At 45.1% G+C, this 240,090-nt stretch overlaps 5 protein-coding genes across 10 annotated transcripts in view; 3 read left to right on the forward strand and 2 right to left on the reverse strand.

Annotated features, from left to right (window-relative positions):
• twf2 (twinfilin-2) overlaps positions 1–7,928 on the forward strand; it is a 139,229-nt gene extending 131,301 nt beyond the window's left edge. For all 3 annotated transcript variants that reach the window (XM_070895557.1, XM_070895559.1, XM_070895558.1), the window contains one exon: positions 2,996–7,928. In XM_070895557.1, the coding sequence (XP_070751658.1) occupies positions 2,996–3,169 (174 nt within the window). In that variant the 3' untranslated portion in view covers positions 3,170–7,928. The remainder of the gene's footprint in view (positions 1–2,995) is intronic.
• A 24,812-nt stretch (positions 7,929–32,740) lies between these two features.
• Positions 32,741–72,036, forward strand: LOC139277289 (protein phosphatase 1M-like). The gene is made up of 10 exons (XM_070895561.1): positions 32,741–33,185; positions 43,381–43,501; positions 56,696–56,968; positions 57,877–57,989; positions 59,711–59,795; positions 61,022–61,140; positions 62,146–62,209; positions 63,902–64,009; positions 66,868–67,016; positions 69,901–72,036. The coding sequence occupies exons 1-10, from the start codon at positions 32,971–32,973 to the stop codon at positions 70,046–70,048; spliced, it is 1,395 nt and encodes a 464-aa protein (XP_070751662.1). The 5' UTR covers positions 32,741–32,970; the 3' UTR covers positions 70,049–72,036.
• A 5,292-nt stretch (positions 72,037–77,328) lies between these two features.
• On the reverse strand, positions 77,329–104,314 carry wdr82 (WD repeat domain 82). The gene is made up of 9 exons (XM_070895566.1): positions 103,939–104,314; positions 98,651–98,748; positions 93,663–93,729; positions 92,231–92,330; positions 85,529–85,645; positions 84,297–84,452; positions 82,638–82,707; positions 79,462–79,604; positions 77,329–79,217 (listed from the first exon to the last, which is right to left on the reverse strand). The coding sequence occupies exons 1-9, from the start codon at positions 104,097–104,099 to the stop codon at positions 79,188–79,190; spliced, it is 942 nt and encodes a 313-aa protein (XP_070751667.1). The 5' UTR covers positions 104,100–104,314; the 3' UTR covers positions 77,329–79,187.
• Positions 103,489–155,078, forward strand: glyctk (glycerate kinase). 4 transcript variants are annotated; one of them, XM_070895565.1, is made up of 6 exons: positions 114,896–114,967; positions 131,021–131,451; positions 137,518–137,669; positions 142,210–142,385; positions 149,396–149,963; positions 153,588–155,078. In XM_070895565.1, the coding sequence occupies exons 2-6, from the start codon at positions 131,063–131,065 to the stop codon at positions 153,614–153,616; spliced, it is 1,314 nt and encodes a 437-aa protein (XP_070751666.1). In that variant the 5' UTR covers positions 114,896–114,967; positions 131,021–131,062; the 3' UTR covers positions 153,617–155,078. The 4 variants fall into 4 exon arrangements, with proteins under 4 accessions (XP_070751664.1, XP_070751665.1, XP_070751666.1 ...); XM_070895563.1 differs by lacking the exons at positions 114,896–114,967; positions 153,588–155,078 and adding an exon at positions 103,489–103,663 and having other exon boundaries at positions 149,396–150,372; XM_070895564.1 differs by lacking the exons at positions 114,896–114,967; positions 153,588–155,078 and adding an exon at positions 104,376–104,404 and having other exon boundaries at positions 149,396–150,372.
• Positions 155,079–175,453: 20,375 nt separating this feature from the next.
• Positions 175,454–196,005, reverse strand: tcta (T cell leukemia translocation altered). The gene is made up of 3 exons (XM_070895567.1): positions 195,694–196,005; positions 183,300–183,354; positions 175,454–180,727 (listed from the first exon to the last, which is right to left on the reverse strand). Exons 1-3 carry the CDS (start codon positions 195,902–195,904, stop codon positions 180,685–180,687), a joined length of 309 nt encoding a protein of 102 aa, XP_070751668.1. The 5' UTR covers positions 195,905–196,005; the 3' UTR covers positions 175,454–180,684.
• Positions 196,006–240,090: the final 44,085 nt, after the last annotated feature.

Below are 240,090 nucleotides of genomic sequence, written 5' to 3' on the forward strand. Positions count from 1 at the left end.
CTGAAGTGAGCTGAGGCCGACAGTAACTGCCACTGCTACCCTGGTTGAGATCAGTTACAGACAACCAGAGATGATTTTCAGATTACAATTAGAATGGTGTCTCTTTCAGAGGATTATTCTACTATGTTATTTTTAAACCGAACAGTTATCATGACACACAAATTACCAACAGACTGTTATCACAGAACTGATGGGGACATATATTGCTTTATATAATGGGTCTTTAGACCATTTGGATATGACTTTCACTGGCACTGTTTTTACCCTATACATTGGTATTGAAGGTGTCTACGGAAGTGTTCGCAGGCTGGTGCCTCAAAAAATTGGTCAATGGAAAAATCAGTACCTTCATGTTACATTTTATGTAAGATTACCATAGTGCATTATAAAACAATAATCTATTGACAGGTGCAGCTCATAAATCAGCAAATAAAGTAGCAAAGCTACTAACACTAGCATTTAGCGATGAACTGAATCCTGAGATTAATTGCATCCTTGTGCTTGGCTGTTACTCATTATAACACATACAAGTGAAGCTCATTTGGTGCTTTTATTCTGAGTCATCAGGATTATTTAGCTTCCATGACAGTTATCTGATCTGGACTGGAGTGCTATAATACACTTGCAAGCATTTATGGTTATTAAATTTTATAAAGGATCAGTGGAGGAAATAACGGCTGGGAAAGTTGATAGTCCTCTGCCTGAATTACCTTACAGTGTTACTATTTGAACCCTGGTGATAATTATATTAGTGCCTTTTCCAGGAAAATATTCCAAGCATGCCTTGTAGAGAAAATTTCATTCCTAGGAGTGATTGCAAGGAGTTGATCTAATTGGTAAGATCAAATGATGTTATAAACTGCAAAAGGAAGTGAGTTTTGTTATCAATTTTATCCCATCTTGTTGTGAAGATAATGAGTCTCGCTGAGGTGTGGCTCCACAGCTATGAGCAACCGTTCACTGCCTCTTCAACAACAATCTATATTTATAAAACGTCTTTATCGTAGAAAAATGTCCAAGTGCTTCACAGAGGCACAAGGGAAAAACAAATGCTTTGCCAAAGAAGGATTGATTAGAACGGTGAGCAAAAGCTTGGCAAAGCAGATGGGTTTTAAGAATGGTCTTCAAAGAAAAAAGGAAGGCAGAGGGGTTTAAGCAGGGGATTCCAGAACATGGGGTCTTGGCCACTGAATGATGGCTCACGAATGATGGGGTGAAGAGCGAGGGATGTATAGTCCGAGGATCAGAGAGGATATTGAGGATAGAAGCAGTTACAGCGATGCAGAAAGGCAAAGCCACAGAAGGATTTAAACACTAGGATAATTTTAAATTTGAGGCGTTAAGTGACTGGGAGCCACTCTAGGTCAGCAAGGGCAGGAGTGTTCGGCGAGAATTATTTGCTGTGGAATAGGATAGGGCAGCAGGGTTCTGGATGAGCTGAAATCTAAGGAGGATGGATGATGGGCTTGCCAGGAAACCATTGGCGCAACTGAGTCTGAAGGTGACAAAGGCTTCAGAGTTCACTGGTAGATGGGCTTCGGCAAAGGTCGAGAGGGTGATGTTACGGAGCTGGAATTAGGTGGTCTTTATGATGGAAAGGATATGGAGTTGAAGGCTATCAAGGAGGGGGATGGAGTTGTTGGTAAGGGTACAGAGTTTGTGGCAGGAGCTTCGGTCATCCCAATATTTAGCTGGAGGAAATTAAAGCTCATTCAAGGTTGAAAGTATGATGAGCAGTCTGATAGCACAGAGGCAATGAAGGGATTGAGGAGGTGGTGGAGAGGTACAGCTGGATGTTACCAATGTGCATGTGGAAGCTGACTATGATGTCACCAAGGAGCATGATGTAGATGAGGAAGAGGAGTGGGCCAAGGCTGAAACCTTGAGTCTCCAGAGGTAACACTGCAGGGTAGGAAGAGCAAGCTTGCTAGAGATGGTCTAGTTACGATCAAATAGCTAAAAGTGGAACCAAACGAAAGCAATCCCACTAAGCTGGACCACGGAGGAAAAGATGTTGGAGAGGGATAGTGTGATAGACCATGTTGAAAGCTGCAGCTGGGTTGAGGAGGAATAATGCGCCACAACCACAGAGAATGCCGTTAGTGACTGTGTTTAGAATTATTTTAGTGCTGTGGGAGGGGCGGAAGCCTGAGTAGAGGGTTTCAAACAGGGAGTTGCAGAAGAGATGAACATGGATCCGAGAGGCAACCACAATGGAACAGCAGTTGGCGAGGACAGAGAGGTAGACGATGAGTTTTATGAGGAGAGGGGTGATGATGGCAATTTTAAAAGGGAGGGGGACAGTGGCTGAAGAGAAGGAATCATTTACAGTGTCGGCTAGCATGGGGCCAGGACAGGAAGTTGGGTGATCTGGAGTTTAGGGGGAATGGGATTGAAGGAGCAGGAGATTGGTCTTGGGGATGAATGAACTTGGAGGGGGCTGGGGGGAGGGGAGAGAAACTAGAAAAAGACCTCACCCAAGTGGCCATTCTTCAGATGTGAATCTACACAGAGAGTAGAGGGAGTCACAACAAAGCCCAATTCCATATACACACACTTCTCAGCAGGGTTCACTTGATAGTAATCAAGAGCTGATTTCCCACTCACCCCCCACCCCACTTTGATGGTATTAAAGCCAGTTATAGACCTTCCATCACTCACCCAGCTCAGATCAATCAAAGATCAAATAACTGCATTGTGTGGTGTGGTACTGGGCTATACAGACCCACGATTAAACCTGGGACCTTCCTGGTCTATAGAACCCAGTACCGCTCCACACAATGCATTTACTTAGCAATTGGGGGAGCATTCATGGATTTTAACTATCATTGGAACCGCAAGGTTAGTTTATTACTTTGAAAGCACTCTTGAGTATTCAGCGTATAGACTTTTAAAATTTTATGTGGAGCATTGTAAACACTTTGCCCGAGATTCACAATTCAACTGGTTTGGAAATCAGTGACCAAGACACCTATTTGAATTTCTCCTTTTTCAGATCGAGATAGATAATGGTGAAGAGCTAACGGCAGGCTTTCTTTATGAAGAAGTCCACCCTAAACAGCATGCTTACAAACAAGCTTTTGCAAAGCCCAAGGGACCCGCGGGAAAGCGTGGGATGAAGCGGATTATCAAAGGAGCTGGCGAAGCAGAAAATGGAGAGGACGTTTAAAACAAAGACAGTCGGGATTAAGGGACTTTGAACTTTCTACTCTTTAACACTAAATTTAAAACTTACATTAGAATATCAATTTACATCAATTGAACCTCAATTTTTTTTTGCCTTTTTCTCCCAAAATACAATAAGCACCTTTTTGAGTTTTAACTTTAATTGTTAGCCGACAGCTTGTTACAGAATTTTAGGGAGAGTTTATGATTTGTACAAGGACTGTCATGTCATCATCCTACGAAACACACAATAATTGGCATCGTTTCGTGGCAGCTGTGAATTTATGGCCTGGCTTACATGCCAACAACACAAACCCATCTCATATCCCATTTGCACTTGGGTCAGGTTCAGTTGGGAATGGTATTATCCCCACTGAATCCACTACCGAATGCACTAGTTATTGTCTAACCCAAGGAAAGCAGCAGACGCTGCCAGGGGGAAATGCAACCATTTTCTTACAAACACTACATGCTATCCACATTCAGAAGTGCTATCTTTAAAATTGCATTATCTGTTATCAGAGACGGTGATCAGATGTGAGAACTTTAAAAATATGGGTCCTGAGAATTCATAGTCCAATTTTAAAAGGCTGGTGTGCAAGCTAGCAATGGACCACTAGGGACCCAATTGCATGCTGCCATGGTACTGTCAACGGCTCAGATACTTAACCCTTGACCGAAACTTTACTCTCCAAACACCCCCCCCCCCCCCCCCCCCCAGAGATGCTGGTGCATGCTCACCACAGGGAATTAAGCTCATACTCTTCTAGCAGATTGTGAGGGAGTTGGAATACACAGCCATAACCCGTCACCATGGAAAATGGGCATGCATGCTATGACCGGAAAACAAAAGATACCTGCCTGTGGAGTTGCTCCCAGCTCCGTTATCACTCTTCACCCTCTGCTGAACACGTGAAGTTTTGTTTACCGTGGAAAATGACTTCCTGGTTTATTTCCAAAGGGACAGGTGCCCAATGTCGGCCAGTTTGGCTTGTCATTCATATTTACCTATTGTATATAAATAGAGTTCTGTACACAAGGGGAGCAGGAATTTGGATCACAATATTCACCTGAATCTGATTCCAACCTGTTTCCTGATTCTGAATTTATATGTTTTTTTGTTGGAGGAGTGGAAGTTTTTACTCGAAGCTCGTGTTGTAGTACTGCAAGTTAATTCACACAATGCACTTTGCTTTGGTGAAGCTGTAAGTAAGGAATATATCTGAATTTACAGCTGTAGTGTCTGTGGGACTAGAATCATAGCACTAGAACTAATTGATTCAAGTAGATCCAGAGGTGAATTTAGGTAACCATTAATGAAAAGGTGTACATCAGCGAGGCTTTACTCTGCACCTTTCACTGGCATTTTTTTTTAAAATGCAGAGTTTTGATCATTTCTAACAGATAATAAATGAATTTTAATTTGTGTAAATCACATCAGCTTTTTAATTTGTAACGTCCATTAGTTGCTCTAGGCAGAATATCTACTTAGATATGTGCAAACAGAGCAAGTCATAGTGTTTCTCGCTATTTAATTGTCCACTGGTATATCGTCAGTCACATCATTGATAAGAATCTCACAGTGATCACCAACCCCTTTGCAGAATGGAATTGTATTAACATAATTCTTTGGGGATTCAACAATTGAATAAATTAGATCTTCTGTGAGGTCCTGCCTCATTTTGTCACCTCTGCTCCCATTGGAAACGCAGAACAGTGGAGGTTTATTTTTAAATAATTATATTTAGAATAAAACTGGAGAAGTGACAAAGTACTCCAGCCAGTAATCAATTCCCACCCTTGCAATACCCTCTTCATTATTGAGAAACAAGCCCATGGCCCAATGGAAAGTATCTCTTTCATTGGATGGCACGATTCAAAGAGTTTTCCCTGGCTAACAAAACGCCACCAAAACAGATTAACTGGTGAAACACTTTGGGACAGCCTGGGGATGTGAAAGGTGCTCTGTAAACGTAAGCTCTTCCTTTACAGCACAGGCTATTTGTGAGATATAAGGGCCAAGGAAAGATTATTTTCAGCACTGCACAGCTCAGCTCACTTAAAAGTTAATGTGAACATCTCCAGTCAGTTTCAAACATTTTTAATATGATTAAAGAGCATCACATTAGAATTGTAGGAAATCATTGTGTGTATTATTGTTACTGTTCAATGCTGCTTCATCATTTGGTGCCGTTTATAGCTCTAGCCACAGAATTGGTGCTCCCTTACTTTATTCACTGCGCACTGATAAACTGGATTCAAATAAGCCCTTGCCCCAAACCGGTGGTTTTACTCGACTTAATCGTTTTTATTGCCATATGCCTGAGAAATGTGTAATTCAGCTTGCAGCACATCCAAACGTTATTCTTATTGGCAACAACGGGACCATGAATATGCCACAAAGCTGCGTCCTTTCCTAGAGACTGAGGGTTGCAAAGGCTGTAATTCATTTTGGTCGCCATTACAATGCACTGTTTTTCAGAGTGGAAATACATGTGTTTCCTCCACACAGTTCCCCGTGCAGTGAGTCCCACCCATTGTGGACTGCTGTGACAACTTCAAGATGGGATGAAGTCAGCCTTCAGGCTGCTCTTTGGTATTCCCAAGCGGGGTGATAAAGAGCCACCGGGAAGCAAGTTGCTTGCCCATCCTCTCATCCCAGGGAGAATGCAAAGGGCCTCAAGAGAATGGGGAGGTCATGAAAATCCCAACACAATTAGGATGGCTTAGTGTGCAAGTTTACAATGAGAGGATACAGAACCTGAGCTACATTTGATCATGAATATAATGGAGCCCATTTATTATCATACTTACTAATGGTAAAACCTATTCAAGAATTATACATCTCAAATCTGTTTATATATAATATATCAACTTGATTTCTGTGTTTAAATTCTAGGGGACAATTACACTAAATAATTCAATGACTTAATTGCTGTAATGTGGGCAGTATTAGGATGTGTAAAAATCTATTGATACAAATCTCTTCTGAATGAGGGAGGACTGGTGCAGAAAGATTCTGCATTTAGCCCAGATCAATCAGCAGCCATTGAATTGTTTCTTTATTTACTACATTTGGTGACCTCTATATCACGTTTACAATGCTACCTGTCTGAATTGACTTGACATCTCAACTGACCATCGTTCGTTCATTCCCTAGGTGTGTTTAATTAATTTCTCTTTGCACTTAAAGATTCCATTGGTACACTTTTCTAGTTATACCAATTCTCTTGCTATTGTACTACAATATATCCAGGATATAAAATCTCTCAAACAAAACCATATTATTTCTTTCACTTAGGCAATCCCTTCTCATCAGCGGGTGAGTCAACGCCAAACTCATCTTAAGAGACTCCTGTCACGTGAAGCAAAGCTACTTGGCAAAACTTAGCCATCATATTAGTGGCAGCAAACAAAGCAGCAGATTCCAGCAGGGGAAAAAAACTTGAAAATGAAAAAAGCCTAAAACTTTGTTATTAAAAATAAGCATCTGGAATTTCCACAGGAGTTTTCTCAATCTCCGACCATAACGTCAGTGGAAGATTGACAGAAACCCTGGAGAAATGGTATAAAACATGCCATTTCTGGCACATTATGTCGGGATTGAGAGAACTCTGCGAAAATTCTAACCTAAGATGTTCAAAGTTCTTTTGTATTCTTCTGGCAAATTTGGTTTGACAATGATTTGTGGTCCATTGATTTAATTGGCAGTACAGAACGCAACATTACCCAATCACATTGCCCAATGTAAATGATAGAAAGGCCAGAGAATTTGAATATGTGTATATATCATGCTTTCCATCAATAGGAGATCATTGTTGATATCAATATTTTAGGAAAGATAAGTGCAAATTAACTGATTCCTCAGTATGGCCTAATAGGCTTCATTTTCAGTTAGCCTTTTTTTCTTTGAAGAGACATTTGGTTGAATTTTATTTTTTACAATTTCTCTCAAATTTATGCTGTTCTCGATTAAACAGCTTATTTCATAATCCGGGATATTTTTCAATGCCACTCTATGGTCAACTCACCAGGAAGCTTGTTTAATATATTCTTTGAAGGAGCCAGCACAGACTAAATGAGCTGAATGGCCTCCTCCTGTGCTGTGCTAGTCTATGATTCTATACATGTTTTTTTATATATATATAATATATATATATATATATATATACATACTTATACACAAAACACACTGCCCAGAGAAATCCACAAAGTCTTTCAGTCATTACATTGCAATTAAACCTCCAGATCTCTTTGTAAGGACCCCGACTGGGCTGCTTCTCACTTGTCCTTTCAAACAGGACCTGTTTAACATCTTTCAGACACTTCAAAGTGTAAACAGCTCTTGTGTATGGTAGCTTGCTGCCGTTTACAGTAACTTCATTTGCTTTTTTATTTGTTTCTGCTTTCTTAATCTGGAGGGAAATTCACATCCATCTGAAAGCAGCAGGCAGACAGTAATATTTGATAACACTAATACAGCTTTCTGTTTGTGGCCTCTTGTACAACGTGTTTGAGTTGCTGTTATAAGTAATTTCTTCACAATGATAAAACATGCTCAAAGTGTCAGTGAATTGGGTTGTTTTGTGATGTTACTCTGGCTTGAATAATATCTGTAGTCCAGTTACACCAGTCAACTTTCAAGGAAAAGTTACCTCTGGCCTTGCTATAAGAACCATGAGGTCATATTTTCTCCCCATCGTTGATTGATTGACAAGAATTGCACAAATTCATACCTTGTATAATAAATGTTTCTACAAGTTTTTAATTCCTCTGCTGTCTTTAATCAAAGCAAATCAGTACTTGTGGGTTATTTCCAACAGTTGATTATAGTTGAGTAATTTACAGCTGGCATTGGCCTTTCTCCGAACACTGGCACCATCACTGAAAAATTCTAGGGACGACATCTTATTTTCTTCCTTTCTGATAAAGACATTTATTCCTTGCTAACGTAGCGTTCCTTAGATGCTAATTAACCTCCAGAACCTTGCTCAAGTTGCCATTCTTAATATGTGAGTCTAGACAGTTGAGTGTTGGCATGTCATTCAACTCTCTGGTTGCCGCAGGTGAGCCCGATCTAGTCCTCAACTGATGCCCACACTTAACGTGCTTCCACTAGGGGTCACTAAGCAATAAGGGGAGGGAACAAAGATGATTTACCCGATCCTAGTCTAAGGATGCTAATGACTAATTGTAGCACCCCAAGTGTTGCCAGCTAACTCAAAACAGATTAGGAATTGAAGCTGAGGCCTTTGCTATCTCTCTCTGTGTTACTGTTACTGTGTTAACACAGTCACCTCTATTCCAATCAAACGGTAGCTCTAGTCATTTTATCAAAACGTTAGAGATTCAATTGATTAACATTCCAATTGTCATTATAGCCATATTGAACAGTGGCAGTAAATTGTACGTAAGCTTTAGCAATATGCTGTTGTGTTTGTTCATTTTGACTTAAATATTTGTTTGCCCCTTATAACCTGTTGTGATTTTAGTACCCTTATCAGGAGAGTGTGTTTAACTAAAATCTATTGCTTTGTAAAATTCTATATTGTTCAGTACCATGTTTAACTTGGGATTCGCAAAATAGTGAAACACCACCATCATTGAACAGGGTTCAATAGCAAGTGAGCCCCAGGTGGGCAGAGGAAACGTTTCAAGAACACCATCAAAGCCTCCTTGATAAAGTGCAACATCCCCCCCACCGGCACCTCGGAATCTGTGGCCCAAGACCGCCCTAAGTGGAGGAAGAGCATTCAGGGCCTGAATCTCAGCGCCGAGAGCATGCAGAAACCAAGCGCAGACAGCGGAAGGAGCGTGCAGCAAACCAGACTCCCCACCCATCCTTTCCTTCAATGACTGTGTCCCACCTGTGACAGAGACTGTAATTCTCATATTGGATTGTACAGTTACCTAAGAACTCACTTTTAGAATGGAAGCGAGTCTTCTTCGATTTTGAGGGACTGCCTATGATGATATGATGAACAGGGTTCATGAAGTGTGATAGTGACAACTATCATCTGTTAGTTACATACTTAAAGAGGCATCCACTCAGCTGCTGTTAAATTGGGTCACGAGAAATGGGACCAGTCTTCCAACTAAGTATCGCAAGATGGCAGTGTATAAAGGTGAGGTGTGGGAAATTATATTAAATTGGGGCAGGGAGAAAGTGAGAAACAGGGGCCTCTGAGATACTTGTATTAAAAGGCCCTCTAAGTAGTTTAATTAGGTTTCTCAGCGGGAAATCTTTCCAAATCCCAAAATATGCTGGAGACAAGTCAACCAAACAGAAGGTCCCACATTAGCAAAGCATCCAAAGAGATGCAAAGCTCAAATAAACAGTTATTAATTTGTGAGTTCCCAGATCTGCTAAGAGCACTTTAAACCCTGGCTGTCACTACCCTGCCCTTTCTCCCCCATGTTGACATTTCAATACCGTTAGCCTCATTGAGGCATTCAGCACTCACTGTTATGCACATAATAGAATGGTCAGAAATTAGGGGGAAAGTGAAAGTTCATAATACTTGACAGTTACAAAAATCAAACAGTTAATATTGAGAATTTCTTTATTACTTTACATAACGGCATGCTTAAGATTTCATCGTGTCAGCCACGGTTCAGTGATAGCACTTTCGCCTGAGTCAGATGGTTGTAGGTTCAAGTCACACTCCAGAGACCTGAGCCCATAATTTTGGCTGACACTCCAGTGCGGTACTGACGGAGCGCTGCATTGTCGGAGGTACTGTCTTTCGGGTGAGACGTTAAACCGAGGCCGCGTCGGCTCTCTGGTGGATGTAAAAGATTCCACTGCAGCATTTCGAAGAAGAGTAGGAGAGTTATCCTCCTGGGCCAATATTTATATCTCAACCAAAAACACATGACCTGGTCATTATCACATTGCTGTTTGTGGGAGCTTGCTGTGCACAACTTAGCTACCACGTTTCCTACATTATAACAATGACTACACTTCAAAGGTATTTCATTGGCTGTAAAGTGCTTTGGGACATCCAGAGGTTGTGAAAGCCGTTGGATAAATGTAAGTCTTTCAAGTAAAATTAACTTTTGTGGCAATTAGGTTGCAATTTGGGCTTCAAGAATGTAAAACATTTTGTTTTGTCCCATTGATATGTTATTTCTCCACCTCCTCATTCAGTCTCCCAGTTTTCCCAGACTATTCCCTGGTTAAGAGGGCAGGCAGTCTGCTCCACAGTCTGCACTATTGCTACTCCTGGGCCACTCCCCATGAAATTGTAAATATTTTTATTGCTAACGATGAACAAGTTTCCTGTACATCTGCATTTTGCCATTTGCAGGTCTTTATTTTCCTTTTTATTTGCAATCCGGGACACTCAGCACAGTGGAAAATGTTGTGCTTTAGTATTTACATGCTTGACTCTAATATCTTAGAAATTTAATAAAATTAAATTTAATGATCAATGAAAACATGTGTAGCATAAAAGAAGTCTTGAGTCGATGGAGGCAGTTACCTTGATTATTGACCTCTATCGCCAATCTGACAAGAAAACATTTGCCAAAACAAAGAACTGGAAAGACAGCACATGGTGTTGCAATCTACAATGCCACAGGATCAAAGAATGATGGAGAGATTGTTCTCGTGTTTTATTTTGCACCACAGAGCAAAAAAACACAAACTATAGCATAAGTCATCTAATGGTGCGGTATTGATACAGGCAAAAGAAAATAGCTGAAAAATACATTTTCAGAAAGCTTCTCTGATGGCTGTTAGTGTATAGAATAGTACAGCACCGAAGGAGGCCATTCGGCTCATCGAGTTTGCGGCGGATCTTTCAAAGAGCAATCCAGTTAGTCCCACTGCCCTGCACTTCCCCTATATCCTGGCAATTTTTTCTCCTTTAAGTATTTATCCAATTCCACTTTGAAGGCTACTATTGAATCTGTATCCACCACCCTATCAGGCAGTGCTTTTCAAATCCTAACCACTCCTTGCACAAAAGGTTTTCCTCATGTTATCTCTGGTTCTTTTGCAATCTGTGTCCTCTCATTACTGACTTTTCTGCCATTGGAAACTTTCTCTTTATTTACTCTGTCTAAATCCTTCATGATTTCAAACACCTCTATCAAATCTTAGCCTTCTCTGCTGTAAGGAGAAGAAACCCAGCTTCTCCAGTCTATCCACATAACTACAGTCCCACATCCCTGGAATAATTCTAGTAAATCTCTTCTGTACCCTCTCCAAAGCTTTCACATTCTTCCTAAAGTATCTATGCTATCCAGTGTTGTACTGAGCCATAGAAAACAGGAAGGTGCAAGGTTTTATTCTGTGCTAAATTAGCTAAATTTCAGGATGATACATAGAATTTACAGCACAAAGAGGCTATTCGACCCAACTGGTCTATGCTTATGCACTGTGCCAATCTCCTCCCACCCCCACTTCATCTACCCCTATCAGTTATGGTTGGCCTCAACATCCCTGGAGCAGAAAGGTGAAAATAAGGCAAGGTTTCTGCTCTTCATCATCATCCAATGATTCCTGCTGATGATTCCTGCAATTAAATATTGGGAAGACTGAAGCCATTGTTCTCTAGCCACTGATTCAATCTCTCTCCCTAACATCTGTCTGAGGCTGAACCATATTATTTGCAACTTTGGTGTTATATTTGACCCTGAAATAAGCTTTCGACCACACATCCACGGCTTAACTAAGACCGCTTACTTCCACCTCCGTAACATCACCCGACTCCGCCTTTACCTCAGCTCATCCACTGCGGAAGTCCACATCCATGCCTTTGTTACCTCTAGACTTGACTATTCCAACGCACTCCTGGTTGGCCACCCACGTTCTACCCTATGTAAACTTGAAGTCATCCAAAACTCGGCTGCCCATGTCCTAACTCGCACCAATCACCCATCACCCCATGTGCTTGTTGACCTACATTGACTCCCAGTTAAGCAAAGCCTCGATTTCAAAATTCTCATCGTTGTTTTCAAATCCCTCCATGGCCTCACCCCTCCCAATCTCTGCAATCTCCGCCAGCCCCACAACCGTCCGAGATATCTGCACTCCTTAAATTTTGCCCTCTTGAGCATCCCTGATTGTAATCCCTCAACCATTGGTGGACGTGCCTTCTGTTGCCTAGGCCCTAAGCTCTGGAATTCCCTGCCTAAACATCTCCGCCTCTCTTCCTTTAATACGATCTTTAAAACCTACCTCTTTGACCAAGCTTTTGGTCATCGGCCCTAATTTCTCCTTATGTAGCTTGATGTAAAATGTTTTGGCTTAAAATACTCCTGTGAAGCGCTTTGGGACATTTTACTACATTAAAGGTGCTATATAAATACAAGTTGTTGTGATGTGTGTGCATAGGAAAGGATGAGAATTGACTGTGATTACCCCACCACAGAGATTACCTATGCTCACAGTATCTGAGCTCACTCCTAAAGAATGGTCACTTAGGCAAGGTATAAGGCTCCTGTGTAGTTTTACCCCAGCATGAGTCAGTCAGAGGGGATACTTGTGCATGAAACACAAAAGGATAGTATGCAGGTACAGCAAGTGATCAGGAAGGCCAGTGGTATCTTGGCCTTTATTGCAAAGGGGATGGAGTATAATAGCAGAGAAGTCTTGCTACACCTACAGCTATATAAGGTATTGGTGAGGCTACACCTGGAATACTGCGTGCAGTTTTGGTTTCCATATTTACGAAAGGATGTACTTGCTTTGGAGGCAGTTTAGAGAAGGTTCACAAGGTTGATTCCGAGGATGAGGGGGTTGACTTATGAGGAAAGGTTGGGTAGGTTGGGCCTCTACTCATTGGAATTCAGAAGAATGAGAGGTGATCTTATCGAAACGTATAAGATTATGAGGGGGCTTGACAGGGTGGATGCGGAGAGGATGTTTCCACTGATGGGGGAGACTAGAACTAGAGGTCATGATCTTAGAATAAGGGGCCACCCATTTAAAACAGAGATGAGGAGAAATTTCTTCTCTGAGGGTTGTAAATCTGTGGAATTTGCTGCCTCAGAGAACTGTGGAAGCTGGGACATTGAATAAATTTAAGACAGAAATAGACGGTTTCTTAAGTGATAAGGGGTTATGGGGAGCGGGCAGGGAAGTGGAGCTGAGTCCATGATCAGATCAGCCATGATCTTATTGAATGATGGAGCAGGCTCAAGGGGCTGTATGGCCTACCCCTGTTCCTAGTTCTTATGTTCTTATGTCAGCTCATTCAGTACTGGAAGGAATGAAAATAAATTCCAAGGTGTTGGGGGGAGGGGGAGAATGGAAAATAGGCTCTAATGTTTCAGAGACATCCACCAGCTTTTGTGTCACTTATTAACAGTGGCGGTGCTCAAAGCATGCACTGCTTGAATGTAGAAATTAACTCCGCAGTTGTGTGTTACACACTTGCCATTTGTCAGCTCGGCACTTCATCCTGCACATTAGCATTTTTAACTGGAATTGGGGTTTGTTAGCCAATCAGATAAATGGAAGATCAGGATTGAATGTTGTCGGAACTCATGATTACGGCTGCTTATTTTAATTGGTCTGCTAAAATAGCAGAATGTCATGAATGTGTTCAGCATTTGCATTATTCCCAATGCATTTTAAAGTGTTCAAAAGCATGCAGTGATTGAAATGCACAGCAGGTTGGTCAATATCTAAAAGAGGAACAGAGAGGTGAATGTCTGGGTGTGACCCTTTAGCAGAACTTAGTTCTAAGATTTTGTTTCAACGGTATTGGGTGGTGGAAGCAGATTCAGTAGCAGCATTCAAAAGGGAATTGGGTAAATACTTGAAAGGGAGAAAATTTGCAGGGCTATGGGGAAAGGGCAAGGGAGTGGGACAAATTGGACTGCTCCTTCAAAGAACCAGCACGGACACAATGGACCGAATGATCTCCTATGCTGTGTCATTCTATGACTCACCTTGTTCCATCTTGAAACTACTTTAACACTAAGATTTGATGTGATAATGAGCCATTTTAATCACGTGACTCCGTTGAGATTATCACGGATTCATATTGTTAAAAACTTTCAGTTCATAAGTTAACATGATTTTTCTCATTCTGAATTCCCAATGGAAGGAACTGGACCCCTGTAAAGTAGTATTGAATACCAAACAACTGTCATTACTTTCATATTTTAAATATCTAAACATTCAAAGATACATAATTTTAGACTTGTAAGGCTGAATTACAGTGCAATCCAAAATGCCAGAAGATCTAGTGACAAAATTCTCAAGGCGGGTACGACCCTGGACTTTCCCTGAAAAAAATCTTCTACCTTCCGCGCTCATACAGAAACATAGAAATTTACAGCGCAGAAGAGGCCATTTCGGCCTACCGTGTCCACGCCGGCCGACAAAGAGCTGCATGGCCCTCGGTCAGCAGCCCTGAAGATTACATATAAACCTATGAACAATGACGGATCGGCAAAGAGCACTCCACCCCAACCAGAGCCATGTGATCTCCTGGGAGAGGCAAAAACCAGATAAAGCCCCAGACCAATTTAGGGTGAAAAAAATCTGGGAAAATTCCTCTCCGACCCATCCAGATCAAAACTAGTCTCCGTTACCGTGTCAGCCATGGCTCAGAGGGTAGCACTCTTGGCACTGGGTCAGAAGGTTTGTGGGTTCAAGTCCCACTCCAGGGACATGAGCACAATATCTAGGCTGATATTCCAGTGCAGTGCTGAGGGACTGTACTGTCAGAGGTGCCAGCCTTCAGATGAGAAGTTAAACCAAGGCCCCGCCTGCACTTTCAGGTGGACGTAAAAGATCCCAGAGCACTATTTCAAAGAGCAAGCGAGTTATCCCTGGTGTCCTGGCCAATATTAATCCCTCAATTAACATCACTAAAAAGGATATCTTTTCATTATCAATTTGCTGTTTGTGGGAGCTTGTGTGTAAATTGGCTGCCGCGTTTCCTGCATAACAAAATTGACTACACTTCAAAAAGTACTTCATTGGCTATAAAGTGTTTTGAGACATCATGAAAGGCGCTATATAAATGCAAATCTTTTTATTTTTTCAATCTCTTCTACCATTGCCACATAATACACTTTTGAGTGATGGAACCTTGGGTAAAGCATTTGGCCCCATCAGTTTATGCTCCACTCAAGCCTCCTCGCATCTTTCCTCATTATGTGTCTAGAAGAATGAGAGGTGATCTATTGAAACATATAAGATACTGAGGAGGCTCGACAATGTTGTTGCAGAGAGGATGTTTCCACTCGTTGTGGAATCTAGAACTAGGGGGCATAGTTTAAGAATAAGGAGCCACCCATTTAGAACTGGGATGAGGAGGAATTTCTTCTCTGAGAGTCATAAATCTGTAGAATTCTCTGCCCCTGCAGGAGTAGGCCATTTAGCCCCTCAAGCCTGCTCCGCCATTTAATAAGATCATGGCTGATCTGATCTTGGGTTCAACTCCACTTCCCTGCCCATAACCCTTCACTCCCTTATCGTTCAAAAATCTGTCTATCTCCACCTTAAATATATTCAACGATCCAGCATCCACAGCTTTCCGGGGCAGAGAATTCTACAGATTTATGACTCTCAGAGAAGAAATTCCTCCTCATCCCAGTTCTAAATGGGTGGCTCCTTATTCTTAAACTATGCCCCCTAGTTTTAGATTCCACAACGAGTGGAAACATCCTCTCTGCAACAACGTTGTCGAGCCTCCTCAGTATCTTATATGTTTCAATAGATCACCTCTCATTCTTCTAAACTCCATTGACTATAGGCCCAACCTGCTCAACCTTTCTTCATAAGTCAACCCCTTCATCTCAGGAATCAACCTAGTGAACCTTCTCTAAACTACCTCCAAGGCAAATATATCCCTTCTTAAATAAGGAGACCAAAACTGTACACAGTCATCATCATCATAGGCAGTCCCTCGGAATAGAGGAAGACTTGCTTCCACTCTGAAGTGAGTTATTTGGTGGCTGAACAGTCCAATATGAGAGCCACAGACTTTGTCACAGGTGGGACAGATAATCGTTAAGGGAAGGGATGGGTGGGACTGGTTTGCGACGTTCTCCTTCCGCTGCCTGCGCTTGATTTCTGCATGCTCTTGGCGTTGAGACTCAAGGTGCTCAGTGCCCTCTCGGATGCACTTCCTCCACTTAGGGCAGTCTTGGGCCAGGGACTCCCAGGTGTCAGTGGGGATGTTGCACTTTATCAGGGAGGCTTTGAGGGTGTCCTTGCAGCGTTTCCGCTGCCCACCTTTGGCTTGTTTGCCGTGAAGGCGCTCCGAGTAGAGCACTTGCTTAGAGCGTCTCGTGTCAGGTATGTGAACTTTGTGGCCTGCCCAGCGGAGCTGATCGAGTGTGGTCAGTGCTTCAATGCTGGGGATGTTAGCCTGAATGAGGACGCTGATGTTGGTGCGCTTGTCCTCCAAGGGGATTTGTAGGATCTTGCGGAGACATCATTGGTGACACTAGAATTTAGAAGGATGAGAGGGGACCTCATAGAAACATAAAATTCTGACGGGACTGGACAGGTTAGATGCAGGAAGAATGTTCCCGATGTTGGGGAAGTCCAGAACCAGGGGACACAGTCTAAGGATAAGGGATATGCCATTTAGGACTGAGATGAGGAGAAGCTTCTTCTCTCAGAAAATTGTTAACCTGTGGAATTCCCTACCGCAGAGAGTTGTTGATGCCAGTTCATTGGGAGTTAGATATGGCCCTTGCGGCTAAAGGGATCAAGGGGTATGGAGAGAAAGCAGGAAAGGGGTACTAAGGGAATGATCAGCCATGATCTTATTGAATGGTGGTGCAGGCTTGAAGGACCGAATGGCCTACTCCTGCACCTATTTTCTATGTTTCTATGTTTCTCCAGCAACTTGAGGTGTCTACTGTACATGGTCCATGTCTCTGAGCCATACAGGAGGCCGGGTATTACTACAGCCCTGTAGACCATGAGTTTGGTGGCAGTTTTGATGGCCTGGTCTTTGAACACTCTTTTCCTCAGGCGGCCGAAGACAGCACTGGCGCACTGGAGGCGGTGTTGGATCTCGTCATCGATGCCTGCTCTTGTTGATAGGAGGCTCCTGAGATATGGGAAGTGGTCCATGGCGTCCTGCGCTGCGCCGTGGATCTTGATGACTGGGGGGGCAGTGCTGTGCAGTGAGAACAGGCTGATGGAGGACCTTTGTCTTACGGATGTTTAGCGTAAGGCCCATGCTTGCATACGCCTCAGTAAATACGTCGACTATGATGTGTGAGGATTCTTCAGCACAGTCAAGGCCACCTACGGGCCAAACACGCAAGGTCCCACACCGCTGCTGGCCAAGAACGGGGAAACACACATCAAGGACACCGAGGTAGTCAGGACCCGCTGGAAGGAGCACTTCGAAGATCTCCTCAATCGAGACTCTGCCTTTGACTCGAGTGTTCTCGACCCCATCCTGCAGCATGCTACCCGCCACCACCTCAGTGAGACCCCAACACTGCACAAGGTAAAAAAAGCCATAAGACAGCTTAAAAACAACAAGACTACGGGTGCGGACGGAATCCCTGCTGAGGCATTGAAGTATGGCAGAGAGGTACTGCTGGCACGAATACACAACCTCATCTCTCTCATCTGGAGGGAGGAGAGCATGCCGGGGGATCTCAGAGATGCAGTAATCGTGATCATGTTTAAAAAAGGGGACAAGTCCGACTGCGGCAACTATAGAGGAATCTCCCTGCTAACAGCCACTGGGAAAGTCATCGTAAGAGTCCTCCATAACCGTCTTCTACCCGTGGCCGAGGAGCTCCTTCCGGAGTCACAGTGCAGATTTCGTCCCCTACGGGGCACAACAGACATGATTTTTGCAGCGCGACAGCTACAGAAAAAATTCAGGGAACAGCGCCAGCCCTTATACATGGCCTTCTTCGACCTTACAAAGGCCTTTGACACTGTCAACCGCGAGGGTCTATGGAGCGTCCTCCTATGTTTCGGATGCCCCCAAATGTTCGTCACCATCCTCCGCCTGCTCAACGGCGACATGCAGGCCGTGATCCTTACCAATGGATCGGTTATATATGTAAACCTATAAATATCTTGTTTAACCACCAAAGGGCTCATCCCCTGGAGTCCCAAGAGATCCCACAACAAGAGATCACAGGCTGGAGAGGCACTCTGGAGACCTGTAATAAAGGACTACGGTCACACTTTACTTTATGATCTGGAACACGTTGCCTGAAAGGGTGGAAGCTTTCAAAAGGGAATTGGATAAATAGAATAATAGAAATTTACAGCACTGAAGGAGGCCATTTCAGCCCATCATGTCTGCGTCAGCCAACAAAGGGCTATCCAGCTTAATCCCACTTTCCAGCTCTAGGTCCGTAGATTACGGCACTTCAAGTATACATCCAAGTACTTTTTAAATGTGGTGAGGGTTTCTGCCTCTACCACCCTTTCAGGCAGTGAGTTCCAGACCCCAACAACCCTCTGCGTGAAGAAATTTTCCCTCAAATCCCCTCTAAACCTTCTACCAATTACTTTAAATTTATGCCCCCTGGTTGTTGACCCCTCTGCTAAGGGAAATAGGCCCTTTCTATCCATGATATCTAGGCCCCTCATAATTTTATACACCTCAATACGGTCTCCCCGCAGCCTCCTCTGTTCCAAGGAAAACAAACCCAGTCTATCCAATCTTTCCTCAAATAGCTAAAATTCTCCAGTCCAGGCAACATCCTCGTAAATCTCCTCTGTACACTCTTCAGTGGAATCATATCTTTCTTGTAATACGGTGACCAGAACTGCAAGCAATACTCCATAGAAACATAGAAACATAGAAAATAGGTGCAGGAGTAGGCCATTCGGCCCTTCGAGCCTGCACCATCATTCAATAACATCATGGCTGATCGTTCATCTCAGTACTCCTTTCCTGCTTTCTCTCCATACCCCTTGATCCCTTTAGCCGTAAGGGCCATATCGAACTCTCTCTTGAATATATCCAATGAACTGGCATCAACAACTCTCTGCAGTAGGGAATTCCACAAGTTAACAACTCTCTGAGAGAAGAGGTTTCTCCTCATCTCAGGCCTAAATGGCTTACTCCTATCCTTAGACTATGTCCCCTGGTTCTGGACTTCCTCAACATCGGGAACATTTTCCTGCATCTAATCTGTCCAGTCCCATCAGAATTTTATATGTTTCTATGAGATCCCCTCTCATCCTTCTAAACTCCAGTGAATACAGGCCCAGTCGATCCAGTCTCTCTTCATATGTCAGGCCTGTCATCCTGGGAATCAGTCTGGTGAACCTTCGCTGCACTCCCTCAATAGCAAGAATGTCCTTCCTCAGATTAGAAGACCAAAACTGAACACAATATTCCAGGTGAGGCCTCACCAAGGCCCTATATAACTGCAGTAAGACCTCCATCCGCCTATACTAGAAACTAAAAATCATGGTTTAAAAACTAGTATTAAAACACTCTACCTAAACGCATGCAGCATTCGAAATAAAGTAAATGAGTTGACGGCACAAATCATTACAAATGGGTATAATTTGGTGGCCATTACAGAAACGTGGTTGCAGGGTGGCTAAGACTGGGAATTAAACATACAGGGGTATCTGACGATTCGGAAAGATAGACAAGAAGGGAAATGAGGTGGGGTAGCTCTGTTAATAAAGGATGATATCAGGGCAGTTGTGAGAGACGATTTTGGCTCTAATGAACAAAATGTTGAATCATTGTGGGTGGAGATTAGAGATAGTAAGGGGAAAAAGTCACTGGTGGGCGTAGTTTATAGGCCCCCAAATAATAACTTCACAGTGAGGCGCGCAATAATCAAGGGAATAATGGAGGCATGTGAAAAAGGAACGGCAGTAATCATGGGGGGTTTTAACCTACATATCGATTGGTCAAATCAAATCGCATGGTGTAGCCTGGAGGAGGAATTCATAGAATGCATATGGCATTGTTTCTTAGAACAGTATGTTACAGAACCTACAAGAGAGCAAGCTATTTTTGATCTGGTCCTGTGTAATGAGACAGGAATAATAAACGATCTCCTAGTAAAAGATCCTCTCGGAATGACTGATCACAGTATGGTTGAATTTGTAATACAGATTGAGGGTGAGGAAGTAGTGTCTCAAACGAGCGTGCTATGCTTAAACAAAGGGGACTACAGTGGGATGAGGGCTAAAGTAGACTGGAAACACAGACTAAACGGTGGCACAATTGAGGAACAGTAGAGGACTTTTAAGGAGCTCTTTCATAGTGCTCAACAAAAATATATTCCAGAAGGGCGGTAAGAGAGGGGATAACCAGCCGTGGATAACCAAGGAAATAAATTTGATAGTATCAAATTAAAAACCAATGCATATAAGGTAGCCAAGGTTAGTGGGAAACTAGAAGATTGGGAAAATTTTAAACGACAGCAAAGAATGACTAAGAAAGCAATAAAGAAAGGAAAGATAGATTATGAGGGTAAACTTGCGCAAAACATAAGAACAGATAGTAAAAGCTTTTACAGATATATAAAACGGAAAAGAGTGACTAAAGTAAATGTTGGTTCCTTAGAAGATGAGAAGGGGGATTTAATAATGGGCAATGTGGAAATGGCTGAGACCTTAAACAATTATTTTGCTTCGGTCTTCACAGTGGAAGACACAAAAACCATGCCAAAAATTGCTGGTCACAGGACTGTGGGAAGGGAGGACCTTGAGACAATCACTATCACTAGGGGGGTAGTGCTGGACAGGCTAATGGGACTGAAGGTAGACAAGTCCCCTGGTCCTGATGAAATGCATCCCAGGGTATTAAAAGAGATGGCGGAAGTTATAGCAGATGCATTCGTTATAATCTACCAAAATTCTCTGGACTCTGGGGAGGTACCAGTGGATTGGAAAACAGCTAATGTAACGCCTCTGTTTAAAAAAGGGGGCAGACAAAAGGCAGGTAACTATAGGCCGGTTAGTTTAACATCTGTAGTGGGGAAAATGCTTGAAACTATCATTAAGGAAGAAATAGCGGGACATCTAGATAGGAATAGTGCAATCAAGCAGACGCAGCATGGATTCATGAAGGGGAAATCATGTTTAACTAATTTACTGGAATTCTTTGAGGATATAACGAGCATGGTGGATAGAGGTGTACCGATGGATGTGGTGTATTTAGATTTCCAAAAGGCATTCGATAAGGTGCCACACAAAAGGTTACTGCAGAAGATATAGGTTCGCGGAGTCAGAGGAAATGTATTAGCATGGATAGAGAATTGGCTGGCCAACAGAAAGCAGAGAGTCGGGATCAATGGGTACTTTTCGGGTTGGAAATCAGTGGTTAGTGGTGTGCCACAGGGATCGGTGCTGGGACCACAACTGTTTACAATATACATAGATGACCTGGAAGAGGGGACAGAGAGTAGTGTAACAAAATTTGCAGATGACACAAAGATTAGTGGGAAAGCGGGTTGTGTAGAGGACACAGAGGCTGCAAAGAGATTTGGATAGGTTAAGCGAATGGGCTAAGGTTTGGCACATGGAATACAATGTCGGAAAGTGTGAGGTCATCCACCTTGGAAAAAAAAAACAGTAAAAGGGAATATTATTTGAATGGGGAGAAATTACAACATGCTGCGGAACAGAGGGACCTGGGGGTCCTTGTGCATGAATTCCAAAAAGTTAGTTTGCAGGTGCAGCAGGTAATCAGGAAGGCGAATGGAATATTGGCCTGCATTGCGAGAGGGATGGAGTACAAAAGCAGGGAGGTCCTGCTGCAACTGTATAGGATATTGGTGAGGCCGCACCTGGAGTACTGCGTACAGTTTTGGTCACCTTACTTAAGGAAGGATATACCAGCTCTGGAGAGGGTACAGAGACGATTCACTAGGCTGATTCCGAAGATGAGGGGGTTACCTTATGATGATAGATTGAGTAGACTGGGTCTTTACTCATTGGAGTTCAGAAGGATGAGTGGTGATCTTATAGAAACATTTAAAATAATGAAAGGGATAGACAGGATAGAGGCAGAGAGGTTGTTTCCACTGGTCGGGGAGACTAGAACTAAGGGGCACAGCTTCAAAATACGGGGGAGCCAATTTAAAACCGAGTTGAGAAGGAATTTCGTCTCCCAGAAGGTTGTGAATCTGTGGAATTCTCTGCCCAAGGAAGCAGTTGAGGCTAGCTCATTGAATGTATTCAAGTCACGGATAGATAGATTTTTAACCAATAAGGGAATTAAGGGTTACGGGGAGCGGGCAGGTAAGTGGAGCTGAGTCCACGGCCAGATCAGCCATGATCTTGTTGAATGGCGGAGCAGGCTCGAGGGGCTAGATGGCCTACTCCTGTTCCTAATTCTTATGTTCTTATGTTCTTATACTCAAATCCCCTAGCTATGAAGGCCAACATACCATTTGCCACCTTCACCGCTTGCTGTACCTGCATGCTAACTTTCAATGACTGATGTACCATGACACCCAGGTCTCGTTGCACCTCCCCTTTTCCTAATCTGCCGCCATTCAGATAATATTCTGCCTTTGTGTTTTTGCCACCAAAGTGGATAACCTCACATTTATCCACATTATACTGTATCTGCCATGCATTTTCCCACTTACCTAACCTGTCCAAGTCACCCTGCAGCCTCTTCGCGTCCTCCTCACAGCTCACACCGCAACCCAGCTTAGTGTCATCTGCAAACTTGGAGATATTACACTCAATTCCTTCATCTAAATCATTAATGTATATTGTAAATAGCTGGGGTCCCAGCCCGGAGCCCTGCGGCACGCCACTAGTCACTGCCTGCCATTCTGAAAAGGACCCGTTTATCCCGACTCTCTGCTTCCTGTCTGCCAACCAGTTCTCTATCCACGTCAGTACATTACCCCCAATACCATGTGCTTTAATTTTGCTCAATAATCTCTTGTGTGCGACCTTATCAAAAGCCTTGTGAATGTCCAAATACACCACATCCACTGGTTCTCCCTTGTCCACTCTACCAGTTACATCCTCAAAAAATTCTAGAAGATTTGTCAAGCATGATTTCCCTTTCATAAATCCATGCTGACTTGGACCAATCCTGTCACTGCTTTCCAAATGCGCTGCTATTTTATCTTTAATAATTGATTCCAACATTTTCACCACTGATGTCAGGCTAACCGGTCTATAATTACCTGTTTTCTCTCTCCCTCCTTTTTTAAAAACTGGTTTTACATTAGCTACCCTCCAGTCCATAGGAACTGATCCAGAGTCGATAGACTGTTGGAAAATGGTCACCAATGCATCCACTATTTCTAGGGCCACTTCCTTAAGTACTCTGAGATGCAGACTATCGGCCTTCAATCCCATCAATTTCCTTTACACAATTTCCTGCCTAATAAGGATTTCCTTCAGGTCCTCCTTCTCACTAGACCCTCGGTCCCCTAGTATTTCCCGGAAGGTTATTTGTGTCTTCCTTCGTTAAGACAGAACCAAAATATTTGTTTAACTGGTCTGCCATTTCTTTGTTCCCCATTATAAATTCACCTGAATCTGTCTGCAAGGGACCTACGTTTGTTTTCACTAATCTTTTTCTCTTCACATATCTATGGAAGCTTTTGCAGTCAGTTTTTATGTTCCCAGCAAGCTTCCTCTCATGCTCTATTTTCCCCCTCCTAATTAAACCCTTGTTCTCCTCTGCTGAATTATAAAATCATGTGATCTTTAAATGTTTGTCATTGCCTATCCACCGTTAATCCTTTAAGTATCATTCGCCTGTCTATTCTAGCCCATTCACGTCTCATACCATCGAAGTTACCTTGCCTTATGTTCAGGACCCTAGTCTCTGAATTAACTGTATCACTCTCCATCTTAATAAAGAATTCTACCATATTATGGTCACTCTTCCCCAAGGAGCATCGCACAACAAGATTGCTAATTAGTCCTTTCTCATTACACATCAGCCAGTCTAGGATGACCAGCCCTCTAGTTGGTTCCTCGACATATTGGTCTAGAAAACCATTCCTAATACACTCCAGGAAATCCTCCTCCACTGCATTGCTACCAGTTTGGTTAGCCCAACCTATATGTAGATTAAAGTCGCCCATGATAACTGCTGTACCTTTATTGCATCCCTAATTTCTTGTTTGATGCTGTCCCCAACCTCACTACTACTGTTTGGTGGTCTGTACACAATGTCCAGTAGCGTTTTCTGCCCTTTGGTATTCCGTAGTTCCACCCATACCGATTCCACATCATCCAAGTTAATGTCCTTCCTTACTATTGCATTAATTTCCTCTTTAACCAGCAACGCCACCCCATCTTTTCCTTTCTGTCTATCCTCCCTGTTGAATACCCCTGGATGTTGAGTTCCCAGCTTTCGTCACCCTGGAGCCATGTCTCCGTGATGCCAATTACATCATACCCATTAACTGCTATCTGCGCAGTTATATCATGTTTGTTAATTTGTCCACCTTATTACGAATACTCCTCGCATTGAGGCAATGAGCCTTCCGGCTTGTCTTTTTAACACACTTTGCCCCTTTAGAATTTTGCTGTAATGTGGCCCTTTTTGCCTTGGGTTTCTCTGCCCTCCACTTTTACTTTTCTTCTTTCTATCTTTTGCTTCTACCCCCATTTTACTTCCCTCTGTCTCCCTGCATAGGTTCCCATCCCCCCGCCATATTAGTTTAACCCCTCCCCAACAGCACGAGCAAACACTCCCCCTAGGACATTGGTTCCGGTCCTGCCCAGGTGCAGACCGTCTGGTTTGTACTGGTCCCACCTCCCTCAGTACCGGTTCCAATGTCCCAGGAATTTGAATCCCTCCCTTCTGCACCACTCCTCAAATCATGTATTCATCTGAGCTATCCTGCTATCCCTACTCTGACTAGCACGTGGCACTGGTAGCAATCCTGAGATTACTACCTTTGAGGTCCTACTTTTTAATTTAACTCCTGGTTCCCTAAATTCATCTTGGAGGGCCTCATCCGTTTTTTTTTTAACTATATCGTTGGTACCTATATGCACCACAACAACTGGCTGTTCACCCTCCCCCTTCAAAATGTCCTGTAGCCGCTCCGAGACATCCTTACCCATTGCTCCAGCTGTGGCCTAACCAGTGTTTTATACAGTTCAAGCATAAACCTCCTGTTCTTATATTCTATGCCTCGGCTAATAAAGGCAAGTATTCCATATGCCTTCTTAACCACCTTATCCACCTGGCCTGCTACTTTCAGGGAATCTGTGGACCAATGGTGGAGCTTTGGAGGCGTGGCCTATTCAGTTGGAGCCTGGAGCAGTGAGAGAAGGAGCTTGCTGTTGTTGCTCCTGCCTGGGAGGCCTTGAGTGAGCCCTGTGAAACAGCCCAGGAAGAGGAGGAAGGGGCTTTCTACATTCCAATCCATCCAGAGGGAGAGGAGGAGAGCGGAAAATTCAACAACCTTTAATACTGCTGCAGAGAGTTGGAGAGAGGGGGAAAAAGGAACAACTATCTAGTGTGGAAGGAGGGAAAGACTTCATCATCAAGAGGTGGGTATATTTTGGTGCATTCCCCTAAAGACTTTGTTGTATCGGTGGGGGGAGGAAAGAAGACTTGCTAGAGGGCCGGAACATCGCGGGGGGTGTGTGTGTGTGGAAGTGTGTGTGGGGGTCTTGCTTACAGCTAGGCCCCACACACCACTGAAGCACTTCTCCCCCCATTGCCTAGCCTGGGATAGCTGGAGCTACCTGGCTGAAGAACTATTAATCACCTATTTAACATCGTTGGGAGTGTGTGCCTGGGTGGCTCCAGCTGTCCCAGGTGAAGACATCTTCTCCCCCCACCCGAAGACCATCTACAAAGACTGTTTGTTTTTCCATCATCTGGGGAGTGCACCCCAAGAAAAACACCCACCCATCGCTGTGATGGGAGACCTGCCCTCGCAGCTTCCCTCTTTCCCACCCCCCTCTCTCTTTCGCTCTCTCTCTCTCTGTCTCTCCCCTCTCTCTCTGAGAGCCCCTTTCCTCCTAATTGGAAAACCAATTAAGACAACTGAGCAGAGGGAGCAAGGCCCCTCCCCAATTGTCAACTAGGGGAGAGGTGTGCCTCTTTTAGAGGTCCCTCTGTTCAAACACCAATGAGGCCATTTAAGACCATTAAGGCCTGTGACTTTGGGGTGGGTGTGGCCCTTAAAGGGACCCCGTGATGGCGACCCCATCCACGCCGGTGGCAGGGCCAGCAAAGACATATGCGCAGGCGGCGTCCACATCCACGGCGCCTCCTGCGCCTCCTGCTGTCCTGCCACCATTCAGACTTATAACAAAAAAACACGGGGTCAAGAGCTACACTCACCCCACAGTGAGCATCGAGGAGTGCGTGCGGGCGATGGCTGGGGTAGTCGGCCCCTCGGCCATTGTCGTAGCCTCCAAGATGTCTGGGAAGGCTGTATTCTTCCTGGGGTCGGAGCGGGCGGTGTCCCTGGCCCTTGAAAAGGGGCTCACGGTGGGCGGGACGTTCCTCCCGATAGACCCTCTCGAGGCCACTGCGCAGAGGGTCATCCTTTCTAACGTCCCGCCCTTTGTTCCTGCTGGGCTCCTCCTCCCTCACCTACACCAACTGGGGGAGGTAAGGTCAGGGATCAACCCCATACCGCTCGGCCTCAGGGAGAGCAGTCCGCGCCACGTGTTCTCCTTCCACCGCCAGCTCTTTGTCCGACTGGCACGGGAGGAGACGACGGAGGGATCATTTAATGTGGTGCACGAGGGGACTGCCTATCGCGTCTTCTGGACGTCAGACGGCGTGCGGTGCCATGCCTGTAGGGAGGTGGGGCATGTTCGTAAGAATTGCCCCGCCTCCAAGGCCGCCAAACCACCGAGGGCGGCCAAGGCTGGCGCCGCCGCCACCCCTCCCCCTAGTAGCGTCCGCGTGCCGGGAGCTGTGGGTGCGCGGGCATCGTCGGGGGACTTTGTTTTCACGGCCTCCGGCGGGGGGGAGGGAGAGCGTCCGATCGGAAGGAAGGCGCGGAGGAAGGCGAAACATCTCGAGGCGGGTCCCCTCAGTGCGCCAGACAATTTGATCACCGCGCTCAATCCAACCCTGTCACCGGCGAGCGCGGGGTGCCCTGAGCCCGTGCCCGAGCCCTTGACCAATATCACAGAGGGGCTCGGGCGCGGGCAAGATAAGAAAAAGGGGGGAGTGGAGCGGGAGGCCTCGGCAGACATGGAGGTCTCCCTGCCTCCGCGCCCCCCCAGGAACAAAAGGAGGCGCCGTTCCAATGAGGCGGAGGGGGAACAACATCCCTCCGCGGAGGAGTCGGTGCCCGACGCGTATCCCGCGTCCCCCACCAGCGCCCCCAAACTGCGCTGTAGGCGAGAGGAGTCTGTCCCCGGGGAGGATGAGACAGTCGAGGCTGCCCAGCCTCTGCCTCCCGGGGATGGCGTGGAAGATCTGCCTGTCGTGGGGTGCGTGGGGCCAGCGGAGGAATGCGTAGCCGGCGGGTCGAGCGTCCCGGGGACTTAGGCGGGCGGGGCCGAAAAGGCCGAACCTGAGCCCGCCCAGCTATTAACCAACTTCCCCCGGGAGTCGCTCGACCCGGAAGAAACAAAATATGTTAACAATTTTAATGATTCTGTACACGCTGGGCCGGGGGGTGGCGGCAGGGAGGGGGAAGAACAACAACCCTCGCTCCCTACTTTGGAGCTGGGGTACTTGGAGGACCTGGAACATTTCTTTGACCAGGTCTCTCCGCGTTCCCCGGCTCCTGGGGCGGAGGAGGAACCCCTTCCGCTGTCGATTCCTGACCCAGCACTGCTTTTAAAAGAGCCCAGTGGGGATTCCTCTGCCGACGATCCTGGGGGTGGGGTCGGGGCAGAGCCAGGGTCGGATGGAGCTGCCGGGCCGTTTGCCGTACCTCGTGGGGTCGACGGGCCGGCTGCTGGTGGCGACCTCCCGGAGGAGGACGGGGACTCGGTGAGGGACAAGGGAGAAGATCTCGAGTCCATCGCCAGTGAGGCAGTGGATCTCCTCGTGCCTGCCACTGAGTCCCCCCTCATTCCTGCAAAGGAACTACGGGACTTTTTGGTCCAGGGCCAGGGTCGCCGCGACCGAGCCCATCTGGCCCTGGAAAGATGGTCCGAGCCGGGGCTGCTCGTCGCGTCCGTCCTCGCCGCCGCTAAAACCATGGCCGCGGGCGGGCCCTTATCAAAGGCGCAAGGCCTTGAGATGCGCCGGCTCAAAGGTTCCTCGCTGGGCTGCTGAAGGAGTGGAGGTCAACAAACGACTCCACTCCCCCCCCCACAATAGGTTAGGTAGAGGTTGCACTATGCTTTTGTCATGAAGATAACCATAGCCAGCCTCAACATCAACGGCGGCAGAGAGGCACACCGTAGATTTGACAATTTTTCGCTCTTGCGGGAGGGGAAATATGCGGTGTGCTTCCTGCAAGAAACCCACACCGTTCCGGGAGATGAAGCCACGTGGCTCCTGGAATGGCAAGAAGAGGTCCGCATGAGCCACCTCACTACCACTTCTTGTGGGGTGGCCATCTTGTTGGCCCCGCATTTTCAGTTGGAGATCTTGGGGGTCGAGGAGCCCATGCCAGGCCGCTTGCTGCACGTAACGGTTCGCCTGGGGGACGTGCCGCTCCATCTCATGAACGTGTACGCCCCTCAGCCCGGCCCGCAGCAAACGCGCTTCTTCGAAGAAGTGTCCGCTCTTCTTGGCTCCGTCGACGTCGGCGACTGCATTATCCTCGGGGGGGATTTTAACTACACCCTTGAGGCGAGGGACCACTCCGGTGCCCCGCAGAGCATGACGGCGATGGAGAAGTTGAGGGACCTGCTCGGGTCCTTCGACTTGGTGGACGTCTGGCGAAATCTCCACCCCGACTCCAGCGCCTTTACTTGGGTGAGGCCTGGAGTAGGATGGTCCAGAGTCGACCGCCTTTACGTGTCTCGGGCGTACGTTTCTTGCGTCCCGGCGGCCTCCATGCGACCGGTGCCGTGTTCGGACCATCACCTGGTGTGGGCGGAGCTCGCTTCGCTCCGCGCGAGGACGGGGTCCGCGTACTGGCATTTTAACAACCAGCTGCTGGAGGATGTGCGGTTCCAGGATTCGTTCCGTCGTTTCTGGGCCGACTGGAGAAGGAAGCAGGGGGGCTTCCCCTCCTTGAGGCTATGGTGGGACGTGGGCAAGGCTCACGTCCGCGTCTTCTGTCAAGAGTACGCGAGGGGGTCGACCAAGAGGCGGGTGGCCAGGGTCGGGCGCCTAGAAAAAGAGGTGCTCGACCTGGAGTCCCGTCTCGGTCAAGTCGTCGAGGACCCGGCCCTGCGGACGGTGTACGAAGCGAAGAAGGCCGCGCTGAAGGACCTGCAGCTCGTCGGGTCCCGAGGCGCGTTCGTGATGTCGCGGATCCGGTTCCTGCGGGGTCTGGACCGCGGCTCCCCCTTCTTCTACTCGCTGGAAAAAAGACAGAGTGTCCGTAAACAGCTCTTGACGCTGCTGGCTGACGACGGCTCTCTCGTCTCGGATCCGGAGGGCGTCAACAACAGGGCCCGTGAATATTACGGGGCCCTGTTCTCTCCGGATCCGTCCAGCGAGGAAGCGCGTAGAATTTTGTGGGAGGGCCTGTCGAAGGTCGGCTCGGAGGGCGGCGAAAATCTGGAAGCTCCGCTAAGCCTGGCGGAGCTGACCGGTGCCCTCGACCGGCTCTCGAGGGGAAAAGTCCCGGGGCTGGATGGGCTGACCGTGGAGTTCCACAGGGCATTCTGGGACGTCCTGGGGGGCGACTACGCGTGGGTCCTGGGGGAAAGTCTGGCGACCGGGGAGATGCCCCTCTCTTGACGCAGGGCAGTCATCGTCCTGCTGCCTAAGAAGGGCGATCTCCGCCTCCTTAAGAACTGGCGCTCGGTCTCCCTCCTCAGCATGGACTACAAAATCTTCGCCTGGGCGATGTCTGCTCGCCTTGGCGCCGTGCTGGACCACATGATCCACCCTGACCAGTCCGACACGGTCCCGGGCCGGACAATCCACGATAACATCCATCTGGTCCGGGACCTCATCCATCATTCCCAGGAGGCTAGTCTGTCGGTCACCTTCCTATCTCTTGACCAAGAGAAGGCGTTCGACAGGGTGGATCACGACTATCTGTTCGGAACTCTGCGCGCTTTCGGGTTCGGGACGCATTTCGTCGCCCGGATCCGACTTTTGTACGCCGCCGCGGAGTGTCTGATAAAGGTTAACGGGTCCTTGACGGTGCCCCTTCGCTTTGGGGGATGCCCCATGTCCGGCCAGTTATATGCCATCTGCGTGGAGCCTTTCCTGCGCCTCCTGTGAACAAGGTTGACGAGACTGGCTCTGCAAGGGCCGGGCATGGAGGTCGTCCTCTCGGCTTACGCCGATGACGTGCTCCTCGCGCTAGAGAATCCCGCTGACCTGCGGAGGATGCGTGAGTGCCAGGAGATTTACTCGGCCGCATCCTTCGCCAGGATCAACTGGGAGAAATGTTCCGGACTCCTGGTGGGTCAGTGGCGGGTGGACTCCCTGCCGGAGGAGCTCAGGCCTTTTCCCTGGAGCACGACCCATCTCCTCTATCTGGGAGTCTACCTTAGCCCCGACGAGGAAGCCTGGCCGGCGAACTGGCAAGAGCTGGAGGCCAAGGTCGCCACTCGCCTAGGGCGCTGGACGGGACTGCTCTGAGTGCTGTCCTACAGGGGTCGAGCGCTAGTCATAAACCAGCTGGTGGCCGCCATGTTGTGGTGCCGGCTGGTCACTTTGACCCCTCCCCTTGTGTTTGTCACCAAGATACAGAAGAAGCTGGTGGACTTCTTCTGGAACAACAGGAAGCACTGGGTCTCTGCCGCCGTCTTGAGTCTCCCGCTTGGGGAGGGCAGTCAGTCGCTGGTGTGCGTCAGCACCCAGCTCGCGACTTTCCGTCTTCAGACCCTGCAGAGATACCTTTACGTCAAGCCCCCTCCCAGGTGGCATGCGCTGGCGACGTATTTCTTCCGCCGGCGATGTATTTCTTCCGCCAGCAGCACGGCTTCAACTGCGACATGCAGCTCCTGTTTGTGAGCTTGGGGGGCGTCAGGACCGCCTTCCAGGAGCTGCCTGTCTTTTACAAGGAACTCACCAGGGTCTAGAACAAAGTTTCCACCAAGCGCAGCTCTCCATCGGCTGGAGTGGTGGCTGTCCTGCAGGAGCCACTGCTCGGGAATCCGTACCTCCACGACCGAGGTTTTAGGTGGCGGTCGGACGAGAGGGCTGTGGCTGGTGAGGTGACCAGGGTCAGGGACCTGCTCGATGGCGGAGGAGCGGGCTGGATGGCGCCAGACACGCTGGCGCGGCGCCTAAATTCGGCCAACGTCTGCCGCGCGGCCAATGCCATTGAGTCGCTAAAAACAGCTCTGGGCCCTGACTCCGTTAGGTGCATCGAGGAGGCTCAAGCACGTGGGGAGATCCCGTCCGAACTGACCCCCGTCCGGACGGATTTCTTCATCGGCGCCAAACCCCGGAACCTCCCTCGGGAGCCGGCGCCTCACAACTTGAGCCGCCTCGGGGAAAACCCCTCCGTGCCTTTCAGTTCCGCGCGGAGGGGTTTCCTGTATGGGCTGCTCCTGCACACTCTCAACTTTGCCATCCTCGCCTGCCGTCCGGACACGCCATGGCGTACCATCTTGCCGTTCGGAGGAGGCGGGGGTCCCCGATGGAGAGCACTCTACGCGGGAGTCCTCCCAGTATTTATCGGGGACTTGGCCTGGAGGGTGGTGCACGGAGCAGTGCCGTGCAATAAATTTTGAAGCCGGTTCACGGGCTCCCAGGCCGCCTGCAATTTCTGCGGTCTGGAAGAGTCCGTGTTCCATGTTTTTACCGAATGCACGAGGTTGCAGCCCCTGTTTTATTATTTAAAGGGGCTGCTCCTGAAATTCTGTCTGCACTTCAGTCCCACACTCCTGATCTTTGGGCACCCTGTACGGAGGGGAGCGGGTAGGTCCGAGGGCCTCCTCGTAGGACTGCTCCTGGGCACGGCCAAGGGGGCCATCAGCCGGTCCAGGCAGCGGGCGGTTGAGGGGGTCGTTCGGCCTGACTGCCTGCCTCTTTTCCGCGCGTACATCCGCGCCAGGGTGTCCTTGGAGATGGAGCACGCGGTGTCCACCGGTACGCTCGCGGCCTTCCGCGAGAGGTGGGCGTCGGAGGGACTGGAGTGCATCATCACCCCCGGCAACCAAATTCTAATTTGATTTTATGTTTTTAAGTTTATTTGTTTTAATTGCCGGTGTTTTTAGTGTCCCCCTCCCTTTTTATAGGGGGCACTTGGAGGAAAAAATATGATTTTAGTGCCCAAAAAAACCCACAAAAAAGGGCCTTGTAAATGTTTGGTGCGTCCCCCAGATCGGGGGGGGGCCACGATTTAATGTTTTAGTTTCCTCCCAAAAGAGTTCTGTGGACATGCCTCCAAGGTCCCTTTGTTCCTCTACACATCTCAATGTCCTACCATAATGTGTATTCCCTTTCTTTGTTAGTCCTCCCCAAATGCAATACAAGAAAAACAATTGCAAGCCTGGGGGTGATAGTTCTTTCAAAGAGCTAGCAAAGACAGGATGGACTGAATGGCCTTAAGATCCTGCCAGTCAGCTCCTCTGACACTGTTTTAGATTAATTCTGCACTGAGCTCAGTCATTGGGCGATCATTGCACGTTACACAGGCTCAAAGTTACGCAGAAACTCGAAACACCAAGCGCTCACTGTCAGCGGACGGAAACTGCCTCACTTGTTATCCAGACAAGTTGAGATCAGATTGGGACCGTTTATGTCCTCCCTCCCACTAAATGGTGGGAATTAAACATTCTCAAGAAGAAAGAAAAAGTCAGTCTTTTCCCTCGCGTACGGGGAGACATTAGCCGTGTAGTGCCGGCGGTTTAGAAGCCGAGTTGGAGGCATGTTCGGGAGGTTGTCGAGAGGGATTGCGCCGGGGACCAAGAGCCGCCAGACCGTCGCCTCTGCCAATCGAGAGCCGAGCGAGACCCTTTACTGCCGACCTCACTTTCTGCACCAAACTCCGGGGGAAGGCAGCCAGGCGGTGGAACAGAGGGCCAGGCTGGTCCTGGTCCCTCCGAGGAGCAAGAAGCTGCCCTGGAGCACAGGCTACGCAGAGTGAGTTTCAGCAGGAAATGACTTGTGTGTAACAAACATTTCCATGTAAAACGCGCTTCTTTCCATCGTTTGGGCAGTTGCTGTCGTGGAGGAGGGAGGGGGTCTCCTTAATTCCAACAAAAGTGCTCTTTGTTGCTTACCTTCCCAAAAGTAGGCTGTGTTGAAATATCAGAATTAACCATTTGTACACACATAAAAGGTTGCAGGCTCAGAGACCTGAAGCGTTACCTCTGTTTCTCTCCACAGATGCTGCTCGACCTGCTGAGATCTGCTTTTATTTCAGATTTCAGCATCCGCAGTATTTTGCTTTTGTAATTATACACAAATGCACAGTTAGTAGCACCCTCTCCTCTCCGTCAGAAGATTGTGGGTTCAAGACCCACTCCAGAGACTTGAGCACAAAAATCTGGGCTCTGCAGTGCTGAGGGAATGCCGCGCTGTCGGAGGTGCCGTATTCCGGATGACACGTTAAACCGACATCTTCTCTCGGGTGGTCGCAAGAGATCCTATGACACTATTCAGAAGAAGAGCAGAGGAGTTCTCACCAGTGTCCTGGCCAATATTTATCCCTCAAGCAACATCACTAAAACAGATTATCTACTCATTTATCAAATTGCTGTTTATGGGAGCCTGCTGTGTGTAATTGGCCGCCGTGTTTCTACATTACAACAGTGACTATACTCCAAAAAGTACTTCATTGACTGTAAAGCACTTTGAGATGTCCTGAATTTGTGAAAAGTGCTATCGAAATAAAAGTCTTTTTTACTGAAATATCAAAATGAATCATTTATACACTGATACTTAAAAAAAAAACTGATGTGAATTATCCTGACATTTAAAGAATGCTCTTTGAATCATACAACACAGAAGGAGGCCATTTGGCCCATCATGCCTGTACTGGTTCTTTAAAAGAGCGATCCAATTAATGCCCCCCCCCCCCCCCCCATAGTCCTGCAATTCTTTCCTTTTCAAGTATTTATCCAATTTCTTTTTGAATGTTACTATTGAATCTGTTTCCTCTGCCCTTTCAGGCAGTGGATTCCAGATTATAGCTATTTGTTGTGTAAACCAATTTCTTCTTGTGTCTCCTACCCTTCTTGCTCTCTCAAAAATTCTATCCATTGTGGAATCCTAACACTCAGCAAGATTTAAATGTGCACTTGGGAGCTACTGCACCTGTTCTGTATGTATTCATTTCTATTTATTTAAACTTTCTATTTGGCCTTGCTGACAATTTGCAGCAAAATCATTCCAGTGCTTGTGCCAATATTTGTGGATCTATAGTTGAAGGAACACAATAAAGTCATTTGTTCTTCGGTGAAGGGCTTAGATTGATTGATTGTGTATGACACCACTAAGGTTGAAAAGGGTAAAAGCGAAGGTAAATAGAGAAGCCAAGTTTGGAGTTTAGCTATTACTGAGTAAAAGGTGAAAAAGTGACTTAAAATTTTAATTAAAAAAATTCTCATTCTTGTTTTCAAATCGCTTCATGGCCTCCCCCCTCCCACCCCACAATCTCTAATCTCCTCCATCCCCACAACCCCCCGAGTATCTCTGATTTTAATCGCTCCACCATCGGTGGCCTTGCCTTCAGCTGCCGAGGCCCTAAGCTCTGGAATTCCCTCCCTCAACCTCTCTGCCTCTCTTTCCTCCTTTTTAAGACGCTCCTTACAACCTTCCACTTTGACGAAGTCTGTCCTAATTTTTCCTTATGTGGCTCATGTCCATTTTTTTGTTTTATAACGCTCCTGTGAAGCGCCTTGGGATGTTTTACGATGTTAAAGGTGCTATATAAATACAAGTTGTTATAAAATATCTGTTCCTTTATTCCCATTATTGAATTTCTGCGTCCTTCGCTTCCCTCGTGAATCACCTTGAGACTTTTTTTAACGTTAAAGATGCGATTATAAATTCAAATTGCAGTTGTTAAAAGGAATGAAGAATTAATAAATCAGTGGATATGAGGTAAGAAACCAACTAAATTTCAAAAATGTGAAATTTGAGTTGAGAAATATTCTCCAGGCCTGCAGGAGAATTAGCTCCATTTACAGACATAAATGATAAGTTGGAGGCAATCACTTGAATGAAAAGCCTGTTGTTATTAACTCTTATTAATTCACATTGAAGCATTAGAATTTCTTTGTTCGCTCCCTGATCTTCTCTTCTCATCCCATCCCCCTTCGCTCGTGATTGGCAAAGTACCTGACCTTTGTTTGATAGCTCTACAGGTTTTAGATCAGAAAACTTGTCATGCGGAAATTTGAGTGTGTGAACCTTTGCACCACCATTGGAGAGTGCAGAACTAGGGAGCATAGTCTTGGGATAAGGGGCAGCCTTTTAAGAATGAGATGAGGAGGAATTTCTTCACTCAGAGGGTTGTGAATCTTTGGAATTCTCTACCCCAGAGGGCTGTGGATGCTCAATTGTTGAGTATATTCAAGCCTTCGATAGAATGATTTTTGGACTCCAGATGAATTAAGGAATATGGGGATAGGGCAGGAAAGTGGAGTTGAGGTTGACGATCAGACATGATCTTAATGAATGGTGGAGTAGGCTCGAGGGGCCTTATGGCCTACTCCTCCATTCCTATTCCTATTTCTTGTGTTATGTACTTCCTCCCTACATATGCGGAGCTCCAACATCATCGTGACACTCCAGGAGTCAGCTGTTTAGGTTTACTGTTGATAATGGCCTGAAGCACTTGTACTCCTGGCTGGCCTCCCACGTTCTATCCTACGTAAACCTGAGAGCATCCAAAACTTGGCTGCCCATGTCCTAACTCGCACCAAGTCCCGCTCACCCATCACCCCTGTGCTCGTTGACCTGCATTGGCTCCCGGTTAAGCAACGCCTCAATTTAAAAACTCGCAACCTTGTTTTCAAATCACCCATGGCCTTGCCCCTCCCTATCTCTGTAATCTCTTCCAGCGCCCCTCCCTGCTCCCCGCCCGCCCAGATATCTGCGCTTCTCAAATTCTGGTCTCTTGAGCATCCCTGATTTTAATCGCTCAACCATTGGCGGACGTGCTTCAGCTACCAAGGCCCTTAAGCTCTGGAATTCCCTCCCTAAACCTCTCCGCCTCTCTATCTCTCTCTTTCCTCCTTTAAGATGCACCTTAAAACCTATCTCTGTGACCTGGTCACCTGTCCTAATACCTCCTTCTGTGGCTTGGTGTCAAATCTTTAGTTTTATAACGTTCCTGTGATGCCCCTTGGGACTTTTTACTGCGTTAAAGACGCTATAGAAATACAAGTTGTTTGTGTTGCTGCTGTGCTTTATAATGCAAGAGCTTTGGATTTATGTAGCATGTTAGCACATCCTCAGGACATCCCAAAGTGCTTCACATTCAATGAATTACTTGGAAGTGCAGTCACTGTTGTTACATGGGTAAATGAGGCAGGCAATTTGTGAATCGCTGGGTCTCACAAACAGTAAATGAGATGAATGACAGTTGTTCTGTCTTTGGCGGTGTTGGTTGAGGGTTCATGGGATCTTTTTTGTTGACCTGAGCAAGCAAATGGGACATTGATTTAATGCATCATCTGAAAGACAGCACTTCCAACAACGTAGCACTCCCTCAGTACTGACGTGTGGGTTATATTATGTGCTCAAGTCCTGGAGTGGGACTCCAACCCATGATCTTCTGGCTCAGATGGGAGTGTTACTAACTGAACCAAGCGAACACTTTATAATATTTAGGACCATACCTTTAATTTTAGGTTTATCATTTTAGAAAATGGTTTGCTACACTATTATAATTTGGAACGAGGGTTTGTGTCTGTGATTGTTGCCATGGGGCAAGCTGTTGATGTAGGAGAGATCGCTCAGAGCAGGAGGTAGCTAAACAGCTCCGGCAAAGGCTTGGGATGGGGGTGGGGGGGAAGTGGGATGGGAAAGTTGCCTGCCTGTCTCCTTCCTCCCTAAAGCCCAGATCCAGGAATGGTGCATAGAATGGCAACAGTTATCAAGTATTTACAGCGCGCACACAGGCCATTCGACCCAACAGATCCGTGCTGATGTTTATGCTCCACACGAGCCTCCTCTCACCCTTCTTCATCTCACCCCATCAACATATCCTTCTGTTCCTTTCTCCCTCATATGTTTTTCTCGCTTCCCCTTATTTTGGTATCTTAGTCTTTATTGCAAAGGGGATGGAGTATAAAAGCAGGGAAGTCTTGCTACAGCTATGTAAGGTATTGGTGAGGCCACACCTGGAATACTGCGTGCAGTTGTGGTTTCCATATTTACGAAATGATATACTTGCTTTGGAGCAGTTCAGAGAAGGTTCACCAGGTTGATTCCGGGGATGAGGGGATTGACTTATGAGGAAAGGTTGAGTAGGTTCGGCCTCTACTCATTGGAATTCAGAAGAATGAGAGGTAATCTTATCGAAACGTATAAGATTATGAGGGGGCTTATCAAGGTGGATGCAGAGAGGATATTTCCAATGATGATGGAGACCAGAACTAGAAGGCATGATCTTAGAATAAGGGGCTGCCCATTTAAAACAGAGATGAAGAGAAATTTCTTCTCTGAGGGTTGTAAATCTGTGGAATTTGCTGCCTCATAGATCTGTGGAAGCTGGGACATTGAATAAATTTAAGACAGAAATAGTTTCTTAAACAATAAGGGATTATGGGGAGCGGGCGGTGAAGTGGAGCTGAGTCTATGATCAGATCAGCCATGATCATATTGAATGGCGGAGCAGGCTCGAGGGGCCGTATGGTCTACTCCTATTTCTTATGTTTTTATATTAAATACATCAATGCTTTTTGCCTCAACTACTTCTTGTAATTGAGGGATAAATATTGGCTCGGACACCGGGGATAACTCCCTTGCTCTTCTTCGAAACAGTGCCATGGAATATTTTACCCACTTGAGAGGGCAGACAGGGCCTCAGTTTAACGTCGCATATAAAAGAGAGCACTTTTGACAGTGCAGCACTCCCTCAGTACTGTACTGGAGTGTCAGCCTCGGTCTTTGTGCTTAAGTTCCTGTAATGGCATTTTTATGTCCACCTGAGAGAGCAGACGGGGCCTCGGTTTAACATCTCATCCGAAAGTGGGACCTCCAACATTGCAGGGCTCCCTCAGCATTGCACTGGAGTGTCAGCCTGGATTTTTGTACTGAAGTTCCTTGAGAGAGACTTGAACCCACAACCTGACTCGGAGGCGAGTTTCCTCCCCTCTGAGCCACAGCTAACACTGTTAGATCTCATGTACGCCTTGCTGACATAACAAATAATTCCCAGCAGTTTGCTGGGCCACATTCTAATAATGCTTTTGGCAAAAAAAAAGTTGTGGAAAGTCCAGTTTTAAAAACAAACTAGTCAGTGAGTAGCGTACAGAATAACATTACCTAAATTCGATGGTTAAGGGTCTCATAGTACTGTGTGGTCAGGTGCTGATATTCCACATGGATATTAATGCTGTGACATGCGGTATTAATGCCAGAGTTTTACTGGGGTGATTAGTTATCAGTGTTGCGTGTTCCATGACGTAAAATGATTCTCATAAGACCAGTGCAGAATTTATACCAACCAGCTGATCCTCCTTCCCGTTTTGTGGCTGACCTTTAGTTTATGGTGCAAAATGTCCTGAAACAGCCTAGGATGCACTTGTGACTCAATGCTTTGGTTACCCCAGCTATTATTCTTTGTGTTTTTTTTTAAATTCTGCAGTATTTCGGTTTTATTTTCCCAAAATGTACAATTACGTGCACGACTGAAAGGCGTTCTTTGATGAACCCTGCTGCAACCGCGCAAAGCCGAGCATGAGCGATGCCTGCAGCAACTGGCCTGGGTTGTGAGACTGTGGAATTCATAAAAACATAAGAAATAGGAGCAGGAATAGGCCACATGGCCCCTCGAACCTGCTCCGCCATTCAATAAGATCATGGCTGATCATCGACCTCAACTGCACTTCCCCGCCCAACCTCCATGTCCCTTGATTCCCCTAGACTCCAAGAATCTATCCATCTCCACCTTGAATATATTGAGAGACACAGCATCCACAGCCCTCTGGGGCAGAGAATTCCAAAGATTCACAGCCCTCTGAGTGAAGAAATTCCTCCTCATCTCAGTCTTAAATGGCCTTCCCCTTATCCTGCGACTATGTCCCCTAGTTCCAGACACTCCAGCCAGGGGAAACAACCTCTCAACATCTACCCTGTCAATGTCCCTCAGAATTCACTTCCAGGGTTAGTGGTTGAGGCAGAAACAACGTCAATGTTAGACTTGACTGGCTGGGTGAGGAAAGAGAGGTTGAAGGGACGTGGGAACAGGGTGGATCAATATCACTGCAGCTATTTGCTCATGTGGAGGGTAAACACTAACATGGACCGGTTGAGCTGAAGGGCCTGCTGTGTATTATGCCAAGGTGCTGTGAATGAGTTAGAGAGACAGTTTGTTGAATTTCTGGCACCTACGATTCTGTCTATATTCTTCATTTCAAACAGCACCTGGATTATTGGATAGTCAGGGGTATACTTTCTGGATTCTGTGCGTATTTTTGCTTCAATGAAAAGGAAGAATGACACCCCCACATCATTGAACCTATCATTGTATCGTGGAGCTGGTATGCGGAACTGAGGAAGAATCACTGATGAACGCTCTCAATTCTTCCAGCACTGATTTCTGAATCTTGACTTGCCTTATAGAGACGTCAGGATTGTCATGTATGTAGACAATATATACTAACTGTATAGTCATATAAGGTGTGCCACCAGAGGGCACTGCGGTGGGAGACCTGAGGGTCACCTGCATAAGGGTGCAGGGCCCAGTATAAAAGGCTGCCCACCATGCTTGTGCCTCATTCTGGAGTTACAATAAATGGGACTAAGGTCACAACAGTTCAAGTACAATACTGGACCTCGTGGAGTCATTCGTAAGAGTATTAAAGACATAACAAGGATGACGCTGGATTTTATATAATGAAAGATTTGCATTTATGTAGTGCCTTTCATATCTTCAGGGTTCCCCAAAGCAATTCTCAGCCAATTCATTATTGTTTGTTGGCAAACGTGGCAGCCCGTTTGTGCAGCAAGGACCCATGAATGCCACAAGGTTGGATGGCCAGTTAATCCATTTTGGTGCAGTTGATTGAGGGTTAGATATTGGTTGGCCAGGACACTGGACGAACTGTGTAGTGTTTGCAAATGTATTGTGGAATCTGTTGCATCTGCTTGAACAGGCAGATGGGAGCATTTGTTTAATGACTATTCTGAACAATGTTAACTTTGACAATGCAGCACTCCCTCAGTACTACACTGAGTTTTGGTCCAGATTATGTGCTTGAGTCTAGGAGTGGGACTTGCCGTCAATTCACAAAATAGCAGCTTCAAGAGCGCTACCACTGAGCTACACTGCACTAACATAACAAGACAAGTGATACTGAGTTTAAAGCCAGCATTCGGTTGGTAATTCTAAACTGGTCTGGCTTTGCTGCACCAAGTCCCGTTCACCCATCACCCCTGTGCTCGCTGATCTATATTGGCTCCTGGTCCAGCAACGTCTCATTTTAAAATTCTCAACGTCAAATCCTTCATGGCCTCGCCCCTCCCTATCTCCTCCAGCACTATAACCCGCCAAGAACTATGTGTTCCTCCAACTCTAGCCTCTTGTGCATCCCCCACTCCCTTTGCCCCACCATTGGAGGCCGTGCCTTCTGTTGCCTAGGCCCCATGGCTTTGAAATTCTCTCCACAAACCCCTCCACCTCTCCTTCTTCAAGAGACTCCTTTAAAACCTACTCCTTTGAGAATTCAGTCACCAGTCCTAATATCTCCTTTGACTCAGTGTCAATGTTTGTGTGATTACACTGCTATGAAGCACCTTGGGATGTTTTACTTGTGTTAAAGGAGCTATATAAATGCAAGTTGTTGTTGTAGTTTGTGACGAATTGTCGGACTGCCGGTGGCTGCCATCTCTTGGTGCAATAATCTAGAAGACAAAGAGCTCGCTGAAACAAAGCAAGTGCTGCATACTTTAACTTGAGATCCCCTACTCCAGCATTAAATTTGCAGGCGTTCACTGCATATGAGTCATGTTTCCTTTGAGCTGAGGAAAGTATTTTTGTTCTGCTTTTCTCTTTGGCAGTTCAGCAATTTGAGTTTGGTTGAAGGGTTTTCATTCCACACTTTTACACTGATTCTACTTGGAGATCTTCAAATAAAAGACTTTTGAAGGGACTTCCTGACCAACGGGCAGTCTGTCAGGATCGTAGGGCGAGAATTCCAAAGGTGGTACCTAGTTAGCTGAAGGCATGGCCACCAATCCTGAGGCAGGCGAGGGTATACATATCAGGAAAGGATGAACAGGCTGAGTCTCTTTTCTCTTGAAAAAAGAAGGCTGAGGGGTGACCTGATAGAGGTCTTTAAAATGAAAGGTTTTGATAGAGTGGATACAGAGAGAATATTTCCACTTGTGGGGAAGAGCATAACTAGAGGCCATCAATATAAGATAGTCACCAAGAAATCCAATAGGAAATTCAGAAGAAACTTCTTTACCCAGAGAGTGGTGAGAATGTGGAACTCGCTACCACAGGGAATGGTTGAAGCGCATAGTATAGATGCATTTAAGGGGAGGCTAGACAAGAATATGAGGGAAAAGGGAATAGAGGGTTATGCTGATAGATTTAGCTGAAGAAAACCGAGAGGAGGCTCGAGTGGAGCATAAACGCCGGCATGGACTGGTTGGGCCGAATGGCCTGTTTCTGTGCCGCATATCCTATGTAAAAATTACCACTTCAGAAGCCAGACCATAGTATCAATAAAAGCAGTTTCTTAAGTCAAGTGTTGATGCATCATCATCATTATAGGCAGTCCCTCGGAATCGAGGAAGACTTGCTTCCACTCTTAGGTGGCTGTACAGTCCAATACACCAACCTAGTAAAATGCAGTTCCTGAATATATGCTCATTAATCCAACTACTTTCTCAACAAAAGTTGCCAATATGGGTTTGGTGGCAACTGGGTTCTGAGAGTTTTACCGTATTGGCTCTAAAGATTTTGGCGAAATCTACCAAGAGGAGATGTACAACACAACTTGCATCTATATAGCGCCTTTAACGTAGTAAAACGTCCCAAGGCGCTTCACAAAGGTGTTCTCCGACACAATTTGACATCAAGCCATATAAGGAGTTATTAGGACAGGTGAGGTAGGTTTTAAGGAGTGTGTTAACACTGATGCGAAGCGTCTTGGGACGTTTTACTATGTTAAAGGCGCTATATAAATAATAGTTGTTGCCTTAAAGGATAGAGAGGTGGAAAGTTTTAGGAAGGGAATTCCAGAGCTTGGGGCTTAGGCAGCTGAAGGCACGGCTGCCAATGGTGGAGTGATGAAAATCAGAGAGGCACAAGAGGCCAGAATTGGAGGACTGCAAATATCTCCAGCCTCTGCTGAATGTTTTCTGATTGTAGAAAAACAGCTTGACCAGTGCTTAACTTTTCCATATGACTGTGTGCCCAATTTCACCTGTTGCTGTTGGTGTGGCCTCATTTGGATGACATTGTCCCAAAAATTTAAATTCATTTTGTGTCCATGCAATCCTATTTATTGTGCAGAGCTTTTATCCTTTGTTTCACCTTGGTCCTGTGGTTTTACTCTGCCTCGTATCTATGCCTCCTGAATGCACTAATGAGAGAACATGTCAATGCATTATGTGCTTTCAATGTTAGGACACTGGAGATAATTCCCCTGCTCTTCTTTGAAATAGTGCCGTGGGATCTTTTACGTCCACCCGAGAGAATAGACGGGCCTCGGTTTAACGTCATATCCAAAAGACGGCCCCTCAGCACTGCACAGGAGTGTCAGCCTAGATTTTGTGCTCCAATCTCTGGAGTGGGACTTGAACCCACAACTTACTGACTCTGAGGCGAGGGTGCTGCCCACTGAGCCACGGCTGACACATAGTGGAAGGAAGGTATGGTGTATGTAGCATACAAATCACTGACTCCACACGGTCTGGTGTTGATATAACTGCTGTGACCTTAGTCCTTTATTATGTAACTCCAGAGTGCCTCTCAGGTGTGATGGGCAGCCTTTTATACTCTGTCTTGCAGGTACTTTCAGGTCTCGCACCACAGCGCCCTCTGTGGCGCACCATTGTACTTATACATTTAATGTACCTGGACAATACATAACAGAAGGGATGCTCTTAATTGTTCATTTCTTCTCTAACACCGTGATTCTCTTTTCAGGGTTATAAATGCTGGTAAAAGTGCTTTCAACGAAGATCAGGCAACCTGTAGACCTATCATCCTCAGAAAAACAGTCGACAATGATGAACAATGGGTCCTCATGTGCCCTAAAGAAGACACTGTATGTACCACATGTAACATTGATTTAGTTGAACCGTTTTGTGTACTTAACAGCACTTAGACAAGTCAGACAGACTTGTTAGGTTATCTGAGCGCAGGTGTTAGCCACACTACATAAACTGTTAGCAGCAGGCAAAAAAAGAGGATGTAAAGCTGTAACCAATTCCATGTAAAGCTGTGGGAAATTCAATGTATTACTGACATTACATAAACTGTTGAGGGGAAGCTAAGAAGAAGGAAAGAGCTTGTGGTTTATTTCCAAAAAAAACCTCGGAAATTCCTCCCAGAGTAAACGCAATTGAGCCCAATCCACGTTTCCCATGACTAGTTGCGAGACATGTTTAACTCTTTGGCCAGATATATATCTCCAAGCAAATATAGGACTGTACATCAGTCTGATCCCAGAGGTAATTCCCCACTTTATATATCATTCCTTTCAACAGCCCCTGTTCCATCATCCTATTTAACATAAGATCCTCTACCTCAACTCCACCTGCCTGCACTATCCCCATCTCCCTTGATTCCCTTTATATCCAAAAATCTATCGATCTGCATCTTGAATGTGCTCAATGACTAAGCATCCACAGCCCTCTGGGGTAGAGAATTCCAAAGATTCACAACCCTTTGCGTGAAGAAATGTCTCCTCATCTCTGTCCTAAATAGCCGACCCTTTATTGTGAGACTGTGACCTCTGGTTCTAGACTCCCCAGCCAGGGGAAACATCCTCCCTGCATCTACCCTGTCAAGCTCTGAAAGAATTGTGTATATTTCAATGAGATCACCTCTCATTCTTCTAATAGAGAATATAGGCTGAGTCTACTCACTCTCTCCTCATAGGACAATTCCCCCATCCCAGGAATCAGTCTGGTGAACCTTTGTTGCACTCCCTCTATGGCAAGTATATCCTATTTAATCCGTCATCTCCATTCCAACTGCCTCACTGCTTTCCTGGATAGTTTATTCTACATGTACATCATCTATTTTTGGAGGGAGATGATAGAGAATTGTCACTGTATCTGTGTATGTTAATCTTTCAGGCTAAAAGAAAAAGTTACAAAATCCTTTTCACGCATGTCTACTGAGCTGATTTGCTCTTTAGCAATATTACCTCATGTTATTCAACTCTATTTAGGCTAAATAATTTGGGGGGTGATTAGTGGCAAAACAGGTTGCGCACGGTCCATCAAATGGAATAAACATAGAAACATAGAAAATAGGTGCAGGAGTAGGCCATTCTGCCCTTCGAGCCTGCACCAGCATTCAATAAGATCATGGCTGATCATTTACCTCAGTACCCCTTTCCTGCTTTCTCTCCATATCACTTGATCCCTTTAGCTGTAAGGACCACATCTAACTCCCTCTTGAATATATCCAATGAACTGGCATCAACAACTCTCTGCGGTAGGTAATACAACAGATTAACAACTCTCTGAGTGAAGAAGTTTCTCCTCATCTCAGTCCTAAATGGCTTACCCCTTATCCTTAGATTATGTCCCCTGGTTCTAGACTTCCCCAACATCGGGAACATTCTTCCTACATCTAACCTGTCCAGTCCTGTCAGAATTTTATATGTTTCTATGAGATTCCCTCTCATCCTTCTAAACTCCAGTGAATACAGGCCCAGTCGATCCTGTCTCTCCTCATATGCCAGTCCTGCCATCCCGGGAATCAGTCTGGTGAACCTTCGCTGCACTCCCTCAATAGCAAGAACATCCTTCCTCAGATTAAGAGACCAAAACTGAACACAATATTCCAGGTAAGGCCTCACCAAGGCCCTGTATAACTCCTATACTCAAATCCCCTAGCTATGAAGGCCAACATACCATTTGCCTTCACCGCTTGCTGTACCTGCATGCCAACTTTCAATGACTGATGTACCATGACACCCAGGTCTCGTTGCACCTCCGCTTTTCCTAATCTGCCGCCATTCAGATAATATTTTGCTTTCGTGTTTTTGCCGCCAAAGTGGATAACCTCACATTTATCCACATTATACTGTATCTGCCATGCATTTTCCCACTTACCTAACCTGTCCAAGTCACCCTGCAGCCTCTTAGCGTCCTCCACAGCTCACACCGCCACCCAGTATAGTGTCATCTGCAAACTTGGAGACATTACACTCAATTCCTTCATCTAAATCATTAATGTATATTGTAAATAGCTGGGGTCCCAGCACTGAGCCCTGCAGCACCCCACAAGTTAGCGTCTGCCATTCTGAAAAGGACCCTTTTATCCCGACTCTCTGCTTCCTGTCTGCCAACCAGTTCTCTATCCACATCAGTACATTACCCCCAATACCATGTGCTTTAATTTTGCACACCAATCTCTTGTGTGGGACCTTGTCGAAAGCCTTGTTAATGTCCAAATGCACCACATCCACTGGTTCTCCCTTGTCCACTCTACCAGTTACATCCTCAAGGAATTCCAGAACATTTGTCAAGCATGATTTCCCTTTCATAAATTCATGCTGACTTGGACCGATCCTGTCACTGCTTTCCAAATGCTTGGTATTTCATCTTTAATAATTGATTCCAACATTTTCCCCACTACTGATGTCAGGCTAACCGGTCTATAATTACCCGTTTTCTCTCTCCCTTCTTTCTTAAAAAGTGGTGTTACATGAGCTACCCTCCAGTCCATAGGAACTGATCCAGAGTCGATATTGGAAAATGATCACCAATGCGTCCACTATTTCTAGGGCCACTTCCTTAAGTACTCTGGGATGCAGACTATCAGGCCCCAGGGATTTATCGGCCTTCAATCCCATCAATTTCTCTAACACAATTTCCCGCCTAATAAGGATATCCTTTAGTTTCTCCTTCTCACTAGACCCTTGGTCCCCCAGTATTTCTGGAAGGTTATTTGTTTTTTCCTTCGTGAAGACAGATCCAAAGTATTTGTTCAACTGGTCTGCCATTTCTTTGTTCCCCATTATAAATTCACCTGAATCTGACTGCAAGGGACCTACATTTGTCTTCACTAATCTTTTTCTCTTCACATATCTATGGAAGCTTTTGCAGTCAGTTTTTATGTTCCCAGCAAGCTTCCTCACATACCCTATTTTCCCCCTCCTAATTAAACCCTTTGTCCTTCTCTGCTGAATTATAACATTCTCCCAGTCCTCAGGCTTGCTGCTTTTTCTGGACAATTTATATGCCTCTTCCTTGGATTTAACACTATCCTTAATTTCCCTTGTTAGCCACGGTTGAGCCACCTTCCCCGTTTTATTTTTACTCCAGACAGGGATGTACAATTGCTGAAGTTCATCCATGTGATCTTTAAATGTTTGCCATTGCCTATCCACCGTCAACCCTTTAAGTATCATTCGCCTGTCTATCCTAGCCAATTCATGTCTCATACCATCGAAGTTACCTTTCCTTAAGTTCAGGACCCTAGTCTCTGAATTAACTGTGTCACTCTCCATCTTAATAAAGAATTCTACCATATTATGGTCACTCTTCCCCAAGGGGCCTCGCACAACAAGATTGCTAATTAGTCCCTTCTCATTATACATCAGCCAGTCTAGGATGGCCAGCCCTCTAGTTGGTTCCTCGACATATTGGTCTAGAAAACCATCCCTAATACACTCCAGGAAATCCTCCTCCACCGCATTGCTACCAGTTTGGTTAGCCCAATCTATATGTAGATTAAAGTCGCCCATGATAACTGCTGTACCTTTATTGCACACATTCCTAATTTCTTGTTTGATGCTGTCCCCAACCTCACTACTACTGTTTGGTGGTCTGTTCACAACTCCCTCTAGCCTTTTCTGCCTTATGGTATTCCGTAGCTCCACCCATACCGATTCCACATCATCCAAGCTAATGTCCTTCCTTACTATTGCGTTAATTTTCTCTTTAACCAGCAACGCCACCCCTTTCCTTTCTGTCTATCCTTCCTGAATTTTGAATACCCCGGATGTTGAGTTCCCAGCCTTGGTCACCCTGGAGCCATGACTCCGTGTTGCCAATTATATCATATTCGTTACTTGCTGCATGCGCAGTTAATTCGTCCATCTTATTATGAATACTCCTCGCATTGAGGCAGAGCCTTCAGGCTTGTCTTTTTACTGTAATGTGGCCCTTTTTGCTTTTTGCCTTGGGTTACTCTGCCCTCCAATTTATTTTTCTTCTTTGTATCTTTTGCATCTGCCCCCATTCTACTTCCCTCTGTCTTCCTGCATAGGTTCCCATCCTCCTGCCATATTAGTTTAACCCCTCCCCAACAGCACGAGCAAACACTCCCCCTAGGACATTGGTTCCGGTCCTGCCTAGGTACAGACTGTCCTGTTTGTACTGGTCCCACCTCCCCCAGAACCGGTTCCAATGTCCCAGGAATTTGAATCCCTCCCTTCTGCACCACTCCTCAAGCCACACATTCATCTGAGTTATCCTGCTATTCCTACTCTGACTAGCATGTGGCACTGGTAGCAATCCTAAGATTACTACCTTTTTGAGGTCCTATTTTTAATTTAGCTCCTAGCTCCCTAAATTTGTCTTGTAGGACCTCATTTCATTTTTTTTTAACCTATATCGTTGGTACCTATATGTACCACGACAACTGGCTGTTTACCCTCCCCCTTCAAAATGTCCTGCAGCTGCTCCGAGACATCCTTGACCCTTGCACCAGGGAGGCAACATACCAGCCTGGAGTCTCGATTGCGGCTGCAGAAACGCCTATCTATTCCCCTTACAATAGAATCCCCTACCACTATAGCTCTCCCACTCTTTTTCCTGCCCTCCTGTGCAGCAGAGCCACCCACGATGCCATGAACTTGGCGGCTGCTGCTGCTGCTCTCCCCTGATGAGTCATTCCCCCTCAATAGTACCCAAAGCGGTGTATCTGTTTTGCAGGGGGATTTCCTTCCACTGCTCTTCCTGTTAGTCACCCATCCCCTATCTGGCTGTGTACCCTTTACCTGTGGTGTGGCCAACTCACTAAACGTGCTATTCATGACATGCTCAGCATCGAGGATGCTCCAGAGTAATCCACGCGCAGCTCCAGTGCTGCAATGTGGTCTGTCAGGAGCTGCAGCCGGATACACTTCCTGCATCTGTAGTCGTCAGGGAAGTTGGTTTGAGAAGTGCCTTCATCGAAAGGCCTTAGAGTGGGTGCAGAATAGATTTACAAAAATGGTTCCAGGGATGAGGGATTTCTGTTACGTGGATAGATTGGAGAAGCTGGGATTGTTCTCCTTGGAGCAGAGAAGAAAGAGAGGAGATTTGATTGAGGTGTTCAAAATCATGAGGGGTCTAGACAGAGTAGATAGAGAGAAACTGTTCCCATTGGCGGAAGGGTCAAGAACCAGAGGACACAGATTTAAGATGAAGAACCAAAGGTGACATGAGGAAAAACTATTTTACGCAGCGAGTGGTTAGGATCTGCAAGGCACTGCCAGAAAGGGTGATGGAGACAGATTCAATCGTGGCTTTCAAAAAGGAATTGGATAAGTACCTGAAAGAAAAAAAATTGCAGAGCTAGGGGAAAAGGGCGGGGGAGTGGGTCTAGCTGAAGTGCTCTTGTAGAGAGCCGGCACGGGCTCGATGGGCCGAATGGCCGCCTGTGCTGTAACCATTCTATGATTCTTTGATTCTATGAAAGGTGTTCAGCAAAGACTCTGGGCTAGAAATTAGGCTCTAGCGCCCGATTATTCTGAGTGTCTTACGCACTGTCTTCACTTTGCACAGCTGAAAACGTGTCAGCAGCAGCAGCAAGGATCCCCCACCAGCGATATTCAGAGGTTTCAGCAACCATTCTCGGGTTAGTTGCTGGCTCTCTGTGAGTTTGTAGAAGTGTTGGATGTATTTCAGAGTTGTTTAAAGTTGGTGAGATGACAGGGAGTGGTGCTGCAAGTGGAGAAGCTCTTGGTTCTGACTTGGTGTTCTGGTCAGCCCACTTGCTCCCAGTCACAGGTGCTCTAGTCGCCATCCCCCCTCCTTGGCCTGCAGCATGACAGGAAGATGGAGCAGAGGCAGTGAAGAAGAGGACAAGCTGCTCACAGAGGGAGGAGGGGGAGGAGAAGGGCTCTCCGCAGGTGGTCACACCTATTCTACAGCCTGAGCCAGGAGCTGTGTGTGAGGCGTGGCTTTGAAGGAAGTGCTCACAGAACTCTGCCATTTCTTGCAACCAGATCTGCAGCCTCACTCCAGGGCAAGGACAGCGCTGCCAGTGGCTGTGCAGATGACTGTGACCCTTGGTGTCAGGATCCTGCCAGGCTGGAGCATCTGTAAGATCTCCTAGTTTGCCGTCCACTGCTGCATAAGAGAGGTAACAGATGCTCTTTATGCCAGGAGAGGGGAGTTCATTCTCTGCTCTCTGACCAGAGGGAAGCAGACGGCTTTGCCAGGATAGCGGGATTCCCCATGGTGCAGGGCGCCATTTACTGCACGCACATGGCTTTGCAGGCGCCGCATCTAAATGCTGAGAAGTACCGCAACCGCAAAAGTTACCATAAGAACGTAGAAAATAGGAGCAGGAGTAGGCCATTTGCCCCTCGAGCCTGCTCCGCCATTCAATAAGATCATGGCTGATCTGATCATGGACTCAGCCATGATCATATTGAATAGTGGTGCAGACTCGAAGGGCCAAATGGCCTACTCCTGCACCTATTTTCTATGTTTTCCCTGCCTACTCCTCAAAACCCTTTACTCCCTTATTGCTCAAAAACCTGTCTATCTCCGCCTTAAATATATTCAATGAACCAGCCTCCACAGCTCTCTGGGGCAGAGAATTCCAGAGATTTACAACCCTCTGAGAGAAGAAATTCCTCTTCGTCTCAGTTTTAAATGGGCGGCCCCTTATTCTGAGACCCTGTCCCCTAGTTTTAGTTTCCCCTATGAGTGGAATTATCCTCTCTGCATCCATGTTGTCGAGCCCCCTCATTATCTTATGTTTTGATAAGATCACCTCTCATTCTTCTGAACGCCAATGTGTATAGGCCCAACTTATTCAACCTATCCTCATAAGTTGAATGAGCAGTTGATGCTCAGCACATCATGATGGTGAATGCCCGATATTCTGGCAGCAGTCGTGATGCTTTTAGTCCGCTGTTCCATCAGTCTTTAAGCTGCCACGATGAACCAGAGGGCGACTACTGGGCGACAAGGGCTATCCGCTGACCACCTGGCTCATGACTCTGCTCTGCAACCCAACCACACTTGGGCAGCCGTGCTGCCACACGGAATCTGATAGCGCAGACCACTGGCGTCCCTAAACAATGCTTCCGCTGCCTGAGCTGTACTGGGGGAGCCCTGCGGTAATCACCAGAGCGCAGCTCAAGATTCTTCATAGTCTGCTGCATACTCCGCAACCTCGCCATCATGAGGGCACAGCCCCTGCAACAAGGTATATGACGACAACGGCGTTTGTGGCTACACTGGCCAGGTGCCAGTTCATCTTGTGTTGTTTCAGTCCCGCCGCTAGCCACGGGCTCAGCAATGGCCCTCCCAATAATGACCAGCACTGTCTCCTCCATCGGGATGAGGTTATGCAGGCGCACCTGACCCCTGCTGGTTAGGTCCTATTGCCTGTGGTTGTGAGCCACCTTGTCCTGCAAGAGAAAGGGGATGTGTCGGCGAGTGTGGTGCAATGTGTTTGGGTGATATGCCTGTCATGGTTGAACAGCTGACGGTGTGCAAGCTGTGTGAGTATGTGGCTTGCAGCAGTGGTAAGTGTGAGTGTGGGTGAAGCTCTGAATGTGAGGTATGAGTTGTGTTTGGTAGGTGAGTGATGGGGGTGTGGTGGATTGAGCAGTGTGTGAGGCTAGTGGTGGAGATGGTGGGATTTGACATTTGAACATGAATTCACAGACCTTGACCACTCATGTGAGGTCATTAAATGTCTTCCTGAACTGTGTCCAGTTCCTCAGGGCTACAAAGCTGGCATTGACCACAATGGCTATCTGTTCTCATTGCCTTTTCCGCATTTGTCTGGAAGGCCTCCTGGCCCCCTGCGGGGGGCATTCAACCCCACAGCACTGTGGGGCCGAATGCCACAATCATGTTAATTTTGTGCGGCCTGCTGATTAACGTGTTGCCCGCATTCCTTTGAACAGGTGTGGGTTGATCCCGCATTGCCATCCCTGAGGCCGGTTTTGGGGGCAAACTTAATTTCTATCCATCTATGTTTTGGACAAAAGAGGAGCCTTTCGACATCTTTCATCACGATGAACATAGTGTTATGTATGTAACCCTAGGCAACCTGTATCATACCGCCACCAGAGGGCCTACCTGTTGGAGTCCCAAGGGATCCCAGCATCCCTTGGGAGCACTGCATATAAGCAGGCCTCCCATGCTGTACCAACACTCTGGAGTTTAAATAAAGGAGCTAAGGTCACACTTACTCACTGTCTACAGTACTCAGTTGCATTACTTTATTATGAGCATAACAATTGGCGACGAGATAATGAGCAATCATGCAAAAATGCAAAGAACTGTGGCGAAATTCTCAGAAGGGGACCATTGGGAGGCCTTCCTGGAGCGACTCGACCAATACTTCATGATCAACGAGCTGGAAGGGGACGAGAACACTGCCAAACGAAGGGCGATCCTCCTTGCCATCTGTGGGGCAACAACCCATGGCCTCATGAAGAATCTTCTAGCTCCGGTGAAACTAGCACCCAAATCCTATGAAGAACTGTGTACACTGGTCCGGCACCTAAATCCGAAGGAAAGCGTTTTGATGGCAAGGTATCGATTCTACACGTGTCAACGGTCTGAAGGCCAGGAAGTGGCGAACTACATCGCCGAACTGAGGCGCCTTGCAGGACATTGCGAATTCGATGGATTCCTGGAGCAAATGCTAAGAGACTTTTTTGTGCTTGGCATTGGCCATGAGGTTATCCTTCGCAAACTATTGACTTGTTGAAACACCGAATCTGAGCAAAGCCATAACGATAGCCCAGGCATTTATGTCCACCAGCGATAACACTAAACACATTTCGCAGCATAAAGAGGTTTCGGCAAGTACTGTTGACAAAGTAACGTCGTTATCAGGCAGGAATGCATATGGCAGAATGTACATGCCGGCAGCTGCATGACCTCAGGTGACCCAGAGTCCGCTATCAATCGTTAATGTGAGGCAGTTAACACCTTGTTGGTGCTGCATCAATGTCGCTTCAAACACTATGCGTGCAAAGGCTGTGGAACAATGGTACACCTTCAGCGATTGTGCAGACGAGCTGCAAACCACCACGTTGCACAGGAAGATCGATGCATGGTGGATCAGGCTGAACTAGAGACTCGAACCAAGGAGGCAGAAGTGTACGGGGTACACACCTTCACCACGAAATGTCCACCGATCATATTAAAAGTTGAACTGGACGGAATTCCAGTATCCATGGAATTGGACACTGGTGCGAGTCAGTCTATCAAGAGCAAAAAGGCCTTCGACAGGCTGTGGGGCAACAAGGCACAAAGGCCCAAGCTCAGCCCCATTCATACCAAGCTGAGAACTTACACTAAAGAGCTGATCCCTGTTATTGGCAGCGCAGCAGTAAAAGTCTCCTATGATGGAGCAGTGCACGAACTCCCACTATGGATTGTACCAGGAGATGGCCCCACACTGTTCGGCAGAAGCTGGCTGGGAAAAATCCACTGGGACGACATCCGAACATTCTCGTCTGTCGACGACGCCTCGTGCCCAGGTTTTGAGCAAGTTCCCGTCGTTGTTTGAGCCAGGCATCGGAAGTTTCTCAGTGGCGAAGGTGCAGAACCACTTGGTTCCTGGCATACAACCCATCCACCACACGGCACGGGCGGTGCCATATATGATGCGAGAGAAAGTGGAAATTGAGCTGGACAGGCTGTAGCGAGAAGGCATCATCGCGCCGGTGGAGTTCAACGAGTGGACCAGTCCGATTGTTCCAGTTCTCAAAGACGACGGCACGGTCAGAATTTGTGGGGACTATAAAGTAACGATTAACTGTTTTTCGCTACAAGACCAGTACCCGCTACCCAAGGCAGACGACCTATTTGCGATCCTGGCTGGAAGAAAGACGTTCAGCAAGTTGGACCTGACCTCGGTCTACATGACGCAGGAGCTGGAGGAATCGTCGAAAGGCCTCACCTGTATCAACACGCACAAAGGTCTGTTCATCTACAATAGATGCCTGTTCGGGATTCGATCGACCGCGGCAATTTTCCAAAGGAACATGGAGAGCCTGCTAAAGTCGGTTCCGCGCACCGTGGTTTTCCAGGACGACATACTGGTCACAGGTCGGGACACTATCGAACATTTGCAGAACCTGGAAGAGTTTCTAAGTCGGCTGAATCGCGTGGGACTCTGGTTGAAACGCTCGAAGTTTGTTTTCCTGGTGCCAGAGGTAGAGTTCTTGGGGAAAAGTATCGCGGCAGACGGCATCAGACCCACCGACGCCAAGACGGAGGCCACCAAGAACGTGCCGAGAGCACAGAACGTGATGGAGCAGTGGTCGTTCCTGGGACTCCTCAACTATTTCGGTGACTTCCTACCCGGGCTAAGCAACTTGCTAGAACCTCTACATGTGCTACTATGCAAGGGAGACAACTGGGTATGGGGGAAATCACAAGAGGCTGCTTTTGAGAGCCAGAAATCTGTTATGTTCCAACAAACTGCTTGTTCTGTATGACCCATGTAAACGATTAGTGCTAGCTTGCGATGCGTCTTCATACGGGGTCGGGTGTGTGATGCAACAAGGTAACGAATCGGGAACATTGCAACCAGTCGCCTGTGCGTCCAGGAGTTTGTCCAAGGCCAAAAGGGCTTGCAGCATGGTTGAAAAAGAAGCTCTGGAATGCGTTTACGGGGTGAAGAAAATGCACCAATATCTGTTTGGTCTCAAGTTTGAGCTAGAAACTGACCATAAGCCGCTCATATCGCTATTCTCAGAGAGCAAAGGGATTAACACCAATGCCTCTGCCTGCATCCAAAAATGGGTGCTCACGCTGTCTGCATACAACTATGTAATCCGTCACAGGCCAGGCACAGAGAACTGCGCTGATGCTCTCAGTCGGCTACCATTGCCCACCACTGGGGTGGAAATGGCACAGCCTGCAGACTTGCTCTTGGTGATGGAGCATTGGAAAAATAAAAGTCACCCGTTGCGGTCCGCCAGATCAGGACCTGGACCAGCCAGGATCCTTTACTGTCCCTGGTTTAAAAAAAAAAACTGTGTCCTCCATGGGAGCTGGTCCAGCGTTCCAGCGGAGATGCATGAAGAGATCAAGCCGTTCCAGCGGTGCAAAGACGAAATGTCCATAAAAGCGGACTGTCTTTTGTAGGGTAATTGTGTGGTTTTGCCTAAGAAAGGCAGGGAAATGTTCATACACGACCTACATAGTACCCACCCAGGCATAGTAATGATGAAAGCCATAGCCAGATCCCATGTGTGGTGGCCCGGCATCGACTCAGACTTAGTTATGCGTGCGCCAATGCAACACTTACTCTCAACTGAGCAATGCACCCAGAGAGGCACTGCTTCGTTTGTGGTCATGGCCCTCCAAACCGTGGTCTAGGATCCACGTTGACTTTGCGGGCCCATTTCTAGGCAAAATGTTTTTGGTTGTTGTGGATGCTTATTCAAAATGGATTGAATGTGTAATAATGTCTGTAAGCACATCCACTGCCATCATCGAAAGCCTACGAGCCATGTTTGCTACGCACAGTCTGCCTGATGTCCTTGTCAGCGACAATGGTCCGTGCTTCACCAGTGTTGAATTCAAGGAATTCATGACCCGCAATGGGATCAAGCACGTCACATCTGTCCCTTTCAAGCCCGCATCCAACGGCCAGGCAGAACGGGCAGTCCAAACCATCCAGCGAAGCTTGAAACTTGTCGGTAGGCTCCCTGCAGACCTGCTTGTCCCGAATCCTGCTCAGCTACCGCACAAGACCCCACTCGCTCACTGGGGTTCCCCCAGCCGAGCTGCTCATGAAAAGGGCGCTCAAAACAAGGCTCTCTCTTGTCCACCCTGATCTCCATGATCACGTTGAGGGCAGGCGGCATCAACAAAGCATGTACCATGATCGCGCAAACTTGTCATGCGATATTGAAGTCAATGATTCTGTATTTGTACTCAACTATGGACATGGTCCCAAATGGCTTGCTGGCACTGTCATAGCCAAAGAAGGGAGTAGGGTGTTTCAGGTCAAACTTACCAATGGACTAACTTGCAGAAAGCATTTGGACCAAACCAAACTGCAATTCACAAACCGCCACGAGCAACCCGAAGAGGACACCACCAACTTTGACCCTCCAACACACACACAAGTGGCAGCCGACATCACGGTTGACCACGAAGCTGAACTCATCACCCCCAGCAGCCCAGCGAAGAACCAACCAACTTACCCACACCTGAATTTGTACCGAGACGATCGACAAGGGAGCGAAAAGCCCCAGATCATCTCTCTCTGTAAATAAGCGTACTATTGACTTTGGGAGGGAGTGATATGTATGTAACCCCAGGCAACCTGTATCATACCGCCACCAGAGGGCCTACCTGTTGGAGTTCCAAGGGATCCCAGCATCCCTTAGGAGCACTGTACATAAGAAGGCCTTCCATGCTGTACCAGCAATCTGGAGTTTAAATAAAGGAGCTAAGGTCACACTTACTCATTGTCTACAGTACTCAGTTGCATTACTTTATTATGAGCATAACACATTGAATCTTCAAAATTCCCGGCACAGAAGGAGGCCATTCGGCCCATCATTTATGTGCCGGCCGACCAAGAGCTATCCAGCCTAATCCCACTTTTCAGCTCTTGGTCTCTAGCCTTGTAGGTTACTGCACTTCAAGTGCATATCAAAGTACCTTTTTAAATGTGGTGAGGGTTTCTGCATCTACCACCCTTTCAGACAGTGAGTTCCAGACCCCCACCACCCTCTGGGTGAAAAAAGTTCTAAATTCCCCTCTAATCCTTCTACCAATTAAATCTGTGCCCCCCTGGTTATTGATCCCTCTGTTAAGGGATATAGGTCCTTCCTATCCATTCTATCTAGGCCCCTCATAATTTTATACACGATATATACATGATGTTCTATGAAGGCTTTTCAGTGGGTTTTACCTCCTCACTTGTGTGCATTAGTAACTCATCAAACACAGTATCCCTTTACACCATTTTTCCTGAGTTAGTGTTGGTTTGTTTACTAAATTCAGGCCGTGCTTCTTCGAGGGGCGAAACACTGTGTTTATGCAAATCTTTTCTATTCCTTCCACAGTCAGACCAAGGCGTGCTGGCTACCTACTGGGGATTGTTTGACGGTCATGGTGGCCCCGTGGCTGCAATTCAGGCATCCGAGCATTTACACCACTGTATCAAGGAACAGCTGGAGGAAATCTTGGATGTTATCGGTGGCCCCAGCAATGTCCCACCCCCGTTGCACCTCGAGGGACACAAAGGGAAGCAAACCGAGGCAAACTATGCATTGGAGAAAAGAATCTGTATCGAGAACCTGGTGAAAGGAGCAGTGGAGAAAGCCTTCAAAAACTGCGTGAGTATATGACGCTGTTGTTCCGATTGTATTTTATATTCTGCGCCCAGTATCCTTGCTACTTTTGCCAGTCTGTCTTACAGATATCTTCACAGATAAAGATGAAGCTTGACATTGGGTGTCAGCCTTGGTTCAGTGGGTATCTCCCTCACCTCTTGAGTCAGAAGGTTGCGGGTTCAAGGACCACTCCAGAGATTTGAGCACATAATCTAGGCTGACTCCTCAGTGCCAGTACTGGAGGGAGTGCTGCACTGTCGGAGATGTCGCCTTTCGGATGAGATGTTTAACCGACGCCCCATCTTCCCCCTCAAGTGGATGTAAAAGATCCCACGGCACTATTTTAAAGTAGAGTAGGGGAGTTCTCCCCGGTGTCCTGGCCGATATTTATCCCTCAACCACGATCACTAAAACGGATACAAATGCAAAATACTGCAGATGCTGAAAATCGGAAATAAAAACAGAAAATGCAGGAAAAAGTATTTGCATCTTAGCACCCTTCGTGCCCTCAGAACATCTCAAACCATTTCGCAGTCAATTAATTACTTTCGAAATGCAGTCTCTGTTGCTTTGCAGGTAAATATGGCAGCCAATTTATGCAGAGCAAGGTCGCACATAACAACAAGGAGATAAATGATCAGTTGATCTGTTTTGGTGGCGTTGGTTGAGGGACAAACATTGACTAGGAAACTGGCAGAACTCCTCCTGCTGTTCTTCCAAGAGTGCCGAGGAATCCTATACATCCACCTGAACAGTCAGAGGGAGCCTCGGTTTAACATCTCCAATAGTAAGCGAGAGGACCAAATACAATCTACAGACCTATCCCTCAATGTAAGAGGAAGGGAGGGAGCACTGAGGGAGGTAAGGGGCTGCCCGTCAATTACCCGCCTTTGTATCTTGTTTCTCCACAGGATGAACTGATTGGTCATTACCAGGCATCTCGTAACCAAGCGGGAGGCTGCACTGCGCTGGTTGTTCTCCATTTGCAGGGCAAGTTCTACGTGGCCAGTGCTGGAGACAGTAGGTTAGTGTGTGAACAGATGGGTCTCTTCATCCATTGTTACTTCTTTGTAGCGTCTGCTTTGGTCTGAGTGATGCTAGTTGACCCGCCTTTACTCCCACAAGGTTTCCACACCTCCCTCTTTTAGGTTCCTGTTGTACTGTGCAACTTTCCCCAGCCAACAAGGTGATGAGTCAATAATAAAAACAGAAAATGCTGGAAACCTCAGTGGGTCGGGCAGCATCTGTGGAGAGAAAAACAGAGTCAACATTTTGGGTCAGTGACCCTTTGTCGGAACTGGTGATGAGTCGCCTGATCACAAATCTCGTGCATAAGAACATAAGAATTAGGAGCAGGGGTAGTCCATTCGGCCCCTCGAGCCTGCTCCGCCATTCAATAAGATCATGGCTGATCAAGGCATCTTGTGCTGGTATACACCGGGAGAGGTACCAGAACAGGCCATCTGTCAACCCTCTTGGATGGGCTTTAATACAAATACAAGATTTTTTTTTTTTTTTTTGGACAGTTTTCTCCCCCTTTTCCCAGGCATACATTTTCCAGCTGTCGGCACTGGATTTTGAAGAAGGGCAGGAATCCTATCTGATTTGTTTTTCTCCTGCCTTGCCCAGGGTACCCAGTCTGATTGTGGCACTTCAAGTATCCCCTGGCTGATATCAGCACCGACGTGATGTGAATGTGGGCTTTTTTGCTTTTGTAAGGAAATTGCAGAACTATTTTTTAATTGTGAGCAGTGTTCTCTTTAATCTGTGCGGCCGTGCAGCTCTCTGGATTTCCCGCGCAGCCAGCTCAGTGGCTCATCAATGCGGAAAAAACGCACATACACGGTATTTTGAATGGGCCATGCAACCAAAATTAACAGGAACCTTGATTGCGAAAATATAAAGTCCTTCTCTTTTTTTCCACAGTTCCCAATAATAACCCCAGCCCGAACATATAACTCCGTCAGTGTGAATCTAGGTTCTAGGAGCATGTAACTCCAGCTTTGGGATGACTTTTCATCTGATGTTCCTTCCCTCCTCTTTGAGCACCACATGCTAATCTTAATGTCGCTGCGGCAGAGAGTCAAGAACTTGGCGGTACAGGAGGATTGAACAAACATCCACAGTTTGTACCGTGTAACGGGACACCAGCACTCCCCATCTATTTTCCAATCTTATTAGTATTTTGCCACAATGTCAATCTCACACTGTGATTACTGAAACTCTGCGGCACCCTTTAGTATGGCTGTTGTGTTGTCCAGATACTTGCTGTTATGTATGAAGAAAGAGTCAGATTGAACACTGTGAGCTCAAAGTAAAGTGTGACCGTAGTCTTTTAGTGCAGGTCTCCAGAGTGCCTCTCCAGGCTGTGAAGCCTCCTTAAATACCTGTGCTCCCAAGGGATTATGGGATCCCTTGGGACTCCAGGGGATGAGCCCTCTGGTGGCTGTACAGAGTAAATACAAGTTTATATATATATATCATCATCATCATTGGCAGTCCCTCGGAATCGAGGAAGACTTGCTTCCACTCTTAGCATGAGTTCTTAGGTGGCTGAACGAGAATCACAGTCTCTGTCACAGGTGGGACAGATAGTCGTTGAGGGAAAGGGTGGGCAGGGAGCCTGGTTTGCCGCACGCTCCTTCCGCTGCCTAAATATACATATTACATATATAACACTTGCCTAAATACTGGTCTCTATGGGACGCAATGCAATAAATGTTGTTTATCTTTTTTTTTCTAAAGAGCAATTATAGTGCAGAAGGATGATATTCTACAGCTCTCCAATGAATTCACCGCTGTGACTGAGCGACAAAGAATTCAGTATCTGGTAAAGTCCAACATCTTCATCTTAGTCCCACTGAACTCTTGAAGACTCGATACATACTTTAATTTAGTTCATTTTTAAAGCAATTGTTAAATAGTGTATTTTTTTATTTTTCTAAATAAAAACCTAATAAAGGTTTGGGATACTGACTGCCCTTAGGATTTGAGACATTGGGGGACTGGGAGGCAGTGTAGGTCAGCGAGCGAGAAAGCACTAAGAAGCTAATGCCCCACTGTGTCAGATGTGGCTCAGTGAGTATCACCCTCGCCTCTGAGTCAGGAAGGTTGTGCGTTCAAGTCCCATACCAGAGACTTGAGCACGTAAATCTAGGCTGACACTCCAGTACAGTACTGAGGGATTGCTGCACTGTCAGAGGTGCCGTCTTCTGGAGGAGACATTAAATCGAGGCCCTGTCTGCCCCCTCAGATGGACGTAAAAGATACCATAACACTAGTTCGAAGAAGAGCAGGCGAGTTATCCCTGGTGTCCTCACCAATATTTATCCCTCCATCAACGTAACAAAAAAAAAAGTTAACTGGTCATTATCACATTGCTATTTGTGGGAGCTTTCTGTGCGGTAATTGGCTGTTGCGTTTCCCGCATTAAAAAGAAAGATTTGGATTTATATAGCGCCTTTCATGACCACCGAACATCTCAAAGCACAAAATTACAACAGTGACTACACTCCAAAAGTACTTCATTGGCTGTAAAGCGTTTTGAGATGTCCGGTGGTTGTGAAAGGCGCTATATAAATGTATGTCTGTCTTTTCATTGTGGCAGTAAGTTGTGCCCAGTCAGAATCAACACGTGCCACCTATTTCTCCCCAAATAACTTGATATAACCTTAAAATATTTATTTTTTACAACCGAGGTCAAGGTCTGATCTCACTAATCACTGCGCAGTCTTGTTTCTGGCGGAAACATTAAACAGCAATGACTTGCGTTTATATAGCACCTTAAAAGTAGTAAAACTTCCCAAGGCGCTTCACAGGAACGTTATCAAACAAAATTTAACTGAGCCATATGAGATGTTCGGACAGGAGCTTAGTCAAAGAGGTAGGTTTTCAGGAGCATCTTAAAGGAGGAGAGATAGGCGGAGACGTTTAGGGAGTGAATTTGAGAGCTTAGACAGGAATGTTAGGGCTACTAGTGTTACATTTACAGAAATAGAATCAAACCATATATAATATAATATATATATAATTTTTTTTAATAACATTTCCTCCGAGGCGTTTCTGAAGCCTGAGTTACTCGGTGATGAGTTTTCAAGGTACGAGTTTCCTCGCAGGGTGAAAAGGAATGATATTGGAAAGAAGATATTGTACCGAGATTACTTCATGTCTGGCTGGTGAGCATCTGCCATTCTGAGAAAATCGCATACTCAGTGTTTACATTTTTTTTTTTAATTATTTGCTTGTTTTCCTCCATTAATTTAAAAAAAAAATTCTCTCCCTCTCCCCTAAATCTTCACACATGTGAAGCATTCAGCTGTGAAGTGTCAACCGTGGCTCAGTGTTGGTTGCAACCTTGCCTCTGACTCAGAAGGTTGTGGGTTCAAGTCCCACTCCAGAGTCTTGAGCACAAAAATCTAGGCTGACACTCTGGTGCAGTGCTGAGGGAGCTGTCTGAGGTGCCGTCTTTCAATGAGACGCTAAACCCAGGCCCCGTCTGCTCTCTCAGTTGGATGTAAAAGATCCTATGACACTATTCAGAAGAAGAGCAGAGGAGTTCTCACCAGTGTCCTGGCCAATATTTATCCCTCAATCAACATAACAAAAACAGATTATCTGGTCATTATCACATTGCTGTTGTGGAATCTTGCTGATTGGCTGCTGCATTTCCTACATTACAACAGTGACTGCACTCCAAAAGTACTTCATTGGCTGTAAAGTGCTTTGAGACGGCCAGTGGTCGTGAAAGATACTATATAAATGCAAGTCTTTCTTTCTCATCCATAACACTTCTACTATTATGGACGCCTGTAATTGGGGCATAATTAGCATTTCAGGAGAAAGACCTGCGCATCATTTGTCAAAATGGCTCAAAAGTTGACACCTCCGACAGTGCAGCACTCCCTCCAGTATTGTACTGGAGTGTCAGCCCAAATTTTGTGTTCCAGTCTCTCGAGTGGGACTTGAACCCATGATCTATTGCCTCAGATGAGAGTGCTACCAACTGAGCCACAGCCAACAAAAGCTTCTTGTGAAGCTCCTTACTGAATAACGTACATAATATTGCCATCATCCAACAATTTTGTCACATCCACCACGCATTCCAATGGGCATGACCTTTCTTTACGAATCCACACTGGCTTGAGATCATTGCCCTCAGTCTTGTGTCATGTCTCTTTCAGGGGATACAAAACTGCAGAAGATGATGACCTCAAATACCCTGTTGTACATGGGGATGGCAGACAGGTACAACTTTGAAAAAACATTACTGTACAAACTGCCCTAGATTGTGTAATTTTAAAGAGATGGTGTTGCCATGATAGTGCCATAGAGGCAAGCAGTCACGTCGCTGATGCCATCATCGTTCATAGCTATGTATATCAATCACCTTCATTACATTGCCACTTGAGTGGGCTGCTAAAGCTGTACACAGATTATTGTAGGTTTACTTTCATGATCAAAAACATTTAAATAAACTTGAACACCTGCTGTAATGCAAATATATCACCTGGGCAGCATTAGGTGGAACAGGTGCAGGCCATTCAGCCCCTCGAACCTTCTCCACCGTTAAATCAGATCATGGCTGATCGATACCTTATCTCCATTTATCCATCTTTGCACCAGATCCTTTCATACCCTTAACTGGCAAAGGTTTCACAGTGTACTGTCTTAAAGTCCTTCATACTGAGGCAGGAATTACTTCAAGCAGGCCAGTAGCACAGAATTTTGATGCACCAAAGTGGTTCCCCTCTCATGTGATTCGCCCCATAGCAAGTTCCCATTCTCAGATGGACCAGAGTGAGTTAGCACTGAGCAGGAGCCAGTCCTTTTCCCAGAGGGAAAATCACAGACATGAGAAATCGTGCGGTGCGTATGTGCACTAGCAGCAGACTCGAGATTAGCAATGGTTTGATCCCTGATCTATGCTCAGTCAGCTGACCTCAGCTAGGGGAATGGAAGCACTGTAGCTGCCCACAGCTGGGGAGATGAGAGTGAAATTCCCGTTCCTAATTGCTATTCAGATGGTGCCTGCTGAAAAGTGTGGATGTTTAAACTTCAGTTGAACATAGTATTGAGCTTGACTTTGATTTCTCTTCCTCATCCACCCTGTCAAATATCTTTGGTATGCAAATGCTCATTAAGTATTTTTATACTTTCAATATTTCTTAAACAAATGGACCTTAATGTGATTTCATCTTAGAACATAAGAAATAGGAGCAGGAGTAGGCCACTTGGCCCCTCGAGCCTGTTCCACCATTTAATAAGATTATGGCTGATCTGATCTCTGCCTCAACTCCACTTTCCTGCCTGTTCCCCATAACCCTTGACTCCCCTATCACACAAAAATCCATCTATCTCCACCTTAAATATATTCAATGACCCAGCCTCCACAGCTCTGAGGTAGAGAATTCCAAAGATTCACGACCCTCTGAGAAAAGAAATTCCTCCTCCTCTCCGTTTTAAATGGGCAACCCCTTATTCTGAAACTATACCCCCTAGTTTAAGATTCCCCCACAAGGGGAAATATCCTCTCTGCATCTACCTTGTCTAGCCCCCTCAGAATCTTATACGTTTCAATAAGATCATCTCTCATTCATTCTTCTAAACTCCAATGAGTACAGGCCCAACCTGCTCAACCTTTCTTAAGTCAACCCCTTCATCTCAGGAATCAACCTCGTGAACCTTCTCTGAACTGCCTCCAATGCAAGTATATCCCTCCTTAAATAAGGAGACCAAAACTGTAGGCAGTGCTCCAGGTATGGTACAGTTGTAGTAAGACATCCCTACTTTTAAACGCCATCCCCCTTGCAATAAAGGCCAACATTCTATTTGCCTTCCTAATTAATTGCTGTACCCGCATGCTAACTTTTTGTGTTTCCGCAATATCTGCCCTTCATTCTGCAGTTTTCCTGATACACAATGTGGTTTCTGTTTCAGACTCGAGTGATGGGGACTATCGCAGTCACACGAGGACTTGGAGACCATCGATTAAAGGTCTATGACACTGATCTCCCTATCAAACCGTTTTTATCTTGTATTCCTGAGGTAAGTGTATGAGAATTACATAGACTTTACAGCACAGAATCAGGAGAACCAGCAAGGGATTTTTTAACCACTTGTATCTCAATCCGTGTATTGTTCATGCTGTTGGGTGTAACTAGAAGATTCTTTACTTGTTGAATTTTATTGCCATTGTTCTTTGAAAGATGAGTGCTGCAAGTTCAAGTGAATGAATACTGTGGGCTCAATGGCCCAAATTTGGCCAGGAGTTGCTCCATTTTTTTTGGAGCAACTTGATTTTTCTGGACTATCTTAAAAATCCCCATTTTGGGGGGGGGGGGGGAAGCACAGAGGACTAAAGCACTAAACACCTTCACAACAACTAGTACAGATCTTGTACTGTAACTTTTGCATAATTTACACATTCCACTATATAAAGCTTCATAAAATATGCACTTTTTAATATAATTTATATCAGAAGACAATGGGTTTCATAAAACTACTTATGAATCAAATATTTTGCTAGCAGGGCTATGAACGATGGTCACTTGCGCAAGGTACCTGAGGGTGCCTATGCAGTTACTCCCCAATAAGGCATCCGTGGGTGCTGATGGAATGTTTCCAACAGGGTATCTACGGGCATCAATGCAGTTATTCACTAAGAATTGGTGGGATTTTTAAAAAAAAATTGACCCAAGTCATGATTACTACCAAAACAAAAGCCACGACCAGATATTTGCTGGTACTGAGAGACCAAACCTAAGGAAAGTTTTTTCTGGTCATTCTCACCTCTTAACGGCCAGTTGCATTGTGCCATTGACAGAACCTTTTTCCAAATCATTTAAAGAAACTCTCCTCCTTTTCCCCCCCCCCCCTCCCACCCCATCAAAACTCTTTCTTCCCTCCCCCCCCCCCCCCCCACCCCCGCCTCAAAATCAAAAGTCTCCCCGCACCAACCTGTTTCTTGTAGCCCTCAGCGTGGGAAGCAGCGGCCGGCCTGTGTGGCAGGCCACTCAGATAGGGATAGGGGCGGCGAACATCGGGTTGTCCCTTCAACCAGGGTAAGGGCGGCGGGCATCGGGTCTGGCTCACAGCCTGCAGAGGACGCGCTGGGAGGGCGAGGAGCTACTGTGCATGCGCGCAGCTGCCGGCACTGTTTTCGGCGCAGGGCTGTAGCTCTGCCCCCCCATTCCACGAGAAACACCGGGATACACAGCAGAGCGGCCTGAATCATTGGTAAGTTTTTTGGCGCCATTTTGAGTGCACAAAGTCGCCGCATCTCGGGAGAGTGCGCCAGAAAAAGGGATTGGGAAAATTTGAGCCCATTGTCACCAGTGAGGTTGACGATGCTCGATGAGACACTTGTGTGAGATACTGAAGAGCCGCCTGCAACCATAAAATTACAGCACTGCATCAATTAGGGATTCAGGAGAGGAAATGAAAAGGTATAAATGAGTGTAATTTCAAAGATGTACAGTCTGATTGCTGGCTCCGTTGCTGGTCATTAAATCAGCCCTATAATCTCATCAAGGGGTTTACACAGCACGTTAGGCCTAGAGAGTGAAGCTTAACCAACTAATAGCTATAATTGAAGCAAAGGTGAGATTACAGCCTTGAAATCACTAAGATTAAGCAGAAATGCTTTTATTCAATTTGGGTTTATTATTTTGCTGGCAGCAGTTCACAAAAGCAAATATTGGCAGCCAACATGTTACATGATATTCACAGTTTTAATTATGGACGTGTTTATTTGAACTGCAAAAATGGCCAACAGGCTCCACCCCTTATTTCTGATTGGTCCCCTTGGAGGATAAGCCACACCCTGAACTTTCACAGCAATGTGTCACTGGATCCGCCCATCTCAAGGTCTCACTGACTTTGCAAATTGTAACTTGATCCACTTTGACTTCCTGAAGCGACACAGGACAGAGCTCCCCAGAAGACGACAGGGCCAGCGAAAGTCCTGTACCCCAGTCCAAGTGCATGCCTCCCCCAGCCAAAATGCCTTACCCCAGTCCAAGTATTTCCCTCCCCCAGCCAAAGTGCCTTACCCAAGTGCATCCTTCCCCCCCCACCCCCCCGCCACATAGATGGAGCATAGTGTATAGATTATTTATTGGGTATGAAGTGAATAGTGACAGTGTCGTGATTTCTGGATATCATCCACTTCAATGATGTCCTTTGTAGGGGGTTGGAAGAATGTGATCTGTCTTTCCTGAGTTCCCTCTCCCCTCTGATTTTCCCCCTCCCCCAGCCCCCGTCTCTCTCTCTCTCCCCCAGCCTCTCCCCATATCTCTCTCTACCTCCCCCTCCACCCTCTCTCTCTCTCTCTCTCTCTCTCTCTCTCTCTCTCTCCTCTCTCCCTCCCCCCAGCGCCTCTCCCTCCCTCCCTCCCTCCCTCCCCCAGCGCCCCTCTCTCTCTCTCTCTCTCTCTCTCCCTCCCCCCAGCGCCCCTCTCTCTCTCTCTCTCTCTCTCTCTCTCTCTCTCTCTCTCTCTCTCTCCCCCCCCTCCCCCCCTCCCCCCAGCGCCTCTCTCTCCCCAAGGCCCTACGACTTGAAACTCGCGGGGGGCTCGCAGCTCAGCGGGAGGCCCGGTCGGCCAGAGAAGCAGGCTCGTGGAGGAGCAGCAAGCCGGTGGGAGGAGGGGAGTCGGAGCCTCGGGTCCTGCTTCTGGCACCACGTGATGGAATGATTCAGCCTGGGGGTGGGGCTTGTCGCCTGTTGGTCAAAAAAGTGCAGTACAAATAGTTGGTCCCTTTAATTATTATGTGCAAATCATTGCAAATTTATTTGCAGCTCATTACGAGAAAAGAATTTTAACACACTTTAAATTATTCTTAACAGGTTCATCAGTAACCATGACCATAAATATACTCATGGCTTTTTCCTGTTTTTTTTTTAAGGTGACAATCTTCGACCTGGGACAACATGAATTTGGACAGAGTGATGTTCTCATAATGGCCACCGATGGATTATGGGATGTCATGTCTAATAGAGACGTGGCAGACATTACTGACAGGTTTTTAGAAGATCAGAAGCATGATCCACGCAGGTAAAGGGAGCTCACCATTTGTGCTTCCTGTTTTCCTCACTTGTATTTTTATGGTCACCAACGCGAGACGTGTTAAGTTTAATAAATGCGATGTGAATGTTGATGCATGTTGTCGAACTTCAAGACTTGACATGCAATCAATTCATTGCTCCCCCAGTGCCTCAGTTGGTAAAAGCATTGGCCTGGAATTTGTGGTCGTGCTGACTGTGAACTGGTACATTTGCCGGCATTTCACCGTTGAAACTGCCCGTAACGTTTCAGTGCATGCGTAGCCTAACACCGAGAGCCTGAATTTGCAGTCTGTCATTCACTGCTCCGACACAGTCCCCCCTGACACAGTCTGCTATCAGTGCAATCTGCCAAATCATGGAAACTAACAAAAACTTTGGCTCTTCTGTGGTAATACCACTGGCCTAAGCCTCCCTTTGCATATTATCTCCTTATAATAACCTGCTAAAAGTTCACAAGTCATCACTAAGTACAGGATAGAAATTCTGAACAGACAACTCTAGTCTCAAAGGAACACTCCCTCCTTGCATGTTCCCCCAAAGCTGCAAATTCCCGTCCCACGCACTCTTTCCTCCCACCCCCCGCGCTGAAATCCAAATCTATCGCACCATCTCCATCATTTTCTACCTCACTCCATTAAAGGTTAGACTCGTCTGGGTTAGATGTAACTGAGGTTTCAACAGCATTTTGACTGATAAACAAAAGTTATGGTCCTGAAAAACGAATTTTAATTTTGTGCAATGTCAAATTTATCCATTTTAATAAAAATAAAAATTTAAGAAACTTTCCCCATGTGAGAGCCCAATCTTTGTTTTGCTCTCTCTAACATGTTTTAAAAGATATAATCAAAGGAGCTTACCCACTTCAACAAAAGCAAAACACTGCGGAGGCTGGAAATCTGAAATAAAAACAGAAAATGCTGAGAATACTCAGCAGGTCAGGCAGCATCTGTGGAGCGAGAAACACAGTTAATGTTTCAGGTTGATTACCCTTATCTACTTTCTGGTTTGTTGTCTGTGAGAATTCTGCACTTTGGCTGCTTAGACACTTGTTGACATCACAGCAGCTCTTTGCTGGGAATCTCCATTAACTTGAGTTGATTTCAATTACGCATTGGAAAGCCTGAAATTCTCGCCACAGCGATTGCGAGATCTTTGTGAAAAGCTTACTTCAGGGCCAGCGGTGAACACCATTGCTTCGCTGCTGACCACAAATTACGGGCCAACATGTGAGCTATGCCATACATAAGAACATAAGAAATAGGAGCAGGAGTAGGCTACTTGGCCCCTCGAGCCTGCTCCGCCATTTAATAAGAACATGTCTGATCTGATCATGGACTTAGCTCCACTTCCCTGCCCGCTCCCCAAAACCCTTTATTCCCTTATCACTCAGCTACGTGGTGGAGGCAGATTCAATCGTGGCTTTCAAAAGGGAATTGGATAAGTACCTGAAGGAAAAATATTTGCAGGGGTACAGGGATAGGATGGGGGAGTGGGGCTAGCTGAAGTGCTCTTGCAGAGAGCCTGCACAAGCTCGATGGGCCAGATGACCACCTTCTGTGCCGTAACCATTTTATGATCGCATTCTATACCTACCAGAAAGTCCCAGGTTCAATTCCCAGTCTATGTTAGAGTGCAGAGGCCCTAATGTTAGTTGATATCCATCTAAGCAAGGGAGGAAAATCAGTCAAGGGTTCCTATTTCTGGTCAGTGTTGTCGAAATCTCAACTCTCAATTTAACTATAAAAAATGAAACTCTGACATAAACAGCCAGGTAAATGTACTTGCTACAAGGAAATGTACTTGAGACAAAGGCTCCGCGAAGGTTTCGAACAGTAAAACAAAAACACACTAGCTTTATACAGAAAACGGACAAAGAAGTTCTGGTTCCATCACGTGTATCAGTTCTGCCCTTGCAGTCAGCAAATACAGATAAGGAGTTCTTCAATCACTTAATTAACATGGTTCCTTGTTTCAATTTCCTACTTATCTATAAGCCTTTATCTGGAACTTCTAAGATTCATCATTGCGACAGTTACTACTTGGGAGTATAATCCTAAAACAAAAGGGGTGCTCTTTCTGTTAGGGCGGGTACGCTCAAGGTTCCCTTGCTCACACAGATGGTTCCCAAGCTTCTAAATTAATTGGCTATCAATCAAGGTTGACCTGCTTATACAGAAACAGGGGTTTCTGGGAGAACTGAGACTCCATTTTGTTTTATTACAAAAGGGTACATTTAACAGAAAATGTAACTTTAAAAGTAAATTTCCACAATGTTCAGTGTAACCTGTTGGGCAAGCCTGAACTGGTTATTGTTCAATAGTATATCCCAAGCTGGTCAAATATCAGAATAGTTACAGCATGGAAGAAGGCCATTCGGCCCATCGAGCCCATGCCGACTCTGTCAGTCCCAATCCCCTGCCCTTTCCCCGTAGCCTTGTAAATCTTTTTCCTTCACATACTTGTCCAACTCCCTTTTGAAAGATCAAATTGAGTCTACTACCACACACTTTCAGGCAGTGCATTCCAGATCCTAACCACTCGCTGCGTTTAAAAAAAAAAAAAAAAAAAGTTTTTCCTTGCATCGCCTTTGGTTCTTTTACCAATCGCCTTAAATCTGTGTTCTCTGGTTCTCGACCCTTCTGCCAATGGGAACAATTTCTCTCTAGCTACTCCTTCCAGACCACTCAAGATTTTGAACACCTCGATCAAATCTCCTTTCAATCTTCTCTGCTCCAAGGAGAACAATCCCAGCTTCTCCACTAACTGAAGTTGTGTGAAGAATGATAATTTCACTTGAATGAAAATCAATGTGCTCAAGAGAGAAAGAAAGAAAATTGTCCCCCAAAATATACAACTTTTCTTTATCTCTGTAGGTACACAATGCTGGCCCGGTGTCTTGTGCATCAGGCAAGAGGCACACTACAGGGCAATGACTGGAAACTGGAAGATGGCAGCTATGCCTCATTTGATGACATATCTGTATTTGTGATACCACTACATAATATAGGAGGCACAGCGTAAACTTGGGCCTGAAGAGATCTACAAGACGTCCACGGCTGGCTACTGATTTCTGTGTTTCAAACTGACTGTTTGACAATCCAAGCATAAACTTGTGATAAGATGAGGTTCATTTGAGGGTTGCTGCAGATCAAAGAGAAGAAAATCCTGCTTTTCATCCAGTAATACTGCCTGGGTTGTGCACTCAGTTACTGATCACTTCCCTTACCAATTTCACAAGTTAAATTCATAAGAATTCACACCATGAAAAATGTTCAGTTCATCCACTGAATGTTTTGCCACCAGATTTCAGTGGGACAGTGTTATGTGGTGCTATGGATCTGTAAGTATTGGGTTTTCACCCAGTGATGTGGACTGTTAGCAATCAGAGGGCAAATACACCTCTCTGCACTCTTGTATATCTCCTGGTTCCCACCTCTCCTGGGTGCCCGTTTATTGCTGATGACCAGCTTGAGTGACATTGGTCACTTTAAGCAGCAGAGGTCAAGGTTTGGGAATAGGTCCCCCTGCCCACCCTCTTGCTCACTGCAGTATTGTGGCAGAGATGGTCTTTCAGATGCTGAATACTAAAGTGCAAAATAAGAGGACTTTTTTTTTAAAGAATAATTCCAATTGACACTTTTTTTTGACTGAACGGTAACAAATATATTGGTGAAAATATCGCTTAGATGGTATAGTGAAAATATGTACTTAGAAAGACCCAAACATGAGTTAAGCACAATATATTTGAAGTTGTATTTTTAATGACACTTTTTTAACCATTTTCATTTCTCCCACCCCACTCGTTCTGTTCAGTTCCATATTTAGTTATGTGTAAATAAATATTAGTTAATTTTCATAAGTGGAAAGACTTGGACTGAAGGGAGAAAATATCCACAAATGTGCAGTCAGGGCTTCTCAACCTGTGGAAGTTCTGATACTTCACGCCACAACCTATATGGATGCACTAACCTGGACTATACACCAATGGCACCGACATCTCCACTTTAGCAGTGGAACAGCCTCTAACAAAAGCAAAGGTTGTTTTATAACTAATTCAGGTCATTTTCGGAATGTTAAGACACTACGCACTTTATAGGTGGTGTACCTTGAGTATTTTTAAATCAAATATTTCAGCTGGAGCTTAAAGGAGGGGACAAAACTAGTTTGTACCTCAGACACACAAATAGCACATGGGGCTGAGTTTCCTCAGGGATTCTCCTGAGCGTCTACCATAAATGTGGCAGAAGAGTTGGGGAAACCCAGTTTAAAAACTGAATTTACGTGTTCTCTGGGGATTTCTGCAGCTTTTCCACAAACGTTCAGGGGGATAAGTGGGAAAATCCCTGTGGAAATCCACCCCTATAGTCTTGAGCAATTTTTGAAAGTTACTTGAACCTCAGACTCGTAATCGCTCCCCTGTCTTAGATGTAATGTACAGTGAACAAAACTTATACAGCTTTGTATCGGACTCCTGGGTAAATGTAACAGCAGGTTTTCCAGATTCAATCCTGGTCTGTGCTGATACTACGCTGCATGTAGCTTGTTCCTCTGGGTCTGGGTGTTCACTGGGCCCAAGTACATGGAACTTTGCTCCAGTGTGGCACCATTAGATTCCAGAGTTGAGTGCTTTCAGTGATTACCAAGCACTGCCATTCTAACCCTGATACCGACTTAAAGCTAGAGTATGTTGGCTTTTTTCAGTGATGTTTATCCCCTGCAGCTTTCAGTTGTCATATGATGGAATACCTTAACATTGCTTTTGTAAACATTTTTAATGCTGGAATTTATATGGTGCAATTAAATCATGTTTTGTTCCAAAAACATTTTTTTCTCGTTCTGACAAAGAGTCGTCGACCCAAAACGTTAACTCTGCTTTCTTTCCAGATGCTGCCTGACCCACTGAGATTTCCAGCATTTTGTTTTTATTTCAGATTCTGGCATCTGCAGTACTTTGCTTTTGTATTAGAATTTTTTTCTTATTTCTTTCAGGATGCAGTAATGAAATTAGATTGTGTTGCTGCAAGTGCTAGGCCTCAAGCTCTGGAATTCCACTTCCATAACTTCTCTCCCTTTTTAAGATGCTCCTTAAAACTTACTAAAGGGTGAATTCTCCATTATGTGTTGGGACTGTGTATTGAGAAATCGCTTGAACATAGCACATGACATTTATGTTCTCCAATAGCTGTGGGTACTACCCAGCACAGAACTGACATATGACCCCAGATAAGTCCGATTTGATGTCTGATTCTTGCTGTATTTTTTGGTCCCGGTCCCAGCTGGGATGGCAAAAGAGAGGCAACAATTGGCCTGGGTCAGCCAGGACTGTGGAGGGTGTTCTTACTGGTAATTGCTCGTGAATATCTCCTGTTGGAATTTGTGGATTATAGGGGCTCGGCTACATTATCCTGTGGTGAGTGACTAGCCCGCTACTACTCAATATCAAGGCTCCCACACAGTGGCTGTACATAGTTGTACTGTACAGAGTATTCTTCTACTGCTTGCACACAAAGGAACTGGAAGAGCAACAAGAATGAGCACCTGCCCAAGTGTAAAAAGATAAGTTTATGGTCTAGTGAGGAGCTGATGAAAGGGGAATCTCATCTAGGTACACAAGATCTAGATAAACAAAAAATGCAGTGTGTATATCACATTTTAAATATAGCCATAAAAGCATAAAACAAATTTTCAGAGTGTGAAGCTGTTTCTTCTGCCCACTTCAAAATCTGTTTAAATCTTGACAACTACTGGAAACGGTCTGCTTCTTTCTAACCTCTTTTATAATTTCTACAATTGCCATAACCTATTACCCCACCTGGTGTTCATTTTATATATTGCACTTATCACAACCGTAGCCAACATGTCCGAGGCAGGAAAAAAAAATGGATTACTGGAATAGATGACAAGCCTTGGTCGTCGTCGTCATCGGCAGTCCCTCAAACGAGGATGACTTGCTTCCATACCAAAAGGGATGAGTCTGCAGATGTTTCAATGAAGGACCCGATATTCCAGTCCTGAACTCCAGGGGTAGAAGACGGCTATGCATGGATTTTTTTAAACATGTGATTGTTGCAAATCAGCTACCACATGGGCTTGACAGAGCTAGGCCTTTATCCAGTGACGAGTTAACCAGGATGACTGGAGATCTGCTCTGCTGCACGGACCTAGTGCACACATATCGCAGTGTGGGTGGCCTGTGCTGTCCCTAGGCCCTCTGGGCTCTGTACCCTAGTTTGCCATGCCTCCAGCACGATCTCTTGCTGACCTCTGCCATTAAACATTTACTGCACCTCTACCATAATTTGTCGCCGCTCCTCTGCAACTATCACTTGCCAAATCTTAGCCACGATCTCTCAACACTCCTCCGCCCCGATCATTTGCTGCATTTCTGCCTCGATCTCTTGCCACTTCTCCACCTCAAACATTTGCCGCACCTCCGTCATGACCTTCCTGCTCCTCTGTGGGAAAGAGTGGCAACTGATATTGTAGCTAAAAAGATGAGTTGAGGTGGGTTTTATTTTACTAATGAAATCGGCAAAAGCTTAAATTTTAAAAAGAGCAAGACATGACAAAAAGAGGGTATGCCACAAGGGCAGAATCAGAGGCGGTGCATGACTGGAGGAAGCTGCAGAAATGGGAGGGGGCAGGGGGTGAGAAAGAGGAGAAACAACCTTGAAAGAATTTTAAAACATGATTTTAAATTCACTGTTGGGAGACAGTGCCAATGTTGGAGTGAAGTGGATGGGGTGGTGGGGGAGAGAATGAGGCAGTATACAAGGATGACTTTGGGGTACCACGTTGCAATGAAGTAAAAGGGTTTCAATAACAGTGGGGATAAGGCAGAGGTGGATTAAGCGGCTGGGTTTCTTCTTGGGTTCCAAGAGTTCCCATGGCCGGAGGCAGCATCTCTAGCCACATCCATTGCTAGATTCCTCAGAGCATTCTTTCAACCAGTTTCTGAAAGTGCTTCCATATATGTATGTATGGAATTAAAAAAATGAACCATGGTTATTCATTGCACTTCAAAAATATATTCAATACTTTAGATATGTTGATTATATTTGTTCTGTACAAGAGCTTAACAAGTGAAAGATTAAAGCTAGCAGCTAAAGCCAGATGAACAAAATGCCTCGTGTGTTCTTCCCTTATGCCAGTTATTTCTGCTGTACCTTCAAACATGTGAAAGCCAGATGGTTTCATGGTGCATCATATTGTGCAATGAATTGATGAGTGTGCGTTACAGCCATGGATCCATTAAGTTTCTGACTTTTGCTTGCCCATCAACATGTGTGCCAAGCAGGTCCTTGGGTGGAGGGGGGGGTGGTGATCCTCTGGCCCATAACATGGCACTGTTTTAATTTCCTACCCAAACTGTTAAATATAAGCAAATTTAGCACACTGTACAGAGCACCCATATCTGCCTGCCAGCTTTTGAAGACTTGGCCTTGCATGCCTTTACAAGCAAGGCATTAAAAGTGCAAATTAAGAGTTCAGGCTGGTAATTGTTTTGAATTTCCCATAATCCATTTTTGTATGAGTAACAAATCATGGAAGGGTACAATACCCTAAGCCAGTATCTTACCCAGCAGATATTCAAGTGCAACATTGGCCAATGAGTTAACACAATGGCTACTAGTCAAGCCAAACCCACACCTTACCCAGGGTCTACATCCAGGTGCTGGATAGTAATCAAAAGTAGAAAGCCTGCTGAATGTGTATTCAGAATTGCACTTCCTCACCTTACCCCACAAAAAGGTTATACATGATGCCTCTCAACTGGAGGACAGTTGATGTGATAGTTTTAGCAGCCTACGTAAAGTGTTCACTACCCTGATCACTAGCCAGCTGCAATACACGTGGACATGGGATGAGGACAGGATCAGGCTCAAACGATGAAAGCCCTTACATAAGCTCAATAGTTTGTTGATATTGCCATGAGTAAATGAGCACTTGGGACAAGTAATGCAGGGCATACACCAAGAAGTGGATGAAATAAAATTGGTATGGGAATTATTTTTTTAACAAACACACATTTGGAGCAGAATTTCTGTACAGACACAGGTATTAGGGGAACGATTTGTTTGTCATTTTCATACATAATGAACAATTTTAGCTTTTCACTTTAAATACTTATCCTGCTCGTTTAAATTACAATTGGTATATAATAGTGACAGGTGGCATCTGCAGTGATGAAATAAATCTTTGTGCCAACAATTTAATTTTTTTTTTTAATCAGTTTACAGAGAAACATTTCCAAGCAAGTCTTCTCTCTAGCAATATGGAACAGCTTTATACAAAGTTTTGCAATTACAAGTTTTATAGTTAATGGGGACAACTTCACCATATTCAAGAACAAGCTACAATAGTCATTCATTAAAATACTTCCCTGTAAAATTTCTTTGCCACTCTTCTTGAATCTCCCCTACGGCACATATTCTTGGAGGCAAGAGGCTGGAAAGTGACCAAATCCTCTGCTAATGCCAAGAACTTGGCGGAAACATCCAAGGAGCACGTGCCTTCCAACATTTCTTTGATGCATGTGGGGGAAAACAAACACCAAACGGTCTGCTGACAACACAAAACTATATACTCCCATTTTCAATGGCACAATGCACTGCTGCCACGTTTTTTTTTTATACATACACAATGTTGTTCACATGGAACTGTATAAAATATTAAATATATCACACACAGAACCAAACTAGCATACAAAATAACACTACCACAGGGAATGAAACTATAGAAACTGCCGAGTCACAGCATTTATAGATACAATTGGCTCTGAAATGACCCTTTGTGATAAAATATCACACATTAACACGGAGCATCATTTAATTACGATAGGTATTACATACATTGGATACAATTTATTGCAAGAACATGTGAAATACCACATTTGATGTGCCAAAAATAATTTCCTGCTTTGCAGGCAGTGCCAGGACCTAAATTAAATGGGTGCTGCTGCACATTAGAACTTACACGATATGCCTTATAATTCCTTAGCATCAATGATATAAAAAACGAGTATCCCACAAGAGATTCCTGATCTATGCAGGGGTTATAGTCATGATGTGCATAATTAGCTGCCACTTGGGCAATCGTGTGATCCAAATACATAACAGTGGATGCTGCAGTGTGCAAGCTCCAGAAAGGCATCATTTTACTGTGCTGAAGCTTAAACTTTACATTGCGAGTCAGAATATTCTCTGGGGTCAAGTCAGGGAGATATTTTCTAAATATCCTTGTAGATTCTACACCTCCCTCAGCTGCCTAGACCAACAAGAATTCCAACACTATTGGTACATTATTCTTGAACCTAGAGTATTTGCATAGTACTTGATTGCTTGTTGGTCAAGGCTGTGGCTCAGCTAAAGACCTACAATTTTCCTAAAGCCATTTGCACATTACTAGTCTTTGGGTAGGGGGGATAGGGAAGAGAAGGCTGATATTTTTTAAAACCGTAAGAAGTTATTGTTTATAAACTACCGAATCAAGTATAGTTCAAAAACAATGTTTTTTTAAATCAAAGAAATACAAAACACTAAAACAGTTAATTTCTCGACAATACAATGTCAGAACACCCATCCATGAATAGGTGAGGTTAAAAAGAAACGTGCCAATATTGGAACCTGAAATAAAAAGTGAACGCAGGAAAAGCAGAGCGGCTTGAGCAGCATTTGATAGAGAAAGGCAGGTTAGCATTTCAGGTGTCATTATCCCATATATGAACTACTTTTATAAATTGGATTAAAAAAAATCTGCAGTCTTCACAAATGGCAATTATTGGTTCCCTTTAATTTACATTCTGTTCACAATGTTTATTTTCTGACTGGACAGAAATTCTGTATTTACAAGGCTGCAGGTTTAAAAAAACTCAGGAAACATCATAAACAAGTGTTAAAAGTTCAAACAGTGTGTCCACATGATCTCATGCTGGCCACAAGATAGTGCTGCAGCCCATAACTCACTCACGTAAAACAGAGTTCACTTCACAACAAATAGCAGGTACTTAAAAAATCTAATTCTTTACTGGAAGTTTCCGTCAGGACCAATGTTCCTCCTACGGTGCACGGCCGCACATCAATCAGGAGCTCCCGCGCTGGCCGCTCACAGGCTTTTGGCATCGGAAGATAACGCACATGTGCAGCCACAGCAAATTTAAAGGGACTGCACACGGAAAATAAATTAGAGGGAACATTGATCAGGACCATTAAATGGTCAAAATTGAGGTACGCACTTGAAACTGATGAGTTGCAAAATTGATTGTGTATTTTGAAAACGATAGGACTGGTTTAGGTACAGTATTTATGTTTATGAGGGGTGGGGAGAAATGTTGCATCTTTCGGATAGTCACTAGAGGTAAAATTGTATTTGTAAATAACTTCCCTGACAACTCTCTTTAAAAAAAAAAATGGTAATTTACCATTCTCCACACAAAAAAAATCCCAAACTCCTCTCTGATCAATCATGAAGCTGAGATTCTCCAGCCCATTAACATTTCCATGAAATGGTCAGCATCATTGGTCAACTTGCTAAGAGGTTTAACTAAGCAGGAACAGGGTGTTTTTTTCTTCCCTGGCTCTCTTCACCGCCCCCTTCCCCCTTTACTCCTGGAAGAGCTGAATAAGAATGACATTTTATATTTGGGATTCTGATCCTGACTACAGCTACAGAACCGCAACACAATAAGCTATCAGGTCATTCAAAATTTTAATGGAAGAGTAAAACCTAGAAGGGAGGGGCATTCTGTAAAAGGAGAAAAGTGGAAATTTATTCTGTTTTAAACACCACCAAAAAAAGATTCCACCTTCCCAGGGACCACAGTTGTTTCGACTATTTAACACGATGAATCAAGAGATTCTCAGCTTTTGCATAGTAAATACATCCCTGGCTGCTGCAGAAATGTATCTCTGGCACATCAAAAGACCCAAAGCAGACCCAATCTACATGTCTCACTACAACATATGTTCTACAGATTTTTAAAAATATATTATAGAACAATTTTATACTTCAAAATGCTGATTGGGGGGGGGAAACAAAGAAAGATTCTAAAATCTACAAGTGAGTTGAGTTTAAAGTGTGATCTCAGAACTTGGCAAAATTCAGCTACCTTGTCAGATTCATGAAAGAAAATGCAATAAACTGGAATCATCCCATTGTATTTACATAAAGTATATCCCGACAACATCTTGAAGAAGACTTTGTTCTGAATTGAAGCCAGGTTTTAAACTGTACACAAATATACAATATAGTAACAGGGATCTATTTCTGGTCAAGACTCAAGCAAGATGAAGAAAGTGTCTTGATTACCACAGTAGATCAATTAGCTCAAGTCTCTTAACCAGAAGCAAAATACCATGGATGCTGGAAATCTGAAATAAGCACAGAAATTGCTGTAAAACTCTGTGCTGAGAGAAACAGAGTTTCAGGTTGATAGTTTTGATGAAAGGTCACCCGACCTAAAACGTTAACTCTGTTTCTGTCTCCACAGATGCTGCTCGACCCCGTTGTGTGTTTTACAGCATTTTCAGTTTTTAATTCAATTCTTTTGGTAGGCCATCCACCTGATCCAATCAAGATGATTCTGTTCTTCAGAAGACTGTTGACATCCATTACAATGAAACACTGAAATGTGTCTTTCGTTTTTATAACCCGAGTAACTAGCATAATTTTTGGCTGAGATATGTAATGAGATCACAACCACACTAGCACCCATCCCCAACACCTCCCGATTAGCTCTGCGTTCAGGCTCTTGGGACATCTCGCAAAGACCCACTGGAAAGGAATCCAAGCGTATCCAGATAACAGTTTCAGTAACAATTTTAAATGGAGTTGGCACATGCCCAAGAGAAAAAAGAATGATCATGATGTAGGGACGATGAGTTCAAAAGCTGAAGACCGTATGATGAGGAAAGTGGGAAACAAAAAAAGTATTTTCCTTTTACTTCCTCTACGAGAATTTCCACAGGAAGTATCTGTAAACCATCATCGCCGTGACTGATGATGTCCAAGCAAAAAAGATTTGACTCATCAGTCTGTAATCAAGTTCAAACCAATCTCGCCATAGGAAGCGACCTCACAAAAACCTGGACCCCCAACTTTCTGCATTCAGTCAGTCACTGATTTCTTCAGTATATTAAAAACAACCCCGATTCTTTTTCCTTCAGTCATCAATCGTAGGTAACCAAAATGCCTGTTGAAGAAATTAGAATATAGTTACTGGGGACTTCCAAGTGACTAAAACACTATCATATACCAGGGTTAACAAAAGCCCACTGGCCTATGGTCTAATTCTGTACCGAACAAGGCTACTGGCAGCTTCTATATCAGAGGCTTTCAAACTTTGTCTGTGGGTCCCCAGCAAATATTGACATAAAAATGCTCATAAGAAATTGTGGCAAACTAATTCATTCCAACAACCAGCTGTACATACTTACCATGTTAGAACATGCGCTGGCAAATGTCATAAACTTGGGATTAAACTGAAGGCAGGAGACAGGACCTGTGTGTTTCCCATCTAAAACAGCCACCTTTAACCCACTCTCTGCATTCCACACATGAACCTTACCATCCTCTGATCCTGCAAGCAAAAAACACACATCATTCTTGCACAATCTGTTTTTACTAATTTCACAGTGAAAGGAGAGGGGAAAAAAACATTACATTTCTTTATTTAAATTCCCCAAATGTTATGTTTAATAAAGAAGGACTTGGAGAAGAATGGGGTTCTATTAGATATGCAACAAAGTGAGAGATAATTTGAGTGAGGTATGGCAAACTCCGTCTCAATTGTGCCATTATACAATAGAACGGAGTGGAGGATGAGAGGGGAACTTGAAAGAGCTAATTACCCTCAATTACCTCCAAGAAACCGGTCAGAAAGCAGCACACATGGTGACCCAAGGAGTGGCCGCTTCCTCCTTTGTGAAAAGAGAAAATTGATTTTGATTTGGCCCTTTCATCCCTCCTTTAGTGACAGAGAAGAAAAGCAATTCAACTCCATTTTAGTGGAGCACTCTAGACAGGGAACTTCATTTTTGCAAGTATAATTAGGAATAAAACCATTTTTATTTTAAGAAAATAAGGCCAACGGCATTGCACCGGAGCCCCAAAGTACTGCGTTGCCAGCAGATGGGAAGCATGCTGACACCCACAGTCTTTACCAGAGCGTTACCCAACTTGAATTATAGACGATACATATGGAGGTCTTATGAGTTTAAATTATTTAAACCAGGGTTTCAAAATATCACTGGTCCAAGGTCCATGACTTAGTCACTCGAGTCAAAACATTGGAAATGTTTCCCAAGTCCATCAATGTAATTTGGTTATGGTGAAGTGTGCGATTCTTGCCACTAGATGACAATCTAATATTTTCTTCACCCCCAGCGTTCTCGAAACCTCTTTTTACGACTCAATCTGGTGTACAGTTCCACAAGCATTACCTGGCCTCTTGTACCTTGCCCAAGTGGTGATTTTTACTTATGCGAGCTAGGACACAGTGAGTGCAGGCTGTTCAGATATTTTGGGAAAGGGGAGTGGGCCGTTGCAGTCCACAAGATTGATACTTCATAACATTTGCAAGCACATTTGCAGCAGTGATTATTAGATAGCGATCAGAAGCAGGAATCCAGCACCTGCTGCAGCACAAATGTTCCATCTGGCCAATATTTGAGTTGCGCTTTAGGAACATAAGAATCGAGGTAGGTCATTAAGCCCGCTGAGCCTGTTCCACCATTCTTCCTGATTTGGCTCCTGAATGGCCTAGCTCTAATTTTAAGATTGCGCCACCTTGTGTTGGATTCGCACATCAGGGGACACAGTTGCTTTGTATCTACCTATCGAATCCACTTAGCATTTTAAATTCCTCAATTAGATCACCCTTCAACCATCTAAACTCTCAAGGGAACCCAAATCAAGTTTATGCAACCCTTGTAACTTCCTGTGCCTCCTAACATAGTGTCATCTGCAAATTTGAATATAGAACACACTATTCTTTCATCTGAGTCACTGATATATAGGCCACAGGCTGGGTATTCTGTGGCAAGTGTCTCATCTCCTGACTCCCCAAAGCCTTTCCACCATCTACAAGGCACAAGTCAGGAGTGTGATGGAACACTCTCCACTTGCCTGGATGACTGCAGCTCCAACAACACTCAAAAAGCTCAACACCATTCAGGACAAAGTAGCCTGCTTGATTAGCACCCCATCCACCACCTTAAACATTCACTCCCTCCACCACCAGCGTACCATAGCTGCAATGTTTGTCATCGACAAGATGCATTGCAGCAACTCACCAAGGCTTCTTTGACAGCACCTCCCAAACCCGTGACCTCTATCAGCTAGAAGGACAAGGGCATCAGGCGCAAGGGAACACCATCACCTCCAAGTCACACACAATCCTGACTTAGAAATATATCACGTTCCTTCATTATCGCTGGGTCAAAATCCTGGAACTCCTTCCCTAACTTCTCTTAGGCGGATCTCTCGAGGATGACTTGCTTCCACACCAAATAGTGATGCGTTCACAGGTGTTTCAATGAAGGACCCGACATTCCAGATCCCGAACTACATATTGAAGGGTGAAAGATGCCTGTGCGTGGATTTTTTTTTTTTATAAACGTGTGGTGGCCATTGCACACCAGCCACCACATGGGCTTGACAGAGCTAGGTCTTGTTCCAGTGGCAAGGATTAACCAAGACAACTGGAGATCAACTCTGCTGCACGGATCTAGCACGCACACACAGAGTGTGGGCTGGCTCGTGCTGCCCCGGGGCCCCGATCATGCCACTCTACAATCTCTCGCCGCTGCTTCGCCCCGACCTCACCGCTTCACTGCTGCTTGCTACCTCTCCTGTTGTACCTGCCCACGCTCCAATAAGTGAGCTTGATTTTAGTGACATCCAATCCAGTAGCCCATCTCCAAGTTGTCGCCCTCCTGCACCAGCTCGCGCTGCTCCCTGAAATGGCCTCCACACTGCTCCCGGGCCACTGCACCTCCGCTCCTTTTATGGTCCGACCTGCGGCTGGTGATTTCTCGCAGGTCGGGGCCTCCACCCTCCCTAACAGTACCTTTACCACAAGGACTGCAGTAGTTCAAGATAGTTCACCGCCACCTTCTCAAGTAAATTAATGGTGGGAAATAAATGTTGGCCTTGGTCGCAATGCCCACATCCTAGTCTAATTTTTTTATATATATGGTGAAAAGCTGAGGCGCTAGTACAGATTCCCGTGAGTCACCACTCGTCACATCTCAATCAGAGTACAATTGTTTATCCATACTCTCTGCCTCTGCCACAAGGTTGGATTGCCCATTCAGTAAAACACCCGTAGGTTGCTGTTGTCTATAAAATAACCCAGCAAGAATTATTGCTGAATGGATCCATAAGGGGATCCACTTCCTTTTGACTAAAATTGGTTAACCCTACTCCAGTGAAAGTCAATGGAGACACACACACACACACACAATATAATTTACCAATTTTGTAAGAAGTTAAAAACCGTTTAAAAAAAATAACTAATTTAATCAAAATATCAACGCCCAAACAAAAACACGGATACTTTACCCTGGTAAATACACAATCAAACTGCTCGAACTAGCATTCTTAGACTTACCTATCATCACAAACTGAGAATCTGGCGTGAATGATGCCTCCAAACTAATACCTTTATTGTTGTTGTATCCCTAAAACATCAAAAGACATAATTCAGCATAAATCTGTCCACTGAGAAATTATTTACTTAAAAAAAAATTACAATCCTCTTCAGAGCAGCATACTGTGTTAGGCTAAACTGAGCTGCGCCATTTAATAGAAGACACTTATTTCCCACTTTTTGCAACTGCAATCTTGCCAAATAGAGGCAGTAATCAAAGTGAATGAGCCACTATGCTGTTTTCACATATCCATATTCCTTATGTCATTGGAATTCTTGTTGTGCTCCAGAAGGTAAAAGAACAACCCGGGTAACTACAGATCAGTTAGGCTAATTGTAGTTGTGGGAATGCTGTCCTCTTAAAATGCATAATTCAAGATAAAATTGGTGAGCATTTAGAAATGCATGGATAATCAAGGGCAGCCAAAGATTGGTTCTATATATGGTGTTTGGCACAAAAGTAAGTAGATTTTTTTAGTAGAAGTTTGATCAATTGCCTTACAGGTTACATAAAGTCCGGTTTATGTAATAAAAGGAAATGTAGTAGCATCAACAGATGGGAAACAAAGGGTTACTTTTAGTGGGAGTCACTCGAATTGGAGACGAGTTGAAAGTGGTGCAACAGAGGGGTCAGTGCGGAGTCCACTTTTGCTTTCTGATGATTTGGAGAACACGATTTTGAAATTCACTGATGACAAAAGTAGGGAAGCAAGGAGGAAATACTTGGGAGGACAGACAGGGTAGTGGAATGGGCAGAAATGTGGTAGATGCCATTTAACATGGAAAAATGTGAGGTAACAGATTTTGGGAAAAACCAGGAATACGAGTATACACTTGAGGGAAAAATGCTGCTGGTGTGGATGAGCAGAAACTAAGAGTTCAAGTACATAATTCCCTGAAAGTGCGAGTGCAGCTGTGAAAAAGGCCATTAATACTTGAGGTTTTATAAAATGGGTATAGGAGCCAAGATGCCCTCAGAAATTTGTACAAGACAACAGTAAGGCCTGAGTGGATTGCTGTGCAGTCTTGGTTGCCCCACTGTTAAGAATGCAATGTAGATTTGTCAGGGTGATGCCTGGGGTGGAAAGGATTTGAGATACTAGGACTGGGTTTATTGGAGTAAAGGAGCCCCAGGAGGAGATTTAATAGAATGTTTTAAAATTATGAAGAATGTTGATAGGGTGGAAAAGGGAAAAACTATTTCCTCTGTTTGGAGAATCAGTGACAAGTGGTCATCAGTAGGAGAAATGTCTTTATGCCAGACTGTTGGAGCAAGGAATGCTTTGTCACAGGGTTGAGGCAGATACCTTTGCATCTTTTAAGGGAACACGGATAAATATTTCAAGCAGAGGAAGATATGGTGCAATGGGGACAGAACAAAGTAGTGGGATTGCTGTAGCAAACTGGTGTCACAGCCACAATGGGCCTCCCTCTGTGCTGCAAACTTCTTTGGTTCTGAAAGCCTGTTGTTGCCCATTTCATATTGTGCTGAATGTCTTTTTAAAAATAAATAAATACAACCTTAACCAAGGCAAGAGTGAGCTTCACCACCTGCTCACTTTTCGCCTCCTCCTCCTTTAGTGCTTTATTTCTCACCTTCATAACAAGAATTCCACCTACCCCAAATGTTTGCAGTACTGCTCCTTTGAACGCATCGATGAGCCGGACCATGCCGCCGTTGGTAGACACCAGCATAAGTTTTCCATCATTGCTGAATTTCAACCCGGTCCACTCACAGGTCCGCTCATACTGCATCTTAAATGTGGCAAAAGGACCCTAACAAAACAAGTTGGAAAAATCTTTTCACTTACTATTTTAATCTTATGGGTTACTGGATAAGAAACTTCATAACTTATTTAATCTTACTTCTAACTCATAGATTCAACACTCCCCTCTCCCTGTCAGCTCAAGTAAGGGCCACTTACCTCCAGGCTCTGCCCAAGTTGTTCGGCCACTGACAAATGCATATTAGTGATTCAGACTAACAACTCAATCTACCTATGGAGCAGCAAGTTGCAATAATAGCTCTTCAACATCCTCTCCCATTCCATATAACATGGACGCCGCCAAGAAATAATTGGTGGAAGCCCACAACTGCCGCTATACCAACCTAGCGCACGAACATTTTGCTGACAATTAACTTTCTCTGGTGCAATAATATAATATAGCCCATTTGAATGAAAGGATGTCACCTTTTGTGGGAGGTGCAGGGAGGTAGGTAGCTTCCACAGCAATGACACACGGGAACACAAAAAATTTACCTCAGAATTTTTTAATCAGGCAGGACTCCAGTAAAATTTCCCATGCAAACAGTCATCATGTTATCTGGGAGAAGTTGAGTGGAAGCTAGCTGGATCCTCCAAGAAGGGAAAATTGGGATGTATGTCTACTGCCAACTGAGTGGAGAGCAACAAGAGCCTGAATGTAGATCAGTTGTGCAAACACTCAACCCAAGACATAAAAACATTATGTTCCTTCAAAGCAGTCTTCTGCCATACACCTCTCACAGACATCAGTGCAAGTATGATAGACGGCGTTACGCAACAGTGATCCTGCCCATCACCTTCTCCCTCCACACAATTCACAAACCATTTCCCAGCCAAGTCGTTCATAAGCGACTTGCTTCCACACCACTGCCAAGTAGGTCACAAGAACCAACATAAGAGTGGATTGAGGCAACTTGCATCCCCCAACTGTGAGAAGTAACATACAATGCATTATCTACCAGTGCAGTTAAACTGGTCACATATACCAAGAACTGGAATTTGAACTCAACACTCTTGAAAGGTGCCGCACCACAGGAATTGCTGGAATGCAACACAAAGTTAACTGCTAAAATTTAGAGATTTTACCTTGTCGAACGATCGTAGATCATAAAGCTTAATTATCTCTGAATTCACGCCAGCTGCAAATATAAGTCCCTCAGGATCAAAAGAACACGTTGGCCTCCCCTGAAGATGCATTAAGCCCTGGGCAAATGATAAAAGCAGTAAATGAGTATCAGCAGGTAACAAGATTAAAGAGTGGAAAATTATGATTGATTGTCACGCTCCCACTCTCCCGCTCTCCAATTAAAGTACTATTTTGTCATCTTCCCCTTTCTGTTGTCTCTATGCCAAGCAAGTAGTGATCGGTTGCCAGGCCTCTGCTCTAAAACCAGCCATTGGGTGGATGCAAAAGATTGAGGCAATTCTTCCTTTAATTCTTGCTACAGTTGGAAAAGCATCTGTCCTCTGCTTGCTACCTCCCCACTGCAGTACTGCTGAGCGTACCAATTGTGTGTGGCAGAACTGCGAGAGTATACATTCACAATCACACTATTTACCACAAGTTACATAAAATAAATTAATTTTCTTTTACAGGCGAAACATTTTCAAAGCCAGGTTTTTATTTGATTATAAAGTCTCAAACTATGCCCAAAATATACACATTAAAAATAAATTTTTGCGCTTAAAAATATATATATTTGCAGAGGGGAAAGAAAAAGGAGCAATTCATGTCCCCAGATCCTTCACCCAGCGTATAGAATCATAGAATAGAAATTTACAACACGGAAGGAGGCCATTTCGGCCCATCGTGTCCTTGCCGGCCGACCAAGAGCCATCCAGCCTAATCCCACTTCCCAACTCTTGGTCCGTAGCCCTGTAGGTAATGGCACTTTATGGGTACATCCAAGTATCTTTTCAATGAGGCGAGGGTTCCTGCCTATACCACCCTCTGGGTGAAGACATTTTCCCTCATATCTCCTCTAAACCTCCCCCAATTACTTTAAATCAATGCCCCCTGGTTGTTGACACCTCTGTCCTTCCTATCCACTCTATCCAGGCTCCTCATAATGTTATACACCTCAATCAGGTCTCCCTTTAGCCTCCTTTGTTCCAAAGAAAACAGACCCAGTACCTCCAATCTTTCCTCAGCCAAAATTCCCCAGTCCAGGCAACATTCTTGTAAATCTCCTCTGCAATCACATCTTTCCTGTAATGTGGTGACCAGAACTGCACACAGTACTCTGTAGCTGTGGCCTAACGAGTGTTTTATACAGTTCAAGCATAATCTCCTTGCTCTTATACTCCATGCCTCGACTAATAAAGGCAAGTATTCCATATGCCTTCTTAACCACCTTATCTACCTGGCCTGCTACCTTCAGGAATCTGTGGACCTGCACTCCAAGGTTCCTTTGTCCCTCTACACATTTCAGTGTCGCACCATTTAATGTGTATTCTCTTGCCTTGTTAGACCTCCCCAAATGTATTACCTTCCATTTGCCACTGTTCTGCCCACCTGACTAGTACATTGATATCTTCCTGCAGTCTGCAGCTTTCTTCTTCATCATCAACCACACAGCCTATTTTAGTGTCATCTGCAAACTTTTTAATCATATCCCCAACATTTACGTCCAAGTCATTGATATATACCACAAAAAGCAAGGGACCCAGCACTGAGCCCTGCGGAATCCCATTGGATACAGCCTTCCAGTCACAAAAACACCCATCAACCATTACTCTTTGCTTCCTGCCTCCGAGCCAATTTTGGATTCAACTTGCCACTTTGCCATAGGCAAAAGACAATGAATAAGATTAAAAATAACAGTGAAGTTAGCATTAGGTGAGAATAACGTTTTACCCCCATTGCGTGCAAAGGGCTGCAAGTCAGGATTCCCATTCACTCATTCCTTCCCATAATCATTTTCACAACAAAGCCAAAGGGCAAATCATCAGTGTTATGACTGACTCAATAGGACACTATAGCATGTGAACTTTTCAAACCATCAGCGTATCTTCTATTGGCATTGCTCTCATTCGGAGATTTGTTTTACAATGTTAGAAGCATTATAGCATGTAAAATCCACGGCATTATGCAGTAAAAGTGGGTGTGCTCAAGTCTTTACAGTCTTATCCTACCAGCTGTAAAGATAGTGCCCTGAGAAAACATGCCTGCTGTTATGGTAGAGCTGTGCAGGACTTGAACTGTTTGTTTAAGATCACAGGGACTAAAAATCTGCTGAAACTCATACGGTCAAGGGGATGTGCCTTAACATGCATTCAAACTGTAGGTACCCACACGAAGAGACCACATACTGTGGCGCTGATTGCTGGGTCCCAGGAGATTACGTGACTGCTGGTAATTTAGGCATCATGACTGAGAGCAGGCTTAAATGGACCAGATTGCCTTTTTCGGCCTGTCATTTTTGTATTCAAAGCATTTAAAGTATCTGGGGTGCCAAGATGTGTTGGCTTTAAAAAAGGTTTTGTTGCATTAAAACAGTTTCTCTTTTATGTTTAATACCAGAAACTGTAATTATACTAAAACAACATCCAAATAGTTGCTTTGATCTCGCAATGCAGGTGTTTTGATTGAAGATGACAGAAACATTGCTCCAGTGTGATGTAGTGTTTTAACTGAAGATAGTTGGAGTTCTGGTTGAACAAAACTTGTCAGGATTTTCTTCCCGTTGTGACAATCCCAATTTACAAAATGGAGGTTTAAGGAGAGGGTGATTGTAGAAATCATACTCAATGTTGAGTACTTTACCCACAGAGGTCTCATATTTACCAAACCTTTTATTTTTTTATTTGAGGGTTTTTCTGCTATGCCTGGAACACATTAACTAATTTCTGCGTTATAAGAGGGCACATCATTCCAATAGTGTAATAAATGCAGTTTATCCACTAATCTTATATTGCTGTTGTTGTATGATCTGTTTCCATCCTTTACTGGGATGGGGGTTAAATTCTAATCAGCAGTTTATAAATAAACTTGGAACACAGAAAATCTGAAGTAAAAGCAGAAACTGCTAAAAAGGCACACAAGAAACAGTCAACACATAATGCGGGATCCTTCACCAGAAAACTTTCACCTGAAAGATTAGCCCTTTTTCTTTCAGGTGCTGTCACTGACCAGTTGTACATTTTGTTTGACGCACATCCACTTGCCTAAAGTCATGAGAGCAAGTGCTTTGAGGACACTGCGGAGGAATCCTTAAATCACATTATCTAAATAATTTAAATGAACACTGGTAAAATTGAATGGAGAAAGTGACAGTACTTGGCCAGTCTCCCAGTGTTTCTTTTAATTAACTTGTTTAAGGGCATTTTCAAATTAGCAAACAAAAGTCTTTGTAGATACATGAAAATTAACTCATAAAAGGGGGAGTATTAAGAAATTCGCAGTGTTCACAATAGTTCTGATGAAAAAGGCAGAAAATGTAAAAGGGAGCAGGCTATCTTAGATCTGGTCCTGTGCAATGAGACAGGATTAATAAACAATCTCCTTGAAAAGGATCCCCTTGGAATGAGTGATCATAGCATGACTGAATTTCAAATTCAGGTGAAGGGTGAGAAAATTGGATCTCTAACCAGTGTACTAAGCTTAAATAAAGGAGACTATGAAGGTATGAGGGCAAAGTTGGGTAAAGTGGACTGGGAAAATAGATTAAAGTGTAGGACAATTGATGAACAGTGGGGTACATTTAAGGGGATATTTCACAACTCTCAAGAAAAATATAATCCAGTGAGGAGGAACGGGTGTGAGAAAAAATAGCCATCCGTGGCTAACTAAAGAAATAAAAGGACGGTATCTAATTAAAAATAAGGGCATACAAAGTGGCCAAAACTATTGGGAGGACAGAAGACTGGGAAGCTTTTAAAAGCCAGCAAAGAATGACTAAAAAAATGATTAAGAAAGGGAAGATAGACTATGAAAGTAAACTAGCACAAAATATAAAAACAGATAGCAAGAGTTTCTATAGGTACATAAAAAGGAAAAGTGTGGCTAAAGTAAATGTTGGTCCCTTAGAGGATGAGACCGGGGAATTAGTAATGGAGAACATGGAGATGGCAGAAACGCTGAACAAATATTTTGTATCAGTCTTTACGGTAGAGGACACTAAAAATATTCCAACAGTGGATAGTCAAGGGGATACAGGGGAGTGAAGGAACTTAACACAATCACAATCACTAAGGAGGTGATACTCAGTAAGATAATGGGACTAAAGGCAGATAAATCCCCCGGACCTGATGGAGTGCATCCTAGGGTTTTAGAGAAGTAGCAGCAGGGATTGTGGATGCATTGGTTGTTATTTACCAAAATTCCCTGGATTCTGGGGAGGTCCCAGCAGATTGGAAAACTGCAAATGTAACGCCCCTATTTAAAAAAGAAGGCAGACAAAAAGCAGGACACTATAAACCAGTTAGCCTAACATCTGTGGTTGGGAAAATGTTGGGAGTCCATTATTAAAGAAGCAGTAGCAGGACATTTGGATAAGCAAAATTCGGTCAGGCAGATTCAGCATGAATTTATGAAGGGAAAGTCATGTTTAACAAATTTGCTGGACTTCTTTGAGGATGTAACGAACAGGGTGGATAAAGGGGAACCAGTGGATGTGGTGTATTTGGACTTCCAGAAGGCATTTTGACAAGTTTACTGCACAAGATAAAAGTTCACGGTGTTGGGGTAATATATTAGCATGGATAGAGGATAGGCTAACTAACAGAAAACAGAGAGTTGGGATAAATGGTTCATTTTCTGGTTGGCAACCGGTAACTAGTGGGGTGCTGCAGGAATCAGTGCTGGGACCCCAACTATTTACAATCTATATTAACGACTTGGAATAAGGGATTGAGAGCAACGTAGCCAAGTTTGCTGATGATATTAAGATGGGAGGAAAAGCAATGTGTGAGGAGGTCACAAAAAATCTGCAAAAGGACATAGACAGGCTAAGTGAGTGGGCAAAAATTTGGCAGATGGAGTATAATAATGTTGGAAAGTGTGAGGTCATGCACTTTGGCAGAAAAAAAATCAAACAGCAAATTATTATTTAAATGGAGAAAGATTGCAAAGTGCTGCAGTACAGCAGGACCTGGGGGTACTTGTGCATGAAACACAAAAGGATAGTGTGCAGGTACAGCAAGTGATCAGGAAGGCCAATGGTATCTTGGCCTTTATTGCAAAGGGGATGGAGTATAAAAGCAGGGAAGTCTTGTTCCAGCTATACAAGGTATTGGTGAGGCCACACCTGGAATACTGCGTGCAGTTTTAGTTTCCATATTTACGAACGGATATACTTGCTTTGGAGGCAGTTCAGAGAAGATTCACTAGGTTGATTCCGGGGATGGGGGATGACTTATGGAGGTTGAGTAGGTTGGGCCTCTACTCATTGGAATTCAGAAGAATGAGAGGTAATCTTATCGAAACGTATAAGGTTATGAGGGGGATTGACAGGGTGGATACGGAGAGGATGTTTCCACTGATGGGGGAGACTAGAACTCGAGGGCATGACCTTAGAATAAGGGGCTGCCCATTTAAGATTGAGATGAGGAGAAATTTATTCTCTGAGGGTTGCAAATCTGTGGAATTTGCTGCCTCAGAGAGCTGTGGAAGCTGGGACATTGAATAAATTCAAGACAGAAAGAGACAGTTTCTTAAACGATAAGGGGTTATGGGGGGGGGAGCGGGCGGGGAAGTGGAGCTGAGTCCATGATCAGATCAGCAATGATCTTATTGAATGGTGGAGCAGGCTCGAGGGGCCGTATGGCCTACTCCTGTTCCTATTTCTTATGTTAAAACAAATTTGCATTTATATAGGGCCTTTCATAACCTCGGTACACCCCAAAGCACTTTACAGCTAATGAAGTACTTTTTGAAGTGTAGTCAATAAATATAATGCTCTTGTGGCAGTAATGTCCAAACTGTGGCTTGTGAATCACACTAAGCTTCTGAACCCAGACAAGCTGGCCGTCAAAATAATTGAGTAACTTCAGGATTTTTTTAACTTAACACTACAGAAACTAAACAGCGCTGATTGCATACATACAGACACGTGTGCTGGGCAACTTTCAAAAGGCTGGCACAAAACTATTTTTCTTTATAGAAGTGACCTTCCATTCATGAATAACTGTGTTGCCATTAAGAGTTTTTAAATGCACGGAATCTGCAAACCAGGTAACATTTATACACTTGCAATGCCAAGAGGTTAAAAGAAACGTGAATCTTTTATGCTGTTCAAAAAAAAAATTACATTTAATTTTTTTTAACTGGTGTTAATCAACATTAGAAAGAACAGACTTTCATTTATAAATCTTCTTCCACCTCCTTGGTAAATCCCAAAGATTTTCAAAGCCAATTAATTACTTTTAAAGTGCAGTAGTGCTGTTTTACAGGCAAATGAAGCAGCCAATTCGGTCCCACAAAAGTGAATGAGTTAAGTAACCAAGTCATTTTTATTTGGTGATGTTGGTCGAGCGATGAATATTGGCCAAGACAATGAGAACTCCATGCTCTTCTTCATATAGTGCCATGGAATCTTTTGCATCTACTTGGACAGGCAGATGGGACCGGTTTGAAGGCATCTGCCTGAAAAACGGTACTGCATTGAAATGTCAGTTTAGATTACGTACTCAAATCCTGCAGTAAGGCTTGAACCAATTACCTGCGGACTTAGAGACAAGAGTCTACCACTGATCCAAGCTGACACTATTGATTCACAGTTACCATTTTTTCCCTAAAACGGACAGCTGTTGCTAGAGTTATTTAGATGGGAGATGAGCAGAACATACCTGGCAGTTGGGTGATCGGAGATCCCACAGTCTGATGGTTTTATCCAAGGAACTGGACATGAAGGTGTCATCCACAGGAGACATACATAATGCTACAACTCTGAAGCATGTAAAAAAAAAACAAGCATAACATTAGGAGTTGCAGGACAATTTTCCACATCTCAATACTGTGCAATGTAACAGAGTCTGCTTAACTGCAAAATACATCTTCAAGTATTGGCTTTCTATGGCCAGTGCTGAAATGTGCAAATACTTCACCATTTTAAGTCATTCTCCAAAAGATGCCGTAATAGTTGACACATGGAGAAAAAAAAAAGCATTACTTTGCTGCAAACTGATAAATGAGTACTATAGCAGATAGCTTTATAATTTAAAAAGCAACAACTTAAAATGTTTTCTCATGCAACACAGAAAAACATGATTTAAGTTTTTGGGAGTTTTACTTATTTTTAAGTTTGAAATAAAAACAGAAAATGCTGGAAATACTTAGCAGGTCAGGCAGCATCTATGGAGCAAGAAACAGAGTTAATGTTTCAGGTCGATCACCTTTCCTCAGAACTGATTCCCATTATTTCCAGCATTTTTGATCCTGAAGATGAGATTTGCGCTCCAGTGTAGTTCAGCAGATATTGGCACAAAACCTCCAACAAATCTAAATGGCCAGCTCCTATATGCACCACCCGACAGTCAGTATCTCCCAAGTTATTCAACCATACACATGAGCCCATCTTTGACTGCACTTGCAGCTGCCTCCTCAAAGCCGTTATTCCTATTTGGGTATCTCAATGCCCAACTGTAAAGCACCATGGCATGTTTTGCTATATTAAAGCTGCTGTATAAAATGCAAGCTGTTGTATGGAAGGGAAGGGGAGCTGTCCCAGCAACTGCCCAGCATTGTCCATACCCTGGCGAGAGAGAAGAAAAATGGCTCATGTATCTTCTCCAGATTGTATTCCAGTAACCACTGACAGAAAATGCTGGGATGCTGGATAATGGATGGACGTTAGGTGAGGATAGGATCCAGCTTGGCAGCAATGGCTCTATGGCCAAACAGTCTGCCAGAACTGAGTGTTCAGACTCACAAATAAAGAATGGGCAAGGCTGTCAACACTTTTGAAAACAAACTTAAAATAACCAGCTACCTTTAAAGGATACACAAAAAAATACATCCTATATATTTAACATGAAACATTAACAGCGTTACAGTATATTCTGTCTTATGGACAGCAGAGATGCAACACTGATCTGTTTTGGAGCACGTTATCATGGTGAGTGAAGGACAGTCAGAGCTCCAAATGGGGATTTAATTTATTTATTACATGATGCACACAGAAATAGCCCAATACATATTTGATTGGATCACTACTGAAGTGTAGCCCACGGGAAAGCCTTTAATTTAAACAGAAAAGACCAATATAAATATTTCACTTACCTCTTGGTATGACCATGGAAGTATCTAATGTACTTGTTGTCATGAAGTGACAAGTACCGGATAGTATCTAAAAAGAAATATAGGATGTATGTAATTGAAAAGGAAAAAAAATTGCTTTATATTCTAGTTTACACATTTTGATCATTTGTTATATTTCAGAAGGAATTTTATTAACTTTTTAAATTCAGAAGGGAGCGCAGCATTTGCAGTCCCTTGCTCCTTTGATGCACTGCATCATGGAATGATAGAACACCGGTTATTCCTGGATTTAACCTTTTATACGTGAGACATCCAGCCAATTTGGGGATTGTGGGGTGAGGCTATGTATGAATTGAGTTGGCCTGCACACATTTTGCTGTGAGTTGCTAAGAAGGTGTGATTCAGTTCCTCTTGCCATTCTTCCTCCATTATCCAGCATCCCAAGTCTCATTCCCAGATCTCCTTATAGCTTCCCGGGGTGTCTTTGGTTGTGATTTTGGAAATGATACAAAAGGTGGAGGCTATGTGCTTGCAGGGTTCGTCATGGAGTGCAAGTATGGTTTTAGGATCATGACTGGTTGCCTTGGAGTTTACAATGTTGTTTGATCCTGGCGGTATTGTTTAATTTAGAAATGGTGGTACAGGTTATACTGGGCTATGTGGAGCTCATTTGCAGGACATAATTTGGCCTTTGTGGAACAATTGGCAATGCCCTTTTCAGGTCACGCTCTGAAACCATTTGAAGCAAAATGCTACTACTGGGCATTCGTCCATTATGGTTGAGGGACCATTATTGCATTTATACAGCAGCAATGTAAAAAAATCCAAAGTGCTTCACACAACAATTACTTTTTGAAGTACAGTGACTGGTTAGGTAGGCAACTGAAAAGGCACACTGCTCCCTGAAGAGCCAGAGTTGCTACTTTGCATCATTTCTGACTCTGCAGCCTTTTCCATGGGTCTAAAAAGAGTAGGGTTTGTGTTTGGGTGGGAGTTGATGGAAAATCTCTGATTTCCATTTGGCAGGGAGGACACACAGAAGTCCACAGTTCCACACAACTGAATCATCCAGGCAGAGGTCTCGGCTTTCAGAAACTGATCTCTCCGTCTTGCAAGACATTTTGAGTTGTAGTAAGAGGCATGTCTTAAGAATCATGAAATGCATCTGCTGACCTCCCAAACTGAGATACTAGATTTGAGGACCCAAGTTATGTTTCACCACCGGGAGTTATAAGGAGGCTAATTGTTGATCCCACTGTTAGTTAAACTTTCTATTGGAAACGGGTTTTTGCAGGAATTAAAGCCCCATCACAAATTGTAAGCTATGAAATGAATCGTAACTTTATAAAAATCTACTAGCTCTGCATGAAGCAACAAGTATTAAAAAACAAATTTTTTGCAACATAACATTTTATTTAGAATTTGAAATAAACAAGTTCCTAGACAAAAAAAAATACTTTGTACAACTTTGTCAAGAGTGGCTTCTTTAATCTTCTGAACATGGTGGGTACAACCAAGAGTAGCTCCAGTTCTCTTTTGGGTGATGTTGATCTCTGGCCCGGGCAAGGCAGTGGCTTGTACAGTTATCTCCATCAACCGGGTGGTGTCACAAACCCTCAAACTGTACAAACAACTACCTCTGCACGGGCACAGGCAGAATAGTGCACGGACATCTGCTGCACTGGCCCATCGCACAGGGGCAAGGACGTGAATGCCATCACAGTACTGCAAATACAAAACACCTGCAACTGGTTTCTCAGCTTGTTTTCAAAAACTAAAGGCAATACTGTCTATGGATTACACCGTTGTTCTGGCTGGGCCTATGAACAAAGCTCAACTTCAAAAGGCAGAGCAAAGTTCTCACAACTTTTTTCGATTTTGATCCAACAATTTAATTTGCATCATCCATCATTTTCATTCTGGAGAAGTGATCCAGGTTCCAAACAAATAAAATTCACTACATAATACACACCCAACATCTAGCTGATTTAAACTCCCATTACCAAGGAAACATGATCATTGGCTGAGATCAGCAATTGTTTGCTGCAGAAAGATTGTTAGCAACCTTGTCAAATCATGATTTCACACTGCTTGTTAACAACTTAAATTATATAGAAATCTTTTAATTCAAGTATCCTGCTTTTGTATGAATTAGCAATGTCAAGAGAGGGAGGACACTAGAAAAGGCCAAGATTTAATTAGCGTTAAGAATTAAAGTTCCATATATTAAAACTGAAAAATTAACTGGAGATATAACAGCAATCCACCAACTACTTCCATCCCAATTCCATAACACACTTTATTGGCCCTCCAAAATAACATGTCAAGAGTGGGCAGGTCTCGGGTTTGTTATGGTTGCCCACAGCAAGCTTCTGACACAGGAACGTACCCAAGTACAAAAGTCCACAATTCTTGATTCGAGGCATGAAATAATTTGAGCGTTGAAAATATAGTGCTTTAAAATAGGAAACCCCAAGAACCATTTTTTTTTTTAAACTGAAGGATTTTGCTCATTGTTCCAAATCCATTTGCATTGAATCAAGCATTGTTAAATTATACATTGGGCAAAATGCAAATAATAATTCCTCTATCAAACATACTATAAGTAGAACCCCTGAAGGTAACTTTTAAGACAGCAAGGTAACATTTGCATCTCTCACACCAGCTCTCTAAACTAAGTTATCAATTTGTGTTGAGCTATAGACAAGATTTGTGCTGTAGGTTTAACATTTATTTAAGAATTTTAAAACAAGCAGAAGGAATACCTTCTCATTAGATTGGAGTGGATTTGAATAATTTATTCTAGACAAATAAACCCGAAAAGCTAGCTACAAACACTCAAATAATCAAAAGGATAATACTGTTTATTTTGACAGGTACAGTGATACCTGTATAAATGGGCACTCCCAAAAAACAGACAGCTGATGCTAGTCCCTTAGGTGTCCATAATTTACAGGTTTCACTATATTTTGTACATGCTCTTCAGATTAACTTTTTATTGCAATTACATTAAATTCCACTTATTCATCTTTCTAATAAAATGTTGTACATTTACAACAGCAATTATTCTATGAGCAGGTCTCTTTATTTGGGATGAACTGTTTTAAGATTAGACAGAAACAATAAATTAGAAATAAAACAGTCATATTACATGGATGTTCAGTGGGCCATGAATACTTTTGCTGGGTATATTATTTAGTTTAAAATTTTCAAGCATTGAACAAGTGTGATACGGTGGAGCATGGCTTCATCATTCATGGGCTGTTATGTCAGTAATGCGCACACGAGGACTTCCACTTAATCGAAAATATCCAGGTACTATGATATTGCAATATTATAAATTGATATACCGTGAACATTTTTTGCTTATTTTATAACAAATGTGACTGATTTGCGGAAGTATTTTCCACTGCAAGTACTTCCCTATAGACCACAATTTCCTTGGAAGAGCTACAGTGCAGAAGAGCATGAGGAAGCGGAATCAACATTATTAAATTCTCAACAACTCAGCTTCAATGAGTGATTGCCCATTTCTCACATGGTTGGGCTCATTAACTCACCCAAAACCAGCAACCAGTGTTTCATGAGAACTCAGTCAAACAAAAGTATGCAAGATACCAAGATAAGGGAAAGCAAAAAGATGTTTAAATTCATTATATTATTTTGCTCATCTTTAAAATGGGTATTGATAACACTTGAAATGTACACAAAGGTGGAAGCAGAGCAGGCGGGCTACACCCTCCAAATATTGATAAGAGTTGCACATGTTCACCTCAGGACTATCCATGTAGCATCTCTAAATTATTTAGGTTCCTGATAATCTTTCTGACTCTATTCTCATAACTTTAGTTTCAGAACTTATAACAAACTTTTGAACAGAAGCTTTTGCAATAAAGTGTGCGATTCTATTCCTAGTCGGTGCTGAGGAAGCTAATCGCAGGCACTGTGACATCCGAGGAAGCACAATTGGCTGCCATACCCTTGAAGTGGGGGGGGGGGGGGAAGGGAGGAGGGGGCTAGGGAGGAGGGAGAAGGGGGAAAAAAAATCAAATCAGCCAGCATTTCCACTCAGCACTACCCAGTCACAATCCTTGCTGGAGGTGTCCATGTGCAGATTCTTTTTTGGGGGGGGGGGGGGGGGGGGCGGCGGAGGAAATAAGAAAACAAATAAATCTGATCAGGACACGGTCAGGCTTAGCTGTGAATACTACCCCTGCACTGCCCTCCCCAGACCATGTCAAATAGCTTGGTAACTTTCATCGTCATGGCTTGCTTGAATAATGCACCCTTGGGTGAGGTCTCAAAGGATTGACCGCACCCTTCAAACTGTATCCAGTTATGAGTCAACACTTTTCAAAGGGAGAAGAAAAAATGCTTTGTGCAAAAATTCATCAATTCCCCTCTCCTTAATTCTTATTGTTTTTGTCATCTACCATATACCCCTCAAATTTGATTCAGTTCAAAATATCTGATAATCCACATTTTAAATTCCCATCTTGTTTCATATATTTATTGGATAAGTTGATTTTTTTTTACTTCAAAAATAACTGAATTATCACGAGATTATACTGACTTACAAATAGAGCAAACAAAACTAGATGTCAAAAGCAAATGCATTGTTTTTTTGCATTGATTAGACAGTGTGTTGACTAAAGCACAAGTTCCATTACAACATGAAACTTACTGAGACAAAAAAAAACTGATAAAAAGTAACCCAAATTAGGTGACAATGAGAACAAAACTATTTAACATGTTTAGGGCTGGTGACATTCCCGAACAATAATAAAAATCACTACAAGACCAAAGTTATTTTAAATATGATTATTGCACTAGAAATTCAATTCACATATTAATTCTGTGAATTGATTTAATGTTTAGATTTTTCTGCTATAAAAAGCTTTATACCGTGACAATTGATCTTACAAGATGCAAAGGATGCCCAGTCCTCAAGAAGGTCAATGCAACAGAAACCAAACAGCCAGAGATTTGTATGACAGCAGCTAACTTACCATCGATTTTGTTAGAGCTGTAAACCACAGTATTTGCTGCGTGTGTGTATCTGATCAGGTCTACCCCATACTTCTTACTGTACAGTGTCCTCTTTGGTCTGACAGATAAGAAAGATTTACATTAACTGATGTGAAGCGCAAGCTTAAAAGCAAATTTCAAAAAAGACCGCTAGCCAAATCCCGAAAATTCACTAAACTCTCCTTTGTCAGGCCTCAACCTGAACAATTAAGGTTGACACAAATCACTGGTCTGTCAACACAATAAAAACTAAAAAAACTAATGGATCCTCCATGGCATTGATCACAATGAATCAGAAGATATGGAATTTTATAATATGGACCCACTAAGATCAGTCAGCAACTGTCCTTCCTGCTCCCAGCAAGCAAGATGCCCCTCCAGTCCATACAACAGGGTTTCCCTTTCCTGCCTCAACAGTGTCTCCTCTTCTAAACAAACAGGTTTTCCCTCTCCACCTCAAATCACACAAGAATGTCTTTCACTCCAGAAAAGGGACTCTCTATTCACCCCAAGTAAGGTTTTTCGCTCGGTGTCAAATATTTTCATCTCATAATGCTCCTGTGAAGCACCTTGGGACGTTTCACTACATTAAAGGCGTTATATAAATACAAGTTGTTGTTGTTACCCACACCCCCCCAAGCCCCTCAACTAGCCACCATTTATGTTTCTTCCATCTGTCTGGCTACCCCCTCCCCCAAAAGCATTTGTGCATCACTCTCTCTTATTTTGAAATTAGGGGAAAGGATTGTGTATTACTGGAAAATGGGAGCAAGCCTTTGGCTTAGTGGTAGCATATCCTCCCTTTAGTCAAAAGGTGCAGGGTTCGAAACCCGCTCTAGATGTCCCTGCGAGTATAGACCGCAGCTTTGCCTCTGAATTCTGGGTTGACATCCAGCGGGGTTACTTGAAAATGTTGGGTGTGGAGCCCATAAAACCCTCACACCGTATAGGACTAGGTACCCTGCCAGCTGGTATAATGATGATTATGGTCATGGAAGGAGCGCGCAGGTCACAGCTTGTCAGACTGCATTTCCTTCCACTACTTCACACAAAAAAGTATGAAGATACGGAAACAAATGGAAAATAACAAAAGCATATAATAATCAGTTAGAAAGGGGGTGGGGGAAAGAGACAGTTAATGAGGAAGACAATTTGACAGATGAGTTAGTATTAATGTAAACAATCAAGTGCAAAAACAATAGAGCAGTAATAGTGGGGGATTTCAATTACCCTAATATTAACTGGGATACTATTAGTGTAATAGGTACAGAGGGCACAGAATTCCCAAATTGCATTCTGGAGAATGTCTTTAGCCAATATATAACAAGCCCAACAAGAGGGGGGGGGCAGTTCTGGATTTAGTTTTAGGCAATGAAGCTGGGCAGGTGGAAGGAGTATCAGTGGGAGAGCATTGTGGTAGTGGTCATAATTCAATTAGTTTTAGCATAATTATGGATAAGGACAAAGAGTAAAAGTTCTAAATTGGGGGAAAGCCAATTTTACTCGGTTGAGAAGCGATTTAGAAAAAGTGGACTGGAAACAGCTACTTGAAGGTACGCAAGTGTCAGAGCAGTGGGAGATACATGGAGTTCAGGGTAAACATGTTCCCACAAATAAAAAGGGTAGAACTGTCAAATTTAGAGCCCCGGATGACAAGATGCAAACAGGGTAAGATAAGGTTTAAAAAAAGAGAAGCTTATATCAGATATCGAGAGCTCAATACTGCAGAAAGCCTGGAAGAGTATAGAAAGTATAGGGGTAAAATTAAGAAGGAAATTAGGAAAGCAAAGAGAGGGCATGAAAGAATACTGGCAAGTAGAATGAAAGAAATGATTTATAATTACATAAAGAGCAAGAGGATAATGAAGGAAAGAATAGGGCCTATTAGGGACCAAAATGGTGATCTATGTGTGGAGGCAGAGAATGCGGGTAAGGTGCTTAATTAATACTTTGCGGCTGTCTTCACAAAGGAGGACGATGCAGACGTTGAAGTTAAGGAGGAAGAGAGTGAAATATTGGATGGGATAAACATGAGGGGAAGTATTAAGGGGTCTAGCATCTTTGGAAGTAGATAAATCACCAGGACCAGGCTATTAAAAAAAGCAAGGGAGGAAATTGCAGAGGCATTTTTCAATCCTCCCTGGCTACAGGAGTTGTGCCAGAGAATTGCTAACGTCGTACCAATGTTTAAAAAGGGAGCAAGGGAAAAACTGAGTAATTACAGGCCAGTTAGTTTAACCTCGGTGGTGGGCATATTACGGGAATCATTGCTGAGGGGACAGTTGAAACCTTCATTTAGAAAGACATAAATTAATCAAGGATAGTCAGCATGGATTTGTTACGGGAAGGTCGTGTCTGACTAACTTGATTGAATTTTTTGAGGGGGTAACAAGGAGGGTCGATGACAAGATCTCACATGGCAGGCTGATCAAAAAAGTAAAAGCCCATGGGATCCAGGTGAGTGTTGCAAATTGGATCCAAAATTGGCTTTGTGGCAAGAAGCAAAGGGTAATGGTTGACAGGTGTTTTTGCAACTGGAAGGCTGTTTCCAGCGGGGTTCCACAGGGCTCAGTACTCGGTTCCTTTTTGTAGTATATATTGACGATTAGACTTAAATGTCGGAGACATAAGGGAGTTTGTAGATGATACAAAAATTGGCCGTGTGGTTGACAGCAAGGAGGAAAGCTTTAGACTGCAGGAAGATATCAATGAACTGGTCAGTTGGGCAGAAAAGTGAAAAATGGAATTCAATCCGGCAAAGTATGAGATAATGCATTTGGAAGGGCGGGGGTGGGACAGCAAGGCAAGAGAATACACAATAAATGGGAGGTTACCAAGAGGTGTGAAGGAACAGAGGGACCTTGGAGTGCAGGTTCAAAGATCCTTAACGACAGGACAGGTCGATAAGGTAGTTAGAAAGGCATACGGAATGCTTTGCTTTATTGGCCGACACACAGAATAGAAGAGCAGGAGAAGTTATGCTAGAACTGTATACAACACTAGTTAAGTCACAGCTTGAGTACTGCGTATGGTTCTGGTCACATTACAGGAAAGATGTGATTGCACTAGAGGGTGCAGAAGAGATTTACAAGGATGTTACCAGGACTGGAAAACTTTAGCTATGAAGAAAGATTGGATAGGCTAGGGTTGTTTTCTTTGGAACAGAGGAGGCTGAGGGGAGATTTAATTGAGGTGTATAAAATTGAGAGGGTGGATAGGAAAGACCTGTTTCCCTTAGCAGAGGGATCAATAACCAGGGGGCATAGATTTAAAGTAGTTGGTAGAAGGATTAGAGGGGAGATGAGGAAAAAACATTTCACCCAGTCGGTGGTGGGGGTTTGGAACTCACTCACTGCCTGAAAGGGTGGTTGAGGCAGAAACCCTCATCACATTTAAAAAGTACTTGGATGTGCACTTAAAGAGCCGTGACCTACAAGGCTACGGACCTAGTGCTAGTGCTTAGGCTGTTAGCTCTTTTTTGACCGACACGGATGTGTCGTGATTTTCTATGATTCTACATACAAAAAGTTTTATCACAAAAGATACTCAATTGATGTGTGCAGGTGCATGGAGTGCATTCAGTGGTCCATCTAACAAGTATTACATACTCTACTATCACTATTACTGTTGTCTAGTTCTATGACCTCCCTTAAATAGCCATGCCCAAATATCAGAAAAAACAGCAACAAGACCGTTCTCTCCATGCTATTTAACCAATTATTGCATGCTCACAAGTTCTAAATAAAAATAAAAATTTGTCACAAATTCAACTACTGCCATATAGTGTTGTTCTCCATTAAATTCAGCCACACCAGTCAAGTATCTTCTCACCCCCTACAATAAAATAAACGTCAACTAAGGGACACTACCCATAGTTGCTCGTGACATTTGCTGCCTCACCGGCTTACCCTTTCAATGGCAGAGCCCATTACCCCTGTACTACTTGCCATGTTTCTTGGCCAATTACACAGCATGACAGAGAAGCAGGTCTGAAGCCCACCTCCTTAGTTGGGGAAGATAAAATAATTTGCTATTTTAAATCAAGCATAGATATCCTGATAACATTCGGTTCTTTATGTTCCCTCTGTCCTGCAACCGATACTGAAAATCTGCATGCAGGGACAATGGGCAAGGACAAGATCAGGCTCAACTGTGATGGACCCCGCGATAGTGGAATAACCTGCCAGCACTCACTGCCAAGATTTACGCATGAATAATGACTAGTGACCATAGAACTGTACCGTAAGTACACAATGCCTTGGAGAGAAAACTAGCCAGGAAAATAAGCCAATTTTAAGATCCAATTTTTTTTTAAATAGTGTTTTCTTTAAAGGAGGGGCATGTTGCACAGACCTGGATGCACTTAAATCCCATCATGGCCATGTCCCTTCTATCTCTGTAACCTTCTCCAGCACCACAACCCTTCAAGATCTGCATTCCTCCCATTCTGGCCCCTTGGCGACTGTGTTTTCAGTCATTGTTAATCATATAAATGAAACGCATAAAAGGAGGCCATGGTGTCTGTCCCGGTCAAAAAAGAGCAATCCAGTTTCATCCCACTTACCAGTTCTTGGTCCGTAGCCCTGTATGTTATGGTATTTCAGGTGAATATCCAAGTGTTTTTTAAATGTGACGTGGGTTTCTGCCTTTTAATCTCGGCCCTAATCTCTGAAATTTCCTCCCTAAATTCCGGCTCTTTGACCATAGTGAACTATTTAATAACTCAGCCTGGATTTTTGACTGGTTACATTTTGGGACACATTTTTCAACGTTAAAGACGCTATAGAACATACAATTTGCTTTCTTCAACATACAGGTTTAACACATGTGCTCGACCACTGGAGGTAAAATAGTGACATCTTGGTTTCCCCGCTTGCCTGCACCTTGCACACCTGGGAGAAGGAATCCTGCAGCCACTCACTGCACTTTACACCGGACTCTCCAGGACCGCGAATTAAGATCATTTTATGGGAGTGACGAGGAAACGATAAAAGGTAAAAAAAAATGTGCTATTATCTCTGGCCCTAACCACCATATTTGTAATTCATTATTTCCCCCGCCCCTCCCCTCTAACCTGTTTCAAACAAATATTAAATAATAGGCAACTGATTATTTTTCCAGCCTTTCACTCTCTTCTGGGCCACTGCCCGTATCTACTCTACTCCTCCGCGTCCCCGGGGGAGCTGATCCAGCCTTGGGTGAAAATCGAGGCCGGGGCTTGCAGGCCTCGCAGCAGCGATTTTACAAAGGGGCCGTGGACTTCACTCACTTGCCCTCCTGGCAGTCGTACAGCACGATGGAGTCGTCGTCGCTGCTGGAGATGAGCGTCTCGCCGTTGGGCGAGAAGTCGAAGCAGTTGATCTTGTCGGTGTTTTCGCGGAAGACCTTGGCCACTCGGAAGCTGCGCAGCACGTTATCCGTCAGCTTCATCTTGTCTCCCTCGCCTCAGGCGGCGATGTTGTTTGGGGGAAGGGAGAGGGGAGACAAGGTGGACGGCAATTAAAAAAAAACAATCGGTAGGTTCCAGCGGTGGTTGAGGAGGGAAAACAATGGTGCGAGAGGCGCGTTTTGCTAGATTATAAACATGAGAAGGCCGGTGTGGCAGCGGGTCAAAATGGCGGCGCCTACTTGTCGTCCCTTCACATTGTGAGGCCGGGCTTGGGCTTGGCGGGATTACCCATAATACTCTCTATGACGTTAGGGACCGACGGGGAGAAAATGGTGAAAACGTTCAGGTAGCGTCTGTGTAGAGACTGAGAGAGAGAGAGAAAAAAACACGTCTCTTGTCGACAACTTTTCCTCTGAACTGCAGAAAAAACATTTTTAAAAAAAGAAAGCAAGCATTTATATAGCGCCTTTCATGCCCCGAAGCGCTTTTTGAAACGTACAAGATTCTGAAGGGGCTTGACAGGGTAGATGCAGAGGATGTGTGGGGGTGGGAGTGCGGATAGTTTCAGAATAAGGGGTCATGCATTTAAAACGGAGATAAGGAGGAATTTCTTCTCAGGGGGTCGTGAATGTTTGGAATTCTCGACCCCAGAGAGCTGTGGAGGCTGGGTCATTGAATATATATAAGGTGGAGACTGACAGATTTTTGAACGATAAGGGAGTCAAGGGTTATAGGGAGCAGGCAGGAAAGTGGAGTGGAGCCATGATCTTACTGAATGGCGGAGCAGGCTCCAGGGGCCAAATGGCCTACGCCTGCTCCTATTTATTATGTTTACAGCCAATGAAGGACTTTGTAAGAGTAATGTTGTAATGTGGGAAACGCAGCAGCCAATTTGCGTATAAACAGCAATATGAAAATGACCGGATTATTTTTTTTTGATTGATGGATAACTCGTCTTCGAAATAGTGCCATGGGATCTTTTACGTCCACCTGAGAGAGCAGATGGGGCCTCGGTTTAACGTCTCATTCGAAAGACAGCACCTCCGACCGTGCAGCACTCAGCACGACACTGGAATGGCAGCCTAGATTTTTCTGCTCAAGTTCCTGGAGTGGATTTTGAATCCACTACCTTCTGACTCAGGCAAGTTTGCTACCTGCTGAGCCACAGCTGACACTAAAGCTGTAATAGGTTTTAAGCAAATTGCAGGGGCCTGGAAAGAGTAAACACAGGATTGGCCATTCAGCCCCTTGAGCCTGTTCCGCCATTCAATGAGATCATGGCTGGTCTGTGACTTCACTCCGTATACCTGCCTTTGGCCCCATATCCCTTAATACCTTTGATTAATGGAAAGCTATCCATCTCTGATTTAAAATTAACAATTTATCTTGCATTAATTGCTGTTTGCGGAAGGGAGTTCCAAACTTCTACCCTTTGTGTGTAGAAGTGTTTCCTAATTTCACTCCTGAAAGGTCTGTCTCTAATTTTTAGACCATGCCCTGTAGTCCTAGAATCCCCAACCAGCGGAAATCATTTCTCTCCATCTATCCTATCTGTTCCCCTTCTCAGAATGAACCATAGAATGATTACAGCTCAGAAAAAAGCCATTCAGCCCATCAAGCCTGTGCCGGCTCTTGCAAGAGTGCTTCAGCTAGTCCCACTCCCCCTGCCTTTTCCCCATAATCCTGCAAAAAAAAATTCCTTCAGTTACTTACCCAATTCCCTTTTAAAAGTCACAATTGAATCTTCCTCCACCACCCTCTCGGGCAGCACGTTCCAGATCCTCACCACTCGCGTAAAAAAAGATTTTTCTCGTGTCGCCTTTGGTTCTGCCAAATCTTCTGGTGCTTGACGCTTCCGCCAACAGGAACAGATTTTACTATCAGTCTAAACCCTCACGATTTTGAAATGGCCTCACTCATGTCTTATGGATGGGAGCATCCTTCCTCCAGAGCCGAGTGACCACCTGAGGTGGGGACACTGCTTAAGGCTTGGGAGGTGGTCAGCTGGAGGTGGTGTGTATGTGTGGTTCATGGAGGTTAGAAATAATTGAGAATATTCCCTCTGTGGAATATTAATGGAAAACACAACAGAAAGTCGGATCTGTGAAGAGAGAAACAGTTAACATTTCAGGTCGATGACCATTCATCAGAACTAGAAAAAGTTAGAGTGTTCAGCAAGTGCAGAGGCGGAGAAAGGGGGAGGAAAGAACAAAAAGGAAGGCCTGTAGGGTGGAAGGCAGGAAAGATTAAATGATAAAAGGGATTATAGTACTGTTGTGTTCCTAACACAGATGAGACTGCACACAAGGAGGTTAAAGTAACAGTGACCTCAGTCTTTATTAAGACACTCCAGAGTGAGTAACAGGCCTTAAGGGCCGGCTTATATACAGTGCTCCCAAGGGATGCTGGAATCCCTTGGGACTTCAGGTGAAGCGCTCCCTGGTTGCGGAACATGGGAGTGCATGCTTTACAGATACACAACATCACTTTCCCCCCCCACCGCCTCCGCCCCCCAAAGTCAAAGTGAAAACTATTTACAAGGTGAGCCTTTCTTTCCCTGGTGGACCGCCTCAGTATAAATGTCTGTTCTGGTGTGTTGGCTGTGCCCTCGCTGGGCTGGCGTGTTGTTGGCCCTGCAGGGCTGCTAGGTGAGCCTGGCCTTGCTGGACTGTTGGGCGTGATGGGTTCGATTTCCTGGTCCAGCGTGGTGTCGTTGATCCTTTGGATGTGTGTTGTGGGCTCGAAAAAGGTGGTGTCTGCTGTGGGTTGTTCAGGGCAGTCTGTGAACCGGAGCCTGGTTTGGTCCAGGTGCTTTCTGCAAATTTGTCCATTGTCTAGTTTGACTACAAACACCCTACTCCCTTCTTTAGCTATCACCGTGCCCGCAATCCACTTGGGACCATGTCCATAGTTTAGCACATACACAGGGTCATTCAGATCAATTTCCCGTGACACATTAGTGCGACCATCATTTACATTTTGTTGCTGCCGCTTGCTCTCTACCAGATCATGCAGGTTGGGGTGAACCAGCGAGAGTCTGGTTTTAAGTGTCCTTTTCATGAGTAGCTCAGCCGGGGGCACCCCTGTGAACGAGTGGGGTCTCGTGCGGTAGCTGAGCAGTACTCGGGACAGGCGGGTTTGGAGTGAGCCTTCCATGACTCGTTTGAGGCTCTGTTTGATTGTTTGTACTGCCCGCTCTGCCTGCCCATTGGAGGCTGGTTTAAACGGGGCCGAGGTGACATGTTTGATCCCATTGAGGGTCATGAATTTTTAAAATTCGGCACTGGTTGAACGTGGCCCATTCTCACTGACCAGTATGTCAGGCAGGCCGTGGGTGGCAAATGGCAGGCTTTTAATGGTGGCAGTGGCGGTGCTTTCCGACATTATTTCACATTCAATCCATTTTGAAAAAGCATCCACCACCGTCGGGAACATTTTACCGAGAAACGGGCCCGCACAGTCGACATGGATCCTCGACCATGGTCTGGAGGGCCAATACCACAAACTTAGTGGTGCCTCTCTGGGGGCGTTGCTCAACTGAGAGCACACGCTGCATTGCCGCACACAGGACTCTTAAGTCAGAGTCGATACTGGGCCACCACACGTGGGATCTGGCTATCGCTTTCATCATTACTATATCCGGGTGTGTGCTCTGGAGATCCGAGATGAACGTCTCCCTGCCCTTTTTGGGTAGCACTACGCGGTTACCCCACAACAGGCAGTCTGCCTGAATGGACAGCTCGTCCTTTTGCCGCTGGAAGGGCTTGATTAGCTCTTGCATTTCAACAGGGATGCTGGCCCAGCTCCCATGCAGTACACAGTTTTTTTACTAGGGACAGCAGAGGATCTTGGCTGGTCCAAGTCCTAATTGGGCGGGCCGTGACAGGTGATTTATCATTTTCAAAAGCTTCCATGACCATCAACAAGTTTGCAGGCTGCGCCATTTCCACCGCCATGGTGGGCAATGGTAGCCGACTGAGAGCATCCGCACAGTTCTTGATGCCTGGCCTGTGGCGGGTGGTATAGTTATATGCTGATAGTGCGAGTGTCCACCTTTGTATGTGGGCTGAGGTATTAGTATTAATCCCCTTGTTTTCAGCGAACAGGGATATGAGGGGCTTGTGATCGGTTTCCAGCTTAAATTTGAGGCCAACCAGGTACTGATGCATTTTCTTTACCCCGAACACACACGCTAATGCCTCTTTCTCAATCATGCTGTAGGCCCTCTCAGCCTTAGACAAGCTTCTGGAAGCATAGGCAACAGGTTGCAATTTCCCTGCAACGTTAGCTTGTTGTAATGCCCCCAAATAATAATTTCACGGTGGGGCGGGCAATAATCAAGGGAATAATGGAGGCATGTGAAAAAGGAACGGCAGTAGTCATGGGGGATTTTAACCTACATATCGATTGGTCAAATCAAATCGCACGGGGTAGCCTGGAGGAGGAATTCATAGAATGCATACGGGATTGTTTCTTAGAATAGTATGTTACAGAACCTACAAGGGAGCAAACTATCTTAGATCTGGTCCTGTGTAATGAGACAGGAAAAATAAATGATCTCCTAGTAAAAGATCCTCTCGGAATGAGTGATCACAGTATGGTTGAATTTGTAATACAGATTGAGGGTGAGGAAGTTGTGTCAGAAACGAGCGTACTATGCTTAAACAAAGGGGACTACAGTGGGATGAGGGCAGAGTTGGCTAAAGTAGACTGGAAACACAGACTAAACGGTGGCACAATTGAGGAACAGTGGAGGACTTTTAAGGAGCTCTGTCATAGTGCGCAACAAAAATATATTCCAGTGAAAAAGAAGGGCGGTAAGAGAAGGGATAACCAGCCGTGGATAACCAAGGAAATAAAGGAGAGTATCAAATTAAAGACCAATGTGTATAAGGTGGCCAAGGTTAGTGGGAAACTAGAAGATTGGGAAAATTTAAAACAACAGCAAAGAATGACTAAAAAAGCAATAAAGAAAGGAAGGATAAATTACGAAGGTAAACTTGTGCAAAACATAAAAACAGATAGTAAAAGCTTTTACAGATATATAAAACGGAAAAGAGTGACTAATGTAAATGTTGGTCGCTTAGAAGATGAGAAGGGGGATTTAATAATGGGAAATGTGGAAATGGCTGAGACCTTAAACAATTATTTTGCTTCGGTCTTCACAGTGGAAGACACAAAAACCATGCCAAAAATTGCTGGTCACAGGAATGTGGGAAGGGAGGACCTTGAGACAATCACTATTACTAAGCGGGTAGTGCTGGACAGGCTAATGGGACTCAAGGTAGACAAGTTCCCTGGTCCTGATGAAATGCATCCCAGGGTATTAAAAGAGATGGCGGAAGTTATAGCAGATGCATTCGTTATAATCTACCAGAATTCTCTGGACTCTGGGGAGGTACCAGCGGATTGGAAAGCAGCTAATGTAACGCCTCTGTTTAAAAAAGGGGGCAGACAAAAGGCAGGTAACTATAGGCCGATTAGTTTAACATCTGTAGTGGGGAAAATACTTGAAACTATCATTAAGGAAGAAATAGCGGGACATCTAGATAGGAATAGTGCAATCAAGCAGACGCAGCATGGATTCATGAAGGGGAAATCATGTTTAACTAATTTACTGGAATTCTTTGAGGATATAACGAGCATGGTGGATAGAGGTGTACCGATGGATGTGGTGTATTTAGATTTCCAAAAGGCATTCGATAAGGTGCCACAGAAAAGGTTACTGCAGAAGATAGAGGTACGCGGAGTCAGAGGAAATGTATTAGCATGGATAGAGAATTGGCTGGCGAACAGAAAGCAGAGAGTCGGGATCAATGGGTCCTTTTCGGGTTGGAAATCGGTGGTTAGTGTTGTGCCACAGGGATCGGTGCTGGGACCACAACTGTTTACAATATACATAGATGACCTGGAAGAGGGGACAGAGTGTAGTGTAACAAAATTTGCAGATGGCACAAAGATTAGTGGGAAAGCGGGTTGTGTAGAGGACACAGAGAGGCTGCAAAGAGATTTGGATAGGTTAAGCGAATGGGCTAAGGTTTGGCAGATGGAATACAATGTCGGAAAGTGTGAGGTCATCCACCTTGGGGGGAAAAAAAACAGTAAAAGAGAATATTATTTGAATGGGGAGAAATTACAACATGCTGAGGTGCAGAGGGACCTGGGGATCCTTGTGCATGAATCCCAAAAAGTTAGTTTGCAGGAGCAGCAGATAATCAGGAAGGCGAATGGAATGTTGGCCTTCATTGCGAGAGGGATGGAGTACAAAAGCAGGGAGGTCCTGCTGCAACTGTATAGGGTATTGGTGAGGCCGCACCTGGAGTACTGCATGCAGTTTTAGTCACCTTACTTAAGGAAGGATATACTGGCTTTGGAGGGGGTACAGAGACGATTAATTAGGCTGATTCCGGAGATGAGGGGGTTACCTTATGATGATAGATTGAGTAGACTGGGTCTTTACTCGTTGGAGTTCAAAAGGATGAGGGGTGATCTTATAGAAACATTTAAAATAATGAAAATGATAGACAAGATAGAGGCAGAGAGGTTGTTTCCACTGGTAGGGGAGACTAGAACTAGGGGGCACAGCCTCAAAATACGGGGGAGCCAATTTAAAACCGAGTTGAGAAGGAATTTCTTCTCCCAGAGAATCTGTGGAATTCTCTGCCCAAGGAAGCAGTTGAGGCTCACTCATTGAATATATTCAAGTCACAGATAGATAGATTTTTAACCAATAAGGGAATTAAGGGTTACGGGGAGCGGGCGGATAAGTGGAGCTGAGCCCACGGCCAGATCAGCCATGATCTTGTTGAATGGCGGAGCAGACTCGAGGGGCTAGATGGCCTACTCCTGTTCCTAATTCTTATGTTCTTATGTAATACACACCCGACTCTAAACGACGACGCATCACATGCTAGCACGAGTCTTTTACACGGGTTATACAATACAAGCAGCTTGTTGGAGCATAAAATGTTTCTGGCTTTCTCAAAAGCAATTACTTATTTATTTTGCCCTTACCCAGTTCTCACCTTTACGCAATGACACATGTAGGGGCTCTAAGAGGGTGCTTAACCCCGGTAGGAAGTTACCAAAATAGTTGAGTCCCAGGAACAACCGCAGCTCCGTGATGTTCTGTGGCACGTTCCTGATCGCCTCTGTCTTGGCATTTGTGGGCCGAATCCCGTCCACCGCGATCTTTCTACCCAAAAACTCCACTTCTGTTGCCATGAAGACGCATTTCGACCTCTTCAGCCGCAGCCCTACGCAATCCAGTCACTGGAGGACCTCTTCCAGGTTTTGTAGGTGCTCGGCGGTGTCCCAACCCGTGACCAATATATCGTCCTGAAAAACCACCGTGCGTGGTACCAACTTGAGTAGGCTCTCCATGTTTCTCTGGAAGATCGCTGCAGCCGATCGAATTCCAAACGGGCATCTGTTGTAGATGAACAGTCCCTTGTGCGTGTTGATGCAGGTAAGGCCCTGCGTCATGTAGGCTGAAGTCAGGTCGCGCTTGGTGAATGTCATGCCTCCTACCTGCGTCGCAAATAGGTCATCTGCCTTAGGTAGCGGGTATTGGTCCTGTAGCGAGAAACAATTAATAGTTACTTTATAATCGCCGCAAATCCTGACCGTGCCATCACTTTTGAACATTGGAACAATTGGGCTGGCCCACTCGCTGAATTCCACTGGGGAGATGATGCCCTCGCATTGCAGCCTATCCAGCTCGATTTCCACTCTCTCCCTCATCATGTGAGGTACCGCTCGCGCCTTGTGGTGAATGGGTCGTGCCTCTGGGACCAAGTGGATCCGCACCTTCGCCCCGGAAAAGTTTCCAATGCCTGGCTCAAAAAGGAAGGAAATTTGTTAAGAACCTGGGTACATGAGGCCTCATCGACATGTGACAGCGCTCGGATGTCATCCCAGTTCCAGCGGATTTTGCCCAGCCAGCTCCTTCCAAGCAGTGTGGGGCCATCGCCCGGGGCAATCCAGAGTGACAGTTCGTGCACCGTGCCCTCGTAGGTGACCTTGACCATGGTGCTGCCCAGGACAGTGATAAGCTCTTTGGTGTACGTTCTCAGTTTCGTGTGGATGGGGCTCAGGGCTGGTCTGAGTGCCTTGTTGCACCACAGTCTCTCAAACATCTTTTTACTCATGATGGATTGGCTAGTGCCAGTGTCCAGTTCCATGGCTACGGGTAAGCCATTCAATTTTACGTTTGGCATTATAGGTGGACATTTCATCTCAAATGTGTGCATCCTGTGTACTTCAGCATCTGCCTCCTCTCTCTAAGGCTCGATTGCTTTGATCCACCATGGACCGATCTTCCTCTGCCACGTGGTGGCTCGTCTGCAAGCTTGTTGGAGGTGCCCCATTGTTCCACAGCTCTTGCAAACATACCCTTTGAAGCGGCATGAATAGGCTGAATGGAAGCCTCCACAACGCCAACGAGGTGTGAATTGACTTGCATTCATCCTTTGTTGCGGACTCTGAGTCATCTGGGTCACCTGAGGCCTGCTGGCAGTTACAGACTCGTGGTTTCTGCCCTGTACATTTCTGCTCGCAAACACAGTTCCAGTTAATTTATGAACATTGCTAGCACTTGTGTGCTGAGAGATTTGTTTGGTGTTATCACTGGTGGACATAAACGCCTGTGCTATCGCAATGGCCTTACTGAGGGTCGGTGTCTCTACAGTCAAAAGTTTTCATAGGATGGTCTCGTGGCCAATGCCGAGTACAAAAAAGTCTCTGAGCATTTGCTCCAGGTAGCCATCAAACTCACATTGTCCTGCAAGTCGCCTTAGCTCGGCGACGTAGCTCGCCACTTCCTGACCTTCAGATCGCTGGTACGTATAGAACCGATACCTCGCCATCAGCACGCTCTCCCTCTGGTTAAGATGCTCCCGAACCAGTGTACACAGCTCCTCATACGACTTATCTGTGGGTTTCACTGGAGCCAGAAGATTCTTCATGAGGCTTTAGGTCAGTGCCCCGCAGACCGTGAGGAGGACCGCTCTCCTTTTTATAGCGCTTCCTTCTCCGTCCAGCTCGTTGGCTACAAAGTACTGGTCTGACCGTTCGGCATAGGCTTCCCAGGCCTCACCCTCCGAGAACTTCTCCAGGGTGCCCACAGTTTGCTGCATCTTTGCGTTGGATTCGTGTACTCGTCGCCAGTTGTTGTGTTCCTAACACAGATGAGACTGCACACAGGGAGGTTAAAGTAACAGTGACCTCAATCTTTATTAAGACACTCCAGAGTGAGTAACAAGCCTTAGGGGCCGGCTTATATACAGTGCTCCCAAGGGATGCTGGGATCCCTTGGGACTTCAGGGGATGCGCTCCCTGGTGGCGGAACATGGGAGTGCATGCTTTACAGATACACAACAAGTACAAGGCAAAAAGAGATGGTAATGGAACAAGTAAAGAAGAGTCTAGAAGAGGTGTAAATGGGAATGGCAGAATCATCAACAGCTGCCATGTGAAAAAGGATGTACTGCAAAATTGGCCACCATGCTCCACCCTTTGTCTATGATTGGTCCCCTTGGAGGATAAGCCACACCCTGAAGTTTCACAGGAATGTGTAAGTAGAACTGCCCATCCCAAAGTCTCGCTGACTTTGTAAATTGTAACTTGATCCACTTTGACTTCCTGAAGTGACAGAGGACAAAGCTCCTGAGAAGACAGCAAGGGCCAGCCAAAGTACCTTAATATATTTATAAAACATCTTTGGATTTTCCTTGCCAAGAATTTTTCATGCTCTCTCTTTGCTTTCCTAATATCCTATTTAATTTCATCCCTGGACTTTCTATACTCCTCTAGCGATTCTGTAGTATTTAGCCCTCAGTATCTGTCATAAGCCTCTCTTTGTTGCTTTATCCTATCCTGTATGTCGCTTGACATCCAGGGGGCTCTAGATTTGTTAGTCCCTCCCTTTTTTTTTCCAAGGGCACATATTTGGCCTGAATCCGACAGATCCCTTCCTGGAATGCCTCCCAGTGCTCTGACACTGTTTTACCTTCAAGTAGCTGTTTCCAGTCCACTATGGCCAAATCACTTCTCTTAGCAAAGTTGGCTTTTCCCCAATTTAGAACTTTTATTCCTGGTCTATCCTTGTCCTTTTCCATAACTACCTTAAATCTGTCTGAATTATGGTCTCTAGCACCTAATGCTCTCCCACTGATACTCCTCCTGTACTGTAATCATTCTATTTACTCCTTGTAGTGAGTTCCATATTCTAACCACTGCCTGGGTAAACTGTTTCTCCTGAATTCCCTATTGGATTTATTAGTAACTATCTTATAAATATGGTGACTAGTTTTAGTCCCCTTCCACGTGCTTACAGCCTCTCTAAAACATTTAATAATTTAATCTTCTGAAAACACCTGGCACTCTCAAGGAAGAGAAGTGGGAGGAGGAGGAGGAGGGGAAGGAGATGGGATGGTAGGAGGATATGGGAAGGGTAGGAGGATGGGGGAGAAGGTGGTGTGAGGAAGATAGGGGTGGGGATGGTGTGAGAAAGGTGGAGGTGGGGTGGGGGTGTGTGAGAAAGGTGGAGGTGGGGTGTGAGAAAGGTGGAGGTGGGGGTGTGTGAGAAAGGGTGGGGTGGGGGCGGTGTGAGGATGGTAGAGGTGGGGTGGGAGGGGAGGAGATAGGAGAAGGTGGTGGGAGATGGGAGGGGTAGGAGGAGAATGTGAAGGGGAGAGGGTAGGTGGTGGGAGGAAGGAGGAGTAGGATGTGGGAGGGGTAGGTGGTGGGAGGAAGGAGGAGCAGGATGTGGGAGGGGTAGGTGGTGGGAGGAAGGAAGAGGTGGGGATTGTCCACTGCCCACAATTCCGTTCATCAGGGAACAGACTCGCTGTCTTGCGCAGTCGAGATTGTGCTCTCGTGTCGCCGACAGCTCAACAGCAAGTATAAGGTAAGAGCCCGAACCAGGCGTCGCTTGCAGATCGTCCTGCGTCTCAATGCGTGATTTAACCCAACGTCCCGCCCACATTCGCAGCAGCAGCAGCAGCAGTAGCAGGAAAGGAGAAGTGTTGGCCAGACAGGAGTGAAAGTGGCGAAGATCGAATTCAGCCCTGGACGGTTACCAATAAGCTAAATCATCCAATGTCTCCTAAAACTATAAAGGATCTACATTTATTTCAGGGGGGATCCTGGTGATGTTTTAATGTCCAGCTCGCAGTTCTTCTAACTGTGGAGAGTAAGTTTGGGCAACTTTGGGTCAGCAAGTTAAAAAAATTACAACATTCTGAGAGTGACCAACGCTCTATTAATCAGTAACAGTTGCTTTAGAAATAGGTTATCACTGACCTCCATTGGAGATCTGTGCCCAGTTACTTTGTAACTACTGTATCCCCTAATCTCCTGCGACCTTGTCCCAGTGTTAAATAATAAATTAAATAAGATTCTTGGAAACATCTGATCTTTTTGTTTTAACCGTTTTTTGGCGATTTAAAATGTGGTCTTGAAAAAACTGAAGGGAAGGAGTGAAGGAAGATGGCTAAAGAGCTCACCCCACCACAATTTTCTACCCACCCCTTCTAGAGGTGATTGGGGTATCAGGTGCTGACAGCAGCTCTTCAGTGCCTTTTCTCAGTTACCCCCAAAAGTTGGTGACGCTAGTGTGATAGATTTGTGTTCATCATCACAGGCAGTCCCTCGAAATTGGGAAAGACTTGCTTCCACTCAAAGTGAGTTCTCAGGTGACCGATAGGAGGGACCGCCTATGATGATGATGTACCGCCCAATACGGGAATTACAGACTCTGTCACAGGTGTAGTCCATTTGGCCCCTCGAGCTTGCTCCGCCATTTAATAAGATCATGGCTGATCTGATCATGGACTCAGCTCCATTTCCCTGCCCGCTCCTTATAACCCTTTATTCTCTTATCGGTTAAAAATCTGTCTATCTCCACCTTAAATTTATTTAATGACCCAGCCTCCACAGCTCTCTGGGGCAGAGAATTACATAGATTTATAACCCTCAGAGAAAAAATTCCTCCTACACTTAATTTTAAATGGGCGTCCCCTTATTCTCAGACTATGCCCTCTAGTTCTAGTTTCCCCTATGAGTGGAAATATCCTCACTGCATCCACCTTGTCGAGCCCCCTCATTATCATATATGTTTCAATAAGATCACCTCTCATTCTTCTGAACTCCAATGAGTACAGGCCCAACCTACTCAACCCATCTTCACAAGTCAACCCCCACATCTCCGGAATCGACCTTGTGAACCTTCTCTGAACTGCCTCCAATGCAAGTATATCCTTTCTTAAGGACGGAGATCAAAGCTACGCAGTATTCTAGGTGTGGCCTCACCAATACCCTGTACAGTTGTAGCAGGACTTCTTTGCTTTTATGCTCCATCCCCCTTGCAATAAAGGCCAACATTCCATTTGCCTTCCTGATTACTTGCTGTACCTGCATACTAACTTTTTGTGTTTCATACACAAGGACACCCAGGTCCCTCTATACTCCAGCACTTTGCAATTTTTCTCAATTTAAAAAATAATTTGCTTTTCTATTCTTTCTGCCAAAATGGATAACCTCACATTTTCCCACATTACACTCCATCTGCCAACTTTTTGCCCACTCACTTAGCCTGTCTGTATCCCTTTGCAGATTTTTTGTGTCCTCCTCACAATTTGCTTTCCCACTCATCTTTGTATCATCAGCAAACTTGGCTACATTACACTCGGTCCCTTCATCCAAGTCATTAATGTAGATTGTAAATAGTTGAGGCCCCAGCACCGATCCCTGTGACATCCCAGGAAAATAACCTATTTATCCCGAGTCTCTGTTTTCTGTTAGTTATCCAATCCTCTATCCATGCTAATATGCGCGGACACAATGGGCCGAAATGGCCTCCTTCTGCGCTGTAAATTTCTATGTTTCTATTATGCCGAACCCCGTGAACTTTTATCTTGTGCAGTAACCTTTTTATGTGGCACCTTATCGAATGCCTTCTGGAAATCTAAATACACCACATCCACTGGTTACCCATTATCCACCCTGCTCGTTACATCCTCAAAGAATTCCAACAAATTTGTCTAACATGATTTCCCTTTCATAAAATGATGCTGACTCTGCTTGATCGAACTATGCTGTTCCAAAGGTCCTGCTACTGCTTCCTTAACAATGGAATCCAGCACTTTCCCAACTACAGATATTAGGCTAACCAGTCTATAGTTTCATGCTTTCCGTCTGCCTCCTTTTTTAAATAGGGGTGTTACATTTGCTGTTTACCAATCTGCTGGGACATCCTCAGAATCCAAGGAATTTTGGTAAATTACAACCAATGTATCCACCATCTCTGCAACCACTTTTAAGATCCTAGGATGCAAGCTATCAGGTCCAGGGGGACTTGTCCACCTTTAGTCCCATTATTTTGCCGAGTACTACTTCTTTAGTGATAGTGATTGTATTATGTTCCTCCCTCCCTACAGCCCCTTGATTATCCACTATTGGGATGTTTTTAATGTCTTCTACCGTGAAGACTGATGAAAATATTTGTTCAAAGTCTCTGCCATTTCCCTGTTCCCCATTATTAATTGCCCCGTCTCATCCTCTAAGGGACCTAAATTTACTTTAGCCACTCTTTTCCTTTTTATATTCCTGTAGAAACTCTTACTAATTTTATATTTCATGCTAGTTTACTTTCATAATCTATCTTCCCTTTCCTTTATAATTTTTTTAGTCATTCTTTGTTGACTTTTAAAATTTTCTTAATCTTCTGGCCTTCCACTAGTTTTGGCCACTTTGTATGCCCTTGTTTTTAATTGGATACTGTCCTTTATTTCTTTAGTTAGCCACGGATGGCTATCCCTTCTCTTACAATCCTTCCTTCTCATTGGAATATATTTTTGTTGAGAGTTATGAAATATCTCCTTAAATGTCTGCCACTGTTCATCAACTGTCCCACACTTTAATCTGTTTTCCCAGTTCACTTTAGCCAACTCTGCCTTCATACCTTTGTAGTCTCTCTTATTTAAGCTTAGGACACTGGTTTGAGATCCAACTTTTTCACCTTCCAACTGAATTTGAAATCCAACCATGTTGTGGTCACTCATTCCTAGAGGATCTTTTACTCGGTGATCGTTTATTAATCCTGTCTCATTACACAGGACCAGATCTAAGAGAGCCTGCTCCCTGGTTGGTTCCGCAATGTACTGTTGAAGGAAACGATCCCGGATGCACTCGACGAACTCTTCCTCAAGGCTACCCTGGCCAATTTGATTTGTCGAATCAATATGAAGGTTAAAATCGCCCATGATTATAGCCGTTCCTTTTTTACAAGCCTCCATTGTTTCTTGATTTATACTTCGTCCAACAGTGTAGCTACTTTTCGGGGGCCTATAGACTATGCCCACTAGTGACCTTTTCCCCTATTATTCCTTATCTCCACCCAAACTGATTCAACATCTTGCTCTTTTAAGCCAATATCGTTTCTCACTATTGCACTGATCTCATCCTTTACTAACAGAGCTATCCCACCTCCTTTTCCTTTTTGTCTGCCCTTCCGAATTGTCAAATAATTCTGAATATTTAGTTCCCAGTCTTGGTCACCTTGCAGCCAGGTCTCTTGTAATGGCTATCAGATAATACCCATATGTAGCTATTTGTCATCAACTCATCTATTTTGTTACGAATGCTTCGTGCATTCAGATAAAGAGCTTTTAAATTAGTTTTTTTTACCATTTTTTTCCTACTTTGACCCCACTTTCTGATACACTTATGTTTATACATTCTGTCCCTTCCTGTCATGCTCTGGATATCATTTCCCCCAGTGCTACCCTGCTCTATTGTTCTCCTTGTTCTTTGACTTTTTAAATTTCCGCTCACCTGACCGCTCTGCTCCTTATAAAATGCTCTGAAATATGTTACAAGAGGAGCTCTCTATAAATGCAAGTCATTGTGGTATTATGCTAGGGAGATAATGAGCAGTAAGTTCACAGTGTGTGGTATGCAAGCTGCTAGAAGAGACCAGCGTTGCGGGGAGTTCGAGGTGCGTCGAGGAGGCGGAGCGGGATGTCGGTGAGGCCTACAAGAGGCCAGCGTCGAGCGGGGAGGTCGAGGAGGCGGAGCGGGACGTCAGTGAGGCCTACAAGAGGCCAGTGTCGAGCGGGGAGTTCAAGGTGCGTCGAGTAGGCGGAGCGGGATGTTGGTGAGGCCTACAAGAGGCCAGTGTCGAGCGGGGAGTTCAAGGTGCGGCGAGGAGGCAGAGCAGGACGTCGGTGAGGCCTACCGGTGCAGTTGCAGCGGGGAGGCAAAAAAGGAGAAAGAAATCAAAAGGTGACATCACAGCCAAAGGGGTAAGTGATTGGCTGGTGAATGGTAAGTAGTTTTTCTTTTTCTTTTCTTTATCAGTAAGTAGCCTTTAGCATTTTTGTTGCCAATTTAAGTTTATCTAAGGGTTAAGTCATGGCAGGACATCTCGGACACGTGTTATGCTCCTTCTGTACTGTGGGAAGTCAGGGACGCTTCCGGTGTCCCTGACGACTACGTGTGAGGGACGTGCATCCGCCTGCAGCTCCTGACGGAGCGCATTGCGGCACTGGAGCTGCGGGTGGATGAACTCTGGAGCATCCACGATGCTGAGAATGATGTGAATAGCATGTTCAGTGAGTTGGTCTTACCGCAGGTAAAGGTTACACAGTCAGATAGGGAATGGATGACCAACAGGAAGAGCAGTGCAAGGAAGGTAGTGCAGTCATCACCCTGCAAACCAGATACACCGCTTTGGCTACTGTTGAGGGGGATGACTCTTCAGGGGAGGACAGCAGCAGCCAAGTTCATGGCACCGTGGGTGGCTCTGCTGCACAGGAGGGCAGGAAAAAGAGTGGGAGAGCTATAGTGATAGGGGATTCAATTGTAAGGGGAATAGATAGACGTTTCTGCGACCGCAACCGAGACTCCAGGATTGTATGTTGCCTCCCTGGTGCAAGGGTCAAGGATGTCTCGGAGCGGGTGCAGGACATTCTGAAAAGGGAGGGTGAACAGCCAGTTGTCGTGGTGCATATAGGTACCAACGATATAGGTAAAAAACGGGATGAGATCCTACAAGACGAATTTAGGGAGCTTGGAGCTAAATTAAAAAGTAGGACCTCAAAAGTGGTAATCTCAGGATTGCTACCAGTGCCACATGCTCGTCAGAGTAGGAATCGCAGGATAGCTCAGATGAATACTTGAGGAGTGGTGCACAAGGGAGGGATTCAAATTCCTGGGACATTGGAACCGGTTCGAGGGGAGGTGGGACCAGTACAAACCGGACGGTCTGCACCTGGGCAAGACCAGAACCAATGTCCTAGGGGGAGTGTTTGCTAGTGCTGTTGGGGAGGAGTTAAACTAATATGACAGGGGGATGGGAACCTATGCAGGGAGACAGAGGGAAGTAGAATGGGGGCAGAAGCAAAAGATAGAAAGAAGAAAAGTAAGAGTGGAGGGCAGCGAAACCTAAGGCAAAAAGAAAAAAGGGCCACATTACACCAGAATTCTAAAAGGGCAAAGTGTGTTAGAAAGACAAGCCTGAAGGCACTGTGCCTCAATGCAAGGAGTATTCGGAATAAAGTGGATGAATTAACTGCGCAGATAGCAGTTAACGGGTATGATGTAATTGGCATCACGGAGACATGGCTCCAGGGTGACCAAGTCTGGGAACTCAACATCCAGGGGTATTCATTATTTAGGAAGGATAGATAGAAAGGAAGAGGAGGCGGGGTAAAGATGAAATTAATGCAATAGTAAGAAAGGACATTAGCTTGGATGATGTGGAGCTACGGAATACCAAGTGGCAGAAAACGCTAGTGGGAGTTGTGTACAGACCACCAAACAGTAGTAGTAAGGTTGGGGACAGCATCAAACAAGAAATTACGGATGCATGCAATAAAGGTACAGCAGTTATCATAGGTGGTTTTAATCTACATATTGATTAGGCTAACCAAACTGGTAGCAATGCGGTGGAGGAGGATTTCCTGGAGTGTATTAGGGATGGTTTTCTAGACCAATATGTCGAGGAGCCAACTAGAGGGCTGGCCATCCTAGACTGGGTGATGTGTAATGAGAAAGGACTAATTAGTAATCTTGTTGTGCGAAGCCCCTTGGGAAGAATGACCATAACATGGTAGAATTATTTATTAAGTTGGAGAGTGACAGAGTTAATTCAGAAACTAGGGTCCTGAACTTAAGGAAAGGTAACTTCGATGGTTTGAGGTGTGAATTGGCTAGAATAGACTGGCAAATGATACTTAAAGGGTTGACGGTGGATAGGCAATGGCAAACATTTAAAAATCACATGGATGAACTTCAGCAATTGTACATCCCGGTCTGGAGTAAAAATAAAACGGGGAAGGTGGCTCAGCCGTGGCTAACAAGGGAAATTAAGGATAGTGTTAAATCCAAGGAAGAGGCATATAAATTGGCCAGAAAAAGCAACAAACCTGAGGACTGGGAGAAATTTAGAATTCAGCAGAGGAGGACAAAGGGTTTAATTAAGAGGGGGAAAATAGAGTACAAGAAGAAGCTTGCCGGGAACATAAAAACTGACTGCAAAAGCTTCTATAGATATGTGAAGAGAAAAAGATTAGTGAAGACAAACGTAGGTCCCTTGCAGTCAGATTCAGGTGAATTTATAATGGGGAACAAAGAAATGGCAGACCAATTGAACAAATACTTTGGTTCTGTCTTCACGAAGGAAGACACAAATAACCTTCTGGAAGCACTAGGGACCGAGTGTCTAGTGAGAAGGAGGAACTGAAGGAGATCCTTATTAGGTGGGAAATTGTGTTAGGGAAATTGATGGGATTGAAGGCCGATAAATCCCCAGGGCCTGATAGTCTGCATCCCAGAGTACTTCAGGATGTGGCCCTAGAAATAGTGGATGCATTGGTGATCATTTTCCAACAGTCTATCGACTCTGGATCAGTTCCTATGGACTGGAGGGTAGCTAATGTAACACCACTTTTTAAAAAGGGAGGGAGAGAGAAAGCGGATAATTGTAGACTGGTTAGCCTGACATCAGTAGTGGGGAAAATGTTGGAATCAATTATTAAAGATGAAATAGCAGCGCATTTGGAAAGCAGTGACAGGATCGGTCCAAGTCAGCATGGATTTATGAAGGGGAAATCATGCTTGACAAATCTTCTGGAATATTTTGAGGATGTAACCACTAGAGTGGCAAGGGAGAACCAGTGGATGTGGTGTATTTGGACTTTCAAAAGGCTTTTGACAAGGTCCCACACAAGAGATTGGTATGCAAAATCAAAGCACATGGTATTGGTGGTAATATACTAACGTGGATAGAGAACTGGTTGGCAGACAGGAAGCAGAGAGTCGGGATAAATGGGTCCTTTTCAAAATGGCAGGCAGTGACTAGTGGAGTGCCGCAGGGCTCCGTGCTGGGACCCCAGCTCTTTACAATATACATCAATGATTTTGTTAATACGGATTCTTTTTCCCTCAATCTGTTTCAGCGAATACACTGACACACGAACACCTTGCCTTTTCTGTAAAGGACCTTTATTGAAGATTCTCCGGCCGGGACTTGTCAAGACAAAGGGACACTCTCAATCAGTGCCTGTTTACCTTCCCCTGGACAAGCCCCTTTACAGCGCGAAAAGCACAGTAGTTATACATTTTCAAAACAGAACACATTTGATTAGCACTTGGTCTATCCAATCCCTTTCTGCCTCCCCCCTGAGTACGTCCAATGGCAGGCAAGAAAGTCTCCCAATTAGGGCTGGTGCCAGGGTCAGGTTAGTTATAGCTTCGCTACACTTACACTGTCTTCCCTTATCAGTAAAGAACCCAATTAGTTTCCCTTCCTCCTTATCAGTAAAAGCCATTACTTTTCTCCTCTTATCGAGGATTGCTTTCTTTCTTTGTGCCGCCTTGCGTCTTTCTCATGATCCGTGTTTAACCTCAATTTCAACTCTTGGTAACCCCTTTTTTTCTGTCGATTCTGCAGTTGTCTGCATCTTGACATTTCTTTAGCTATTTTCCCATGATTCCCTATCTCCATCCTTTTGCCACATTCTCTATCCATCGACCACATTCGCAACCCTTCTTTACACATTCTCAATTTGGATGAAGGAATTGAGTGTAATATCTCCGTTTGCAGATGACACTAAACTGGGTGGCGGTGTGAGCTGTGAGGGGGACGCTAGGAGGCTGCAGGGTGACTTGGACAGGTTAGGTGAGTGGGCAAATGCATGGCAGATGCAGTATAATGTGGATAAATGTGAGGGTATCCACTTTGGTGGCAAAAACGCGAAGACAGAATATTATCTGAATGGCGGCAGATTAGGAAAAGGGGAGGTGCAACGGGACCTGGGTGTCATGGTTCATTAGTCATTGGAAGTTGGCATACAGGTACAGCAGGCGGTGAAGAAGGCAAATGATATGTTGGCCTTCATAGCTAGGAGATTTGAGTATAGGAGCAGGGAGGTCTTCTTGCAATGGTACAGGGCCTTGGTGAGGCCTCACCTGGAATATTGTGTTCAGTTTTGGTCTCCTAATTTGAGGAAGGATGTTCTTGCTATTGAGGGAGTGCAGCGAAGGTTCACCAGACTGATTCCTGGGATGGAAGGACTGACATATGAGGAGAGACTGGATCAACTGGGCCTTTATACATTGGAGTTTAGAAGGATGAGAGGGTATCTCATAGAAACATATAAAATTCTGACGGGACTGGACAGGTTAGATGCGGGTAGAATGTTCCCGATGTTGGGGAAGTCCAGAACCAGGGAACACAGTCTTAGGATAAGGGGTAGGCCATTTAGGACTGAGATGAGGAGAAACCTCTTCACTCAGAGAGTTGTTAACCTGTGGAATTCCCTGCCGCACAGAGTTGTTGATGCCAGTTCATTGGATATATTCAAGAGGGAGTTAGATATGGCCCTTACGGCTAAGGGGATCAAGGGGTATGGAGAGAAAGCAGGAAAGGAGTACTGAGGGAATGATCAGCCAAGATCTTATTGAATGGTGGTGCAGGCTCGAAGGGTCGAATGGCCTACTCCTGCACCTGTTTTCTATGTTTCTACTCTACATGCCATATTTCAGCAAATTTATCACCTTGGACTGCTTGTTGTCTTACTGTACACTTGTTTCATGAGAAGTATATTAATTTAACAAGATAAAGATTATGTATGCCAAAGGATAAATGTGTTTAGACTTCCATCAGTTTCAACCTCTGATTATTATCTAGGTACACCTCTGCAGCATCATATAAGGTAGCATAGTGGCTCTGTTACTGGATAAGTAATCCAGAGACATGAGTTCAAATCCCTACCACAGCAGCTGCGGAATTTAAATTCAATTAAATAAATCTGGAATAAAAACCTGGTGTCAGTAATGGTGACTGTAAAAACCCACCTGGTTCACTAATTCCTTAAGGGAAGGAAATCTGCTGTCCTTATCCAGTCTGGCCTATATGTGACTCCAGACCCACAGCAATGTGGCTGACTCTTAACTGTCCTCTGAAATGACCCAGCAGGCAACTACGTTGTATTCAAGAAAATGGCTCACCACCATCACCGAGAGCAATTGGAGTTGGGCAATAAATGCTGGCCTTGCCGACGATTTTCACATCCCGAGAATGAATTTTTAAAAAAGCAGGTTAACAAAATTATAGCAGTCTGTTGAATATTTATTCTATGGTAATGTTTGCTTTATTGAATTAAACAGTACTTTCAACAACAACAACTTTGCAAATGTAGTAGTAATATTATTGTAAATCATTTTTACACTTTTTGTTTAATTAATTCCATTTACTTTACATGTAATGTAAAGCAGTTTCTGCTGCTCACTTCAACTTGAGCCAGAGATGAACTGCATGCTTGGGCTGGGAGGGAGTCAGTGGCTGGCCTCATTCTCTTCAGCCCTTTGTCTAAGCTACATGTGTGGACAAATTTTCATAGCCATTCCCTCTTTCTTTTAAATGTGGATATATTGCCCTTGTGTGTCAGCTGTGGCTCATTGGTAGCACTCTTGCCTCTGAGGGAGTGCTGCACTGTCTGAGGTGCCGTCTTTTGGATGAGATGTTAAATCGAGGTCCCGACTTCGCTCTCAAGTGGATGTAAAAGATCCCATGGCACTATTTCGAAGAAGAGCAGGGGAGTTATCCCCGTTTCCCTGGCCAATTTTTATCCCTCAATCAACATCACTAAAACAGATTATCCTGTTATTATCACATTACTGTTTGTAGGAGCTTGCTGTATGCAAATTGGCTGCCGCGTTTCCTACATTACAACAATGACTACACTTCAAAAATACTTCATTGACTGTAAAGCGCTTTGAGACGTCTGGTCGTCATGAAAGGCTCTATATAAATCCAAGTATTTCTTCTGAATTCTTAATTAATGGCAATAAATATCAACTTCTCTCTTCTATTGCAACTATCTGGAGATTTCCTTTAACTGAGAGCACCCCAGTACATATATGCATTTCAAAGGGAAGCTAGATAAACATATGAGGGAGAAAGGAATGGAAGGTTATGCTGATAGGGTTATATTAAAAGGAGTGGGCAGAAGCTTGTGTTAAGCATGGACCAGTTGGGCTGAATGGCCTGTTTCTGTGCTGCTAATTCTTTGTCATTCTCTATAATACCTTGGCTCTCATTGCTGGCCAGAGCAACTTCACCATCAGTGAGGGGTGAAAAGGGGAGGGTTTAACTTTAAGGCACTAACTACAGATGTATGATGTATGTACTTGATTATCATTTCTTTGTCACCGTAAGATGCATTGAATGAACAACAACAACAACAACAACTTGTATTTATATAGCGCCTTTAAGATAGTCAAACGCCCAAGGCGCTTCACAGGAGTATTATGCAATAAAAATTTGATACTGAGCCACATAAACCCTTGACACCCATGTCATACAAAAATCTGTCTATCTCCATCTTAAATATATTCAATGACACAGCCTCCACAGCTCTCTCGGGTAGAGGCCATGGAGGGATTTGAAAATAAGGATGAGAATTTTTAAATCGAGGCGTTGCTTAACCAGAAGCCAATGTAGGTCAGTGATCACAGGAGTGATGGGTGAGCGAGACTTGCTGCGAGTTAGGACACGGGCAGCCAAGTTTTGGATGATCTCGGGTTTACGTAGGGTAGAATGTGGGAGGCCAGCCAGGAGTGCGTTGGAATAGTCAAGTCAAGAGGTAACAGGCATGGATGAGAGCTTCAGCAACAGATGAGCTGAGGCAAGGGCGGAAACGGGCGATGTTACGGAGATGGAAAAAGGTGGTCTTAGTTATGCTGCAGATATGTGGTCGAAAGCTAATTTCAGGGGCAAATATAACACCAAGGTTGCAAACCTTGTGGTTCAGCCTCAGACAGAAGCTGTGCAATACAATTGGAGAAAATTGAAGGAGCAATGACATTAAATCATTTCTTCGACGCCACCAAAACAGATTATCTATTGTTTTATTATCTCATTGCTATTTGTATGCAAACTGGCTGCTATGTTTGTCTACATTATAATAGTGGCTACACTTGAAAAGTACTTAATTGGCTGTGAAGGACTTTGGGAACTTCTGAGGACAAGAAATGTGCAATATAAATATAAATTCTTTCTTTCTTAGTAATAGCAGAGGTCAAGGAGTAGTTGGTCTGCCCACCTTCTCAACAACAATTTGTAGTTATATAGCACCTTTAACGTAGAAAAACCCAAGCTACTTCACAAGGCATAATCAAACAAAAATGGACGCAAAGCCAATATTGGGACCTCTCACATGGAGCAATAAAGAAAGACTTGCAATTATTTAGTGTCTTTCACGACCACCGGACATCCCAAAGCACTTCACAGCCAGTTAACAGCGACATGCCGGGACGCCGCACCGCCATAGTTGCCTGGGAACTTAAACTCTTTGATATCGACATCGCCATCCTGAGTGAGACCCGGCGGACAGGGGAAGGCCAGCTCAAGGAACAAGGTGGAGGTTACACCTTCTGGAAAGGGAAACCAAAGGAAGAATGGTGCCTCCATGGAGTCGGCTTCTCCATCAAAAACAAGCTGGTCGATCACCTCAAAGACTCCCCCTGCGGGGCTAACGAATGCCTCATGACTCTTCGACTCACCTTATCCCGGAACCAGTGTGCCACAGTCATCAGTGCGTGCGCCCCAACACTCAATGCAACTGATGAGGCCAAAGAGGGTTTTTACTCCAACCTCTCAAAATCCCTGTCCTGCGTCCCCGTAGGCTACAAACTGATCCTCCTCGGTGACTTCAATGCCAGGATTGGCAAGGACACAGACGTCTGGGGGGGGGGACGGGGACGTGATTGGCACCTGCTCGATTATGTCATCGTCCGAGCCAGGGATCGCAAGGATGTGCGCATCACCTGCGCTATGACAGGAGAGATGACTGCTGGATGGGCCACCGCCTAATCCGATCCATCATCGACATCAACATAGCCCCAAAGCAGAGTGGGCAGCAGAAGCAGTGCCGCAAAAAAGTCAGTGCCGGAGCACTTAAGGTCCCAGCTAAAAGAGCCCTATACAGCCAGCGCCTCACTGCTAACCTGGCATGCCTTGATGACCCCGAGACGCAGAATGCCCACAGCGCTTGGTCTGCCCTCCAGGCCTCCATAACCAGTGCCTGCAAAGTGACGCTCGGTCACTCGACCAGGAAACACCAGGATTGGTTTGATGAGAATGATCAGGAGATCCAAGAGCTAATGGATTGCAAACGCAGGGCATTTCTGAGCCTCAAGCAACAACCCAACTACGGAGCAGCAAAGCAGCATTACAAACGCTTCAAGGCTGAGGTCCAACAAAAAAAACGGGACCTAAAGAACAGGTGGTGGATGGAGAAAGCACAGGAGATGCAGCAGCTGGCCGACAACCATGATGTGCGAGGATTCTTCATCGCAGTCAAGGCCACCTACGGTCCAAACACCCAAGGCCCCACCCCGCTGCTGGCCAAGAACGGGGAAACACTTATCAAGGACACCGAGGCAGTCGGGGCCTGCTGGAAGGAGCACTTCGAAGATCTCCTCAATCGAGACTCTGCCTTTGACTCGAGTGTTCTCCACTCCATCCCACAGCATACTACCCGCCACCACCTCAATGAGACCCCAACACTGCATGACGTAGAAAAAGCCATAAGACAGCTTAAAAACAACAAGGCTACGGCTGCGGATGGAATCTCTGCTGAGGCATTGAAGTATGGCGGAGAGGCACTGCTGGCGCGAATACACGACCTCATCTCTCTTACCTGGAGGGAGGAGAGCACGCCAGGAGATCTCAGAGATGCAGTGATCGTGACCATCTTTAAAAAAGGGGATAAGTCCGACTGCGGCAACTACAGAGGAATCTCTGTACTATCAGCCACTGGGAAAGTCGTCGCTAGAACCCTCCTTAACCGTCTTCTCCCCGTGGCCGAGGAGCTCCTCCTGGAGTCACAGTGCGGATTTCGTCCCCTCCGGGGCACAATGGACATGATTTTTGCAGCGCGACAGCTACAGGAAAAATGCAGGGAACAGCGCCAGCCCTTATACATGGCCTTCTTCAACCTTACAAAGGCCTTTGACACTATCAACCGCGAGGGTCTATGGAGCATCCTCCTCCGTTTCGGATGCCCTCAAAAGTTCGTCATCATCCTCTGCAAGCTTCACAACGACATGCAGGCTGTGATCCTTACCAACGGATCCATCACAGACCAAATCCACGTCTGGGATCAAACAGGGCTGTGTCATCGCCCCAACCCTCTTCTCAATCTTTCTCACCGCCATGCTCCACCTCACAGTCAACAAGCTCCCCGCTGGAGTGGAACTAAACTACAGAACGAGTTGGAAGCTGCTCAACCTGTGCCGTCTCCAGGCCAGGTCCAAGACCACCCTAACTTCTGTCGTCGAGCCATAGTACGCAGACGATGCCTGCGTCTGCGCGCATACAGAGACTGAACTCCAGGAAGGACATAGTCGACGTATTTACTGAGGCATACGAAAGCATGAGCCTTACGCTAAACATCCGTAAGACAAAGGTCCTCCACCAGCCTGTCTTCGCCGCACAGCACTGCCCTCCAGTCCTGGACACCGTTGACCACTTCCCATATCTCGGGAGCCTCCTATCAACAAGAGCAGGCATCGACGACAGAATCCAACACCGCCTCCAGTGCGCCAGTGCAGCCTTCGGTCGCCTGAGGAAAAGAGGCCCTCAAAACTGCCACCAAGCTCATGGTATACAGGGCTATAGTAATACCTGCCCTCCTGTATGGCTCAGAAACATGGACCATGTACAGCAGACACCTCAAGTTGCTGGAGAAATATCACCAACGATGTTTCCAAGATCCTACAAATCCCCTGGGAGGACAGGCGCACCAACATCAGCGTCCTCGTCCAGGCTAACATCCCCAGCATTGAAGCACTGACCACACTTGATCAGCTCCGCTGGGCAGGCCACATAGTTCACATGCCAGACACGAGACTCCCAAAGCAAGTACTCTACTCGGAGCTCCTTAATGGCAAACGAACCAAAGGTGGGCAGCTACAAGGACACCCTCAAAGCCTCGCTGATAAAGTGCGACATCCCCACTGACACCTGGGAATCCCTGGCCCAAGACCGCCCTAAGTGGAGGAAGTGCATCCAAGAGGGCGCTGAACACCTCGAGTCTCAACACCAAGAGAAATCAAGCGCAGGCAGTGGAAAGAGCGTGCGGCAAACCAGTCCCACCCACCCCTTCCCTCAACGACTATCTGTCCCACCTGTGACAGGGTCTGTGGCTCTCGCATTGGACTGTTCAGCCACAAAAGAACTCACTTCAGGAATGGAAGCAAGTTTTCCTCGATTCCGAGGGACTGCTTATGATGATGACAGCCAGTTAAGTACTTTCTGAAGTGTAATCATTGTTGTAATGTAGGAAACGCTGCAGCCAATTTGCACAAAGCAAGCTCCACATCAACAATGTGATAATGACCAGATAATCTGTTTTAGTGATGTTGACTCATGGATAAATATTGTCTCCCCTGCTCTTCTTGGAAATAGTGCCATAGCATCTTTCACATCCACTTCAACGTCTCATCCGAAAGATGGCATCTCCGACAGTGCAGCACTCTGTCAGCACTGCAATGGAGTGTCAGCCTAGATTTTTGCACTTAAGTCTCTAGGGTGGGACTTGAACCCACAACCTTTGGACTCAGAGGCGAGGGTGTTACCAACTGAGCCACGGCTGACACAATGCGTACTATGAGGAACTCTAAAGAAAACGAGGCATTTCTTACTACCCAGTGTTTACTTATTAAATATGACTATTATTGAAGCTGACTGGATAACTGCAGATAACAAAAATCTCGTAGGGAGGTATTTAGCATTATGTTTAGCAACTATAAGTCCGCAATCCTGAGAACCGGCAGCACATGTATGGCTCTTGTGCAGAGTAAAAGCTGCTTGAATGTGGACCATCCAGCGTGCTGTTAGATTGGGTTTGATTCTAAGATCTCCATTAATGTAAACTTATGGTACAAGTTCAACTAAACTGAGCAGGAAATAATCATTGACTGAAATTAGTCAACTAACTTTCCTATGAAGACTAAAGCTAAAATTAAATTAAAAGTCAAGACAAAGAGTCGAGTCTAAAACTAACATTATTTCTGCAAGTCACTCGTTAACAATCCAACTTTAACATGGTGAAAGGTTTAAATTCAAATAAAGTCTTGGTTGTTAATCACACCTCAGTTTATCATTTATTAACATTTCTTGTGGCTTTGTGAGTTGTGTGAAAAATGTAACAATTATGACATTTGGAAAAAGGCAGGAATGAAAATATGGAAAACAGAAGATAAGGAAAGTCACCATGTGAGGAATTGCAGATGTAACCATGTGTGACATACTGATATGGAATACGCCTTTGCTTCAATATTTCACTGGTGTGATATTTATGTTACAGGTTTTATTGTGGAGCTTAATCTGTGCTTGATACACTCCAGAGCTGTATTGACTTCTTACTAATCCACATCCATTCTCTGGCAGGATGAATTCATTCAGCGGAATCAATGAACCTCAGTAATTAAGATGGTCACTGCATTGGGAAGATACCTGTGGCTTCATTCCAACCATCAACTCGTTTACAAGAACTGGCAGCCAAGGAAGCATCTTCGGAGTGCCTCTGTAATCATCAGAAAAATGTCCCTTCAGCAGCATGGTCTGGTCATCTTCCAGACAGCAATCAATGCTGTTTTGCCTCAAAACATGATCAAGAACAATATGAGCAGAGAAGGAGACAGGCTGATGATACAAAATCAGTGCTTCCCGGTCCATAAGAATGTCTACCTTGTCGGATTTGGAAAGGCTGTGTTGGGAATGGCGGCTGCTGTGGAAGAGATTCTGGGAGACCAGCTGCTCAAAGGAGTGATCAGCGTTCCTTTTGGAATTCAGAAGATTCTTCGGTTGGCTGGAAAAGAGTTAAGATTTTTCTTTCTTACTAACCAATGGTTCTAATGAGTTTTCTCTCAGACCCTTTCCCAACAAACCCAACCAAGGGCATCAAGCTGGAGGAAGACACAGCATGATTATCAATCCATTTTGGGATTGCCTGAACGGCTTAGTTGGTAAATTTGTGGTCCAATGTGAAATGCAACTATACCAACCAGGATTTTCCCAGATTCAATTCCTAGTCTTGCTAACTTAACTAACCTCAGTTTTGGAGAGAAAAAGGGGAGTTACAGTTGGTCTCAACTTGCTCCTGAGCTAAGGAGGTGAAAAATCAGCTGTGGTTCCTGCTGCTGATTCTTACCCAGTGACTCATGCTAGAAAATGCAAATGTGTGGGGATATTGAGTGAGGAAAGAGTTGTCATTGTTGAATAACTTGCCAACGCTCACTATCTACACTCACACATGAAAAATTGAGATTTTGGCATGGTACTGGAGGGTGCCCAGCACCCACTGAATCTTACCGGGACATGAGATATGTGAAGAGAAAAAAATTACTGAAGACAAATGTAGGTCCCTTGCAGTCAGAATCAGGTGAATTTATAATGGGGGAACAAAGAAATGGCAGACCAATTGAACAAATACTTTGGTTCTGTCTTCACTAAGGAAGACACAAATAACCTTCTGGAAATACTAGGGGACCGAGGGTCTAGCGAGAAGGAGGAACTGAAGGAAATCCTTATTAGTCAGAAAATTGTGCTAGGGAAATTGATGGGATTCAAGGCCAATAAATCCCCAGGGCCTGATAGTCTGCATTCCAGAGTACTTAAGGAAATGGCCCTAGAAATAGTGGATGCATTGTTGATCATTTTCCAACATTTTATAGACTCTGGATCAGTCCCTATGCATTGGAGGGTAGCTAATGTAACGTCACTTTTTAAAAAAGGAGGGAGAGAGAAAACAGAGAATTATAGACCGGTTAGCCTGACATCGGTAGTGGGGAAAATGTTGGAATCAATTATTAAAGATGTAATAGCAGTGACAGGATCGGTCCAAGTCAGCATGGATTTATGAAAGGGAAATCATGTTTGACAAATCTTCTAGAATTTTTTGAGGATGTAACTAGTAGAGTGGACAAGGGAGAACCAGTGGATGTGGTATATTTGGACTTTCAAAAAGCTTTTGACAAGGTTCCACACGAGATTAGTGTTGTAGGGGTTTTTCCTTCTACTGTTGCTTGTGACCGGGCGCAACCTTCAGACTATGGTGATTTGAGTTGCTATCACCCGTGGACCCCTTTTCTGCTTATACCCAATTACAGCTTAGTGATATGTTTGATACCACCAATATGTCTGAGGCTACTTATACCCAATCGCAACCTTGATGTTTTGAGGTGTCCTGCACCCCTATCTGGTTCGGACCTCAGAATTTAGGTGGATAATGAGCTTCCCACAATAAAACACTCAGAGATGCAAAAGACAAGAAATGTTCCTGGAAAAGTCAGGTAAGTCCTACTTTATTAAAACCCAGGTGAGCGTTTAAACAAGGTTAAGTGCTAAAGACAACACAAAACTAATACACATGTAATAAAAGTGGTGCGAGCCCCCAAAGTATGGACCAAGTGAAATACAAGGTCGACACACTGGCTTGTTGAACCACTTTGAACTAAGGAAAAAAAAAAGGTTTATGGGAGGAACGGACACAACGAAATTCTACACAAGTTTAAAATTCTTATACCCACTCTATCACCTGCCCCCTCCTTTACACCTAACTAGCCTAAGCTGACAGTTGGGAGAGGACTCCAGGGTGATACTCACAGTTTCCTTTGACGGGTATAGTAGGTCCCACCTTAAATCGGATTTGCTCCAGTTATCCTCGGAGGTTGTATGGGCTCGCAGTTGTGTTTCTTCTCGGTCGGGTGAGTTGTCGGTGTGGACTGGGGTGAATGTTGCCTCCCCCGGTCACCTCGGTCATCGGTTGTCCAGTCGGTGGGCCTCGGAACGCGGTCCTGGTGTGCGGCTCGGTTGCTTAGGGCAAGGTTGGGCCCCCCTTTTTCTCTTCCTTGGTTTTCGGTCGCTGGTTTAGCACACGGGTGGAGTCTAGGTCCGCTGGTGGCAGTTGTCTTTGGCCGCTCCGAAGTTCTTTAGCCTGGGTCATTCTTTTGCGAGGCTGAGTCCCTCTCTCTTCCTTCGAGGTGTCGTCAGGTCCCCTTGTCTGTTCTTCAAGTGCTGCCAGCTCTCTCTTTTATACCCGGTTCGGTTCCGGCCCTTTTCGCGTCCAAACTGAATCAGTGTCTCATTGTTTGTTAAGGTAAAGCATTGTTTCATGTGCACCTCGGTGTCTGATAGTCTGGCTGGCTATTGTGTCAGGGTTGGGATGCACTGAGGTGTTGGCCTTTCCTATTGTCTTTATGTACATGGGTAATGGGCTGGTGATGGGCCATTCTCCTTGATTAGATCCAGGTAAGCTGCCCTTTACAAAATGGGCCGGGTATTCCCTATTGGTCGAGGATTTCCCTACTTCTGGCCCGGCTCGATTCACTGGCCGGCCTAGAATGCACTTTCCCGGGATTGGCTGGCTTCTCAGCCTGCCTGTGGTCCCGAATTCACACATTGTTTGGCCACAGACATATTTTCCAGCCTGCCTTTCTTTCTGCGGCTTGCCTTGGCCAAAGTTCGATTAAAAGGGTGTATGGAATTATCCCATGCTCTATTTCCTTGTTAACGTGTGCCTTTTATTTGTGTAGTACTGGATTTTCGACCCTTACAGTGTGCAAAATTAAAGCACATGGTATTGGGGGTAATGTATTGACGTGGATAGAGAACTGGTTGGCAGACAGGAAGCAAAGACTAGTGGGGTACCGTAAGGTTCAGAGTTGGGACACCAGCTATTTACAATATACATTAATGATTTAGACTAAGGAATTGAATGTAATATTTCGAAGTTTGCAGATGACACTAAGCTGGGTGGCAATGAGCTGTGAGGAGGATACTAAGAGGCTGCAGGGTGACTTGGACGGGTTAGCTGAGTGGGCAAATGCCTGGCAGATGCAGTATAATGTCGATAAATGTGAGGTTATCCACTTTGGTGGCAAAAATAGGAAAGCAGAATATTATCTGAATGGTGACAGATTAGGAAAAGGGGAGGTGCAACGAGACCTGGGTGTCATGGTACATCAGTCATTGAAAGTTGGCATGCAGGTACAGCAGGTGGTAAAGAAGGCAAATGGCATGTTGGCCTTCATAGCGAGAGGATTTGAGTATAGGAGCAGGAAGGTCTTACTGCAGTTGTACAGAGCCTTGGTGAGGCCACACCTTGAATATTGTGTACAGTTTTGGTCTCCTAATCTGAGGAAGGACATTCTTGCTATTGAGGGAGTGCAGCGAAGGTTCACCAGACTGATTACCGGGATGGCAGGACTGACATATGAAGAAAGACTGGATCAACTAGGCTTATATTCACTGGAGTTTAGAAGAATGAGAGGGGATCTCATAAAACATATAAAATTCTGATGGGATTGGACAGGTTAGATGCAGGAAGAATGTTCCCGATGGGGAAGTCCAGAACCTGTCTAAGGATAAGAGGTAAGTCATTTAGGACCGAGATGAGGAGAAACTTCTTCACTCAGAGAATTGTGAACCTGTGGAATTTTTTGCCACAGAAAATTGTTGAGGCCAGTTCGTTAGATATATTCAAAAGGGAGTTAAATGTGGCCCTTACAGCTAAAGGGATCAAGGGATATGGAGAGAAAGCAGGAATGGGGTACTGAAGTTGCATGATCAGCCATGATCATATTGAATGGTGGTGCAGGCTCGAAGGGCCAAATGGCCTTCTCCTGCACTTATTTTCTATATTTCTATGAGTCACCACCTTCAGAAGTCCTCCTTGTTCAAACTCCACTGGAGATGCAAGGTCACCTTGTCAAGAAGATTTAAAATCTGATCCCTACAATGACCTTAAAATAAACAGGATCTTAAAACACCATCTTGAGGAAGACCTTAGTATCTGGTATCAATACTCTTTCAAAATTGTATTAGAAAAAGGGACCATAACTGATGAGACATAATATCTTTTCAAATTTCTAGTTGATTACAGATAAATATTTACCTGATCAAAGCACATTTCAACTGCTTACTATTTGCAGCCATGGTATTGGGTTCCAATGGACCAAATTCCTCCAACTTACTCTTGTAATATCCTCAATCTGACTAGTGTATTACATACGCTATCAACAGCAACAACTTGTATTTATATAGCGCCTTTAACGTAGTGAAACATTACAAGGCGTTTCACAGGAGTATTATGAGACAAAAATTTGACACCAAGGAGAAATTAGGGCAGTCAAAGAGGTAGGTATTAAGGAGTGTCTTGGAGGAGAAAAGAGAGGCGGAGAGGTTTAGGCAGATAATTCCAGAGCTTGGGGCCTAGGCAACAGAAGACATAGCCACCAATGGTTGAGCGATTATAATCATGGATGCTCAAGAGAGCAGAATTAGAGGAGCACAGACATCTCGGAGGGTTGTGGGGCTGGAGGAGATTACAGAGATAGGGAGGGGGGAGGCCATGGAGGGATTTGAAAACAAGGATGAGAATTTTGAAATTGAGGCGTTGCTTCACCGGGAGCCAGTGTAGGTCAGCGAGCACAGGGATGATGGGTGAGTGGGACTTGGTGTGAGTTAGGAGACGGGCAGCCGAGTTTTGGATCACCTCTAGTTTACGTAGGGTAGCGTGAGGAAGGCCAGCCAAGAATAAGGGTGCATTTATGCTACAAGTTTACCATCAGTGCAAAGTTGTTTTAGATTTACAACAATGCTAAATTTGTGTAGTATAAATGGTGTGTAAAGGCTCTGGAAGGAGTATCACTGTGGGCAGGCTTGACTCTGGATTTAGGCTCCACACACTATAACTGCAGTATCGGTGCAAAGTGAAGCTATGGCTCAGTGGGTAGCGCAGTTGCCTCTGAGTCTGAAGGTTGTGGGTTAAAGTCCCACTCCAGGGACTTGAGCACAAAAATCTAGGCTGACACTCCAATGCAGTGCTGAGGGAAGTGTTGCACTGTTAGAGGTCTGCTCTCTGAGGTGGATGTAAAAGATCCCACTGCACTATTTCGAAGAAGAGCAGGGAAGTTATCCCCAGTGTCCTGCCTAATATTTATCCTTCAATCAACATAACAAAAGCAGCGTCTCTCACGACCTCAGGACTTCCCAAAGCGCTTTACAGCCAATGAAGGACTGTTGTAATGTAGGAAACGCGGCAGCTAATTTGCGCAAGCGAGCTCCCAGAAACAACAATGTGATAATGACTAGATAATCTGTTTTAATGATGTTGATTGAGGGATAAATATTGGCCAGCACACGGGGATAATTTCCCCGCTCTTCTTCGAAATAGTGCCATGGGATCTTTTGCATCCACTTGAGAGAGTAGACAGGGCCTTGGTTCAACGTCTCATCTGAAAGACGGCACCTTCGATAGTGCAGCACTCCCACAGCACTGCAATAGAGTGTCAGCAGAGCGTTTTATGCTCAAGTCTCTGGAGTGGGACTTGAACCCACAACCTTCTGACTCAGTGGCGAGAGTGCTACCCACTGAGACACAGCTGAGAGTAGAAGTTAAAAAGACTGAGCCATTTGGGTTTGATCCGCGCTCTGTGCTGAGTTAGATGGTATCAACCATGGCAGCAGTAGAGGTGCTACAATTGGCATGAGTTAGGGAGGGGGGTCGGGGGGCAAATTAACTTGGGTTGGACTCGCCATTCCTGGTTGCTATTGAGTGGCCCCTGCTTGAACCACATCAGATTAGGTCGAGAATTGTCAGATCTGTGATGTCCTCCATGGTTCAATATGCACCAGCAAGGATCAAATATAAAAGATGGCCACTTAGGCACGGTACCTGAGGACAACGAATTGTGATACAGGAAGAAATCGAAGCCTTCAGGAAAGGGGAGGTAATTGGTTGACGAAAGAAACAATCCAAAAAAGGATTTGCATTGCAAATTATACACTGTTTAGCAAATATATGGGAAAAAAATGATACAGTAGGTCAACGCATTTCAGATTGTCTCCACTGTTTAACTGCTTCACTCCTGATAACTCTACAGGGACATGCTTTTAAGACCTCAAACAAAAATACATGTGATGGAAGGAGCCAGGTATAACCTCCCTGATGAGAATGCTTTAAAGGCAGCGAACAGCATCCGTCATTTAGCGCAAGGACTTACTGCAAATGACCTGCTCTTTGTGCTTATCTCAGGTACACAAATTCTTTTGCCTCATCCTCATATATCTGCCGTAGAGATTAATCCACCGCCTCCAGTTTACACAGATCAGTGCCCACTAATCCTGCGGCGGACGCACAGCCCTGCTGTTGTAACAGTTTTAAATATTAATTGAAATAAATGACGGAGATCATTGGCTGCTTGTGGCTGAATGTATACCAGTGTGTGATATTGGTGCCAGATCTGATCTCTGCAGAGTTAGTTGATTTAGCAGCCAGGAAGCAGGGAAAATCCATACCTCAGAAGCAAGAAGTGGAGAATTCTTTTTTAACGCAGATTGTTATGATCTGGAGTGCACTGCCTGAAAGGGTGGTGGAAGCAGATTCAAAAGCAAATTGGATAATTACTTGAAGGGTAAAACATTTCAAGGCTATGGGGCAATGTTCTCCCCCATAATGTTATTCTTGGTTGTGAGGCCCATTCACAGCATGTAGTGCGTGGCCGCGCAAATTATAGGGAATGTGCTGTGGGGAAAGGGCAGGGGAGTGGAACTAATTGGATCGCTCTTTCAATGAGCCAGCACAGGCATGATGGGCCGAATGGCCTCTTTCTGTGCTGTGTCATTTTATGATTCATACACAGGGTAGAAAGAGAAAAAATAAGCCAAGGATAATGTATTTGCTTCATGGGTTCTTGGCTTAAAAATTCATAGCAACACATTGCTATTAAGAACTAGTTCGTTTATTAACAAAGGTTTAACAATCACACTACACTAGGGTTTCTATTAATGATTGCTATCCATTGATGAACTCTCTAACAGAAAGTGTGTGTGTGGACCCAGTGAGGTCAGATTAGGTTTCGGCTGTGATGCACACATCAGTTGAATAGCTTGCTGACATTTACCATCACAGATGAAAAATGGCTATTTAGGCAAGATAATCATGGGATGTACCTCAAAACAAGGTCATTTCTAACATAAAGGGCCCAAGTTTTCACATGATTTGCGCCTGATCTTTAGGAGCAACTGGTGGAGAACGCACTATCTTAGAAATCGCAATTCTCCACATTTTTTTTTCTGCAGTTCTAGTCAGGTAGAACAGTTCTACTTTGGAACAGAATTTTTTCTTCAAAGGGGGCGTGTCCGGCCACTGACGCCTGATTTCAAAGTTTCCACAGTGAAAACGTACTCCAAACTAACTTAGAATGGAGCAAGTGAAGATTTTTGTAGAACTGAAAAAACCTGTTCTACACATTAAAAAAATCAGGCGCAGGTTACAAATTAGGCGTCCAGAACGAGAGGGGGGGGTGGAAGGGAAGTCATTAAATTCTACAATAAATCCTTATTTATACTTCTACAAATATTATACAAATAAATCCAACCTGAATAAACATTTATAAGCAAAGAAAAGATTAAATAAACCATCTTCCTACCTGTGTGAAAGTGCTTCAGGCACGGAGAATGCTGCAGTCAGCCTGAGGCGCCCGTTCTTCCTGCGGGGGTGGGGGGGGAGAGGAGGCGCCCGTTCTTCCCGCGGGGGGGCGGAGGAGGCGTCCGTTCTTCCCGCGGGGGGGGGAGGAGGCGTCCGTTCTTTCCCGCGGGGGGGGGAGGAGGCGCCAGTTCTTCCCGCGGGGGGGCGGAGGAGGCGTCCGTTCTTTCCCGCGGGGGGGGGAGGAGGCGCCAGTTCTTCCCGCGGGGGGGCGGAGGAGGCGTCCGTTCTTTCCCGCGGGGGGGGGAGGAGGCGCCAGTTCTTTCCCGCGGGGGGGGGGAGGAGGCGCCCGTTCTTTCCCGCGGGGGGGCGGAGGAGGCGCCAGTTCTTACGGCGGGGGGGAGGAGGCGCCTGTTCTTTCCCGCGGGGGGGGGGGGGAGGAGGCGCCCGTTCTTCCTGCGGGGGGGGGGGAGGAGACAGTGAGAAGGCTGCAAGTGCTGATGTGCTGATGGCAATGTGCTTTTAATAAAAAATGTTCAAAAATTAAACAGCTACAAAGAATGCCAAAAATGGCCGAGTGCCAATGTTTCCTTTACACTGCGCATGCGCGAATGCTCCAACGCGCACGCGCAGCGTTGCCGGCAGGAAAAAAAACTAATTTAAATAGTACCCGCCCCCTCCCACTTACAAAATCGGCGCGAGTGTAGGCTCCGTCCCCCTGGGCGCCGCGCCAGGCAGACAAGGAGCTGCAGAACGCACCAGAATTGCGAGTTTTTTTTCCGGCATTGTTTTAGGCGCGAAAAACGGGCGCCCAGCTCGGAGGGGCGCCCGTTTTTTATCGTGTGGAAACTTGGGCCCAAAGTAACAGGAAAAGTGAGTAAATTGGATAGGGCAAAAATAAATTAGGCAATGGACTGTGGTTGATTTTGAGGTTGTTCTTCAATTATATATATTTTTTGCACTGATGCAAGTTTGATTTGATGTTGGTCAAGCTGCTCTGGGGAGGGATCTATACAAGCTCCGTGGGGGTGAGGGGCGGAATGAAATCCAGGAGAGCCTACTGACAGATTGTTGTGCTTCTCCTTATGGACAGCTGCAGAGTGGCACCATTGGAGGCTCAGCAACATGCCATATGCCTTCCCTCAAGGCCACAGGAGCTGTTAAGTGTGACAAGGCCTGTAGATGAGAATAAATGGAGAAATTATGGAGGGCTTTGTCACCTCATTAAAAAAATATATTGTTTTCAGTTTAACTAAACCTCTCCACCTATCTATGCCTCTCTTTCTTCCTTTAAGATGCTCTTTAAAACCGACCTCATCTGCCCTAATTTCTCCTTATGTGGTTCGGTGTCAAATTTTGTTTTAGATGCTCTTGTGAAGCGTCTCGGGACGTTTTAATATGTTAAAGGTGCTATATAAATACAAATTGTTGCTCTTGATGCTATTCTGGATTGAATGTAAATCATTTAAGAGAAGTTTTTAAACTGTTACAACTTTCAGGACAAAGCACACTATGTGATTGGTGGACTTTGAACTGTGAACATAAGAACATAAGAATTAGGAACAGGAGTAGGCCATCTAGCCCCTCGAGCCTGCTCCGCCACTCAACAAGATCATGGCTGATCTGGCCGTGGACTCAGCTCCACTTACCCGCCCGCTCCCTGTAACCCTTAATTCCCTTATTGGTTAAAAATCTATCTATCTGTGATTTGAATACATTCAATGAGAGAGCCATGTGACTTTGACAACGGCAAGTCACTGATGATGTCATGAGAGGAATCTTGGTCATGTTACATCCATTATTTGCTAAAATTCAAACACTAATCAAGAGAACATTTGATGCAAAAATAGAGTTCAGATTTAAATTTGGTCAGATTCAAAAGGATGGGAAGACGAAAAAAAACTTAACACACTAATGTTAAGCTTTCTTTTTGATTTTACTTCTCCTTTTGGAGTCTGAGTACTCCATGCACCCTCCCTGGGTGGCAGGATGGGCTCCCAGATCTAGAAGAATCATAGAATCTTGCAGCACAGAAGGAGGCCATTCGGTCCACCTTGCCTGTGCCGGCTCTTTGAAAGAGTTGTCCAATTGAGTCCCACACCCCAGCTTTTCCCCACAACCCTGCAAATTAGTCCTCTTCAACTACACGTCCAACTGCCTTTTAAGAGTTCCAATGGAATCTGATTCCACCACCCTTTCAGGTAGGGCGTTCCAGATCTTAACAATCCTCTGTGTGAAGTAATTTCTGCTCATTTTCATTCTAGTTCTTTTATCAATTATTTTAAATCTATGATCTCCGGTTACCGACCCACTTGCCAGAGGAAGCAGTTTCTCCCTACTTGCTCTATCAAAATCCCTCATAATATTAGGTCTCAAGAAAATCATGCAACATTGTTAAATATCGTTGTATCGCATAATTACATGTCTCAACAGGTTTCAATCCTTTTAAAAGGTGCCAATCGACCACAAGTTAATTACCATCTCTGGGAGTTCACATGCCCACTAGTTTGTGAGGGTATTTATTTTCTCCAATCTCTAGAAAGAAAGAAGAATTTGCATTTATATAGCGCCTTTCACAACCATCGGACATTGCCAAGCGCTTTGCAGCCAATTAAGTACTTTTGGAGTGTAGTCACAGTTGTAATGTAGAAAACACAGCAGCGAATTTGTGCACAGCAAGCTCCCACAAACAGCAATGTGATAATGATCAGATAATCTATTTTTGTTATGTTGATTGAGGGATAAATATTGGCCAGGACACCGGAGTTAACACCCCTGCTCTTCTCCGAAATAGTGCCATGTGGTCTTTCCCATCCACCTGAGAGGGCAGACAGGGCCTTGATTTAATGTCTCATCTGAAAGACTGCACTAGAGTAGCTGGATGGGCCGAATGGCCTCCTGGGCTATAAAATTCTATAATTCTAGATCTGGAAGCCCATCCTGCCACCCAGGGAGGGCGCATGAAGCAGTCAGACTCCAAAAGGAGAAGAAAAATTAAAAAGAAAACTTAACATTACAGTGTGTTTTTCTCATCTTCCCTAGCTTGTGTGAACTTTATGCTTCATGTTGGATTTTATCATGCAGTGGTCGTGTGCTAGAGACTTGATATTCTTATGTCCCTAATAATTATTTTAAATTCTTTCTTTAGGAGGGGGTTCAGCTTTACTGCCAGCCCCAATACCCCCAGTCACTTTGGAGGAGAAACAAAGCCTGACTAAACAACTTGCTGCTAAAGGGGCAACGATTCAAGAACTCAACACAGTCCGCAAGACGCTCTCCCTGTTGAAGGGCGGAGGTTTAGCTAGAGCTGCTTATCCTGCTCAGGTCTGTATCCTTCTTCTGTATTCTGACTGAGACTTTGTTGATTATGAAGCTTTGAATGAGATAATAACTTTTATTTATATAGCGCCTTTAACGTAGTAAAACGTCCCAAGGCGCTTCACAGCAGTGTTACAAGACAAAACACATAAACTTGACACCGAGCCACAAAAGAAGAAATTAAGGCAGATGACCAAAAGTTCGTTTAAAGAGGTAAGTTTTAAGGAGCGTCTTAAAGGAGGAAAGAAAGGTAGAGAGGCGGAGAGGTTTAGGGAGGGAGTTCCAGAGCTTAGGGCCCAAACAGCCGACGGCACGGCCACCGATGGTTGAGCAGTTAAAATGAGGGATGTTCAAGAGGTCAGAATTTGAGGAACACAGATATCTTGTGGGGTTGTGAGGCTGAAAAAGATTACAGAGATAGGGAGGGGCAAGACCATGGAGTGATTTGTAAACAAGGATGAGAATTTTGAAATCAAGGCATTGTTTAACTGGGAGCCAATGTAGGTCAGAAAACACAGGGGTGATGGGTGATCATGACTTGGTGCGAATTAGGACAGGCTGCTGAGTTTTGGATGACCTCAAGTTTGCGTAGTGTAGAATGTGAAAGGCCAGGAGTGAGTTGAAGTAGTCAAGTCTAGAGCTAACAAAGGCATGAATGAGGGTTTCAGCAGCAGAAGAGCTGAGGCAGGGGCAAAGGCGGTTTTAGTTATGCCATGGATATGTGGCTGGAAACTCAGGGTCAAATATGAAACCTAGGTTGCGAACACCCTCACCTTCAGATTGATGCTATGGAGAGAGATGGAGTCAGTGGTTAGGGAACGCAGTTTGTGGCAGGGACCAAAGATAATGCCTTCGGTCTTCCCAATATTTTTAAAATTGAAACGTAGGACCTCAAAAGTAGTAATCTCAGGATTGCTACCAGTGCCACGTGCTAGTCAGAGTAGGAATCGCAGGATAGCTCAGATGAATACGTGGCTTGAGCAGTGGTGCAGCAGGGAGAGATTCAAATTCCTGGGGCATTGGAACCGGTTCTGGGGGAGATGGGACCAGTACAAACCGGACAGTCTGCACCTGGGCAGGACCGGAACCAATGTCCTAGGGGGAGTGTTTGCTAGTGCTGTTGGGGAAGAGTTAAACTAATATGGCAGGGGGATGGGAACCAATGCAGGGAGACAGAGAGAAACAAAAAGGAGATAAAGCAAAAGACAGAAAGGAGATGAGTAAAAATGGAGGGCAGAGAAACCCAAGGCAAAAAACAAAAAGGGCCACTGAATATAAAGGGGCTGCAGGAGGGGTCAAAACTAAAAATCATGGTTTAAAAAAAAGTATTAAAACACTCTACCTAAATGCACGCAGCATCGAAATAAAGTAAATGAGTTGACGGCACAAATTATTACAAATGGGTATGATTTGGTGGCCATTACAGAAACATGGTTGCAGGGTGGCCAAGACTGGGAATTAAACATACAGGGGTATCTGACAATTCGGAAAGATAGACAAGAAGGGAAAGGAGGTGGGGTAGCTCTGTTAATAAAGGATAATATCAGGACAGTTGTGAGAGACGATATTGGCTCTAATGAACAAAATGTTGAATTATTGTGGGTGGAGATTAGAGATAGTAAGGGGAAAAAGTCACTGGTGGGCGTAGTTTATAGGCCCCCAAATAATAACTTCACGGTGGGGCGGGCAATAATCAAGGGAATAATGGAGGCATGTGAAAAAGGAACGGCAGTAATCATGGGGAATTTTAACCTACATATCGATTGGTCAAATCAAATCGCACGGGGTAGCCTGGAGAAGGAATTCATAGAATGCATACGGGATTGTTTCTTAGAATAGTATGTTACAGAACCTACAAGGGAGCAAGCTATCTTAGATCTGGTCCTGTGTAATGAGACAGGAATAATAAACGATCTCCTAGTAAAAGATCCTCTCGGAATGAATGATCACAGTATGGTTGAATTTGTAATACAGATTGAGGATGAGGAAGTAGTGTCTCAAATGAGCGTACTATGCTTAAACAAAGGGGACTACAGTGGGATGAGGGCAGAGTTGGCTAAAGTAGATTGGAAACACAGACTAAACGGTGGCACAATTGAGGAACAGTGGAGGACTTTTAAGGAGCTCTTTCATAGTGCTCAACAAAAATATATTCCAGTGAAAAAGAAGGGCGGTAAGAGAAGGGATAACCAGCTGTGGATAACGAAGGAAATCAAATTAAAAACCAAGCGTATAAGGTGGCCAAGGTTAGTGGGAAAATAGAAGATTGGGAACATTTTAAACGACAGCAAAGAATGACTAAGAAAGCAATAAAGAAAGGAAAGATAGATTACGAAGGTAAACTTGCGCAAAACATAAAAACGGATCGTAAAAGCTTTTACAGATATATAAAACGAAAAAGAGTAACTAAAGTAAATATTGGTCCCTTAGAAGATGAGAAGGGGGATTTAATAATGGGAAATGTGGAAATGGCTGAGACCTTAAAACAATTATTTTGCTTCGGTCTTCACAGTGGAAGACACAGAAACCATGCCAGAAATTGCTGGTCACAGGAATGTGGGAAGGGAGGACCTTGAGACAATCACTATCACTAGGGAGGTAGTGCTGGACAGGCTAATGGGACTCAAGGTAGACAAGTCCCCTGGTCCTGATGAAATGCATCCCAGGGTGTTAAAAGAGATGGCGGAAGTTATAGCAGATACATTCGTTATAATCTACCAGAATTCTCTGGACTCTGGGGAGGTACCAGCGGATTGGAAAGCAGCTAATGTAACGCCTCTTTTTAAAAAAGGGGGCAGACAAAAGGCAGGTAACGATAGGCCGGTTAGTTTAACATCTGTAGTGGGGAAAATGCTTGAAACTATCATTAAGGAAGAAATAGCGGGACATCTAGATAGGAATAGTGCAATCAAGCAGACGCAGCATGGATTCATGAAGGGGAAATCATGTTTAACTAATTTACTGGAATTCTTTGAGGATATAACGAGCATGGTGGATAGAGGTGTACCGATGGATGTGGTGTATTTAGATTTTCAAAAGGCATTCAAAAAGGTGCCATACAAAAGGTTACTGCAGAAGATAAAGGTACGCGGAGTCAGTGGAAATGTATTAGCATGGATAGAGAATTGGCTGGCTAACAAAAGCAGAGAGTCGGGATAAATGGGTCCTTTTCGGGTTGGAAATCGGTGGTTAGTGGTGTGCCACAGGGATCGGTGCTGGGACCACAACTGTTTACAATATACATAGATGACCTGGAAGAGGGGACAGAGTGTAGTGTAACAAAATTTGCAGATGACACAAAGATTAGTGGGAAAGCGGGTTGTGTAGAGGACACAGAGAGGCTGCAAAGAGATTTAGATAGGTTAAGCGAATGGGCTAAGGTTTGGCACATGGAATACAATGTCGGAAAGTGTGAGGTCATCCACCTTGGGAAAGAAAACAGTAAAAGGGAATATTATTTGAATGGGGAGAAATTACAACATGCTGCGGTGCAGCGGGACCTGGGGGTCCTTGTGCATGAATCCCAAAAAGTTAGTTTGCAGGTGCAACAGGTAATCAGGAAGGCAAATGGAATGTTGTCCTTCATTGCGAGAGGGATGGAGTACAAAAGCAGGGAGGTCCTTCTGCAACTGTATAGGGTATTGGTGAGGCCGCACCTGGAGTACTGCGTGCAGTTTTGGTCACCTTACTTAAGGAAGGATATACTAACTTTGGAGGGGGTACAGAGACGATTCACTAGGCTGATTCCGGAGATGAGGGGGTTACCTTATGATGATAGATTGAGTAGACTGAGTCTTTACTCTGTTGGAGTTCAAAAGGATGAGGGGTGATCTTATAGAAACATTTAAAATAATGAAAGGGATAGACAAGATAGAGGCAGAGAGGTTGTTTCCACTGGTCGGGGAGACTAGAACTAGGGGGCACAGCCTCAAAATACGGGGGAGCCAATTTAAAACCGAGTTGAGAAGGAATTTCTTTTCCAGAGGGTTGTGAATCTGTGGAATTCTCTGCCCAAGGAAGCAGTTGAGGCTAGCTCATTGAATGTATTCAAGTCACAGATAGATAGATTTTTGACCAATAAGGGAGTTAAGGGTTATGGGGAGTGGGCGGGTAAGTGGAGCTGAGTCCACGGCCAGATCAGCCATGATCTTGTTGAATGGCGGAGCAGGCTCGAGGGGCTAGATGGCCTACTCCTGTTCCTAATTCCTATGTTCTTATGTTTATTGAAAGAAAATTTCTGCTCATCCAGTACTGGATGTCGGACAAGGGATCTGACAATTTAGATACCAAGCAGGGGTTGAGAGGAGTGGTGGAGAGGCAAAGCTGGGTGTCGTCAGCGTACATGTGGAAACTGACTCCGTGTTTTCGGATGATAAGTCCAAGGGGCAGTGTAAAAATGAGAAATAAGAGGGGGCCAAGGGCAGATCCTTGGGGGACACCAGAGGTAATGATACAGGAGTGGGAAGAGAAGCCATTGCAGGAGATTTTCTGGCTACGATTAGATAGATAAGAACGGAACCAGGCGAGTGCAGTCCCACCTAGCTGGATGTTGATGGAGAGGCGTTGGAGGAGGATGGAGTGGTAACTGTGTCAAAGGCTACAGACAGGTCCAGAAGGATGAGGAGGGATAGTTTACCTTTGTCACACTCACAAAGGATATCTTTTGTGACTTTGATGAGATTCGTTTCAGTGCTGTGACAGGGGTGAAAACCAGATTGAAGGGATTCAAGGAAAGATGGTCACGGATTTGGGAGGCGACAACACGTTCAACAGAAAAGGGAGGTTGGAGATGGGTTGATAGCTAGCAAGCAAAGTGGGGTCAAGGGTTGTTTGTTTGAGGAGAGGGGTGATTGACAGCAGATTTGAAGGAGAGGGGAACAGTACCTGAGGAGAGAGAACCGTTAACAATGTCGGCTAACATGGGAGCCAAAAAAGGAAGTTGGATGGTCAGCAGTTTAGTGGGAATAGGGTCAAGAGAGCAGGAAGTGGGTCCCATGAACAAGATGAGTTTGGAGAGATCGAGAGGGGAGATCAAAGAGAAACTCGAGAAAGGTGTGAGTTTAGGGCTAGGGCAGGTGGGAGCCTCAGATGAAGTTTGGCCCTGTGGGTTAGGTGAAGAAAGGGAACTCGCAGAGGCACCTGATCGAATGGTCTCAATCTTTGAGACAAAGAAGTACATGAGCTCCTCACACTTGTTGGAGGTGAGTGTGGTGGAGACAGGGGAGAGGGGTTTAAGGAGACAGTTAGCAGTAGAGAATAGTAGCCAGGGGTTATTTTTGCAATCCAGAATGATCTTGGAATAGTGAGCAGTTTTTGTAGACAAAAGTAGGAACCGTTAATGTTTTATGTGTTCGAGCCAGATTTGCCGATGAATGACTAAACCGGTTGTCTGCCAGAACCGTTCAAATCTGTGCCCTTTTGACTTGAGGGAGCGAAGATGAGGGCTGTACCAGAGGGAAATGGCCAGCATGGGAGAGAGTAATCTTTTTAATAGGGACCGGGGTATCAAAGGTGGTGGAGGATGTGGCTGCACAAACGTCATTGTTAAAAGAGGGCCAAAGGTTGGACAGTTTTGAGTTGATGAGTGCAATCTCTTACAACTGCACTTAAGTGCAAGCATTCCAACATTATAACAGTGACAACACTTCAAAAAAGTACTTCATCGGCTGTAAAGCGCATTGGGATGTCCAGTGGGCGTGAAAGCCGCTATATAAATGCAAGTCTTTGAAACTGTAAGTAGAAACAGATTTTTAGCCTATTTTCTCTGTCTTCTTCTTAAAGATTCTAAGTCCTGCTTGGGTGCTGTTCTATGAGTGCTGACACCCCTCCAATACCTCACACAAGTGGACATTCATTAGGGGTGAACCTAGACAGTGAATTTGAGCAGTGTATTTGATGATGTGAATCACTGTAGCTGAGCACAATGTTGCACTTTGTTGCAAGTCACTATGTAGCACTTCCAGCAAGGTGGCAGTCATGAGCAGGGACATAGTCCTGTTTTCTCCTTCCTGGTTTAAGCAGTGCTGAACCCATTTGTAGCCTTTTCTGCTGCCTCTTTGATGACACCACCCAACTCGGGAATCAAAACTGGAACGTATGACGCAGTTCCACACCATGTAGTGTATTCACCCACTTAGCTTAAGGATGTCTATGTTGATGGAGTGATGGATGGTGACGAGTTTAGTAAGCAACAAGCCTATGTTAGCTCAATAAAAGATGGGCCAGAAATTGTGGGGGGTAATGACGGCAAACTAACAGTGATCGCCACGTTACCTCTCTGAAACTGACCGCAACTTCAGGATTTAGTACATGCTCATCTAAACGCAAAAATCCTTAAGTTGCGGTCAGTCATTCACTGCGCTGACACAGGTTGTGTTGTGGACCACACACAACCCCCCCCCCCCACCGCCCATCCCAAAACCACTGTAGCTGACAATCGGTATAATCAATGAAACTGATAAAAACTTGGGCTTTTCAGCGGTATTATCGCTGTTAAACATTAAATGTTGGAATAGGTATAACTGGGGTTTTAAAAGCGGATTCTCTGGTTATCTAACGTTCTGGCCTTGAAAAATGAATTTCTCCACTATGATAAAAATTACAATTTTTAAAAAAGTTTAAACATTTTTTATTTTTTTAAAGTTTGTTAATGATATTTCAGCTTCTATCTTATCTCCATCTGAGAGTCCCAATCTTTGTTTTGCTCTCTGTAACCTTTTTTTTTAAAAATCCGGTTAACTGCTTCCTCGCCATAGATGCTGCCTGACATACTGAGATTTCCAGCATTTTCTGTTTTTAGCACTGCATCTAACCTCTGCTTGTACACAGTGAAATGTTGTCAATAAAAAGCTAATGATACCAACAGGTAGTTTTGATCAGAGATTGTGTTAACAATTGAGACCATCTTTGGTGTTAGGACTCTAAACACAAGCTAATTTAAACAGGAGAGCTTGTAATAGTGTTGTAGTCAGGTTGAAATAGAAAGCAATATAAAATATGATCCTTTTGTTTGGCAGGTGGTGAGTCTCATCATGTCTGATGTTATTGGAGACGATTTGGAGTTTGTAGCTAGTGGCCCGACTGTACCTAGCTCACAAAGCAAAGAAGACTGTCACACGGTTCTGTCAAAATATAACCTGATACAATCCATGCCAGAATCTGTAAAAGAAATTCTGTCTCAGCCCAGCACGAGTCTGAGCCAAGAAGAAACTCAAGATTTTGCTCATGTTTGTAATTTTGTTGTGGGGTCAAATGCAATTGCCTTGGAGGAAGCCAAAAGCAAATCAGAAAGCTTGGGCTATAACACTTCTGTTCTGTCTACTGTGATGAGCGGCGATGTCAGGACTGTGGCCAGATTGTACAGTCTTTTGATTAGCTATGTGTGCTCAGTTCTGGCAGCTGCCAGTTCAAAATGTGTACATGCAAGCAACCTGAAAAATGAGATCCTGCAGATGGTTGCAGACATGGGGCTTCCCGACTTCCATCTAGACGGCTGCGTGGCGCTGGTGGAGGACACACTGAGCTCCAGGAAACCAATATGCCTTCTGGCAGGTGGTGAAACTACAGTTCGGCTCCAGGGCAAAGGTAAAGGCGGTCGAAATCAGGAGCTGGCCTTGCGCGTAGCCTTGGAATTACACCGTGCAAAATCCAAGATTCCACAGGATCCCCTTACAAAGCACGAGGTTGTTTTCCTTAGTGGGGGGACCGACGGACAGGATGGGCCGACCGAGGCAGCTGGTGCGTTTGCTTACACTGAACTGGTCGATAAGGCCGTCAGTGAAGGGCTTGGCATAGAGGACTTTCTAAATAACAACGACTCCTTTACCTTCTTTAGCAAGTTCAATAATGGGGCTAATCTGATTGTGACAGGCCTGACAAGTACGAATGTCATGGATGTGCAGGCAATTATTATTCAGCCCAAGGAAATGTAAGTAAAGAATTAGACTTTCGCCAGAGAAAGGAGACAAATACAGAAATTAAAGCATTTTGTGGAGACAGGGTGTTTCTCTAATTACTAGGATCCATAAACATGGGACATAATTTTTACTGTATTTTATTCTTTCACCAATCCTATTAGCGTTACGATGTGTGAATTTAAGAGCAGTGTTATCTTACAAAAGAAACACTGTTCTATTCCCCCTCTCCATTAATTGTATCGGCAAAGGGAACAGGGATCTATGGTTTTGACATGTTGAGCACTGGCATTACAAGTTAATGCAAACAACCTTTGGATTTGCTGTGCCACAGGTAAGCAGCATATAAATAAAGAATTAAACATTCAAGGATTTCTCTCCTCAGTGGGTTAGGAGATCTCAAATGGCATTTGCATCAATTCGCAACATTTTAGAACACAATCCGTGACTAATGTTCCATCTAATTGATAATGGAAAGGAAAGTCATGGACTGCAGGAGGATAGCAATCTTCTATTCAGGTGGGCAGAGCAGTTGGCAAATGGAATTTAATTCAGAGAAGTGTGAGGTAATGTACTTTAGGAAGGCTAATAAGGAAAGGGTATACACATTAAGTGGTAGGCCACTTAGAAGTGTAGATGAACAAAGGGACCTTGGAGTCCTTGTCCACAGATCCTTGAAAGTTGCATGCCAGGTGGATAAGGTGGTTAAGAAGGCATATGGAATGCTTGCCTTTATTATCCGAGGCATAGAATATAAGAACAGGGAGGTTATGCTTAAATAGTATAATACTTTGGTTAGGCCAGAGCTGGAGTACTGAATGTAGTTCTGGTCACCGTATTATAGGAAGGACGTGATTGCACTAGGGAGGGTTCAGAGGAGATTTACTAGGATGCTGCCTAGAATGGAGAATCTTAGTTATGAGGACAGATTGGATAGGCTGGGTTTGTTCTCATTGGAACAGAGGAGGTTGAGAGGAGACCTCATTGAGGTGTACAAAATATTGAGAGGCCTGGACATAGTGGATAGTAAAGGCCTATTTCCATTGGTGGAGGGGTCTATTACGAGGGGGCATAGTTTTAAGGTGGTTGGTGGAAGGTTTAGAGGGGATTTCAGGGGAGGAGGGGGGGGCTTCTTTACGCAGAGGGTTGTGGGGATCTGGAACTCAGGGTTACGGACCTAGAGCTGGTAATTGGGATTAGACTGGATAACCTTTTGTTGGCCGGTGCAGATATAATGGTAAGTACTGCAGGGAATCGAATACGGTCAGGGTGATCTCCTGGACTAGTTTCGATCGCCTGGATGGGTCAGAGAGGAATTTTCCCAGATTTTTTTTTTCTTCCTAAATTGGCCTGGGCTTTTATCTGGTTTTTGCCTCTCCCAGGAGATCACATGGCTCCGGTTGGGGTGGAGTGTAGAATGTTTCAGTATAAGGGGTGTCGCAGTTGTGTGAGGCAAATTGGTTGGGTTAGGTGCTCTTTGCCTTTCCGCCATTTTTCATTGTTCATAGGTTTACATGTAACCTTCAGGGTTGCTGACCAAGTGCCGTGCGGCTCTTTGTCGGCCGGCGCGGACACGATGGGCCGAAATGGCCTCCTTCTGCGTTGTAAATTTCTATGTTTCTAAACTGTGGGACTGTGAAGTAACCTGCAAGGTACCGCGCAGGCCGTTCACAAGCTTTTCCAGTTGAAATACCGAGCATTGAAATAAACAGGCTGCGCACAACAAAGACAATTTAAAAGGAACATTGGCCATGACTTGACTGCAATTTTTTTTTTGGAAGGGTGAGGGTTTGGAAGTTACGGACATTGCTCCCTGGTAGCCTAAAACAAGAATTCAAGTGGAATTTATATCTACAACAGTGCAAATTGGAAGCCCCAAAAGCAGACTACCTGCTATGATCAGCCATGATCTTATTGAATGGGAGAGCAGGCTCGAGGGGCCGTATGGCCTACTCCTGCTCCGTATGTTCTTGTGTTCTGTCATTCTTGGTGCTTGGCATTAGGGAGACCCTTAGCCCAGCAACATACCTATTTGCAAACTAGAGGTGAATACACAGTCCTGTGGTACTTGGATAGACCGGGAAGGACCCAGATTCAATCTCTGGCCCGAGCTGAGTTGGCCATTCTCGACTGAGGGAGTACAATTATGATCAGCATCCTTGGATTGGTTTCTCACCCTTGACTGTCATCAGTGACCCTTGCTGAAAGTGTATTAATGTAGACAGGGCACAAGAGGATCTGAATGAAAGAAGAACCCACTAGTCCTCATTATCCACTTCACGTGTAAAGAACAGCCACTTGGCAGAGGTCTCGGGGGGGCCGCTGGTGCAGGTGGAACCATATCTCAGCACAACAACTTCACTAAGTCGGCAACTTCAGAAGTGGATGGTAAAAGGAGAGAAATTAGAAAGAAACAAATAAGGTAGAAATGAAAAAAATATGCGAATGAAGTAACTCGACAAAATGTAAAGGCAAAAAGTTAATTAAAGTTTTAAAAAACTTTATTAGGCCAAAATTTAATCTGCACAAATTGTAAATCATAATTTTAAACTTTTGGAAAAGACAATATTCATAGTGCAATATCACACCAGTAAACACTGCCACCATATTTAGAATATATATTTATTTACACAGCTACAATTATGCAACAAACCATGTATATGATTTAAATCTTTAAAAAGGACAGCTGTTTTTGTTCTGTAAACTGATGTAGTATCCATGATATACCAATGGCAACTTTTTACTGGTCCAACTTAGATTGGTGAATTCTGTGTCCAATACCAAAAAACATATGGGGCTAGATTTTCCACTTTTTTTGCACGCATAACGCCTACTTAACGGCCATTTTACCGCTGAAATGACGTATAACGCCCATATATCGCCTATTTAGCCACAAAATAGAAACTGACGGGCATTTTTCGGAAACTTATCGCCGAGCGTTACTTTCCCCATGTACATAATGCTGGGAAAAAATAATATTGCCCGCCCACTCTTTTTTGGCGGAATCATCAGAATGGGTGAAATCAATGCCCATAATATCACCCAGAGGTTAGTTTCCACACGTAATTAACGCCGAGATTCAATACCGATCACCCACTTTTTTTTGTTGTAAAGATCACATTTGCCAAAACTAACGCCCAGGAGATCGCCCAGCGTCACTTTCACCATCTCATGCACATCTCGCCCACACCACTCAGAAAAAGTGGAATTGTTCTGAATGAATCACAGCAGTGTGGGCGCCATGTTCTAAATCACATGTCGCATCATTTAAAAGGTTGCTCTGTTTCAACCTCAGGAGAGTTTGGAGGTGATGTGAACATCTGAACAAACATCTTTATCATACTGTGAATGATTGGAATTTAATAGGCGTCTTCTTCGGGACATTCATTCTTTGTGACCAATCGGTGGAAAACAGATAGCTATTGGAATGGGACCTGTCCTTTCTCACCCTCTCTCGATGACCAATTACATGTTGCATACTCGAGATGGCAGAAGATACGCTCCACAGCAGTATGTGCCTAATATAAGATGTGCCAGACTGATGAGGAGGACCAGATGTTACACCCCCCCCCCCCGCAAGTACAAGGAGAAGCAGTCTTACCTCAACTTGCCCGACACCACCTGCCTTCAGAGACTGTGCTTCCACAAAGAGGTTATCACTGAGGTATACCAGCTCATAAAGGGAGATCTGCTGCCTGCCAACACCATCAGGACTACACTATCGAGGTCAAAGTCACCGCGGCACTGTCACTCTACATGTTTTATTCTTTTCAGGCCTCAGCTAGCGACATTTGCGGTATATCTCAGTGTGGCACACATTGCTGCATTAGACAGGTCACTGAAGCCCTGTACGCACGCAGGATGGACTTTAATAGCTTTCCTATGACCAGGGAGATTCTACCGAATTGCTAACTTCCCCAAGGTGCAGGGAACAATAGGTTGTACGCACATCGCGATGCAGGCACCTTTTCAGGATGCAGAGGTTTTCAGGAACCGCAAGGGATTCCACTCCCTGAATGTGCAACTCGTTGTTGACTACCAGCAAATTATTATGGCAGTGAATGCTAAATTTCCCAGCAGCATCCATGATGCTCACATCCTGCATAAGAGCACTGTATCTGACTTGTTTAACAATCAGCCACAAGGTCAATGCTGGATGCTTGGTGACAAAGGAGGGTCATCAGCCTCGCCACCGGGCTGATGACCCCCCTGCGTGACACCCACACCGAAGCCGAGAAACGATACAACGAGAGCCACAGAATCACTCGCAATATCGTGGAGAAAATCATTGGAGTGCTTAAGCAGCGCTTTAGATGCCTGGACCACTCAGGAGACGAGCTCCAATACCATCCTGAGCAGGTAGCTCAATTCGTGGTGGTGTGCTCCATGCTGCACAACTTGGCTATCAGGAGGGGACAAGAATTGCCTGAAGAGTCTGACAGTCCACCTCACCAGAGAGAGGAAGAGGAGGCGAGGAGGTGACCTCTGACATCGGGCCAGACAATCAGGCTGACACTGAAGCTATGCCCCCGCCCCCCCTGTAGACCACATGAAAGGGCCCATGGTGGCATGCTAGATGCAAGACTCTTACGTCAGGAACTCATAAATGAGCGCTTTGCCTGAAAGAACGTTGGTGATATTTACAAGGCTGACACATTGTTGGGTGTGAGGTCATACATCAATGGTGGGCATCACCTTGGTGACAGTTAAAGTTTAAGTTGATTGAAGTTAATTGTAATTATACCCTTTGATAAGGAATCACCAGCGTGTAACAGTACAGTTATCTGAGCCAATGCGCAACAAGGTTTTGTTAAATAAATAAACATGTAAACCGAACATTTGTCTGAAATCATAAATATTTCTGTAAAAAAACAACCCTTCCGCCCCCCCCCCCCCCACCTCCCTTCTCCCCACCTCTACCCCTTCCCCTTCCCCTCCTGACTCCAAGCCACCTGGCCGAGGAGCTCCTCAGGCGATGCTTCATTTCGGGGGGAAGACGGCTGAACCACTGCTTGGACGGATACGGGAGAGGACGGTCCCAAGGTGGGAACATGCTCCGAGCCAAAAGCAAGATGTTGCTGCTGGCTCTCGTGTCGTTGGCAATGTGGGTGCGGCACCTTGGGACGCAGTGCCGCGCTCTGGGACCACTGGGAGCCCTCTGCCGCCAGTGTTCCTGTCTACCAGCTCCAGGGCCTCCTCCATCCTTTCCATGTTATATAATATTTGTTGGACAAAAACTCAGTGCCAACTATGTTCTTGGTGCTTAGTAGGCTTTTTGCTGCTGGTGAATCTCCTTCATGCCTCCCACAACAGCCAAACAAGCACACACCATAACCACACACGCTTTCAGTCCTTCTCAGCTCCCTCTGTCTCTGTCTCCTCTTCTGCGCATGTCATGATGACCCTTGACCTCCTGAATTGTGGGAAGCGAGCATTGCCATGCCGTTGCTAAGGACGGCAACACTTTACTGCAGAAGGTCAGAGAGATTTAACGCTAACGCCCATTTTATATCACTCACGGTTACACTCAATTTAAAAAATGGAGACTAGGGGCTTTGAGAATGGGCGACAAGCCGACGATCTGAAAACCCATTTTTACCGCCCACGGTGTAAACACTGCCCATTTTTGGGTGATCTGCACCAAAGTGTAAAATCTAGTCAATGGGATCTTGTAGTGGCAACGTTAACAGCTGATGGCTTAACAGTGCAAAAGGCAGAATCTCTATATCATTAGCAGCAACACTTGTAGTATGCATGGACTTGTCCCTGGGACCCAGGTGTTTTTGGGAATTCCACATAGATGCCACACAAAAAATTACTATATTATGGGATGAAATTGTTTTGTACTGGTAGCTTTTATTAAATTGAGAATTCTATAGCATTACAAAATAATCACAGACATTACTTAATGTAAAATCAATCAATGCTTACTCAAAAATAGCACAGTCCAGTAAATTATTCTACAATATATTAGGTTATTTATGCTGATCCACTTGTACAGGTTTGTAATTACCTTTTGGCATAGTAGATGACAGGACAAGAACCAAAGACTCATGACGAAAGCAAAATATTGTAGATGCTGGAATCTGATATAAAAACAGAAAATGCTGGAAATCTCAGCAGGTTAGGCAGCATCTGTGGAGAGAAACAGAGCCAACATTTCTGGTCTGTGACCCTTCATAAAAACATAAGAAACATGAGCAGGAGTAGGCCATTTGGCCCTCGAGCCTGCTCATCCATTCAATAAAATCATGGCTGATCTGATCATGGACTCAGCTCCACTTCCCTGCCTGCTCCCCATAACCCTTTGCTCCCTTATCGCTCAAAAATCTGTGTATCTCCGCCTTAAATATATTCAATGACCCAGCCTCCACAGCTCTCTGAGGTAGAGAATTCCATAGATTTACAACCCTCTGAGAGAAGAAATTTCTCCTCATCTCAGTTTTAAATGGGTGGCCCCTTATTCTAAGACTATGTCCCCTAGTTTTAGTTTCCCCTATGAGTGGAAATATCCTCCCTGCATCCACCTTATTGAGCCCTTTCATTATCTTATGTTTCATAAAGATCACCTCTCATTCTTCTGAACTCTAATGAGTATAAGCCCAACCTACTTAACCTAACTTCATATGTCAACCCCCTCATCTCCGGAATCAACCTAATGAACCTTCTATGTGCATCCTCCAATGCAAGTATATCCTTCCTTAAATACGGAGACCAAATCTGTACACAGTACTCCCAAGTGTGGCCTCACCAATACCCTGTACAGTTGTAGCAGGACTTTTCTGCTTATATACTCTATAAAGGCCAATATTCCATTTGCCTTTCTGATTACTTGCTGTACCTGCGTACTAACTTTTTGTGTTTCAAGGACCCCCTGGTCTCTCTGTACTGCAGCACTTTGCAATTTTTCTCCATTTAAATTATAATTTGCTTTTCTATTATTTCTGCCAAAGTGGATAACCTCACATTTTCCCACATTATACTCCATCTGATAATTTTTTGTCCACTCACTTAGCCTGTCTATATCCCTTATTTGCAGATTTCTTCAGAACTGGAATCATCCCTGGTGTCTCTTACAATACTCCTACCTTCCACCTTATCACAGACCTTCCCTTTTGTTCTTTCCTCCCCTCCCCCTTTCAATGTCCCTGCACTTCCTTAATAATCTGTTACATTTTGAACTTTTCCAGTTCTGACGAAGGGTCACAGACCCGAAAGTTTGACTCGGCTCCTCTCCACACATGCTGTCTGACCCACTGAGATTTTCCGCATTTTCTGTTTTTATACCAAAGACTCATGAGTTTGACTGGTCTGTGGAGAGAGAAACTGGGCTTCCAGAGCTGCTGGTCGCCTGTCACTTTAATTCTCCGCTCCACTCCCACTCTGACCACTCTATCCTCAGCCTCTTACACTGTTCCAACGAAGCTCAACCTAAGCTCGAGGAACAGCACCTCATCTTTCGGTTAGGCACTAATACAGCCTTCTGGACTCAACATCGAGTTCAACAATTTCAGGCCATAACCTCTGACCCTATTTTTTCATATGGCAGCTGTTGATGATTCTGCCATTCCCATTTATACCTCTTCCTGACTCATCTTTTGTTTCTTTACTTGTTCACTACCATGTCCTTTTGTCCTCGGGAGCCTCTTATCAACAAGAGCAGACATTGACGACGAGATTCAACACTGCCTCCAGTGTGCCAGTGCAGCCTTCGACCGCCTGAGGAAAAGAGTGTTTGAAGATCAGGCCCTCAAATCTGCCACCAAGCTCATGGTCTACAGGGCTGTAGTAATACCCGCCTTCCTGTATGGCTCAGAGACATGGACCATGTCAATCAATCATAGGCAGTCCCTCGGAATCTACTCTTAAAATGAGTCCTTAGTGTCGTGTATCTTACATGGCCCCTGTTGACATCATATCAAGGTGTGCCACCAGAGGGCACAGCAGTGAGAGACTTGTAGGTTACCTGTACAGGTATGCCTGGCCTCACTCTGGAGTTAACTAATAAAGGACTAAGGTCACTAAGGTTCAAGTACAACATACTGCCTCATGGAGTTATTGTTAGAGCATCTAAGGACACAACAACTGGCGACGAGAATACGAACTTTCACATGGAAATGGCTACCCTTGGTACGTTGCAGCAGTTCGCCGATGGTGATGATTAGGATGCCTTTGTGGAAAGGCTAGAACACCTTTTCACAGCAAACGACCTGGCAGGAGACGACCCGGCCGCACTGGCTGATAAGCGCCGCGCTATCTTGCTAACCAGTTGTGGGCCCAACATCTATGGCCTCGTTAGGGACTTGCTGGTACCAGCGAAGACAACAACCAAGTCATACAAGGAGCTCGTAACCCTGATCCAGGAGCAACTCAAGCCCAAGGAGAGCATCCTCACAGCGAGACACCGGTTCTATACCCACCAACGGCCTGAAGGCCAGGAAGTCGCGAAGTAAGCTGCAGACCTCAGAAGACTGGCAGCACGTGTGAGTTCGGCATCCACCTTAACGAAGCGCTGCGGGACATTTTCGTCATCAGAATTGGCCATGAGGGCCTTCTTCACAAGCTACTGTCGGCAGATACCACAGTCACCCTCAGAAGGCCATCTCTGTGAGCCAGTCTTTCATGACCTCAACATGGCAGATGTCTCACCCTCAGGACTCAAACCCGGCAGGTACTGTGCACAGAGTGGCGCCTTTCAGGAGCTGGACGGTAGCGTGCGAATCCTCTCAGGGAAGAGAGAACAGGCCCCCGAGTCCCTTAACTCAGAGTCTGCTGAGGGGGGCTAACTGAGTAGCACCATGCTGGCGTTGCGGAGGGAATCACAGGGCTCACCAGTGCTGATTTAAAGACTATGTTTGCAAAGGCTGCGGCACAAAGGGCCACCTCCAGAGAATGTGTAAGAGAAATAGGACTCACTGTGTCGATGAGGAGTCCACAGATGGCCATGAATCCAGCGTGGATTATGAATTGTTAGACAGAGAGGCAGCCCAGTCCCACGAGGAGATACCTAGCATGTTTACCTGCACCACCGAGTGTTCCCCATTGAGGATGGAAGTCGAGATAGAAGGATGTCCAGTCTTCATGGAAGTGGACACGGGGGCGAGCTAGTCAGTGATGAATCAAGGAGCCTTTGAGAGGCTATGGGACAATCTGGCAGAACAACCCGAGTTGGCCCCGGTTCAGGTAAAGCTGCGCACCTACACCAATGAAATCATCCCAGATTTTTGGTAGTGTGAATATAAAGGTACTCCATAATGACGGTTACCTCTGTGGATTGTTGCAGGTGATGGACCAACACTGCTCAGCAGAAGGTGGATGGAGAAGATCCAGTGGAAGTGGGAAGATTTCACCCCTCCAGCGATCAAAGCCCTCTGCGCTCAGAGGCAAAGCAATCCCTCACCTGAGGGTGGACCTGGCACTGATGAGCTGACTAGCACGGCACCTGAAACACAGCCCGCCCAGCACAACTGCAAGGAGATGATCCAGCTGGGACGACCCGCACGCACCTTCCAGACTCCAGTGGCAGGACTCAGGAGGGAGAAAATCGGATTCAGCAGCAACTTCCCAACTGCGGAGGCAGAACCCGTGGAGAAGATTGCCGCAGTCGACATCGTGGATGAAGAAAAGATGGCGCCTGCACCACGAGGCGATGTGCTGAAGACAAAGATGGCCGCGGCCAGACCACGAGGTGCAGCGCTGATGGAGCAACACATGGCACCAAACGGACAAGCGGATTGGGGTAAGCAAGTAAGGCTGTCTTAAAGGAGTCCGGCAACCCACTACAGTTAAAGGGGCAGTTCCACACAATTAAGCAATGTAACAAGAATTGTAAGTTAAAGACTAAATGGATTATGAAAAGTGTATAACTGACCATGTAAAATGTGTAACTGATAATTGGAAATGTATACATGCAACCAACGCGGAAAAGTCGCCTGATTATGAACAATGTGTAATTGACGATTTGAACTGTGCATATGCAACCAGCGAGGAAAAGTCGCGCGATCGCGATCGGACCCCTAGAAGGTCCATCATAAATAAGGAAAAGTTGTGCGATGCAGGATTCCCACCACATACAGCCAATGGAGCGGGCAGACACCCATCGGGTGCATACAGGTCCAGCAAGCTACCCAATGCAGTAGCCTGTGTCCCGGGTACCAGAGTCATGCATCACAAAGTGTGGCCACAAGCAGCCAACACACACGAGCTGCTAAGCAAGCGACCTCAGCAAGGCAAAGGCACTGGTGGTGATACCATGCACTGGGTCAGCTCCACTTCTCAGGCAATCGATGGCACCAACTGCCATGAGCCTGAAGGAGCAGACTGCACTAAGGCCATACCCCTAGATGTAGAGTCAACCGCCACTGTCACCCCAGAGGAAACAAGCACCAGTCAGGATATCAAACCAAGCGACGTTCAGGCCAGTGAGTCAGCGGTTCCCTGTGCACTGCTAGACGACAGCTCCTCAGGGAGCAGCTGGGACCCAGGGCGTAAAGGAAGGACGGGGGGGGGGGCGGTCACAGATATCTGTGAACCTGCCTGACGCTAGGAACCATGGCGACAGTCCTGAGAGCAGGCTACGCGAGCCAACCGGCTTCCCACTGCCAGCAACAGGCACTAAACCGCCACAGGACTGCAGGGACACCACCCAGCAGCTCCGGAACTAGCTTGTCCTTACGCACCAGTCACCGCATCGACAAGACACCTAACACTCTTGTCGAATCACGGAAACCCGCAACAAAAAAATCCCGCAAAACCCACTTACCTGAACGTCTGTGTACATGAATGCCAGGAGCCCCCGCCACACCAACGTGGGGGGGGGAATGGAGTGGTCAAGAACACATACACACACACAAACAGCAACTACCAACACGCTACTGCACCAACTACCCACCCAAGGTTGAACTGGCCCGTTAGAGGTCTACCAGACAGAACCCACATAGAGCTAAGCCCAGAGCATAAGTAATGCAGAGGCAATTTGCACTGAGGGTTCAGGGGGGAGTGATGTCATGTATCTTACTGGGCCCCTGTTGGCACCATATCAAGGTGTACCACCAGAGGGCACAGCAGTGGGAGACTTGTAGGTTATCTGTACTGGTGTGCCTGGCCTAGTATAAAAGGCAGGCCACCAGGTATGCTCCTCACTCTGGAGTTAACTAATAAAGGACTAAGGTCACTACAGTTCAAGTACAGCACACTGCCTCATGGAGTCATTGTTAGAGCATCTAAGGACACAACACTTAGGTGCCTGAACAGTCCAATACATTTGTTGGGTGGATTACAGTTGTGTTTCCTTTTGTGTGGTACATTTACATGATCAGTGCAGGTATATCAGTACAGGTACACAAGGACAGTCTAGTTCCAGCACGGCCGGATGTGATCCGGGTCATCCGGTGGCGACGCAGCGCCCCATGCTAGTGGGTCTGTGGGCGAGATGAGCTCATTTTGCTCGAGTTGCTGGAGCTCAGGGCTCTTGCCGTTACTCCTAATGTCAGGCAGGCCCAAAGACAGCTGATATGTCTGTGATCTCCCTGTCCTTTTCGTTTGCACAGTGTCGCTGCTGCTCCCTGGAAAGCGATCTGAGCGAGTGAACATTTCATCTAAGCGACGGTGGGACTGCCTCGTCTTGTCCAGCAGTTTGCAGAGGACTGCTGACTCACTTTCCTTGAGGGCACCGTTGTGAGCACTCTCTAGTTTGGGATCCTGGCTGGTCCAGGTCCCATTTGGAGGAGCCATTGCAGGTGACCTTTCGCTCTTGGGCATTGCCGCGGTGGTGAGTGGGTTTGTGGGCTGTGCCTTTTCCACCCGGGTGGTGGGCGACAGTAGCCAACTGCGACCATAGGCGCAGTTTACTGTTTCTGCCCCGTGGCGGTTCATGCCATCGGGTGCCTGCAATGTTAAACCGATCTGAGGCAGGGTATCGTTACCGGTGCCTCTGCTCTCTGCGGCTTGTCTACTTCTGTCAGTGGGGACACATTATGATACATCGTTCTGGTCCCGGGGACGCAGGCTACAGCATTGGATCGCTCAATGGACCTATATACGATCGCTACATTGGCTGATTGCAATTTGCACCCAACATCGCTCAACAATATTTTGCTCATTACAGTTGGACTTTTACATTGGTTACCAATTTCAAGCAGTTCATTCAAAAATGACGGGTTGCTGGCCTCCTTAAAAATGGCTTTACTACTTTTACCCCAATCATCTTCCTTGCGTGGAACCACGTGTCGTTACTCCATTAGTGCTGCACCTCGTGGTTTGGATGCCATTTTTTCCATGTCCATGATGTCGACTGCTGCGATCTTCTTTCCCAGGGATTCTGCCACTGAAGCTGGGAAGGTGCCCTTGGATCCAATCTTCCTCCCCAGGAGTCCTGCCACTGAAACCGGGAAGGTGCGTTCGGGTCGTCTCGGCCAGATCATCGTCACGCAGTCGTGATGAGTGGTCTGTGCCTCGGGGGCTGCGTGCATCTGCTCTCCGGTGCCTGGTCCAACCGAAGGTGGGGGCTTGCTCTGCCTCTGAACACAGGGGACATCGATTGCTGGAGGGATGAAGTCTTCCCAGTTCCAATGAATCTTCCCCATCCATTTTCTTCCAAGTAGCGTTGGTCCATCACCTGAAACAATCCACAAAGGTAAATTGTGCACTGCGCCATCATGGGATACACTTACATCCGCACTTCCAACAACTGATATCAATTTCTTGGTGTAGGTCCGGGACCAGCTTTGGTTGTTCAGCTTGATCGTTCCATAGCCTCACTTCTTTCCTCCCTCAGCCTATGCACAGAATTTGCAGGATCTTGCGGAGACAACGCAGGTGGTATTTCTTCAGCGATTTGAGGTGTCTACTGTATGTCCACATCTCTGAGCCATACAGGAAGGCGGATATTACTACAGCACTGTAGACCATAAGCTTGGTGCCAGATTTGAGGGTTGATTTTCGAACACTCTCTTCCTCAGGGGGCCGAAGGCTGCACTGGTGCACTGGATCTCATTGTCGATGTTTGCCCTTGCTGATAATAGGCTCCAGAGGTATGGAAAGTGGTCCACGTTGTCCAGGGCTGCGCCATGCATCTTAATGACTGGGGAGCAGTGCTGTGTGGTGGGGTCAGGTTGGTGGAAGACCTTTGTCTTACGGATGTTTAGTGTAAGGCCTATGCTTTCGTATGCCTCAGTGAAGATGTTAACTATAACTTGGAGTTCAGCCTCTGAATGTGTGCAGACGCAAGTGTCATCCGCGTACTGTAGCTCGACGACAGAGGATGGGACGCTTTTGGATCTGGCCTGGAGGTGATGAAATTTGAATAGGTTCCCACTGGTTCTGTAGTTTAGTTCCACTCCAGAGGGGAGCTTGCTGAGTGTGAGGAAGCTAGGAAGATTGAGAAGAGGGTTGGCGTGATGACACAGCCCTGCTTGACCCGGTCCGGATGTGGATTGGGTCTTTGATGGATCCGTTGGTCGGGATCACAGCCTGCATGCCATCATGGAGCAGGCAGAGAATGGCAACAAACTTTTGGGGGCATCTGAAACGGAGGAGGATGCTCCATAGTCCCTCGCGGTTAACAGTGTCAAAGACCTTTGTAAGGTCAAAGAAGAGCATGTATAAGGGTTGGTGCTGTTCCCTGCATGTCTCTTGCAATTATCGCACATTGCAAGGTACAGTGCGAGCTGGTGCAGGAGGGCGACGGCAGCGAAAAGGGTGACTGGATTGGATGTCATCAAGGTCCAAGTCCGTGATTGGAGCGTGGGCAGGTACAGCAGGAGCGGCGAAGTCGGGGTGACGGAGCGGCGAGAGATCATGGAGCAACATGATCGGGGCCCAGGAGAGTCGTGAGTTTGGGGCTGGAAGAGGCGATTGCCCTGGGGCAGCACAGGCCCGTCCACACTGTGATTGTGTGCACACTAGGTCCGTGCAGCAGATGTGGTCTCCTGTCGTCTTGGTTAATCCTTGCCACTGCAACAAGACCTAGCTCTGTCAAGCCTATGTGGTGGCTGGCGTGCAATGGCCACCAACTACCACACTTCAAAAAAATTCACGCACAGGCATCTTCTACCCTTCAGGATGTAGTTCGGGACCTGACTATTTGGTCCTTCATTGAAACACCTGTGAACTCATTCCTTTTTGGTGTGGAAGCAAGTCATCCTCAATATGAAGGAGCGCCTATGATGATGATGATGTCCCATTTACCCAATTATCTAAAGTTAGTGCCAGTAACAATCTTTATTGAGCAGGTTTCACAGTTCAGCAATGATCAAAACCAATCCATCTGATTCAAAGTAATTGTAAACGGACAATTGTGCAACTGCTCAGTTTCTTTTGAAGATATGTTTTAAGAAATTGCTCTATTCTTTCAAATGTGAAATGATTTGATGAGCAGACGGAGTTTGCAAATAAATATGTGGAGAACTTATAAAGGATCAAAAAGGGCCACATTACAACATAATTCTAAAAGGACAAAGAGTGCTATAAAATACAAGTCTGAAGGCTCTGAGTCTCAATGTGAGGAGCATTCATAATAAGGTGGATGAATTAACTGCGCAGATAGCTGTTAACGGATATGATATAATTGGGATTACGGAGACATGGCTCCAGGGTGACCAAGGCTGGGAACTCAACATCCAAGGGTATTTAATATTCAGGAAGGATAGACAGAAAGGAAAAGGCGGTGGGGTAGAGTTACTGGTTAAAGAGATTAACGCAATAGTAAAGAAGGACATTAGCTTGGACGATGTGGAATCTATATGGGTAGAGCTGTGAAACACCAAAGGGCAGAAAACGTTAGTGGGAGCTGTGTACAGACCACCAAACAGTAGTAGTGAGGTTGGGGATGGCATCAAACAGGAAATTAGGGATAAGTGCAATAAAGGTACAGCAATTATCATGGACGACTTTAATCTACATATAGATTGGGCTAACCAAACTGGTAGCAATACTGTGGAGGAGGATTTCCTGGAGTCTATAAGGGATGGTTTTCTAGACCAATATGTCGAGGAAACAACTAGAGAGCTGGCCATCCTAGACTGGGTCTTGTGTAATGAGAGAGGATTAATTAGCAATCTTGTCATGCGAGACCCCTTGGGGAAGAGTGACCATAATATGGTAGAATTCTTCATTAAGATGGAGAGTGACACAGTTAATTCAGAGACTAGGGTCCTGAACTTAAAGAAAGGTAACTTCGATGGTATGAGGCGTGAATTGGCTAGGATAGACTGGCGAATGATACTTAAAGGGTTGACGGTGGATAGGCAATGGCAGACATTTAAAGATCACATTGGATGAACTACAACAATTGTACATCACTGTCTGGCGTAAAAATAAAAAGGGGAAGGTAGCTCAACCGTGGCTAACAAGAGAAATTAAGGATAGTGTTAAATCCAAGGAAGCGGCATATAAATTGGCCAGATAAAGCAGCAATCCTGAGGACTGGGAGAAATTTAGAATTCAGCAGAGGAGGACTAAGGGTTTGATTAGGAGGGGAAAAATAGAGTATGAGAGGAAGCTTGCAGGGAACATAAAAACTGACTGCAAAAGTTTCTATAGATATGTGAAGAGAAAAAGATTAGTGAAGACTAATGTAGGTCCCTTGCAGTCAGAATCAGATGAATTCATAATGGGGAACAAGGAACTGGCAGACCAATTGAACAAATACTTTGGTTCTGTCTTCACTAAGGAAGACACAAATAACCTCCCGAAAATACTAGGGGACCAAGGGTCTCACAAGAAGGAGGAACTGAGGGAACTGAAGGAAATCCTTATTAGTCAGGAAATGGTGTTAGGGAAATTGATGGGATTGAAGGCCGATAAATCCCCAGGGACTGATATTCTGCATCCCAGAGTACTTAAGGAAGTGGCCCTAGAAATAGTAGATGCATTGATGGTCATTTTCCAACATTCCATGGACACTGGATCAGTTCCTATGGATTGGAGGGTAGCTAATATAACCCCACTTTTTAAAAAAGGAGAGAAAACAGGGAATTATAGACCGGTTAGCCTGACATCGGTAGTGGGGAAAATGCTGGAATCAATTATTAAAGATGTAATAGCAGCGCATTTGGAAAGCAGTGACAGGATTGGTCCAAGTCAGTATGGATTTATGAAAGGGAAATCATGCTTGACAAATCTTCTAGAATTTTTTGAGGATGTAACTAGTAGAGTGGATAAGGGAGAATCAGTATATGTGGACTTTCAAAAGGCTTTTGACAAGGTCTCACACGAGATTAGTGTGCAAAATTAAGGCACATGGAATTTGGGGTAATGTATTGACGTGGATAGAGAACTGGTTGGCAGACAGGAAGCAAAGAGTGGGAATAAACGGATCCTTTTCAGAATGGCAGGCAGTGATTAGTGGGGTACCGCAAGGTTCAGTGCTGGGACCCCAGCTATTTACAATATATATTAATGATTTAGATGAAGGAATTGAATGTAATATCTCCAAGTTTGCAGATGACACTAAGCTGGGTGGCAGTGTGAGGAGGATGCTAAGAGGCTGCAGGGTGACTTTGACAGGTTAGGTGAGTGGGCAAATGCATGGCAGATGCAGTATAATGTGGATAAGTGTGAGGTTATCCACTTTGGTGGCAAAAACAGGAAGGCAGATTATTATCTGAATGGTGACAGATTAGTAAAAGGGGAGGTGCAACGAGACCTGGGTGTCATTGTACATCAGTCATTGAAAGTAGGCATGCAGGTACAGCAGGTAGTTAAGAAAGCAAATGGCATGTTGGCCTTCATAGCGAGAGGATTTGAGTATAGGAACAGGGAGGTCTTGCTGCAGTTGTACAGAACCTTGGTGAGACCACACCTTGAGTATTGTGTGCAGTTTTGGTCTCCTAATCTGAGGAAGGACATTCTTGCTATCAAGAGAGTGCAGCGAAGGTTCACCAGACTGATTCCCGGGATGGCAGGACTGACATATGAAGAAAGACTGGATTTGACTAGGTTTATATTCACTGGAATTTAGAAGAATGAGAGGGGATCTCATAGCATATAAAATTCTGACGGGATTGGACAGGCTAGCTGCAGGAAGAATGTTCCCGATGTTGGGGAAGTCCAGAACCAGGGGTCACAGTCTCAGGATAAGGAGTAAGCGATATAGGACCGAGATGAGGAGAAACTTTTTCACCCAGAGAATTGTGAACCTATGGAATTCGCTACCACAGAAAGTTGTTGAGTCCAATTCGTTAGATATATTCAAAAGGGAGTTAGATATGGCCCTTACGGTTAAAGGGATCAAGGGGTATGGAGAGAAAGCAGGAAAGGAGTACTGAGGTTGAATGATCAGCCATGATCATGTTGAATGGTGGTGCAAGCTCGAAGAGCCGAATGGCCTGCTCCTGCACCTGTTTTCTATGTGCGGTTATGTATTAGTATTTTAGACTGTATACAGTGTGTAGGTATGAATTGGTAATACAGATGTCACACAAAAAATAAGGTGAAATTGTTTTGTGCAGTTAATTTTTATAAAATTGAGCATTAAAGAATTTTTTTTACATTACAAAATAATCAATGTAAATCAGTCAATGGTTATTCAAAATAGCAAACCGACAGGAAGCTCTCAGTACACCATTAGGTTAATAATGCTGACCCACTTGTACAGATTTGTAATTCCCTTTTGGCATGGCAGGTGACAGGACAAGGACCAAAGTCTCATGTGTTTGACTCTGTTAGACATCAAAAGTGTAGAAGTATTAATGAAAAAGGAATATTTTAAAAATCCACATAAGTTCCTTTTCAGTATCAGCTGTGCCTCAGTGCGTAGCACTCTCGACTCGGTCAATAGATTGTGGATTTAAGTTCCACTCAAGGGACTTGAGCACAAAAAATCGAGGCTGACACTTCAGTACAGTGCTGAGGGAGTGCTGCACTGTTGGAGGTGCCATCTTTCAGATGAGACGTTAAACATCTGCTCTGTCAAGAGGACGTAAAAGATGCCATGGCACTATTTCAAAGACGAGCACGAGAGTTATCCCCGGTGTCCTGGCCAATATTTATCCCTCAATCAACAAAACAAAAAATAACAGATTATCTGATCATTTTCACATTACTGTTTGTGGGAGCTTGCTTGTGCGCAAATTAGCTGCTGCTTTCCTACATTACAACAGTAACTACACTCCAAAAGTACTTCATTGGCTGTGAAGCACTTTGAGACATGGTTGTGAAAGGCGCTATATAAATCCAAGTCTTTCTTTCATTAGTAAATGGGTTTTAAGTTTCTTTGTGGATGGTTATAACACATTTATAATAAAAAAGCAGACTTTCAAGTAAATGAAAAATTCCCCTCCCAATTATGTGTCTCTTTTAAATTTAGTAAAAAGAGGGCTGATTATTTCCCCCAATTCTTTTGAAACATTGCTCATTTTTTATATCACACAATCCAATTAAAAATATATTTCTTCTGAACACAGGAATCAAACTACAAATCAATTTATTTGCTTTCAATTCAGTGATGTTTATCCTCAGTAGAACATAACACAAGATATTTGTTCTCTCTTTTGGTTTGGGGGTGGTGCCAAAAACAAAAAATAGAAAACTATAAAGCAGCTGTCAGTTTATAATCATCACCCGAACCCTGAGACAAAATTACAGTCTTGAAATACCTCACGCTATTATACTGTGATCAGTTTTAAGTCTTCCTTTTGGCAAAGGAAGCTATTAGTGCACGCGCTAACAGTCAGACTGCTGTGTCCATATGTGATGACACTCATGCTAAAAATAAAATTAATAGCAATATAATCTGGGAGCATGTTCTATAGCTCAAACTGCTATTTTCCTAATCTCTGCCACTTTGCACCCGGAAAGTACTATACATGTGGGGTGCAACCTGAGCAGAATGTTTAAAACAAAACTTCTGATGGAACATCATTCCTGGGCCACTGTCACACAACTAAAGAATGACTTGCATTTATATAGCACCTTCCACAACCTCAGGACCTCCCAAAGTGCTTTACAGCCAATGAAGAACTTTTGAATTGTAGTCACTATTATAATGTAGGAAACGCAGCAGCCAAATTGCACACAGCAAACTCCCACAGACAGGAATGTGATAATGACCAGAGAATCTGTTTTTTGTGATGTTGATTGAGGGATAAATATTGGCCAGGACACCAGGGATAACTCCCCTGATCTTCTTCGAAATAGTGCCTTGGGATCTTTTATGTCCACCCGTGAGAGCAGACGGAGCCTCAGTTAAACGTCTCATCTGAAAGTCTGCACCTCCGACAGTGCCGTGCTCCCTCAGTACTGCATTGGAGTATCAGCCTAGATTTTCTTTTGTGTTCAAGTTTCAGGAGTGGGACTTGAACCCACAACCTTCTGACTCTGAGGCAAGAGTGCTACCAACTGAGCCATGGCTGACACCTTTCATAAATAATTCAAAGCAACATGGTTTGTAAGCAGGACTTCTGCCAGACCTTTAAATCATATGTTAAATACATCGCACGGGACAAAGACAGGACGTTTACCTTACCCCAAAAAGGTGATGTAATCCCCAAATTTCTAGGTTATCCAGAAAGTGCCAGTGTACATAAATTTTATTAGTTCTGCATAAGTTGTTAAACACTATTAAAACTGATATATAATATCCTCCTGTGTAGTATTAACAGCTCCCATAATTTCTGTGATAATGCTTCACCGCCACTAGTGCCGAGAATCTGTTAACAGTGAAGATTTTCAATGAAGGCACATTCTGTGACCTAATGAAAGGATTACAAACCAGTGTCTAAATTCAGCACCTGTCCCATAAGCAAAGCCCATTTATAAGCAAGAGACAAACTTGTAAGCTTAAACAATGACCTGGCTGAGCTAGTTTTTGAGAGTCTTGGAGAATCAAGGGATATATATGGAGATTGGGTGGGAAAGTGGAGTTGAGGTCGAAGATCAGCCAACATCTTATCGAATGGCGGAGCAGGCACGAGCGGCAATATAGCCTACTCCTGCTCCTAATTCTTATCATTCTTATGATGCCACCATTAAATACTACACTGGAAGCTATTGTGGTAAAAAATTGCATGCACTTGTCAACATTTGCTGAACAGACGACAGGGCAAATAACAGTGTAGCAGATGCAATGGGTACATAAAGATCATTCATACCAGTACCTAAGCCACAAACCAGGATAGCATGCCACAAAAACCTGCATAAATTACGAACTGCATTATACAGTAAATAGTCAACATCTCTTGAGTTATTCACGACCACGTAAATTGAATTCTCCAATGTTTGTCAAGTTTGTAATTCTGAAAACTGTGGGGTTTTTTTAAAGTAAAGAAACATTTTGAGAAGATGTTAGAATTATAGAAATTTACAGCATACAAGGCGGCCATTTCGGACCATCGTGTCCGCGCCGGCCGACAAAAGCTATCCAGCCTAATCCCACTTTCCAGCTCTTGGTGCATGGCCGTGTAGGTTACGGCACTTCAAGTGCACATCCAAGTACTTTTTAAATGTGGTGAGGGTTTCTGCCTCTCCCACCCTTTCAGGCAGTGAGTTCCAGATCCCACCACCCTCTGGGTGAAAAAAATTCCCTTCAAATCTCCTCTAAACTTCCTACCACTTACTTTAAATCTATGCCCTTGGTTGTTGACCTCTCTGCTAAGGGAAATAGGTCTTTCCTATCGACTCTATTTAAGCCCCTCAATAAGGTCTCCCTTCAGCCTCCTCTGTTCCAAAGAAAACAAACTCATGCTATCCAATCTTTCCTCATAGCTAAAATTCTCTAGTACCCTCTCTAGTGCAATCACATCTTTCCTATAATGTGATGACCAGAATTGCACACAGTACTCTAGCTGTGGTCTAACTAGTGTTTTATACAGTTCAAGCATAACCTCTCTGCTCTTGTAGTCTATGCCTCGGCTAATAAAGGCAATTATTCCCTTTGATGTTCTTAGCATCTAGAAAAAAATACAAGCCTGGTGTCAGTCTTAAATTTATCCCAACTCCCAGGTGGCAAAGATATTTACAGAGATCCAGAACCGTAATTGACAATACATATTTTGAAAAGCAAGAGCAACTTTAATCCCACTTAAAATCACAAAGCTCCCAAGATCACGTGTTAAATCAACTGGATTGAAGCCTGAGTGAATGGATTTTGTGTAAGCAGGCTTGGCTCATAGAATCTTACAGCACAGAAGGAGGCCATTCAACCCGTTGTGCCTGTACCAGCTCTTTGAAAGAAGCTGTGCAATTTAGTCCCGTGGGTCAGGTGCTGAGTTTAGTCAGCACTGTAGTTCTATCACGAACAAAAAGATCCAAATATCTAACTAGGCCATAGAACATTAGGATAGTGAGTTTTTCTTTGGTGGGGGTTATGATTTGAGCACCAGCAGAGCACATTGGAGTGTTAGGTTAAGGATTCAAGCCTACAAGCTCTTGTCCAGACTCCCCAGTTCCCAAGCTTAGCCACATCACTGTAGGGAAACTTTGACCAGAAATCCAGAGCCTCCCTACAGGTTACGAAGCAACACGTGAAATACAAATCATTGACCAAGTCCCCCAAGCTTTTCTTGTACACATTCTGTGGCTGGATTGAGGATGTCATTAGCTGAGACCCAAGAGCTGGTTCTCTGCCTGCCCTTCCTGAAAGGAGGATTGTTGAGATAGAAGGTAATACTTACAAAATTTGGCACAGACCTTTATGGATAAAGGCAGCACCTGATACAACACTAGAGTATGCCAACCAGAAGATCCCAGGTTCATTCCCTGCAGAGATATTGCATCTCAGCTGAGACAGCAGGTTATGTGCTATAATTGACTTCAGCACTCTAGGGCTGGGGAAGGAGAATGGAAAAAAACTATCACCGAGGATTCCCACTCCTAATTGCTATACAATGTAGGCTGTGGCTCAGTTCTCATCACTAAGTCAGAAGGTTGTGGGTTCAAGTCCCACTTCAGAGACTTGAGCACAAAAATCTAGGATGACACTCCAATGCAGTACAGAGGGAGTGCTGCACTGTGGAAGGTGCCGTCTTTCGGATGAGATGTTAAACCAAGGCTCAGTCTGCATCTCAGGTGGATGTGAAAGATCCCATGGCACTATTTCGAGCAGGGGAGTTATCCCTGGTGTCCTGGCCAATAATTATCCTTCAATCAACATCACTAAAACAAATTGCAGGCGAAATTGCCCTCTGCCCCAAATGCCCCCTCTCCATGGGGCAGAGAATAGAGGGAAATTACCCTCTTTTGCTTGTTTAAATCATTGCAGCGGTATTTGGGGGCGGAAGTTTTTTTGGAGCAGGGTGGAAGGCGGACAGTGTCGTGAGCGCCACGCTGAGCATGTCGGTGTCCCCTTCATTTAAAGGGGAGAGCCGCTGTCGGCTCTGCGGCCACTATAGTGGCAGCCACTGGGTCACTAGGGAGGGCTTCAGCCAGGACAGCAGTCTGGCACCCAAAAGTGAGTGCCAGGCTGTCCCCTTGGCCTCCATTATCGGGTTAACTTCAGAGTCGGCCAACAATTACAATAAAATGGTGGCCTTGGCAGCACATCCTCCCCTTTAAGGGTGGATACACTGCCCAGCCACTGGCAGCAACCCGCCGGGAAAAGCTGTCAGGGGCACTGATTGACAGCAGCTCCACTCCTGTGGGGCAATTTCCCTTGCGGTGCAGAAAGGGATCACCGCCAGCGGTAAGTGGTCAGCCCGTGCGCAAGAGGTGTGCCCTCTTAGAGGCGGTAATGGACCTTAAGGAGGGGGGCAATATCAACCCCATTATCTGGTCATTATCACATTGCTATTGTGGGAGCTTGCTGTGCGTAAATTAGCTGCCAGGATTCATGCATTATAACAGTGCCTACACTTTTTTTTAAAAAAGTACTTCATTGGCTGCAAAGCACTTTGGAAAGACCAGTGGTCATGAAAGGCATTATATAAATGCAAGTCTTACTTTCTTTCAGTGGCCTAAGCTGGAAAGTGAGTGTGTGGACATTAGATGTCAATAGGCTCAAGCTGGCTGTGAATAGCCTGCTAAGTAGAACTTTGAAGCCCTATGCCATCCAGCAGAAAAGCTTCCAATAAGTGACCCACAGTCCCCATTAGAGGTGCAGGGCTTCAGAGCACTTTCACGCACTATCCCTCGGCTCACATATGGAGACTGATCACTTGGGTGAGATGCTGGTGAGTTCCCAGTGCCCTTGCAATTAAAGGATCAAACACCTTCAGGAGAGGGTGGGTAAATCTACATGAAAAAAACCCACCCCTAAGAAATTAGGACAAGATCACAAAAGCAGCACATCATTGGGTACCACATTTTCACATGAGCCAGCCCATGGTCCACCCGAGGAAATAAGATGTATAATTAATAGTGCACCCATTTTTCCTTGCTCTTCCAGCTAAATACATTTTCTGGAATTGTACAACTCGCCAAGGCTTCTTCGGCAGCACCTGCCAAACCTACGACCTCTACCACCTAGAAGGACATGGGCAACAGGTGCGTGGGAACACCATCACCTCCAAGTCACGCACCATTCTGACTTGAAAATATAGCGCCATTCCTTCATCGTCGTTGGAACTCCCGCTCCAACAGCACTGTGGGAGTACCTTCACCACATGGACTGCAGCAATTCAAGAAGGAGGCTCACCACCAGCTTTCAAGGGCAATTGGGGATGGACAATTAATGCCAGCCTTGCCAGCGACGCCCATATCCCAGGACAAATTTTTATAAGATTCTCATTAGAACAAATACTAATCATAAGATTCCTCCAATTTGGCAAAGAAAAGGCAGTGATGATTTTAAAAGCATTTCACCTACAAACAAGCGTAAAGAGAATGAGTTATAAAAAATAGCCCATTGCTACACTGCCTTTATTTTGCAGTGCTCTCAAAAGATTCTTAGCTCCTTCTCCCTCAGGGATTGACTGCTCATGTTTTCAAAATCAGCTGTATTCAATAACAAATAATGACACACCCTACTGCAGCATGCTGATCCAGTCAGTTACTTCACTCCCAGCATCCAATGGGGCAAGCCCAGCAGAAACAAATGTTAAAAGCCATGGATGGAGTTCAGAACTTGATCTTCCAGTTCATTTACACCAGCTTGTCCTTTTGTGTTGGAGGCGGTTACAGTTACTGTAGTTGGTGCGCTGAGGAGCAATTTGATATTTTAGTAAACTACGCAAGAAGTGACCTTCAGCAACAAAAGCACCCAGTACAAACTGTCATTTGTTTGTTTCAGCAGCTCTTTTTATACATTTAAAAACTTAATCAAATACAGTCCCTCCCCCAGAAAAACAAAATGAAGGCTAAATATACATATATACACACACACACATACAGCAGTTTTTCTAATGTACAGCAGTCAGGGAAACCATTACATTTCCAAACATAAATATATAAGTTAATAAACTTATGGGGCACAAGTTTACAAAGGTTGTCCAATTTATGGATTACAGTGATTTACAAAATGTACTGTTTATGTACAAAACATTTATATTAGAGAAAGATAATTTCAGTAGAATATACATCACCGGTACAATGAACCCAGGCTCTGTTTAAAGACTGGAGACCAGCTTTTGGCATACTGTATTCCAAATCCAAAGTTCCATCATTTTGACGGTAATATAGTGGTACAGTACAAAAGGAACATGAAGCAAAAGCATCCTTGCATTCATGTAAAACATTATGCACAAGACTGTGGCAAAACATGACTCCTCCTGTCTCAATCTCAAAAGTAAGGGTACAGTCTGCACTTATTTTGTTGTTCCAGCCATTTTTGCAAGTAATGATTACTGGAGGAGCATCTATTAAATAAGTCTTGGCAGTGGGTGGGTTGGGGCAGGGGGAGTTGAAGAAAACACCCAAAAGAATTATGCAACATGGTGGTACATCACACACTAATAATACACACAAGTATTGAGTAACCAATCCTGTCTCTACTGTGTAGGAGACTGACGAGCAGAGACCAAGCACTTCCCTCCAGAGTGGAGAGAGAGAGAGAGAGAGAGAAATAAACAGTTTCCCTGGACTGATTTTGCACAGGTGCTGGTAGCCAGTTCAACATAGGCTTTGGTAAAAGCCCGATACATATTGCCCTCTTGGGCATGGTATGCTGCACAGCCACAAGAAATCTACAACGAAAAGGGGGAGGCGGGGGGGGGAAGAAAGAGAGAAAATAAAACAAGAGTGTCTGTGTAGTGGTGGTGAGGTGGGACCAGAATATAAATAGACCATATTTTGTGATATTGAGCTCTACAGACCAGGAATAACACAAGTCTCTGCTCAGCTGGTTGGAGCAATTTGAGCGGGAAGAGAGAGGGGGAAAAAAAAAAAATCAGACAGTGCCCTTGATTGCTATCCAGAGGTCCATGGAAAATGTGTGTAGACAATAGGTAGACAGGACAAGGCATGGTTGTGATCAACGTTCCCCGTAATTTCTTTCTGGGCTGCGCGGCCCATTCAAAAGTCTGCGCATGCACGGTCGTTTCAATTTAAAAGCTGGCTCACCGGCTGCATGGGATCCCTGCAGCGCTGCACGACCGCCTTACTTAAAGAGATCATTGGTTGTGGTATACTCTCCGCAACACCCATTTAGGTGAGGGCTGACGCTCACTTAGGCAAAGTACCAGATGCTGCTGTTGATGGCCAAACCCAACATTAGGCAACAGCTCCAGGGAGAAAAATAAAAAGGGGAGTAAGGGTGAAGGAAACATACTGGCCTGGGTCCCATGCAGCTGGTAGCCAGCTTTTAAATTGAAAAACCATGTGTGCACGGCCCAAAAAGAAATTACTGGGAAAGTTGATCACATCAATGCCTTATCCTGTCTTTACCTATTGTCTACACACTTGTATTTTTCAGGGACCTCTGAATGGCAACCAAGCGCACCGTCTGATTTCCCCCATCCCCAGCTCGAGTACATATAAAATAGCCTCACATTACTACACGAGAAAATTCTCTCTCTTCTCCTACACCTCATTGCTATGGCACAGAACGACAAGGGCGTGTCTGCTGCTGGCATTTTGTTATCGTAAACAGTCGGTTCTTTGATGCCAATGGAGGGAGGCACAGAGTCCCGATTTTCAATACTGGCAGGTGCTGGCAAAGGCAGGGATACGATGCATATGCTGCAACAGCACAGTATCGATCTAAAACCACAAGATCAGGAGCATATTGTAAGGAGAATTGTCTTTCTGGGGGGGGGGGGGGGGGGGGGGGGCAGATTCTACGATTGTAACACTCAGCACTACGGCCAAACCATAACACCAACCCACAGTATCTGCTCACCTACATTGTACATTTCCAAATGTAGGCACAGCAGACAAAGCCAGGCCAGTGATCATTTTCTGTATTCGGAGTTGAATGATCAGATTAATATTTCAGAACATTTATGTTCTTATTAATAAAGTTCCAACTCAACCCAACAGATTTTGCTTGGGGGGGGGTTGTCGTCCCATAAAGTGAACATTGGCACCACGTAAGTAAGTAGGATAAAATGCCATTATTCAATTCCTCTCCACCACATTTCTAATTCTGATCACTCCTGGTGTAAATAATAGTTAGATCATTAAATTTCACCCGCTATATATTTAGATTTTTTTTTAAAGTGGGATGGAAAGAAGTAGGGATATCTTGCTCCCCTTTCTTAAATTATCTTTTAAACACAGAAATGCAGTACTTAAATTTTACTGAAAGCTGTGCTGTTGCGGAACACAACGATTCAAGGGTATGAAATTATATTTGCCTTGAGCAATGTTATTTTTACTCACAACTATATGCTTCACTACGTAACTACGAAAAAAAGGCCTGGATATGTACCTTAGAGAGAGTTTAAAAAATATAGATGTTAAATAGAGAGACGGGAATCCACAGCTTCATGTCAGGGTATCATAGTGTGCTTGTACTTAATTGATTGCTGAATGAAAGTATCAAATATACAACTTTAGATAAGGGAAAGAGGAGTTAAGTCAAATCATAGCATAAATAAAATAACCAATCTTGACAAGACCCCCTATATATTCACATTATCTCAATCACAACTCAGTTCGAATGTGTGCCCACCCCAATGAGGAATAACGAGCAAATGATCAATTTTCATAAATGCTGTGATATCCTGTAAACTTGGAATTAAGCCCTGACACTTCCTTTTCCCGGAATCAGGCTGGAAAGAAGGTAGTGCAATACAAATGGTACTACAATGTAAAATGTCAAGGCTCATACTGGAAAATTTTAGCTAGGTGGAAAGATTGGATAGGCTGGGGTTGTTTTCTTTGGAGGCGGAGGGGAGACTTAATTGAGGTGTATACAATTATGAGTGGCCTAGATAGAGTAGCTAGGAAGGACCTAAACCTATTTCCCTTAGCAGAGCGCTCAATAACAGGGGGGGGCATAAATTTAAAGTAATTGGTAGAAGGATTAGAGGGGAGTTGACGAGAATGTTATTCACCCCTCTAATCCTTCCACAGGGTGGTGGGTGCCTGGAACTCACTGCCTAAAAAGGTGGTAGAGGCAGAAACCCTCATCAAATTTACAAAGTACTTGGATATACACTTGAAGTGCAGTAACCTGCAAGGTCATTGACCAAGAGCTGGAAAGTGGGATTAGGCTGGATAGCACTTCTTCGGCTGGCACGGACACGGCGGGCCGAATGGCCTCCTTCTGTGTCGTAAATTTCTATGATTCTACCAAGCACCATTAAAACTATTAAAAATTAATTGTATTACCTTGAATTTGCTCCTTGGAATTTTACTAACAATTTTTTCCCTGCAATATGAAAACAAAAGATGCCCGTTTACATCGCAAACATTCAACCCTTATTTTGGCATACTGGTGAAAACATGCAGTTAAATTTCATGGCGTACTTCATTCCCCGCTCGCAACCTGGGTACCTTTTGTGTGGGCGGAAGTTTAAAATTTTCTTCAAGAATTTTTGTTTCATGAAATGTACAATGTTGACTTCAAAGAGACATATGCACCAAAAACACAGTATTGCATTCCCCCAAATGCTCAGATTGGATGGATTTGGACACCCAGCCTGGTACAAGGTTAGGGTATTGCTCTGCTATACTGCTACACCAGAATTTTGTATCACAATTTACACAACAGTTGTTTTATGAGGGGAGGTAGAAACAAAATATATGTGGCAACTGGAGACAGTGATCGAAAGAATTAAACTGCAACTTGACCATATAATTCATCGGTGATTTAAGTGGAGCCAGAGTTAAAGATTAATGGTAATTAACAGCCAACTTTTTCATATCTATTTATGTTATGACAGTGTTCTTGAACATCACTCCTAACTAATTAATGTTTTAATAATGGAAAGTTCACTTTAATGTGGGTTCTCACTTCTGCAGAGGTCAGATTATCCACTCAGAGCTGGGCATTTCTGTGGAACATTGTCGATTTCCACCAGTTCAAGCTTTCACTGTATTCAAGAAATGTTACCCTTATGGTACATAAGTGCCCGTCTGCCAGACCTGTAGAATTAAGTGCATAAAGTCCATTTCACCCTGTGGAATACTAAACCTGGTGATAAGTGCATGATTGGATAGTGTTCACATCGAGCCTTGGGGAAGAGGGAGAGCTGGTTCAAGGCAACTTCTGAGCTGGCTGTCAGAAACTGTTTGACCAACCCAACGTAATGCTTTCTCTCTCTCTCTCTGGGATTCTCTCTCAATTGACCTTCACCCAATGAGGGAAGAATTTCGGTTTGGGGCCCCCCCGAGCAGGCACAATATTGGTGATGCTCCTACAGCGCCTGCCCAACGTGCAGTCAGGAGGCCAGAACTATTCCTCGGTTTTGGGCCCCATTAACATTTGTCGGCGAGCGGTGGCTTCAGCTCGCTGGTTTCCTGTGGCGGAAAAATCTTCCAGCTGGCAAGTAAAACCTGTTGTGAGAAGGGAGCAGAGGGGGTGAAACGGGCCAGCAGTAGGGGCTGGATCACTTTTGCGGGGCCCAGATGCTCACAAAAAAAAACTTATTAAAAAAAGGTACCTTTTTGGAGAGGGCTCCAGCATTCCCTTTAAGGATAACCGGTTAAGTCTCTCAAAGCCTGGAAAAAATGGGACTTAAGTGCTCTGTGTACACTCCGCCCGTTTCTCTTTGGAAGTTGCAACTGGGGTTCCACAACAGGTGTAGGTCCCCGATTTGAACATCTAAACAGCCGCCCACCTGTTTTGGGTGGAGTGCTAGGCACTCATTTAATGGCCTGCCTGAATGTTGACTCAGGTGAGAAAACTGTCAACAGCTGCTCACCTGTTTCTCAGGCGAGAAACGGACGGCCAGCAATTGAAAGTCTTTCCTCCAAAATCCTTCCTGACAACATGGCCAAGATTAGGAATTTGACTCATGGGAGACGTTATTGGCACGAACCAACCATTTTACTATCATGGCACAGCATATTGGCATACCAATATTGTGCCACCTAATTATGATTAAAATCCAGTAAATTCCTGAATTTTTGACCAATTGGATAATTTAAATTGAAATTCAAACTGCAGATTCGCCATATGGCTACAGGCCATTAGCCTTTGATTTCAGGACATCATAGGGATGTTAAAAGATGTTCCCAGTGTGGAGAATTAAGAAATATTATATGGTCACAGGTAGACTGAGTCAACAGACTGGAACAATGATATTGCTTTTTTTTACTCCCTCAGGAGGAGGTCAGTCCAACGTCCTGTTAATAATGTTGCGATTAAACTTTGCTGACCATGTCGATACACAAACAAGTTTGGGTTCTGCCAATATTTGCGTGTATACAGGAGGGCAAAATAAAACCAACAATATATTGAGTATCAAAATCTGAAACTGCTCTATTTTACAAGTTAATTCTTAACAACACCTCTTTCAGATTATACCCTCACAAACCACCCTGTTGCACTTTGGGGCCAGCTTAGAAACAGTTTGGTGGCTTTTAAGGATTAAAGGTTACTGATCCAAGTTCCCCGATATTACCGAACCCAGATTAGTAGACCCTTGACAAGTTGCTGCAAAAACAACATTGTGACATAAGGAAGACTCCATTAAACTCGTGTTAGTTCTTTCATAATACGTTGCTGAGCTCGCAATGAAACCCATCCCTACTTGAATTTGACTTTTGTCTAAACAGAATCATGCTGATTCTTTTTCTCCTCCAAATTGGATCCATTTCCCCTCCACAAAATCAGGGTCCCGGGAGAGTTGTTTGAGCCCAGCACATCGCTATTCAAGTGATCAACATTTTCATTACCAACACATGTGCCAACATATACTTTCCCAGATACAAGTGTCCACTCAGCAAAGCCTTAGAATATTATAAAACAGAAGCAAATTAACGGCACTGAGTGACAATGGCACGTATCAAACACTCGAAGCTTTGAAGAGTTTAGCACCCAACAGCAGTTTGATCATTCCAGGTTCACATCAACTTTACTTCACACAGGAAACCTGCGCACGTCTCAGCTGCAGAATTCATACATTTGTCAATCACTCGCTGTGACTTTTAAATGACTCGCCACTGGCATTTTCCCTGTGGAGACAATTAAAAACATTTTAGGAGTCAAAATTGCTATAATTTCATTACATTTGTTGACAAATTAAGTTGTCTTCTGTTGCCTAGGCCCCAAACTCAAATTCCCTGCCAAACTTCTCCGCCTCTCTTTCCTCCTTCAAAATGCTCTTTAGAACAGTCCTCTTTGACCAAGCTTTTGGTCACCTGTGTCAATTTCTACTTATGCAGCTCAGTGTCAAATTTTTTATCTCATAATACTCCTGTGAAATGCCTTGCACGTTTCACTACGTTAAAAGGTGCTATATAAATACAAGTTGTTGTTACGAGGACCACCGCTTTTCCTGATCTATATTAACGACTTGTACAGGGCACAATTTCAAAATTTGCAGATCACATAAAACTTGGAAGTATAGTGAACAATGAGGAGGATAGTGATAGACTTCAGGAAGACAGACTGGCTGGTGAAATGGGCAGACACGTTGCAGATGAAGTTTAACACAGAAAAGTGCGAAGTGATACATTTTGGTAGGAAGTCTGAGGAGAGACAATATAAATTAAAGGGTACAATTCTAAAGGGGGTGCATGAACAGAGAGACCATGGGGTATATGTTCACAAATCGTTGAAGGTGGCAGGGCAGGTTGAGAAAATGGTTAAAAAAAAAAGCATACGGGATCCTGGGTTTCATAAATAGAGGCATAGAGTACAAAAACAAAAGGAAGTTATGATGAACATTTATAAAACACTGGTTCGGCCTCAACTGGAGTATTGTGTCCAATTCTGGGCACCGCACTTTAGGAAGGATGTGAGGCATTAGAGAAGGTGCTGAAAAGATTTACAAGAATGTTTCCAGGGATAAGCGACTTCAGTTACGTGGCTAGACTGGAGAAGCTGAGGTTGTTCTCCTTAGAGCAGAGAAGGTTGAGAGGAGATTTGATCGAGGTGTTCAAAATCATGAGGGGTCCAGACAGAGTAGATAGAGAGAAACTGTTCCCATTGGCGGAATGGTCGAGAACCAGAGGACACAGATTTAAGGTGATTGGCAAAAGAACCAAAGGCAACATGAGGAAAAGCTTTTTTATGCCGAGAGTGGTTAGGATCTGGAACGCGCTCAGAGAGAGTGGTGGAGGCAGATTCAATCATGGTTTTCAAAAGGGAATTGGATACATACCTGAAGGGAAAAAATTTGCAGGGCTACGGGGCAAGGGCGGGGAGTGAGTCTAGCCGACGTGCTCTTGGGTCGACGGGCTAAATGCTCTCCTTCTGTACTGTAAACATTCTAATGATGGTATATTTCACAATGTAATCATACAAAGTCGCTTGCCTCTTCTTCAATTTTTAACCCTCTTTTTCTGAAGCAGAACTCATGGTGCAATGGTGGGTTCCTCCATCCAAATTTCACACACCGCCATTTTCAAAGACTGATCAGGAACAGAAATCCTGCCCAATGTTTCTCCCCTAGGCTGAACGGCACTTTAGCTACTTGTAGCAGCCCCATTGCCGCTTCATCTGAACCAGTTAACTCATCGCATACCAAGGATCAAACCTCGGAGTTTCTTGATTCATGTCACTCACTACTACGCATGTATGCATCAAATGAGCCAATTGGATGGTGTTTGGGTGAGCACAAGGAACTTACGCAGGCATTACCCCAGCAAGCAGTGAACACCTTCAGGAAAGACAGGACAGAAAATTGGCGTGAAATTATTGCTCCACTAATCGTTCTTCGAAAACTTCGCTATTTAGCGTGGAACTGCAGCATAAAGAGCATGAAGGTGTCGGGTTTAATCGCTGGTCTGTGTTGATCTCAGGATGGGGATGGTAGCGGAACTACAACTGGCCTGGCCACCCTTGGGATAGGGCGGGGAGAATAAAGCCACTCCTGATGCGATCAAGTGACCCTATTGGGAAGTGCACATGCGCACGTTGGGGGAGCACCACGATTGGGCAGCACTAGGACACATTCAATAGTTCAACTGTCTGCTAACATTTACCTGTAAGCTCACAAAAGAAGAATGGCAATTTAGATGAGGTACTGGATGACTAGTTGCACCTGTGGAACAGTAACCCAGCAAGTTAACAGCTCCAGGGGAGGACTTCTCTACTGGCCGATAGTTAAGGCAGTGAGTACAGCCGAGAAAAGTGGCTGGTTCAATCCCCAGTCTGTGTTCAATTAGCTGTTTTCAGCCAGGGAGGCAGTAGAGGCAATACAATTGGCCACATTGCGTTGGGAGGCGAGATAAACCAAGGTTCACATTTGTGATTGCTTTCCAGCAACCCATAATATGTCTGTGTGGACATCAAGTGCTCAAAATATTTAGACCCTTATAGGGAGAATATCCTTTTGAGAGTTCCAGAATGCACGAGCACCTAGCAGATTTGCAGGTGGAAATTTACATTGCTTGATCTACTTTAATGGTATACTTGCACAGAAATTCAGAATGAACAGATCATGATCTTTAGCAGGATTAACTTTTAGACAAATGTGAAAATTGCACAGTAAAATTATTTGGAAAAGGTTTCCATTAAATCAGCGTTTTACAAAGTGTGACGTACTGCATTTCTAAAAATGCCTTTAAAAAGGAAACATACCAACTAGTAAAGTTCGAGGAGCCATCTGGAGTGCCACCATTCTGACCTCCACTACCTGTAAAAGAAACTCAAATTCAGAAAGCACATTCCACCACACTATAAATCACCACAACTCGCATTTTTATCCAGTTGGGAATGCACGAGAGCACCCCAAGGGAACTCTTCTGCTTCTGCAATTTTCCTCTTCCATCCTCTTCGCAGGAAGATACTGCCCCTTCTCGTGGCACTTCCCCAACAGCACAACTAAAAGTGAGAAATCTTCCATGTCGAAAATTGAATTTGTGGTCCCACAACCTACCTACCACTCCACTAAACAATATGATAGAGTGGTAACAGTGCGGTGTAATCCCATGAACATTTTCTTAAATTGTTGCATTACACTCAAAAATGTGAACTTTTATCAATGAAGAACTTTGAGATGAAGTCAAGGGCTAAAACAGCCATTGGTAAGATTGTAAAAAACACATACCTGCCCTGAACAACACTGCTGCCATTATAGCACCAGGGCTCTTTCTAACCCTTCAAATGAAACAAGGCAATCAAATGTATACAAGACCAATAGCTGCAACAGAAGTACACAAAGTAAATGAAATTTGAAATAACTAATAGTGTTCACATTGTTTCAGCCGTGGCCTAATGTTTAACAATCAGAACTTGTGGAAAAGAATAAAAAGACATATAAAAGCGTTCTGCAACAGAAGTGCAGAGTTATTCTTTCAAGAGTTTGGAGAATGTCCTCAATAAAGGAGCATGAAGCTAATGAATGATTAGTATTACACACATACACACAAAACGGTAATGCTACCTACATCTTGTAATAATGCTTACTGTTTGTTTTACTAAAGATCCATTGTGTGTGCGCAGCAAAATTAAAACTCAGGAACAGATCTGTTCAAATCATGTGATTCATTTATGCAGGACTGCTGTCCAGTCACATTGCAGTAAACAAAACAAAAATGGGACAAAGCCATAATTCGACAAGCTTTATCTCCATGCTTGCATTATTATGTCCAAAGTCCCCCGAGGATCTATCCTCGACCCGACCCGACCAGACCCTCCCCTCCCTCCCGATGCTTGGCAACAATCATCCGCAGACACGGAGTCAGCTTCCCCATGTATGCTGACGACACCCAGCTGGACTCCTTCACTGACTCGGTACTGTCAGACTGCTGGTCAGCCGTGGCTCAGTGGGTAGCACATTCACCTTGGAGTCAGAAGGTTGTGGGTTCAAGTCCCACTCCAGGGACTTGAGCACATAAATCTAGTCTGACACTCCAGTGCAGTACTGAGGGAGTGCTGCACTGTTGGAGGTGCAGTCTTTCAGATGAGACATTAAACCGAGGTCCCGTCTGCTCTCTCAAGTGGATGTAAAAGATCCCAGGGCACTATTTCGGAGAAGAACAGGGAAGTTATCCCCGATGTCCTGGCCAACATTTATCCTTCAATCAACATAACAAAAACAGATGATTTGGTCATTATCACATTGCTGTTTGTGGGAGCTTGACTGTGCTCAAATTGGCTGCTGCATTTCCTACATTACAACAGTGACTACACTTCAAAGTACTTCATTGGCTGTAAAGCGCTTCGAGACGTCCGGTGGTCATGAAAGGCACTATAATTCCCAGTCTTTCTTTGTCTGACATCCAGTCTTGGATAATCCACAAATTGGTTAAGCTACGATTTGCTCCAGCTAAACATTGGGAAGACTGAAACCTTGACACCGTTTCCATTCCTCTCCCCACCTCCTCCAGTTATACAACCTCCCTCAATCCAATCCCATTGCCCCCAGCCTTCTGGACCATTTTCCCCATCATTGTTGGCCTTCAGCTGACTAAGCCCCATGCTCTGTAATTCTCATTCTCTCTCTCACTCGCAAACCCACCTCACCCTCCTAATATTAGGCATAGAATACAAGAGCAGGGAGGTTGTGCTTGAACTGTATAAAACACCAGTTAGGCCACAGCTAGAATTCTGTTTGCAGTTATGGTCACCACATTCTAAGCTCACAGGCAGGGATGAATTATCGGTAATTGTTATAGACCCCCGGGTCAGACACTTAAACGTGATGAGATATTACGGAAACAGATCACTGATGCTTTTAATATAAAATGCCACCGTAGTCTGCTGGATGATTTTAATTTTCCTGGCATTCAGTGACACAATGGTTTAGCTGCAGTTGTGGCGGGAAGTGCAGCTGAAAAATGTATTGAAAATATACAAGATTATTTCCTGACAACATGTTAATGAAGTAACTTGGGATAATCATATATTGCATCGGGTGTTGAGTGTTGAGCCTGACCTTGTATCAGGCCTCCATGTGGGGGAATATCTGGGCAACAGTGATCACAACTTTAGATCATTCCAATTGGCTAGCAGAACTAAAGGTACTGAGATCCTGCTCCCTGGAGTGGTATGTCACCACGCTGCACCTTCTGCTCCCCGGCCTGCTTAGATGATGCTCGCAGGCCGGGGGCCGCGCAGACTGCTGGGCCAGGCCGCCACGCTGCTTCTTCCGCTCCCCGGACTGCTCCGATGGTGCTCGCAGGCCAGGGGCCACGCAGACTGGCACGGCGGCATACCACTCCAGGGAGCAGCACATGCTGGAGCAGGAGAGCAACGGCAGTGGAGAGGGACATCACCAAGATCCAGGTTGGTGATTGAAGCATGGGCAGGTACAGCAGGAGTGACGAGGTCGGGGCAAAGGAGCGGCGAGAGATTGTAGAGGGATGTGATCGGGGTCCAGGAGAGGCCAGGGCCCAGGGACAGCCCACACTGCGATATGTGTGATCACTAGGTCCGTGCAGCAGAGCTGGTCTCTAGTCGTCTTGGTTAATCCTTCCCACTGGACCAAGACCTAGCTCTGTCAAGCCAGTGTGGTGGCTGGTGTGCAACGGCCATCACACGTTAAAAAAAATCCACGCACAGGCATCTTCCACCCTTCAAGATTTAGTTTGGGACCTGGAATTTTAGGTCCTTCATTGAAACATGTTAAATTTTTGACATGGAAGCAGTCATCCTCAATTCGAGGGACTACCTATGATGATGATGATGATGATTACAGGAAAGATGCATTGCACTAGAGAGGGTATAGAGGAGATTTACGAGGATGTTACACGGACTGGAGAATTTTAGCTATGCCGAAAGATTGGATAGGCTGGGGTTGTCATCTGTGGAATAGAGGCAGCTGTGGAGACCTTATTGAGGTGCATAAAATTATGAGGGGCCTAGATAGAGTGGATAGGATCTAGTTCCCTTAGGAGAGAGGTCAACAACCAGGGGACATAGATTTAAAGTAATTAGTAGGAGGTTTAGAGGGGATTTGAGGGAAAAATTTTCATCCAGAGAGTGGTGGGGGTCTGGAACTTACTGCCTGAAAGGGTGGTAGATGCAGAAATCCTTGCCACATTTAAAAAAGTACTTGAATATGCATTTTAAGCACCATAACCTACAAGGCTTCGGACCAAGAGCTGGAAAGTGGGATTAGGCTGGAGAGCTCTTTGTTGGCCTGCACAGACACGATGGACTGAATGGCCTCCTTCCGTGCTGTAAATTTCTATAATTCTATACCTCCTGCTTTGGCTCCCATGTTCTGATTTGACCCATGTCACAATCAATTCTATGAACACCAACTATATTACACCACCTCAAACAGGTTCAATGACATACTGATAAGAAAGTGAAAAATTTGTCTTACATTATATTTTCCAAATGTTTGGCAATGATTTTCAGCCAGTAATTCGATGTTTTTTGTGGGGAGGAAGGCAAGGGAGTCCAATGTTCATCAACCCACATGACTGAAATACTGCTGGCAAAGAAGTAATTGTACAAACTTGCCTTTCAAGTTCTCAGGATGTCCCAAAACTCTGCACAGTTAATTAATTACTTTTTGAAGTATAATTATTATTATGCACATTAGGAATACAAGTAGGTCATTCAGCCCCTCAAGTTTGTTCCACCATTCAATCCGATCATGGCTGATCTGTACCTTCAACTCCATTTACCTGCCTTTGCTCCATATCCCGTGATACCTTTAGATAACAAAAATCTATCTATCTCAGCCCTGAAAGCTGCAATAGTCCAGCATCCCCAGCCAGAGAGGAGGATGGGGTGGGGAAAGAGGAGCAAGAAAGAGTTCCAGATTTCTACTACCTTTTATGTGAAGAAATGCTTCCTGATTTCACTCTTAAAATGACCTACCTCTAATTTTAAGCTTATGCTCCCTTGTTCTGGATTCCCCCACTGGAGGAAATAGTTCACCTGACCAAAATCCATTATCAATTTGAAGACCTCAATTACATCATCCCTCAACCTTCCAAACTCAAGGGATTACAAACCAAGTTTATACAATCTTTCCTCATAATTTAACCCTTGAAGCCCTTCCACCATTCTGGTGAATCTGTGCTCTACCCCCACCCCCTCAAATGCCAATATAGAATTCCTGTGGTTCAATGCCCAATACTGAACGCAGTATTCCTGATGGAGGTCTGATCAAGGCGATGCACAACTGAAGCATCACTTTCTCAATCTTAACTGTTGTTTTAGCCACTTCTGCTCAGTTGGGTTTTGTACAAAAAGCAGAGGGCAACCACAAATCAATGGTATCCCACACTATCGCAGAACTGTATAAAAGTACCATTATAATGTGGCGTCTCCCACAATACAATATTCATAGCTGTAGATCCCAGAGGCATGTTACAGAACACATTTACTCCATAATCAATGCAAACAATCTGAATCAAAGCTATACAACAGCAGAATGGTTTCAGGGGGATCAAGAGGTATGGCGAGAAAGCAGGAATGGGGTACTGAAGTTGCATGTTCAGCCATGAACTCATTGAATGGCGGTGCAGGCTAGAAGGGCCGAATGGCCTACTCCTGCACCTATTTTCTATTTCTATAACCTCAGTTTATCCTTTCCACCTCTCGTATAGTAATTGCTCACTCTCTCCACAGTATACAGCACTCAGTGTGGTTTTGTGTTTCTACCAACATCAATTCAAAACTTAAAGCAGTCAAAGCTGCTGTGTTTTCTCCTTCCTTCATTTAAATCTAATCAGTCCAATGAGGTCTGAGCTGAGTTATCAGATCTCAGCCAGGCAGCACAGGGGGTGGGGGTACTATTCTTGGCATCAGTACCCCTGCGTGCAGGGAACCAGAGGGAATTTATTCAGCTGGAGTTCGAGCGTTATTATTCACTGACGTTAAATTACAATAGTAAATTCACAACAACTTGCATTTATATAGCAGTAATGTAGTAAAACATCCCAAGGCCTTACACGGGACCATTATTAAACAGAATTTGACTGAGCCAAATAAGGATATATTAGGCCAGATGACCAAAAGTTTGGTCAAAGTAGTAGGTTAGAGGAGGAAGAGGTTAGGAAGGAAATTCCAGTGTTTAAGGCCTTGGCAACTGAAAGCACGATGCCCAATGGTGGAGCGGTTAAAAGAGGGGATGCGCAAGAGGCCAGAATTAGAGGAGCGCAGAGATCTCGGAATGTTGTGTGGCTGGAGAAGGTTGCAGAGATAGGGAGAGGCAAGGCCATGGAGGGATTTAAGGCTGAAAATTTTAAAGTACAGATGTTGTTGGACCGGGAGCCAATGTAGGTCGGCAAGCAGAGGGGTGATGGGCGAACGGGCTTGGTGCGAATTAGGAGACGTGCAGCAGAGTTTTGGATGAGCTCAAGTTTATGGAGGGAGGCCAGCCAGGAGAGCATTGGAATCGTCACGTTTAGAGGTAACACTGCAAAAGTACTTAATTGACTGTGAAACACTTTGGGACATCCGATGTTATGAAAGTCATTGTATAAATTCAAGTTATTTTCTTTTAAAATGCACATCTATATGGGCATTGGGCGAGGATTGGAGTGAGCTCAATTGTGATACCCCCATAGAAGTTTAGCTCATCAACAATCACTGTTACACATGGAGAATAGCTACTTGAATAAAGTAATGGAGGGTTGTCGCCGGTGCCTGTGGAACTGCACCTCAACATATCACCTTCAGAAGAGAATGTATTCACGATAGTCAAATAAGGAAATTAATAAAAGTTATATAGAGAGAATACACTAACTCAACATGATGGAGCTACATCTTGCAATATCCCAGCAATTGCTGGTTTCTCATTTTAATATCCTCTGATCTACAACAGTTAAAAAACCTAGCCAGGTTATGTTCTGTGCAGCTGCTATCTGATAGGCCCGTCAGCCAACAGGAGCTCCTGATAAACTTGCAGTTTAAATACGGCAGGGATTTTGGGTGTTTTGGGCAATTTTCTCCATTCCTAAAGATGCAGACTAATGCTGGGATACTGCTCCCTGGGCACCAGTCATCTGCTAGTATCATATGCAACTGGACATCCTTCACATGAGCCTGGACAGAGCAGGCTAGCTCAGCACTGTAAGGGTCACTGTGAAGGGTTTTTAAAAATAAAATTAGTCCAAGTGATAAGAAAGCTTTTCTAAATAATTGGTTTTATTGACATTAAAACACAGTTTTACAGATAATGACAATCTTAGCTGGTAGCACAACTTGAAACTCCGAATGATCAATTCTTCTGCTTCGGGAGACTGAGGGGTTAATTCTTTGTCGACATCTTCTTTGAACTGTTCCTGGTTCAATCTCCTCAAAAAAAACACAAAAATGGCTGCTTTAAATCTCTCATCGTTGCTGCAAAAAATAGCTTGCTGCTTTTCCTTTCCCTCTCTTCTCACGGTTCTCGAGGACAGCTGTCTTTATGTTTCCTTATCTCTCCTTGTCCTTCGAAAGTATAGAAAATCTTGAACACTGCACTAGCCTTGTAGCTTTACTAAAAAAGATACAGACAAGTACTTTTAACCAAACATCATCATGTACTCTGAGGGTAGCCAAGTTGAACTAAATCCTGCTCCTTTTGCCAAGTCCATTCTTTCATCCATCTATCTCATGGTTCCTGGTCGAGCACCACCCTGACAATTACTGCTCCACAGACCTCATTTACCTTTCTTAAGAATAGACGCCAAAAAGATCCACATCCAGGATTCAAGTCTGTCCTTTTAGTTTTAATAAAAGCTGGTCTTAAAAGTCCGTATTGAAAAGTCCAAAATCTTTCAACTTCCAAGCTCCATCTTGTGCTCCACACATGCAAAAACAATAAGGGATAGAAACCACGACCGACTTTCTCCCTCTCTTGACTGAAGCCAACTGTGAGATCGCCGATTGTGGCTCTGGTTGCAATCAGTTGAACCAGCACAGCTCATGCCTTGGTTTATAAGGTTCAGTTACATAGCACCTTATCCAACCTTGCCAGAGGGGAACTGGAGAGTTTCTAAACATTTTTGTTTTAAATGTACCTAGGTGGGGTGTATTTTTCTCTTTCACTTGATTTCATTTATTGATTTCTTTTCTAGGTTGTATTTTGCAAAAGAGAGGTCTCAACAGTCTGGCCCAATTTCTCAGTGCTGCCCATTAATCTGTCACTAGGTGTTGCAATGATGAAGTAAGGTCACCTCCTGGTGATTTTTCTCTCTCTTCCAATTATACTGTTCTTGCTTTTTCTGATTCGCAAACTTTCTTCCTTCGCCCATTTATTTTTGGAAGGGGTAAATGAGTGGATTTGAAATCAAATGTTATTCAGTTTGCATTCAAAGTGAATGATCTGATAGAGTTCCCACTATATAATGTGACAGTATAGCTCAAAGTACCCAACTGACCAATGTGACAATTTTCCTCACATGTATCAGCATGGCTCTTACTTCAAAGTCAGAAAGTTGTGGATCCAAGTTCAGGACCCGAGCATATAATCAGGCTGACTCTTCAGTGCACCACTGAAGGAGGATTGCATTGCTGTACGAATTTTGTCTTTTGGATGCCACATAAAACAATATGCCTGTCCAGGTGTTGTAAGAGATCCCATGGCACTTTTTCCAAAGAAGACCAGGAATTCTCTGAGAATCCCAGTAAACATATGACCTCAACTAACACCAACAAAACAGATTATCTGGTCATTGTTGTTTGTGGGACCATGCTCTGTTCAAAATGGCTGCTGCATTTGGCAACAAAATTACGACTTGAAAAGCAATTCATTTGTATGAAGCATTATAAGAACATAGAAACATAGAAACATAGAAAATAGGTGCAGGAGTAGGCCATTCGGCCCTTCTAGCCTGCACCGCCATTCAATGAGTTCATGGCTGAACATTCAACTTCAGTACCCCATTCCTGCTTTCTCGCCATACCCCTTGATCCCCCTAGCAGTAAGGACCTCATCTAACTCCTTTTTGAATATATTTAGTGAATTGGCCTCAACAACTTTCTGTGGTAGAGAATTCCACAGGTTCACCACTCTCTGGGTGAAGAAGTTCCTCCGCATCTCGGTCCTAAATGGCTTACCCCTTATCCTTAGACTGTGACCCCTGGTTCTGGACTTCCCCAACATTGGGAACATTCTTCCTGCATCTAACCTGTCTAACCCCGTCAGAATTTTATATGTTTCTATGAGGTCCCCTCTCATTCTTCTGAACTCCAGTGAATACAAGCCCAGTTGATCCAGTCTTTCTTGATAGGTCAGTCCCGCCATCCCGGGAATCAGTCTGGTGAACCTTCGCTGCACTCCCTCAATAGCAAGAATGTCCTTCCTCAGGTTAGGAGACCAAAACTGTACACAATACTCCAGGTGTGGCCTCACCAATGCCCTGTACAACTGTAGCAACACCTCCCTACCCCTGTACTCAAATCCCCTTGCTATGAAGGCCAACATGCCATTTGCTTTCTTAACCGCCTGCTGCACCTGCATGCCAACCTTCAATGACTGATGTACCATGACACCCAGGTCTCTTTGCACCTCCCCTTTTCCTAATCTGTCACCATTCAGATAATAGTCTGTCTCTCTGTTTTTACCACCAAAGTGGATAACCTCACATTTATCCACATTATACTTCATCTGCCATGCATTTGCCCACTCACCTAACCTATCCAAGTCGCTCTGCAGCCTCACAGCATCCTCCTCGCAGCTCACACTGCCACCCAACTTAGTGTCATCCGCAAATTTGGAGATACTACATTTAATCCCCTCATCTAAATCATTAATGTACAGTGTAAACAGCTGGGGCCCCAGCACAGAACCTTGCGGTACCCCACTAGTCACTGCCTGCCATTCTGAAAAGTACCCATTTACTCCTACTCTTTGCTTCCTGTCTGACAACCAGTTCTCAATCCATGTCAGTACACTACCCCCAATCCCATGTGCTCTAACTTTGCACATCAATCTCTTGTGTGGGACCTTGTCGAACGCCTTCTGAAAGTCCAAATATACCACATCAACTGGTTCTCCCTTATCCACTCTACTGGAAACATCCTCAAAAAATTCCAGAAGATTTGTCAAGCATGATTTCCCTTTCACAAATCCATGCTGACTTGGACCTATCATGTCACCTCTTTCCAAATGCACTGCTATGACATCCTTAATAATTGATTCCATCATTTTACCCACTGCCGATGTCAGGCTGACCGGTCTATAATTCCCTGTTTTCTCTCTCCCTCCTTTTTTAAAAAGTGGGGTTACATTGGCTACCCTCCACTCCATAGGAACTGATCCAGAGTCAATGGAATGTTGGAAAATGACTGTCAACGCATCCACTATTTCCAAGGCCACCTCCTTAAGTACTCTGGGATGCAGTCCATCAGGCCCTGGGGATTTATCGGCCTTCAATCCCATCAATTTCCCCAACACAATTTCCCGGCTAATAAGGATTTCCCTCAGTTCCTCCTCCTTACTAGACCCCCCGACCCCTTTTATAACCGGAAGGTTGTTCGTGTCCATAAGAAACAGGAACAGGAGTAGACCATACAGCCCCTCGAGCCTGCTCCACCATTCAATAAGATCATGGCTGACCTGATCATGGACTCAGCTCCACTTCCCCAACCGCTCCCCATAACCCCATATTGTTTAAGAAATTGTCTATTTCTGTTTTAAATTTATTCAATGTCCCAGCTTCCACAGCTCTTTGAGGCAGCGAATTCCACAGATTTACAAGCCTCAGAAGAAATCTCTCCTCATCTCGGTTTTAAATGGGCAGCCCCTTATTCTAAGATCATGCCCTCTAGTTCTAGTCTCCCCCATCAGTGGCAACATCCTCTCTGCATCCACCCGACCAAGCCCCCTCATAATCTTATACGTTTCGATAAGATTATCTCTCATTCTTCTGAATTCCAATGAGTAGAGGCCCAACTAACTCAACCTCCATAAGTCAACCCCCAGCCCCGGAATCAATCTGGTGAACCTTCTCTGAACTGCCTCCAAAGCAATTATATTCTTTCGTAAATACGGAAACCAAATCTGCATGCAGTATTCCAGGTGTGGCCTCATCAAAACCTTGTATAGCTGGAGCAAGACTTCCCTGCTTTTATACTCCATCCCCTTTACAATAAAGGCCAAGATACCATTGGCCTTTCTGATCACTTGCTGTACATGCATACGAACCGTTTGTGTTTCATGCACAAGTACCCCCAGGTCCTGCTGTACTGCAGCACTTTGCAATCTTTCTCCATTTAAATAATAACTTGCTCTTTGATTTTTTTCCTGACAAAGTGCATGACCTCACACTTTCCAACATTATACTCCATCTGCCAAATTTTTGCCCACTCACTTAACCTGTCTATGTCCTTTTGCAGATTTTTTGTGTCCTCCTCACACACTGCTTTTCCTCCCATCTTTGTATCATCAGCAAACTTGACTATGTTACACTCAGTCCCTTCTTCCAAGTCGTTAATATAGATTGTAAATAGTTCATGACTATATATAATTATTATCCAGTTGGCTCAATGAAAGTGCAATACATTCAAGGTCAAAGGACCATGATGTACAATTAGATTACAATCCCGAAAACAAAAGACAGCAACCATATCAGAGGCCATTTTTTGAAGATCTCACGCACTATTCCCCACCCCCCCCAAGGGAAACAATTAACTTTCCTAGGACTGTTCAAACAGGCTTCCGAGCTGATCATCCCCAAATAAGGAAGTTAAAACAAAGGGAAAATATTTCTTCAATGATAATCACTGCCTTGAGGTGAGTAAAGGCATCACCCAGCACAACAATGGAGCCATAGAAACAGAAACATAACAATGTTTGAACTTCAGTCTGTGCTGAGTTTACTGTGATCTCAGCCAGGGAAAATCAAGCCACAAAGCTGGCCTTAAGCTCTTTGGGTTGGGCAAGTCACTGCTATTGACATTCCTGATTGCTGTCCATGAAATAACCTGCCACTACTCACTGACGGTGTTTGAGGCCATAAAGTGTACCAATGTCCATGGACACACACACAAATCACCATCTTCAGTAAAGGGCAGGGGGAGGAAGGGGAGAAATGGAGGTTACAAATCATTGCAAATAAAAGATAGAAAGATTTACATTTATATAGCATTTTTCACAACCATTGGACGTCCCAAAGCGCTTTACAGCAAATAAAGTACTTTTTGGAAGTGTAGTCACTGTTGTAATGTAGGAAACACAACAGCCAATTGGCACACAGCTCCCACAAACACCAATGTGAGAAAGACCAGTTAATCTGTTTTTAGTGATGTTGATTGAGGGATAAATATTAGGTAGGACACCAGTGATAGTGCCCCCTGCTCTTCTTTGAGAAATAATGCCATGGGATCTTTATGTCCATCCTAGATAGGAGTCTAGATAGAGTGGATAGGAAGGACCTATTTCCCTTAGCAGAGGGGTTAATAACCAGGGGGCATAGATTCAAAGTAATTGGTAGAAGGATTAAGAGAGTTCAATAGAACTTTATTCACCCACAGGGTGGTGAGAGTCTGGAACTCACTGCCTGAAAGGATGGTTGAGGCAGAAACCCTCATCACATTTAAAAAGTACTTGGATGTGCACTTAATTAAAGAGCCGTAATCTACAGGGCTACGGACCTAGTGTTGGAAAGTGGCATTAAGCTGGGCAGCTCTTTTTCAACCGGCACGGACACAATGGGCCCAATGGCCTCCTTCTGTGTCATAATTTTTCTATGATACACCTGAGAGGGCAGACGGTGCCTCAGCTTAATGTCTCATCCGAAAGACAGCACCTCCGACGGTGCAGCACTCCCTCGGCACTGCATTTGGAGTGTTGGCTGAAATTTGTGTGCGCAAATGTCTGGAGAGGGGGGGGACTTGAACCCACAACCTTCTGACTCAAGACTCGATCCAAGCCTCTTTCACACTGCGAGTAGCAACACAGAAACTTAAGCAACAGGGCTTTATTTTAGACCGGATGTTCCTGGGCAGCTGTTCCTCAAAAAAAAGTCAACAACCCCTGACTTTAATTAGCAGTAACTTGAAACACTGACTCGGCAAAAATTATTGTAAAAGAATTAGAAAAAGTGACATTTTCCACTTTCCCCACAGCCCACACACACACCTTGCCTGTAGTACATGTCATTGACTGTGGCGCCGTAAAACTTCCAGGCCATGTGAATTGCCACCAGACTGCAGGCCAGCCAGCCCAGCAGCACCTTGAAGATAGTCACCCGCATGTCGTTGCTGCTCCAGTCCTGGGCGAACTCGCCGCAGAAGGAGAAGAGGCCGTCCAGCAGCAGCGAGAAGAGCCCGAGGTCCCACGGCGCCTCCATCGCCGCGGCAGCCGCAGCATCACTCGGTGGGGGAAGGTTTCTTCACCTCAGCCCCTCGAGGCACTCGGCCCCTCACCGCTTCGTCCCGTCCGCCCGCCTTCTCCCCGCCTCCCCAAAACTAAGCGCGCTTTCGACACACACACACACACACCCCCTTTCAATTGGCGTTTCAACCCCGTCCTCCAACCCAGATGTATATATATATTTTTTTTTAAATACTGCCTTTAATACCCGCTTATTTCTGTTCATCTCTTCTTTCATTTCGAGACGTCGCTGTCGCCGTATCTGTTGACTCGAATCAAAATTTAATTTTAAAGCCTACCGGGGCTCCCCATTCGGCGGCAGCCGAGGAAGCACAAAATGCACATCATTATCATAGGCAGTCCCTCGAAACGAGGAAGATTTGCTTCCGCTCTAAAATTGAGTTCTTTGATGACTGAACAGTCCAATACGGGAATTACAGTCCCTGTCACAGGTGGGACAGAGTTGAAGGAAAGGGTGGGTGGGACTGGTTTGCCGCACGCTCTTTCCGCTGTCGAGGTGTTCAGCGCCCTCCCGGATGCTCTTCCTCCACTTAGGGCGGTCTTGGGCCAGGGATTCCCAAGTGTCGGTGGGGATGTTGCATTTTATCAAGGAGGCTTTGAGGGCGTCCTTGAAATGTTTCCTCTGCTCACCTGGGGCTCGCTTTGCTGTGCAGGAATTCCAACAGTTCCCTGGAGGTTGGGGGGGAGGGAGATTAATTTTGTTTTTTTCCAATTACCTACCAAGTCTCTGGTAAGGAAGACTTGCATTTATTACAGCACCTTTCACGACCTCAGGAATGGCAGCACGGTGGTTATGTTACTGGACTACTAATTCAAAGGCCTGGACTAATAATACAGGAATTCAAATCCCACCGCACAACAGCTTGGGGGAATTTAAATTCAGTTAATTAAATAAATCTGGAATTATCAGTGGTGACCATGGCACTTCAAGATTGTTGTAAAAACCCATATGATTCACTAATTTCCTTCCCTTTCTGATGTCCTCACCCGGTCTGGCCTATATGTGACTCCAGACCCACAGCAATGTGGTTGACTCTCAACAACCCTCTGAAATGACCTAGCAAGCCACTCAGTTGTACCAAACTGCTAAGACAAAGTCAGCACCATGGGAGTACCTTCATTACATTTGGATAAGCAAAATTCGGTCAGGCAGAGTCAGCATAGATTTATGAAGGGAAAGTCCTGTTTGACAAGTTTGCTGGAGTTCTTTGAGGATGTAACGAACAGGGTGGATAAAGGGGAACCAGTGGATGTGGTATATTTGGACTTCCAGAAGGCATTTGACAAGGTGTCACAAGATAAAAGTTCACAAGGTTGGGGGTAATATATTAGCATGGATAGAGGATTGGCTAACTAACTGAGAGTCGGGATAAATGGTTCATTCTCTGGTTGGCAACCAGTAACTAGTTGGGTGCCGTAGGGATCAGTGCTGGGACCCCAACTATTTACAATCTATATTAACGACTTGGAAGAAAAGACTGAGTGTAACATAGCCAAGTTTGCTGACGATACAAAGATGGGAGGAAAAGCAATATGTGAGGAGGACATAAAAAAATCTGCAAAAGGACACAGGCTAAATGAGTGGGCAAAAATTTGGCAGATGGAGTATAATGTTGGAAAGTGTGAGGTTATGCACTTTGGCAGAAAAAAAATCAAAGAGCAAGTTATTATTTAAATGGAGAAAGATTGCAAAGTGCCGCAGTACAGCGGGACCTGGGGGTACTTGTGCATGAAACACAAAAGGATAGTATGCAGGTACAGCAAGTGATTAGGAAGGTCAATGGTATCTTGGCCTTTATTGCAAAGGGGATGGAGTATAAAAGCAGGGAAGTCTTGCTCCAGCTATACAAGGTTTTGGTGAGGTCACACTTGGAATACTGCATGCAGTTTTGGTTTCCATATTTACAAAAGGATATACTTGCTTTAGAGGCAGTTCAGAGAAGGTTCACTAGGTTGATTTCAGGGATGAGGGGGTTGACTTATGAGGAAAAGTTGAGTAGGTTGGGCTTCTACTCATTGGAGTTCAGAAGAAAGAGAGGTGATCTTATCGAAACGTATAAGATTATGAGGGGACTCGACAAGGTGGATGCAGAGAGGATGTTTCCATTGATGGGGGAGACTAGAACTAGGGGACATAGTCTTAGAATAAAGAGCTGCCCATTTAAAACAGAGATGAGGAGAAATTTCTTCTCTGAGGGTTGTAAATCTGTGGAATTTACTGCCTCAGAGAGCTGTGGAAGCTGGGACATTGAATAAATTTAAGACAGAAATAGACAGTTTCTTAAACGGTTATGGGGAGCGGGCGGGGAAGTGGAGCTGAGTCCATGATCAGATCAGCCATGATCTTATTGAATGGTTGAGCAGGCTCGAGGGGCGGTATGGCCAACTCCTGTTCCTATTTCTTCTATAGATATGTGAAGAGAAAAAGATTAGTGAAGACAAACATAGGTCCCTTGCAGTCAGATTCAGGTGAATTTATAATGGAGAACAAAGAAATGGCGGACCAATTAAACAAATACTTTAGTTCTGTTTTCACGAAGGAAGACACAAATAACCTTCCGGAAATACTAGGGGACCGAGAGTCTAACGAGAAGGAGGAACTGAAGGAAATCCTTATTGGCGGGAAATTGTGTTAGGGAAATTGATGGGATTGAAGGCCGATAAATCCCCGGGGCCTGATAGTCTGCATCCCAGAGTACTTAAGGAAGTAGCCCTGGAAATAATGGATGCATTGGTGATCATTTTCCAACAGTCTATCAACTCTGGATCAGTTCCTATGGACTGTAACAAATGGACTGTAGCTAAATGTAACACCCTTTTTAAGAAAGGAGGGAGAGAGAAAATGGGTAATTATAGACCGGTTAGCCTGACATCAGTAGTGGGGAAAATGTTGGAATCAATTATTAAAGATGAAATAACAGTGCATTTGGAAAGCAGTGACAGGATTGGTCCAAGTCAGCATGGATTTATGAAAGGGAAATCATGTTTGACAAATCTTTTGAGGATGTAACTAGTAGAGTGGACAAGGGAGAACCAGTGGATGTGGTGTATTTGGACTTTCAGAAAGCTTTTGACAAGGTCCCACACAAGAGATTGGTGTGCAAAATTAAAGCACATGGTATTGGGGGTAATGTACTGATGTGGATAGAGAACTAGTTGGCAGACAGGAAGCAGAGAGTTGGGATAAACGGGTCCTTTTCAGAATGGCAGGCAGTGACTAGTGGGGTGCCGCATGGCTCAGTGCTGGGACCCCAGCTAATTACAATATACATTAGATGAAGGAATTGAGTGTAATATCGGCAAGTTTGCAGATGACACTAAGCTGGGTGGTGGTGTGAACTGTGAAGAGGATGCTAAGAGGCTGCAGGGTGACTTGGACAGGTTAGGTGAGTGGGCAAACGCATGGCAGATGCAGTATAATGTGGATAAATGTGAGGTTATCCACTTTGGTGGCAAAAACACGAAGGCAGAATATTATCTGAATGGCGGTAGATTAGGAAAATTGGAGGTGCAACGAGACCTGGCTGTCATGGTTCATCAGTCATTGAAAGTTGGCATGCAGGTACAGCAGGCAGTGAAGAAGGCAAATGGTATGTCGGCCTTCATAGCTAGGGGATTTGAGTATAGGAGCAGGGAGGTCTTACTGCAGTTGTACAGGGCCTTAGTGAGGCCTCACCTGGAATATTGTGTTCAGTTTTGGTCTCCTAATCTGAAGAAGGACGTTATTGCTATTGAGGGAGTGCAGCGAAGGTTCACCAGACTGATTCCCGGGATGGCAGGACTGACATATGAGGAGAGACTGGATCGACTGGGCCTGTATTCACTGACATTTAGAAGGATGAGAGGGGATCTCATAGAAACATATAAAATTCTGACGGGACTGGACAGGTTAGATGCAGGAAGAATGTTCCCGATGTTGGGGAAGTCCAGAACCAGGGGACATAGTCTAAGGATAAGGGGTAAGCCATTTAGGACTGAGATGAGGAGAAACTTCTTCACTCAGAGTTGTTAATCTGTGGAATTCCCTACCGCAGAGAGTTGTTGATGCCAGTTCGTTGGATATATTCAAGAAGGAGTTAGATATGGCCTTTATGGCTCAAGGGATCAAGAGGTATGGAGAGAAAGCAGGAAAGGGATACTGAGGTGAATGATCAGCCATGATCTTATTGAATGGTGGTGCAGGCTCGAAGGGCCGAATGGCCTACTCCTGCACCTATTTTCTATCTTATGTTGTTATGTTCTTATCACAAGGGCAGCAGCGGTTCAAGGAGGCAGTTCACCACCATCTTCTGAAAGGCAATTAGGGATGGCTGTGGTATATTCTTACGACATCACTAACAAACACACTTTACAAGATGGCTCCAATACATCATGTGACTTTTATTGTAATTACAGCAGCAGTTGCACTACCACAGTAGTCCACTAGGGGAAGTTCTATATTACACTTTTCCCTCCTTAATGAAGAAGTAATCCTAACAAAATAATCATCATACATAACTTGCATGGTTATACACAACAAAAAATATGGACTTATTTTGCCATATTTAAAATCAAACTTAACCATTTGTTTTCTGTTTTGAAGAGAATACGTTCGCTCTTGAACAGAACTTTCCAAACTTGGTGTCGAACTTAGACTCAATTGAGGCTGATCCTGAGGAGAGTTTGTCTCTAAGGGCAACCCTTGATCTACATTTTAACTCTCTACAACTTCAGACTGTTTGCCTGCCTGACTCGGGCTCAGACTTAAATTCTGACTTTTTCTTGGACTTGTTTCTCGTACATCTGATATAGATCTACTTGTAACAAGACTATCTGACTTATCAGAAATAATCGAATCATTCCAATTTTCAACTCCTTCTGCATCATGCTCTGACACGATGGGCCGAAGTGGCCTCCTTCTGCGCTGTAAATTTCTATGTTTCCATCTGTAGGTAAAATATGATCAATGTGAACAAACCTAATCTTTCCAAGATCTTGACCAAATATGTGCGAGGGCCACATATCTTCACTACTCTTCCTGGTAACCACTTTAACCATTTATGGTGATGGTTCTTCACTCTAACCTTCTGATTCAATTTTACACTTCTCTCTCTTACTCTACCTCTATCATGATTCTCTTTGTCTTAATTGTTTCTCTTCTACTGACTGTGCCAGGTTTGGCTTTAACGAGAACCTAGTTCATGGCTGTTGTTTGAGAAACAACTCTGCTGGTGTTCTACCAGTATCCTACAGTAGTTGTATGAGGCATATTACGATAAGTAATTAGAAAATTTACCAATTTGTGGTCCAACAACAACTGCCGTTTCTTTGGATTTGGATCCAACATTTGCTTGATGAGAGCACGTTTTACAATTAAATTTACTCTTGCACCCTACATGATACTATGTGCTCTGCTGCACCATTTGAAGCAGGGTGGTTCGGTGGAACTGTGGTATGTTTCACACCATTTACGCTCATGAACTGTGCAAATTCCTCTGAACAAAATTGTGGCACATTATCAGACACAATTTTTCCTGGGAGGCCATATGAAGAAAACAATCTTCACAAATTGTCCAGTGTTTTACTTGTTGTTATTTTCCGCATCGGAAATACCTCTACCCGCTTCGAATGGCTATCAATCATAATGAACTATTGTTGTCCTTCTAGCTCAGCAAAATCTATATGTAACCTTTGCCACATCCTGGGAGGCCATTTCCATGGCTGTAATGGTACTGATGGTGGTTTCTTGCTTACCAATTGACATATTGTACACTGACTAATGATATACTCTATGTCTTTATCTAAACCTAGCCACCAAAGTAACTGCGTGCAAAATTCTTGATCAAGCACATTCCCAGGTGCTGGTCATGAAGATCTCCTAATAATTTGGACCTGAACTTATTTGGAATAACTACTCTTGTACCCCACATGATACAATCTTTATCCACTGATAATTCATTCCTATGGACGAAGTATGGATGAACATCTTCCTTGGATGCCTGGTTTGGCCAGCCATTTGCTATGTAATCATACACCTTTGACATAACTGGGTCATGTTTGGTTGCTCTACCAATCTCTTCAGTTGTGATGGGCAGTTCATCAATGTATGAAAAATATAACACTTCTTTCCTATTGGGTGTAACTTGTGTTAGGGATGGCAACCTGGAAATATTATCAGCATTACCATTTGATGTGGGTAACACAACAATGGGTGTAGCCCAATTATTTAGATCTACCTTAAAGATAATGTTCTCAGTTTCTAGTCTTTTGAGTTCTTGCTCAACTTTCTCCTGAATGCATATGGTACGGGACATGGCTTGCAGTAAACTGGTCTAGCGTCCTTGTGTACTCTGACAATCACCTTGATACCTTGGATCGGACTGCCTGTTTCGCGGAACACGTTCGGATACTGCTTGATGTTATCATCCTTCGATGCAAATCTCATTTCAACTCGAAAAATCTCATTCCAATCCAGCTTCAGTGATCCCAACTAATTTCTACCTATTAAGGCAGACTTGCCTCCTGACACTACTAAGAGAGGCAAGCTCTGAAACTGATCCTTGTGGTACGTCATACAACAGGAATTTGCTCTCCTGAGTAGCCTCGCAGCTCTATTTTTGATTTTTCCAGTGGAAAATCACTCACATTGTCAAGATATAACGATTCCGGTACTATGCTCACAGATGCACCAGTGTCGATTTCCATGGATATCCTGGTTCCTTCAACGTCTACTTGGATAACGATACTTTGCGAATCGCAGTTAGATACCCTTGTGCTCCTGATGATGTGTATCTCCAAAACCTCCTCATCCTGTTGCTGCTCTTCAATGCTATGTAGTCTCTGGCGATCTCTACTTATAGCATTGAACATTGGTTTATTTTTCAGTCCACATGTCTTTGCAAGATGCCCTGTTTTCTTGCAGAAGAAACACTCTGCCTTCACATATGGACAGCTTTGAACGATGTGTTGTCCCAGTACCAATAGCATGACTTCACTGTGCTGTTACCATGGCCAGTTGCTGAGGCCTTGGGGCCCAACTGCTTTTTACTTCTAACCTGAAGGCAATTCACCTCGATTGTCTGATGACTGGAAATGGGTGCAAAATTCTCTAGCGTATTGGTCAGCCATATCCATTGACATAGCTGTCTGACAAGCTAAATCAAAAGTCAAGTTATGGGTTGTTCAACAATTTTCTTCTGATTTCTTTATTTTTCATCCCACAACCAAAGCATTCCTGAAAGTTTCTGAAATGACGGTGAATGGATAGCTGTTTTAATGCTACAATGTACTCACTGATACCCTCATCAATGAATTGATCTCATATTCCAAAACGATAACCCTCAGCAATTTCCAGGGGCTCAGGACTGTAGTGCTGCTCTAACTTGGTTAGAATCTGTGTCAGTGGCGTGTCCTTCAGCTTGAAGGGAACAAGCAAATTTCTCATGGTTTAATACAGCTTGGGGCCTGCTTCAGTCAAGAAAATAGCCCGCTTTCTGTCTAAAACCACCATGGTTTTCATCATCGGGGACTTCGATGATACTTTTTGCGGTGAAAAACATTTCTAGCCGCTCCACATCCAAATGTCTATCGGTCGCGATGGAACTCACACAAGCACCCTATTATTCCCATAGGCACAGCCATCTGGATTCTGTCAATGCCAACAGTGTGCTTGAAATTTACCTTGGATTTTTAGCTGTGCTGCAAAACAAAGAACTTCTCAAAATGTCTCTGTTGTTTGGCTAGAATCATCCACCAACACAAATTTCAGTTAGGGAATCTGATTATCCCATCTTCGTTGCCAATGTGATATATTTTTATCACATCACTAACTAACACACTTTACAAGATGGCACCAATACATCGTGACTTTTATTGTATTTACGACAGCAGTTGCATTGCCACAGTAGTCTACTAGGTGGAGCAGTAGTCCACTAGTGGGAGCTCTATATTACATGTGCAATAAAAGCTGGCCTTGTCAGAGATACCCACTACCCGTGAATAAATAAATACATTTTAACAACTTAACCAATTAAGTACTTTTTTTTGGAAGTGTAGTCACTGTTGTAAAGTAGGAAATATCACAGCCAGAGAGCTAGGAAGAAAATTAAAAGGTATCACAGCCAGAGAGCTAGGAAGAAAATTAAAAGGTAGGACCTCAAAGGTAGTACTCTCCAGGTTACTACCGGTGCCAAGTGCTAATGAGTACAAGAATAGAAGGGTAGAAAGGATGAACATGTGGCTGGAGAGTTGGTGTAGGAGGGAGAGCTCTAAATTCTTGAGGCATTGGGACCACTTCTGGGGGAGATGGGACCTGTACAAACCGGACAGGTTGCACCTAAACAGCGCCGGGACCAATATCCTTGTGGGGAGTTTTGCTAGTGCTGTTGGGGAGAGTTTAAACTAGCTTGGCAGGGGGATGGGAACCTGAGAACAAATTCAATAGGGAAGGAAGTAAAGCAGAAATTGGATAGCAAGAATTTAGAAAGCAAATCTGTAAGACAGAGGAAACAAGGGTTAGTAAGTAGTAATCAAGGAGGTCTTCCTGTGCTAAATGGTATGTACGTTAATGCAAGGAGTATATCGAATAAGGAAGATGAGCTAAGAGCACAGGTAGACATTTGCTAGTATGACATTTTTGCCTTACAGAGACATGGCTGAAAGAGGGGCGGGTTTGGTAGATCAATATTCATAGTTACACGATTTTTAGACAAGACAGAGGAGGGGGTAAAAAGTGTGGGGGGGGGAGGGGCACAGTATTGATTCAAGAAACTATTACAGCGGTGAGGAGGGATGATATGTTAGAGGGATTATCAAATGAGGCCATATGGGTCGAATTGAAAAATAAAAAAGTGATGATCACACTGCTGGATGTGTATTATAGACCCCCAAACAGTGGGAGGGAGATAGAGGAGCAAATATGTAGGCAAATTGCTGTGAACTCCAAAAACCATAGGGCAGTAATAGTAGGGGATTTGAACTATCTTAATATTGATTGGGACAAATGTAGTGTGAAGGCTATAGAGGGTGCGGAATTTTAAAAATGCATTCAAGAGAATTTTTTCAGTCATTTTGTAACAAGTCCAACAAGAGAGGGGGCAGTTTTGGATTTAGTTTTAGGGAATGAAGCTGGGCAGGTTGAAGGGGTTTAGTGGGAGAGCACTTGGGTGCCAGTGACTATATTTCATTCAGATTCAAGTTAGTTATGGATAAGGACAAGGATAGACCTGGGATAAAAATCCCAAATTGGAGAAAAGCTAACTTTGATAAGTTGAGGAGTGATTTGGCCACAGTGGACTGGAAACAGCTACTTGTAGGTAAATCAATGTCGGAACAGTGGGAGGCATTCAAGGAGGAGATCAGGAAGGCTCATGTGCCCTTAAAGAAAAAGGGTGGGAATAACAATTCTAGAGCCCTCTGGATGTCTAGGGACTTACAGGGGTGGATAAAGAAAAAAAAGGGATGCTTATGTCATATACTGATGGTTAAATACTGTAGAATCTTTGGAGAAATATAGAAAGTCAAGAGGTAAAATTAAAAAGGATATTAGGAATGCTAAGAGAGAGAGCATGAAAAATTCTTGGCTAGTAAAATTAAGGAAAACCCAAAGATGTTCTATAAATATATTAAGAGCAAGAGGATAACTAAAGAAAGGGTATGTCCTATCAGAGACCATGAGGTCATCTTTGTGTAGAGGCGGAAGATGTTGGTATGGTTTTTAATGAATACTTTGCGTCTGTTTTCACAAAGGAAAGGGGCAATGCAGATACTGCTATCAAGGAGGTGTGTGAAATTCTGGACGAAATAGACATAGTGAGAGAGGAGGTATTGGGGGGTTTGGCAGCTTTGAAAGTGGATAAATTCCCAGGCCCAGATGAAATGCATCCCAGGCTGTTGAGCGGAGCAAGAGGGGAAAGAGCAGAGGCTTTGACTATCATTTTTCCAGAACTCTGGATTCAGGCATGGTGTCGGAGGACTGGAGGATTGCTAATGTTGTACCCTTGTTTAAGAAGGGAGAAAGGGATAGGCCGAGTAATTACAGGCCTGTCAGCCTAACCTCAGTGGTGGGAAAATTATTGGAAAAAATCCTGAAGGACAGGATGAATCTACATTTGGAAAGGCAAGGATTAATCAGGGACAGTCAGCACAGATTTGTTAAGGGAAGATCGTGTTTGACTAACCTGATTACCTCTTCAAAAAATTCAATCAGGATGGTCGATGAGGATAGTGCATATGATGTAGTGTATATGGACTTTAGCAAAGCTTTTGATAAGGTCCCACATGGTAGACTGGTCACGAAGGTTAAAGCCCATGGGATCCAGGGCAAAGTAGCTAGTTGGATCTAAAATTGGCTTAGAGGTAGGAAGCAAAGGGTAATGGTTGATGGATGTTTTTGTGACTAGAAGGATGTTTCCAGTGGGGTTCCGCAGGGCTCAGTACTGGGTCCCTTGCTTTTTGTGGTATATATCAATGATCTAGATTTGAATATAGGGAGTATGATTAAGAAGTTTGCAGATGACACTAAAATTGGCTGTGTGGTTGATAATGAAGAGGAAAGTCACGGACTGCAGGAAGATATCAATCTATTGGTCAGGTGGGCAGAGCAGTGGCAAATGGAATTTAATTCGGAGAAGTGTGAGGTAATGCACCTTGGGAGAGCTAATCAGGAAAGGGTATACACATTAAGCGGTAGGCCACTTAAAAGTGTAGATGAACAAAGGAACCTTGGAGGGCTTGTCCACAGATCCCTGAAAGTAGCAAGCCAGGTGGATAAGGTGGTTAAGAAGGCATACGGAATGCTTGCCTTTATTGGCCGAGGCATAGAATACAAGAGCAGGGAGATTATGCTTAATTGTATAATATTCTGGTTAGGCCATAGCTGGAGTACTGCGTGCAATTCTGGTCGCCGTATTATAGGAAGGACATGATTTCACTCGAGAGAGTGCAGAGATTTACTAGGATGCTGCCTGGAATGGAGAATCTTAGCTATGAGGACAGATTGAATAGGCTGTGTTTGATCTCATTGGTACAGAGGAGGTTGAGAGGAGACCTCACTGAGGTGTACAAAATTTTGAGGGGCCTGGACAGAGTGGATAGCAATGACCTATTTCCCTTGGTGGAGGGGCCAATTATGAGGGGACATAGTTTTAAGGTGGTTGGTGGAAGGTTCAGAGGGGATTTGAGGGGAGACTTCTTCACGCAGAGGGTTGTGGGGGTCTGGACCTCACTGCCTGGAAGGGTGGTGGATGCAGAAACCCTCACCATATTTAAAAGGTGCTTGGATGGGCTCTTAAAGTGCCGTAACCTGCAGGGTTATGGACCTAGAGCTGGTAAGTGAGATTAGACTGGATAACCTCTTGTTGGCAGATACGATGGTAAGTACTGCAGGGAATCGAATACGGCCAAGGTGATCTCCTGGACTAGTTTCGATCGCCCGGATGGGTCAAAGAGGAATTTTCCCAGATTTTTATTTCTCCCTAAATTGGCCTGGGTTTTTATCTGGTTTTTGCCTCTACCAGGAGATCACATGGCTCCGGTTGGGGTGGAGTGTAGAATGTTTAGGTGCAAGGGGTGTCGCAGTTATGTGGGGCGGACTGGTTAGGCTGGGTGCTCTTTACCTGTCTGCCATTGTTCATTGTTCATAGGTTTATATGTATCCTTCAGGGCTGTTGACCGAGGGCCGTGTGGCTCTTTGTCGGCCGGTGCGGACACAATGAGCCAAAATGGCCTCCTTCTGCGCTGTAGATTTCTGTGTTTCTATGTTTCAATTTGAACACAGGAAGCTTCCACAGACAGCAATGTGATAATGAGCAGATAATCTGTTTTTTAAAGTGATGTTGATTGAGGGATAACTATTGGCCAAGAGACTGGGGAGAACTCCCCTACTCTTCTTTGAAATAGTGCAATGGGATTCTTTTACGTCTGCCTAAGGGAGCAGATGCAGCCTCAGTTTAAAGTCTCATCCGAAAGATGACACCTCCGCCAGTGCAGCATTCCCTCACCACTGCACTGGAGTGTCAGCCTTGATTTTTTTACGCTCAAGTTTCTGGAGTGGGAATTGAACCCACAACTTTCTGACGTAGAGGCGAGAGTGCTATCCACTGAGTAAACAAAACAGCAACAATTATACGTGGCACTTCAATTAGCTGAGCTACTTGTTTACGTAATGGGGTAGAAATTCCGACGTCCCGGGCTCGTACGAAGATTCTACGGACCCGGGAAGGCATCAGAAAAGCCGGTTTTCAGCACGCAATGCGCATACGCTAAAAACTGGCTTTTCCAATCTGTCAAGCTGGAGCTTGTCAGATCGTAGACATATTGGGAGCGAGGACATTTCTTGGGCAAGATTGCAGGATTTACGCATATCTTGCCCAGCAAATGTCCTCAAAAATCTTGCGCCTGAAAAAGCAGGCACATGGCCTACTTTTACATATGCAAGTGTTTAAAACATACTAAAACACGATAAAATTAAATTCTAAACACATAGTTTATTGTTAAAAACCCTCCCCACTACGGTAAGTTTATTTTTAACCATAATTTAAAAAACCCTTTTTAAAAATCGGAAAAATATTTTATTTTTATAAGACATAATAACTTTAATTTCAATTCATTTTAAATATGTGTGGTCTGTTTTTTATTTTTTTATTATTTTGTGTGTTTGGTTTTGTTCCCATTAATAGCACTGAGAACTCGTAGATACGCGGCTCTCAGTGCTATTAATGGGAACCTGACTGGCTGAGCAGTCACACATGACTGCACCTTCTGCGTGGGACGGAAGCGCGCATCGCAGCGCAGGAAGAGAAGGCCTCCCCACTGGAATCTAGGGCGCCTCCTAGACCACCAGGTACTTTCGTAAAAAATCTCCAACGAGAAGGCAATTGCCCGCGAGAAGATCCCCAGAGGAATTTCTGGGCCATTGTTGGTTTTAGAATCACAAATATTGTAACAATGACACATTTACAAGTATCAAGTTAGAAAACTAGCAAAAGCTAAAAGTTTCAAAAAAGCTGACACAGCCTGGGGTTATCAACTCTAGTTGGAAGCATACCTGGAGGTTTGATCACATGATTTTCTGACCACATGGCATCTGTAAATGTTATTGCATTATAAAGGTTGGGTCCCCTGCAGTCCAGTATCTTTAATCATGGTTTCACGCCAGGAGCTGTTGTGCGAGAAGTTCTAAGAACCAGGAGGTCCGCCCATGAACAGGCGAAGAAGGGAGGCTGAGAGCTAGGAAGAGATGGGGTTGATAACCCTCCAGGAATGAGATGTGGTAGCATCCAAGAGATCTTTCAGATCCAGTTATTGCACTATGTTTCTGGCTGATTGGCACTGCATTATCACATGACCTGATTGCTGATTGGTCCCCTTGGAGGATAAGCCACACCCAGAAGTTTCTCTGGAGTGTGTAATTGGAACCGCCCAGCCCAAGTTCTCAGTGACTTTGCAAAGTGTAATTCGAGCCATTCTGACTTCAGAACTCCCTTTCAAGCAGTTACAGAGAGGATAGGCTCCCAGGAAAAGCATCCCAAATCTCTGCCCCAGCAAAGTGTATCCCTCCCCCAGCCAAAGTCCCTGACATCCCCGAGCCCAAGTTCAACCGCTCCCAAGCCCAAGTTCCTTAACCCCGTCCCCCAGCCCAAGTGCATGCCTCCCCCTGCCCAAATTCATGCCCCTCAGCCCAAGTTCTTGACCTTACCCGACCCCCCCGCCCCGCCCACATGCACCGTCATAGATGGGGCATTGTGTGTGGGTCACGGATTGTTAACGGGTTTATTGGGTATGAAGTGAATAGTGACAGTGTCGTGACTTCTGGATTTTATCCACTGTGGGTGTAAAGGGAGTTGGAAGAACATGATACATCTTTCAAGATCCCTCTTTCCCCTCCGATTTCCCCCTCCCGCTTCCCCATCTCTCTCTCTCTCTTCCCCCCGTCTCTCTCTCTCTCTCTCCCCCCCCCATCTCTCTCTCTGCCCCCCCAACTCTCCCTCTCTCCGACCCCCATATCTCTCTCTCTTTCCCCCGCCTCCACCCTATCTCTCTCACTCTCTCTCCCCCACCAATCTTTTTCTCATTCCCCACCCGTCACCTCTCTCTCTCCCCTGCCCGCCGCCTCTCTATCCCCAACCCGCTGCCTCTCTTTCACCCCGCCCACTGCCTCTCTCGCTCCCCTGCCCGCTGCTTCTCACTCTCTCCCCCCCGCCCACTGTCTCTCTCTCTCTCCCCTGCCCGCCGCCTCTCTCTCTCTCTCCCCTGTTGGCCGGCTCTCTCTCTATTCCCTGCTGGCCACCTCTCTCTCTCCCCCGCCCGCCACCTCTCTCTCTCCCCTGTCTGCCGGCTGCCTCTCTTTCTCTCTCTCCTAGTACCTTCGATGTTTTCTCTCCCACAGAAAGCCGGAAGGCTGGAAGCAATGTTTCAGCAGCGAACGCCATGTGGACTCGTAGGGGCCCCACTTCCAGTTCCGGTGTCGGGTCCGAGGAGTCTGCGCATGCACAAGAGGCGTCGGGGGCGGAGTCCAGAGGATGCAGGTGCAGAAAAAACACAGTGCATATCGTCACTCTGTTAAATTTCCCCTCGCAGTAGTGGCTTCCCTTCTCTCACTTTATGATGTCATACACACACCCACCCCATCAGCTGCAGAGAGCTGGGACTGGCTGGTATGCCAGCAACAATCAGGAGTTGGTGTTACTTCGGAGTCGGTGATGACAGAGGGAGAATGGGGGTTTGGAAATGGAGACTAGGGAATGGGTGTTGGGGAGCTGGGGAATGGGCATCGGTGAGAGAAGGAGAATAAGGTTTGGGGGATGACTGCTCAGGGAGAGAGTGAAACTGGGAAATGGGGTCAGGCTCTATGGTTGAAAGGGGCGTGGGTGTCGTCGGAGGGATAAGGGCTCGAGCAGGGAAGAGATAGGGAGACTGGGGAATGGGAGCAAGGGACCAGCATTTTAGGCTGGGGCAGTAGTAGAAGCGACATGGTGAGTGGGAGCGGTGCTGTGAGAGGAGCAGCCAGTAAAGGGCTGAGTGAAACCTGAGCACCTCACTGTGGATGAATAGTGAAAGATTGTTCCACTGGTGGGCAAATAGAGAACAAATAAATATCACCTGGGTGGAATACCAATAGGAAAATCAGGTAGGAAGATTGCATGCCATTAATAGAAGACACCTGATGTTTGTTATATTTTCTAAAATTGAATCTAACTGAATCAATTTGGAAAAGAACTGTGTTTGCATTACTTGTGTTAGTGAAGTTGGGATTTATTTGGATCTAGCCAAGTGGGTCTCATCGAAACACATAAGATAATGAGGGGGCTCGACAAGGTGAATACAGAGAGGATATTTCCACTCATAGGGGAAACTAAAACTAGGGGACATAGTCTCAGAATAAGGGGCCGTCCATTTAAAACTGAGATGAGGAGAAATTTCTTCTCTGAGGGTTGTAAATCTATGGAATTCTCTGCCCCAGAGAGCTGTGGAGGCTGGGTCATTGAATATATTTAAGGCGGAGCTAGACAGATTTTTTGAGTGATAAGGGAATAAAGGGTTATGGGGAGCGGGCAGGGAAGTGGAGCTGAGTCCACGATCAGATCAGCCATGATCTTATTGAATGGCGGAGCAAGCTCGAGGGGCCAGGTGACCTCCTCCTGCTCCTATTTGTTATGTTCTTATGAGTCCGTTGTTCTGTATCCCGAGGTGATGCAGGAAGGGTCCACCCACCCATATTTGTTTCTGTTCCAGGTCACTTCCAGCTTTTCCTGGATCTCATGAAGCTTCATGGTATTCGGCAGATCCAGCTTGTCGATGAAGATTCGAATGACAAACCATGTTCCCTCTAATTGTTTTTTCAAATATCCACACATGCACGGTTTTTCCATTGTGAGGCCTGCAAGTGGCCTGTGTGAGACCCGCAGCTTAACGAGAACATTGATGACAACATCCCTCATTTCCTGGGATTTGATAATCTGGTGCAACAACAACAATAACTTCCCTTTATATAGTGCTTTTAAAGTAGTAAAATGTCTCACTGCACTTCAAGAGTATACTCAGACAAGAACAACTGACACCACGCTAAAGAACACAACATTAGGATAGGTGACCAAAAGCTTGGTTAGACGTAGCATCTTAACGGATGAGAGATGGCGAGGTTTAGGGAGGCAAATCCAGAGTTTAAGGCCTAGATGGCTAAAGGCACGGCCGCTAATTGTGGGGCACACAAGAGTTAGAGGAATGCAGTGTTACTGGAGGGATGTAGGGTAGGAGAAGTTTAGAGATAGGGAGGGGTGAGGCCATGGATGGATTTGAATACAAGGATGAGAATTTTAAAATCGTGACATTGGTGGACTGGGAGTCAATGTAGATCGGCGAGCACAGGGGTGATGAGTGAACGGGACTTGGTGTGAGTTAGGACACGGGCAGCAGAGTTTTGGATGACCTCAAGTTTACAAAGGGTAGGACATGGGAGGCTGGCCAGGGGTGCGTTGGAATATTCGAGTCCAGAGGTAACTATAAGAGTATGCAAGTCAGCAACAACAACAACTTGCATTATTATAGCACCATTAACATAGTAAAACATCCCAACGCTTCACAGGAGCATCATCAAACAAAATTTGCCAAAAAGCCACATAAGGAGACATTAGAGCAGATGACCAAAAAGGTAGGCTTTAAGGAGCTCCTTAAAGGAGGAAAGATAGGTAGAGAGGAGGCAGGGAGGTTTAGGGAGGGAATTCCAAAGCTTAGGGCCTACACAGCTGAAGGCATGGCCGCCAATAGTGGAGCAATTAAAATCGGGGATGCCAGAATTGGAGGAGCACAGATAACTCGGAGGGTTGTAGGGCTGGAGTAGGTTACAGAGATAGGGAAGCCATAGTGGGATTTGAAAACAAGGATGAGAATTTTAAAATCGATGCATTGTTGGACTGGGAGCCAATGTAGATCAGCGAACTTAGGCGATTGGTGAGCGGGACTTGGTGCAAGATAGAATACAGGTTGCAGAGTTATGAATGAGCTCAAGTTTATGGAGGGTAGAATGTGGGAGGCCAGCCAGAAGAGCACTGGAGTAGTCAAGTCTAGAGGTAACAAAGGAATGGATGAGTAACAAAGTAGTTGAGCTGAGGCAGGGGTGGAGTCGGGCGATGTCACCGAGCTGGAAGTTGGCGTTCTTAGTGATGGGGTGGATACATGGTCGGAAGCCTATCGCAAAGTCAAATACGCCACCAAAGTTGTGAATATTCTGGTTCAGCCTCAGACAGTTGCCTGGGAGAGGGATGGAGTTGGTGGTTAGGGAACCGAGTTTGTGGCAAATAATTAGGGCTGTAGATAGGGGCTTTAAACTAAACAGTGGGGGGAGGGATCAGGTGAGTGGAAATTTCAAAAGTCAAAGAGAAAGGAGAAGGCAATAGTGCAGGGTAAACATAGAAACATAGAAAATAGGTACAGGAGTAGGCCATTCGGCCCTTCTAGCTTGCACCGCCATTCAATGAGTTCATGGCTGAACATTCAACTTCAGTACCCCATTCCTGCTTTCTCGCCATACCCCTTGATCCCCCTAGTAGTAAGGACCTCATCTAACTCCTTTTTGAATATATTTAGTGAATTGGCCTCAACAACTTTCTGTGGTAGAGAATTCCACAGGTTCACCACTCTCTGGGTGAAGAAGTTCCTCCGCATCTCGGTCCTAAATGGCTTACCCCTTATCCTTAGACTGTGACCTCTGGTTCTGGACTTCCCCAACATTGGGAACATTCTTCCTGCATCTAACCTGTCTAACCCCGTCAGAATTTTAAATGTTTCTATGAGGTCCCCTCTCATTCTTCTGAACTCCAGTGAATACAAGCCCAGTTGATCCAGTCTTTCTTGAAAGGTCAGTCCCGCCATCCCGGGAATCAGTCTGGTGAACCTTCGCTGCACTCCCTCAATAGCAAGAATGTCCTTCCTCAGGTTAGGAGACCAAAACTGTACACAATACTCCAGGTGTGGCCTCACCAATTCCCTGTACAACTGTAGCAACACCTCCCTACCCCTGTACTCAAATCCCCTTGCTATGAAGGCCAACATGCCATTTGCTTTCTTAACCGCCTGCTGCACCTGCATGCCAACCTTCAATGACTGATGTACCATGACACCCAGGTCTCTTTGCACCTCCCCTTTTCCTAATCTGTCACCATTCAGATAATAGTCTGTCTCTCTGTTTTTACCACCAAAGTGGATAACCTTACATTTATCCACATTATACTTCATCTGCCATGCATTTGCCCACTCACCTAACCTATCCAAGTCGCTCTGCAGCCTCATAGCATCCTCCTCGCAGCTCACACTGCCACCCAACTTAGTGTCATCCGCAAATTTGGAGATACTACATTTAATCCCCTCATCTAAATCATTAATGTACAGTGTAAAGAGCTGGGGCCCCAGCACAGAACCTTGCGGTACCCCACTAGTCACTGCCTGCCATTCTGAAAAGTACCCATTTACTCCTACTCTTTGCTTCCTGTCTGACAACCAGTTCTCAATCCATGTCAGCACACTACCCCCAATCCCATGTGCTCTAACTTTGCACATCAATCTCTTGTGTGGGACCTTGTCGAACACCTTCTGAAAGTCCAAATATACCACATCAACTGGTTCTCCCTTGTCCACTCTACTGGAAACATCCTCAAAATATTCCAGAAGATTTGTCAAGCATGATTTCCCTTTCACAAATCCATGCTGACTTGGACCTATCATGTCACCTCTTTCCAAATGCACTGCTATGACATCCTTAATAATTGATTCCATCATTTTACCCACTACCGATGTCAGGCTGACCGGTCTATAATTCCCTGTTTTCTCTCTCCCTCCTTTTTTAAAAAGTGGGGTTACATTGGCTACCCTCCACTCTATAGGAACTGATCCAGAGTCAATGGAATGTTGGAAAATGACTGTCAATGCATCCACTATTTCCAAGGCCACCTCCTTAAGTACTCTGGGATGCAGTCCATCAGGCCCTGGGGATTTATCGGCCTTCAATCCCATCAATTTCCCCAACACAATTTCCCGGCTAATAAGGATTTCCCTCAGTTCCTCCTCCTTACTAGACCCCCCGACCCCTTTTATAACCGGAAGGTTGTTTGTGTCCTCCTTCGTGAATACCGAACCAAAGTACTTGTTCAATTGGTCCGCCATTTCTTTGTTCCCCGTTATGACTTCCCCTGATTCTGACTGCAACGATAGGGGTAATGATAACCAGAGTGTGACAGGAAGAGACAGAACGTGTAAACATAAGAGTGCATCAGAAAGTGGGGTCAGAGTGGGGGAAATGGTAAAAAGACAAAATTAAAAGCTCTTTATCTGAATGCACGCCACATTCGTAACAAGATAGATGAGTTGACGAGATAAATAGAAATAAATGGGTAGGATCTGATAGCCATTACAGAGATGTGGTTGCAAGATGACCAAGGCTGGGAACTGAATATTCAGGGGCATTTGCCATTTCGGAAGGATAGGCAGAAAGGAAAAGGAGGTGGGATAGCTCTGTTAATAAAGGATGAGATCAGTGCAGTGGTAAGAAATGATATTGGTTCAGAAGATCAAGATGTAGAGTCAGTTTGGGTGGAGATAAGAAATAAGGGAAAGAAGTCACTGGTGGGAGTAGTCTATAGGCCCCCTAACAGTAGCTACACTGTCGGAGAGAGTATAAATCAAGGAATAACGGAGGCTTGTAAGAAAGGTATGGCAGTAATCATGAGCAATTTTAATCTTCATATAGATTGGACAAATCACATTGACAAAGGTAGCTTTCAGGAAGAGTTCATAGTGTGCATTCGGGATGGTTTCTTAGAACAATACCTTGTGGAACCAACCAGGGAGCAGACTATTTTAGATCTGGTAATGTGTAATGAGACTGGATTAATAAATTATCTCATAGTAAAGGATCCTCTTTGGAAGAGTGATCATAGCATCGTAGAATTTCAAATTCAGTTTGAGGATGAGAAAGTTGGATCTCAAACTAGTGTCCTGAACTTAAATAAAGGCAGTTACAAAGGACTGAAAGTAAAGTTGGCTAAGGTGGACTGGGAAAATAGATTAAAGGGTAAGACTGTAGATAAGCAGTGGCAGACATTTAAGGAGATATTTCATAATTCTCAGCAAAGATATATTCCAGTAAGAAAGAAAGACACTAAGAGAAGGATGAACCATCCCTGGCTAACTAAGGAAGTAAAGGATGGTATCAAATTGAAAACAAAGGCATATAATGTTGCGAAGAACAGTGGAAGGCCAGAGGATTGGGAAATTTTTAGAAATCAGCAAAGGACAACTAAAAGAAAATAGAGAGAAGATAGATTCTGAGAGTAAACTAGCAAGAAATATAAAAACAGTCAGTAAGGAAGAGAGTAGCTAAAGTAAATGTTGGTCTCTGAGAGGATGAGACTGGGGAATTAATAATGGGAAACAGGGAAATGGCAGAGACTTTGAACAAATATTTTGTATCGGTCTTCACGGTAGAAGACACTAAAAGTATCCCAATAATTGATAATCAAAGGGCTTTTGGGAAGGGGGAACTTTAAACAATCACTAGAGAAAAAATACTAGGCAAACTAATGGGACTAAAGATGGACAAGTCCCCTGGAGCTGATGGCCTGCATCCTAGGGTCTTAAAAGAAGTGGATGCATTGGTTGTAATCTACCAAAATTCCCTGGATTTTGGAGAGATCCCAGCGAATTGGAAAAGCGCAAATGTAACGCCCCTATTTAAGAAAGGAGGGAGACAGAAATCAGGAAACTATAGACCAGTTAGCCTAACATCTGTCATTGGGAAAATGCTGGAGTCCATTATTAAGGAAGTAGTAGCAGGACATTTAGAAAATGCGTCGAGCCCCAGGACCACAAGTCTCCATACCTCCCGAACCACCAGGTACATTCGTAGAAAATTTCAGGTTGGAGGCATCCGCCCGCGGGAAGCCTCCGTCCCCAATTACTGGGCCAGAGAATATAATGCAATGTAACCACAGGTATATTATAATACAACAAATAGGTATCAATTCTCTACTAATTACACAACTGTCTCTCCTTCTGTTTGTCCTCTGCCAACGATGAGCAGATGGAACAAGAGGGACTGGAGCTGAGAGCACAATGCATACTTTTAATTTGTTTGAACTACTTGGATGCCACTGGAAGCCCAGGAGAGAAGTCTGAAGGGAATGCACAATGTTGTAAGCCACGAACAAAGTCAGCAGTGGATCCTTGTGCTGTTTGTATTTCTTGTAATGCAAGTTTAGCAAAACCTTCTGATATAAAAAAAACCCTAGCACAAAATAAATAATGTCATAAGGTGTTCTCACATTATTCACAGATAGAAAGAAAAAAACTTGCATTTCCAAAGCGGCTTTCACGAGCACTGGACATCCCAAAGTGGTACAGTCAATGAAGTACCTTTTAAATTGCAGTCACTGTTGTAATGTACGAAACCCGGCAGTCAATTTGTGCACAGCAAGCTCCCACAAACAGCAATGTGATAATGACCAGATAATCTGTTTTAGAGATGCTGATTGAGGGATAAATGTCAGCCAGAATACTGGGGATAACTCCCCTGCTCTTCTTTGGAAATAATGCCGTGGGATGTTTTATGTCCACCTGAGAGAGCAGACAGGGACTTGGTTTAAGATTTCATCCGAAAGACAGCACCTCTGCAGCACTCCCTCAGTACTGCACTGGAGTGTCAGCCTTGATTTTTGTGCTCAAGTCTCTGTAGTGGGACTATGAACCTACAACCTTCTGACTCAGAGGCAAGGGTGCTATCAACTGAGCCACAGCTGACCCTAGGGATAAAAGCATGAAATCTGATCAGATACAAGATAAAGTGTGAGTCTGGGTTTACATGCAGTTAAATTTCTCGCAAGCGAAAGTCTGGACTCCATCAGGGCAAAGTAGAATTAATTTACTTTCAAAGGACAAATTATTGAATTGCCCACCAGCAGTAAATGTTCAGACTGTGACAGTAAATGCTTTTTTTTATAAAAGTTTGAATGGCACAATAAATGGGCGTCTTTCACGAGTGAACTTTGGCTGCTTTGTTCCTTGAGTAAACCTCTTGAGTTCCACGTATTAGCTGCAGTGTTTAAGAGGCTGGGTTCAAACCGAGTTATTTCATTGCTGAAGGGTGTGTTGCCGCATTGATTCCGATTGCACGATCCTGCACAGGTGCCCAGTGATGCTCGGCTTCAGCTGGAAGTCGTAAATGATTTCCTTCCACAGAACACTAGCTTTCTTTCACGACTGAGCACACTGGGAACCATATGTGCATAAATAGGGTGTCCATAAACACTGACTCATTAACTGAAAAATTACTTATTAGCTTTCTCAGAGGTGACTTAACCACATGGGCGAGCCAGGGACTGACTGGCTCTATGTGTGTGTTTGCAGTGCAACCACCAAAGACCACATTTCTGATTTCATCATCTGCTTATTCGCACTGACTATTTATCTCCGGGAGTTTTAATCAGCTTATAGGTTTTAAGTCATTTACCTGACTAAATCAATATGTAAACCATCAGGCAAATGACTTAAAACCCATAAGCTGATTAAAAACCCGAGTGAAATAGCCAGTGAGAATTAGCAGACGATGAAAGCAGGGATGTTGTCTTTGGAATCCTGACCAACAACAACAACAACAACAATTTGCATATATATAGCGCCTTTAAAGGAAAGACTTGTATTTATATAGTGCCTTTCACGACCACTGGACGTCTCAAACCGCTTTACAACCAATGAAATACTTTTAGGAGTGTAATCACTGTTATAATGTAGGAAACGCGGCAGCCAATTTGCACATAAGTAAGCTCTCACAAACAGCAATGTGAAAATGACCAGATAATCTTTATTTTGTTATGTTGATTGAGGGATAAATATTGGCCAGGACACCGGGGCTAACTCCCCTGCTCTTCTTCGAAATAGTGCCATGGGATCTTTTACGCCCACTTGAAAGAGCAGACGGGCCTCGGTTTAACGTCTCAATGTAGTTAAACAACCCAAGTCACTTCACAGGAGTATTAGCGAACAAAATTTGACACCGAGCCACACAAGGCGATATTAGGACAGGAGACCGAAAGCTCGGTCAAAGAGGTAGGTTTAAACTAAGCCAGCTTGGTCCAGATTGACAGTTAAGGGAAGAATTCTCTCTAATCATCTGGCTAACGCTTTTGTCGGGATCTACAGGTCCGCATTGATGCGAGAAATAGGCAATAGCAGGCGCAGAGCGAAAAGCTTTTGTGTTTTTTAAAGAAAATGCAGAAATAACAGCTTGTCTGCAGCAGCAACTCGCTTTCCCGCAGAGAAAGCACACTTTATATTCCTATTATACGAGAGTGAACAGCAGCCAAAATACCTTCTAAAAATCCATAGGATGTCCATCTGTGCCTTTGGCCTGACCAATCTGTATATTTGTAATGACTTCCTCCATCAGAATCAGAAATCTCATTCATTTCTCCTTGGAAACTGGAGAAGTCCAATTATATTTCATAAAAGGTTTGCTCTCATCAGTCCTGTTCCAAAATGGGCATGCTGGGAATTGCCTATATATTTAGCTTTTTACCTCAAAACACTGAAAATTTTAGTAATGATCTAGCGATAGAAATGGAAACAGAAGTATCAAATATCCCAATTGATTTGTAGATGAGAAAGACGTTTTAGAGAGTTGGGTTTGAAGGGTATCACAATTGTGCAATATAGCACCACAGAGTAGTCCATTACTTCTATTTTACTATAACTATTTTGATCATTACTTTAAATTAAGTGCCCCCTTTAAAGGGCACGAGAATCCACAAATTTCCAAATAAAACTTTAAAGGAAACTTAGTTCAAATTAAAATTTGGTTGCTGGGGGGTGATGATGCACTCCAGTCCCTCTGGTGCCCACCTCTTGTGGAAGGCCGCGAGCGTGCCGGTGGGCACTGCGTGCTCCACCTCCAGGAACACCCTGGCGCAAACGTAGCCGTGGAAGAGAGGCAGGTAGTCGGGCTGAATGACCCCCTTGACTGTCCGTTGCCTGGACCGGTTAATGGACACCTTGGCCAGGCCCAGGAGCAGTCCTATGAGCAGTCCTCTGAGCTTATCGGTCGCTGAAACCACCATACGTCTGTTTTCACCTCCAGACTCGAATGTGCTCCTGCTGGCCTCCCATCGCCCACCCTTCATAAAATTCATCCAAGAGTTACTTGTCCATATTCTGTCCCACACCAAGGGACTCTTATTTTAATTCTCGGTGGATTCTACTATATTTCTGACTTCAGTGGGGAGCCACCTCTCAGCAATGGGGTAATGAAAATCAGATCGCTCAGCCTTCCAGGCCTTCAGACTGCTTTTGTGCTTCATTGTAGGTGCATGGCCTGGGGGAAACATAGAAACATAGAAACATAGAAAATAGTGCAGGAGTAGGCCATTCGGCCCTTCGAGCCTGCACCGCCATTCAATGAGTTCATGGCTGAACATGCAACTTCAGTACCCCATTCCTGCTTTCTTGCCATGCCCCTTGATCCCCCTAGTAGTAAGGACTTCATCTAACTCCTTTTTGAATATATTTAGCGAATTGGCCACAACAACTTTCTGTGGTAGAGAATTCCACAGGTTCACCACTCTCTGGGTGAAGAAATTTCTCCTCATCTCGGTCCTAAATGGCTTACCCCTTATCCTTAGACTGTGACCCCTGGTTCTGGACTTCCCCAATATTGGGAACATTCTTCCTGCATCTAACCTGTCTGAACCCATCAGAATTTTAAATTTTTCTATGAGGTTCCCTCTCATTCTTCTGAACTCCAGTGAATACAAGCCCAGTTGATCCAGTCTTTCTTGATAGGTTAGTCCAGCCATCCCGGGAATCAGTCTGGTGAACCTTCGCTGCACTCCCTCAATAGCAAGAATGTCCTTCCTCAAGTTAGGAGACCAAAACTGTACACAATACTCCAGGTGTGGCCTCACCAAGGCCCTGTACAACTGTAGCAACACCTCCCTGCCCCTGTACTCAAATCCCCTCGCTATGAAGGCCAACATGCCATTTGCTTTCTTAACCGCCTGCTGTACCTGCATGCCAACCTTCAATGACTGATGTACCATGACACCCAGGTCTCGTTGCACCTCTCCTTTTCCTAATCTGTCACCATTCAGATAATAGTCTGTCTCTCTGTTTTTACCACCAAAGTGGATAACCTCACATTTATTCACATTATACTTCAACTGCCATGCATTTGCCCACTCACCTAACCTATCCAAGTCACTCTGCAGCCTCATAGCATCCTCCTCGCAGCTCACACTGCCACCCAACTTAGTGTCATGGGGAAGGAACACCAGCTCCGTAACATTGCCAATCTCTGCTTCTACCTGAGCTTATCAGTCGCTGAAGCCACCATACGTCTGTTTTCACCTCCAGACTCGAATGTTCTCCTGCTGGCCTCGCATCGCCCACCCTTCATAAAATTCATCCAAGAGTTACTTGCCCATATTCTGTCCCACACCAAGTGACTCTTATTTTAATTCTAGGTGGATTCCCTGCTCAGACCTGAGTTTAAAATTACAGTTGGGTCTCAATGATGCCATCGGGCCGCAAATTGCATGTGTAAAGAAGGACCCTTCTGTTGGCTCCGGGCGTGTGTCCTTACTGCCTGCTCAGGAGAGGAGGTTAAAATTGCAGATGTTGCAATCATGACGGCTTTCAGACAGGTAAGAGCCAGGGTGATTTTAACTGCCCAACCACCAGGTTCTGCCGAGCGAGTAGGGTAAAGTCGTGCCCCAAGTCTCGCTTGCCCAGCACCCACTTCCTCACTGACCTACATTGGCTCCTCATCCTTGTGTTTAAATGCCTCCATTGCCTTGTCCCTCCCTATCTCAGTAATTGCCTCCAGTTCTTCAATGCCCTTTAATCTCTCCGTTCAACTCCAGCCTCTTGTGCACCCGCCTTTTGCCCAGCATTTGGAAGCTGTGCATTCAGCCACCCAAGTACCAACTCTTTGGAATTCTCTTCCAAAACCTATCAGCTTCTCCACCCCACTCTCCTTAAAACCCATCTTTTAACTAAACTTTTGATAACCTGGTCCTAATCTTTCCTTCTTTGCCTCGGTTGTTGTTTTTCCTTTCATGCTTCTGTGCAGTGCCTTGGATGTTTTTCTATGTTGAAGGCACTATATAAATGCAAATTGTTGTTATACTAACAATCTGTTGTTCTATTGTTGAAGTCATCATCAGGGGCAGTCCCTCGAAATGAGGATGACTAGCTTCCACGCCGAAAGTGGATAAGTTCACAATATTTCAATGATATTCCAGATCCCGAACTACATCCTGAAAGGTGGAAAACGCCTGTGCGTGGATGTTTTAAACGTGTGGTGGCCGTTGCACTGCAGCCACCACACAGACTTGACAGAGCTAGGTCTTGGTCCAGTGGCAAGGATTAACCAAGACGACTGGAGACCAGCTCTGCTGCACGGACCTAGTGCGTACACATATCACAGTGTGGGGTGGCCTGTGCTGCCCCTGGGCCCTCGCCTCTTCTGGGCCCCAAACTCTTGCCTCTGCTGTGCCTCGATCAGTGTTTACTGCACTCCCAAGTCTCATGTCATCTGCAAATTGTTGAAGTATAGCCCATGTGGAAGACTTTCGGGTTGGTCTCTCTCTTCTTGCGCCCCCTTTAAAATTGAATAATTTAGCATCTATTGGACTGGATTTTTGGCAGGTTTGCGACCAGGTTTTCGCCATGTTTTGACCCTGCGCGGCAAAAACCCAGTCGCAAAGCCCGAGCAGGATCCTGTTTGCGGCGGCGCTTTCAAGTACCACCAGGCAAAGGTGCACTGACGTGCAATGACTTGGATTGCATTTACGTCCCAGTTTCAGCACTCTCCCGACCCGTACGCCACACTCAGGTCAAACCTCTCGCTGCAGCCCTGCCAGCAGCGGTAAGTATGAAAACCTGCAAGAAAGGTAAGTTAAAGTTTTTATTTTTTAATTTCTTTGCAAAGATTACATAGGTAAGGGTCTTGTAAATATTTTTGGAATGTTTCTTTCCCCGCTCCCAAGGTCTCTCTCACAGTGCTCCCGGCCCCGGACAAAAGGTGCCAAAACTTGCAGTATGCGCTGCGAATGCTTGTGCAACGCCTCCCTTACCGATGCATCCCTGGTGCAGACGTAAAGGCCGCAAGTTCGGGCTTAAAAACGGTAGTGCAGCGCAAACAGTAAGTTTCACGTATTGCTACCGTTTTCGCCGAAAAACCAAGAAAGCCAAAAATCCGGCCCATTGTCTCTCCTTATTTTTCTACCAAAATGTATCATCTCACACTTTCCTGAGTTGAATTTCATCTGCCATGTGTCTGCCCATTCTATCAGCCTGTTTATTTCTTCTTGAAGTCTATTACTATCTTCCTCAGTGTTTACCGCACTCCCAAGTCTCATGTCATCTGCAAATTTTGAAATTGTGCTCTGTACCCCCAAAGTCCAAGTCATTAATGTATATCAAAAACAACAGTTGTAGTAGTACTGAATCTTGGGGAACACCACTGTATACCTCCCTGCAGTCCGAAAAACAACAAAGCAACACAACTCTTTCTGTTTTCGATCCCTTAGCCAATTTTGTAACTATGCTGTCTGCCACTTTTAACCCATGAGCTTCAATTTTGCCAACAAACCTAAATGTGGCACTTACTCAAAGTGCATATACACAACATCAACTGTACAGACCTCATCCTCTTTGTTACCTTATCAAAAATCTCAATCAAGTTAGTCAAACACAATTTACCCATAACAAATCTGTGCTGCCTCTCCTTTACTCGTCCATACTTTTCCAAGTGTCTGTTAATTTTTTCCTGGCTTATTGTTTCTAAAAGCCTCCTCACCACCGATGTTAAACCGGCTGGCCTGTCATTGCCAGGTTTATCTTCTCCCCTTTTTTGAACAAGGGTGTAACATTTGCAATCCTCCAGTCCTCTGGCACCACCCCTGTATCTAAGGAAGATTGGAAGATTGTGGCTAGCACCTCTGCAATTTCTACCCTTGCTTTCCTCAGCAACCGAGGATGCATCCCATCTGGACTGGATGACTTAACCACTTTAAGTACTGCGAGCCTTTCTAGTTTTAATCTATTTTTATCTCATCCAATATTCTGGCAACCTCCTCGTTTACCATAATCCTCTTCATTGGTAAAACACCGATGCAAAGGTACCTCCGCCATGTCTTCTGCCTCCACCAATAGATCTCCATTTTGGTCCCTACTCCCTTACTCTTATACTCCAACTATCTTGTAATAAAGGCTAACATACCATTTGCCTTCCTAATTGCTTACTGCAACTTTTTGTGATCTGTTTATGATTGTTATTTACGTTAACATGGAAACATAGAAACATAGAAATTAGGTGCAGGAGCAGGCCATTCGGCCCTTCGAGCCTGCACTGCCATTCAATAAGATCATGGCTGATCATTCAACCTCAGTATCCCTTTCCTGCTTTCTCTCCATACCCCTTGATCCCTTTGGCCGTAAGGGCCATATCTAACTCCCTTTTGAATATATCTAACGAACTGGCCGCAACAACTTTCTGCGATAGAGAATTCCACAGATTAACAACTCTCTGAGTGAAGAGGTTTCTCCTCATCTCAGTCCTAAATGGCCTACCCCTTATCCTAAGACTGTGACCCCTGGTTTTGGAACTCCCCAGCAATGGGAACATTCTTCCTACCTCTAACCTGTCCAATCCCGTCAGAATTTTATATCTTTCTATGAGATCCCCTCTCATTCTTCGAAACTCCAGTGGATACAAGCCCAGTTGATCCAGTCTCTCCTCATATGTCAGTCCTGCCATCCCGGGAATCAATCTGGTGAACCTTCGCTGCACTCCATCAATAGCAAGAACGTCCTTCCTCAGATTAGGAGACCAAAATTGAACACAATATTCCAGGTGTGGCCTCACCAAGGCTCTGTACAACTGCAGTAAGACCTCCCTGCTCCTATAATCAAATCCTCTAGCTACGAAGGCCAACATGTCATTTGCCTTCTTCACCGCCTGCTGTACCTGCATGCCAAACTTCAATGACTGATGTACCATGACACTCAGGTCTCATTGCACCTCCCCTTTTCCTAATCTGTCACCATTCAGATAATATTTTGTCTTCCTGTTTTTGCCACCAAAGTGGATAACCTCACATTTATTTTTTTTTCCAAAAATATACTTTATTCATATAAAATTTTCACAACACATTGGAAAATAGCTCAGTACCTTGTGGTCAGCAATTCCATACAATTCATTTGGATGCTGACAGAAGTTCCATACAATGCACTAGGTTGCATTTCATTTCAAGATACAGTTTAGTACAATCTGTAAATCACGTTACATGTAGTACGATGCAAATGAGGGTATTACATGGAGCAGATGAGAACAGGTTTACATTAGATTCCAGGATACATTTCAATACTGATCACGAATCACGTTACATGTAGCACTATGCAGATGAATGCAGTACACGGACCGGATGGGGATTCATTTACATTTCTTTACAAGTTATTAAACAGTGCAGAGACTTTCATTATACATGGCACAACACAGCTATTGTTCAGTACATGGTGCTCTATGTATACAAGCAGATTAACAAGTACAGCCCGAGGGGGGTCTGATTCCATCCCCTGGGTTTACCATGGCGGAAGGGCCTTAAACTGTGGCTCTTCACCATCGTGCCTTTGCGGCGACTGCACCAATCTTTAGTGCGTCCCTCAGCATGTACTGCTGGACCTTGGATTGCGCCAGCCTGCAACACTCGGCCATGGATATTCCTTGCTCTGGAAGACCAGCAAGTTTCGGGAAGACCAAAGTGCGTCTTTTGCTGAGTTGATGGCTCTCCAGCAGCAGATGATGTCTGTCTCGGTGTGCGTCCCTGGGAACAATCCGCAGAGCACAGAGTCCTGTGTTATGGAGCTGCTTGGGATGAACATCGACAGCAACCACTGCATCTCCTTCCAGACCTACCTTGCAAAGGGGCAGTCCCAAAGGAGATGGATAACAGTCTCGTCCGCACCACAGCCAATTCTGGGGCAGAGTGCCGTGTCTCTGAAACCCCGGCTGTGCATGAAGGATCTGACGGGTAGGGCCCTTCTCACCGCCAACCAAGCTACGTCTTGGTGCTTGTGTGAAAGCTCTGGCAATGAGACATTCTGCCAAACGAGTTCGATAGTCTGCTCGCGGAACCGTCCGACAGGATCCATCATCTCCTTTTGTAGGGCATCCAGGACCTTGCGTGCTGACCACTGCTTTATGGCCTTGTGCTCAAAGGTGTTTTTCTTGAAAAACTTTTCCATGAAGGACAGGTGCTGAGGCATGGTACAACTGGTTGGAGTGTTCCGCGGCAGCCTGGCCAGACCCATCCTTCACAACACCGGGGACAGATAGAATCTCAGCACGTACTGACACTTGGCATTTGCGTATGAAGGGTCTATGCACAGCTTGATGCAGCAGCACACAAAGGTGACCATCAGGATGAGGGCCACGTTCGAAACGTCCTTTCCCCACTTGTCCAGAGATTTGTACATCGTGACTCTGCGGACACGGTCCATTTTCGATCTCCAGACGAAATGGAAGACGGCTCGGGTGACTACCACGGCACAGGAGCTGGGTATGGGCCAGACCTGTGCCATGTACAACAATACCGAGAGCACCTCGCTCCTGATGACCAGGTTTTTTCCTGCAATGGAGAGTGAGTGCAGCTTCCACCATCCCAGTTTATGTTTTGCTTTAGTGATACACTCCTTCCAGTTTTTGACGCACGCCCCGTCCACTCCGAACCATATTCACAAAACCCTCAGGTAATCTGACTTCACAGTGAAGGGAATAAAGGTTTGGTCGGACCAGCTTCCAAAGAACATGGCCTCGCTTTTGCTGCGATTTACCTTCGCTCCTGAGGCCAGTTCAAACGGGTCACATATTGTGAGCAATCGACGGACCGACTGCGGATCCGAGCTAAAGACAGTGACGTCGTCCACGTACAGGGAGGTCTTGACCTGAGCGTGCCCGCGTCCTTCCTGATGGACTCGGCAAAGGGCTCAATACAGCACACAAACATGACAGAGGAGAGGGGACAGCCTTGCCTGACTTCAGACCTGATTGGAAAGCTTTCAGTTTCCCACCCGTTGATTAGAACTGTGCTACTGATGTCTGTGTAGAGCAGTTGGATCCAATTGCGGATACCCTCCCCAAATCCCATCTTGGAGAGCACGTCCATCAGGTACGTATGCAATATCCTGTCAAAGGCCTTCTCTTGATCCAAGCTGATTAAACAGGTGTCCACCCTCCTGTCCCGCACGTTAGCAATCGTATCCCTGAGTAGTGCGAGGCTATCAGAGATCTTCCTGCCGGGGACAGCACAGGTCTGGTCCGTGTGGATCACCAGCTCCAGAGCAGACTTGACCCTGTTTGCGATGACCTTCGACAGGATCTTGTAGTCCACATTGAGCAGCGAAATGGGAGTTTTTGATTTCCTCCCTCTCCCATTTCTGCTTGTAGGTGAGGGTGATGATGCCTTTCCTCATTGATTCTGACATGCTGCCGGCCAGAAGCATACCCCCGTACACTTGCAGCAGGTCTCGGCCTATCCAGTCCCACAGAGCCGAATACAACTCGACCGGTAAGCCGTCGCTTCCGGGAGTTTTACTCGTCGCGAGGGACTGGGCGGTCTTTGTCAGCTCATCCAGAGTTAGCGGGTGGTCCAGACTCTCCTGCTCGCTGTCGTCTAAGACCTCTGAGATAGACAACAGGAAAGACTGGGAGGCCACGCGGTCTGTGGGCTTGATGTCGTACAGCCCGGCACAGGGGCAGTCAGGGACGATCGACTGGCAAGGGACCTTTTGTTTCCAACAACAGCTCATGTTGGAGGCGTGGAGGCACACACTCAGCCGGAGTTTGCAGAGATGAGCAAAATACCTGCAGAAATTGCAGAAATGAACGCTGGGGGAAATCGCTGGAAGCTGAAGTTCAGCAAGTTCATGTGGAGCACGTATACAGTTCATACACCAGGACGCCACCGATAATGATGAAAGTGCTCCTCAATGGCATCCCAGTATCGATGGAGCTAGACACGGGGGCCAGCCAGTCCCTGATGGATATCAAACAGTTTGAAACGTTTGGCCAGGAGGCCAAAATTACAGCTACGGACTTACACAAAGCAGATCATTCCGGTGCTAGGCAGCGTCACGGTAGTTGTGACTCACAAAGATTTGGAGAACAGGGGACAGTCCCACACTACTGGGGAGGAGTTGGCTTTCTGTCATGAACTGGAAATGGGGCGATGTCAATGCAATTTCCTCTGTGGAGCGAGTATCATGCTCACAGATCCTGGACAAATTTGACTCATTATTTCAACCCGGCATCGGCACTTTCATGGGGGCCAAGGTAGTGATTCACATAAACCCGGACGCCAGGCCAGTACACCACAAGGCCAGAGCGGTGCCGTACGTGATGTGGGAAAAGATAGAAGGCGAATTGGACCGCCTGCTGAGGGAAGGCATCATCTCGCCAGTCGAATTCAGTGACTGGGCGAGCCCGATCATGCCGGTGCTCAAGGCGGATGGGTCGGTCAGGATATGTGGTGATTACAAGGCCACCATCAATCGGGTGTCACTCCAAGACCAGTACCCGCTACCGAGAGCGGAGGACCTCTTTGCGACGCTATCCGGTGGCAAACTTTTTCAAAATTAGACCTGACCTCAGCTTACATGACCCAGGAGCTGGCGAGTGAGTCGAAGAAGCTGACCACCATCACGACACACAAGGGGTTGTTTGAGTACAACAGATGTCCGTTCGGGATTTGCTCGGCCGCCGCGATCTTCCAACGAAATATGGAAAGCCTCCTCAAGTCGATTCCAGGGACAGTGGTTTTTCAGGACGACATCCTCATCACGGGTTGTGATACTGAAGAACACCTCCACAACCTGGAGGAGGTGCTACGCAGACTGGACCGGGTAGGGCTGCGACTGAAAAAGGCGAAGTGCGTCTTCCTAGCTCCAGAGGTAGAATTCCTGGGGATGAGGGTAGCAGCAGACGGGATCAGCCCTACTGTGTCCAAGACGGAAGCGATCCAGAGAGCACCCAGACCCCGTAACACGACGGAGCTGCATTCGTTCCTGGGGCTCCTGAACTATTTTGGTAACTTTCTTCCCAAATTGAGCACGCTGCTAGAGCCGCTACACGTGCTTCTACGCAAAGGTCGCGAATGGGTCTGGGGGGACAGCCAGGAAAGGGCTTTTAATAGAGCACGCAATTTGTTATGTTCCAACACTCTGTTAACACTACACGACCCATGTAAGATACTTGTGTTAACGTGCGATGCGTCGTCCTATGGTGTCGGGTGTGTGTTGCAGCATGTCAATGTCAAGGGTTAGTTACAGCCAGTAGCTTATGCCTCCAGGAGTCTGTCCCAGGCAGAAAGGGGTTACGGGATGGTAGAAAAGGAGACGCTCGCATGTGTATATGCTGTAAAGAAAATGCACCAGTACCTGCTTGGCAGGAAATTTGAGCTGGAGACAGATCACAAACCCCTAACGTCCCTTTTGGCTGACAACAAGGCCATAAATGCAAACGCATCGACCCGCACTCACGTTAGCCGCCTATGACTATACAATTTGGCACAGACCGGACACCGAAAACTGCGCCGATGCATTCAGCAGGCTCCCACTAGCTACCACTGAGGCGGCTATCGAGCATGCTGCTGGGATGGTAATTGCTGTGGAAGCTTTCGGAAGCGAAGGCTCACCCGTGACAGCCGGTCAGATTAAAGTTTGGACAAATAGAGACCCGCTATTGTCTCTAGTCAAGAAATGTGTCCTGAATGGGGACTGGGCAGCCATGTACAGGGCATGCCCTGAGGAATTTAAACCATTTCACAGGCGCAGGGATGAACTCTCGATTCAGGCCGATTGCCTACTGTGGGGAAACCGCGTAGTCATGCCCCAGATGGGCAGAGAGGCGTTTATCAGAGAACTCCACAATGAGCATTGTCATGATGAAGGCAATTGCCAGGTCACACGTTTGGTGGCCAGGGATAGACGCAGATCTGGAACTTTGTGTTCGCAGGTGCAACACGTGTGCCCAGCTGGGCAATGCGCCCAGGGAAGCCTCCCTTAGCCCCTGGCCATGGCCCGCCAAGCCTTGGTCACGCATCCATGTGGACTACACAGGTCCTTTCATGGGAAAAATGTTTTTGGTTGTAGTAGACGCCTACTCCAAATGGATCGAGTGTGACATTTTAAATTCAATCACAGTCTCTGCCACGGTAGAAAGTCTACGGGCAATGTTCGCCGCCCACGTCTACCAGACGTCTTGGTCAGCGACAATATCCCGTGCTTCACAAGCATTGAATTCCAGGACTTCATGGCAGGCAATGGAATTAACCATGTCAGAACGGCACCGTTCAAGCCAGCCTCAAACGACCAGGCAGAACGAGCAGTGCAGATAATCAAACAGGGGATGCTCAGAATCCAAGGGGGTTCCCTACAAAGCCGCTTATCACGCCTCCTGTTGGCCTATAGATCCCGACCACACTCGCTCACAGGGGTTCAACCCGCAGAGCTGCTAATGAAAAGGATGCTCAAAACCCGGCTATCCCTTGTACACCCCACTATGAAAGAAATTGTCGAGAGCAGGCGCCAGCCACATATGACTACCATGACAGGAATGCGAGGGCGCGATGTATTGATGTCAATGATTCTGTTTTTGTCCTCAACTACGCTGCAGGGTCCAAATGGCTCGCAGGCACTGTGATTGCCAAAGAGGGAAATAGGATTCTGGACAAATGGACAAATCTGCCGCAAACACGTGGATCAAAAAAAAAGGAGGTTCAGCAACCCCATAGAAGCAGAGGAAGAACACGATGTAGAGTTCACTCCACCACAGGTGACCGAACACCGGAACCAAAGGGAAGAAAGCCCAATCACTGTGGGCAGTCTGCATAGACCTGAGGCACCGCAAACAGCAGACACTCAGGCCAGCGCCCAACAACCGGAGCCCCAACTCAGGCGCTCTACAAGAGAGCGTAAACCACCAGAGAGACTCAACCTGTGATCCCAATAAGACTTTGGGAGGGAAGTGATGTCATGTATTCAACCAGCATTGTAACCCATGTATAATCTGACCTAAGTTGTACACTGTGAGAACAATGACCACTAGGTGGGAGACACTCCTAACCTGGACCTTCAGGTATAAAAGGGGAAGCTCCACCCACCTTCATCACTTGAGTGCTAAATAATAAAGGACAGGTCACAGACTGACCTTCTCTCAAGCATGGGCCACGTGTGCATTTATACTGTATAGGAAGGACGTATCATCCAGTTTGCTGTCAGCTCTGCTGGATCGTCCAGCCGCATCGATGATGCAGTTGAAATTACCGCCCAGAACGACCCGTCTGGATGTAGCCAGCAGCAGTGGGAGCTGCTGGAGGAGGGCCAGCCGCTCGCTTCTGAGAGGTGAGGCATACACATTAATTAGCCTTAGAGGATCATTTTTATACAATATATCTGCTACGAGGAGGCGGCCGCCCATCACCTCCTTAACTTTGGTGATGGTGAAGTGGCCTCCCCGCAGCAGAATGCCCAGGCCGGAGGAACGGCAATCGTTGCCTCCTGACCAGACGGATGGTCCGTGGGACCACCATTGCGACCACTGCTGGTAACTGCTGAAGTGCAGCAGGCCGCATTCCTGCAAGAATAGCAGGTCTGCCTTGACCTTGGCGAGCTATCCCAAGGTGGAAACACATCGCGTAGTCGACTTAATGCTATGCACGTTAATGGATGCAATCTTTAAACCCATTTTTAAATTGGTGATTACAATCCAAACATTACATTTCAAACACGCAGTCCTTTGGTCCTGTGGCCTATTCCCGTACACATAGGTTAGCTTTAAACTCTTCTACTGCACCTTAGCTGAGGTATGGGTTGTCCTCTGCCTTGGGGATGCTTCGACCAGGGGACGCCAGCAGTGTGGACAGGTGGTCCTCCATGTCAACTGGGCTGCCCTCGCCTGGTTGTTCCTTATGTGCATCCCCTGTGGTGTCGTCGCTCACGGCGTTCTGGAGTTGGGGTGCATCTATCGCTTCGTCGCTCCCGGAGATCCGGAGCGGGGGTGCATTGTTAGCTTCGTCGCTCCCGGAAATCTGGAGCGGGGGTGCATCCGTTGCTTCGTTGCTCCCGGAAATCCGGAGCAGGGATGCATCAGTGACATCACTGCTCCCGGGGTCCCGGAACTGGACTGCGCTGGTCGCATTGGAGTTTTGCCTCTTCTTCTGCTGGTGGTAGTGGGGGCTTTTGCCACACCCTTCGTCATCGGAAGAGCTGCAGCCACTGCTGTCTGTCATGGACACGGTAGCCGTCTTTTGCCTCTCGTTTCTGCTGGAGGCCTCTTTTCCTTTGACTTGTGGGCCTTCTTCTTCTTGGTGACACACTGCCATTCCTGTTTTCCTTCTGCTTCTGTTCCCTCCTGTTCCATGGAGTCGGTGTCTCGGGGGGGGTGGGGGGAGTTTCACTGCTGAGTGTTAGTGTCTGGTGGCTTGCCGTGGCAGACTTCCCTTCCTCCTCTCGGTCAATGTCAACTAGGGCGGTGGTTTGTTCGCACGGTGTCTTGGAGGGGAGGGAGGTGTCGGTCTCCTCTGGGGCGTTACACTCCTCAGCTTTCTCCTCACATGTCACCATGTTCTTTGCCGCTTGTGCGTAGCTGAAATTGCGCTTGGGGCAGGCCTTATACAGATGTCCAGCCTGACCACAACAGTTGCAGCACTTGCTCTCTTTGCAGTCCTTTGTCTGGTGTCCTTCCTTCTTGCAGTTGCGGCAAATGATTGCTTTGCAGCTTGCCACCACATGGCCTGCTTTCCCGCAGGTTCAGCACACATTGGGTTGTCCGGCGTACACCATGTAGCCCTGACTTCCTCCGATGGCGAAGCTGGAGGGGGGGTGCACGATGGTTCCACTGGTATCCACTGTCAAGGTGACCTGGATCTGGTGCTTGCTGGTCCAAATCCCATGGAATTCTTTCAGGTCGATGCTGTTTCCTGCCCCATCGACATACCTGGCGAGGAATGTCAGCACATCAATGACTGGGATGTTGGGGTTGTACATATGCACTGTGATAGTGCACTTCCTCTGCGATGGGAGGGTGAACAGTGGTTCTGAAGTCAGCATTGACCGCAGTGGTTCACTTGCCTCCTTCAATCCCTTCAGGAATTTCAGGCTTTGGGTGACGTTTCTGAAGGTTACATCAAAGTAACCTCTCTTGGGATGTCCTGCAAGGCAAAGACATCCGCAATTTTCATGCCACAGGTTTCAAGCAGAATTTTATTCACGAAGATGTCCTAGTGCATCGTCATCTGTCCTTTCACTTTCTTTGCAGTCACTCGGATGGTGTTTCGGACACCCTGGTTCGCCGCTCGGTTGGCAGCCATCCAGTTTGCAGATTCCTTCTTTCGGCTTTCCACATTATACTGCATCTGCCATTCACCTAACCTGTCCAAGTCACCCTGCAGCCTCTTAGCATCCTCCTCACAGCTCACACCGTCACCCAGCTTAGTGTCATCTGCAAACTTAGAGATATTACATTCAATTCCTTTGTAAAGTTCTGTCTCCTCAGTAAAGATTCACACAAGGCAAGTAGTGAAGTCAAGGTCACTCTGGACCTGCACCTTTATTTCACAGCTCTGGAATGCTGCACTTGCCTGAGACCTGTCCTTATATACCTGTCTCTTGCAAGTGCACCCCTGGTGGTAAGGTATGCTGGTGGTTACAGGTCATATATTATTACAGTCATGTATAGCATGTTAGGATACAGTTATATATAATAATGTAAGATACATGATATCCTTCATCTAAATTATTGATGTATATTGTAAATAGCTGGGTTAAAGGTATAAATCTATAAATGCAAGTTGTTCTTGTTGATGTTATGCTGTGGAGATGCAAATTGGATTACAGGATTCAATTGTCTATTAAATGAGTCCAAAGCTTTTGTTGCTATTTTTCTTCTCAGAAGTATATTCTAAGTGTTAATTACTCTTCGTGTAAATAAGTGCTTCCTGAGATTAGTCCTGAACTTACCACTTACAAGTTTGTAATTGTGCTCCTTTGACCTAAAGCCACATGGCCATTCTTTGCACTGCTTCTAGGGCTTGAATATTTACATAAGAACATAAAAAATAGGAACAGGAGTAGGCCATATGGCCCCTCAAGCCTGCTCCGCCATTCAATAAGATCATGGCTGATCTGATCATGGACTCAGCTCCACTTCCCCGTCTGCTCCCGATAACCCCTTATCCCCTTATCATTTGTGTTTTGTGCTTCAACGACCAGAACTAAACTCAGTACGCAAGTTGTGGCTTGACTAGAGCACGATACATGGCAGAATGCCCACAGCGCTTGGTCTGCCATCCAGGCCACCATAACCAATGCCTAAGAAGAGACGCTCGGTCACTCAATCAGGAAACACCAGGACTGGTTTGATGACAATGACCAGGAGATTCAAGAGCTAATAAATCGCAAGCGCAGGGCATTTCTGAACCTAAAAGAACAACCCAACTCGGGAGCAGCAAAGCAGCATTACAGACGGCTTAAGGTCGAGGTCTAACAAAAAACCCGTGACATAAAGAATAGATGGTGGGTGGAGACAGCACAGGAGATTCAGCCATGATGTGCGCGGATTCTTCACCGCAGTCAAGGCCACCTATGGCCCAAGCACCCAAGGCCCCACCCCACTGCTGGCCAGGAACGGGGAAACACTCATCAAGAGCACCGAAGCAGTCAGGACCCTCTGGAAGGAGCACTCTGCAACCGAGACTCTGCATTTGACTCGAGTGTCCTCGACTCCATCCCGCAGCATGCTACCCGCCACCATCTCAGCAAAACCCCAGGTAGAAAAGGCCATCCGCCAGCTCAAGAACAACAAGGCAACGGGAGTGGATGCAATCCCCGCTGAGGCACTAAAGTATGGTGGAGAGGCACTATTGGCACGAATGCATGACCTCATCTCTCTCATCTAGAAGGAGGAGAGCATGCCGGGAGATCTCAGAGATGCAGTAATTGTGACCATCTTTAAAAAAGAGCACAAGTCCGACTGTGGCAACTACAGAGGAATCTCCCTGCTATCAGCTACTGGGAAAGTCGTTGCTAGAATCCTCCTCAACCGTCTTCTCCGCCTGGCTGAGGAGCTCCTCCCGGAGTCACAGTGCGGATTTCGTCCTTTACGGGGTACAATGGACATGATTTTTACGGTGCGACAGCTGCAAGAGAAATGCAAGGAACAGCACCAACCCTTGTACATGGCCTTCTTTGACCTTACAAAGACCTGTGACATTGTCAACCGCGAGGGACTATGGAGCGTCCTCCTCCGTTTCGGCTGCCCCCAAAAGTTCAGCACAATCCTCCGCCCGCTCCATGATGACATGCAGACTGTGATCCTTACCAACGGATCCATCACAGAGCCAATCCACGTTCGGACCAGGGTCAAGCAGGGCTGCGTCATCGCGCCAATCCTCTTCTCAATCTTCCTCACTGCAATGTTCCACCTCACACTTAACAAGCTCCCTACTGGAATGGAATTAAACTACAGAACCAGTGGGAACCTGTTCAACCTTCGACGTCTCCAGGCTAGATCCAAGACCGTCCCAACCTCTGTTGTCAAACTACAGTACGCAGACGACGCTTGCGTCTGCGCACATTCAGAGACTGAAGTCATAGTCAACATCTCCACTGAGGCGTACGAAAGCATGGGCCTGACACTAAACATCCGTAAGACAAAGGTCCTCCGCCAACCTGACCCCGCCACACAGCACTGCCCCCCAGTTATCAAGATCCATGGTGCGGTCCTGGACAATGTGGACCACTTTTCAGATCTCGGGAGCCTATTATCAACAAGGGCAGACATCGACGACGAGATTCAACACTGCCTCCAGTGTGCCAGCGCAGCCTTCGGCCGCCTGAGGAAAAGAGTGTTCGAAGATCAGGCCCTCAAATCTGCCACCAAGCTTATGGTCTACAGGGTTGTAGTGATACCCGCCCTCCTGTATGGCTCAAAGATGTGGACCATATACAGTAGACACCTCAAATCGCTGGAGAAACATCACCGATGTCTCCGCAGGATCCTGCAAATTCCCTGGGAGGACACACGCACCAACGTTAGCGTCCTTGATCAGGCCAACATCCCCAGCACCGAAGCACTGATCACACTTGACTAGCTCCGTTGGGCGGGCCACATTGTTCGCATGCCTGACACAAGACTCCCAAAGCAAGTGCTCTACTCGGAACTGCTACACGGCAAGTGAGCCCCAGGTGGACAGAGGAAATGTTTCAAAGACACCCTCAAAGCCTCCTTGATAAAATGCAACGTCTCCACCAACACCTGGGAGTCCCTGGCCAAAGACCACTCTAAGTGGAGGAAGTGCATCCGGGAGGGCGCTGAGCACCCCGAGTCTCATCGCTGAGAGCATGAAGAAAGAAAGCGCAGGCAGCGGAAGGAGCGTGTGGCAAACCAGTCACACTCATCCTTTCCTTCAACGACTGTCCCAGCTGTGACGGAGACTGTAATTCCCGTATTGGACTGTTCAGTCACCGAAGAACTCACTTCCTCAATTTCGAAGGACTGCCTATGATGACGATACATGGTAACTCAAGACTTATACTCTATTTATTTGGTAATATTCTGCTTGATTTGTTAAAACTGCTCTGCAATTACTGGACATGGTAAATATTAAGGCCACAATCATTCCCAGATCACTTTCAGTTTCTCTCCTGGCCAGTTAAACACTATTCAGCCATGGTGTCAGCCGTGGCTCAGTAGGTGGCCTGCCTGCACTTCAATCAGCGACCCGACTTCGCAGCCGTCACCCTTCTGCAGTGGTATACCGCCACACGCTGCTCCCTCTGATAGCCTTGGCCTGCTGATGGGCTTGCAGGCCGGGACCGCCCGATTTCCGGGCTAGGAGGAGGGGCGAAGGAGCGTCAAGAGTTTGTAGAAGGAAGTGACTGGGGCTCAGGAGAAGCGTGAGTCTGGGGCCCAGAAGAGGCGAGGGCCCAGGGGCAGCACGGGCCAGCACACACTGCTATATATGTGCGCGCTTGGTCAGTGCAGTAGAGCTGGTCTCCAGTCGTCTTGGGTAATTCTTTGCCGCTGGACCAAGACCTATCTCTGTCAAGCCCGTGTGGTGGCTGGTGTGCAACGGTCACCAATCATGAAAAAAATCCAAGCACAGGCATCTTCCATCTTCCAAGATTAGTTCGGGATCTGGAATATTAGGTCCTTCATTGAAACACCTGTGAACTCATTCCTTTTTGGCGTGGAAGCAAGTCATCCTCGCTTCAAGGGACTGCTTAGGATGATGAGTAGGTAGCACGCTCGCCTCTGAGTCAGTAAGTTGTGGGTTCAAGTCCAACTCCAGAGACTTGAGCACAAAAATCCAGGTTAACACTCCAATGCAGTACTGAGGGAGTGCTGCACTGTTTGAGGTGTCGTTTTTAAGATGTGATGTTAAACCGAGGCCCTGTCTGCTCGCACAGATGGATGTAAAAGATCCCACGGCACTATTTCGAAGAAGAGCAGGGGAGTTATCCCCGGTGTCCTTGACAATATTTAGCCCTCAATCAACATCACTAAAAACAGATTATCTGGTAAAAGAGAAAAACTTGCATTTATATCTCGCGTTTCACGACCACCGAATATCCCAAAGCACTTTACTGCCAATGAAATAATTTTGGAGTGTAGTGTAAGAAATGCGGCTGCCAATTTGCGCTCAGCAAGCTCCCGCAAACAGCAATGTGACAATGACCAGATATCATCATCATCATAGGCACTCCCTCAGAATCGAGGAAGACTTGCATCCACTCTTAGCATGAGTTCTTAGGTGGCTGTTATCATGTATTCAACTATCATTGTAACCCATGTATAAGCTGACCTAAGTTGTACACCTTGAGAACATTGACCACAAGGGGGTGAACTTGTGGGAGACACTCCTAACCTGGACTTTCAGGTATAAAAGGGGAAGCTCCACCCACCTTCATCACTTGAGGTCTTGGTAATAAAGGTAACTGGTCGCAGAGTGACCTTCTCTCAAGTATGGGCCTCGTGTGCATTTATACTGCAGAGTAAGAACATATCAGCTGTACAGTCGAATACGAGAACCACAGTCCCTGTCACAGGTGGGACAGACAGTGGTTGAAGGAAAGGGTGGGTGGGGAGTCTGGTTTTCCGTACGCTCCTTCCGCTGCTTGCGCTTGATTTCTGCATGCTCTTAGCGACGAGACTCAAGGAGCTGTGCCCTCCCGGATGCAGTTCCTCTACTTAGGGCCGTCTTTGGCCAAGGACTCCCAGGTGTCAGTGAGGATGTTGCCCACCTTTGGCTCGTTTGCCATGGACGAGTTCCGAGTAGAGCGCTTGCTTTGGGAGTCTCATGTCTGGCATGCCAACATAGTAAAACGTTCCAAGATGCTTCACAGGAGTGTTATAAGATTAAAATTTAACACTGAGCCACAGAAGAAGAAATTATGGCAGATGATCAAAAGCTTGGTCAAAGAGGTAGGTTTTAAGGAGCGTCTTGAAGGAGGAAAGAGAGGTAGAGAGGTGGAGAGGTTTAGGAAGGGAGTTCCAGAGCTTAGGGCCAAGGGCAGCTGAAGGCACGGCCACAGTTGGTTGAGCGATTATAATCAGGATGCTCAAGAGGGCAAAGTTTGAGAAGCTCAGACATCTAGGGGGATTGTGGGCCTAGAGCAGGTTATAGAGATAGGATGGGACGTGGCAAAGGAGGGATTTGTAAACAAGGATGAGAATTTTGAAATTGAGGCTTTGCTTAACCGGGAGCCAATGTAGATCAGCGAGCACAGGGGTGATGGGTGAATGGGACTTGGTGCAAGTTAGGATATGGGCAGCCGAGTTTTGGGTGATCTCAGGATTCCGTAGGGTAGAATGTAGGAGGACAGCCAGGAGTGCTTTGGAGTAGTCAAGTCTAGAACTAACAGAGGCATGGATGAGGGTTTCAGCAGCAGGTGAGCTGAGGCAGGAGGGGAGACGGGCAATGTTATGGAAGTGGAAAATACAAATATCGTCCCAGTGGATGTGCAGTCCATTGGCATATTAAATGCTGCCATCAACAAAGCCACAATGTTCACTTTTCTGTCTTCCTCATTTCAACAATGCTTTTCTACTCTTCAATTTTCTCACCACTCTCCTGAAGATATTGACTCCTTCACTGGGTTCTACAGCCGACAGTTAACCCTCTGGTACCTCACCAAAGTGGCCATTACTCACACATGAGTCTTTACTAGCTGTTCAAATGTTGAAGCTATCAAGGCTGAGCCCAAACCCATTCTCACGCAGTGTCCGTACATGTGCACATAGAGCTAATTGCGGTGCCTACATTACTGGATCGTCTAACTTGTAGATGTGAATAATGCTGGCAAGGCTGCATTAATTGCTCAATCCTAGTTGCCCTAAGGTGGTGGTGGGCCTTCTCCTTGAACCGCTGCAGCCCTTCTGGTGATAATGCTCTCAAAGGGGTGTTAGGTCAAAAGTTCCACAATTGTTCCTGGATGGGAGCAGGGTATATAGGAGAACTGAGTTCGTTGGTGCACATAAGTAACATACTTAAATCCAAATGAATCCAAATACACTCCTAAAATATATTATTTGGTGTGTCTGCCGACATCATAATTTCTGTTCTTTTATTTTTCTCCCCTTTTATGTACGCAAGATTCAGCCTGGGCACAATTCCATTCTACTTGCAGTTCTCTGGCCTTTCGCTCAAGTGTTATTAATATTAATAATAATAATAACTTTTATTTATATAGCACCTTTAACGTAGTAAAACATCCCAAGGCGCTTCACAACAGTGTTACAGCGTTAAAGCAGTGTGGAGTGCGGAGGCCCCGACCTGCGTGAGAACACCAGTGGCAGGTCGGGTCCATAAAAGGAGCGGAGGTGCGACACCTGGGAGCAGCGTGGAGGCCCTGACCTGCGAGAGAACACCAGTGGCAGGTTGGGTCCATAAAAGGAGCGGAGGTGCGGTGCCTGGGAGCAGCGTGGAGGCCCCGACCTGCGTGAGAACATCAGTGGCAGGTCGGGGCCATAAAAGGAGCGGAGGTGCGGTGCCTGGGAGCAGCGTGGAGGCATTCCGCTTCAGGGAGCAGCATGAGCTATGATGTCATCAAGGTCCAGGTTGGCGA

Source organism: Pristiophorus japonicus, chromosome 12 (assembly GCF_044704955.1).
Source record: "Pristiophorus japonicus isolate sPriJap1 chromosome 12, sPriJap1.hap1, whole genome shotgun sequence".
NCBI lineage: Eukaryota > Metazoa > Chordata > Chondrichthyes > Pristiophoridae > Pristiophorus > Pristiophorus japonicus.

Excerpts from the sequence above, each read along its gene's own strand:
- wdr82 (XM_070895566.1), bottom strand. The coding sequence starts at position 104,099 with ATGAAGCTGACGGATAACGTGCTGCGCAGCTTCCGAGTGGCCAAGGTC. Across the intron at positions 85,646-92,230 it reads TCCGATCACCCAACTGCCAG|GGCTTAATGCATCTTCAGGG; the intron begins GTATGTTCTGCT and ends TCATTTGCCCAG. Across the intron at positions 84,453-85,528 it reads ATCTACGATCGTTCGACAAG|GGTCCTTTTGCCACATTTAA; the intron begins GTAAAATCTCTA and ends TTGTTTTGTTAG.
- glyctk (XM_070895563.1), top strand. The coding sequence starts at position 131,063 with ATGGTCACTGCATTGGGAAGATACCTGTGGCTTCATTCCAACCATCAA. Across the intron at positions 131,452-137,517 it reads CTTCGGTTGGCTGGAAAAGA|GGACATGCTTTTAAGACCTC; the intron begins GTTAAGATTTTT and ends ATAACTCTACAG. Across the intron at positions 137,670-142,209 it reads GCTCTTTGTGCTTATCTCAG|GAGGGGGTTCAGCTTTACTG; the intron begins GTACACAAATTC and ends TTCTTTCTTTAG.
- tcta (XM_070895567.1), bottom strand. The coding sequence starts at position 195,904 with ATGGAGGCGCCGTGGGACCTCGGGCTCTTCTCGCTGCTGCTGGACGGC. Across the intron at positions 183,355-195,693 it reads TGACATGTACTACAGGCAAG|GTAGTGGAGGTCAGAATGGT; the intron begins GTGTGTGTGTGG and ends TTTCTTTTACAG. Across the intron at positions 180,728-183,299 it reads TCCTCGAACTTTACTAGTTG|GGAAAATGCCAGTGGCGAGT; the intron begins GTATGTTTCCTT and ends TTGTCTCCACAG.
- LOC139277289 (XM_070895561.1), top strand. The coding sequence starts at position 32,971 with ATGTTCGGGAGGTTGTCGAGAGGGATTGCGCCGGGGACCAAGAGCCGC. Across the intron at positions 57,990-59,710 it reads GCCAGTGCTGGAGACAGTAG|AGCAATTATAGTGCAGAAGG; the intron begins GTTAGTGTGTGA and ends TTTTTTCTAAAG. Across the intron at positions 61,141-62,145 it reads GATTACTTCATGTCTGGCTG|GGGATACAAAACTGCAGAAG; the intron begins GTGAGCATCTGC and ends TGTCTCTTTCAG.